The sequence below is a fragment of the Gorilla gorilla genome, chromosome 1, assembly GCF_029281585.2.
Source record: "Gorilla gorilla gorilla isolate KB3781 chromosome 1, NHGRI_mGorGor1-v2.1_pri, whole genome shotgun sequence".
NCBI lineage: Eukaryota > Metazoa > Chordata > Mammalia > Primates > Hominidae > Gorilla > Gorilla gorilla.
The window spans coordinates 24095188-24383545 of NC_073224.2; the positions used below are offsets into that span (position 1 = coordinate 24095188).

General features: G+C 44.7%; 3 protein-coding genes and 2 pseudogenes across 9 annotated transcripts in view; 2 read left to right on the forward strand and 3 right to left on the reverse strand.

Moving 5' to 3' along the window:
• Positions 1-216: 216 nt before the first annotated feature.
• On the forward strand, positions 217-91588 carry TBCE (tubulin folding cofactor E). Of its 4 annotated transcripts, XM_031001207.2 has the most exons (18): positions 217-1361; positions 17861-17991; positions 39297-39381; positions 56723-56908; positions 61759-61847; positions 69377-69476; positions 72963-73062; positions 75212-75364; positions 76471-76547; positions 78022-78117; positions 78663-78727; positions 78821-78885; positions 79588-79740; positions 81041-81194; positions 84420-84488; positions 85462-85521; positions 90952-91043; positions 91263-91588. In XM_031001207.2, exons 2-18 carry the CDS (start codon positions 17892-17894, stop codon positions 91353-91355), a joined length of 1737 nt encoding a protein of 578 aa, XP_030857067.2. In that variant the 5' UTR covers positions 217-1361; positions 17861-17891; the 3' UTR covers positions 91356-91588. The 4 variants fall into 4 exon arrangements, with proteins under 4 accessions (XP_030857067.2, XP_030857059.2, XP_063564031.1 ...); XM_031001199.2 differs by lacking the exon at positions 75212-75364; XM_063707961.1 differs by lacking the exons at positions 217-1361; positions 75212-75364 and adding an exon at positions 12386-12478 and having other exon boundaries at positions 90952-91588.
• Positions 89829-147620, reverse strand: B3GALNT2 (beta-1,3-N-acetylgalactosaminyltransferase 2). 2 transcript variants are annotated; one of them, XM_055372603.2, is made up of 13 exons: positions 147273-147608; positions 137841-137988; positions 132318-132418; positions 127170-127363; positions 122756-122851; positions 113556-113666; positions 108371-108449; positions 101257-101440; positions 98217-98342; positions 96801-96960; positions 95739-95795; positions 92855-92955; positions 89829-91027 (listed from the first exon to the last, which is right to left on the reverse strand). In XM_055372603.2, exons 1-13 carry the CDS (start codon positions 147382-147384, stop codon positions 90997-90999), a joined length of 1500 nt encoding a protein of 499 aa, XP_055228578.1. In that variant the 5' UTR covers positions 147385-147608; the 3' UTR covers positions 89829-90996. The 2 variants fall into 2 exon arrangements, with proteins under 2 accessions (XP_055228578.1, XP_004028680.2); XM_004028631.5 differs by having other exon boundaries at positions 89829-92955; positions 147273-147620.
• A 34059-nt stretch (positions 147621-181679) lies between these two features.
• On the reverse strand, positions 181680-183472 carry LOC101141337 (NADH-ubiquinone oxidoreductase chain 5-like; annotated as a pseudogene).
• Positions 183473-191332: 7860 nt separating this feature from the next.
• The window catches only part of GNG4 (G protein subunit gamma 4), a 107580-nt gene continuing 10554 nt past the window's right edge, over positions 191333-288358 (reverse strand). For 2 of the 3 annotated variants that reach the window (XM_019032017.4, XM_031004274.3), the window contains exons 2-4: positions 242983-243094; positions 228895-229003; positions 191333-195887 (exon numbers count right to left, since the gene is read on the reverse strand). In XM_019032017.4, the coding sequence (XP_018887562.1) occupies positions 195759-195887; positions 228895-228993 (228 nt within the window). In that variant the 5' untranslated portion in view covers positions 228994-229003; positions 242983-243094 and the 3' untranslated portion in view covers positions 191333-195758. The remainder of the gene's footprint in view (positions 195888-228894; positions 229004-242982; positions 243095-288358) is intronic. The other variant, XM_055372584.2, reaches the window with a different exon arrangement.
• On the forward strand, positions 262609-264326 carry LOC101143418 (metal cation symporter ZIP14-like; annotated as a pseudogene).

Genomic DNA, 288358 nt, shown 5'->3' on the forward strand with positions numbered 1-288358 from the left:
TTAATATGACAATTAGAAGGTCACTTCTTGGAAGAGTCATTTGGCTTTGCTCCCTCAATTTCCTTTCCACTTCACCTCACTTCAGTCTGGTTTTGGAAGGCTAACACTCACTCTACCCAAACTGCTCTTGTTGTGGAGTCTGTGGTATCCACCAATGGGTTCTTTCTGCTTGCTGCACAAACAAAATTAATTGACAGAAACCATGGCATTGCAGTAAAGAAAGTTTAATTGACGCGAGGCTGGCCATGCCACGTGGGAGACAGAGTTGTTACTCAAATCCATCTCACCGAAGGCTCAGAGGTTAGGGGGTTTTTCAGATAGTTTGACAGGTACAGGGCCAGGGAATGGGGAGTGCTGACTGGTTGGGTCAGAGGTGAAATCATAAGAAGTAGAAGCTGTCCTCTTGCACTGAGTTGTTTCGTGGATCCCCAGGTTGATGAGTCAGGGTGGGGCCATCCACTTGTCAGAAATGCAAAAACCTGAAAAGACATCTCAAAAGGCCAATCTTAGGTTCTACAACAGTGATGTTATCTGCAGGAACGATTGGGGAAGATGCGAACTTGTGACCTGTGGAATAATGGCTGGTAATCATTTAACTACAATTACAACTTAGAAGAATTCAGGACCCTCTCATTCTCCTAACTTGGTGGCCTTTCATTTAGTTTTAAAAGGGCAGTTTTGGGGAAGGGTTATTATCATTTAAACTATAAACTAAATTTCTCCCAAAGTTAGTTTGTCCTGTGCCCAGGAATGAGCAAAGACAGCCAGTCTGTGAGGCTAGAATCAAGATAGGGGTAAACCATGTCAGATTTCTCTTACTGTCAAAATTTTGCAAAGGCGGTTTCAACAGAAATTAACATGTCTAGGATAGTTGCTTTTTCTATTATTTTTTTCTATCACTGCATTTACTTTCATTCTGCCTTATGCTTTAACTAGGTAATTTTTTTTTTTTTTTGAGTTTTGGCGGTATCAACACTATATTCTTCTCTTTGACCACCGCATGCTGCCTACGTGGTAGACTCTCAATACGCATGGAACTGAACCTCTTACAGGATTTGTAACTCACTTCTGTGGTATCTAGTAAACTGGAACACGCGCTTTCCCTGGGCTGCTCTGTCATCCCAGGTTTCAGCACTCGGAAATCGCTTGGGCCCCCGCCCAGAGGCGGGGCTTGGGTGGGCTGACCACTCCTCTGGCCTCCAATACTGTCGCTGACATTCTCGTCTATGCTCCAGCAGCCGTACCTCACTCCGGTGGAGGCGGGACTTCCTACAGCACTTCCGGCCAGAGCCTCAAGCTTCGCTGCTGGGCAGTTCGCTGGAGGGGCTGCTGCTCGGAACACCTGGAGTCTCCGCGGGCAGGTGAGCTTCAGAGGTTCGGGGAGCTTTTGGAACGAGCATTCCTGGCCAGTGCGTCACCCTGCAGTGCTCTTGGCCTTTTCTTCCTTTCCTGGAATCTTCCCAGATTGCCAGAGCCGGGCGTTGCCTGCTCCGTGCGCTGGGAGGCGGTCCAGCCGGCTGGGTTGGGGCCACCCTGCGCCTCCTGGAAGGCCTTATTTAGGAGTAGCCGCACGTGATCTCTAGCATTTTAAGCTTCTCTCAGAGAATTGGCATGTCACTTTGGAAGAGGTGAAAATGGTACAGGCGACCAACGACTTTTACAAGGTGTCACCTTAGAGGAACAGCCTCGTCCTTCCGAATCAGTTAACATTGGTGATGACAGAGAAATAACGTTAAATAGGTGGAGAGCACTTAAAGTAACTGTTTGTTTGTTTGTTCTTTTGAGACAGTCTTGCTCTGTCGCCCAGGCTGGACTGCAGTGGCGCGGATCTCGGCTTACTGCAACCTCCGCCTCCTGGGTTCAAGCGATTCTGCTGCCTCAGCCTCCCGAGGAGCTGAGATTACAGGCGCGTGCCACCACGCTCGGCTAATTTTTGTATTTTTAGTAGAGACAGGGTTTCTCCATGTTGGCCAGGCTGCTCTCGAACTCCTGACTTCAGGTGATCCACCCGCCTCGGCCTCCCAAAGTCCTGGGATTACAGGCGTGAGCCACCGCGCCCGGCCTAAAGTAACTATTTTTACTTGGTGTTTACTACCAAATGGGGACTGTTCTAAGTTGTGGGTGGATCCAAATGATGGTGTGACAGCCTTATCCTCAGAGAAGCAGTCCTGGCAGGAAGACAGGGTTAACAAATTGCCAAACTGTTAGAGAAAGTTAGTGGAGGTAGAGATGAAGAGAGAAGACTTTTCTTTTCTCTGGCATTAATTTAGCCACGGCCGCTGTGTTTTGATACTTGCTTCAAAACGTTTTTCATATTCTTAAGTTTTAACTTTTCTGTATGCTCATATTTTATATACTGTTGGATATAAAATAATAACCCAGCATATCTCTGGGTTTTTTTTTTTTAATCTAAGTGGACAGCCTGCTTTTTTTTTTTTTTTTTTTTTTTTTTTGATATGGAGTCTTGCTCTGTCGCCCAAGGCTGGTGTGCAGTGGCCCAATCTCAGCTCACTGCAACCACACCTCCCAGGTTCAAGCATTTCTCCCACCTCAGCCTCCCGAGTAGTTGGGATGACAGGTGCGTGCCACCATGCCCATCTAATTTTTTTTTTTTTGTATTTGTAGTAGAGATGGGGTTTCGCCATGTTGGCCAGACTGGTTTCGAAGGCCTGACTTCAGGTGATGCACCTGCCTCAGCCTCCCAAAGTGCTGGGACTACAGGTGTGAGCCACCGTGCCCAGCCCAGCCTGCCTTTTGACTAGCAGGTTTATTGGATTTACATTCATTGTCACTACTGAAATATTTGTTTAGATCAAAATCTTTGGCATCATCCCTGATTAATCTCTTCCATATATATCAGCAAATCCTATGGACTCTCCACCTTTAAAATCTGTCCACACTCCCAAGCTCTTCTTATCACCTTCACTTGTTCAAGTTACATTGTCTCTTACTTGAATTACTGCAGTAGTTTCTGCTCTTTCCTCTTTTAGTCTGTTTGCATCACAATATCTCGGTTGATCCTTTAAAAAAAAAATCAGATTTATCTCTTTCCTCTCAAAAATCCTCCAAGGACTACACATTTCACCCAGAGTAAAAGCCAAAGTCGGCCAGGCATGGTGGCTCATGCCTGTAATCCCAGCACTTTGGGAGGCCGAGGTGGGTGGATCATGAGGTCAAGAGGTCGAAACCATCCTGGCCAACATGGTGAAACCCCGTCTCTACTAAAAATACAAAAATTAGCCGGGCGTGGTGGTGCGTGCCTGTAATCTCAGCTACTCAGGAGGCTGAGGCAGAAGAATCGCTTGAACCCGGGAGACAGAGGATGCAGTGAGCCGAGATCGTGCCACTGCACTCCAGCCTGGCGATAGAGCAAGACTCTGTCTCAAAAAAACAAAAAAAAACAAAAACTGGCCGGGCGCGGTGGCTCAAGCCTGTAATCCTGGCACTTTGGGAGGCCAAGACTGGTGGATCACCTGAGGTCAAGTGTTCAAGACCAGCCTGGCCAAAGTGGCGAAACCCCGTCTCTACTAAAAAAACACAAAAAATTACCCAGGTGTGTTGGTGTGTGTCTGCAATCCCAGCTATTAGGGAGGCTGAGGCAGGAGAATTGCTTGAACCTGGGGGCAGGGGGATGGGGCGCGGGCGTGGAGGTTGCAGTGAGCCGAGATTGTGCCATTGCACTCCAGTCTGGGCAACAAGGGCAAAACTCTGTCTCAACAACAACAACAAAAAAAAAGCCGAAGTCTTTAGAGTGGATTATTCATCGAAGGTCCTATGTGACCTAGCCCTGCTTCACTTCTGATCTCATGTCGTTCTCATCTCCTGTTTGCTCTGCTGTATGGTCTCCTCAAGCGCATCCTAGCCTCAGGATATTTGCACTTGCTATTCCTTTCCCTCATATGTCCACATGGCTCAGTTCTTTACCTCTCTCATATTTTGGGGACCTTTACCTTCTCAGTAAGGCCTTCTCTGACAAGCCACTGCCATCTTTAACATTTCCGTTGCACTCGTTATCCTTGTGCTTATCATCATATGACATGCCACGTGATAGAGTCATTTATCTGGTTTATTATGTTTTCTCTCACTGGCATAGAAGGTTTATGAAGGCAGGTATTTTTCTGTTTTGTTTACTGCTGTATTCTTTTTTTTTTTTTTTTTTTCTGAGACAGAGTCTTGCTCTGTTGCCCAGGCTGGAGTGCAGTGGTACGTTCTTGGCTCACTGCAACCTCCGCCTCCTGGGTTCAAGCAATTCTCTGCCTCAGCCTCCCAACTAGCTGTGATTACAGGCGCATGCCACCATGCCTGGCTAATTTTTGTATTTGTAGTAGAGATGGGGTTTCACCATCTTGGCCAGGCTGGTCTTGAACTGCTGACCTTGTGATTCACCCGCCTCAGCCTCCCAAAGTGCTGGGATTACAGGCGTGAGCCACTGCACCCGGCATTTTTTTTTTTTTTTTTTTTTTTGAAGATCTCTTATTGTACTTCCCTGTAAAATCCATTACTGTTTTATTCCAGTTGCCTAAAATAGTATCTGGCTTTTAGCAGACACTCCATAATATAATTGTTGATTGAATGAATTTGGGGTTTTTGCACCATCTTCTACACTTCATATTTTTATGCTTTTTTCCTCCTTTCTTGTCTTTTTTTTTTTTTTTTTTTTTGAGATGGAGTCTCGCTCTGTCGCTCAGGCTGGAGTGCAATTGTGTGATGTCGGCTCACTGCAACCTCTGCCTCCCGGGTTCAAGCGATTCTCCTGCCTCAGTCTCCTGAGTAGCTGGGATTACAGGCGCACGCCACCACGCCCAGCTCTTTTTTGTATTTTTAGTAGAAATGGGGTTTCACCATGTTGCTCAGGCTGGTCTTGAACTCCTGACCTCATGATCTGCCCGCCTCAGCTTCCCAAAGTGCTGGGATTACAGGTGTGAGCTATCATGCCTGCCTTTTTTTTTTTTTTTTTTTTTTTTTTTTTGGAGACAGAGTGGTTGCTCTTGCTGCCCAGGCTAGAGTGCAATTGCATGATCTTGGCTCACCGCAACCTCCGCCTCCTGGCTTCAAGCAATTCTGCCGCCTCAGCCTCCTCAGTAGCTGGGATTACAGGCATGCGCCACCAAGCCTGGCTAATTTTGTATTTTTAGTAGAGATGGGGTTTCTCCACGTTGGTCAGGCTGGTCTTGAACTTCCGACCTCAGATGATCCACCTGCCTCAGCCTCTCAAACTGCTGGGATTACAAGCGTGAGCCACCGCCCCCGGCCACTCTTGTCTTTTTTTTTTTTCCTTTTTTTTTTTTTGAGACAGGGTCTCCCTCTGTCACCCAGGCTGGAGTGCACTGGCACGATCTTGGCTCACTGCAAGCTCTACCTTCCGGGTCCAAGTGATTCTCCCACCTCAGCCTCTGAGTAGCTGGGATTATACACGTGTGCCACCATAGCCTGGCTAATTTTTGTATTTTTATTAGAGACGGGGTTTCATCATATTGGTTAGGCTTGTCTCAAACTCCCGACCTCAGTTGATCCACCCACCTCTGCCTCCCAAAGTGTTAGGATTACAGGCGTGAGCTACAGCACCCGGCCCCACCTTTTTTTTTGAGACAGAGTTTTGCTCTTGTCACCCAGGCTGGAGTGCAATGGCACGATCTTGGCTCACTACACCCTCCACTTCCCGGATTCAAGTGATTCTCCTGCCTCAGCCTCCCAAGTAGCTGGGATTACAGGGACCCGCCAGCATGCCCAGCTAATTTTTGTTTTTTTAGTAGAGGTGGGGGTTTCACCATGTTGGCCGGGCTGGTCTCGAACTCCTGACCTCAGGTGATCGGCCTGCCTTGGCCTCCCAAAGTGCTGGGATTACAGGCATGAGCCACCGTACCTGGCCTTTTTTCATTTTTTTTTTTTTTTTTGTACAATAGGGTCTCCCTCTGTTGCCCAGGCTGGAGTACAGTGGTGTGATCAGGGCTCACTGCAGCCTTGAACTCCTGGGCTCAGGTGATCCTCCAACCTAAGCCTCCCAAATAAATTGGCCTATAGGCATGCACCACCACACCCAGCTGATTTTTATATTTTAATTTTTAATTTTGCTGTGCATATTTAACTGAATCTAATCATAATTTATATTTTAATTTTTAATTTTAATTTTTATTTTCTATTTATTTATTTATTTTTTGCGACAGAGTTTCACTTTTGTTGCCCAGGCTGGATTGCTATGGAATGATCTCGGCTCACTGTAACCTCCACCTACCGGGTTGAAGCGACTCACCTACCTCAGCCTCTCAAGTAGCTGGGATTACAGGCATGTGCCACCACGCCCATCTAATTTTGTATTTTTAGTAGAGATGGGGTTTCACCTTGTTGGCCAGGCTGGTCTTGAACTCCTGACCTCAGGTGATCTGCCCGCCTCGGCCTCCCAAAGTGCTGGGATTACAGGAGTGACCCACTGCACCCAGCCCATTTTAATTTTTTGTTTGTTTGTTTGAAACAGAGTCTGGCTGTTTCACCCTGGTTGGAGTGCAGTGGCTCGATCTTAGCTCACTGCAACCTCTGCCTCCCTGGTTCAAGCCATCCTCCCACATCAACCTCCTAAATAGCTGGGACTACAGGCATGCGCCACCATGCCTGGCTAATTTTTGTACTTTTTTATAGAGATGGGGTTTCACCATGTTGTCCAGGCTGCTGTTCAACTCCTGGGCTCAAGCAGTCTGCCCGCCGTGGTCTCCAAGAGTGCTGGGATTATAGGTATGAGCCACCACGCTCGGCCTAATTATAATTTTTTTTTTTTTTTTTGAGACGAAGTCTCGTTCTGTTGCCCAGGCTGAAGTGCAGTGGTGTGATCTCAGCTCACTGCCACCTCTGCCTTCCAGGTTCACACGATTCTCCTGCCTTAGCCTCCTGAATAGCTGGGAATACAGGCGCACGCCAACACGCCTAGCTAATTTTTATATTTTTAGTAGGGATGGGGTTTCACTCTGTTGGCCAGGCTGGACTTGAACTCCAGACCTCAAGTCATCCGCCCGCCTCGGCCTCCCAAAGTGCTGGGATTACAGGTGTGAGCCACCGTGCCCAGCTGGCATAATTCTAATTTTAAGCCTATAGAACAATATTGTTTTTATCTTTAAGCTACTGATTTTCAGCAGGCTTCCTGGCTCATCTCAATGTTCAATTATTTTTATAGGATGTCAGTGTTTAAGAGTAAAACTAGTAGTTGTTACTGTTTTCTGGTATGTGTGTTTTTTTCTTGTTCATTTATTTAAGTCAATTTATCATAAATTTATTTAATAGAGTATTTATTGTATACTTAGCACTTCAGAGGTTGTAAAAGAAGTATATGTCACTTTTGCTACATTTTGCTGGGAATTCGTGCAAGAAGGACAATTTGAAATCAATATGATAGAGATATTGTTAGGTGTGAAATGAATATTACCCAGAAAGTAGATAGGGGTTACCAGAAAGGGAAAACATCATTCTTTGCCAGTGATTGTTTTAGTAGCTGGAATGAATTTGTGGAGAAATGATTTTAGAAGATTTGATGGTGTTTATAAGTGTAAAGAAAAGTCACAGACTAATTGGTTTGTTAGTTACTTTTATATGTTCTCATTTGTATAGTTTTGTCATAAAATTGTGGGTTTGGTACACATTTAGGTCATTGGTGTTTTAGAGAGAAGACATGCGTTCAGTTTCTTTGGAAAATGCCTAAATCTTTTTGTAGAAGCTCCTTAAAATTATGTGAGATACAGTTTGGGAGGCTGAGGCGGGTGGATCACTGGAGGTCAAGAGTTTGAGACCAACCTGGCCAACATAGAGAAACCCCGTCTCTACTAAAAATACAAAAATTAGCCGGGCGTGGTGGCGGGCACCTGTAGTCCTAACTGCTGTGGAGGAGGAGGCAGAAGAATTGCTTGAATCCAGGAGGGGAAGGATTACAATTATAATTCTCCTGCCCAACCTCGTGAGTAGCTGGGATTATAGGTGTGGGCCATCACACCTGGCTAATTTTTGTATTTTTAGTAGAGACAGGGTTTCGCCATGTGTGCCAAGCTGGTCTTGATCTCCTGACCTAAAGTGATCTGCCTGCTTTGGCCTCCCAAAGTGCTGGGATTACTGGTGTGCACCACCGAATCTGGCCTCTATTCTTTTCAAATTATTTTATTTGAAGAATTATTTAGTTACCTTATCATATAGGAGGCCTCTCGTCGTGGCTCATGCCTGTAATCCCAGCACTTTGGGAGGCTGGTGGATCACGTGAGGTCAGGAGTTCGAGACCAGCCTGGCCAACATGGTGAAACCCCCTCTCTACTAAAAATACAAAAAATTAGCCAGGCATGGTGCTGGGTGCCTGTAATTCCAGCTACTTGGAAGGCTGAGGCAGGAGAATCCCTTGAGCCCGGGAGGCAAGGTTGCAGTGAGCCGAGATCACACCTTTGCACCCCAGCCTGGGTGACAAGTCTCAAAAAAAAAAAAAAAATTTTTAGCTGGGCATGGTGGCGCATGCCTGCCTCGCCTAGTGATTAGGGAGGCTGAAGCAGGAGGATTGCATGAGCCCAGTTGTTCAAGGCTATAGTGATCTAGGAAATAGACTGAGTTTAGATTTTAAAAGCAGATTGATAAGAAACAGGTCAATAAACCAGTAGGAAATGGGCAAAGTATATTAACAGCTGGTTCATAAATGGAAATGGAAATGAACTACGTATTTTACTCATTAGACTGACAATCAAATTTTTTTTTTTTTTTTTTTTTTTTTGAGATGGAGTCTCGCTCTGTCGCCTCTGGAGTGCAGTGGCGCGATCTCGGCTCACTGCAAGCTCCGCCTCCCGGGTTCACGCCATTCTCCTGCCTCAGCCTCCTGAGTAGCTGGAACTACAGGCGCCCACCACTACGCCCGGCTAATTTTTTGTATTTTTAGTAGAGATGGGGTTTCACCGGTTAGCTGGGATGGTCTCGATCTCCTGACCTCGTGATCCGCCTGCCTCGGCCTCCCAAAGTGCTGGAATTACAGGCGTGAGCCACCACGCTTGGCCTCAAAATTTTATTAATATATTGTGAAGGCCAGGTTGTAAGAATACAGGAGTTTATACACTGCTGATAGCAGGGTAGGTTGATATAGCCATTATAAAGGGACATTTAGCATTAGCTATTAACATTTAATACGCACATACTTTTTGACTCAGTAATACCAGTTTTGAGAAACTCTCCTACATATATAGGAAGATAAATGTGTAGGTGTAATTTTTCAGTATTGTTTGTGATAGCAAAAACTTGGTATTAACTAAATGTCCTTCAGTTTGAAGACTGGTTAAGTATATTATGGTATATCTATTCAAATACTATGGTCCCCAGAAATTAAAATCTCTTGTCATGGCGTTGGGTAAATCTCTAGGATATATTATTGAATGAAAAGGTGAGGAATAGAACCATCTGTATAGTAGGCTTTCAGTTGGGTAAAGAAAGAAAAAATGTATTTGCTTTTCTATACAGAAAATATATGGGAGTAGGCCGGGCACAGTGGCTCACTCCTGTAATCCCAGCACTTTGGGAGGCCAAGGCAGGCGGATCCTGAGGTCAAGAGACTGAGACCATCCTGGCCAATGTGGTAAAACCCTGTCACTACTAAAAATACAAAACTTAGCCGGGTGTGGTGGCAGGCACCTGTAGTCCCAGCTACTCGGGAGGCTGAGGCAGGAGAATGGTGTGAACCCAGGAGGCGGAGCTTGCAGTGAGCCGAGATCACGCCACTGCACTCCAGCCTGGGTGACAGAATGAGACTCCATCTCAAAAAAAAAAAAAAAAAAAAAAAAAGAATTGATTTAGACTAAGAAGTAGTACAAGAGTGTCTACTACTTGGATGTAGTAATTTTTTTTTTTTTTTTTTTTTGAGACAGAGTCTCACTCTGTCACCCAGGCTAGAGTGCAGTGGTGCGACCTCAGCTCACTGCAACCTTCACCTCCCAGGTTCATGCAGTTCTCCTTGCCTCAGCCTCCTGAGTAGCTGGGATTACAGACGCACTCCACCTTGCCAGGCTAATTTTTGTATTTTTAGTTGCAACGGGATTTCACCATAGTGGCAAGGCTGCTCTGGAACTCCTGACCTCAGATGATCCTCCTGCCTTGGCCTCCCAAAGTGTTGGGATTACAGGCGTTAGCCACCGCTCCTGGCTGGCTTTGTAGAACCTTAAACATATTTATCTGTCTTAAGAATTTTTCCCAAGGAAATACTTCATAAGATAATATTTTAAAAATCAAAGCTGTTTTTAGCTGTTTTCTTTGGAGTTGTAAATAAACAGCATTAGAGAAATGATTGGCTGGATGCAGTGGTTCACACCTATAATCCTAGCACTTTGGAAGGCTGAGACAGGAGAATCACTTGAGGCCAGCAGTTTGAGACCAACCTGGGCAGCATAGAGAGATCCCTTCTCTACCAATAGAAAAGAGAGAGAGAGAGGCTGGGCGCGGTGGCTCACGCCTGTAATTCCAGCACTTTGGGAGGCCGAGGCGGGCGGATCTCGAGGTCAGGAGATTGAGACCATCCTGGCTAACATGGTGAAACCCCGTCTCTACTAAAAATACAAAAAATTAGCTGGGCGTGGTGGCGGGTGCCTGTAGTCCCAGCTACTCGGGAGGCTGAGGCAGGAGAATGGCGTGAACCCGGGAGGCGGAGCTTGCAGTGAGCCGAGATTGCGCCACTGCACTCCAGCCTGGGCGACAGAGTGAGACTCCGTCTAAAAAAAAAAAAAAAAATTATTAAGTAAATTGTGGTATCATACTTGGATATTGAGATGATTAATGTGTTGACTCTGTGGCTGTATAGAAAAATGTTTATGGACAAATGTTAATATGGCCAGTTGAGGTAGCTCAAGCCTGTAATCCCAGCACTTTGGGAATCCTCAGGAGGATTGCTTGAGCCCAGGAGTTAAAGACCAGCCTGGATAACATAGTGAGGCCCTACTTTATTTTAAAAGAAGTTAATAAAAGAAGTAGAACAAATTATATGTCTCAGTGGTAGTAAAATTCTGCTTACATGTTAATGAAAATTTTGAAAGGGCACTTAAAACTAGTAAAAAACTCATTTTTAGGGTAATACAATTGTAGTAAAATTTAAACATTTAAATTTTATGATCGGAAGATGGTAGTAAATCAGAAATGGCTTTGGAATTTCTTTCATTGCAACCTTAATAGTAAGCAACAGTCTTTCCCATGAAAGGGACAGGAAAAAAAAGAATGTAACGTCTACATTTTTTTTTTCTTTGAGACGCAGTCTCACTCTGTGGCCCAGTCTGGAGTGCAATGGCACGATCTTGGCTCACTGCAACCTCCGCCTCCAGGGTTCAAGCAATTCTTGTGCCTCAGTCTCCCAAGTAGGTGGGATTACAGGCACTCACCACCATGCCCGGCTAATTTTTGTATTTTTATTTTTATTATTTTATTTTATTTTATTTTATTTTATTTTATTTTATTTTATTTTATTTTATTTTATTTTATTTTACATTTTATTTTATTTTATTTTATTTTATTTTTTTGAGACGGAGTCTCGTTCTGTCGCCCAGGCTGAAGTGCGGTGGCGCGATCTCGGCTCACTGCAAGCTCCGCCTTCCGGGTTCACGCCATTCTCCTGCCTCAGCCTCCCGAGTAGCTGGGACTACAAGCGCCCGCCACCACGCCCGGCTAATTTTTTTGTATTTTTAGTAGAGACAGTGTTTCACCGTGTTCGCCAGGATGGTCTCGATCTCCTGACCTCGTGATCCGCCCGCCTCGGCCTCCCAAAGTGCTGGGATTACAGACGTGAGCCACCACGCCCGGCCTTGTATTTTTATTTTTTTAATTTTAAAATTTTATTTATTTTTTTGAGACTGAGTCTTTCTTTGTTGCCCAGGCTGGAATGCAATGGCATACCTTGGCTCACTGCAGCCTCTGCCTCTTGGGTTCAAGCCTCCAGAGTAGCTGGGATTACGGGTGCTTGCCACCATGCCTGGCTAATTTTTGTATTTTTAGTAGAGACAGGTTTCACCATGTTGGCCAGGCTGGCCTCGAACTCCTGACCTCAGATGATCCACCCTCCTCGGCCTCCCAAAGTACTGGGATTACAGGCGTGAGCCACTTTGCCTAGCCTACACTGTTAAATGAGTGCTTTTCAGACCATTGTACCCCACGTGCAGGTCAGGCCACATCTGGAATGTGGTTTTCAGTTCTAGATATTGCAATTTAAGCATGGAATCAGTAAATCAGTTACAGAGGAAAACCGGAATGCTATAAGGAGGGTTTAAGGAGCTGGAAATGTTTACCCTGGTAGAGAGGTTTGGGAGATGAAGACAGGAAGCAGGGAAAGCAGAAATGGTAACAAATGGCCTTCCATATTTATTTATTTATTTTTTGAGACTGAATCTCCCTTTGTCGCCCAGGCTGGAGTGCAATGGCACAATCTCGGCTCACTGCAACCTCCGCCTCCTGGATTCAAGTGATTCTCCTGCCTCAGCCTCCCTAGGAGCTGGGATTACAGGTATCCGCCACCACACCTGGCTAATTTTTGTATTTTTAGTAGAGACGGGGTTTCACCATGTTGGCCAGGCTGGTCTCGAACTCCTGACCTCAGGTGAGTCACCCACCTTGTCCTCCTGAAGTGCTGGGATTACAGGTGTGAGCTGCCGTGCCCAGCTGGACTTCCACATTTAAATGTTGTCTGGGAAAGGGAATATATTGATTCTCTGTAGCTACATAGGGCAGTAGTAGAAAATTACTAGGTGAAAATGATAGAGATGTAGATTTCTTTTTTTTTCTTTTTTTTTTTTTTTTGAGATGGAGTCTCACTCTGTCGCCCAGGCTGGAGTGTAGTGGTGCGATCTCAGCTCACTGCAAGCTCCGCCTCCTGGGTTCACACCATTCTAATGCCTCAGCCTCCCGAGTAGCTGGGACTACAGGCGCCCACCACCACGCCCGGCTAATTTTTTGTATTTTTAGTAGAGATGGGGTTTCACTGTGTTAGCCAAGATGGTCTCAATCTCCTGACCTCATGATCCGCCTGCCTTGGCCTCCCAAAGTGCTGGGATTACAGTCATGAGCCACTGTGCCTGGCCTAGAGATGTAAATTTCATCTTTTTAAAGAAGAATAACAAGAAGAGTCACTCCAACATTTAAGTGGGCTATCTTCATTAGTTAGCAAGTGTGTGTATTTTAAAAAGTCATTCCATCTGAACCAAGCCTTAGTCAGCACCCAGATAGACCTAACTAAGAGCAACATGCCACTCACATTCAGGTGATTAGGAGAGGGCCCAGTGCAGGCCATTACAGAGAACTTAACTAGGCAAGCTGACTGCAGGTCATTTTGACTGGATACTAAAATGGGGCTGGGGGTGGGGGAATGATCAAAGTGGTTGTCCTAGCAACAGGCAGTAAGGGTGCAGAGTGGGCCAGTAACAGCAGTAACAGCATCAAGTAGGTCTAACATCAGGAAACAGGGACCCACTGGTTACTAGCTAGAAGAAGAGAGTAAAGGCTTTGGAACTAAGGCATAGGTCACCAAGACATGGATCCAGTTTCTAGGTCTTCACGGAAGATCATGGTATCAAGAAAGACATTATTAGAAACGTTCAGAGACTAGACAGGATCATCAAAAATACTGACTTGAGGCTGGGCGCAGAGGTTCACACCTGTAATCCCAGCACTTTGGGAGGCCGAGATGGGTGAATCACCTGAGGTCAGGAGTTCGAGACCAGCCTGACCTTATAATAAGGTGAAACCCCATCTCTATTGAAAAAAAAAATACAAAATTAGCCGGGCTTGGTGGCGCATGCCTATAATCCCAGCTACTCCAGAGGCTGAGGTAGGAGAATCGCTTGAACCCGGGTGGTGGAGGTCGCAGAGCTGAGATCACGCCATTGCACTCCAACCTGGGTAACAGAGCGAGACTCGTCTCAAAACAAACAAACAAAAACACCTGACTTGACACAGAGACTGTTAATTACTGACCTGAGACCTTATACCTAATGATCTCATTGGTTCTGTCTGTGGGCACAGCATACAGGTAGGAATGGAAAAAAAAAATTGTTACTGGAGATTAAGTAGGATCAAGCATGTGAAGGAATTCATGAGTTACTTACAGATGTTAGATTAATAATGAGAATGGCTTCCTAGTGTCTTCAATCCTCATTCCTGCTATTACACTCTCTGGTTTTACTTCCCATTGATGGCTGCCCCCTTCTTCTCACCAAGCCATTCTCACTGTTAGCCTGATCTGCAGGGTGATGTAGTAGTACCCTTAAGCTGAGACCCAGCTGGAAAGAGCCTCAGACTGATTATGGGGCCTTGTGAGTTTCTGGATTTAGATAATCCCTATACAGTCTAGTTCATGGAGCCAAGATTTGGCCTAGTACTTTAATTTCTTGTAGGAGTGGAGTTCTGCAGTCATTTTATTAGTCCCTCTTCTTAGGGACTAGAGCTCTGAATCTGAGCACAGGTTTTTGGGTAGTGCTGTGTCTCTGGCCAGACCTCTTAGCTTACTAAAACATAAATTCCCCATGCCTGGTCTGACCCGTATGTCGATCCTGCCATCACATCATCTAAACTGGCCGGCGCAGTGGCTCACACCTGTAATCCCAGCACTTGGAGGCCGAGGTGGGAAGATCACTTGAGGTCAGGAGTTTGAGACCAGCCTGGCCCACATGGTGAAATCCCATCTCTACTAAAAATACAAAAATTAGCTGGGCCTGGTGGCGGCCGCCTGTAATCCCAGTTACTCAGGAGGCTGAGGTGGAAGAATCGCTTGAACCTGGGAGATGGAGGTTGCAGTGAGCTGAGATTGCACCAGCCTGAGCGACAGAGTGAGACTCCGTCTCAATTAAAAAAAAAAAAATCATCTAAACTGCTTTGACTTTTCTCACCAACTTTGGGCTCGGAGATTATTTCTCTTTTGCTTTTCAACACTACTGGGCATGTTTAGATCTGGATCCTGGCCCCCTTCCCAATGGCCCTGTCCTCCTTTATTTAAATAGACAAAATTCAGCTCCATTTTGAAAGTAGGATTCTTTTCACAACAGTTGGGAAAAATGATTTTTTTTTGGTTTTGTTTTTTGTGAGATGGAATTTTGCTCTGTCGCCAGGCTGGAGTGCAGTGGCACGATCTTGGCTCACTGCAACCTCCGCCTCCCGCGTTCAAGTGATTCTCCTGCCTCAGATGGCCAAGTAGCTGGGACTACAGGCGCGCACTACATGCCCAACTAATTTTTTTGTATTTTTAGTAGAGACGGGGTTTTACCCTGTTGGCCGGGATGGTATCGATCTCTTGACCTTGTGATCTGCCCGCCTTGGCCTCCCAAAATGCTGGGATTGCAGGCGTGAGCCACTGCGCCCAGCCTGATGTTATTGTTTTTACAAAATATTTGAGGAGCTGATTGAGAAGACCTTATGCAGAAACTTAATAAACTTAAAATCATATAATGTGAGATTGAAATGCTTAGATTATTCTGTAATATGGAAATAGCAGGTCTAATGTAACAGACAACTCCAGTAACAGAGGAAATGTCTACCTATTCTTTTTTTTTTTTTGAGATGGGGTCTTGCTCTGTCACCCAGTCAGAAGTGCAATGGCTCGATCTCGGCTCATTGCAACCTCTGCCTCCCGGGTTCAAGCGATTCTCCTGCCTCAGCCTCCTGAGTAGCTGGGATTACAGGCACGCGCCACCACGCCTGGCTAGTTTTTGTATTTTTAGTAGAGACAGGGTTTCACCATGGTGGTCAGGCTGGTCTTGAACTCCTGACCTTGTGATCCACCCGCCTCGGCCTCTCAAAGTGCTGGGATTACAGACATGAGCCACCACTCCCCTTCCATCTACCTGTTCTTAAAATAAAAGAAACCCATAAAGGTGGAGAGGTAATAATAACAAAGGCCTCAGATATCTATATACCAATGGAGTTTGTGGGTAGTCAGTAATGTATTCTAACCCCAGATGGCATGTAAGAGCATATGTTTTTTCTTTTGTTTTGTGCACATATTATATATGATAATATTAAAATAGAAAAATACTTTGTTCAATAGTTATGTAACTTGTGGTCATTTAAAAATCCTTGTACTTCAACACTGTTATCTTTTATTTGTGTTTTTTTGTTTGTTTGTTTTGAGACAGGCTCTAGCTCTGTTGCCTAGGCTGGAGCAGAGTGGCATGATCTTGGCTTACTGCAGCCTCAATCTTCTGGGCTCACATGATCCTCCCACTTCAGCTTCCCAAGTAGCTGGGACTACAGGCGTGTGCCACAATGCCTGGCTAATTTTTGTATTTTTTTTTGGTAGAGATAAGTTTCACTATGTTGCCCAGGCTGGTCTCGAATTCCTGGCCTCAGGTGATCTGCCTGCCTTGGCCTCCCAAAGTGCTGAGATTACAGGCATGAGCAACCGTGCCCAGCCAACACTGCTAGCTTTTTAAAATAGAAAGTGAGTTTTATTTAGGCCAGCCGCGGTGGCTGATGCTTGTAATTCCAGCATTTTGGGAGACTGAAGTGGGTGGATCACTTGAGGTCAGGAGTTCGAGACCAGCCTGGCCAACATGGTGAAGCACCATCTCTACTAAAAATTCAAAAATTAGCTGGGTGTGGTGGCGTGTGCCTGTAATCCCAGTTACTAGGGAGGCTGTGGCAGGAGAATTGCTTGAACCCAGCAGGCAGAGGTTGCAGTTAGCAGAGATCGTGCCACTGCACTCCAGCCTGGGTGACAGAGCGAGACTCTGTCTCAAGAAAAGAAAAAAAGAAAGTGAGTTTTATTTAGACAAAGATGAAGGTTTGGAAATTAACCATATTTGTGCTTGCAAAAGGAGCACGGATTTTTAAGCCCTAGTCTCACAGGCTCTCTCTGCAGCATCTGATACTGTTGCTTGATTATTCCTGCTTTAAACTCTGTCCCTTGGATTCCAAGGCATCAGGTAGCTGCTCTTCTTTTTTCTTTTCTGTTTTTTCTTTCTCCGACTTCTTAGGGATTTCTTCTTTCTTAACTATTATGTTTTTGCAGGATTCTGTCATTGATCCCCTTTTCTTTCTAGCTGATACCCTTTCATTCTCATCTACTTTCATGCTATCAGTTATAAGCTCTGTGCTGACAACCCCTAAAAACATGTTTCTAGGCCGGGCGCAGTGGCTCATGCCTGTAATCCCAGCACTTTGGGAGGCAGAGGAGGGTGGATCACCTGAGGTCAGAAGTTTGAGACCAGTCTGGCCAACATGGTGAAACCCCGTCTATACTAAAAATACAAAACAATTAAACAGGCATGGTGGTGGGTGCTGTAATCCCAGCTACTTGGGAGGCTGAGGCAGGGGAATTGCTTGAACCAGGGAGGTGGAGGTTGCAGTGAGCCGAGATCGTGCCACAGCACTCCAGCCTGAGCAACAGAGTGAGACACCATCTTAAAAAACAACAACAACAACAAAAAAAAACACATTTCTAGCGCAAATATATCGTTTGAGCTAGAGACCCACATCCGTCATCACCCTCTATAGGCACTTTAAGTATACTGACTTCTCTCCCAAACTTGAACCTTCTCTTATAGGCCAGGCGCGGTGCCTCACACCTGTAATTTTACCACTTTGGGAGACTGAGGTTGGTGGATTGCTGGAGCTCAGGAGTTGGAGACCAGCCTGGGCAATGTAGCAAAACCCCTTCTCTACTGAAAATACAAAAATTGGCTGGGTGTGGTGAAGCACATCTGTGGACCCGGTTACTCTGGTGGCTGAGGCACAAGAACCCTTGAGCCCGGAAGGTGGGGGTTGCAGTGAGCCGAGATTGCGCCACTGCACTCCAGCCTGGGGGACAGAGCAAGACTGTGCCTCAAAAAAAAAAAAAAAAAAATTCCTTTAAAGGAATTGTATTAAGTTCTTATCAGTGTTGTATTTTTCTTCCTAGATCTCATATTTTGGATTCTGGATATATTATAATGAGTGACACTTTGACAGCGGATGTCATTGGTCGAAGAGTTGAAGTTAACGGAGAGCATGCAACAGTACGTTTTGCTGGTGTTGTCCCTCCCGTGGCAGGTAAGTAATTATTGTGTGTGTGTGTGTGTGTGTGTGTGTATTTTGCAGCTGTTTCTGTGTAAGCTTCTCAGTAGCACTTTATACCACAAATTTTGACGAAATTAACAACTAATTTATAGGTGCCTCCTGTATCCAGTTTTATTTGAGTGACAGTATCCTGTGGTATCTATGATTTTGTTTAATTATATGCCATTTAATTATTTAGTGTTGCTATCTTGTATAAAATCAACCTTAAAATATCTTCTGAGGAAACTATAAACAGCTAAAAGTCTTGAAACCTCATAAACCTCAACTCAAGTAATTTTTTTGAAATTTCTTTTGTCATTAATCCACGTGTGTAGGTATCTAATATAGTTTAAACTGATACACATTACAATTTTTTGTTACCTTTTTTTTAAACTTATTTTTTGGTATAAATTTACCTATGTTTCTACAGCATTATTTTGCAATATTTCTTCTTTTTATGATTTTGCGTATTTCTTAATTATTACATTTAGTATAATATATAGTTTGTTTAATTGTTCCCCGTTTTTGGATGTTAATTTCTAGTTTTTAGAGCAAATAATAATGTAGTAGACTTACTCATAAGTCTTAGTCAACAAAAATTTGACTGTTTTCTGTGTATTTTGAGACGGAGTTTCGCTCTTGTTGTTCAGGCTGGAGTGTAGTGGTGCGATGTTGGCTCACCGCAACCTCTGCCTCCTGGGTTCAAGCGATTCTCCTGCCTCAGTCTCTCGAGTAGCTGGGATTTCAGGCATGTGCCACCACACCCGGCTAATTTTGAATTTTTAGTGGAGACAGGGTTTCTCCATGTTGGTCAGGCTGGTCTCGAACTCCTGAGGTGTTCCACCTGCCTCGGCCTGCCAAAGTGCTGGGATTACAGGTGTGAGCCACCATGCCTGGCCAATAAGGAGGCTTTCTATGAACTGGGCAACTGCTGGAACCAAGCTGATATGGGTTTACTAGCTGATTGCAATGTGCCCAGAATTAGAATATTTATCCATATTTTTGCATTACCCATCCCTCTTGTTTATTCTGAGCTGCAGCCAGAGATCACCAGTTGGTTCACAGGAATAAGCAGGGTTAGCCTAAATTGAAGAAACAAACTTAAAAACAACTAATGAGACTAGAATCTAATAACAAATGCCCCATAGTTCTTGAAACATAATTTTTCTCTCTAGTTTCCAAGTTTTACTAAAGACAAGTCATGGTAAGACTGATTTGCTTAGGCCAGGCACGGTGGCTCACACCTGTAATCCCAGCACTTTGAGAGGCCAAGACGGGTGGATCACAAGGTCATGAGATTGAGACCATCCTGGCTAACACGGTGAAACCCCATCTCCAGTAAAAATTCAAAAAATTAGCTGGATGTGGTGGCGGGCGCCTGTAGTTCCAGCTACTAAGGGAGGCTGAGGCAGGAGAATGGCATGAACCTGGGAGGTGGAGGTTGCAGTGAGCCAAGACCACGCCACTGCACTCCAGCCTGGGTGACAGAGCGAGACTCCTTCTCCAAAAAAAAAAAAAAAAGACTGATTTGCTTTATTATAGTTGGCCTGATTGTTTGTATAAAGTGCAGCAAGAATAATTATTTTTCTTTTTTTTCTTTTTTTAATTTTTTAATTATTTTTTTATTTTTATTTTATTATTATTATACTTTAAGTTTTAGGGTACATGTGCACAATGTGCAGGTTAGTTACATATGTATACATGTGCCATGCTGGTGTGCTGCACCCATTAACTCGTCATTTAGCATTAGGTATATCTCCTAATGCTATCCCTCCCCCCTCCCCCCACCCCACAACCGTCCCCAGAGTGTGATGTTCCCCTTCCTGTGTCCATGTGTTCTCATTGTTCAGTTCCCACCTATGAGTGAGAACATGCAGTGTTTGTTTTTTTGTCCTTGTGATAGTTTACTGAGAATGATGATTTCCAATTTCATCCATGTCCCTATAAAGGACATGAACTCATCATTTTTTATGGCTGCATAGTATTCCATGGTGTATATGTGCCACATTTTCTTAATCCAGTCTATCATTGTTGGACATTTGGGTTGGTTCCAAGTCTTTGCTATTGTGAATAGTGTCACAATAAACATACGTGTGCATATGTCTTTATAGCAGCATGATTTATAGTCCTTTGGGTATATACCCAGTAATGGGATGGCTGGGTCAAATGGTATTTCTAGTTCTAGATCCCTGAGGAATCGCCACACTGACTTCCACAATGGTTGAACTAGTTTACAGTCCCACCAACAGTGTAAAAGTGTTCCTATTTCTCCACATCCTCTCCAGCACCTGTTGTTTCCTGACTTTTTAATGATCGCCATTCTAACTGGTGTGAGATGGTATCTCATTGTGGTTTTGGTTTGCATTTCTCTGATGGCCAGTGATGGTGAGCATTTTTTCATGTGTTTTTTAGCTGCATAAATGTCTTCTTTTGAGAAGTGTCTGTTCATGTCCTTTGCCCACTTTTTGATGGGGTTGTTTGTTTTTTTCTTGTAAAGTTGTTTGAGTTCATTGTAGATTCTGGATATTAGCCCTTTGTCAGATGAGTAGGTTGCAAAAATTTTCTCCCATTTCGTAGGTTGCCTGTTCACTCTGATGGTAGTTTCTTTTGCTGTGCAGAAGCTCTTTAGTTTAATTAGATCCCATTTGTCAGTTTTGGCTTTTGTTGCCATTGCTTTTGGTGTTTTAGACATGAAGTCCTTGCCCATGCCTATGTCCTGAATGGTAATGCCTAGGTCTTCTTCTAGGGTTTTTATGGTTTTAGGTCTAACATTTAAGTCTTTAATCCATCTTGAATTAATTTTTGTATAAGGTGTAACGAAGGGATCCAGTTTCAGCTTTCTCCATATGGCTAGCCAGTTTTCCCAGCACCATTTATTAAATAGGGAATCCTTTCCCCATTGCTTGTTTTTCTCAGGTTTGTCAAAGATCAGATAGTTGTAGATATGCGGCGTTATTTCTGAGGGCTCTGTTCTGTTCCATTGATCTATATCTCTGTTTTGGTACCAGTACCATGCTGTTTTGGTTACTGTAGCCTTGTAGTATAGTTTGAAGTCAGGTAGTGTGATGCCTCCAGCTTTGTTCTTTTGGCTTAGGATTGACATGGCGATGCGGGCTCTTTTTTGGTTCCATATGAACTTTAAAGTAGTTTTTTCCAATTCTGTGAAGAAAGTCATTGGTAGCTTGATGGGGATGGCATTGAATCTGTAAATAACCTTAGGCAGTATGGCCATTTTCACGATATTAATTCTTCCTACCCATGAGCATGGAATGTTCTTCCATTTCTTTGTATCCTCTTTTATTTCATTGAGCAGTGGTTTGTAGTTCTCCTTGAAGAGGTCCTTCATGTCCCTTGTAAGTTGGATTCCTAGGTATTTTATTCTCTTTGAAGCAATTGTGAATGGGATTTCACTCATGATTTGGCTGTTTGTCTGTTATTGGTGTATAAGAATGCTTGCGATTTTTGTACATTGATTTTGTAACCTGAGACTTTGCTGAAGTTGCTTATCAGCTTAAGGAGATTTTGGACTGAGACAATGGGGTTTTCTAGATATATAATCATGTCATCTGCAAATAGGGATAATTTGACTTCCTATTTTCCTAATTGAATACCCTTTGTTTCCTTCTCCTGCCTAATTGCCCTGGCCAGAACTTCCAACACAATGTTGAATAGGAGTGGTGAGAGAGAGCATCCCTGTCTTGTGCCAGTTTTCAAAGGGAATGCTTCCAGTTTTTTCCCATTCAGTATGATATTGGCTGTGGGTTTGTCATAGATAGCTCTTATTATTTTGAGATACGTCCCATCAATACCTAATTTATTGAGAGTTTTTAGCATGAAGGTTGTTGAATTTTGTCAAAGGCCTTTTCTGCATCTATTGAGATAATCATGTGGTTTTTGTCTTTGGTTCTGTTTATATGCTGGATTACATTTATTGATTTGCATATATTGAACCAGCCTTGCATCCCAGGGATGAAGCCCACTTGATCATGGTGGATAAGCTTTTTGATGTGCTGCTGGATTCGGTTTACCAGTATTTTATTGAGGATTTTTGCATCAATGTTCATCAAGGATATTGGTCTAAAATTCTCTTTTTTGGTTGTGTCTCTGCCAGGCTTTGGTATCAGGATGATGCTGGCCTCATAAAATGAGTTAGGGAGGATTCCCTCTTTTTCTATTGATTGGAATAGTTTCAGAAGGAATGGTACCTGTTCCTCCTTGTACCTCTGGTAGAATTTGGCTGTGAATCCATCTGGTCCTGGACTCTTTTTGGTTGGTAAGCTATTGATTATTGCCACAATTTCAGAGCCTGTTATTGGTCTATTCAGAGATTCAACTTCTTCCTGGTTTAGTCTTGGGAGGGTGTATGTGTTGAGGAATTTATCCATTTCTTCTAGATTTTCTAGTTTATTTGGGTAGAGGTGTTTGTAGTATTCTCTGATGGTAGTTTGTATTTCTGTGGGATCGGTGGTGATATCCCCTTTATCATTTTTTATTGCGTCTATTTGATTCTTCTCTCTTTTCTTTTTATTAGTCTTGCTAGTGGTCTATCAATTTTGTTGATCCTTTCAAAAAACCAGCTCCTGGATTCATTAGTTTTTTGAAGGGTTTTTTTGTGTCTCTATTTCCTTCAGTTCTGCTCTGATTTTAGTTATTTCTTGCCTTCTGCTAGCTTTTGAATGTGTTTGCTCTTGCTTTTCTAGTTCTTTTAATTGTGATGTTAGGGTGTCAATTTTGGATCTTTCCTGCTTTCTCTTGTGGGCATTTAGTGCTGTAAATTTCCCTCTACACACTGCTTTGAATGTTGTCCCAGAGATTCTGGTATGTTGTGTCTTTGTTCTCGTTGGTTTCAAAGAACATCTTTATTTCTGCCTTCATTTCATTATGTACCCAGTAGTCATTCAGGAGCAGGTTGTTCAGTTTCCATATAGTTGAGCGGTTTTGAGTGAGTTTCTTAATCCTGAATTCTAGTTTGATTGCACTGTGGTCTGAGAGACAGTTTGTTATAATTTCTGTTCTTTTACATTTGCTGAGGAGAGCTTTACTTCCAACTATGTGGTCAATTTTGGAATAGGTGTGGTGTGGTGCTGAAAAAAATGTATATTCTATTGATTTGGGGTGGAGAGTTCTGTAGATGTCTATTGGGTCCGCTTGGTGCAGAGCTGAGTTCAATTCCTGGCTATCCTTGTTAACTTTCTGTCTCGTTGATCTGTCTAATGTTGACAGTGGGGTGTTAAAGTCTCTCATTATCATTGTGTGGGAGTCTAAGTCTCTTTGTAGGTCACTCAGGACTTGCTTTATGAATCTGGGTGCTCCTGTATTGGGTGCATATATATTTAGGATAGTTAGCTCTTCTTGTTGAATTGATCCCTTTACCATTATGTAATGGCCTTCTTTGTCTCTTTTGATCTTTGCTGGCTTAAAGTCTGTTTTATCAGAGACTAGGATTGCAACCCCTGCCTTTTTTTGTTTTCCATTTGCTTAGTAGATCTTCCTCCATCCTTTTATTTTGAGCCTATGTGTGCCTCTGCACGTGAGATGGGTTTCCTGAATACAGCACACTGATGGGTCTTGACTCTTTATCCAATTTGCCAGTCTGTGTCTTTTAATTGGAGCATTTAGTCCATTTACATTTAAAGTTAATATTGTTATGTGTGAATTTGATCCTGTCATGATGATGTTAGCTGTTTATTTTGCTCATTAGTTGATGCAGTTTCTTCCAGCCTCGATGGTCTTTACAATTTGGCATGATTTTGCAGTGGCTGGTACCAGTTGTTCCTTTCCATGTTTAGTGCTTCCTTCAGGAGCTCTTTTAGGGCAGGCCTGGTGGTGACAAAATCTCTGAGCATTTGCTTGTCTGTAAAGGATTTTATTTCTCCTTCACTTATGAAGCTTAGTTTGGCTGGATATGAAATTCTGGGTTGAAAATTCTTTTCTTTAAGAATGTTGAATATTGGCCCCCACTCTCTTCTGGCTTGTAGAGTTTCTGCCAGGAGATCCGCTGTTAGTCTGATGGGCTTCCCTTTGTGGGTAACCGGACCTTTCTCTCTGGCTGCCCTTAACATTTTTTCCTTCATTTCAACTTTGGTGAATCTGACAATTATGTGTCTTGGAGTTGCTCTTCTCGAGGAGTATCTTTGTGGCATTCTCTGTATATTCTGAATCTGAATGTTGGCTTGCCTTGCTAGATTGGGGAAGTTCTCCTGGATAATATCCTGCAGAGTGTTTTCCAACTTGGTTCCATTCTCCCCATCTCTTTCAGGTACACCAATCAGACGTAGATTTGTTTTTTTCACATAGTCCCATATTTCTTGGAGGCTTTGTTCATTTCTTTTTATTCTTTTTTTCTCTAAACTTCCCTTCTCGCTTCATTTCATTCATTTCATCTTCCATCACTGATACCCTTTCTTCCAGTTGATTGCATCAGCTCCCGAGGCTTCTGCATTCTTCACGTAGTTCTCGAGCCTTGGCTTTCAGCTCCATCAGCTCCTTTAAGCACTTCTCTGTATTGGTTATTCTAGTTATACATTCGTCTAAATTTTTTTCGAAGTTTTTAACTTCTTTGCCTTTGGTTTGAATTTCCTCCTGTAGCTTGGAGTAGTTTGATCATCTGAAGCCTTCTTCTCTCAGCTCGTCAAAGTCATTCTCCGTCCAGGTTTGTTCCGTTGCTGGTGAGGAACTGTGTTCCTTTGGAGGAGGAGAGGCGCTCTGCTTTTTAGAGTTTCCAGTTTTTCTGCTCTGTTTTTTCCCCATCTTTGTGGTTTTATCTACTTTTGGTCTTTGATGATGGTGATGTACAGATGGGTTTTTGGTGTGGATGTCCTTCCTGTTTGTTAGTTTTCCTTCTAACAGACAGGACCCTCAGCTGCAGGTCCGTTGGAGTTTGCTAGAGATCCACTCCAGACCGTTTGCCTGGGTATCAGCAGCGGTGGCTGCAGAACAGCGGATTTTCGTGAACCGCAAATGCTGCTGTCTGATCGTTCCTCTGGAAGTTTTGTCTCAGAGGAGTACCCGGCCGTGTGAGGTGTCAGTCTGCCCCTGCAGAGGGGTGCCTCCCAGTTAGGCTGCTCAGGGGTCAGGGGTCAGGGACCCACTTGAGGAGGCAGTCTGCCTGTTCTCAGATCTCCAGCTGCGTGCTGGGAGAACCACTGCTCTCTTCAAAGCTGTCAGACAGGGACATTTAAGTCTGCAGAGGTTACTGCTGTCTTTTTGTTTGTCTGTGCCCTGCCCCCAGAGGTGGAGCCTACAGAGGCAGGCAGGCCTCCTTGAGATGTGGTGGGCTCCACCCAGTTCGAGCTTCCCGGCTGCTTTGTTTACCTAAGCAAGCCTGGGCAATGGTGGGCACCCCTCCCCCAGCCTCGCTGCCGCCTTGCTGTTTGATCTCAGACTGCTGTGCTAGCAGTCAGTGAGACTCTGTAGGTGTAGGACCCTCTGAGCCATGTGCGGGATATAATCTCCTGGTGTGCCGTTTTTTAAGCCCATCGGAAAAGTGCAGTATTAGGGTGGGAGTGACCCGATTTTCCAGGTGCCATCTGTCACCCCTTTCTTTGACTAGCACAGGGAACTCCCTGACCCCTTGCGCTTCCTGAGTGAGGGAAAGATGTTACAGGAAATGGTCTCAATCCAGACTCCAAAAGAGGGTTCTTGGATCTCGTGCAAGAAAGAATTCAGGGCCAGTCTGTAAAGTGAAAACAAGTTTATTAGGAAAGTAAAGGAATAAAAGAATGGCTACTCCATAGACAGAGCAGCCCCTCCAGGGGATTCTGATGCACAATAAGGTTTGGTGAAAGCCATTGAACAAGATACATGTGGACTCTGCCTTCATGGAGGCTGTGGAAGTCTTTAACATATACTTAATCTGGCAAGGGTTTTTACTTTCCTGGTATTATTTGTAAATGGAAAGAGAAAGTAATGTTTAATGAATAATTACTGTGTACCAGACACTTGAAAGCATGCTCTCAACTTTGAATATTCCAATAACAACCTTAAAATATAGATGTTACTATTCCTATGTTTATAGACAAGAAGACCAAGTCTCAGGTCTCAAAACTTATATATAGCAGAGCTAGGATTTGAATCTATCCTTCATTGCCCATGCCCTTTCTACTCTGTTACTTCTTTTTTTTTTCTTGAGATGGAGTCTCACTTTTGTTGCCCAGGCTGGAGTGCAATGGCATGATCTTGGCTCAGTGCAACCTCCGCCTCCCAGGTTCAAGTGATTTTCCTGCCTCAGCCTCCCGAGTAGCTGGGATTACGGGGACCCGCCACCACACCCAGCTAATTTTTGTATTTTTAGTAGAGACAGGGTTTCACCATGTTGGCCAGGCTGGTCTCGAACTCCTGACCTTAGGTGATCTGCCTGCCCAAGCCTCCCAAAGTGCTGGGATTATGGGCATGAGCCACTGCACCTGGCCCTACTCTGTTACTTCTAAAGAATGTGAATATTCTCAGGTTCTTGACATATGTTGCCAAATTGTTGTCTGCAAGTCAATCAATGTCTGGTACTTGGAAATTTCCAATATTCACATTCTCTGGGAAGCAGACTTAGCTAGAAATTTACACTTAGAAAGTTTAGTGTTCAGAAAGTTTTTTAGGGAGTACTTTGGGACCAGTACTCATGGAAGAGGAAAGAGAGTAAGCAAGGTTGGGCAGAGGGCTAAGTTGGGCTATGGTACAGTCTCAACAAATATTTCAGCTGTCTCCTTCGGGTGCTCTGAAGATAGAGTGGCCTTTCAGAGTCTTTCCTAGTTGAGATGAGGGGCTGGGTCATTATACATTAGTGATGATCTGTCACTGGGTTCTGTTGACCCTAGGAAGTGGGTGTGCCCTTGGGCAAGATGCTTTCTACAGTAGACAGTTCCATAAGAGGGCAGACAGTTGAGGGCTATTTACCAAAAGCCAGTCCTCCCAGCTCTTGGGAGATAAGTCCCAATTCTCGAAGGCAGGGTGGCATATCACTAGTACAGTAATGTAGATAAAAGTTTTTTAATGATAGTTTAGCAAACATGAAGTTTTAAATTTATTTAAATTTTATTTATTAAATTGCCTGTGAATGTGACACTTTCTTCATGCATGTTTTATCAGGTAAGTGCTTTTTTCTCCCTTGAAAATTGTAATTCTGCAGAGAGGGAGCTACTGTAAATTTAAGCTTTTTGTTTGTTTGTTTGTTTGTTTGAGGTTGAGTTTCGTTCTTGTCGCCTAGGCTGGAGTGCAATGGCACAATCTCGGCTCATTGTAACCTCTGCCTCCTGGGTTCAAGTGATTCTCTTGCCTCAGCCTCCCTAGTAGCTGGGACTACAGGCACCTGCCACCACACACAGCTAATTTTTGCATGTTTTTTTTTGGTAGAAACGGGGTTTCACCATGTTGGCCAGGCTGGTCTCAAACACCTGACCTCATAATCCGCCCATCTCTACCTCCCAAAGTGCTGGGATTACAGGTGTGAGCCACCACGCCTGGCCTGCATTTCGTTTAGAGGTCATCTTTTGGAATTGGTACTAAGATGCAGAGAAATTGAATACAGATTTAGTAATAATTTCTGCGGTTACTTCAGTGGATGTTGTAGGGCTGTTATGACAACTAAATCAGTTAGATGTTTAAAGCACTTAGACCAGTTAATCGTGCATATTGTTGTAAATAAACATTTTAAAACTTACTTTAAAAAGAAATGCAGACTGGGCGTGGTGGCTCGTGCCTGTAATCCCAGCACTTCAGGAAGCCAAGGCTGTAGATCACTTGAAGTCAGGAGTTCGAGACCAGCCTGACCAACATGTTGAAACCCTGTCTCTACTAAAAATACAAAAAAAATTAGCTGGGTTTTGTGGTGCGCTCCTGTAGCCCCAGCTTCTTGGGAGGCTGAGACAGCAGAATCGCTTGAACACGGGAGGAGGAGGTTGCAGTGAGACGAAATGGCATCACTCCATTCCAGCCTGGGTGACAGAGTAAGACTGTCTCAAAAAAAAAAAAAAAAAAAAAGAAAAAAAGAAATGCAATTGTACTAATGTTCTGCAAATGGCTTCTTGTAATTGGAGATATTATTTCCTGTGATAGCATCATACAAAGATTTAAAAAGTATTACATCTTCAACTGTTTAGATGGAATAAAGATGATATACTGTGGTGGGCAGGATAATAGCCTCCCAAAGATGTCCCCAGAACCTCTGATTTTGCTAGGTTACATGGCAAAGGGGAATTAGAATTATAGATGGAATTAAGGTTGCTAATCAGCTGATTTTAAGATTGGGAGAGTATCTGGTTTATCCAGTTGGGCTCAGTGTAATCACAAGAATCATTAGAAGTAGGAGCTAGGCCAGACACAGTGGCTCACACCTGTAGTCCCAGCACTTTGGGAGGCCAAGTTGGATGGATCACCTGAGGTCAGGAGTTCAAGACCAGCCTGACCAACGTGGTGAAACCCTGTCTCTACTAAAAATACAAAAAATACAAAAATTAGTCAGATGTGGTGGTGCATGCCAGTAATCCGAGCTACTTGGGAGGCTGAGGCAGGAGAATCGCTTGAACCTGGGAGACGGAGGTTGCAGTGAGCTGAGATCGTGCCATTGCACTCCAGCCTGGGTGACAAGAGCGAAACGTCTCAAAAAAAAAAAACAAAAAACAAAAAAAAAAGTAGAAGCTAGAGGCAGAAGAGGCAGTGTCAGTGTGACGTGAGCATGTTTCAGCTGGCCATTGTTGATTCTGAAGATGGAAGAGGGTCATGAGCTAAGGAGTGTGCAGCCTCTAAGCCTCTAGAAGCTGGAAAAACTTTCCTCATATGATAAGGAAGCTATCATGTAAAGGTTCATCTTACATTTCTTGCTGTTTTCTTTCTTTCTTTTGCTGGCAAATATCATTCAGGGGCCACAGTATGGGCTGCAGCGGTGTTCATTGCTACTGGGTTAGTCTTCGTTTCTGGGCCTTTTTAAAGGACAGAGCTGCATCTGTTGGATTAATTCCTACAAGTGGAATAGATTTAAGGAAGATATGAGTAGTTTTTATATTATTATTAGAAAATACAAAAAAGAAAAGTTTTCAAAAATATGGAAAGTAGAGAGAATAAGCCAGGCGTGGTGGCTCACGCCTGTAATCCCAACACTTTGGGAGGCAGGTGGATCAGTTGGTCAAGAGTTCAAGACCAGCCTGGGCAACATGGCGAAACCCTGTCTCTACTAACAGTACAAAAAAAATTAGCTGGGTGTGGTGGTGGGTGCCTGTAATCCCAGCTACTTGGGAGGCTGAGGCAAGATAATTGCTTAAACCTGGGACGTGGAGGTTGCAGTGAGCCGAGATTGCACCACTGCACCCCAGCCTGGGCCACAAAAAAAAAAAGCATAGACAAAGAAAGTAGAGAGAATAGTATAATGGACACCTGTATATGCTTGCCATGTCAGTTTAACAATTGTTAACATGTTACCATATTTGCTTCATTTCCTTTTTTTTTTTTTTGAGATGGAGTCTTACTCTGTCACCCAGGCTGGAGTGCAGTGGTACGATCTCTGCTCACTGCAACCACTGCTTCCCAGGTTCAAGCGGTTCTCCTGCCTCAGCCTCCGAAGTAGCTGGGATTACAGACTTGCACCACTATGCCCAGCTAATTTTTATATTTTTAGTAGAGATGGGGTTTCCCCGTGTTGGCCAGGCTGGTCTTGAACACCTGACCTGAGGTGATCCACCCACCTCACCCTCTCAAATCGCTGGGATTACAGATGTGAGCCACTGCACTCGGCCCATCTCTTATTTTTTGCTTAAGCATTTTAAATTATATACGGAGTAGCATTTCATTCCTAAATACTTTACATTGTAATTCTAAAAATAAAATACGTTTTCTTACAAAACTGTACAGTTTAAATTGTGATTCCTAGGTTAGGTATGGTGGCTCATGCCTGTAATTGCAGCACTTTGGGAGGCTGAAGAGGGAGGATTGCTTGAGCTCAGGAGTTTGAGACCAGCCTAGGTAACGTAACAAGATCCCTGTCTCTAGCAAAAATAAATAAATAAATAAATAAATAAATAAGTACATAAATAAAAAATAAAAAATCAGCCAGGCATGGTGGCATGTGCCTGTAGCCCCAGCTACTTGGGAAGCTGAAATGGGAGGATTGCTTGAGCCCAGGAAGTTGAGCCTGCAGTGAACCGTGATCGTGCCACTGCACTCCAGGCTGGGTGACAGAGCAAGTCTCTGTTTCAGAAAAAAGAAAGTTGTGATTCATATTGTCAAATTGCTGAACAGAATTTTTTTTTTTTTTTAGACGGAGTCTCGCTCTTGTCGCCCAGGCTGGAGTGCAGTGGTGGGATCTTGGCTCACTGCAACCTCCGCCTCCCGGATTCAAGCAATTCTCCTGCCTTAGCCTGCCGAGTAGCTAGGATTACAGGCACCCCCCTCCATGCCCAGCTAATTTTTGTATTATTAGTAGAGATGGGGTTTCACTGTGTTGGCCAGGCTGATCTTGAACTCCTGACCTCAGGTGATCCGCCCACCTCAGCCTCCCAAAGTGCTGGGATTACATGCCTGAGCCACTTTGCCTGGCCCAGAATTGTTTTAAATCAGTAAATCCAGATTATTGAAAAACTTGATTCTATTTCACATCTTGGTTTAATCCTTTAGTCCAAAGTGGTGTCCATTCTTTAAGATTTTAAGATGGGGTAGTCACATGCTCTTTTAATCTGCTGTCTTTTAACAAATTATTTGCCAGGCATGGTGATTCAGGCCTGTAGTCCCAGCTACTGGGAGGCTGAGGTGGGAGGATTGCTTGAGCCCATAAGTTCATGGCTGCAATGAGCTATAATCCAGCCTGGGCAACAGAGTGAGATGCTGTCTCTAAAAAAATTAATAAAAAAAAATTCTGCTTTAGCTTTTTTCTTGATTAATTTTAGACATGAGTTTCTTAGCTTCCCATATAGAGAAAAATCTAATTTTTATCCCACCATTTCCTGTGGTTACACTTTATTTTTCACCAAAATGAAATGTTTATTTATAAAGACTTCTGTAGCATTTATTTACCTACTATTGGCTTTTCACATTATTTATATACTGAGTTATAATGCTAGAGATATTTTAAAAAATATTATTTAATGGTCGGGCGTGGTGGCTCACGCCTGTAATCCCAGCACTTTGGGAGGCCGAGGTGGGTGGCTCACAAGGTCAGGAGATCGAGACCTTCCTGGCTAACACGGTGAAACCCTGTCTCTACTAAAAATACAAACAATTAGCCTGGTGTGGTGGCACATGCCTGTAATCCCAGCTACTTGGGAGGCTGAGGCAGGAGAATCGCTTGAACCCAGGAGGTGGAGGTTGCGGTGAGCCGAGATGGCGCCACTGCACTCCAGCCTGGGTGACAGAGTGAGACTGTCTAAAAAAAAAATAGTATTTATTGATTATATCTTATTATTGTTGTTTTATTGCTGTTCTTGTTCCACAGTTTTAAATGTTTTTTTTTCATTTACTGTATTGAAATATATTGAAATAATAATACCTGGAGAATAGAGTTGGCACAGGTAGTCTGGTAGCAAATCTCTTCATAAAGTATGTACAGCAGTGATGTTCTTTTAGCAGTTGTATACACCTTTCAGAAGAATCATGCTTTTATCCTCCTGCAGAGCAAATAGATATATATGTATTTTAATATGGTAATGACATGATATGTTTTCATGTTCTGGGAGTGGATGAAGGAAACAGCTAAGCTTACTGACTGTTGCCTAGGGGAACATCTAAACATTATATCAAACCGAAGTTCCTGCCTTTGACAGACACACCGTGGTATTTAGGTGAAAATTGTAGTGTAATTAAGTAGGTAATTAAGTTATTTATTTCATTTAGTGATTTCAGGGTGCATATTGTAGTTTACTTATTACTAGGATGCAGCCCTACTTAAAATTTGTAACAAATTTTATTTTATTTTTATTTATTTATTTTTTTGAGACGGAGTCTCGCTCTGTCGCTCAGGCTGGAGTGCAGTGGTGCAATCTCAGCTCATTGCAAGCTCTGCCCGCTGGGTTCACGCCATTCTCCTGCCTCACCCTCCCGAGTAGCTGGAAATACAGGCGCCCACCACTACGCCCAGCTACTTTTTTGTATATTTAGTAGAGACGGGGTTTCACCGTGTTAGCCAGGATAGTCTCGACCTGACCTCGTGATCCGCCTGCCTCGGCCTCCCAAAGTGCTGGGATTACAGGCGTGAGCCACCATGCCTGGCCTGTAATGAATTTTATTATAGACATTTGATAATTTTTGATAATTTCTTTTTCTTTTTTTTTTTTTTTTTTGAGACAGGTTCTCAGTCTGTTGCCCAGGCTGGAGTTCAGTAGTGCTATCATAGCTCACTGTAACTATAGCCTCTGCACCTGGGCTCAAGTGATTCTCTCACCTTAGCCTCCCAAGTTGCTGGGACTACAGATGTGCACCACCATGCCCAGCTAATTTTTTGTATTTTTTAGAGAGCGGGTTTTGCCAGGCTGGTGTTTAGCACCTGGGCTCAAGCAATCTGCCTGCCTAGGCCTCCCAAAGTGCTGGGATTACAGGTGTGAACCACCACACCTAGCCCTTATTTTTTGAGACAGAGTCTTGCTCTGTAGCCCAGGGTGGAGTGCAGTGGCATGATCATAGCTCACTGAAGCCTCAACCTCTGGGGCCCAAGTGATCGTCCCACCTCAGTCTCCTGAGTAGTTGGGATTACAGGTGCTAGCCACCATACCTTGCTAATTTTTTGTTGAGACAGGGTCTTCCTGTGGCGCCCAGACTGGACTTGAACTCCTGGGCTCAAGCGATCCTCCTGCCTTGGCCTCCGAAAGTGCTGGGATCACAGGCATGAGCCACAGTTCCAGGCCAGCTTATATATTTGTAATGCTGATTACTATTCCATTGTCTGGATGTACCACGGTTTATTCTTCACCTACTAAAGGATATTTTGTTTTCTGGTTTGGGGAATTATGAGTAAAGTTGCTTTAAACATTTGTGTGCAGGTTTTTGTGTGGACATAAATTTTCAACTTATTTGGGTAAATACCAAGGAGGATGATTTCTGGATTGTTGTATTCTTTTAATTTTTGTGGGTACATAGTAGGTGTATATATTTATAGGGTACAAGAGAGATTTTGATACAGGCATATAATACATAATAATCACATCTAGGTAAATGAGGTATCCATCACCATTTATTCTCTCTTTGTTACAAACAGCCCAATTATACCCTTTTAGTTATATAAAGATGTGCAATAAATTATTGTTGATGGTAGTCACCCTGTCATGCTATCAAACACTAGATCTTATTCATGCTATCTGTATTTTTGTGCCCATTAACCATTCCCACTCCCTCCCCCTGCCCAGCCCCCCAGCCTTTAGTAACCATCATTCTACTTCTTCTTCTTCTTCTTCTTTTTTTAAGGTGGAGTCCTGCTCTGTTGCCCAGGCTGGAGTGCAGTGGTGCCATCTTGGCCCACAGCAACCTCCGCCTCCTGGGTTCAAGCAATTCTTCTGCCTCAGCCTCCCAAGTAGCTGGGATTACAGGTGTGCACCACCACACCTGGCTAAATTTTGTATTTTTAATGGAGATGGGGATTTACCATGTTGGCCAGGCTGCTCTCAAACTCCTGACCTCAGGTGATCCACCTGCCTTAGCCTCCCAAAGTGCTGAGATTACAGGCATGAGCCACCGTGCCCAGCCCTGTTCTACTCGCTATCTCCATGAGTTCAATTATTTTCATTTTTTTAGCTCCTGCAAGTAAGTGAGAACATGTGAGGTTTGTCTTTCTGTGCTTGACTTATTTCACTTAACATAATGACCTCCAGTTCCACCCATGTGTTGCAAATGACAGGATCTCATTATTTTTTAAGGCTGGATAGTATTTTATTGTGTATGTGTTTATTTTCTTTTTCTTTTTCTTTTTTTTTCTTTTGAGACAGAGTCTCGCTTTGCCGCCCAGGCTGGAGTGCAGTGGAGCGATCTCGGCTCACTGCAAGCTCCGCCTCCTGGGTTCACGCCATTCTCCTGCCTCAGCCTCCGAGTAGCTGGGACTACGGGCGCCCACCACCACGCCCGGCTAATTTTTTGTATTTTTAGTAGAGATGGGGTTTCACCATGTTAGCCAGGATGGTCTCGATCTCCTGACCTCATGATCCGCCCGCCTCTGCCTCCCAAAGTGCTGGGATCACAGGCGTGAGCCACCGCGCCCGGCCCTTATGTGTTTATTTTCTTTATCCATTCATCTGTTGATGGACACTTAGGTTGATTCCAAACCTTGGCTATTTTGAATAGTGCTGCAGTAAACATAGGAGTGCAGATGTCTCTTCTGTATACTGGTTTTCTTTCTTTTCGGTATATAACTAGCAGTGGGATTGCTGGAACATATGGCAGTTCTATTTTTAGTTTTTTGAGGAATCTCCAAACTGTTCTCCATGGTGGTTGTACTAATTTACATTCCCACTAACAGTGTGTGAGGGTTCCCCTTTCTCTAGCATTTGTTATATCCTCTTCTTTTGGGTAAAAGCCCTTTTAACTGGAGTGATGTGATATCTCATTGTAGTTTTGATTTGCATTTCTCTGATGATCAGTGATGTTGAGCACCTTTTCATATACCTGCTTGCCATTTGTATGCTTCCTTTGAGAATTGTCTATTCGGATCTTTTGCCCATTTCTTAATCGGATTAATAGATGTTTTTCCCATTGAATTGTTTGAGCTCCTTATTATATTCTGGTTATTAATCCTTTATTAGATGAGTAGTTTGTAAATATTTTCTCCCATTCTGTGAGTTGTCTCTTCACTTTGATTGTTTATTTATTTATTTATTTATTTATTTATTTTTCTTTTGAGACAAGAGTCTCGCTCTGTCTCCAAGCTGGAGTGCAGTAGCGCCATCTTGGCTCACTGCAACCTCCACCGCCCTGGCTCAAGCGATTCTTTTGCCTTAGCCTTCCAAGTAGCTGGGACTACAGGGGTGCGCCACCACGCCCAGCTAATTTTTGTATTTTTAGTAGAGACGGGGTTTCACCACGTTGGCCAGGATGGTCTCAATCTCTTTTTTTTTTTTTTGAGACGGAGTCTTGCTCTGTCGCTCAGGCTGGAGTGCAGTGGCGCGATCTGGGCTCACTGCAAGCTCCGCCTCCCGGGTTCACGCCATTCTCCTGCTTCAGCCTCCTGAGCAGCTGGGACTACAGGCGCCCGCCAGGATGCGCGGCTAATTTTTTGTATTTTTTAGTAGAGACGGGGTTTCACCGTGGTGCTAGCCAGGATGGTCTCGATCTCCTGACCTCGTGACCTTGTGATCCACCCGCTTCGGCCTCCCAAAGTGCTGGGATTACAGGCGTAAGCCACCGCGTCCGGCACTTTGTTGATTGTTTCTTTCGCTATGCAGAACCTTTGTGATGGATTAATTATTTTTAATTCTTGTGATGTCAGTGAAGTTGGGCCTGATTATGATTGGCTTTTCATGTGGCTTGAGTCCATGGAGAATAGGAAACAAATTAGGTTGACCAGAGTAATCAGGTTTGTGTGACAGCTTTATTTATCATTGTAAATTAATAAACCTGTGTGCTAGTGTCTGGTTCAGTCTTTTGTGCATTTGGAATTTTCAAATTGAGGCTATCAGGGTTTGTTCGCCCTGGATGTAGAAAGCAAAAATCTGGATCTTACACATTCCTGGGATCTGACTGGTGAGGTATACCCTTATACCACGTCTGTCCACTCTCTTATTCATACTGGTTTCTGTAGTTGCTCCTCTATCATTAATGTACTGGCCCCAGGGGAAAAGCTTGCTAAACCATAGATATTCTTCGTCAGACTTACAGCTAATCACAATTGACTGCTGGCCTTGCTCCTTCTGTCTGCTTTGGCTTGAAAAATGACTTGTGCTTTGCAGTGTGAGAGAATGGCCTTATTTTGTGCATTCTTCTTTGTAGCATCCATCAATTCAACCCATTCTGATAGTTTCTATGATGATAACATTAATTGTACTTCTTTCTTTTTTTTTTTTTCTTTTGAGATGGAGTTTTGTTCTTGTCACCCAGGTTGGAGTACAATGGTGTGATCTTGGCTCACTGCAACCTACACCTCCTGGGTTCCAGCAATTCTCCCAATTCAGCCTCCCAACTAGCTGGGATTACAGGCACCTGCCACCACGCCCGGCTAATTTTTCTATTTTTAGTAGAGATGGGGTTTTGCCATGTTGGTCAGGCTGGTCTCAAACTCCTGACCTCAGGTGATCCACCTGACTTGGCCTCCATAAGTGCTGGGACCATAGGTGTGAGCCACCGTGCCCGGGTATTGGAAAATGTTTTCTTTTAATGAGAGCATTTATACCATTTATGTTTTACTTAATTATTGATAATTTGGGTTTATATCTCTCATCTTACTACTTGCTTTTTGTTTGTTTTGCTGACATTCTGTTCCTTTTTTTCTCCCTTCATTGGATGACGATGATGATTATTTGTGGTGTTTTCTTTTTTTTTTTTTTGAGACAAGGTCTTACTCCATTGCTCAGGCTGGAGTGCAGTAGCACTATCTGCAAATTCTGCCTCCTGGGTTGAAGCAGTCCTCCCACCTCAGCCTTCCGAGTAGCTGGGACTACAGCTACTGTAGTCCCAGCTACTCGGAAGGCTAAGGCAAAAGAATCGCTTGAGCCGGGCTTATTTTTGTAGTTTTTGTAGAGATGTGGTTTCACTATGTTACCTAGGCTGATCTCAAATTCCAGAGCTCAAGCAATCAGCCAGCTTTGGCCTCCCAAAGTGCTGGGATCATGGGCGTGAGCTCCCGTGCCCAGCCACTATTTCTTTTCTTTTTTTCTTTTTTGAGACAGAGTCTCCCTCTGTCACTCAGGCTGGAGTGCAGTGGCTCAACCTTGGCTCACTACAACCTCCATACCTCAGGCTCAAGCGATCCTCCCACCTCAGCCTTCTGGGTAGCTGGGATCACAGGCACGCACCACCATGCCCAACTATTTTTTTGTATTTTTAGTAGAGACGGGGTTTTGCCATGTTGCCTAGGCTGGTCTCGAACTCCTGAGCTCAAGCAATCCACCCGCCTTCGCCTCCCAAAGTGCTGGGATTACAGGCGTGAGCCACCAAGCCTAGAGATGATTATTTTTACCTTGCGTTTCTTCTCCATTAGTTTGGAGTTGTGGTGGTATGATATATATTGGTTTTTGTTCGTGGTTCCTGGTTCTCAACTCCCATACCTCTTGTTACAGTCTTTTGTTATAATATTGGTGTGTCAGGCCTCAGGAAACAGGATCTCTCTCCTGCCCTCCATTCTCCTGCCCCAAGGCAGAACTCTAATCTTCTTCCACCATTCTGACTGTGGGTCATAAGACCCTCCCGGAGAGGCTCCCACCCCTCTACACTAGAGGCAGGAATGCTGATGTCTTTGAACTTCTAGATAGCTGAATCTGTGAAGGTTCTTGCATCCATGGAGGGCTTGGAAGCTCCACAGCCCTTCCCCTGTACCTCGCCTTAGCACACCTCTTCATCTAGATTCTTTGCAATATTTTTTATAATAAACCTGTAAATGTAAGTAAGTGTTTTCCTGAGTTCTGTGAGCCGCTCCAGCAAATTAATCAAATACAAAGGGGGGGCTGTTGGAACCCCAGCTGTTTGAAGCTGGTTGGTCAGAAGTTCCAGACTCCCAGGCTGGTGGCTGATGGTCTGACACTATGTCCAGTCAGATAGTGTCAGAATTGAATTGGCGGACACCCAGATGGCATCCCCTGCTTGGTGTGTGGGGAAAACCCCCACACATTCGGTCACAGAAGTCATCTTCTGTGCTGATTGTTGTAGTGTGAGGAATAGTGTAGCAGAGGAAAGACATGGTTTGGAGAGTTTTAACTTATGCAGTAGTTATTCATTTTTTATTTTTCCTTACACAGCAGTTAATTTTTTATTATTTAGAGGTAAGTCTAGAGATTAAAATATGCATCTCTGGTTTACAGAAATCTAGTCTAATAATTATACCTCCTTTTGGACCCATGAAAGACCTTAGAACATGCAATTTATCACCTTCCTAACTCATATGTGTGACATTTTAACCGATGTTTATTTTAAACCCAAAGAACTGATATTATTACTTTACATTGTCTGTATAACTTCACCCATATATTTACCCTTTTCTTGCCTTTTATCTCCCCACTCCTTGTATCTTTAGGCTTCTATCTGGTATAATTTTCTTTTTCCTTGAAGACTACCTTTATTGGGTTTTTGCTGAAATTGAAGGAAAAAATTATTTTTCCTCTTTTTTTTGAGACGGAGTCTCGCCCTGTCGCCTAGGCTGGGGTGCAGTGGCGTGATCTCGGCTCACTGCAACCTCCACCTTCCGGGTTCACGCCGTTCTCCTGTCTCAGCCTCCGGAGTAGCTGGGGCTGTAGGCGCTCACCACCGCGCCTGGCTAATTTTTTGTATTTTTAGTAGAGACGGGGTTTCACTGTGTTAGCCAGGATGGTCTCGATCTCCTGACCTCGTGATCCACCTGCCTCTGCCTCCCAAAGTGCTGGGGTTACAGGCGTGAGCCACTGTGCCCAGCCTTTTTTTTTTTTGAGACGGAATTTTGCTCTTGTTGCCGAGGCTGGAGTGCAGTGGCACGATCTCGGCTCACTGCAACCTCCGCCTCCCGGGTTCAAGTGACTCTCCTGCCTCAGCCTCCCGAGTAGCTGGGATTACTGTCATGCGTCACCACGCCTGGCTAATTTTGTATTTTTAGTAGAGATGGGGTTTCTTCACGTTGGTCAGGCCAGTCTCGACCAGTCTCGAATTCCTGACCTCAGGTGATCCGCCCACCTTGGCCTTGCAAAGTGCTGGGACTACAGGCGTAAGCCACTGTGCCTGGGCTTTTTTTTTTTTTTTTAATTTTTATTGTAGCCACATACATAACATAAAGTTTGCCATTTTAACCACTTTTCAATTTAACATTTTAAATTGTGGTAAAATATACGTAACATAAAATTTACCATCTGAACCAGTTTTGAATGTACAGTTTAGTAGTAACTACCCTAAGTATCTCATATAAGTGGAATATGGTATTTGTCCTTTTATGGTGGCTTATTTCTCTTAGTGTAATGTCCGCAAGGGTCAGTCTTGTTTAGTGTGCTCAATAAATTTTAGCCATTCTTATTTTCTGGAGTGGTGGTTTTTGTTGGCTTTTTCACCCAGACATGCTATGGCATTTGCTGATTGAAGTCCTGAGTATAAGGCTAACTTGTCCATTCCCTCCTCCCCAAGTGGTATCTGTGTGATATGGTTTCCGCTGCAAATTGGTATTTGCTTGCAGAAAACTGGAGCATTGCCTGTATCATCATCTGTTACTCATTTGGTTTTTCTTGTTCTGCTAGGACCCTGGTTAGGAGTAGAATGGGACAATCCCGAGAGAGGAAAGCATGATGGGAGCCACGAAGGGACTGTGTATTTTAAATGCAGGTAACTTTTCATTATGAATCAGCATGGTCATTTAGTCAAGATTATATTTAATACTTGAATAAGGAGGGATGGAGAGGAAGAAACGTTTGGCTCATGGAGTAGTTATATTATGGAATTTGTTGTATTCCAAAAGGCAGTTATTTTATTTGTGGCTTAATTGCTGCTGTTTGTAGCATTTTTCCCTTTTTTAAAAAAATTCTGACTCTTGACCTTATGCGTGGCGTTGCTTTCTTCGTCCTTTTTTTTTTTTTTTTTTTTTAATAGTCCTTTAAATTGGATGAATGTAAACCTTTCTGGCTCATTACCAATTTACAATCCAGTAAGTAAATAATAGAAAAGAGAAACAGCCTAGATTTCCAGTAAGAAGGAAAATTGATTACACAAAATACAGAACATCTGAATAGTGGAATGCTGAGCTACCATTAAAAAAATTTCTTATCATAGGAAGAGTTACATGTCACATTGCATTTCTTTGTCTTTTTTTTTTTTTTTTTTTTTGAGATGGAGTCTCACTCTGTCGCCCAGCTGGAGTGCAGTGGCACAATCTCGGCTCACTGCAACCTCCACCTCCCAGGTTCAAGCAATTCTCCTGCCTCAGCCTCCTGAGTAGCTGGGATTACAGGTGCCCACCACCACGCCTGGCTAATTTCTGTACTTTTAGTGGAGACGAGGTTTCACCATATTGGCCAGGCTGGTCTCGAACTCCTGACCTTGTGATCCGCCCGCCTCAGCCTCCCAAAATGCTGGGATTACAGGTGTGAGCCACCGCGACCGGCCTGTCACATTGCATTTCTATTATTATTTTTGATTGCCTGATGTCAGAAAAACTGCATGAAGCCCTGAAAAGGGTGCTGGGGAGCCTTCAGGCAGAGCCTATCTTCTAAATTTTTGTTGTTGTTGATTTTTATTAGTTTTCAATTTCTCAAAACGATCTTTCCCTAGTAAGCTGTTTTTCCTTAAGTATGGTACAGTGAACACAATACTGCCCTAGAAATCAGGAGGCCTGTAGTCTGTTTTTAACAGTCTTTTTTGTTTGTTTGTTTGGTTTATTTGTTTATTTTTTGAGACATTGTCTCGCCTAGACTGGAATGCAGTGGCATGATCATGACTCACTGTCACCCTGAACTCCTGGGCTCAAGTGATCTTCCCGCCTCAGTCTCCTGAGTAGCTGGGACTACAGGCATGCACCAGCACACCCAGCTAATTAAAAAAAAAAAAAAAAAGAGATGAAGTTTTTCTATGCTGCCCAGGCTGGTCTCAAACTCCTGGCCTCAAGCAATCCTCCCACCTCGGCTTCTCAAAGTGCTGGGATTACAGATGTGAGCCACTGCACCAGCCCCACTTTTAACAGTCTTTATGGTCCTGAACAAGACAAGTTTACTAACCTTTAAAATGAAGGTCAGAATTAGGTAACCACACAGCATATCTCCTGGTCCACTATTTCATAATTTTAGAAAGTCAGGATGTTCTTAAAGGGCCAACTCTACTTGTAGACTTGCCATCTCTGAATTTGTTCAGAGCTGTTGAGGTTATATGTTTAGGGAGAAATATTTTAGCCAGGCCCACAGATTCCTTAGGTACCTGGACCATGACCTTACAAACCCTCCAGTGAAAGGACTTTTTTCTTTTTTTTGAGATGTAGTCTCACTCTGTGGCCAAGGCTGGAGTGCAGTGGCGTGATCTTGGCTCACTGCAACCTCACCTCCCTGGTTCAAGCAATTCCCCTGCCTCAGCCTCCTGAGTAGCTGGGATCACAGGCGTACGCTACCACGTCTGGCTAATTTTTTTGTATTTTTAGTAGAGACGGGGATTTCACCAGGTTGGCCAGACTGTTCTCGAACTCCTGACCTCAGGCAGTCCACTGGCCTCAGCCTCCCAAAGTGCTGGGATTACAGGTGTGAGCCACCATCCCCTGTGAAAGGACTTTTTATTTGGAACTTATCCCAGCCTACTTCCTTCTTCTAAAAGCTTGTCCAAATTGTCCATAATTTTATGGTCTTTAATGGTCTCTGGATACAGTGATATTTTCAAAGTCTTGGTTGCTCTGAGCAGAAAAATCAAGAATTGCTTCAAGTCCTGGGTGATGCAGGGTTTGTCCTGAAATGCTAATGGGAAGCCTTGGTTCAGGGACATTGAGTCAGTATAGTCATGCATTGCTTAATGAAGGGGATGTGTTCTGAGAAACGCCTGTTAGGTGGTTTCATCATTGTGTGAACATCATAGTATACTTAACAAACCTGCGTGGTGTAGCCTACTACACACCTAGGCTACTGTATGGCATAGCTTATTGCTTTTAGGCTATAAACCTGTACAGCATGTTACTGTGCTGAATACTGTAGGCAATTGTAACACAATGGTAAGTATTTATCTAAACATAGAAAAGGTACAGTAAAAATAAAAAATTGGCCAGGTGCGTTGGCTCACGCCTGTAATCCCAGCGCTTTGGGAGGCCGAGGTAGGCGGATCACGAGGTCAGGAGTTCAAGACCAGCCTGGACAATATGATGAAACCCTATCTCTACTAAAAATATAAAAATCGGCCAGGCGTGGTGGCGGGCGCCTATAGTCCCAGCTACTCAGGAGGCTGAGGCAGGAGAATTGCTTGAACCTGGGAGGTGGAGGTTGCAGTGAGCTGAGGTCGCGCCACTGCACTCCAGCCTGCGCGACAGAGCAAGACTCCGGCTCAAGAAAAAAAAAAATTAAGCAGTGTGGAGTGGTACGGGTGGTATGTGCCTGTTAGTGCCAGCTACTTGGGTGGCTGAGTCATTAGGATTGCTTAAGCCCAGGAGTTTCAAGACCAGCCTAGGCAACACAATGAGATCTCATCATAAAAAAAAAAAAAAGATAGAAAATGGTATGCCTGCATAGGGCACTTAGCGTGAATGGACCTTGTAGGACTGGAAGTTGCTCTGGGTAAGTGAGTGAGTGGTGAGTGAATGTGAAGGCTGGGACATTCTTGTACCCTACTGTAGACTTTGGAAACACTGTAGCCTTAGGCTACACGAAACTTAGAAGTTTTTTCTTTCTTTAATAATAAATTAACTTTAGCTTCCTGTAACTTTTTTATGTTATAAACTTTAAATTTTTTTTTTTTTTTTTTTGGGATGGATTCTTGCTCTGTCACCCAGGCTGGAGTGCAGTGGCATGATCTCAGCTCACTGCACTGCCTGGGTTCCAACGATTCTCTTGCCTTAGCCTCCTGAGTAGCTGAGATTACAGGCGTGCGCCACCACACCTGGGTAATTTTTGTATTTTTAGTAGAGACGGGATTTCACCATGTTGGCCAGGCTGGTGTCGAATCCCTGACCTCGTGATCAACCCTCCTCAGCCTCCCAAAGTGCTGGGATTATAGGCGTGAGCCACCATGCCCGGCACTTTTTTTTTTTTGGAGACAGCGTCTTGCTGCGTCACCCACGCTGGAGTGCAGTGGCACAACCTCGGCTCACTACAACCTCTGCCTCCCAGGTTCAAGCGATTCTCCTGCGTCAGTCTTCCGAGTAGCTGGGACTACAGGCGCATGTCACCATGCCCGGCTAATTTTTGTATTTTTAGTGGAGACGGGATTTCGCCATGTTGGCCATCCTGGTCTCGACCTCCTGATCTCAGGTGATCCGCCCGCCTTGGCTTCCCAAATTGCTGAGATTATAGGCATGAGCCACTGCACTGGACCTGAGCCTTCTTCCAGAATACCTCCTGAAGGACCTGCCTGAGGGTAGTTTACAATTAACTTTTTTTTTTTTTTTTTTTTAATAAGTAGGAGTTTGCTGGGCACAGCAGCTCATGCCTGTAATCCCAGCACTTTGGGAGGCTGAGGCAGGAGGATCACCTGAAGTCAAGAGTTCGGGACCACCCTGGCCAACATGGTGAAACCCCGTCTCTACTAAAAACAGAAAAATTAGCTGGGCATGGTGGCATGCACCTGTAATCCTAGCTACTGGGAAGGTTGAGGCATGAGAATCACTTGAACCTGGGAGGTGGAGGTTGCAGTGAGCCGAGATCACACCATTGCACTCCAGCTTGGTCAGCAGAGTGAAACTGTGTCTCAAAAAAAAAAAAAAGAAAAAATAGAAGGAGTACACTCTAACATAATGATAAAAAGTATAGTATAGTGAACACTTAAACTAGTAACATAGCCATTTATTATCATTATCAAATATTATGTACTATACATAATTGTATGTGCTATACTTTTATGTGATTGGTAGTGTAGTAGGCTTGTTTACACCAGCATCACCACAAACACGAGTATTATGTTGTACTACAGCATTAAGACAGCTACAGCTTCACTAGGAGATAGGATTTTTTCAGCTCCAGTGTGATTATGGGACCACTGTAGCATATGCGGTCCGTTGTTGATCTACACGTCATTATGTGGTGCATGACTGTATTTGGATTCTTAGCCTTGGAATAACTGCTTACTTCATTATATCGTCTAGTGTTATGTTGTCATGCCTAAACATTTACATAATTGAAGTACATATTATCTTATTATAAATAACTTTTTAAAATTTAAATAGGCACTTTGTTGACATTAAAAAATTATATGAGTAGGTAATGTTATCTGTGAATTCCATTTCAGGATATTTATGGGGCAATACAAAAGAGATCATTGGGTCTGAAGTGGTGGAGAACCACTGGTCTGGACTACAGGAATTTAACTGGTCCTTTAGAGTTTGATGATTTCATGTCATGTTTTAGTTTCTCTGATCTCTTTTGTAACCTCAGTAATCTCCTGAGCTATTATTACCCATAATTAATTTTTGTAACATTAGCAATTAATAGTGGTTTACAGTGTCAAAATAAAAATAAAATGTGCAGATGAATGTCTAAATGTAACATTTGGGAAGCAAGAATTGCAGTTCAGGGCATCCGCACAGACTAGATGGTCTTTGGTATATCCAAAGAACAAAGAACAAAGAGAAACGTGGATTTTTTCTTTTTGTTTTTTTTTTTTTTTTTTTTTTTTTTGAGACGGAGTCTCGCTCTGTCGCCCAGGCTGGAGTGCAGTGGCGCGATCTCGGCTCACTGCAAGCTCCGCCTCCTGGGTTCACGCCATTCTCCTGCCTCAGCCTCCCGAGTAGCTGGGACTACAGGCGCCCGCCACCACGCCCGGCTAATTTTTAGTATTTTTAGTAGAGACGGGGTTTCACCGTGTTAGCCAGGATGGTCTCGATCTCCTGACCTCGTGATCCACCCGCCTCGGCCTCCCAAAGTGTCTTTTTGTTTTTGAGACGGAGTCTCACTCAGTCGCCCAGGCTGGAGTGCAGTTGCGCCATCTTGGCTCACTGCAACCTCCGCCTCCCGGGTCCAAGCGATTCTCCTGCCTCAGCCTCCTGAGTAGCTGAGACTACAGGCGCCCGCCACTACACCTGGCTAATTTTTGTATTTTTAGTAGAGATGGGGTTTCACCATATTGTCCAGACTGGTCTCGAACTCCTGACCTTGTGATCTGCCCACCTCGGCCTCCCAAAGTGCTGGGATTACAGGTGTAAGCCACTGCTCCCGGGCTTTTTTTTTTTTTTTTTTGAGACGGAGTTTCGCTCTTGTTGCCCAGGCTGGAGTGCAATGGTGTGATCTCACCTCACTGCACCCTCCGTCTCCCAGGTTCAAGGGATTCTCCTGTCTCAGCCTTTTGAGTAGCTGGTATTATAGGAAAGTGCCACCACGCCTGGCTAATTTTGTATTTTTAGACAGGATTTCTCCATGTTGGTCAGGCTGGTCTCCAACTCCCGACCTCAGGTGTTCTGCCCGCCTTGGCCTCCCAAAGTGCTGGGATTATAGGCGTGAACCACTGCGCCTGGCCCCCCCCCCCCTTTTTTTTTTGGACGCAGGGTCTTGCTCTGTCACCCAGGTAGTAGTACAGTGGCACAATCATGGCTCGTTGCAGCCTCAGCCTCCTATGCTCAAGCAGTTCTCCCACCTCATTTTTTGATTTTTTTGTAGAGATGGAGACTCCCTATTTTGCCCTGGCTGGTCTCGAACTCCTGGGCTCGAGTGATCCTCCCACCTCGGCCTCCCAAAGTGCTGGGATTACAGGTGTTACCTGCCGTGTCCTGTCTAGTACATTTTATAAAAAGGAGAAATGTTACATATTGTTCTGAAAGAAAGTTCATTGGCACTAGTCAAGTTTTGGAGAGCTGGCTAGCAAGCTCTGATTGGTGAGTGACAGTGGTGGGTAAGATTAGTCTTAGAGTCACGGCAGATTGTTTTAGTAGCTATTAAATAAAACTGGCTTCAGGTTACAATGGGCAGTCTCAGCAGCTGGGCTTGTAATAAACTGAATTCTTGGAGCAGGTGTTGTGTGCCCCGAGCACTTTTTCCCCTTGGTCCCTTGACTCTGATTTAGTTGGGTATGACAAGAATGACCCAGTTTCTGTAATCAACTTTCCCAAGATTTATCCAAGATTTATGGCCATGCGCCAGTCACCCGTGTCCTTCCTAGGTACTCCTGCTCTCTACTTCTTGTCTTTTGGGGTAGTTGAGGGGTTCAAATATGGTAAGTAACCTTGAAGTCCTCTTTACCTTGTCCGTAGACAGCAGAGTGGTTTTCAGTTTTTTTTTTTCCTTCAACCTAAACCACAGAGTATGCTCTGAACAGAGCTGTGTGTGTCAGTATTCTGCCCACTCACCTTTTATTTCAGTGCTTCTGTTTCCAAGCAATGATAGAAGTTCTCTTTTCTGGTGAGAAATAAATCTTAAAATTTGACTTTTCTTCAACACTAGGGAGCAGAATCTAACTTTAATACTTAGCATCAGAGAGGACGTGCTGTTCCAGCCTGTGTCTGTGATAATGGACATCTTAGGAAATGGATGGTTGACAATTTAAGAAACAAAGCCCTAGCAATAAAGGATAAATGTTTGAAGTGATAGATACCCCATTCACCCTGATGTGATTGTTACACGTGTGCCTGTATCAAAATATTGTATGTACCCACAAAAATTAAAAATTAAACTAAAAAAAGAAAGCCCTTGATTTATTCATCTTTTGTGTGTCATAAGCCTGTTGTAAAGTGTTTTGAGGATCTTGGCTGAGCATTAATGGATTGGTATAAAATATTCTCTTGGTGTGGTGTAAAGTGTTGGAAGATTTTTTTTTTTTTTAATCAGGAAATGTAATGATAGTATGTGGGCAAGGCGCATCTCTGTTCAAAAAGGTGGTAGCTCTGCTTCATTTTTGGAAGGTTTTCTTGAATCTGAGCAAAATCATAATTGTGTCAATGCAAAAGCAGTTGAGATGAATATTAAATTCAGCTGATTAGAGAAGCAAACAAAAAGAGCAGTCTACAGCAAGGTGCTTATCTACTGCACTGCTTTACTTACAGGAAAACAACCTCTCTGGGTCAGCTCTTTAGATGTTACAGCGCTGAACACTGCACGAAAGCTGAGTTCTCCTCTCCTGATGAACAGCTAGTTATGCAACCTTGCTGAACACTAAACATTCCTGAAACAAACAGAGTATCAAGATCAACAGTATTTATTAGAAACTCCCCAGAGACCTGGCCTTTTCCAGTAGCTTATATCCAAAGCTCCAACAAGAAAGAAGCTTACTGTGGAAGTTTGGGAGTCTGTTGGGGACCCTTTACCTTTGTGTAGTGTTGCCAGTTCAGCAAACAAAAATACCAAATGCATAGTGAACTTTGGATTTCAGATAAACAGCCTATCTTTTTTTTTTTTTTTTTTTTTTTTAGTATGAGATATGCGTGGGGGCATACTTACTTAAAAATGATTTGCTGTTTATCTGAAATACAAGCTTAACTGAGCATCTTCGATTCTATGTGGCAATCCTGATGGGGACATAGGACAGAATGAATCTTGATAACTGGGTTTTATGAGCACATGCTGTTTCCACAAGGGCCATGGGTCAGGATGATGATTTTACCAGCAGCATGTGTAATTGGTAGGCAGAAGGAGGAAGGAACCTGAACAGGCCAAATGCTTCCAAGAGAAACGTTTTTGGACACCCCTCCCTGTATTCTCCTCCTCACCAACATTTTTCTCTTTAGACATGGTTTAGAATTTCAGTGTTTGGATACAGTTTCTTAATATATTAATCTAGAATCTCAGTGGAGTCTATGTAAATTATTACAGTTTACCTCTTGGAGATTTGTTGTTATTGATGGGCACCCATTCAGCTAGGATTTTTCACTATTTGTTGAGGCTGTTTTATTTTCTGAGAAACCTGCTGGAAATGTTCCAGAAAATATTGATCTTTAGTGTTAGTCTTTGATCTGTAAAGGGCATAGCATCCGTTTTGCAACTACCTAACACCATTCCTAACTCTCCTTTCATCTGCCTGCATCTAAACTCAACAGTAATAAAGATCTGTTCATGACTTCTTGTTTTTTACCATGGTTTTAAAACTTGTTTATTACCACTGTTTTAAAAAGTGTAGATTTAGGGCCTGGCGCCGTGGCTCATGCCTGTAATCCCAGCATTTTGGGAAGCCGAGGTGGGCGGATCACTTGAGGTCAGGAGTTCCAGACCAGCCTGTCCAACATGACGAAACCCCGTGTCTACTAAAAATGCAAAACTTAGCTGGGCGTGGTCGTGGGCACCCATAATCCCAGCTACTTGGGAGGCTGAGGCACGAGAATCGCTTGAACCCAGGAGACAGAGGTTGCAGTGAGCTGAGATCGTGCCACTGCACTCCAGCCTGGGTGACAGAGCGAGACTCCATCTCAAAAATAAATAAACAAATAAATAAAAAGTGTAAATTTAGGACAGAAATGCAAACCATGATATTTTTGTTTTGCATTGTTTTCTCATTTATCGTTATTATAAATGTATTAGTTGAGCTTTTACACTTTTTCACTGAAATCAAATAATGTTTGAAAAATAAATTTTTCTATTTCTGGTTCCACCACCCCTATGTTACTCCTCTAAGGAAAACCGATACTATTTCATAAACTTTATTTCAGTACGAAATTTAATTTCTAAAATTTTGGATCTCACTATTTCATAAAACAAAATCTATTTTATTAATGAGACTCTAGAAACAGTTTATTAGATGCAAAACTTATTTGTACACATTTACATAGATTAAGGTACATAAGCAAACAAATACAAATTGTCTGGAGCTATTTTTCTAACACCTAGTAACGTGCCTGAGGATTTATTTCACCTTCTTACACATAAAGTGTTTAACATTAATAATTAATTGATAGTAAACACAAGATCTATTTGTATAGTGCCATATTAGAAAATTAAAGGAGGCCGGGCACAGTGGCTTAAGCCTGTAATCCCAGCACTATGGGAGGCCTAGGCGGAAGGACCACTTGGGCCAGGAGTTTGAGACCAGCCTGGTCAACATAGTGAGACCCCATCTCTATCAAAAATGTAAATAAAAAAAGGAGATCACCTAGAAGTGATCTTTGTAATTTCCTTCAGAAAACCCACCTCTGCTTAAACCATAAAATCTTATTTAAAATGTTACAGCTTTCATAAATGTTTTATTTTCAGTTGCACTGCTTTTGCTCTGCTATTTTTTGTTTTTGTAGGTATTTTTATGTAGGATCCTGTTTGATGCCTATGGTAGGACAAAAGTACAGCTGCTTTTTTTTTTTTCACCAAACTCCTACTCATCCTTAAAGACCCAGCTCAGATTCTACATCTTTTCAGAATATACTCAAGGTCAGGGACTTTTGTTGTTCAATGGATCCTTTTGGCAGGCATAAAATAATACTTTTAAAAGCAGGAAATAAATATGTTACAAAGGAAATAGTTACATTGAAATATAGTAATCAGAATATTTTTTAAGAATTGATATATAGTGGGAGAATATGCATGGGAAAAATTGATACAGTAATATATGTCTTTATTAAATAACATTAAATGATAAGATCCACCAGTGGGTCTAATAACTACTAAATTTTGAAGCAATCATGAGAATAAGTGATCTTTTAAAAAATATCTGCCACAAGTGTAAAGTAATAGGAAAATATCTTTGATTTCCATTGGTGACAAAATGCTGTAAATCTTACCCTAGTTTGTTGCCTGAATTTATGAGTAAAGACAATGTTGAATTTTGATAAGAGATTAGTGAAAATAACAATTCACCTTCCTCATCTGTCTCAGCTATTGCTGCATACCGTACATCTTGGAAGTTTTTGCTCACAAATTTTAAAATAATCATTTGTTTTGTTCCTCCCCACTTTGAAATCTGTGACTTGAAGGAGTTCAGGTGTGGTTGTCTCTGCTGTGCACATGTGGCCTGCGTGAATCCAGATGGCAAGTTCTATGGTGGGGGATGCTAAGATCTTGCTCTTTACCTCACCTAGGCCAGGACACACTGTCCTTTGAGCCCATGTTAGCATGGGGCAGAGGGTGTCCCTTGCCTTCCCCTGAACTTAGCCTTGTCCTGTTCATGGAGGTGAAACTGCTGGGCCTGGGTGGCTAGATGGACACATCTAAGCTTGCCCAGTGTGGCATCCGTTTTTTGGTGGGGAGGGGTAGATGTGGTGTATTGTCACCAAAGATGGCTGCCAGTAATGCTTCCCATCCTTATTCATGTATGCCGCTTCTCCCATGAAGAGGTGGAGTCTATTTCCTCTTTCTCTGAGTCTAGGCTGGCCCATGACATGCTCTGGTAAATAAGTGCAATGATGTTGTATCAGTAGTTCTGGGATTAGCTTTTAAGAGGCCTTGCAGGTTCTGTTTTCACTCTCTTGGAAGCCAGTCATCACCTGAGAAGTCTAACCCTGTTGGGAACAGGGGTCCAGCCAGACCCTAGCCATTCCAGCTACCTCCACCCAGGTGCCGATAATCTGAGTTGAGCCATCTTGGATGTTTCAGACTCAGCCAGCTCCCAACTGAATGCAGTCACATGGGTGACCACAGCTGACAACACATGAATCAGAACAACAAAGCTCAGCAAAGCTGACCCACAGAACTGTACCAAGTATCACCTTAATGTTTTAAGCCACTGTGCTTTGGGGAGTTTATGCAGCAATAGGTAACTGAAACAGGTAACAACTTTATACTGGAGATTTATGTGACTTTATCTTGCATATATTTATATTTTCTGCTAGTAAATTGTACATACTTCATATGATGAAATTATGTCATTATAGATGGTATAGATATGGTCAGGAGCTAGTCTGAACAAGTTTGAGAGCCATTGGTTAGGTTTAGAGAGTATGGCATTTGAGTTATCTCAGTATTTCAAAATATGTGGGGTTTTTTGTTTGTTTGTTTGTTTGTTTTAGACGTAGTTTCGCTTTTGTCGCCCAGGCTGGAGTGCAGTGGTGTGATCTCACTCACCACAACCTCTCCCTCCCGGGTTCAAGTGATTCTCCTGCCTCAGCCTCCCAAGTAACTGGGATTACAGGCACCTGCCACCACGCCCGGCTAATTTTTTGTGTTTTTAGTAGAGACGGGGTTTTACCATGATGGCCAGGCTGGTCTTGAACTCCTGACCTCAAGTGATCCACCGGCCTTGGCCTCCCAAAGTGCTGGGATTATAGGCATGAGTTTTTTTGTTTTTGTTTTTGTTTTTTTTTTTTTTATCTGAGACAGGGTCCCACTGTGTTGCCCAGACTGGAGTGGCATGGTGCAATCCTAGCTCACTGGAGCCGTGAACTCCTAGACTCAAATGATCTTCTTGCCTCAGCCTCCTGAGTAGCTGAGACTATAGGTGTACACCACCATGGCTGACTAATGTTTAAATTTTTTTTGTAGAGATGGGGTCTCGCTGTGTTGCCCAGGCTGGTCTCAAACTCCTGGCCTCAAGGGATCCTCCAGCCTTGGCTTCCTGAAGTGAGCTGCCACACCTGGCCAGTTTATTTTTAGTAGTAGTGTATCAGATGCAGTAACTGTACATAAAGGGTAGTTAGTGCTTGTGCCAGGCAATAAAGTAGATGGCTTATTTAATCTTTATAAATAAAGATAGCTAGTCACATAGCTAGTAAGTAATGCAGCCAGGAGTTGAACCCTGGTTTGTGTTTGTATTGCCTCCATCCCTGTTCCCCCATCCCCACCCCTGGTTTTAAGAACATGTACGTTAACTAGGATTTTTTAGGAGAAAGCAAGTTTATTAAGAAAGTAAAGGGGCCAGGCATAGTGGCTCACACTTTAATTCCAGCACTTTGGGAGGCCAAGGCAGGTAGATACCCTGAGGTCAAGAGTTCGAGACCAGCCAGGCCAACATGGTGAGACCTTTTCTCTAGTAAAAATACAAAAATTAGACCAGGTACAGTGGCTCACGCCTGTAATCCCAGCACTTTGGGAGGCCGAGGCAGGTGGATCATGAGGTCAGGAGATCGAGACCATCCTGGCTAACACAGTGAAACCCCGTCTCTACTAAAAATACAAAAAATTGGCCAGGCATGGTGGCGGGTGCCTGTAGTTCCAGCTACTTGGGAGGCTGAGGCAGGAGAATGGCGTGAACCCGGGAGTTGGAGATTGCAGTGAACCGAGATCGTGCCACTGCACTCCAGCCTGCGTGACAGAGTGAGACTCTGTCTCAAACAAAAACAAAAACAAAAAAAAACAAACAAAAATTAGCTGGGCGTGGTGTTGCACGCCTGTAATCCCAGCTACTCAGGAGGCTGAGGCAGGAGAATTGCTTCAACCCGGGAGGCTGAGGTTGCAGTGAGCCGAGATCAGCCCACTGCACTCCAGCCTGGGCAACAGAGGGAGACTCTATCTCCAAAAAAATTATAGCAAAGGAATAATGAATGGCTACTCCAAGGCAGAACAGTCCCGAGGACTGCTGGGTGCCCATTTTTATGGTTATTTCTTGAGTATATGCTAAACAAGGGGTGGATTATTCATGCCTCCCCTTTTAAGACCATGTAGGGTAATTTCCTGACGTTGCCATGGCATTTGTAAACTGTCATGGTGCTGGTGGGAGTGTAGCAGTGAGGATGACCAGAGGTCACTCTCATCTCCATCTTGGTTTTGGTGGGTTTTAGCCGGCTTCTTTACTACATGCTGTTTCATCAGCAAGGTCTTTAATGACCTGTATCTTATACCGACCTCCTAGTTCATCCTGAGACTTAGAATGCCTAACAGTCTGGAGTGCAGTCTGATAGGTCTCAGCCTTATTTTACCCAGCCCCTATTCAAGATGGAGTTGCTCTGGTTCAAACGTCTCTGACATATTCCCCCCTCCCTTTTACGAGAGAACCCTTAATCCTAAGGGCTGCAGAGGGATGAAGATCCACTTTCTGTAACTTCTGTATGCTGAACAGGGGTGATGATATTCCTGCCTAACTGTTGGGTCACTTGCATTCAGGGTAGAGGAGCTCAGTTCGAAAGCGTTGGTATGGCGAAGGCCATTCATAACTCTTGAGTTCCGACAAAAGGTGATATCTGGAAGATTAATAAGTGTTCAGTTTAAGAAAACATTTAGTAAGCTTATCCTGCATTCCTACACAAAGAGTATAATCACAGCAATATATTCCACAACAGTAAAATAAAAAAAATAAAATTATCCCAAGTAAACTGAATTAGAAAGTTTTCCATGAACTGGGCAGTTGTTGAAATCAAGCTAATAAGTAGTCACTAGCCAATTCCAATATGTGCCCAGAATTAGAATAACATTACCCATCACTGTTGTTTCTTCTGAGCAGCAGCCAGAGATCACTGGTTGGTTCACAGGAATAAGTGGGATCATTCTTTTGTCTTCCATAGGTCTGTGGGACACAGGTCAGGAACTGTGTAGACAAGAAGTGAAGCCAGTTTTCCCAAGCAGCTTTTATTGGCTCTGTAAGTCAAGTTTGATTCCTTAAAGGAACACACACCATTCCAGTTAAAGCCTTGGTAAAATAACCAGTTTCTCCACTTGTGTCCCAAGGTCACCCAGTCGGTGCTGCAGACTATTTCCTTTGGGTTGGGGGGCGGGTCCCCTCAGTATCCTCCTTTCTGTGGTTCGCCAGAAAGATGTTACCAGAAAGGGGTCCTGATCCAGACCCCAAGAGAGGGTTCTAGGATCTTGCAAAGGAAAGAATTTGAGGGGAATCCATAGAGTAAAGTGAAAGCAAGTTTATTAAGAAAGTAAAGGAATAAAGAATGGCTACTCCATAGGCAGAGCAGCCAGTAAACTAGGCTTGTAACTTAAGAGATATGTTTAACTTACAGAAACAAACCACTGATGTGTGTGTATAAGCCATGAGAGAGATATGGGACTTAATTTTGCTACAAAAGAGAATTTAATTTCCTGCATAATCAGCTTCCCCCTATTCCACTGAATTAATTTCATCAATATACAAGGTGGATATTTTCTCCTGTCTTAAGCAATCTCCCTTCTTTGACCCCTGTGCCCCTTCAGGACAAGGGTAGGCTGTGCTCACTTGCCTCCCAGTCTTTGGAACTCACCCTCGCTGGTCTTTGACCTATTGCCCCACCCAGACTGCTTGTAGGAAAGGTTATGTTCACGTTGCTGGATTCAGTGGCGAGGCCTCAGCTGTTACCTTACCGGACCTGGTTTTAGCATTGGACATGGTTGTTGACTTTCTTCATTGGCTTCCAGGACACCACACTCTCCAAGTTTCCCTTCTCCTCCCTTCTCCTTCCCCTCCCTTCTCCTTCCCCTCCCTTCCCCTTCCCCTCCCTTCCCCTTCCCCTCCCCTTCCCCTCCCCTTCCCGTCCCCTCCCCCTCCCCTCCACTCCCCCTCCCCTCCCCTTCCCCTCCCCTTCCCCTCCCCTTCCCCTTCCCCTCCCATCCCCCTCCCCTCCCCTTCCCCTTCCCCTCCTATCCCCCTCCCCTCCCCCTCCCTCCCCCTCCCTCCCCCTCCCCCTCTCCTCCCCCTCCCCTTCCCCTCCCTCCCCCTCCCCCTCTCCTCCCCCTCCCCTTCCCCTCCCATCCCCTTCCCCTCCCCTCCCCCTCACCTCCGCTTCCCCTCCCCTCCCCCTTCCCCTCCCCTCCCCCTCCCCCTCCCTCCCCCTCACCTCCGCTCCCCCTCCCTTCCCCTCTCCCCATCCCCTCCCTTCCCCTCCCCCTTCCCCTCCCCCTCCCCCTTCCCCTCCCTTCCCCTCCCCCTCCCTCCCCCTCACCTCCGCTCCCCCTCCCTTCCCCTCTCCCCATCCCCTCCCTTCCCCTCCCCCTTCCCCTCCCTTCCCCTCCCCCTCCCTTTCCCTCCCCCTTCCCCTCCCCCTTCCCCTCCCCTTCCCCTCCCCCTCCCCCTCCCCCTCCCCTTCCCCTCCCCTCCCCTCCTTTCCCCTCCTTTCCCCTCCCCTCGTTTCCATCTGTCGCCCAGGCTAGAGTGCAATGATGTGATCTCAGCTCATTGCAAGCTTCACCTCCTGGGCTCAAGCAATTCTCTTGCCTCATACTTCCAAGTAGTGAAACTCCAGGTACCAGCAACCACGCCCAGCTAATTTTTGTATTTTTAATAGAGACAGGGTTTCACCATGTTGACCAGGCTGGTCTCAAACTCCTGACTTTAGGTGATCTGCCCGCTTCAGCCTCCCAAAATGCTAGTATCATAGGGGTGAGCTACCGCACCTGATCTCAAACTCCTGACTTTAGGTGATCTGCCCACCTCAGCCTCCCAAAATGCTAGGATTATAGGGGTGAGCTACCGCACCTGGCCCACACTCTCTAAGTTTCTAACTCCCTCCTGGCCACTTCTTCCCAGGTTGGGGATTGGTTTTAACTTTTTGGGATCACAAGTTCCTTTTAGAGTCTGATCATCACTGTGAACCCACATCTTAGAGAAAACTATATGTATGTTTATGTTAACAAAATTTATCACAAATATTAGTTTTCATCCTTTTCAATTATTATTATTATTATTTTTTTGAGATGGAGTTTTGCTCTTGTTGCCCAGGCTGGAGTGCAATGGCATGATCTTGGCTCACCGCAACCTCTGCCTCCTGGGTTCAAGTGATTCTCCTGCCTCAGCCTCCCCAGTAGCTGGGATTATAGGCATGTGCCACCACACCTGGCTAATTTTGTATTTTTAGTAGAGATGGGGTTTCTTCATGTTGGTCAGGCTGATCTCGAACTCCTGACCTTAGGTGATCCGCCCTTTTCAGCCTCCCAAAGTGCTGGGATTATAGGCATGAGCTACTGTGCCCGGCCAGAATTATGGTGACTTCTAAAAAGGTCTGATTTCTTTCTTTAAGAGTTAATGGTTGTTGCCTGGGCAACATAGTGAGATGTTGTCTCTTAAAAAAAGTATGAAAAGTGTTGGCTGGACATGGTTGCTTGTACCTGTAGTCCTAGCTACGTGGGAGGCTGAAGAGGGAGCATTGCCTGAGCCCTGGGAATTGGAGGCTGCAGTTAGTTATGGTTGTGTCACTGCACTCTCGCTGAGGTGACAGAGTGAGACCCCCTTTCTTTAAAAAAAAAAAATTAGGCGTGGTGGCTCACACCTGTAATCCCAGCACTTTGGGAGGTCAAGACGGGAGGATCACTTAAGGTCAGAAGTTCAAGACCAGCCTGGCCAACATGGTGAAACCCTGTCTCTCCTAAAAATACAAAAATTAGCCTGGGTGTAGTGGCACATGCCTGTAATCCCAGCTAATTGGGAGGCTGAGCAGGAGAACTGCTTGAACCCGGGTGGTGGAGGTTGCAGTGAGTCAAGATTGCGCCATTGCACTCCAGTCTGGGCAATAGAGTGAGATTCTGTCTCAAAAAAAAAAAAGAAAATAGTAATGATCGTAAGCTGAAATAGTGTTTATAATACAATTTTGATCAATTTATAGAGTTCACTGTTTCTTCTTTTTTTTTAAGTGACAAGGTCTCTCTCTGTTACCAAAATAAAAAATAAATTAGTAAATAAATAATGATTTTGTATATAATCCACCTACAATTTTTTTTTTTTTTTTTTTTTTTTTAAGATGGAGTCTTGCTCTGTCACCCAGGCTGGAGTGCAGTGGCATGATCTTGGCTCACTGCAACCTCCACTTCCCGAGTTCAAACAATTCTCTCACCTTAGCCTCCCTAGTAGCTGGGACTACAGGTGTGCACCACCACGCCAGACTAATTTTTGTATTTTTAGTAGAGATGGGGGTTTCGCCATGTTGGCCAGGCTGGTCTTTGAACTCCTGACCTCAGATGGTCCTCCTGCCTTGGCCTCCCAAAGTGCTGGGATTACAGTTATAAGCCACCGTGCCTGGCCACCCCCATGGATTTAATACTTCTGTTTTTTCTAATGTGAATTGTCAGTTTCATATTACTTGTTAGTTTATTTAAAGGGATTTAACATGCTTGCATAAGATCATAACCCTTTATGGTCAATCATACTGATTATATATTATTTTAGTATGTGATATTCTCTTTTATGCTAATTTTGATTTTTTAGCATGTAGAAATTTTTGAAGACCTTCATAAAATTGTATTTATGGCCTTTCTTGGTGGGTAATATTTTCTGTGTTTCATTTGCTCTTCTTTACCAGGCACCCGACAGGAGGATCCTTTATTCGTCCGAACAAGGTAAATTTTGGAACAGACTTTCTTACTGCAATTAAGAACCGCTATGTGTTAGAAGATGGACCAGAGGAAGATAGAAAAGAGCAAATTGTTACAATTGGAAATAAACCTGTGGAGACTATTGGTTTTGACTCTATTATGAAACAGCAAAGGTAAGTGGAGTTTATAATGGCAGAGCTGACTTTTATGGTTTTATTAAGGTTCAGAATTGAAATACCCATGACTGTATATGGATGCTCACGACTTTGCTCCTAAACTGGTTTATGGTTCCACAGAAACGGAATCAAAATCTGAGGAATCCAAGAATTATTTAGGGAAATTAAAATTCTTATGTTAGCACAGGATTGGTAGATTTATCCAGTTTGCAATTGGAATATTTACTGGCCCATTATTAGTATTCACATCATATTATCTCGTGTTGACTAAGTAACCAAGGCTGACGTTTGGGTTCTTTTCTATTTCATGGTGATGGTAAGTTGGGAATGGAAACAGCAGTCTGAATTGTTACCTATGCCGTGGAGCGTGCTGGTGCCATCTGTTAATAGTAGGGAGTAGTTCTCACCTCTGGATGCACATCTTCATCACCTGGGGAGCTGTGAAACATGCGGCATCCTTGGTCCCATCCCAGATCTGCTCAATCACAATTTTGGGATATGGGCTCTAATGCCTTGTATTGTATTGTATTTTTATTTTTATACAGACAGGATCTTGCTATGTTGCCCAGGCTGGTCTTGAACTCTTGGGCTCAAGTGATCCTTGGCTTCCCAAAGCACTGGGATTACAGGCATGAGTCCCTGCACCCGGCCTTAAAATAATGCACTTTAAAACTGCTGCACAAGAACATTCTCTTTTCTCGGAAACTGTATATTGTGACTTTGTACAAGGAGGCTTTCTAGTCATTCCAGTGAACTGCTTGAATCAAAGAGAGAGAAAGTTAGTATTTACACAAAACCAGTCATGACTGCACAAGAACTGGCCAGGCCTTGCAGCTTCCTACTGTGGTGAGTGACTTGGACAAGGCATCTGGGTAAGGACCCCTGGTGGCCACTGTGAGGATAAATTTGTGGCCACTTGGAGGCCTGCAATATATTTTCTTTCAGTCTCTAAAAGAATTAAGCTATAGTTCTGTCCAAAGTAAATTTCTTTACTATCTTTTGTTATTGTTGTTATTAATAAAAGTGTACATGGGGACATTGTGGAAAATAAATACATTTCTTGGTACATCTCTTTAGCATACATGGCCCCCATTAAAAAAAAACTCAGAATAAATCAAGAGTTTTAGAAAAAGGAACAAATGGACTGTTCTTTATAAAACAAAATACCTTTATTGTTGAGAATTTAGAAATTACAGATTGAACAAAAAAGTATCATGATTAATGCCACCACTTAGATATAAGTATCGTAAACAGGCTGGGTGCAGTGGCTCATGCTTGTCATCTTAGCACTTTTGGAGGCCAAGGCAGTTGGATCACTTAAGGCCAGGAGTTTGAGACTAGCCTGGCCAACATGGTGAAACCCTGTCTCTACTAGAAATACAAACAATTAGCTGGGTGTGGTGGTATGCACCTGTAGTCCCAGCTGCTTGGGAGGCTGAGGCAAGAGAATCGCTTGAACCTGGGAGGTGGACGTTGCAGTGAGCCAAGATCGTGCTCCAGCCTGGGTGACAGAATGAGACTCTGTCTCAAAAAAAAAAAAAAAAAGAAAAAAAAGACGTAACTATCATGAACAGTTTTTACTGTTTACCCTACTGATTTACTTGGATTTAAAGAACTACATGCTTCATAGGGTTAGAGTTCTTTGCTTTATTTTTTCCCATTTAAAATACAAATAGCCTGGGCAACATGGCAAAACCCTGTCTCTACAAAAAAAATAAATAAATAAATGCAAAAATTAGCTGGGTGTAGTGGTGCGTGCCTATAGTCCCAGCTATTTGGGAAGCTGAGGTGGGAAGATCACCTGAACCCAGAAGGTCAAGGCTGCAGTGAGCCATGATTGCACCACTGCACTCCAGCCTAGGTGACATAGTGAGACCTTGTCTCAAATGACACACAAACCAAAAAAAAAACCCAAATATTTACATATCTCTTACCCAAAAGAAGCATTTTTTTAATTGGTTAATCTCTTTCAGAGAATATTATGGACTCTGAGAATATTAACAAATTGCAAACAGATTTTCGTCCCCTAGTTTATGAACAGCTATGTAACTCATGAATTTTTCTGTAAATGACCCTACTACTTGAGTATCATTGCATTTAATCATTAGCTAGTGACTTTCTTGATTGAAAAGGTAAAATTTTAGAGATTCTGGAGCAATCTTATATGTTGGCTGGAGATTAGTCAGTTCAGAAATTATGAGACAGCTTGGTGGAATGCAGCCGGTGTTGGAGTTAGGCTGGGTTCAGCCGCCAGCTAAGGCACTTTTGGCTCTGACAGAAGTTAGAGATAGCTACTTATTGTTTCTAAGCCTCAGTTTCCTCAGTTACAACATAAAACCTAAGATATAAGTGCTGTCGTGAATAACAAATGAGATCCTACAATTAATGATAGCTGTCAGTTAGGAGTTGAAACCTCTACTTTAAGCCATTGTCTTATCTCGTCAATAAAATCCAGCTGACCAGCTTTGAGATCGTACCACTAAGAAGAGACTTACTCAATAAAGGAATCAAAAACAAATTAAAAAATCCATTATGTGTGGTTTCTCTTGGAGATGGCTTTGGCTCTGGAGTGATGCTTGGACTGAGATCTGAGTCCTCATGCTTAGTGCCAAGTTGACCTAGCAAAGAAGGCTATTTGAAATTTTAGGGGGATGGAGCGACATCTGTCGGACACAGTGCAAACTACAGTTTGAAGTAGTTGCCTGTTTCATGAGATTCCTGTAGTTCTTTTCAATGATGTCATAAGCCTACAAAGCTGGCTTTTGGGCAATTGCCACGATAAAACGCAAGTATTTATGTACATCTATCATGCATCAATAGAAATATTTGTTTTATTATAAAGCAAGTATCTCTTAAATCAGTGTGGAACTGGAAATGGAGTTGGTGGCGTCCAGTCTGATTCCAGGGTTTGGGAAGTTGGGCAGTGCCCAGCAGACACTGAGTTGACAGGACATAAGTAATGATTAAGTTGTTTGGCCCTAACTACATACTTAATTGGAACTGTGAGGTATTTATTTTGGCCTAAGTACCATGAAAAAAATTACTGAAACCCTAAGGACCCTGTGGCCTGAGAAAGTTTGGGACCCTCTACCCTTGAATTCTGCTGCTGCCTTTTGTACCCTGGTTTTTCTTTCTTGTTTTTTTCTTGTTTCTTGTTTTTTGTTTTGAGACAGAGTTTCGCTCTTGTTGCCCAGGCTGGAGCGCAATGGTGTGATCTTGGCTCACTGCAACCTCCACCCTCCTGGGTTCAAGCGATTCCCCTGTCTCAGCCTCCTGAGTAGTCGGGATTACAGGTGCCCCCCACTATGCCAGGCTAGTTTTTGTAATTTTTTTTAGTAGGGACGGGGTTTCACCATGTTGGCCAGGCTGGTCTCGAACTCCTGACCCCAGGTGATCCGCCCACCTTGGCCTCCCAAAGTGCTGGGATTACAGGCATAAGCCACTGGCCCCGGCCATGTATTTGTTCTTTTGTGACTGGCTTATTTCACCTAGCATAATACACTCAAGGTTCATCCACATTGCGGCATATGTCAGAATTTCCTTCCTTTTTTTTAAGTTCACACAATATTGCATTGTATATGTGTGCCACGTTTTGTTTATCCTTTCATTTGTTGATGGACACTTGCATTGCTTCCACCTCTTGACTACCAGGAATAATGCTGCTGTGAACTTGTGCCTATACCGTGGCCTTTTAGAGATGTGAAGTCTGAGGCACAGAGGTGCTAATTCACTTCTCCAAAGCCAAAGGAGATGGTGGAATTGGGATTTGAACCCAGGTCGTCTGGTTCCAGATTCTGTGTTCTTAGACATTATGTATGCGGATTCTTTTCATGAATAGAAAGCACAAGATTTTCTACACTTAACAAATGGCTGCCGGAAGTATCTGGTCATGCTGAAGCTGGGTGCGCTCTCTAGGAAGTACCTTAGGGAGGCTTTTACATGTGAGTGCAAGAAGCACTCCATAGCAGGTACTTCTGCGTGGTTGGGAACAATCTAAATGTCAGCAGAAGAGTATGTACATTCCTTGTGGTCTGTTCATATAACAAACGCTGTAAGGTGTGAAGATGAATGTCCTGGAGATCCATGTGTCACCGTAGCGAAATCTCACCACTGAACAATAGACTGTTGAGGAAAAAGTCAGGTGCAGAAGGTTCCGCGGAGTAGAATACCATTTATATCAAGTTTCAGAATATTAAAAAATGCTGTAATTGTTTAGGGATATGGAAATATATGGTAAAAATATTAAGAAATGCTTAAGATTAAATAAACACCAAATGTAGTATAAGGCCCTGGGGAGGGCTGGGCGTGGTGGCTCACGCCTGTAATCCCAGCACTTTGGGAGGCGGAGGTGGGTGGATCACTTGAGGTCAGGAGTTCGAGACCAGTCTGGCCAACATGGTGAAACCCCGTCTCTACTAAAAACACAAAAATTAGCCAGGCGTGGTAGCAAGCGCCTGTAATCCCAGCTACTGGGGAGGCTGAGGCAGGAGAATCACCTGAACCTGGGAGGGAGAGGCTGCAGTGAGTCTAGATTGTGCCACTGCACTCCAGCCTGGGCAACACAACGAGACTCCGGCTAAAAAAAAAAAAAAAAAAAGTTTACCCCTGGGAGTAGAGGGAGAATTGTGTTTGGAGAGGGCCCCAGAGGACTTCAGTTGCATTTGTAATATTTGTAGTGCTCTTTTTCTTTTTTGTAATGCTTTATTTCTTAATTTGGGTGGTGGTTACTGGTATTTGTATATTATTTTTGGTACCCTTTTATATGTCTGAAATGTGTTTAATTTTTTAAAGGGCCAGTGGATAGCATACGTGCTTATGTATCCATGTGAACTCTGTTTTTCATGCAGTCAGCTGAGCAAGTTGCAAGAAGTTTCTCTGAGGAACTGTGCAGTAAGTTGTGCTGGTGAAAAAGGAGGAGTTGCTGAAGCATGTCCTAGTATCCTTTTCACCGAGAGCTTGTTATTGGAATCTGACTATGGATTTGATACCTGTGCCAGAGACTGCTAATTGCCTACCCATTGTCCAGTCTTAACTTCCTAACGCAGTTCAGTTTTGCTTGGTGTAGTTGGGGCCCAGATAAATTATTTACCTTCCCAGACCCCTTTGCTTGCAAGTTTGCCAGCATGTTGAGGTGGAAGTTTCTAGACCGGGCTCCTTGAAAGGGGGCACACTTGGCCAGGCGCAGTGGCTCACGCCTGTAATCCTAGCATTTTGGGAGGCTGAGGCAGGTGGATCACGAGGTCAGGAGATCGAGACCATCCTGGCCAACATGGTGAAACCTGTCTCTACTAAAAGTACAAAAATTAGCCGGGTGTGGTGGCGTGTGCCTGTAGTCCCAGCCACTCAGGAGGCTGAGGCAGGAGAATTGCTTGAACCCACTAGGCGGAGGTTGCAGTGAGCTGAGATCGCGCCAGTGCACTCATCCTGGAGACAGAACAAGACTTCATCTCAAAAAAAAAGAAAGGGGGCACACTTGGTTGGCCTCTGCCTTTTGCCTGTTGCTTTTACCCTTCCCCTGCCTTGAGCGGATGGAAAGCCCAGGGCTTTGGCAGCTGTCTTACAAGTGTGAAGAAAGCCATCCAGTACAGATTGGGAGAGCAGAGGAGAGGGAACCTGGGCTGCTGACTGTGTACTGGGAACCAAAGATGAATCTGCTTCAGCCCTGGTCTGTTTTCTCATGCAGTTCTTTTTTTTTTTTTTTTTTTTTTTTTGAGATGGAGTCTTGCTCTGTTGCCTAGGCTGGAGTGCTGTGGCGTGATCTCAGCTCACTGTAACTTCCGCCTCCCAGGTTCAAGTGATTCTTCTGCCCTAGCCTCCCAAGTAGCTGGGATTACAGGTGCCCGCCACCACGTCTGGCTAATTTTTTTTTTTTTTTTTTTTTTTGAGATGGAGTCTCACTCTGTTGCCAGGCTGGAGTGCAGTGGCGTGATCTCAGCTCACTGCAACCTCCGCCTCCCGGGTTCAAGCAATTCTCCTGCCTCAGCCTCCCAAGTAGCTGGGACTACAGGCGCCCGCCACCACGCCCAGCTAATTTTTGTATTTTTGGTAGAGACGGGGTTTCACCATGTTGGCCAGGATGGTCTCTATCTCTTGACCTGGTGATCCGCCCACCTTGGCCTCCCATTACAGGCGTGAGCCACCACACCTGGCCTCGTCTGGCTAATTTTTGTATTTTTAGTAGAGATGGGGTTTCGCCACATTGGCGAGGCTGGTCACGAACTCCTGACCTCAGGTGATTCCCCTGCCTCGGCCTCCCAAAGTGCTGAGATTATAGGTGTGAGCCACACACCTGGCCTCATGCAGTTATTTTTAGTGGGAAAGACTCTGGTTCTGTTTCATGCAGCTGAATGCAGTTTTTTATAATACCCCAACAGAGGCTCTTTATGAAGTTTGGAATCTCTTTTCTCTACCTTCTCTTATTAGTGTTATTTTTGTCACATATTTCTTTTTTGCCCGTAAGCAAAAATGTTGGAGGTAAGTTAAAAGAAAATTTTAAGGATGGGCATGGTGGCTCACGCTGGTAATCTCAGCATTGGGAGGCTGAGACTGGAGGACTGTTTGAGACCAGCCTTGGGAACATTGTGAGACCTTGTCTCTATAAAAAATTAAAGCGAAACAAAACTGGGTGTGGTGGCATGTGCCTGTCATCTCAGCTACTCGGGAGGCTGAGGTGGGAGGACTGCTTGAGCCCAGGAGTTTGAGGCTGTGATGAGCCATGATCATGCCACTGTACTTCAGCCTGGGAGACCCCGTTTCTATTAAGAAATTTCCCATGGAGGCTGGGCGCAGTGGCTCATGCCTGTAATCCCAGCACTTTGGGAGGCCGAGGTGGGCAGATCACCTGAGGTCAAGAGTTTGAGACCAACCTGGCCAACATGGTGAAACTCCATCTCTACTAAAAATACAAAAATTAGCCAGGCATGGTGGTGCATGCCTGTAATCCCAGCTACTTGGGAGGCTGAGGCAGGGAGAATTGCTTGAACCCGGGAGGCAGAGGTTGCAGTGAGTGAGGTCATGCCATTGCACTCCAGCCTGGGTAACAGAGTGAGACTCTGTCTCAAAAAAAAAGAAAGAAATTTCCCATGGAAACCAAATAGACTTTCTTTAACTTTAAAAGGTCTTTTCCCAATTCATTAAGTCTGTCTGATCTGTACATAATAACTTTTGCAAAAAATACCAGTTTTGATCAGTTTTTTTTCTGAGTGAAGAGATGCCAGGTGAAGTAGCTCTCTTTGGCAAAATGCCCCGACAGTGCAGTGAAGGAAATTAGATCAGACCTCTCTCCATCTGTGTGTCTGAGGGTTCAATTCCCTTGGGGGAAACAGTCTGGGGGTCTGTTGGGACCTGTGGTAGCTGCACAGGTCTCTGCCTGTCTCTGCCAGTCTCTGCCCCTGAGCAGCCTCCTCCGTTGACCCCAGCGTGCTGCAAATATGAGGTCATTTTCAGAAGTAGGCAGCTGGAGTGAGGGGAATTGAAGTGGATGCAGAAAAGAGTTTGCTGAGGAGCCAGTGCCACAGCAGTGTCAGAGCATTCTGCATTCTGCCTGGCCTATTCCTAAACTATTTCAGAAGATTGGTAATCGGGCTGTGTGCAGTGGCTCATGCCTGTAATCCCAGCACTCTGGGAGGCCAAGGCGGGTGGATCACCTGAGGTCAGGAGTTCAAGACCAGCCTGGCCAACATGGTGAAACCTTGTCTGTACTAAAAATACAAAAAATTAACTGGGTATGGTTACGGGCGCCTCTAATCCCAGCTACTCAGGAGGAGGCTGAGGCAGGAGAATCACTTGAACCTGGGAGGCAGAGATCACACCACTGTGCTCTAGCCTGGGTGACAGAGCAGGACTCCATCTCAAAAAAAAAAAAAAAACAAAAACAGGGGGGGGGGCCAGGTGTGGTGGCTCACGCCTGTAATTCCAGCACTTTGGGAGGCTGAGGCAGGTGGATCACCTAAGGTCAGGAGTTCGAGACCAGCCTGGCCAACGCGGTGAAACCCCATCTCTACTAAAGTACAAAAATTAGCCAGGCATGGTGGTGGGCGCCTGTAGTCCCAGCTGCTTGGGAAGCTGAGGCAGGAGAATCGCTTCAACCTGGGAGGCAGAGGTTGCAGTGAGCCGAGATCGCGCCATTGCACTCCAGCCTGGGCGACAAGAGCGAGACTCCGTCTCAAAAAAAAGGACAGATGTGGCGGTAAATGGGTTTGGGAGTGCTGGCTGTTGGGTTGCTCAGAGCTGTCAGCAGTGTCCTGAAGAATCAGCATGTTGTTTGTTTATACTGCACTTTTCTGGAGAAAAATGTCCCCCAGGACACGAAGAAATGAGGTTTCACGAAGATAATCAAGTCATGATTGGTATTTGCAGATACAGTGATAAATGTCTTGCAGATCCCGATTGAATTCTCGCCAGAAGTTTAAGTATTGCTTTGGGTGCTTAATCCAGTCATCCTTTTTTGGGTTGGTCTGTCTTTGAGGTTATTTACTCTACCAGAACTCGAGGCAGTGGGAGAGCTGCAGACCCGGGTGTGTCAAATCTGAGGGCACTTCCAGGGGAGGGGATGAGCTTCCTCCTCCCTCATAACCTGCGGAGGAGAGTCTGTGCCCGGGTGCTTGGCCTGTGCTTTCACGGGGGCTCCTTGAACGGTGTGTGTGGGAGGGGCGACCACATATTGACAGCTGTTGTTCGTGGTTGATTTCAGGATGTAGGTGGTCTGTGTGCTCTGTACAGACCTTAGAAACAATAACTCTAGGCTACATAATGGGAAGCAGCAGTGAGGGAAGCGTGATTGGACTTAAACCCTTCCTCAGCAGCCTAACAGCCGATTTAGCGGGGTTAATGGAAACACAGGGTGGCCAAAGTGTCACCCAGAGGCCGGGAAAGCACCCCTTGCATGAGCCTGTGTTAGGCGGTGTCAGGAAGCCAGGGCAGCAGAGAGGAGGCTGAGGAGGAGGGGCGGAGGAGCAGTTTACAGAAGCCATCATGCAGGTGTGGCCCCAAGGGCGGAGGAGGAGCCCGAGGGGACCTGGAGGGTGTTTGCCGGGTCTGGAATTTTCGGCAGCCTGCACCGACTCTTTTCCCTTCCATTTGATGCGACGGCCACGGCAAAATCGAGGCTATTCTGCAGGTACTCATATTACCGGTTGAAATGCAACTGTTTACGAGGGTAGACCCCATTGTTAGCTCTTGGGCTGTAATAGTCCAGGCAGCTGGCAGGATTTGGGCATGGGTAGCTGGCGACCGGGTATGGAGTCATCCCTTTCTTTGCATCTTCTCTGCCGTCCTTCCCTTGTTCCTGACCTTCTTGCGGAGCTTCCTAATTGGTTCCTGCCTAAAATTATTTCCTTTCTAACCAATGCTTTGGAGTGATGCCACTGTTTTTGTAAAGAAACTTTCTCCACGTTTTATGTATGTTTGATGACTCCCTGTTGCATTATGGGGTGCAATGATATGGATTTTGGATCGAGGATGACTTGGGTGTAACTTCCCACTTGTTCATTTGCACACAATGACACAGCTCTGTGACTGCTGTGCCACCGTTTGTTCTGCTGTGAGAAAGCAAAACAACCCAGCAATCAGCATAGTGCCTGGGTCTGGTTAGCAGTGGCAGCAGCAGTGCGGGTGGTGGCTGTCGCTGCTGCTGTTGTTATTACTGGATCTTAGAGCTCTTTTTTTTTTTTTTTTTTTTTGGAGATGGAGTCTTGCTCTTTCACTGGGCTGGAGTGCAGTGGTGCGATCTTGGCTCACCGCAACCTTCTGGCACCCAGGTTCAAGCGATTCTTCTGCCTCAGCCCCCTGAGTAGCTGGGACCACAGATACGTGCCACCACGCTTGGCTGATTTTGTTTTTGTTTTTTTTTTTCTTTTTTTGAGATAGAGTTTCGTTCTTGTTGCCCAGGCTGGAGTGCAATGGCATGATCTTGGCTCACTGTTACCTCCGCCTCCCAGGTTCAAGCGATTCTCCTGCCTCAGCTTCCCGAGTAGCTGGGATTACAGACATGGGCCACCATGCCTGGCTAATTTTGTATTTTTAGTAGGGATGGGGTTTCTCCATGTTGGTCAGGCTGGTCTCGAACTCCGGACCTCAGGTGATCCGCCCGCCTCGGCCACCCAATGTGCTGGGATTATAGGTATGAGCCACAGTTCCCTGTCCAATTTTTGTATCTTTAGTAGAGACAGGGTTTCACCGTGTTGGCCAGGCTGGTCTTGAACTCCTGACCTCAGGTGATCCGCCCACTTTGGCCTCTCAAAGTGCTGGGATTACAGGCGTGAGCCGCCGCGCCTGGCCTGGATCTTAGAGCTCTTCTTCTGTCGCTGGCCACTCCTCCTCAGTCGCTTCTGTGGGACCTTTCTCTGGTTGCAGACTGTTGGGTGTACCCCAAGGCTCAGACTTGGGAGCCCTGGGCTTCTTGAGAGACCTTCTGGGGTGTGGCTGGCACTCCTCCACGGCCTGCCCTCTTCCACATCTGTCTCTCCAGCTGCAGCTTTGATACGTCTGTCTGGATGTTTCATAGCCATCATAGATTTAGCATGTCCAAAACTAAGACCCACGCCTGCTCATCCTGTAGTCTTTTCCCTCTTAATAAATGACAGTTCCAGTTGCACAGGCCACAGATCTTGGAGTTGTCCTTGACACTCCCTTTCTCCCATGCCCCACACCTAAATCCATTGGCAAATCCTGTGAGCCCCACTTCCAGAGTCAGACGCCCCCTCTGACATGTTCTGCCCTCTCATGCTGCTGGTTTGCTCCGGCCTCCTGGAGACTCCCGGCCCTCCTTTGTTTCCCTGCAATTGTGCTCAACTCAGAAGCACAGTGACTTTTACTGTTTTTTTTTGTTGTTGTTGTTGTTTTGTTTTTTGACATAATATAGATCAAAGTCAAAGCAGAGTGATTTTTAAAGGACCCAGGTCACCTGTCGCTGTTTCAAAGCCTCCAATATCTCCCATTTCAAGCAAAGACTAGCACAGATTTTGAAGTGGCCTGCAAGGCCCTTTGTGATGTGGCCTGGCCCCTTGTTCCTTGTGACCTTGTTTCTAGTACCCCCAAGCCCCTCTGCTCCAGTCACGCAGGCGCTGGCAGTCCCGGTCATAGGCTGAGCTCGTTCCCACCCCAGGGCCTTTTGCTCTTGTCACTCCTCCGCCATGTGCTCCTCTCCCAGATGGCGTTCCCCCATTTCCCTCAGCTCTCTGCTCGATGCCCTCTTAGAGGAGGTGGCCTTCCCTGGGCACTGCATATAGAACAGCCACACACCTTTCCTGCATGCCCTGCTCTGTCCCTGAGCACAGACAGGCCTGCCTGTGACACACTGTTGAGGCCCCTGTGTCGTGATCGTCTCTCCCCGATAACACTCTGCTTTGCTCACTGCGATGCTCCTGGCCCTAAATAATTACTTGCAGAATAGACGAGTGCATTGAGTAATTTCCACACATACACATATTAGATGAGAGTGTAGCTCCTCCAGTAGCTGGCCCGGTCCTGCTGCAAGCTCCTCTGTCTTTCTCTGCGGGGACCTGGCTAAGCTGTGCCCCTTCCTGATGGTGCTGCACCTGCACCTAGCCCCTCACCTCCACTTGTGTTGCCTGTCGGCTTTGTTTTTCCAGCCCCACTGTGTTATCCTCTCTGAATCCCTGTATCAGGGGCTGTTGGAGTGATACTGTTACAACTGCTTCCAGGCTACCAGACACCCTCTCAATTCCTAACTCATGCACTTTTGAACTTGTGTCCCAAGTTGACCCCTCTTCTCTCCCTGTAGATGCTGTTTATCTGGAGATTCCTATGGTAATGGTGCCCCATAGAAGGTCGTATGCTGGGGTGAGGCTTGTGTGTATACCTTAGGTGCTTCAGAAATCAAAGTTACCCTCACTGCTTTTCCCCTCTACTTTTGTTGGATAGTGCTAGGATGGTTTAGCGTTATGACATTTGGTTCTTTGTCATTTGATTGTAGATGTTTGTCTCAAGTTTTGAGTATATAACAATGAACTTTTAATTTATTTTTAGTTTTTTGAGACAGTCTCACTCTGTCACCCAGGCTGGAGTGCAGTGGCGCAGTCTCCACTCACTGCAACCTCCGCCTCCCGGGCTCAAGTTTCTCTTGCCTTAACCTCCTGAGTAGCTGGAATTACCAGCGCGTGCCACCACACCTGTTTAATTTCTGTACTTTTAGTAGAATGGGGTTTTGCCATGTGGGCCAGGCTGGTCTTGAACTCCTGACCTCAAGTGATTCCCCCGACCTTGGCATCCCAAAGTGCCGGGACTACAGGCGTGAGCCACCGCGCCTGGCCTCACAATGAACTTTTTCGTTTCTCAGTGAAGTTTTGGATAACTTAAAAATATTATGTACTCCTGAAAAAATTTGAAGCTGACTAGAGGGTATAAAATGAAAAGTTAATTGCTCATGCTCTGGAATTAAGAATAACTACTTTTATGTCTTTTGTGAATCTTTTGAAATTACTGTTTCTTAACATGTGCTTTTAGATATCAGAAAGGTAGATTTGTCAAAAAACCTGTTGTCATCATGGGATGAAGTGATACACATTGCTGATCAGCTCAGACACCTGGAAGTCCTTAATGTCAGGTATGAACTCTTGGTTGCTGAATTTTCATTAACAATAAAGCTCATCTCTCCTTGCTTCCGCACAGCATCTCTGTGGAAAGAGGTAGGGAGCCGGAATGGTTAAGGCTGCCACCTGATGATACAGGAGTTAAGAAGAAATTACTCAGGCTGATAGTGAGGGTATGGAAGTCCTCAGTAAGGTTTTCCTTTTAATGAAAAGCAGCCCCAAATTATTTTCCTTTCTAACACAAGCAGCCTGTAAAATCGAGCTGCAGACATAGATGCTGACAGTTGAGCCAATCAGGTTCAAGATGGCAGCTCCATCTTCCCTTCTCTTTTCCAGCCACGTGTACAGTAAGGAGCAGACAAGATGGTGCCAGCCAAAGGGAAATTTCATTTACATAGTAAGATTAGGGTGGGGTGGCCAGCCTTTCCCGGCTGTGTAAATGTCATGCCTGATTGAACCAGTCTGTGAGCATTAAGTAAATCAGACACTGCCTCCTCAAGTCAAACTAAAATCTGTGCATCTGGGCCGGGTGCAGTGGCTCACTCCTGTAATCCCAGCATTTTGGGAGGCCGAGGCAGGCGGATCACCTGAGGTAAGGAGTTCGAGACCAGCCTGACCAACATGGAGAAACCCCGTCTCTACTAAAAATACAAAATTAGCTGGGCGTGGTGGCATGTGACTGTAGTCCCAGCTACTCAGGAGGCTGAGACAAGATAATTGCTTGAACCCGGGAGGCAGAGGTTGCAGTGAGCTGAGATCGTGCCATTGCACTCCAGCCTGGGTGATAGAGCAAGACTCCGTCAAAAAAACAAACAAGGGCCAGGCGCAGTGGCTCACGCCTGGAATCCCAGCACTTTGGGAGGCTGAGGCAGGCGGATCACGAGGTCAGGAGATCGAGACCATCAGAGCTAACAAAGTGAAACCCCATCTCTACTAAAAATACAAAAAATTAGCCGGGCGTGGTGGTGGGCGCCTGTAGTCCCAGCTACTCGGGAGGCTGAGGCAGGAGAATGGCATGAACCTGGGAGGCGGAGCTTGCAGTGAGCCGAGATTGTGCCACTGCACTCCAGCCTGGGCGACAGAGCGAGACTCCGTCTCAGAAAACAACAAACAAACAAACAAAAAATCTGCATCTGCTGCCAGCTTGGCTTTTTCTTCTTGGAAGTTCCCTCTCTCTTACTAGAGAGAGAGCTGTTTTCCATCTTCTTTCTCTTGCCTGTTAAACCTCTGCTCCTAAACTCCTCATGTGTGTCTGTGTCCTAAATTTTCCTGGTGGGAGAAGAGGAATACCAGGTGTATACCCCAGACAACGCAACTGCTTCGCTAGTAGACATTTTTATACAGCCAGATTTTGGTTTACTTGAATTTATCTAAATTTAACTTTAAGGACACATTTAATCTTTAAGGACACTTTATTTATTTATTTATTTATTTATTTGAGACAGTGTCTCGCCCTGTCGCCAGGCTGGAGTGCAGTGGCGTGATCTTGGCTCACTGCAACCTCGGCCTCCCGGGTTTGAGCGATTCTGCTGCCTCAGCCTCCTGAGTAGCTGGGACTACAGGCACGAGCCACCACGCCCAACTAATTTTTGTATTTTTAGTAGAGACGGGGTTTCACTATGTTGGCTAGGATAGTCTCAATCTCTTGACCTTGTGATCCGCCCACATCAGCCTCCCAAAGTGCTGGGATTACAGTGTGAGCCACTGTGCCCAGACTTATGTATGTATGTATATATGTATGTGTGTATATATATGTATATATATATATATATTTTTTTGTTTTGTTTTGTTTTTTGAGACGGAGTCTCACTCTTGTCGCCCAGGCTGGAGTGCAATGGCGCGATCTCGGCTCATTGCAGCTTCCCTTTTCCAGGTTCAAGGGATTCTCCTGCCTCAGTCTCCTGAGTAGCTGGGACTATAGGTGCCCACCACCACTGCCAGCTACTTTTTGTATTTTTAGTAGAGGCAGGGTTTCGCCATGTTGGCCAGGCTGTTCTAGAACTCCTGACCTCAGGTTTTCCACCCACCTCGGCCTCCTAAAGTGCTGGAATTACAGGCGTGAGCCACCATGTCCCGCCTCTTTAAGGACATTTTAATCTTTAAGGGCACATTGATTATTATAGCCTTGCAAACGGTCACATGAGGTGATTCATGAATAAGGAATGTGTTTTAACTTTTATCAGGTGGGGATGAGTTAGATTTTCATTGAACTGCAAGATCTTATTTTTAGCCTGACCGTAAAGATGGAAGGTTGGGGGAGGTGATATTTAATTGGGGAGTAGGAGAGGAGAGGTGATATTATTAAAAGTGCTTGTTTATTTGAAAACTTCTAGCGTTTAATTGCTGTAGGAATGAGTAATTTCATTGGGATACTGTTTAATTCTGTTTTGATAAGGATTTTTCATTAATCTACCTATTTTACTAATGTCACACTTTTCTAGGCCTTCCTGAATATTTAATTTGTTTTCATCTCAGAACCTAACTTTCCAAGGGCTTAGCCAGGCTTCCTCCATTTTTTTTTTTTTTTTTTGAGGCAGAGTCTCACTCTGTTGCCCAGGCTGGAGTACAGTGGTATGATCTCGGCTCACTGCAACCTTCACCTCCCAGATTCAAGCGATTCTCCTGCCTCGGCCTCCCAAGTAGCTGGGACTAGAGGTGCCTACCACCACGCCCGGCTAATTTTTGTATTTTTAGTAGAGACGGGGTTTCATTGTGTTGGCCAGGCTAGTCTTGAACTCCTGACCTCAGGTGATCCATCTGCCTTGGCCTCCCAAAGTGCTGGGATTACAGGCGTGAGCTACCGTGCCCAGCACAGGTTTCCCCTTTCATTCTTGAACCATTTTTGCATAGACAGGTGAGTGTACAGTAAAGCCGGTAGACAGGCCTGAATGAGTTGTGCTCCCAAATAGAGCAAACGGGGGCAATTCAACCCATGGTGTCTCATCTTCTGGAAATACGGGCTTGTGTTTTTTAATAGTATCATCTTTCGAAGTGACTGTCAGGATTGAATACTTTCTGAGATTAGGGTTTTGAGAAAGAATTTAAGGGGCAATAATTTCATCCATCCTCATAGCCAAAGGGCAGACTCTATGTTTAGAGAAGCAAAATTCTAGCCCATGATTCAGTGTATCAGTAAGACTCTGGAGAACGGGACTTTGTTTTGCAGTATCCAGAGCTATATCTTGTGAAGCTGGAAGCTCACCTTGCAAATGCCTGAGTTTTGGGTTTAGGAAGCCTGCAGCCGCATACAGCTACCCTAATCCTGTGAAAGCATCTTTACACAGCTGATACCAAAAAGTTGTATGTTGTAGATGTTAAAAATTAGGTAGTCTTGATTCACTTGCATCATTAAAAAAGTGATTTTTAAAATATAATTCCATTTTAAGATTGAAACAAATCAAACCCCTTAGATTAAAACCCAAATTGTTGCTTTCAGCAACTATTTCATTTGGGTTTACTGTATAAGAAATAAGTACATTGTATCTTTTTTTTCTACACAGTGAAAATAAACTAAAATTTCCCTCCGGTTCAGTATTAACTGGAACGCTTTCTGCACTGAAGGTTTTAGTCCTCAATCAAACAGGAATAACGTGGGCTGAGGTAATCATATTTCTTTGTTTTATTACACATTAATAAGCAATTAAAAATGTTTGGTTTAATACAGAATTGTTAGTACAGTTTCATAGTACAACTGTGGCTTCATTTAAATCATCCTAGTATCTATTAATAGATAACAAGATTCATTAAAGTGCCTTATAGAAACGAGTTAAAAGAGCATCATAGTTGAGTTTTGCATCTGGAAATCCATGTCCTATCTCAGCTCATTTTGACTTGTTCTGGTGCCTTTATAAACAGTGGCGCTCCGTTATGGTATGAACAAGTATGTGCTGAGCTTCGAAAAGCCGTAGTGTTGGCTATTGACTAGCTTCCTGAGTTTTCCTGTAAGTTTTTTTTTAGAACAGAAGCCAAGCAGCAGAAAGGTTCTCACATACTTTTCTTGTTAGAAGTTCGGCTCTTGGAATCCACTGTTCATTTTATACAGCCAGGCTCAAAAGTAGACTTGTGGGTCCTTGGCACAGCAGCATTTGGGACTTATATCTGGCAGTACTGTTTCCTGTCTGAGGTGTACTGACTTCACACACCCAGAGCATTCTACTTTCTTTTTTTTTTTTTTTTTTTTTTTTGAGACGGAGTTTTACTCTTGTTGCCCAGGCTGGAGTGCAATGGTGCGACCTTGGCTCGCTGCAACCTTTGCCTCCCGGGTTCAAGCAATTATCTTGTCTCAGCCTCCCAAGTAGCTGGGATTACAGGCATGTGCCACCACGCCCAGCTAATTTTGCATTTTTAGTAGAGACATGGTTTCTCCATGTTGGTCAGGCTGGTCTCGAACTCCTGACCTCAGGTGATTTGCCCGCCTAGGCCTCTCAAAGTGCTGGGATTACAGGTGTAAGCCACCGTGCCCAGCCCACTTTCATTTTTATTTATTTATTTTTCTTGAGACAGAGTCTCGCTCTGTTGCCCAAGCTGGAGTGCAGTGGCGCAATCTCGGCTCACTGCAACCTCCGCCTCCCAGGTTCAAGTGATTCTCCCGCGTCAGCCTCTCAGGTAGCTGGGATTACAGGCATGTGCCACCGTGCCCAGCTAATTTTGTATCTTTAGTAGAGACAGAGTTTCTCCATGTTGGTCAGGGTGGTCTCAAACTCCTGACCTCAGGTGATCCACCCACCTTGGCCTCCCAAAGTCCTGGGATTACAGGCATGAGCCACCGTGCCCAGCCCACTTTCATTTTTATTTATTTATTTTTCTTGAGACAGAGTCTCGCTCTGTTGCCCAAGTTGGAGTGCAGTGGCGTGATCTCGGCTCACTGCAACCTCCGTCTCCTGGGTTCAAGCAATTCTCCAGCCTCCGCCTCCCAAGTAGCTGGGATTACAGGCGCTTGCCACCATGCCCAGCTTATTTTTGTATTTTTAGTAGGGACGGGGTTTCACCATGTTGGCCAGGATGGTCTTGAACTCCTGACCTCAAATGATCTGCCTGCGTCAGCCTCCCAAAATGCTGGGATTACAGGCGTGAGCCACTGCGCCCAGCTTGGGCATTCCACTTTCAAACCAAGGGTGTAGAAATACATTCCCAGCCATGTTCACCCAGGAAGTGCCACAGAGGCTGCTCAGTGAGAGACAGGTGGGCCACTTGTGCCCTTAATATGCCCGCGGCCATGGAGCCTCTTTCCTAGGGCCCCTCCTCTGTGAGGCGCTTACTCCCTCTCAAGGTGTAGATGTAGCTGGAAGACAAGAAGGGGCCAGGCACTGGCACTGGGGCTCACACCTGCAATCCCAGCGCTTTGGGAGGCTGAGGTGGGAGGATCACTTGAGCCCAGGAGTTTGAGGCTGCAGTGAGCTAGGATTGCACCTTTGCACTCCAGCCTGGGTGACAGAGCAAGACACATCTCACCCTCCAAATAAACTAGGAAGGGCACACAGAAATTCAAGTGGTGGAGATGGCAGTAAAGTTCCAGTGAGAAAATTTAGAAATATTTGGTGAGGCTGGTCATGGTGGCTCTCGCCTATAATTCCAGCCAGCACTTTGAGAGGCCCAGACAGGAGAATCACTTGAGGCCAGGAGTTCAAGACCCACCTAGGCAACATAGAGAGATCCTGTAGATGCTATATATATATATTATATTATTATACATAATTATATAATATATAATAATTTTTTGTAAAATTTTTTTTTGTAAAAAAAAAATTAGGCTCATGCGCAGTGTGGTGGCAGCAGGCACGGTCTCGACATGCAGAAAGACGCCAGCAAGTTCGTGGATCTGTGCGTGCTGCAGAAATGCTCCACCAGCAACTGCATCATCAGTGCCAAGGACCACACATCCATGTGGATGAACGTGGCCAAGGCCAGTGAGGTCACGGGCAGGTTTAACAGCCAGTTTAAAACCTGTGCTATCTGCAGGACTGTTTGCAGGATGGGTGAGTCAGATGATTCCATTCTCTAATTGGCCATGGCCAAGGGCGTCATCTCAACTATTTGGTTTTTGAGATGGAGTCTTGCTCTGTTGCCTAGGCTGGAGTGCAGTGGTGTGATATTGGCTCACTGCAACCTCTGCCTCCTGGGCCAAAATGATTCTCCTGCGTCAGCCTCCCAAGTAGCTGGGATTACAGACATGCACTACCACGCCTGGCTAATTTTTTGTATTTTTAGTAGAGATGGGTTTTCACCATGTTGGCCAGGCTGTTCTCAAACTCCCAACCTCAAGCATTCTGCCTGCCTCAGCCTCCCAAAGTGCTGGGGTTACAGGCGTGTGCCACCATACCTGGCCATTTTTGTATTTTTAGTGGTAATGGGTTTCATCACGTTGGCCAGGCTGGTCTCCAACTCCTGATCTCAAGTGATCCACCTGCCTTGGCCTCCCAAAGTGCTGGGATTACAGGCATGAACCACTGTGCCCGATCTCAAAGAACTTTTGACTGGAGAGAATCGTGGATGTAGAATATTTGTCATAAATATATAATGAAAACTTTTAAAAATGTATAATTAAAAAAATAATAATGAAAGAAGAAATAATTGTTGAGAAATTTATGAAAGGATATGAAAAATTAGCATATCCTTTACAAACCCAGATTGGCATTTAGAATTGAGGAAAGGTGTGTAACATCAATTTACTTATTTTGGTTAAGCAAATTCTATCAAATAATATGTGCAGTTAGTATCTCCTGTTCCACCTCGTAGCTGCTTTACCTAAACCATGCATTGACATGTACCTCCAAGGCCTCAAAGTGCCCACAGTGTGTGCTCCCACAGCATTAAAATGCAACCCCTTAACATTTTATTTATCACCCCCCACCACCATTCCAGGCCTGAAACATAGTCTTATGAACTGTCCGTGAGGCACTTGTTTGCTGAAACAGTAACTGAGCTGAATCCTTATGGTGGTTCCTATGAACACCCGGGAAGAAACAGCCAGCAGAGGCCGCCTGAGCCTGAACCGAGTTTCTCTTCCAGGTGCTGCGGTGTGCCGCGGGGTGCCCAGGCCTGGAGGAACTCTACCTTGAGTCTAACAACATTTTCATTTCCGAAAGGTAACTAGCACTTACTTAAATGCATCTATCCCCATTTAGTCATCATTCTGAGTAAATAAATGGTCTCAATTATATCTAACCTTAATTTTTAGAAGGATTTGCAAACAAGAATTAGGAAAAATGCTTATTATTCATTGCCTTCACAAATTAGAATTTCAGTAATTGGTTCTAATCAAAGGAAACTCATCAGAATTAAATATTTGTGAAGACATGAGTTATATTAGTTTTGCATCAGTGTATTAACTTGCTGTTTCTTTTTTTTCTTTTTTTTTTTTTTTTTTGAGACAGAGTCTCACTCTGTCGCCCAGGCTGGAGTGCAGTGGCGATCTTCGCTCACTGTAACCTCCGCCTCCTGAGTTCAAGCGATTCTTCTGCCTCAGCCTCCTGAGTAGCTGGGATTATAGGTGCCTGCCACCATGCCCAGCTAATTTTCTTTATTTTTAGTAGAGACGGGGTTTCACCATCTTTTACGGGGTTTCACCATCTTGGCCAGGCTGGTCTCGAACTCCTGACCTTGTGAGCCACTGTGCCTGGCCAACTTGCTGTTTCTAAATGGAAGTTCTGTAGGATATGCTATAAGGATTAAATAATGTATTTTTCATTAGCATCATCTGTTTAAGGTCATTGTACCAAAGTACATGTAAAACTTTGTTCTCTGAAATATATTGTTGCCTCATCTCCTTTTTTAATTAATAATATTAAATTACTATGTAAAATTAACCTAACTGTGGGAAAATTTACAACAGATTCTGAATTAAAGGATTCAGAATCTTAAAGATTTTCGTTTACAGAAGGGTTTCATTATGTAGGCAAATGCAGGTTTTTTTTTTTTTTTTTTTTTTTTTTTGAGATAGAGTTTCATTCTTGTCACCCAGGCTAGAGTGCAATGGCACCGTCTCGGCTCACTGCAACCTCCACCTCCCTGGTTCAAGTGATTCTCCTGCCTCAGCCTCCCATGTAGCTAGGACTACAGGCACGTGCCACCATGCCTGGCTAATTTTTGTATTTTTAGTAGAGACGGGGTTTCACCATGTTGGCCCGGCTGGTCTTGAACTCCTGACCTCAGATGATCCGCCCGCCTCGGCCTCCCAAAGTGCTGGGATTACAGGTGTGAGCCACCGTGCCTGGCCTGCAGGTTTTTTAAATTAAATTTTTTAATTTTGAGATAATCATGTATTCACATGAAGTTTTATAAGAAATGATACACAGAGATCACTTGTACCCATGACCCAGGTTCCCCCATTGGTAACAAGTTGCAAAACTGTGATATAGGATCACAGGCTAGGTGTGACACTGATACCGGCAAGAATATGTGCATCACCACAGGGACCCCTCAGGTTGCCCCTTTACAGTCAGATTTACTTGCTTCTTATCCCCAGCCCTCCATCGTGCCAAATGCAGGGATTTTAAGGCTGTATATTTGAAAACAATTAAGAGAGAAATTCACGGTGAAAAAATTTTATTTTCCCTACAGGCCAACAGATGTTCTCCAGACAGTCAAGTTATTAGACCTTTCCTCTAATCAATTAATTGATGAAAATCAGCTGTATCTGATAGCCCACCTGCCCAGGTAATTTGCCTCTAAATGCCTGATACAATAGTGTTCAGTCAATTCTTAGTGAAGCAGTTTTCGTATGCTATGTATGCTTTCTCAATAGAAACGTGGTAACAATGATGGAATTTCTAAATTGAGTAATTTCCTTTGGGAAATTTTCATTTGAATTCATTTAGAAAATTTACTTGTGAACCCTGTATAATGTGGACTATGTCTATACCAGATAATTTGAAGAATGAGTAATTTGACCCTGGTGATAATGCCGAAAGTCTTCATTCATTAAACTCCGGGCAGTAGACCAGGTCTCTTTCCTCTGAGATGCATTTAGCACCTGACATAGCAGTAGGTACTCAAGAACCATTAGGTGACTATGGAGTCATTAGAATATAGGATAAAGAGTTCACTTTGTGTGTCCTAAGTTGGACTTTATGGTTTCTAAGTATTTTACATGGGATTAAAAACCCAGGGTGTAGGAAAAAAATTTACAAACCGAGTCTGCTTGATACCCCATAGCATTTTAGATTGTTCTGTGTAATCAAAGTTTACATTTTGAATTTCAGGTTAGAACAATTAATCCTTTCTGACACTGGAATTTCTTCTCTACATTTTCCGGATGCTGGAATTGGTATATAAGATTAGTAAAGTTCCCCACTGCCCCCCCACACTATACTTCAGCTACTTTCACTTCTACTGTGTAACTTCATTCCTCTTTTTATAGGGTGCAAAACATCCATGTTCCCATCCTTGAAGTACCTGGTAGTAAACGACAATCAGATATCACAAGTAAGAGCTGCTTCGGAGTGTGCCCAGCACACTGTTGCCTCTTTCCACTCTCATGGCAGAGTTTGGAGGTTCCTTCTACCAAAAAAGTAAAAAAAAAAATTTAATTTGAAAGAGAAATGCCTCCTCAGCGTGAAACTCCTCATAAGAAGCCAAAAATGTTAAGAAAGAAATTAGTTCACTTCACACTTAAGTGGACTTCACACTTAAATGGCACATTAATAGAGTAAAAGGGGCTGGGTGTGGTGGCTCAAGCCTGTAATCCCAGCACTTTGGGAGGCCGAGGCGGGCGGATCACCTGAGGTCGGGAGTTCGAGACCAGCCTGACCAACATGGTGAAACCCCATCTCTACTAAAAAAAAAAAATACAACATTAACCGGGCGTGGTGGCGCATGCCTGTAATCCCAGCTACTCGGGAGACTGAGGCAGGAGAATCGCCTGAACTCAGGAGGCAGAGGTTGCGATGAGCCAAGATCGCGCCATTGCACTCCAGCCTGGGAAACGAGCGAAACTCCATCTCAGAAAAAAAAAAAAAAAAAAGAGTAAAAGTATGTGGTCTTTCTAGAGGGGATTGCTTAGTGCATGATGAAATTCCCTGCCTCAGATTAGAACTAGGGACATGCTTTCCTGTTGCTGGTTCAAACTTCTGCAAAAGTAGCATGAAACATACTGCTTTTCATTTATTTCCTTTTGCTGTGTTTCAGTGGTCGTTTTTCAATGAGTTAGAGAAGTTACCAAGTCTACAGGCTTTGTCCTGCCTAAGAAACCCCCTGACCAAAGAGGACAAAGAAGCAGAGACGGCACGTCTGCTCATTATCGCCAGCATTGGCCAGCTGAAGACGCTGAACAAATGTGAGGTGAGCACTGGTGTCATGACTAGCTATTTTTTAGACTAGAAAATAAATGATTTTAGGCCAGGCGCCGTGGCTCACACCTGTAATCCCAGCACTTTGGGAGGCTGGGGCAGGCTGATCGCTGGAGTCCAGGAGTTCGAGACCAGCCTGGGCAATCTGGTGAAACCCCATCTCTACAAAAAATACAAAAATTAGCTGCGTGGTGGCACGCGCCTGTAAGTGCTTGTAGTCCCAGCTACTCAGGAAGCTGAAGTGGGAGAATCACCTGAGCCCGGGAGGCCAAGGCTGCAGTGAGCCATGAACATGCCACTACACTCCAGCCTGGGCAATGGAGTGAGACCCTGTCTTAATTAAAAAAAAAAAAAAAAAAAAAGTAAAAAAAATTATTTTTGAATATTGTAAAGGGGGTGAGATGTAGCTTTCCTCGGAATGGTAAAGATTAGCCTTGTGCAGTTTCATAATAGTGGTTCTTTTCCAGCTCCTCAGGAGAGAGTCCTCCACTTAGATCAGTGCACTATCATTTGAGGCACACCAGGCACCGTCTCCATGTTTTCAGGGAATGTAGGCAGAAAGAACACAGACCACAGAGCTGCTTTCTCCTCCCCTTCTCAGCCACTCTTCCCCATAAAAGTGGGAAGTCCATGCCTTGTCCTTGCCAGCACTTTTGTGCATTCACTGGGAGTCAGTCAGCTCCACCAGAGCAGGTGCCTCCAGGCAGACCTGGGGGAGGCGACCCAGGGTACCTGGTGTAGTCCTGAAACTGGCCTATGCGCAAGTACTCGCATGAATTAAAAGTGTAGGCCAGGCACGGTGGCTGACACCTGTAATCCCAGCACTTTGGGAGGCCGAGGTTGGCAGATCATGAGGTCAGGAGATCGAGACCATCCTGGCTAACACAGTGAAACCCCGTCTCTACTAAAAATACAAAAAAATTAGCCAGGCATGGTGGCATGCACCTGTAATCCCAGCTATTCCAGAGGCTGAGGCAGGAGAATCACTTGAATCTGGGAGGTGGAGGTTGCAGTGAGCTGAGATCATGCCACTGCACTCTAGCCTGGGCGACACAGCGAGACTCCATCTCAAATTAAAAAAAAAAAAAAGTGTAAAACTGAAATTCTTTTTTCTTTTCTAATAAACCCCTGAGTTCTGTCAATGTTAAAAAGAAGGGTGAAAACTATATCTTGTCCCTCTCAATTTGATTATTTTCTGCATGTGCTATGGAGGAAGGACAAGGTGCCAAATGCAAAGGACATGTTAGAAAAAAGCTTTGTAATAGGCTTGTTTTTATGTCACATGAACATAGATTCTCCCCGAGGAGAGGCGGAGAGCTGAGCTTGACTACCGAAAAGCTTTTGGAAATGAGTGGAAACAGGCTGGTGGACATAAGGATCCGGAAAAAAACAGACTCAGCGAAGAATTCCTCACAGCCCATCCCAGATACCAGTTCCTCTGCCTGAGTACGTGCGTATACACTGGTGGCCTTCAGGTGGTGGATTTCCAGCTGGAACAAAGTTTTTTCTTGGGTATCAAAAGAGGTTCTCAGTGTTGCTTTTGCCCTTCTTCCTTTCCTGGGCTTCTTGTATTCATCTGAATGGACTATAGGCACTTTCCTGGGGCAAGGGCAGCAGGGCAAGAGCAGTATCTTTCAGCAGGAGGAACCTGGGAGACGGTTTATGTTCTTGAAGTGGAGAGGTTTGCATTTGGGGAAGGGAAAGCAATTCTTTTATTTTTAAGAGATGGAGTCGGCCGGGCGCAGTGGCTCACGCCTGTAATCCCAGCATTTTGGGAGGCCGAGGTGGGTGGATCACGAGGTCAGGAGATCGAGACCATCCTGGCTAACACGGTGAAACCCCGTCCCTACTAAAAATACAAAAAAAAAAAAATGAGCCGGGCGTGGTGGTGGGCGCCTGTAGTCCCAGCTACTCAGGAGGCTGAGGCGGGAGAATGGTGTGAACCCGGGGGGCGGAGCTTGCAGTGAGCCGAGATCACACCACTGTACTCCAGCCTGGGCGACAGAACGAGACTCCGTCTCAAAACAAAAAAAGAGAGATAGAGTCTTGCTCTGTCGCCCAGGCCCAGGCTGGAGTGATCTCAGCTCACTGTAACCTCTGCCTCCCGGGTTCAATTTATTCTCCTGCCTTAGCCTCCTGAGTAGCTGGGATTAGAGGCGCCCGCCACCATGCCTGGCTAATTTTTGTATTTTTAGTAGAGACGGGGTTTCACCATATTGGCCAGGCTGGTCTTGAACTCCTGACCTCAAGTGATCCACCCGCCTGGGCCTGTCAAAGTGCTGAGATTATAGGTGTGAGCCACCGTGCATGGCAGGAAAGCACTTCTTTTTCTTTTTTTCTTTTCTTTTGAGAGAGAGTCTTGCTCTGTCACCCAGGCTGGAGTGCAGTGGCACAATCTCAGCTCATTGCAACCTCCACCTCCTGGGTTCAAGTGATTCTCCTCCCTCAGCTTCCAAAGTAGCTGGGACTACAGGCGCACACCACCATGCCTGGCTAATTCTTGTATATTTATTTTTTGAGACGGAGTTTCGCTCTGTTGCCCAGGCTGGAGTGCAGTGGTGCAATCTTGGCTCACTGCACCCTCCACCTCCCGGGTTCAAGCAATTATCCTGCCTCAGCCTCCTGAGAAGCTGGGATTACAGGCATGCGCTACTATGCCTGGCTAATTTTTTTTGTATTTTTAGTAGAGACGGGGTTTCATCATACTAGCCAGGCTGGCTTCGAACTCCTGACTTTGTGATCTGCCTGCCTCAGCCTCCCAAAGTGTTGGGATTACAGGCGTCAGCCACTGCGCCTGGCCGGAAAATCACTTCTTTTTTTTTTTTTTTTTTTTGTTGCGAGACGGAATCTCGCTCTGTCGTCCAGGCTGGAGTGCAGTGGCGCGATCTCCGCTCACTGCAAGCTCCGCCTCCTGGGTTCACGCCATTCTCCTGCCTCAGCCTCCCTAGTAGCTGGTACTACAGGCGCCCACCACCACGCCCGGCTAATTTTTTGTATTTTTAGTAGGGACGGGGTTTCACCGTGTTAGCCAGGATGGTCTCGATCTCCTGACCTTGTGATCCGCCCGCCTCGGCCTCCCAGAGTGCTGGGATTACAGGCGTGAGCCACCGCGCCCGGCCAGGGAAAGCACTTCTTAAATGTAGGTTCTTCTCTTGAATATGTCCACCAGGTTTCAGGTGGTGAACCATGCTCCACTGTAGGAAGGGTAGGAAGCACTCCAGTTTATCTCCGAGGCATCCGTATTTTTTTTTTTTTTTTTTTTTTTGAGATGGAAGTTCGCTCTTGTTGCCCAGACTGGGGTCCAATGGCGCGATCTCAGCTCACTGCAACCTCTACCTGCTGGGTTCAAGTGATTCTCCTGCTTCAGCCTCCTGAGAAGCTGGGATTACAGGCGTCTGCCACCATGCCCGGCTAATTTTTTGTACTTTTAGTAGAGATAGGGTTTCACCAGGTTGGCCAGGCTGGTCTCAAACTCCTGAATTCAGGTGATTCGCCCGCCTCGGCCTCCCAAAGTGCTGGGATTACAGGCAACAGCCACCGCGCCCAGCCGGCATCTGTATTTTTTAAAGCCCCCCAGGTAATTCTAGTGAATAGGAAAGTTCGTATGAGTGTAGTTCTGCAGTAAGCTCTCGTCCCGAGGGCTCGCTACCAAGGCTGGCACTTGGCATGCACGGTGGTTCCTTAAATCCTCCAGCCTGGTTCTTCAGGCTTTGAAGCTAAGAATTCATGAGTGTTTGTCCCTGATGTACTTTCCATTTTGTTTTGATGACATTATTATTCCACATTTCGGTTTTATGTTATTTCCTTTTTTATATTTCTTAATGCAAGAAGCTCACTGCATAAATGCTTTAGGCTTGAACAGTATCTTTAAGGAAGAAAAGCAGCCTAGAGGAATCACTTTCAAATGACTCCATTAGCCGGCCCAATTTCCTGGCCACGCTCAGTGAATTCTAAATCACTCGGGGGTGGGCAAGGGAAGATTGTGAAGCAGCCGGGCAGGTATTGTTGAGTATTTCACTGCTAAGAATGCTAGAAGACAAAAGCACAGATAGATGGGGGGATTTAGAGAAATGTTGTCACTGTTTGGCCTAGAGCAGGAAAAAAGTACTGCTTTCCTCCTCTCCTGTGGAGGCTGTGGTCCAGGCCTAGGAACTGGTTTGCAGTATGGTACTGAGCGCCTAGCCTGGCACTGCACGGTCTGGTTGAAACGTGAGAAGTGTTCTGTGGATTGTGTCTCAGGTGGCACCAGGTTTCTGTCAGCGCAGAAAGAGAACTGTTACCAAAGGTGACACTCGGGGAAAACATTTGAAGTATTTGAAGGCAGTCTTCTCTTGCTAGTTTTGAGTCAGGACACCTAAGGAACATTGATGTAATACACATGTAAACATGTTGCTTTTCATTTGTTGTCTTTTGTTGAGTTTCACTGGTCATTAACAATGAGCTAGATAAGCTACAGAGTCTGCAGCTCTGGGTAGATAGAAGATTCTGTCCTTGGAAGTGGTTGTTGTCCATCACTCCTAAAAATCACACTGAATAAAGGCAGCTCCATGTGTCCTGGGAAATGCCCAGGCTCTCTGGACACTTACCTATCCTTTGTTTGTTTTGTTTTGTTTTGTTTTTACTTATAGTGGCCTTTGGTTTATCATTCATCTCTTTTACTTTCTTAAACAGAATATGGTGCACCTGAAGATTGGGAACTCAAAACACAGCAACCACTTATGCTGAAAAACCAGCTGCTAAGTAAGAATCTCAGATTCAAATAGTTTATTTGTATTTGAGTCCTTAGGTGCTGAAACAGTTAGTGTGTTTCTCTTAAGTGTGTACCTCTTAAGTACCTAAGTAAATGCCTTGAGTTTTAAATGAATTTTTTTTTTTTTTTTTTTTTTGAGACAGAGTGTCCCTCTGTCCCCCAGGCTGGAGTGCAGTGGCGTGATCTCAGCTCATTGCAACCTCTGCCTCCCAGGTTCTAAGCGATTCTCCTGCCTCAGCCTCTGGAGTAGCTGGGACTACAGGCATACACAACCATGCCCGGCTAATTTTTTTTAATTGAGATGGAGTTTTGCTCTTGTTGCCCAGACTGGAGTGCAGTGGCACGATCTTGGCTCACCGCAACCTCCGCCTCCCGGGTTCAAGCGATTCTTGTGCCTTGGCCTCCCGCGTAGCTGGGATTACAGGCATGTGCCACCACACCCAGTTAAGTTTGTATTTTTAGTAGAGATGGGGTTTCACCATGTTGGCCAGGCTGGTCTCAAACTCCTGACCTCAGGAGATCCACCCGCCTCGGCCTCCCAAAATGCCAGGATTAGAGGCATGAGCCACCGCGCTCTGTCAAAGAAATGAATAATTTAAAACATGTTTAAATTCTTATACATTTTTGTAACTCCTATGTTTTAAACTCATTTAATAGTGTTATAAATGTGGGAGGTATTGGAGTTGTGAACCAAATTGTGATTTGTGAATTTATGACTTGAAAACCTAGCCAAGCTGTCAGGAAAGAAGTACTAAGTGGGGAAAAGGGAAAGTGTTGTCCAGCTATTTCTGTTGTTGTTAGCAATCCATGGAAGGATTAATAGAAAGAATTTTAAACACTGATTAGACCTGCCAATTTGCACTGAATAGCTCTATCATTTGGCCATCTGTTGATATGTGTGGATAATTTAAATCCATATAATAGTAGATATCAATTAAGTCTTTTTCTTTGTTTCTCTTAAAGCACTGAAGATAAAATACCCTCATCAACTTGATCAGAAAGTCCTGGAGAAACAACTGCCGGGTAAGAAGAACCAGCCTGTCTTTTCCTTAAACTCTGAATCATCGGCCTAGGTATGAGTCAGCTAAAATTAAAACCTTTAACTCATGTCTCAAAGTGTGGACCTCAGAGTTTACAGGTTTTCATTAGTCTTTTATATTCTAAAATACAATCAATCATGCTAATATCACTCCGCCATGCCCCCAAAAGTTCAGGTCTCCCCTAACTTTATCAGCTGAAAGCAGTTTTGTTAAAATTGGAAGCCCCTGCATATAATTACACACACACACACACACACACACAATTTTTTTTGAGACAGGGCCTCACTCCGTCACCCAGGTTGGAATGCAGTGGCACCAACTCAGCTCACGGCAGCCTCTGCTTCCTGGGCCCAAGCAATTCTCCAGCCTCAGCCTCCACGTAGCTGGGACTACACGTGCGAGCCACCAACGCCCGGCTAATTTTTGTATTTTTTGTAGAGATGGGTTTTCGCCATGTTGCCTAGGCTGGTCTCGAATTCCTGAGCTCAAAGCCATCCGCCTGCCTCAGCCTCCCAGTGTTGGAATTACAGGCATGAGCCACTGCAGTTGGCCTAAGTTGTATTTTTAACCAAAAAACCTGAGAGCTTGAATGGCATAGCCTTTTGGAAGCATTCCCCAAGCCTGCTGCTGTTTCCAGGTAGACTGTGACACTGGGTTTGGGGTCTGCTTCTCATCCCTTCATAAGAGAGGAGCTATGTCCTGGTGAACTGAATTCTTACGGGAGGTTTGTGACTTTGCTTACATTCTACTTCTGCTCCTGACTGATTAGGAGTCCCTGCAAAAACAATTCGCAGATGGTCTTTTAATGGACACCCTGAAATGGTTTTCTTTGAGAAAGCTACCTTAGAACTTAAAAAAATTGTGCTACTGGAACTGAATTACTTTTATTTGGAAAATAAATATGCTTGTGTCAATAAATTAGATCAACATAACTTACCTTAAACTTTCACTCAAAAGAAAAATGAAATTATAGTCTATTTTTGAGTATGCCATGATACTGTGAATTCTCAAGATTAAACTTGATTCATAGCTAAATGCTAAAATATAAATAATTTAGAGCAGTGAGGATTTAAATAAATGAAATACACATCAGCTTAATGACTCTAGTACATTGGGTTTGTTTGCCCGTCAGTGCAGTAAATTCACATTGATTTTAAAATTAGTTTCTATCAGATAAAGCAAGCTTATCATGGTATTGCTTATAGAAGGCCTTAGTTGTGTTCAAAGAAGTACCTTTCTGATTGATAACCATCCATTTAGTGTTAAGTTACCACAACGTCTCCATTTTTGTTTATTCACAATCCAGTTTCTACTCCTGTAATATGTAATTTGGCTACTGCTATATAATGGATTAGAATTAGTGATTTCCCCCTTCATTATTCTGTTTTCAAACTTAGACAGACAGTAAAGGCCCTGGTGGAGACAGACTAGTCAAAGAGGGCCAGGACTGTTTTATTTTTTATATATTTTTTTCAGATGGGGTCTGGCTGTCACTCAGGCTGGAGTGCAGTGGTGCTATCTCAGCTCACTGCAGGCTCCATCACCTTGATCCCAGGCTCAAGTGATCCTCCCACCTCAGCCTCCTGAGTAGCTGGGACTATAGGCACGAACCACCACACCCCGCTAATTTTTTTGATTTTTAGTAGAGATGAAGCCTCGCTATGTTGCTAAGGCTGGCCTCAAACTCCTGAGCTCAAGCAGTTCTCCTGTCATCACCTCCCAAAGTGCTGGGGTTATAGGTGTGAGCCACCATGCCTGGCGGGCCAGGACTTTCTGTGAATGTTTTTGGCCTTCGATGTCTTTGCGTGTTTCCTTTTGCCTTTGCAGATACATCAAATCAATTCATGGGAATGTTACCACTATAGAGTATTTGCTCAAGAATATTGTCATTAGACCTGTTTCGTTAAGCTTTCCTTTTCAGTCTTTCTCTGGAAGGCACTGAGGTAGACCTGCCAAGGCCTGCCGTCTGGGCATGCCTGACTGCAGCCCTTGGCTGGGGGTGACAGTGCTGCCTTACCCTTCTCTACTTCCATACTGTACATCTGACTGGTATCCCAGGTCTTCTGAGATTCAGTTAGCCATTTTGGGAACACCCACTGCATTCATGCTGTTTTTATTAATCTTTGGGTAGAGCTAGCAGAGATTCGACTATCCATAGAAATTATATGTAAGAATTACTAAACTATTCAGAATCTGAGTCCTATATTCTATAAACTCAGCAGTAAGCCAGCAGATTACTAGGGTTCCTTTTTTTCCCCTTTTTTATTTGCTTTTTTAAATTTGCTTTTCTGTTTCTCAAATGTACACTCACTCACTCACTCATACAAAGGTTCTTAACACTAATTCTTATGCCACATGCTGTGAATATTTAACCACTAACATAGGTAAATGTCTTCTAAACAGAAAAGTAATAGCCAGGCATGGTGGCTCACACCTGTAATCCTAGCACTTTGGGAGGCCAAGGTGGGCAAACTGCTTGAGCCCAGGAGTTCGAGACCAGCCTGAGCAACATGGTGGAACCCCGTCTCTACAAAAATAAATAAATACAAAAATTAGCTGGGTGTGGTGGTGCATGCCTGTAGTCCCAGCTGCTTGGGCGGCTGAGGTGGGAGGATCACTTGAGCCCGGGAAGTTGAGGCTGCAGTGAGCTGTGATTGAGCCACTGCAATCCGGCCTGGGTGACAGAGTGAGGCCCTGTCTAAAATTAAAAAAAAAAAAAAAACAAAACTGCAGTATCTTTTTTTTATCCATTAGATTAGCAAAATTAAAATAATACTGGCTGGCATGAAAAAGCACTATACCCTTTTTTAAAGTCATGTGGGAACTACTATAAAAAGTTAAAAATACACATATGCTCTGACCAAGCATTGTATCTTGCAGCATTTGTAATGGTAAAGATACTAAGAATCTAAGTACTTGCCAGCAGAGGAATGGTGAATAAGCTCTGGTGGAACCACACAGCACACAAGGCACTGTCGTGTGTCACCGAGGAGAGTGAAGCAGGTCTAGAGCTGCGCTGTCCAGTGTGGCTGCAATAACCACATGTGGCTATTTAAATTCATTAAAATAAAATAAATTTAGTTCTTCAGTCATACTCGCCGCTTTCCAGGTGCTCAGTACCACATGTGGCTGCCATACTGGGCAGTGTATGGCTAGAGGACATGGCATGGAATTGGCATGAAAAGCTATACCATCATGTCATAAAGAAATACAAATGTAGTACGTCAATATATTATAAAACCTATACATCCTTTTTTTTTTTTTTGAGACGGAGTCTCATTCCGTCACCCAGGCTAGAGTGCAGTGGCATGATCTCGGCTCACTGCAAACTCTGCCTTCCGGGTTCAAGCAACTCTCCCGGCCTCAGCTTCCCAAGTAGCTGGGATAACAGGTGCCTGCCACCATGCCTGGCTAATTTTTGTATTTTTAGTAGAGACGGGGTTTCTCCATGTTGGCCAGGCTGGTCTCAAACTCCTGACCTCAGATGATCCGCCCGCCTCAGCCTCCCAAAGTGTTGGGATTACAGGCGTGAGCCACTGCGCCTGGCTTAAAACCTATACATCCTTATATGAACACAGAAAAAAAAAAAGGCCTAGAGGTATACCTCTCAAATTTTTAACACTGGTCATAGGCAGGTAAAAAGAAATAATTAGCTATTTCCATATTTTCTGAATGTTAAGACAGTCACGTTACTATATTAAAAATGGTAATGCTATTTATTACATACAGATTGCTACTTTCTTCTATAGAACCGGTATGAGTAGGCAGGTTTTTTTTTTTTTTTTTTGAGACAGGTTCTCACTTTGTTACCCAGGCTGGATGGAGTACAGTGGCACGATCATGGCTCACTGTAGCCTTGACCTCCTGGGCTCAAGTGATCCTCCCAAGTAGCTGGGACTAGAGGCGTACATCGCTATGCTTGGCTAAATTTTTATTTTTTGTAGAGATGCGGTATCCTCATGTTGCCCAGGCTGGTCTCAAATTCCTGGGCTCTGATCCCTCTGCCTCCCAAAGTGCTGGGGTTACAGGTGTGAGCAGGCCAGGCAGATTTCTTATTAGAACTGTTTTATGACCAAACTTTTTGTTTTTGGCATGTGTTAGGAGTATGTCACTCCCCACTGGTGTGCAGCAGGTAACCCCTTCTCTCACCAGCCTTCAAACAACGAAAGCCAGTCCGTCTCAATCTTTTGAAAGGACTAGACTATCACATATTCACACATGAAAGAGCAAATTTTGTTAATTAAAATTATAAATTCTATTAACTGTATTCAATACATACAAAAAGGCCAGTTTTTATTCTAAAATAAAGAGAACATTTATTATCACAAGTTGGATAAAAACACACAGCTTTTACAAAAATGATTTTTGATAGAAAAATATGTTTGAATACACTGTGATATTTGTAAGAACACCACACTATTGCTGTATCTCCAGCTAAAGCTTCAAGGAAACTCTTATTTCTCATAATCAAAATATCCACTATTTACCACAACCCGTCTTTGGAAAGAAGTTCATAGTGTATTCTGAACAAACCAAAGCATTTACTCGGAAGTTACATTCCCATGCCTGGCAGTCACTTGTGTATGTTTAATACAGTTACACATGACGTAATTACAGAATGGCGGCGCTGGAAGGGACCTTGTAGATCATTTAGTTGACACCCTCATTTTACAGAGGGGGAACTAAGGCCAGAGTTGAGAGATGTCCTCAGGATACCTGAGTCCCATTCCAGTGTTCGTTCAGTAATTCATAAGGAAGTCATTACATAAAGGTTTAAAAAGAAAACGTTAATGACTCGCTCCCTTTATTCTGTGCTGAGAGTATCATTCTGCTTTATTCAGATTAAGAAAGAAATACACTACTGAAATGGTATGAAACTCACTGTCAAAGGGCACTTAGGTCCATTGGCTCCGTTTCCCACAGTTCCCCAAATGAACAGGTGGTACAAGACTCAGGCTTTCCCCCTAATTACTTACTTGGGTAAAGTGACTTGGGTAAAATGACAGATACAGCCAGGCGCTGGGCTCATGCTTGTAATCCCAGCACTTTGGGAGGCCAAGGCGGGTGGATCACGAGGTCAGGAGATGGAGACCATCCTGGCCAACATGGTGAAACTCCGTCTCTACTAAAAATACAAAAGTTAGCTGGGTGTGGTGATGGGCACCAGCTACTCAGGAGGCCGAGGCAGGAGAATTGTTTGAACCCAGGAAGCGGAGGTTGCAGTGAGCCGAGATTACACCACTGCACTCCAGCCTGGGCGACAGAGCAAGACTTAAGTAAGTCTCAAAAAAAAAAAAAAAAAAAAGACAGATACAGCTATCATTGCAATGATACTGTGGTCTCATCACATGAGCTAGTTTTACAGGTAACTGTCATTTGAGAGAACGAATGGACTTTTCTTGTCTTTTGATAGGCTCCATGACAATTCAAAAGGTGAAGGGATTGCTGTCACGTCTTCTCAAAGTTCCTGTGTCAGACCTTCTGTTGTCCTATGAAAGTCCCAAAGTAAGTTGCCCAGCAAAATACAAAGTCAAGCTTAGTCCTCATATTATGACATTAAACTCTCTCTAGATAGCAACAGTTTGATTCTAAATGGAGACCATAGGTCTGTTTGATTTTAAGGGTAAGCTACTGCCTGGGGACGGGGTGGGGGAAGAGTATGTGTAACAGGCTTTATCGGATCTGTCTTAATCACATCCTTCCCCACCTTCGTTCTAATTTTAGAAGCCGGGCAGAGAAATCGAGCTGGAAAATGACCTAAAGTCATTACAGTTTTATTCTGTGGAAAATGGAGATTGTCTATTAGTGCGATGGTAACAACCAACTAATAAAATTTAAAGACCACACTGCTTATCGTGTCTGGGGTTCACCGGAAATAAACGATTCACTGGAACAATTCCACTGTCAAAACAAAGGGGGTTTACAAACAAAGGGGGTTTACAACTTGCCCTAAGTATAACAAGCTAAGTATAACAAGGGATGTATTTTTTGTTGGGAAGTGACCATTTCTAGGCTTATACATAATAGCAATAATAAAGGCTTTGAACCTACTAATGATTTTCTGATCTTATTTCATATTTATTTTTACAGTTCATCACTGCATTTCATGATAAGATTTAAATATTAAATAGAAACTAGCTAGCCTAATAAAATCTGAACACAGTTAATGTCTGTCATAAGACTAGTTTTAATGGAATTCTCTATTGAAACTACTATTTTAAAGGGTTACTAGAAATGATTTGGTTGGTCATTTTGGGAAATGTCCCTTAAACTTGGGGAGACAGCCTCTACTATGTTTAACAATATGCTATTATCTGTCTTCTCAGTTGCACTATTTCTAAGAGTACTTAAATTAATCACATGCTTTTCCCTACAATTATACCTAAGCTGAGTATATCTTCTTCTGTAGAAGATAACCAGCTTTGATTGAAATGTACTCATATTAGGTAAACATTAGGCAATGATAGGAGGAAAGCAAAACTAATTCTTTCAAAATGTCAACAATTTAGAAATATCCTTCCCGATGGCACTAAAACCGTGAGAGGTATTTGCTTTTATTCATACTCACACAACTTTAGCATTTAAAAACTATGAGTACTAAACTGTGACCTTCAGGATTTATGTTAGATGGCAGAAAGAAAATTTGGGTATTAGTCTACCATATAAATGAACTTCTTTAAAACCAAGGTTCAGAACTGAGAATCATATTGGTTCCTCTTCAAGTTGCCCACTTCAGAGATCCACAAAATCTGACATTATTTCCAGAAACCCCAAACTTTGGTATAAGTGACCACTGCTCAAATATGTGATCACATGATCACACAGCATTCCCGTGAGTTCTTTTTGTCTGATGATAATTATCCTAATTAAGCTCTACAGAGCTATCCTGCAATCCAGGTTGAAATTCAAACTCTCAGTTACTACTACAGATTTCTGAACTAGGCCAAGTTTTAACCAAAAACTATAGGTAATGGTGAATTACTAATTAGCTACAATGCATCAGGATTTAGAAATATTTTTTCTTTTATAAAATAACTTGGTATTTTTCTGATAATCTTCCAATAGATAAATAAAAATTTTTCTTATGCTACAGTACAAGTTGATTTTTAAGGAAATTTGTGCAAACATTAAGAAACACCGCATTGGTTCTGGGTGAAAGTGCCAGTCTGGAACTCTCTTGAAAGACCATACAGTCAACTGCTAAACCCTGGGACTCCTCAGACTTGCACTCAGATTATCGTTTGCCTGCCCTGATTTTAGACGCTGCTAATTCAAGTCCCTGTTATCTTGCTTGACATCGACAAGGATCACCGCACCGTTCCTTCAGTTTCCACAGTTCCGTCAGTTCCCACGGAGAATACTGAGGAGAAGACAGCATTCCTGTCTCACAGGTCTTCTCACACAGCCACAGACTGTCCTGTTGAGAAACAACCAAAGCCGATCTGAGAGTGGTGAAACGGTTTTAAGAGCATCAGAAAGTATGCACGTAGACAGCTTTTATGTATTCTAATGATGCTGAAATTATTTCAAGGATAACTCCGTGTGTGGAACAACTGGTGAGGTTTGGGGGTGGCACCTCCTGATTTGGGAAAGCACCAGGTCCTACAGTCCTGTGGCTGTGGAATACAGAAACAAGGCGGTGTGTGGATGAAGAGTTAGTCAACAAATGCCATTCCGTAATGAACGATTTTAGAAACCACAAGTTGAGTTTCATGTTTGCTAGTAAAGGTGCGTCTATGGCAGTATTAGTAACAGCTATTATTCTGATGGAATGCTGACAATATTGCGGGGACTGTACCAAGTGCTTTGTAAATATCTCACTTAAATCTCACAGTAATGCTGTGAGGTAGGAACTATTTCCCTCTTAACAACTGAGGAACAAACGAAGAGTTAAAAAACTTGTTCCAGGTCACAGGGCTGGTAAATGAAGAGGAGGGATTAAAGACTCCCAAGCTCAAGTTCTTAACCACTAGACTATTTCCTAGCTACGTGAATTGGCTTCTATTTCCAGCAATGTAGCAGAACACAGAGAGAAACTCATTCAATGTTTTGACAACACAAAAATGTTGGATAAAATTAAAAACCTTTATAAAGCATGGCTCAACTCCGTGATCAAAGAAGAAACAGGGTAGGAGAAAGTGCTGAGTCAGCCTGTGCCTTGAAGGCAGCTGCTGATCCTTGGGTTTGGAAAGCCAAGCCCAGGGTCAGGAGACTCATGGGAGACTGACACAGAGCTAGGATCTCTGAGGGGCCACAGCCTCAGGGGTGATATAAGAAAACACACTCAGCTTGTCTGTCTCAGTCTTGCCCCTCAGTGGGATGGAAAGGGGTCTCTCTCCCCTGAGTGCCTACCCACAGCTTGCACTTAGGTAGGTCTGGGGCTGGTAGTCCGTCTGTGTAAGCCCAACAGTTCCAAGCCAAAAATCTGAAGTATTCATAGATGGTAGTATTCTTGGTGCATGGCAGAAAAAAATGTAAGTATGTAAATCCTCTCTGTAGGAATGCATTTTAAATATAGGACTCAGTTTCCAAAGACATGGTCACAAAAAAAAAAAAAAAGACAATGCATCAGAAAACAAGTGCCATGAACAACAGTTGTAGAAACAACACACTGCAAAATCAGACCCAGCAAAGACTACAGATCCCAGAATTACCAGATACAAAAAAGAATTCTATTCAAAGATGAGACAAAGTACAGCAAAGGAATCAGACTATCAAAGTGGACCATGTAGATGTGGGTTGATTTCTTGTCCTGGACTGAGAGCTGCTCTGGGGCCCCAGCTCTATGCAGGGCTTCTAACTGACAGACACTGCATGTGCCTTCTGTCCCCTGCACCTTTGATGGCCAAAGTGGAAGCTGCAAGAATCCAGAACAGAAATCTCTGAAGCTAAAGCCAGCTTTGTGCTTGATTTCTTCCCAGGGCTCTAGTTTCCATTTTGGTCTCTGCAGATTCATTTTTTTTTCTGGTTCAGCAATAGTGTGTTTTAAATGATGTCTTGTATTTCATGCAGTGTCTTATTTTTATCGGTCAGAAGGGTTGAAGGATCCTTAGACTGCCACACTCAATCAGTGGATTCTGTCGTTCAGTTTTTTTTTGAGACGGAGTCTCACTCTGTCGCCCAGGCTGGAGTGCAGTGGCGCGATCTTGGCTGACTGCAAGCTCTGCCCCCCGGGTTCATGCCGTTCTCCTGCCTCAGCCTTCTGAGTAGCTGGGACCACAGGCGCCTGCCACTATGCCTGGCTAATTTTTTTTGTATTTTTAGTAGAGATGGGGTTTCACCGTGTTAGCCAGGATGGTCTCGATCTCCTGACCTCATGATCTGCCCGCCTCGGCCTCCCAAAGTGCTGGGATTACAGGCGTGAGCCACCACCCCCAGCCTTCTGTTGTTAAGTTTTAAAGCTGCAAATAATTTCTGATCAAATCTATGGAAACTGAGTTTTTTGTAGGCAGGGGAATGTTGATTTATAACCTTTTGCTTTAAACTCAGAAAAATACTGTATGAGAAATAACCTAGTGGATTATTGTGAATTAAAGCAACAGCATAACTATTATGGTAGAAGATCCTCATTCTTTCTGCCCATGGTGTGATATACATTACAGGTTGAGCATTCCAAATCTGAAAATTTGAAATCCAAAATGCTCCAAAATCCAAAACTTTTTTTTTTTTTTTTTGAGACAGGGTCTCTCTTACTCTGTTGCCCAGGTGGGAGTGCAGTGGTGCATTCACAGCTCACTGCACCCTCGACCTCCCAGGCTCAGGTTGATCCTCCTACCTTAGCCTCCTGAGTAGCTGGGACCACAGGCAGGCGCTGCCATGCCCAGCTAATTTTTTTGTAGTTTTTGTAGAGACGGGGGTTTCATCATGTTGCCCAGGCTGGTCTTGAACTCCTGGGCTCAAGTGATACACCCACCTTGGCCTCCCAAAGTGTTGGGATTACAGGCATGTGCCACTATGCCCAGCCCAAAACTTTTTGAGAGCCAACATGACATTCAAAGGAAATGCTCACTGAAGCATTTCAGATTTTCAGATTTGGAATGTGCAACTTCTAAGTATAATGCAGTTATTCTAAAATCCAAAAAAATCTGAAATCCTAAATACTTCTGGTCCCAGGCATTTTGGATAAGGAACACTCAACCTGTATATAGAAATCCACCTCCTCAACTCTTAAGAACCCTGAGGCCATCCCCAAAGACTTACCTGGTATCTTTCAGGTCCTATGGCAGCCATCCAGATGCCCATGCTTACATCTTCACCCTATACATGGCCCATAAAGTTTAAATGTAAAAATTTTAATGCTATTTTATTTGTAAAGACAAAACCATGGCCACTCCCATCATAAACCACCTTTCTACTTTTTTGCTCTGTTATTATTCTAATATGAAATAGCAAAAATGGGTTCACACAAAGTCAAAGCTAGTGGTCTTTAATATGAAGCACCCCCACCACAAGGTAATAAGATGAAACCGCGAGCAGACGACCCATCCTTCTCATGTACCTTAAGCTTCCAGGAAGCACTTTGGGCTTCCTCCTTAGGAATAAAAATCTTTCTATTCCTCCAGGAACTATACTTTTTTTTTTTTTGAGACAGAGTCTCCGTCGCCCAGGCTGGCATGCTGTGGCGCAATCTCAGCTCACTGCAACCTCCGCCTCCGGGTTCACATGATTCTCCTCCTCAGCCTCCCAAGTAGTTGGGAATACAGGTGTGCGCCCAGCTAATTTTTTGTATTTTTAGTAGAGATAGGGTTTCGCCATGTTGGCCAGGCTGTTTTTGAACTCCTAACCTCACGTGATCTGCCTGCCTTGGCGTCCCAAAGTGCTGCGATTACAGGCATGAGCCACAGTGCCCAGCCTCCAGCGATGACACCTGTAAATACTAGCTGAAAACATAGTAAGTAGGCTCAAAAAAGATTTAGGAATAGAATTTAAAGGCAAGATTTGAGGGATGTAGGGGTGCATCCTTAACCTTTGAGAGGTGATTCCTATACAGAGAATAACATGCTTTTCCCCAAGGTAAGTGGGTTCTGCTTTCCATGATGGAATGCCGAGTGAGATGAAACTTGGTGTGATGAGTGTATACGTAGGTGGGAAATCCTTAATTTTTTTTTTTTATTTTATTTTTTATTATAGAGATGGGGTCTTGCTATGTTACCCAGGCTGGTCTTGAATTCCTGGGCTCCAGTGATCTACCCGCCTTAGCCTCCCAAAGTGTTGTGATTACTGGCGAGAGCCACCACGCCAAGCTAAGAAATTCTTAATTACCTGATAGGTCTTTAACCTCCCTGAGTTGCTTGCCAGCCACTTGACGATGTCCTTGGAGATCACATATCCTGACCCACATGCAAAGGCAGGGTAAGCGGGGCTGGGGTACTCCAACTCCTGCCACTTTCCGGTTCGGTCAACTGCCCAATTCAGTCTGAAACTGAGATGAAAAATAATGTGGCCTCTTGTGTTAGTCTGACACATATCCTGCCACTATTAAAACTTGACTCCTTTATCATCACTACAAAGGAATAAGCTTGTAGAAGTGAGGAAAGAAAATAAGAAAATTTCTTTGTTTTTGAGATGGAGTTTTGCTCTTGTTGCTCCTGTTGCTCAGGCTGGAGGGCAGTGGTGCCATCTCGGCTCACTGCAACCTCTGCCTCCTGGGTTCAAGCAATTCTCCTGCCTCAGCCTCCCGAGTAGCTGGGATTACAGGCGCACACCATCATGACCAGCTAATTTTTTATATTTTTAGTAGAGACAGGGTTTTGCCATGTTGTCCAGGCTGGTCTTGAACTCCTGACTTTGGGTGATCCACCCTCCTCAGCCTCCCAAAGTGCTGGGATTACAGGCGTGAGCCACTGTGCCCTGCCAGAAAAAAATTTTTTTAATCTAAGGAAAGGAATTATCATTTATCCAGTGTTGTTTTAGATAAAAGATTGGTTATGTTAAATTTTCTCAAAGTTGCATTTGTAGAGTTTCTGAATGAAAAGCACTAGAAGATCACCCTGTGTTTTAGTATATATGAAAACAAAAAACCAAATCACTAATCCATATTGTATTCCTGAGGAAGCACAGAAAATGGTTTCAGAGATGTGTCACAAACGTACTCTAACAAAATATACAGTAGCTTCTAATGTGAATACCATTTATTTCTTTGGCGTAAGAATAAAAGCCATATTGTTTTCCCTCCTTTACTACATTAGCCTGAGGCTTTTCATTTAAAAAATAATTTCCTCCAATTGTACAGTAATATAAAATTTACTATTACTATTAAGACAGGGTCTCCCTCTGTTGCCCAGGCTGGAGTGCAGTTGCAAAATCATAGCTCATTGTAGCCTCCAACTCCTGGGCTCAAGCAGTCTCCCTGCCTCAGCCTCTCAAGTAGCTAAGGGCTACAGGCTCACATCACCTTTTTTATTTTTTGTAAGGACAGGGTCTTGCAACGTTGCCCAGGCTAGTTTTGAACTCTTGGCCTCAAAGGATCCTCCCACCTCAGCCTTCCCAAAACTCTGGGATGACAGATGTGAGCCAGCATGACTGACCTAGAGTAATGAAATATATATTAACCCAGGAGTCTAGTACGAAATTGTATATCTCAACCACATTTTCAAAAAAAAAAAGGATATTTTATGCTTTATTAATTACATTTGATCAGGTACACGAATGCCAATGGGCTAAGAATGGTTAACTTACTTTCCCCACCAAAAATTAGGCCCATCCAGATTCTTTTGGACAATCCTATTAAATACAGCTTCGAGGTCTATGTAACAGTCATCATCTGTCTTCAGCAACAAATTGAAGCTCGTTGTTTCCACAGTCCTGTTGACACAAAAGGGATAAGAAAGTCAGTGCAACCAAACAAGGAAACAAACACCAATGCAGTGGCGTCACTAACACTTTCATTCAAAACTGTACCTGTCATTATCTAAATTTCTTATTCCTCAAATGTTGAGAACATTTGCTCTAACAAAATTTTGCTGCTATCAACTAAGGCCATCACTTGGTCTTTACTAAATGGCATAACACAGAGAAGTACTAACCTGATTTTAAAAGGCAAAGAAAGAGCATGATGAAGGAAAATATCTGGCTTAAATGGAACATACGTTCAAACAAATGCTTCTTAGGCATCATTCAACTCCTGCTGCCAAATCTATTAAACACCTGAACCTTGCCCTGTGTGTTCTTAATAACAAAGGCCCAGCATAATGAATTAGGTGTTACATCTGGGCCTCTCACACAGAACACTATTGTACAAGATGCATCCGATGCTACTATTTATATTACACTCAAAATATTTTATGGCTTAAAAAAACCTGACTTATTACATTGAAACATATTTTCCCTTGGAAACAACTTCCAGCAATTAAACCATTATAAATGACCTTCTGGAAAGCAAAGGAGAGTGACTTCATTATCTAGATGTAAAATATATAATCATGACTAAAGACAAAATTGACTCCTTCATTTCACATTGACAGTCCCTGTACAGCTGTTTAAAAATGCAGTTTTGCTAGGGGGCCAGTCATATGTCGGAAATCTCAATAAAATAAATTTAGAATGTCATTAGGTCCAAGAATGGTGAATTTAACAATAATGGGTCCACACCAAATAGCATCACCCCATGTTCCTAAAGTTTATTTCCAATTAACAGCAGAAGGCATACATAATATTTGCTAATTAGAAATTTCATGATAAAGAATATTTAGGTCACTGATAACTGAAATAATGAGGAAGAAATAATGAAAACTCATTTGTAGTGTGGAGATGGGTGATGCCAGCTATGGGGACGCAGGTCCCAGATCAGAGTCCTGTTGAAGGTTACTGCAGCGATCCAGGGAGAGAAGGTGGCAGCCAACAATAGCGGCAGCGGAGACTAAGGGAGAGGCTAAGATACTTCCACGCCTAGGAAATATCTTGCTCTAAAGAGTATCTGGGACTGACTCTTAGTCCTGACTTCCCACCCTCGGGACCTCCATGCCCATTCCTCATCTCAGCCTTACCTACAATTGCAACTCTCATTTGCGGCCCCAAATTAAAAGGAGGTTCTTTTTCTTACTACAGCTGCCTAAACTTAACCTAGTATTCGACACATCCAGATTTCCAACCCTCATTTACCTCTGCTCTCTACTCACAGGATGAGTCCCAAATTATATTAATTTGCCCCAGCAGGCCAGGTGTGGTGGCTCACGCCTATAATCCCAGCACTTTGGGAGGCCAAGGCAGGAAGACTGCTTGAGACCTCATTTCTATTAACAAATAAATAAATAAATAAATAATTTGCCCCAGCTAAGAAACATTACCTTCCATAAACCAATTAGACCATCTACCCCTCAGGACCAGGGAACTGTATCCGTAAAGTACTGTTCTTGGTAACTTCCCACTCTGCCTAGGGCAACAGAGAAGAAAAGAAAGAGACAGACCCTGGGCCTCACCAAGGAACAGAAGAAGGTTTTTAAAAATAAAAGTGAAAAAAATAAAAAGTGAATACCCTTTATAGGTTTGGCCTAATCAGAGATAGGTTTGAAAGTTTTGGATCCATGGTCAGGACAGACAGTACCAGGAAACTCAACATAAAATTTTGAGATCCTAGAGTAACTAATAATTCTAATAACTATACATGTTAAGATTATATAGATATATAATATGTATGTTACTATTATTATATATTGTTGCTGTTATTCTTGTTATAAAAGTAGGAATTAAAAGTAAGTTCCAAGAAACACTGGAGGGTCTGGGAAATTATAAATATGATAGATTCTGGGAGTTGTGGAATTTCAGTAAGCCAGCTATGTAAGAGTTTTAGAATCAGGGAGGTAGTTTTTAAACGGATGGAGTAGAGACTGGAAGTATAAGGTTGATATTCAGTAGAAGAGAATGCCTATCAGTAACCTAAATGTGAGTGACTATAACTGGGGAATCTGGGTAGGTGGGTATAAATACAACTAAAAATGGACCATTCCCAAACTCACTGATTTTTATCTAATGCTGGCTTGAGACAACCGAGGCAAGCAGAAATGACTCAAAATGAATCAACTTTTTTTTTTTTTTTTTTTTTTTGAGACGGAGTCTCACTCTGCTGCCCAGGCTGGAGTGCAGTGGTGTGATCTTGGCTCACTGCAACCTCCGCCTTCTGGGTTCAAGTGATTTTCATGCCTCAGCCCCCCTGAGTGGCTGGCATTATAGGCGCTCGCCACCACACTTGGCTAATTTTTGTATTTTTAGTAGAAACAGGGTTTCACCATGTTGGCCAGGCTGGTCTCAGACTCCAGATCTCAAGTGATCTGCCTGCCTTGGCTTCCCAAAGTGCTGCCGGCAGGCATAAGCCACCAGCCAATTTTTGCCGTGTTTTTGATAGGTTAATATCACATTGTGGATCTTTATCAAAATAAAGTGGCAGCATCTTAGAAGCTCAGTTTTCGCAAGGAACTGGGATACAACAGGTCATATCCCAGGTGCTCAGTGGCCTTAGGTTTGTTTTTATTTGTTGAAATCTCAGTGGTTTGAAGTTGATAAATTGTCTCGATAGCAAAAGAACAATAAGGCACAGTGTCATGTGCCTGTAATCTTACCTACTCAGGAGGCTAAGGCAGGAGGTTTGCTTGCACTCAGGAGTTCAAGACCAGTCTAGGAAACCCCTAGTAAGGGGTTTCCTTACAGCCTAGTAAGACCCCATCTCAAAAAAAAAAACTAACAATAAAACAAGTTCTAGCTACCCAACATTTTTACAACCTACCATCTATAGAAGTTCAATAATTTTGCAGGAACATTACGATAAGTGTCGACAACATCCACAAAAACAATATCATCATAGATGCTGCTTTCCTCCTTCAGTAAGGCATCTTCCTCATGGAGATTCCTTATATGATCAATAAGTCTTTGAGGGCGAGAATGAAGGTTGTGTAAGAGAGTATCACCTTCTAAAAAGGAAAAGTTGAGAGTTGGAGAAAAATGCTATTGTAAAGTCACCATTCAGAACTGATGATGTACACTAAAGTTCTTTTCCCAAGGTAACCCAACAGAAACACATGCAGTTGTTTGGAACTTTAGGTAGAAAAATGGGAACTCTCATACACTGCCAGTAGGATTAAGTGGATGCTCCCACTCTGGAAAGCAATTTGGCAATATCTATTTAGGCTGAAAATGTGTACACCTTATGGTTCAGTTGAGGCCACTTGTAGATATATCCCTACTAACATTATTTCACATGAGGATATTAATTACAGCATTGTTTGTAATTGTGGAAGAAAAATGGGACCAACCTAAATGTCCACTGAGAGAAAAAAAAAAAAAAAAAAACAGCCAAGTTGTGGTATATTCACATAATGAAATATAGCAGTTAAAAAAATTACCCTGATCTTGCATGTTAAAAGGATTGGGATGAAAAAATAAAGTTGAGTGAAAATTGCCAAGTGATAAATACAATATGACACCACAGATATCAATTATCAAACACTCAAAACTATGTTATTTAAAGACATGATCAGGCGTGGTGACTTATGCCTGTAATCCCAGCACTCCGTGAGGCCGAGGGAGGAGAATCGCTTAAGCCCAGGAGTTTGAGATCACTCTAGATTATATAGGGAGACCCCATCTCTAAATAAAATTTAAAAATTAGCCAGGCGTAGTGGTGCATGCCTCTGGTCCCAGCTTCTTGGGAGGCCAAGGCAGGAGGATCTCTGGAGCCCAGGAGTTCAAGGCTGCAGTGAGCTATGATTACACCACTGAACTCCATCCAGCCTAGGCAACATAGCGAGACCCTGTCTCAAATAAATAAATAAATAAATAAAGAGACGTAAATATGTTCAAAGTAGAAAAATAAGAATGGGAAGGGTACACATGAATTTTAGGAAAGTGGCATCCCCTTTGAGGAGAGGGAAGAGGAATACATCTAGGGAGAACCACAAGGAAAAGGTTTCAACTGTACCTACAATGTTTTCTTTTTCTTTTCTTTTTTTTTTTTTTTTTGAGACAGAGTCTCACTCTGTTGCCCAGGCTGGAGTGCAATGGCATGATCTCGGCTCACTGCAACCTCCACCTCCCAGATTCAAGTGATTCTTCTGCCTCAGCCTCCTGAGTAGCTGGGATTACAGGCGTTTGCTACCACGCCCGGCTAATTTTTGTATTTTTAGTAGAGATGGAGTTTCACCATGTTGGCCAGCTAGTCTCGAACTCCTGACCTCAAATGATCCACCTGCCTCAGCCTCCCAAAGTGCTGGGATTACAGGCGTGAGCCACTGCACCAGGCATATAATGTTTTCTTTCTTTTTTCTCTCTCTTTCTCTTTCTTTTTTGTTTTTGAGACACAGTCTCACTCTGTTGCACAGACTGGAGTACAGTGGCACGATCTCAGCTCACTGTAATCTCCGCCTCCTGGGTTCAAGCATTCTCCTGTCTCAGCCTCCCTCATGAGTAGCTGGGATTACAGGCACCTGCCACCGTGCCCAGCTAATTGTTTGTATTTTTACAAACAATTGTAAAAATTGTTTGTGACAAGAGGCAGGGTTTTGCCATGTTGGCCAGGCTGGTCTTGAACTCCTAACCTCACGTGATCCACCTGCCTCAGCCTCCCAAAGTGCTAAGATTACAGGCATGAGCGACCGTGCCTGGCCATGTTTTATTTAAAAAAAAAAAAAAAAATCAGAAATGAATAAGAAAAAATGTAAATAAAAAATTGTTAATTCTGAGCACTGGGTACCTGGGTGTTTCTGTACTATTTCTGGTGTATTTATGATAATTTCCTTTTTTTTTTTGAGACAGGGTCTTGTTCTATCACCCGGGCTAGAATGCAGTGGTGTAATTATAGCTTACTGCAGCCTCAACTTCCTGGGCTCAAGTGATCCTCCCACCTCAGCTTCCCAAGTAGCTGGTACTCCCGGCACCTGTCACCATACCCAGGAAATTTTTAAGTTTTTTGTAGAGATGGGGTCTCGCTATGTTGTCCAGGCTGGTCTCTAAATCCTGGGCTCAAGAGATCCTCTTGCCTCCCAAGTTTCTGGGAGCCTCCCAAAGTTCTGGGATTACAGGCGAGAGCCACTATGCCTAGCCATGATATTTCATAATAAAAATGATTACTAATGTGCTTAAAAGACAATTTATTTGCCACTTCACAAGTTAATGAGTCACTTGTCACGTGTGCAGGGACTGTCCCCAGATCCTACTGATTTAAGGCAATTCTTTCGCTGTGGCAGGAGACGTCAGGATTTTCTAAAAATGTCTCAATCAAATTAAAGAAAAATTTTGAAAAATACAAAGAAAGTGAGCTGCTCAGGGTGGCAAAGGAAATGAAATACAATTTAGCACTGCACTCTTTGTCACTGCAAATGGAAAGGATGAGGTGGGAAGCTGAAGGCCTATATCTGACTTCTGCCTCTCATGACTTGTGAGATACTGGACAAATTCTGTTGTCTCTAGACCACAGCAGTCTCACCTGTAGAAAATGGTGCTGGATTCAATCAGTGATTCTTGGGAATGCTTGCTGAAATGCAGATTCCTGGGCCCCAAGCCTAAAGATTCAGTAGGTCTGGGGTGGAGCCCAGGAATCTATTTTTTTTCCTTCTGCGCCTGCTCCCAGGAATCTATATTTTTAATGGCCACTGCTGCAACCCTGATGCAGGTAGACAGAACACAGACCAGCCTTTGAGAAACACAGGGGTAGATGACCTCCTGTTTTTTTTTTTTTTTTTTTTTTTTTTTTGAGATGGAGTCTCACTCTGTCACCCAGGCTGGAGTGCAGTAGCGCTAGCTCGGCTCACTGCAACCTCTGCCTCCCAGGTTCAAGCGATTCTCCTACCTGAGCCTCCCAAGTAGCTAGGATTACAGGTGTGCGCCACCATGCCTAGCTAATTTTTGTATTTTTAGTAGAGATGGGGTTTCACCATGTTGGTCAGGCTGGTCTCGAACTCCTGACCTCGTGATCCACCTGCCTTGGCCTCCCAAAGTGCTGGGATTACAGGCATGAGCTACTGCACCTGGCCTGACCTCCTGTTTAGACTGACAATTTTTGGACTTTACGATAATGTAAAAACAATATGTGTTCACCAGAAACCATGCTTTGAGTACCTATGCAACCATTCTGTTTCTCATGTGACTACAGTCTTGTGAGATGTTCAACCTTTATTATGGAATAGGCTTTGTGTTAGATTATTTTGCCCAACTGTGGGTTAATGTAAGTGTCCTGAGAAAGTTTAAGGTAGGTGAGGCTAAGCTATAACATTCGGCAGGCTAAGTGTATGAAATGCATTTTCAACATACATTGTTAACTTAAGATGGGTTCAACAGGATGTAACATTGTAAGTCAAGGAGGATCTGTATAATTTAACACTTGATGGAAAGTGAAAGTGTTATAAAATTGTAACAGGAAAATGGCTTGTAACAACAGGAGTGCAGAAATTAAATACAAGCCTTTTAGACTAGTAACACATTTTGTTTCACTGCATGTATCTGAAAAATATGAGCATAAATTAATATGTCAGGAAAATGAAAGGATGTCTGCTTTTGCCACTTCTATTCAACATACATGTTCTAGCCAGGACAATCAGATAAAAAAGGCATCCAGATTGAAAAGGAAGAAGCAAAACTATCTCTTCTTACAGATGAAATGACCTTGCATGTAGAAAATCATAAGGTCTAACTTTAAAATGATTAAGTAATAAATACATGGATCTGTTCAGCAATGTTGCAGCACACAGATCAATCACAAAAACCATCTGTATGTCTATATACTCGCAATGAACAATCTTGAAATCAAATTAGAAAAACAATTCCACTTACAACAGCATCAAAAAGATAACATAAGTATTTAATAATTTAACAAAAGAAGTGCAAGACTTTTATACTGAAAAATCAAACATCACTGAAGGAAATTTAATAAGACATGGATGTTCAAAGACTTAATACTGTTAACACGGCAATACTCCCCAGGTTGATCCACAGATAGAATGCAATCCCTGATGGGAATGTGAACTAGTACAACCACTATGGAAAGCAGTGTGGAGATTCCTTGAAGAACTAAAGGTAGATCTACCATTTGATCCAGCAATCCCATTAGGAAAGTAAGTCATTATATGAAAAAGATACTTGCACATGCATGTTTATAGCAGCACAATTTGCAACTGCAAAAATATGGAACCAGCCCAAATGCCCATCAATCAATGAGTAAAGAAAATGTGGTATATATATATATACCATGGAGTACTACTCAGCCATAAAAAGAAACAAAATAATGGCATTCACAGCACCTGCGTGCAGCTGGAGGCCATTATTCTAAGTAAAGTAACTCAGGAATGGAAATCCAAACATTGTATGTTCTCACTCATAAGTGGGAGCTAAACTATGAGGATGCAAAGGCATAAGAATGATACAATGGACTTTGGGGACTCGGTGGGGACAGGGTGGGAGGGGGGTAGGAATAAGACTACACACTGGTTACAGTGTACACTGCTTGGGTGATGGGTGCACCAAAATCTCAGAAATCACCGCTAAAGAACTTATTCATGTAATCAAACACCACCTGCTCCCCCAAAACCGATTGAAATTAAATATATATTTATTCATATCTATATGAATATATATATGCATATATCTATATGAATATATATGCATATATCTATATATGCATATATATATATATATATGCAATCCCTTAAAACATTCCAGCTAGGTTTTCTTTTTTTTTGCACAAATTGACAAGCTGATCATAAAATTCATATGGAAGTGCAAGAGACCCAGAATAGCCAATCAAGCTTGAAAAAGAACAAGGTTGGAGGATTCACATTTCCTAATTTCTTTTTTTTTTTTTTTTGAGACGGAGTCTTGCTGTCACCCAGGATGAAATGCAGTGGCAATCTCAGCTCACTGCAACCTCTGCCTCCCACGTTCAAGCGATTCTTCTGCCTCAGCCTCTGGAGTAGCTAGGATTACAGGCGCCCGACACCATGCCTGGCTAATTTTTTTGTATTTTTAGTAGAGACAGGGTTTCACCATGTTGGTCAGGCTGGTCTCGAACTCCTGACCTCATGATCCACCTGCCTCGGGCTCCCAAAGTGCTGGGATTACAGGAGTGAGCCACCGTGCCCAGCCTCCCAATTTCAAATCTTACTAAAAAGCTACATAATCAAGACAGTGTAGTACTGGTTAAAGACGCAGACACATAGATCAATGGAATAGAATTGAGAGTCCTGAAATAAATCCTTACATCTACAGTCATTGATTTTCAACAAATGGGTGCTGGGACAACTGGATATCCACATGCAAAAGAATGAAGTTAAACCTCTATTTCATGCCATATATGAAAATGAACATGGATCCAAGACCTACGTATAAGTACTAAAACTATAAAACTCTTGGAACTGTAAAACAAAGGCACAGATCTTTGTGACCTCACATTAGACAATGGTTCCTTACATATGACAGCAAAAACGTGACAAAATTGGACTTCATCAAAATTTACAACTTTTATGTGTTAAAGGGCACCATTTGCAAAGCATGTATCTGATAAGGGACTTGTATCCAGCATATATAAAGAACTCTTACAATTCAACAACAACAAAATAATTTTATAAATGGGCAAAGGATCTGAATAGATATTTCTCTAAAGATATACAAATGACTCTCTCCCCTCCTTTCCTCCCTTCTTCCCTCCACCCCTCCCTCCCTCACCACCTTCTCCCTCTCTCCACTCCTTCCTCCCTCACTTCCTCCCTCCTCCTCCCTCCCTCACTTCCCACATCTAGTTCACATACCATAATAATTCACCCTGTTAACAGTGTGCAGCCTCAGCAATATGACAAAACCCTGTTTCTACAAAATATATAATAATTAGCTGGGCATGGTGGCATGCATTTGTAGTCCCAGCTATTCGGGAGGCTGAAATGGGAAGTTCACTTGAGCCCGGGGAGGTCAAGGCTACAGTGAGCTGTGATCATGCCACTGCACTCCAGCCTGGGCAACAGAGTGAGGCCTCGTCTCAGACAAAAAGAAAAACAACGAAACAAAAAAGGAAGATATACAAATGGCCAATAAGCACATGAAGAAAATGCTCAACATCATTAGTTATTATGGAAATACGAATAAAAATCACAATGAAATAACAATTTACACCCACTAGGATTGGTGTATTTTAAAAGACAGACAATTTAGTAAGTGTTGACAAGAATATGGAGAAACTAGAATCCTCATATACTGACTATGGAAATGTAAAGTGGGCTGCTGCTTTAGAAAACAACCTGGCAGTGCCTCAAGTGATTAAACACACAATTATATGACCCAGGTCTTCTACTCCTAGACATTTAAGAGAAATGGAAATATATGACCACACAAAAACTTGTACCTACATGTTTACTACAGAATTATTCATATTCAAAAAGTAGAAGCAATCTAAATGTCCATCCATTAATGAATGAATAAAATAGGGTATATCGATGCAATAGAATATTATATGATCATAAAAAAGAAGTACTGATACATACAAAATGGACGGACCTGGAAAACATGTTACAGCAAAGAAACTGACACACAGAGTACGTACTGTACATTTCCATTTATGTGAAATGTTCAAAACAGGCAAATCCATAGAGAAAGAAAGTGCATCAGTAGTTGTTAGGGGGTGGGGGGTTGGGGAGGTAAGAATGAGGAGTAACTGCTAATAGGTGTGGGGTTTCCTTTTGGGAGGTGGAGCCGGTTGTAGAACGCTAAGAATACACTAAAACCACTCAACCACTTTAAAAGGGTGAATTTTATCTGAATAAAGTTTTTTAAAAGACAAAAAAAAAAAAATCCTTTTCTCTCAAGTATAAAGATTAAGTGTAAGAGATTCAGTGTACTTTTCAAGTTTCAACTAGCAAACTTACCCTGAATAGTATATATAAAACCACCTGCAACTCCCTCCACACCTTCCAAGAATTCATGAGGCAATGCACCCTCCCCAGCCTGAAAGGAATAAGAATGCACTCAGTGATTCATTACTAAAAATACATTGATCACATTTTAAAGTCGATTTGACAAAAATCATAATATGACTCCACTTGCAGCAGATAATGCATCTAAGATGCTGGTGCACTGGAGGCATATAATATCAGGATGACATACGGTATTCTACTATTTTTGTTATCTAATTACAATACTAAAGATAAGATATACCCAACATTCCATAAGGTGTTCAGAATTGCAACTTACATAGAATCATGTTTATGTACTTGCTACTCTAGTAGTCCAAAAAGCAATTGATTTTACATCCCAACCCCACCACTTAAAAAAATATGTATTACGACCTTTGATTTTTTGGAAACTAAAAATTCTCATGAGTTCAAATACATCTTGGCATGCTTTAAAGTTAAGAGACCATGCAGAGAAAGGCTCAAAATCAACAGTCTGTCCCAAATATTCAAATTGAACTCTACTGTATATTAAGAAAATTTTTTTTTTAATTTTTAATTTTTCTTTTTTTTTTCAAATAAGAGATAGCATTTCACCATATTGGTCAGGCTGGTCTCGAACTCCTGACCTCAGGTGATCCGCCTGCCTCAGCCTCCCACAGTGCTGGGATTACAGGCGTGAGCCACCACACCCGGCCTAATTTCATTTTACAGACAGGGTTTCACTCTGATGCTCAGGCTGAGTGCAGTGGTGCAATGATATCTCATTCTAGCCTTGAACATACAATCTTCCCATCTCAGCCTTACAAGCAGCTGGCACTACAGGTGTGCACCACCATGCCCAGCTAATATTTATAAATTTTTTGTAGAGAAGAGGTCTCACTGTGTTGCCCAGGCTGGTCTTGAACTCCTGGGCTCAAGCGATCCTCCCGCCTCGGTCTCCCAAAGTGCTGGGATTACAGGTGTGGGCCACTGTGCCCAGCCTGTTGATGTTGTTGAAGGTGCTTAAGCCTATTGTGCCAGCAGCCAATGATAGTCCTTTCTACTTCTTAGAATGGAGAATCTTTTATTATTAAAGAGTTATCTCTCTTCAAAAGTTACCCAATGGCCTTACTCAGAGTGAGCTGTTTTACTTCTGTATACAGTAAACCACTATGGTACGTCTGCCAGAGTATTGTCTGGCTGTTGTGGACTAGATCAGACAGTTAAGAGTCCATATTCAGTGTATTTACAGTATTTTTTCTACACCTTCATTTAATCAAGAGAGCTACTGCTTGGCTATTCTTAAACAGATCTTTTCAGAGTTGTACTGTACAAAGCAATGTTTTAAGGCCAGTAGAACAAGTAATCTGAGGTCACTGTAGTAACTTGTCATTTAATTTAAAATATAGGCTCGCGCCTGTAATCCCAGCACTTTGGGAGGCGGAGGTGGGCGGATCACGAGGACAAGACATCAAGACCATCCTAGCTAATACGGTGAAACCCTGTCTCTACTAAAAATACAGAAAAATTAGCTAGGCATGGTGGTGTGTGCCTATAATCCCAGCTACTCTGGAGGCTGAGGCAGGAGTATCACTTGAACCTGGGAGAAGGAGATTGCAGTGAGCCAAGATTGTGCCACTGTACTCCAGCCTGGGTGACAGAGTGAGACTCCATCTCAAAAAAATAAATACAATAAAATAAAATAAAAGTTCGTAGCCAAATGTGAAAATTACTAAAGGTGCATGCTATAGATTCCAACGTTGTAGTTCCATAAAAGACTGTATATGCTTTATTTGTTATTTACTTATTTACTTTTTTTTTTTTTTTTTTGAGACGAAGTCTTGCTCTTGTCCCCCAGGCTGGAGTGCGATGGCGTGATTTCGGCTCACTGCAACGTCTGCCTCGGGGGTTCAAGCGATTCTCTTGCCTCAGCCTCTCGAGTAGCTGACAGTCGCCTGCCAGCACACCTGGCTAATTTTTGTATTTTTAGTAGAGACGGGGTTTCACCATGTTGGCCAGGCTGGTCTCGAACTCCTGACCTCAGGTGATCCGCCTGTCTCGGCCTCCTAAAGTGCTGCGATTACAGGTGTGAGCCACCGCGCCCGGCCTACTTATTTACTTTTTTGAGACGGAGTTTCACTCTTGTCACCCAGGCTGGAGTGCAATGGCGTGATCTTGGCACACTGCAACCTCTGCCTCCCGGGTTCAAGTGATTCTCCTTTCTCAGCCTCTTGAGTAGCTGGGATTACAGGCATTAGCCACCACGCCTGGCTAATTTTTATATTTTTAGTAGAGACGGGGTTTCACCATGTTGGTCAGGCTGGTCTCGAACTCCTGACTTCAGGTGATCTGCCCAACTCAGCCTCCCAAAATGCAGGGATTACAGGCGTGAGCCACAGCACCCAGCCTATGCTTTATTTTTTATTGTATATTTCTATATTGTTTTGGCTTTAGAACTCAATAGTAATTTGTTTATTAACTTCTCTCTAAAAGGTCGCAACTTGGCTTTTTGCCTTTAAAATTTTTCTGACATCACTTGCTGGCAAGGGAATAAAGCTTAGTGAAAACTCTCAGCTGTACGCATTTGTGATGAAAATCTTAATTTGTACCTGGGGTTTCTTAGCGTAGGCTTTAAAAAGTGACCTGGTTTTGTTTTTTTAGGTTAACTGTATGTTTAAGCTATCTTTAGCCCTCTATAATAATTTTTACTCCCAAAGCAGATCATTTGAGTCTTTACATTTGAACCTAGTTCTCAACTCAGAAACCTACCTTTTTTTTTTTTTTTGCGATGGAGTCTCGCTCTGTAGCCAGGCTGGAGTGCAATGGCGCGATCTTGGCTCACTGCAACCTCCACCTCCTGGGTTCAAGCAATTCTGCCTCAGCCTTCCGAGTAGCTGGGACTACAGGCACCCACCACCACGGCCAGCTAATTTTTGTATTTTTAGTAGAGATGGGGTTTCACCATGTTGGCCAGGCTGGTCTTGATCTCTTGACCTCGTGATCCTCCCACCTCAGCCTCCCAAAGTGCTGGGATTACAGGCGTGAGCCACCACGCCCGGCCAACTTATTTCTTTTAGTGTAACCAATATTATAGAATTTCGGCATATGCTGGGTATTTTAAAGTTTCATAAATAGAAAAGGAGGCAAAATAAGGAAAGAAAAATATCATAATTCCATAAAACTTTCTATTTTCAGTAAAAAATTTTTCATGACTTAAAATGAACTTTAGTAAACAAGTGGTGTGTGTGTTTACTAAAGTAAACACCATCTTTATTGTCCTCCATTTACTTTATGAAATTTACCTGTCATAATAAATCCTAAATCCTAAACATGAATGAAATCCTAAACATGGCCTACAAATCTAAATGTATAACTACACATGAATCTATGGGTCTATTTGTTTAATGTCTTTCTTCCTCACTGGACTGTAAGTTCCACTGTGGGCCACTAGTATGTCTATTTTACCCTGCCATTGTTTCTGCCTTACCACAGGTATGCAGGAAATGTTTTTTGAATGAGTAATAACGTGTCATATATTCATTTCAACTCAGAAATTAATCCATGTAAATGAGGTTAATATTCATTCACTAAGCTTGTGAATTTAAATGCCAAGTACGTTCCTAATCATTGGACAGGAGATCGAGGAGAATAAAAGATTGTCTATGATTCCACCGTACAGACCATTTGTTTACTAAAGTTCATTTTAAGTCTTCATATACCTGCTTTATTGACCTACATTTACTTTGAGAAATTCACCTGTCAAACTGTTTTAAATTTAAAGCAAAGCCGAATGAGAAATATGAGAGTCAGAAATCCCAGAGTTGCTTCAGCAAAATAAATGAAAGTACTCAATCTTATTTTCTATTTTTTTTTGTTTTGTTTTGAGATGGAGTCTCGCTCTGTTGCCCAGGTTGGAGTGCAGTGGCGTGATCCTGGCTCACTGCAACCTCCACCTCTGGGGTTCAAGCAATCCTCCCACCTCAGCCTCCCAAGTAGCTAGGATTACAGGCATGCACCACCAGGCCCTGCTAATTTTTTTTTTTTTTTGGATTTTTAGTAGAGACGGGGTTTCACCATGTTGGCCAGGCTGGTCTTGACCTCCTGACCTCCAGTGGTCCACCCACCTTAGCCTCCCAAAGTGCTCGGTTTACAGGCATAAGCCAGCACACTCTGCCTTATTTTCCAATATTTTTATCTATGGTAGTTTGTCTCAAAAAAAAACAAAAAAAAAAACAAAAAAAACAGAGTCTCACTCTGCCACCCAGGCTGGAGTGCAGTGGTGTGATCTCAGCTCACTGGAACTTCTGCCTCCTAGGTTCAAGCAATTCTCATGCCTCAGCCACCTGAGTAGCTGGGATTCCAGGCATGCGCCACCATGCCTGGCTAAGTTTTTGTATTTTTAGTACAGATGGGGTCTTGCTATGTTGCCCAGGCTGGTGTTAAACTCCTGGCCTCAAGTGATCCACCTGCCTCAGCCTCCTAAAGTTCTGGGATTATTGGCATGAGCCACCGCACCTGGCTAATTGTAGTATTTTAACTGAGATTTCATTTTCAAGGTGAGATAGTAAATATTCTGAATACTACTGAGCAAGTGTTCTTAAAGAATGCTAACTTAAAAATTACTGAGAAATAGGCCAGGTGCAGTGGCTCATGCCTGTAATACAGCACTTTGGGAAGCATAGGTGGGTGGATCACTTGAGCCCAGAAGTTTGCAACCCGCCTAGGCAACATGGTGAAACCCCATCTCTACAAAAAACACAAAAAGTTAGCTGGGTGTAGTGGTGCGCACCTGTAGTCCCAGCTACGTGGGAGGATTGTTTAAGCCAGGAGGTGGAGGCTGCAGTGAGCTCTGATCGTGCTACTGCACCCCAGCCTGGGCAACAAAGTGAGACCCTCTCAAAAAAAAAAAAAAAAAAAAAAGAGAGAAATAAAATATTGCATTTTAAAAATGCATCAATCTTAAAGCAAAACTGTAAACTCACTAATGCTGGAGTTACAGGATCATATTTGAGTTTTTGCCTTCACTATGAAGACAACAACATTTGCTACTGTATGTGTTGTAAAACACACAAGAATCATTGCTCCATGCTGCCTGGGCTCTAAGGTAAATTTTAGAACAATTTTATATATTAAAAAGAAGCTAAAATACGCAATTAAACCTTAAAAAAAAAAGACTTACTGTAATGACTCTGAGAACTCCCCCTCCATCATTCACTGTTACTTTGTGGAGATTTCTTGACACAAGGCCGTGGAGGTCTTGGCTCTCCCACACGATTGTACCTTCAAAGCTCTTTTGTAGAAAGATGAATAGTGAGTCAATTTCCTTATTGCTGTCATTTAGGTTTTAAGTATGCTTTCAGGCAAGATTTTTAGAGAAAATTTTTCCCAAAACATATCATTTAAAATTTTCACCCCATAACTCTGACATACCACTGTTAGCGTTTGGTGTGTATCCTTGACCGTTTTTTCCATGCACATATAAAAAACCAATTACAAAGAGTATATAGACAATTCTGCATACTGCTGTTTGCCATTTCCCATTGTATCAAAAGATTTCCTTATGTTGTTGCAGCTGTCACAGCCATTCTTCCTCATGTGTGTATAACATCCCAATGAGCAGATACATCCTGATTTACTCATTTTCCCCTACTGTTAGACATTTGGTTGCTACTAAATGTCTACTAAAATATCTACTAAGTATCTACTAAAATAATGTAGGCATGTTTTGGTGTACATGTTTATTTACTCCTAACAATTTGTTTTTTACTTAAATTCCCAGAGGTGAAATTACTGGGACAAGAAAGAGATATTTTTTATGGATTTTGGTATACACCGCCAACTGCTTTTTGAAAGCAACTTTTACTAATTTATAGGGTTATCAGCAATGTATGAGAATGACAACTGCACTGTATTCTCCCTGGTATGGGATACTAGTAAAAAAAAGTTTAACCTAATATACTAGATTTTTACAAAATGATTCCTCATTTAGTCGGATTTATTTTTCATTTTTTGACACAGAGCCTCGCTCTGCCACCCAGGCTGGAGTGCAATGGTGCGATCATGGCTCACTGCAACCTTCACTCTCCAGGTTTAAGCGATTCTCTTGCTTCAGCCTCCAGCGTAGCTGGGATTACAGGCGCTCACTATCACGCCCGGTTAATTTTTGGATATTTAGTAGAGACGGGGTTTCGCCATGTTGGCCAGGCTGGTCTGGAACTCCTGACCTCAAGTGATCTGCCCGCCTTGGCCTCCCAAAGTGCTGGGATTACAGGCATGAGGCACGGCACCCTGCCTGAATTTACAAAAAAAAAAAAAAAAGATTGGCTTAGTTGGATTTCTGATTCCTAGTGATGTTTATGAATTGCATGTTCTCTTCTGAGGACTGCCTTATCATGCTGCTTTGCCATCTGCCCTCTGAGTTTTCTATTTTTCTTGTTCATCTATGCAAGCTTTTAATAAAGTAATTATCTTAATCCTGTGCACATTTTATATGCTAAAATAGTTTTTCATTTGCTACTTAATGCTATTTTTGAAATTCAGAAGTCCATAAATTTCACCTTGGCAAATCTGACAAAATTTTCCTTTGTGATTATTACTATTAAATTCTGAGCTTAGAGAGCTATGCCCCCCTGTCCCAAGGTCTGATATATATATTGAAATCTTAATGTCTTCTAATTTCTCCATGATCCCATTTTTAATTCTGTGCACAGCTGGCTCCTTAGTCCTGCTCAGGTCTCAGCTCCACTACCTTCTCCTCCGAGAGGCTTTCTCCAGATGTCCTCCAGAAGGCTCCGACTCCCAACTTCTCTCTATCACATCAACCTGTTTTATCTTCTTAATACAATTTATCACTCTGATATTTCTTATTTATTTTATTATTAAACTAACTGCCTCTACTAGAAGACAAACACCTTGAGAACAGGAAGGAGCTTGCCTGATCAACCACTGCATCCCCAGCATCGAGCCTGGCCTGACATGACTGACAACTCAAAATGTTTGCTGAATAAATAATGTTGAACTAAAAATCAACCAGAATTGACTACAGTATAGAGGATTAAATGAAAGATATAGCTCTAATACTCTAAAAACTTTCATGTTAAAATGAAGAGATAAAGTACTTTACAATAATGTCTCATTTTAGCCAGCAGTATAGGGAAACCATACAAAATTCAATTTGTCTGATAAGCTAGGTCAGTGGTTTATAAACATTTTTTTCCCTCTGTACAGAGTGATATAAACTTTTTCTTTTTTTTAATTTTTATTTTTTTGAGACGGAGTATCACTCTGTAGCCCAGGCTGGAGTGCAGTGGCGTGATCTCTGCTCACTGCAAACCCCACCTCCCAGGTCCTGGTTCAAGTGATTCTCCTGCCTCAGCCTCCCAAGTAGCTGGGATTACAGGAATGTGCCACCATGCCTAGCTAATTTTTGTATTTTCAGTAGAGATTGGGTTTCACCATGTTGGCCAGGCTGGTCTTGAACTCCTGACCTAGTGATCTGCCTGCCTCAGCCTCCCAAAGTGCTAGGATTACGGGCGTGAGCCACCGCCCAACCTTTCCCTTTCCCTTCCTTTCTTTCCTTTTTTAAAAGAAATAATACTTTTTTCCTCCTCCAAAGCAGATAAAAATATTCCAAGAGTCCGGATTCCTCAGGCAGTTTATCACTTTGTATTCAGCTAATGTATTTTGTTCTAAAACTTTAATAGTGATAGAGTTTGGAAGGATTGATAGCATATATACTTAGGATAAGGAACTGATAGGACTTGGTGAGTACCTGGACATGAGAGTGAAGATAACTCTCATGATTCTGGTTTAGGTGACTTGAGGAAAAGGAGATGGTTACCCAAGATTAAAAATACAGGCGATGAGAACAGATGGGATGGAGACAATGTTACCATTAGAATGCCCATGGGACATTCAAGTGGAGAAGTTCAGGAGGCAACTCAAAGCATGTCTGGAGTTCACAAGAGATTCTGGGGCTGTAATTATAGATTTAACAGCCTTCAGCATACAGGCAGTAATGAATGAAATTGCCTGGGAAGAATGAGTAAAATAAAACAGAAGGCTAGGTAGCAAATCCTAATGATTAATATTTAAGAGGAAAGCAAAAAGGAAATAATGAATCATACCAAAAGTAAAAACTATAGTGACCAGATAAAAATCCTCACCTTGAAACTACAAATCTAGAAAAGATGATGATAAAACGAGTAATTCTCTGTACTGTCCATTCAATTGACATGACATGTGACATGCTATTTCACAGTGGGTCCTTCCTGGCACCCAACTCCATTTTGTCTGTGACTAGGCTATGATACAACAAAGAAATTCAATGAATAATTGAATAGTTACCAGAAAAATTCCCTAGTCCTCCCAAATCATCTTGACTTACTCATGAAACTTAAATAACCCATCAGCTGTTTTGTTACTAAGCAAGGAAGAAGCTTTATCTTCCACCTGTCTCCTAAACCTGTTTCTGCTCCACAACACAGTTTAATTTCTGTTCCTCACCTCTGCTCTCATATACCTACTTTTTATTCTGATGTAAGGCAATTATGAAGCCAGGTATCTCTTAAGATCCAAAACAACTTGTTTATGGCAACTCCCTACTAAGATCATAAAAACCAAAATAAAAATTGGGAAAAAATAGCATGATACAGGTTGGAAAAATGAGATATCATATGTATCTCTCCCATAACATAAGCAAGCTGTCTGTAACTCCTTTCACGCATCAATTCTTTTCCATAAAGCTTCTAATTTCTCATCCAAACAACAGAGTAGCTTAAATATATACAGTACTTCTGTGCCTATAAACATTAACAACTTCTTGTGGATTGGAGAAATGACTATATATAAAGAATTTCAACCTTCATAAAAAATAAGGATATAGGCTGGGCACGGTGGCTCACACCTGTAATCCCAGCACTTTGGGAGAACGAGGTGGGTAGATCACCTGAGGTCAGGAGTTCAAAACCAGCCTGGCCAACATGGTGAAACCCTGTCTCTATTAAAAATAAAAAAATTAGCCAGGTGTGGTGGCGGGCACTCATAATCCCAGCTATTCAGGAGGCTGAGGCAGGAGAATCATTTGAACCTGGGAGGTGGAGGTTGCAGTGAGCCGAGATTGAGCCATTGCACTCCAGCCTGGGCAACAGGAGTGAAACTCTGTCTAAGGATGTAAGTGTCCATAATGCTAACAATAACGTCGCTAGTGACTTAGGTGAACAAAAATAGTCTGCTTTTTACTGAAATTAGTTTCAGGTTCCAACTGTACCATTAAGGACAACATAAAATTAGAGACATATATATATATTATATATATATATATATATTTTTTTTTTTTTTTGAGACGGAGTCTCGCTCTGTCTCTGTCACTCAGGCTGGAGTGCAGTGGTGTGATCTTGGCTCACTACAACCTCTGCCTCCCAGGTTCAAGTGATTCTCCTGCCTCAGCCTTCTGGTAGCTGGGACTACAGGCATGCGCCACCACACCTGGCTAATTTTTTGTATTTTTAGTAGAGATGGGGTTTCACCATGTTAGCCAGGATGGTCTGGATTTCCTGACCTCGTGATCCACCCGCCTCAGCCTCCCAAAGTGCTGGGATTACAGATGTGAGCCACCACACCCAGCCAAAACATAAATATTTTAAGAGAAACACACAGTAGTCTTCACTTGTGAAGAATCACTTGTGACGCCCACTGAGATTTATGCTTCAGTGAGCTACACAATGAAAACCTTACAGGCGACCTGCTTACTGGACAAGCTATACTGCCGACATGTGACTCCAGGCAATCACCAAGTGTGGAGGGAATAAGATGATGAACTTCCTCTCGCAAATGGAATACACTACCTATTTCACTTCTGTTACTCTTTGCTGATGATATGCCAGCAAAAAATCACTATCATTCTTCTGAGCAAACAAACCCAATCAGCCTTGATGCAGTAAAAAAAAGGATTTAAAATTAAACATATTTTCAACACAAATAGAATTTTGTACAACAGGAGAGAATTTTTTTAATTGCTAAAAGTTTATTTTTTCTATTATATAAAGCGAATATATGTTTATTATGGAACATTTAGAAGATAGATATACAAAAAGAAGAAAATTAAAATCATCCATAATCTTAGCTCCCCACCAGGTATAGCCACTATTAAATAATTGCTTGCTTTTTGTGTGTGTGGTTATTTTTGTTGTTTGAATAGGGACTGGGTTTCATCAAGTTGCCCAGGCTGGTCGTCTCAAACTCATGGGCTCAATGATCTGCCCGCCTCGGCCTCCCAAAGTGCTGGGAGGATAAGCCTGAGACACCACACCTGGCCTGCTTGTTTTTAAAAGAAAAAAATATTATACAAAATTAATAAAGGTAATAAAATCAAGTCTATTTAGCCTAAAGCCTGAAGGGAAATAAGCACAAGGCTATAGTCATTAAAACTCTTAATAACTAGACCTGGTGGCCAGGCGCAGTGGCTCATGCCTGTAATCCCAGCACTTTGGGAGGCCAAGGCAGGCGGGCGGATCATGATATCAGGAGATCAAGACCATCCTGGCTAACACGGTGAAACCCCGTCTCTACTAAAAATACAAAAAATTAGCCAGGCGTGATGGCACACGCCTATAGTACCAGCTACTCAGGAGGCTGAGGCAGGAGAATTGCTTGAACCCAGGAGGCGGAGGTTGCAGTGAGCGGAGATCATGCCACTGCACTCCCGCCTGGGTGACAGAGCGAGACTCCGTTTCTAAACAAACAAATAAACAAACCAGACCTGGTGTGGTGGCTCAAGCCTGTAATCCTAGACCTTTGGGAGGTGAGAGGATTGCTTGAGGCCAGAAGTTCAAGACCAGCCTGCCAACATAGCGACACACCCGTCTGTACAAGAAATAAAAAATTTAGGCCAGGCATGGTGGCTCATGTCTGTAATCTCAGCACTTTGGGAGGCCAAGGTAGGTGGATCACCCGGGGTCAGGAGTTCGAGACCAGCCTGGCCAACATGGTGAAATCTTGTCTCTACTAAAAAATACGAAAATTAGCCGGTGTGGTGGCATGTGCCTGTAATCCCAGCTACTTGAGAGGCTGGGGCAGGAGAATCACTTGAACGTGGGAGGCAGAGGTTGCAGTGAGCCAGAATCATGCCAGTGCACTCCAGCCTGGGTGACAGAGCAAAATGCTGTCTCAAAAAAAAAAAAAAGATATAAAAAGTTTAGTTGGGCCTGGTGGCAGGTGCCTGTAGTCCCAGCTACTCATGAGGTTGAGGTAGGAGAATCATTTGAGCCCAGATGGTTGAGGCTGCAGTGAGCTATGATCATGCCACTGGACTCCTGCCTGGGCAGCAGAGCCAGAGCCTGTCTCAAAAAAAAAAATAAAATAAAATAAGTAAATAAAAATTAGGGGAAAAAAAGTCTTAATAACTACAAAGGTAACTCACTATTTTGGCTGAGTACTTCCCATCATTAGTACCCACTGCCAGATATACCGTCCTGAACACAAGCAAGGAAGGTTAACCCCTCTCCCCCAACCCAATTTTTATTTTGAAAAGCTTCAAACCTATAGAAAAGTTCAAATCACCATTCAAATCACCTAGACTCACCAATTGTTCACATTTTGCCACATTTGCCTTTTCTCTCTCTCTACACATACACTTTTCTGTTGTTGGATCACTTAAAAATACAGGTATCATGAATTTTTAACTTTAAGTATTTCAGCATTTATTTCCGAAGAACAAGGACATTCTAAGCGAAAATAATATTTTTTATGAACTAATCAAAATTTGCAATTCTTTCTATAAGGCTGACCAAGATAATGGAACAGACTCCATAAAACTGCGATTAGCTTGAAGCATTAAAGTTCATTTTCTTCCTCTTTGCTGCACCCCATGTGACTTTCTTTTGGAATACAGTTTCTCAACCTCAGCAGCAATGACATTTTGGGCCAGATAATTATTTGCTGGGGCGGGGGTGGGGTGGTGTCCTGTGGCTGCAGGATGTTTAGCAGAATCCCTGTCCCTTTACCCACTAGATGCCAGTATCACCCTACATCCAGTTTTAACCACTGAAAGTGTCTCTATACAATGCTCTGTGCGCGGAGGGCAAATTGCCCCTGGTGAAGAAACACTGCTCTTAAAGAATAGGACCCCCTCAATCCAGATGAGGAGTATAATGATAATGACAACATCTATTGATCTACTGAATGCGTGGCATATGGCTGCATGTTCTAAGCAGTCTACGTGTGTTAAATCATTTAGCCCCCAGAATAACCATCTGAAATGGGTGGTGTAGCACCTTCATCTTAGAGGAGGAAATAGACACAGTGAGATTAAGTACCTCATGTGAATGAACAAACCAAAGAATGGCTTCCTGCAAAAACTGAGATCCAACACTATGTATCTGAACCACTATTCTTTTTTTTGAGATGGCGTCTCTCACTCTGTGGCCCAGGCTGGAGTGCAGTGTTGCGATCTTGGCTCACTGCAACCTGTCCCCCGGGTTCAAGCGATACTCCTGCCTCAGACTCCCGAGTAACTGGGATTACAGGAGCCTACCACCGCACCCAGTTAATTTTTGTATTTTTAGTAGAGACGGGGTTTTGCCATCTTGGCCAGGCTGGTCTTCAACTCCTCACCTTGTGATCCACCCGCCTTGGCCTCCCAAAGTGCTGGGATTACAGGTGTGAGCCACTGAGCCCGACCTGAACCACCATTCCTAAAGTAAAAGGTAACTTTGATGGTACATACTGCACTTAAAAAGGAAAAAAGTTCATATGTGAAATTAATAAAGGATGTAGGAAAACAGGCACTCTCATATATTGCTAATGATTGTTCACACTGATACAAATTGCTAAACTCCCCTCCAGGAAGGAATCATGTGACTTAAAAATGTGTATACCCTTCGACCCAACAATTCATCCTAAGAAAATAACCAGTTATACACATAAAACAGAGGTGCAGTGATATTTACTACAGTCTTTTCCATAACACCGAAAAATTGAAACTCTATCAACACCCAAATACAGAGTTAAATGACAATACTTTCGTACAATGTAATTCTATATAGCCATTACAAATAATAGAGCATATCAAAAGATGTTCGTGATATGTTAAAGTAAGTAAATTATAAAGTAGAATGAACTGCATAATCCTAGCAACTATAACACATAGAAGCAAAAATATTAAATGTGATTATCTCCAAATATGAGATTCTAGTAGTCTTGTTTTCCTTTAGCATATCTGCATTTTCCTTTTTTTCCACCCCTCTGTTTTAGTTTGGCTTTTATTTAAAAGTTGTTTTTTTTTAGTTTATTTTTTGACTGCTCTTGTGGAGCAGGCTATCCTATAAGCAGTATGCTGAGAGTAGCGTATTCAAAAGTTTTTAAAATGGAAGTTCAGATACAAATGAAAAGGAGATCCCTTTGACACTGACAGAATTAACATATAGTTTCAACTACTTGTACTCAATTCCAAAGACCCATAGTATGTTATAAAAATGTGTGGTTCCTATTGCTGAACAAATTGTGAATGGCACACCACAGACTGGGTAGGAAAAAGTTTCTTGGTTAGTCACCAGGGCCGGTCAGTTGTCTAGCCTCCACACCTTAACCCAGCTGAGATGCTGCGGGATGAACTCTATAGGTCATCTAAAGTGAATCCCAGAGATGTCTAGGAAACTGACCCCGATTGTGGTTCCAGAGCACTGAGTTCAGGAATGTACTCGGCCTAGACTAAAACAGCCTAGAAAGGCTGAAGCTGATGAATGAATAATTTGTTCATGTCTGATCCTGATTCTGTCACACTCTGCGACCATACTGTGTGGCTTAACTCCAGGACTAATGAGGGCACCTGGCAGGCGAGGCATTCTTTAGTGCATATCTAGTTACGACTGGACCTAGGGGGACCCAGAAGGTGACAGGTACATTTTCAGGCTATCATCCACAACTGTTGACCCTTTGGAGAAATTTTATTTAACTTGGAAACATGGCCCATCTCTGTCATTAACCTGTCTGCACTGACTTTTTTTCTTTTCATTCTTTAGATAAGCAAATTACTTAATTTTTACCCAAATGGTATCTCTGTCTGGTCTTTCCATCAATCCACACCCAACACCATCCTTTGTCATTAAAACAGTTGTGTAGTTCTCTACTCCACTAAATAAACTACGGAAACGTGCAATGTTTTTCAAAAAGTGGTTTTGGAACCTCTGAGGCCTCATGAAGTCCTCAGGAGGTTTGAATACAGAGTGCTATGTTTTAGCCCATCCACAGTTGGTACCTTCATCTATCACTCTGGAGTGCTGCCCTGGTACAAGAAAATATCAAGTGCCTGCCCCTGAAAGCACACGCCCACTCCTATGAAGGACTGCATTGGTACTACAGTCTTTTCCTGCCATCCTGTACCTCTGGTAAGATGAACTGTTCCACGGGCTTGTACCACAGCTTGTTCACTTGCACACCACAGCTTGGAGGACTGAAGCGAGCAATGAAGAGGGCCTCCTGCAAATTGGGAGAAAAAGACAAGAAAAAATACTTCATGTTATACATTGCATATGCAAAAAGTTTTCAAACACCTTACTTCTTGGTCAGCTAAATCCACAATGGCCCTAACCACGGTCACTAACATGGTTCTACTGTGGTTTTGGCATCACTGGGTTTTCTAGTGCAGTCATGGTTATTAAATAACAATATTTAAGGTAATCAAAGTTGTCACGAAATTCTCAAATGCTAAACATAATCCACATAACCTTAAAAAAAAAAACCCCACCTTGAAAGAAAAAATATTCAGGGAAGTGAGCAGTGTTGTTAAATTAAGCCAACACATTATAGTGTCAACACTCCCCCAAAGGGTTAAAACTAAACTGAAAGACACAGATTTTTACTGGGAACAAAAGCACTCAGGAAACTCTGTTCAAAAAGAATCTTCAGAAGAAAATATAAACAAAACGAAAAAGGGAATATAAAAGAGGACTGGGGCCAGGTGCAGTGGCTCACGCTTGTAATCCCACCACTTTGGGAGGCTGAGGCAGGCAGATCACTTGAGGTCAGGAGTTCCAGACCAGCCTGGCCAACATGTGAAACTCCAGATTTCTACTAAAAATACAAAAATTAGCTGGGTGTGGTGGCAGGCACCTGTAGTCCCAGCTACTTAGGAGGCTGAAGCAGGAGAATGAATCGCTTGAACCCAGGAGGTGGAGGCTGCAGTGAGCCAAGACTGCACCACTGCACTCCAGCCTGGACCGCAGAGCCAGACTCTGTCTCAAAAAAAAAAAAAAAAAACGGACTGATTTTCATTATGTCTATCGTTTTCTTGGGTCCTCCCATTTCTTCCAGGCAACATTTCCTCATTCTCATGCCTATTCTTATATACCAACTTAACCACAGGGGAAACTTCTGTTAAGCTCTTAAAACCATGCAGGGGTTCAAAATTAAGCACATTTCAATGGATTATGTCTATTTCTTTCATGAACACCAGTTCTTAGCAATGCAGTATAAGAATAGTTTTTGCATTGTGACTACCCATGAACCCATTAGCATCCATCTTAGACTAGTCCTTCCTTGAGGACAAAGATTAACTCCTCCCTGGTTAAAAATATGGCAACTAGAAGTTATATCGACATGATAAAAATATTGTATGTCTGAACCAAACTACTTGATTGATAACTCGCACACTATAAATAGTTTTGTTTTTTGAGACAGTCTCACTCTGTCACCTAGGCTGGAGTGAGTGGTGCAATCATGGCTCGCTGTAATGCAGCCTCGACCTCCTGGGCTCAAGTGATCCTCCCACCTCAACCTCCCAAGTAGCTGGGACTATAAGCAAATGCTACCATGCCTGCCTATTTTCTTAATTTTTTGTAGAGATGGGGTCTCACTGTATTGCCTAGGCTGGTCTCTAACTCCTGGGCTGAAGCAATCCATCTGCCTTGCCCTCCCAAAATGCTGGGATTACAGGCGTGAGCCATTGCGCCTGGCTGATAGTTTTTTTTTAAAAAACTATATATACTAAGATAAACAAGTGTATCAGAAAAATTCAAGATTAATTCTAATTTCTAGATAAGAGTGATACTCAGAGTACTGCTATTTCAATTACCTATTTGATCTTCAGTATCAATGAAACTGTTAACTACAATCATATATGGACTCCTATATTTGAGTATACAAAGCTCTTCTCACTGTAATCATTATAGCTGGCATCATCAGTAGAAATCCTACTCTTCCCTCTGTCTTATATTTATGTCTATAAACACATCAACAAACGAGACAGATTATTTAGAGGAAGAACAGGGCAAATTACAAAAAAGAAATTTAATCTCAAATTTATTTGTATACTTATTGGTGAGTCTCTAACATTGTATTCATTGCTAATGATCAACATTAATAATACAAACACATTTTAAAAAACTGAACAGAGTTCTGCTGCCAGTAATATCAGACCAATTCTCCTATAGATAATAACTATGAACTCTGGATGAAACATAAAAAACAATGATTTGAAGGCACTGGAATTCAAACAAACAGGCAGAAACTAGAGAAGAATCAGTACTTCGAAGAAGGAAAAGGCCCCAAATATGCATCTCCTCCCTACCCCACTTTTTGACTCTCTGTCTGAGGATACAACTCTAGGGCAACTAGAAATTTGAATGAAAATCTGTAGTCTTTCTGCTTGAAAATTAAGAGGACAGAGCTGGGGCAAACACATCAATTAATAAAAGGCATTAGGGGGAACCTCCTAGAAAGGAAAGGATCACAGAGAGAGAGAACCGTAAATTCTTCATATAAACTCTGCCCAAATCTGTGGCTGACTCATGAAATACACATACAAGGCAGAACCCAAGTAGCCCATCCAAGGCCAGAAAAACTGAATAGAGATTTTAGCTGTTTCTCACTGCAAGTGAGACAATGTTTACAGTCTGTGTCCAGCCAATTTAGCTGCCTGCTAAAACAAAAAAAAAAAAAAATCAATACTCTGAGGAATATAATAGGATCCAGAGTTCCTACAATGAATTATTTACAATATCTAGGATACAATGCAAAGATAAGGGCCAGGTTTGGTGGCTCACACCTGTAATCCCAGCACTTTGGGAAGTCAAGGCAGGAGGATCACTTGAGGCTAAGAGTTTGACACCAGCCTGGACAACATGGCGAGACCCTGCTCTACAAAAAATTTTATAAGTAGCTGGGTATGGTGGCACAGGCATGTAGTCCCAGCTACTCAGGAGGCTGAGATGGGCGGATAGCTTGAGCCCAGGAGTTTAAGGCTGCAGTGAACCATGACTGTGCCACTGCACTCCAGCCCAGGTAAAAGAGCGAGACCCTGTCAAACAACAACAAAAAAACCAAAACCCAAACCAAAAAACCCCCCAAAATACTAGACATAAAACAGAAAAATGTTACCCATATTTTAGAGGAAAGATAATAATCAATAAAGACAGACACTGAGATGACTTAGAATAAGCGTGCACAGATTTTAAAGCTGCTGTTATAACTATGGTCAAAGCTGTAGAGAAAAATATTCTCAAACAATGAACACATAGGAAATTTTAGAGAAATAGAAACAGTAAAAAAGAACTAAATGGAAACTGAAGCACTAAAAAGCATAATATTTAAAATAAATCTAAAATAAAAAATTCATTGGATAGGCTTAACTTCAGATTTGAGATGACAGAAGTCACTAAACTTGAATACAGATGAACAGAAGTTATCTACATTAGAAAAGAGAAAAAACACTGAAAAAAATGAACAGTCGTGTGATCTGCAGGACAATACCAAAAGATCTAACATACGTGTAATTGGAATCCCGGGAGGAATAGAGAGAGCGAGCGAAGTCAGAAAAGGTTCTGAAGACATTAATAGCTGAAAATCCCCCAAATTTGGTAAAAGACATACATTTACAGATTGAAGAAACATGTAGCACGCCCTGAACAAAACAGACAAAGGAAACGCACACCAGGCCTGGTGCGGTGCCTCACGCCTGTAATCCCAGCACTTTGGGAGGCTACTTGGGAGGCTGAGGCAGCACTCTGGGAGGCCGAGAAGGGCAGATCACTTGAGGTCAGGAGTTTGACACCAGCCTAGCCCACATGGCAAAATCCCGTCTTTACTAAAAATACAAAAATTAGCCAGGTGTGGTGGCATGCACCTGTAATCCCAGCTACTTAGGAGTAATAAACCAAATACAGGAAAACGTTAATTGTTGTAGAATGTAGTTAGTGGCTATAGGGTTTACCGAATAATTCCTTCAAGTTTTCTTCATGTTTAAAACTAAAAAACAGATCCTTCAAATACATTTCCATGCTACTCCTTCAGATGCACTCTGTGAACAAATCAGATTTCCCCACATATCAGGAATAGAGAAACCTCAGTGGTTTTCTGTTTTCTGTAAAAGAATAACTTTTATTCCCTCTATATCCTTATTACAAAAAAGATTTGAAGCAGTTATTAGCCTTGTATTACAGACTTATACAGTTGGAAGAAAGAGGCAATAATGCTCACTTATCCTAAGAATCCTAAACTTTTTTTATATCCATTACCAACTTTTGAAATTCCCTAGGTTTTAGGGAATTTTAGGTTGGAGATTTCTAATCTAGTCAACTCCTTCTCTTCTAGATATAGCACATTTATTCACAGATAATCTATCCCCAAACCAGTCTTATATCACACTACAGTGTATTTAGTCAATAGGGGAAGAAACGTGAAAGTCTCTCAACCAGAGAGAATTATATAGTCTTCCAATCTACTTACTGTATGTCACAAGGAAAAGTTGATGTTTTTGAAAAAGAAAAAAGAGAAAAAACCTGTACAGAGCAGTGCATACCTCTTGTTCTGCCTGATAAAGTTTGACAGTGATGTTCCTCTGGAAACCCACATCATTGGCATGGTAGAACACTCCAAGACTGGTAATAACGATGGGGTAGAGAACTCGGAAACTCACGCTGACAACTCGATCCTCAGGCAGCCCCGATGAAGTGTCTTCGGACAGACTGAACGCTTCAATTTCCTGATTCAAAACTAAGTAATGAGAACAGGTTTATATAATTGAACAAATGTAATCCTTTGTTTTACTAGTAAGAAGTAGTGAAGTGGGCTTAATGCCAAAACCTAGGTAATCATTTGCTATATAATTCACAAATGGCAGGAACTTTTAAAAAATGCTTGAGAAAAATGGCTGCTTCTATATAAACATTTTTGAAATTTAAGAATAAAGTTTTCAGCCACATCTAAGTAAGTTAATTATCAGAACTGCTTTAATAGCTTTTTGCATAAATGTGTGCATATATATGTATAAACGCCACAGGAGATATTAAATTTAAGTCAACTGGAAGGCATCTGTTTGGAAGGGTTGGATAAATAGAAATAATAAAAACAGTACTGACTGTAGTCATAAATAATCAGTAAATTTGGTCTTACTGTGCAAATTCCAAAAATCCTACTTCTTGTTAGGCAATTTAAAATACTTGTGATACGTCAGGCAATTATTACGGTATAAATAAGCAACTGAAGTCACTTCAAATAACACTGAAAAACTCTTGCTGTACAGCACTGATAAAAGATAAGCATATCAAACACAGTTTTGAACCATCTTCTATGTACCACTTCCCATCACATTTACATCTTCACTACTGCCCTTGTGGTTGTGGCATTATCTCCAGTTTACATATTAAGAAACTGAGGCCCAAAATTAAGCAATTCATCTAAGGTCATAGAAAGTGGCAGATCCAGGAATCAAGTCCCATTTAGTGATTCCAAAGTCAGTCCCCTTTCCACTCCCTCACAGCTGTCTAATCAGTGCCAAAACAGTTCAAATAATTTTTCTTTTCTTTTATTTCTTTTTTTGAGACAGTCACCCAGTCACCTAGGCTGCAGTGCAGTGGCATGAACATGGCTTATTGCAGTCTCGACCTCCTTTGTCAAGGGGTCCTCCTGCCTCAGCCTCCTGAGTAGCTGGGACCGCAGGCACACACCACCAGGCCTTGCTAATTTTTTGTAGAGATGGGGGTCTCATCATGTTACCCAGGCTGGTCTTGAACTGCAATCCTCCTGCCTCAGCCTCCCAAAGTGCTGGGATTACAGGCATGAGCCACTGTGCCCAGCCTTCAAATAAATTTTCTAATTACCATAAATGAATCAGAATACATTAAATAAAGCAGTTCACAGGCAGGGAATATCAGTGCTACTTTAATAATATAAAACCCTATTTTAAAAGATTATATCAAAGTTCTTTGTATCTTTTAGAGCTGTGGTTTTCAAATTTTGCTGACTACACAACACCATCAGTTAAAAATATTTGTACACACACCTATTTACTTACAAAATATATGCATATATTGTGGTGAGTCTATATATTCAGTATTAATAAAGATTGTATTTTCTTATTTTCAGATAAATAGAAATTCTAAGCCTGGGCAACATGGTAAAACTCTGTCTCTACGATACAAAAATTAGCTGGGCGTGGTGGCACACACCTGTAATCCCAGCTACTTGGGAGGCTGAGGCACGAGAATTGCTTGAGCCTGGGAGGAAGAGGCTGCAGTGACCTGAGATTGTGCCACTGCAGTGCAGCCTGGGCAACAGAGCAAGACCCTGTCTCAAAAAAAAGAAATTACATTTTCTTCCTACACTCTAGGAGGTCATTTGGTTGCCCACGTCAGACTTCCTAGAAGCTCTTTACACTCAGTAGATATTCAATAAAATGGGATTAAAGGGAAGTGATGACTCCTACCTAATTACAGACATGAACAGGAGGGAAAAAAGGGAGAATACAGTTTTTTGTCATGGGCTGGGCAAGCATTAACTGGAGAGTCTAGACTACAACATAATGGACAACAATACAATTTTTTCTCTTTAAGATATTCAGTAAATAATAGATATCCATAGTAGAAACCTCTTTATTAAAAGCAATAAGTCAATTATAATATAGCATTTTTAGATATTTTCTCTTTTTTTTTTTTTTTTTTTTGAGACGGAGTCTGGCTCTGTCGCCCAGGCTGGAGTGCAGTGGCGCAATCTCAGCTCACTACAAGTTCCGCCTCCCGGGTTCACGCCATTCTCCTGCCTCAGCCTCCCGAGTAGCTGGGACTACAGGCGCCCGCCACCACGCCCGGCTAATTTTTTGTATTTTTAGTAGAGACGGGGTTTCACCATGTTAGCCAGGATGGTCTCGATCTCCTGACCTCGTGATCCGCCCGCCTCGGCCTCCCAAAGTGCTGGGATTACAGGCGTGAGCCACCGCGCCCGGCCTAGATATTTTCTTATCTAAAAGAATTGTGCCTTGAGCTTCAAGTTACGTGCACACAGGAAATCCCGTTGCATTACAGTGCTATTAAACCTTCTACCACAGCCACAGTATCACGATGATTAATGCTTACCATGACCTTCAGGTACTGAAATAACCATAACTGCCTTTGGATCATCGAAAAGATAAGATTAGGTTCAATATTAACTTAGTTATATACACATTTAAAAATTCATAACCTAGGTATTACATATATGAAAATGTTCTTTTAACATAAAGTTCTACTTCTTTACTTTTAATAAATAACAGCACTTAAGATAATAAAAATATGGTTAATTTAAAAGTGAAGGGCTTCTTTTTGTTTTGGTTTGGTTTTCAATTGTAATTTGTTGGAGGGTACCACATCAGTGACATAACATTCTATGGGGTTTATGATCCCTTTAAGACTCCAGTGAGGCCAGGCGTGGTGGCTCACGCCTATAATCCCAGCACTTTGGGAGGCTGAGGGGGGTGGATCACGTGAGGTCAGGAGTTTGAGACTAGCCTGGCCAATGTGGTGAAACCCCATCTCTACTAAAAATACAAAAATTAGTCAGGGGTGGTGGCGGGCACCTGTAATTCTAGCTACTCGGGAGACTAAGGCAGGAGAATCGCTTGAACCTGGGAGGTGGAGGTTGCAGTGAGCCAAGATCACACATTGCACTCCAGTCTGGGTGACAAGAGCGAAACTCTGTCTCCAAGAAAAAAAAAAAGACAAGACTCCAGTGAAAGCCAAAGGACTTTCTCCCCAGCACACAATTCATACATAAAATTTGCTTACAATGTTAACTGAATTCACAGACATCCTAAGTAAGAAACCTCTATTTTGTAATACAGACCTGAATATATTGTCCAATTTATTTAAAAAGCTGTTTGAAACCCAGCTTTATAAAATGGCAGGCTCTTTAAAATAATGTTCAGTACCTTCCACCTTCTAGGAACTATTATTCTAAATACATCATATGTATCAACTTATTTCATCTTTATGTCAATCCCCATGAGGGAGATTCTCTTATCCCAAGTTTACAGATGATAAAACTGAGGCAGAGGAGGTCACACAGCTAGAAAATGGCAAAGCTTGGATTGAGAGCCATGGAGACTGCTTATAAAAGTGAGGTGTTACTTAATTATACAGTTTTAACAAACCTTAAAATACCAGAAGTCCTAATCAGCATATTTAAGACTTGGAAGTATAACCTCCCTTAGAAACACAGCTGAACATAATGGGAATTGCTAATAAACACAGACAGTTAAAAACTTATCAACTTCCTAAAATTGGTTCCCTGGTGACACAGAGAACCTAGTTAGGATCAGCTTTCTTCGTTGTCTTTGTTTTTGAGACAGGGTCTCGCTCTGTCACCCAGGCTGGAGTGCAGTAGCGGGAGCAGATCATAGCTTACTGCAGCCTCGAACTGCTGGACCCAAGCAGTCCTCCTACCTCGGCCTCCCAAGCAGCTGGAACTACAGGCATGAGCCACAATACTTGGCTAATGTTTTTTTTTCAGACATGGGATCTCACTATGTTGCCCAGGCTGGTTTTGTGCTCCTCCTCCCACCGTGGTGTCCCAAAGTGCTGGAGCAGCTTTCTTTATCCTCACCAGAATTTTTACAAACTTTTAATTTTAAGGCATAAATAATGTTACTTGTCTTACATTTTTTACTATTTTTTCTTTTACAGAAATAAATTAGACAATAATTCTAAGAGAAAGTTGATTCATAATATTTGTTTCTTCAAGATTATTATAAATTAACTGGTAAAATCAGCAGTTTTCCAAAAGTTCAAAATTTGGTAATTCAGGATTTATCTAAGCATAAGGAACTTCCAAACGCATATGAATCACACTTAAAAATAAAGTCTCCTGGATCCTAAAGTTCCAATTCTGTAAAGAATCTCTACAGATACCCCAAGTCAATCTGTCAAAAATGATGAAACAGGCTGGGTATGGTGGCTCATGCCTGTAATCTCAGCACTTTGGGAGGCTGAGGCAGGTGGATCACAAGGTCAGGAGTTCGAGGCCAGCCTGACCAACACGGTGAAATCCTATCTCTACTAAAAATACACAAATTAGCCAGGTGCAGTGGTGGGCGCCTGTAATCCCATCTACTCGAGAGAGGCTGAGGCAGGAGAATTTCTTGAACCTAGGAGGCGGAGGTTGCAGTGAGCTGAGATAGCACCACTGCACTCCAGCCTGGACAAACAGAGCAAGACTCCGTCTCAAAAAAAAAAAAAAAAAAAAAAAAAAAAAGATGAGACATAAATTTGGATGAAAGACATTTTAGTCTATTAAAAACAGACTCCGGGGCATGGTGGCTCATGCCTGCAATCCCAGTGCTTTGGGATGCTGAGGCTGGTGGATCCCTTGAGGGTAGGAATTCAAGATCAGCCCAGACAAGACAGCGAGACCTCAACTCTACAAAAAATTAAAAAATTAGCCAGTTGTCGTGGCACATGCCTGTAGTCCTAGCAGGGTGGTGAGGTAGGAGGATCGCTTGAGCCCAGGAGTTTGAGGTTATAGTGAGCCAAGACTATGCCACTGCACGCCAGCCTAGGCGACAGAGCAAGACCCTGTCTCTAAAACACATAATAAAATAAAATAATAAAAAATAAAAACAGACTCCATACTATTAAGCTTAGCAACTTTTACTCAACATCAAGCTTGTGTATGGCAGTCAAGGGAAAAGATGACTTACCTGGATTTGTGATGTTGAGTAGTTTACAGGAATAAGGATCCTCCCTGTCTTCCACAGGCACTTCACAGCCATGAGCACCTATTATGAACTTCACAAGCACACTGAGAGATGTGTTGGCATTAACATCAGTTACTGATCTTCACCTCGCACATGCACGTTTCCTCATGCCCATTTCAGAGCTTTTACTTTGAGACACAAGTGTTTATGAGGATTAATTCTCTACCTTTATTCTTCTAGTCAGACAAAATGGGGGAACAAGTAAACTGAAAGTTGCTAACTACCAAGTTACTTATGCATGAGTCGTTTATTGCAATGCTATATTAAAGCAAGTATGAATATGTCTGGCCTCGCTACAAGCAAATGTTCATATCATTTAAAAGCAAACTATAGTAAAGTCAGTTCTCATGCCCATACCTAAAAACATATCTATATCTAAAATTTTCCTTTGCTGCCTTCTTCTATTTCAGAAGGTGTTCCTTTTGCTCAAGATTAGGTCTTTCCATCCAAGAGGAAATCCCCTTCTCTCCTAGACCTTGCTTCACTGGTTACCCCCGTAACTAGTGACTCCTTCCCTCCACATTACAAACATGAAAAAGTCCTGACTCTAATTATTCTCTTCACCTTCCATCCTTCCTTGCCACCACACTTTACACTGAGGTCCTACAAAGAAATTAAAATTGCAGCCTGTTTCTTACTTCCCACTCATTTTATAAAACAAGAGTTTTAGCTTTAATATCACCACCTCCACTGAGATTCCACTAATGTAACCAATGAGCTGCTGCTAAATCAACAGACACTCTTGAACTCTTACCTTCCTAGCTTCTCTACGGCTTAATACTGCCCAGCTCCCTAAAATGCTCTCTTCCCTTCCTTCTGCGGCCTGCTCAGTCATCTTCACTGGCTCTTGTTCCCCAGCTTGTCCACTGAGAGTGATATTAGTCTAGGGCTCTGCCTTTGGGTCTTTTCTCAATCTACTCATTTTTTTTTTACTTCCTCTCCCTAGACAATATTATTTATTCTCGTGGCTTCAAATAGCATGGGAATGGTTCCTGAATTAGTAACTCTAGTTGTTTTCTTTTTTTTTTTTTTTGAGACAGAGTCTCGCTCTGTCACCCAGGCTGGAGTGCAACCGCGTAATCTTGGCTCTTTGCAGTCTCCACCTTTCAGGTTCAAGTGATTCTCCTGCCTCAGCCTCCTAAGTGGCTGGTATTACAGGCGTGTGCCACCACGCCTGGCTAATTTTTGTATTTTTAGTAGAGATGGGATTTCACCATGTTGGCCAAGCTGGTCTCGAACTCTTGGCGTCAAGTGATCTGCCTGCCTTGGCCTCCCAAAGTGCTGGGATTACAGGTGTGAGCCACTGTGTCCGGACCTGAATTAGTAACTCTAGTTTAGACCCATGTAAAGGACCTGTAAATTCACTGGACATCTTCACCCAGATAACCCACAGACAGCTGTGTGCTAAAGCCTGCTACTACTGGCTTCTGAGAGCCAACTGTCAACTTTTCAGAAATTTTGTGAGATGGTTATTAAACATAGCCTTTATTTAAAATTAAATTATATAATCTTATAATATATATTAAAATCAAAGGAAATACTCAATCACTTAATGTTTTACTACATTTTACTATTATGTCCTTGAGATCATTTATATTTATTACATCTACATGGTGGAAATAGTATATATGGCATGCTACTGCTTATCTTTCCCCCACTCTGTGTTCAGTGATGTCACAGTGATGTCATAGTCACTTGAATTGGCCATAGTGGAAATATTCACACCCTAGAAACTGGCAAATAATACAAATAAGGGTTTGGTTTATTGTTTTGTTGACTGTCTAGACTTAAGAAAGTATAGAGAAAATGTTGATAATGCAAATTAAGCTTAATGTGATGTGTCTATCTACAGCCATTACAGAGTGAATAGTTCCAAAAAAAAAAAAAGTCAAGGAAGATACGATTCCAGTGTTCCAAAACTATTACCTGATACAGCAAGAAGTCACTGACTTTATTAAGTGTAAAGCTGACATATCTTAGTTGTCACTTTAGTCCTCACTGTTTAACTTAAAAGAAAGACTTTTGTCACAACTACACTCTTTTGTTAACTGCAACCATAAGTTGGTCATAGATAGGAGAGTCTGACAAACAACAAAAGCGTTCTAACTGGTTTCATGGAATTTACGATAAACAGTATTGTACAGGTTATCGTCTGTCAATTACAGGCTGTATATACTTTATGTCAATAAAATTTATAATAAACAAGTATGTACATATAAGCATCATTTTTCCCAGAGAGCCAGTTAGTAAACCTTTATCAGTACACCACTGCCTATAGGAACCTCAAGGTCAACATATACACAACTGAGCTTCTTTCCCATGAAACCTGCTCTTCTCTTTTAGTATTTTTGTTTTGATTGATGATTCCACTATTCTCCAAGTCAGAACACTAGCAATCTTCCTAGCCTCCTCCTCCATTTTCTACATTCAATGACCTTATTCTCTCACAAGGTCACCCCTCTGATCTCTGTAGATCAGCCCCTCAGCAGTCCTTGCCACAACAGGTCTCGTCCTTCCACTCAACCCTCCACATGCCTGTTATATGTGATCTGCTCACTGTCTGCCTCTCACAGTCATATGCTTCCCCCCTCTTTTCTTTATATACACCTCTCTACTCTCCTACCTCTCCTGGCTGTTTCTCTCACACTGTGCCACAACCCTTCCCCCACCACCACAAGCCCTGTGCTCAAGTTATATAGAAGTGTTAGGAGTTTCTCAAACACCCCGGGCTATTTTATATCTATTTATATCACAGCACATACAACATTTTATTATACTATTACACCTATTTCCTTCTACTAAATGTCAAGCCCCTCCTAACACTCTATTTATCTCTGTATTCTACCACACATACTACACTATTTGCTTACAGAAGTACTTAGTGTTGAGTTTGGGTCCTTCGGTGAAATGCAAAGAATGGAAAATATGCCATAACCACAGAAATGCAGTTTCTGTTACTAATTACCAATTAAGGCAGAATACCTTTCATAGATAACTAGCATTTGGAATAAAAGTATAAACAGAAATGAATAAATGTGCTAACTAAATTATTGCAAGTATGTACCAAATTTGGTTTTTTAGCCATCTTACTAGGTACTCTTACTAGATCCACAAAATTACTGTGTCCCAGGAAGGTGTTTTTTTGCCTAATATCTATTTTTATACAGATAGCTGATCATTCTCATAACACAAATCAAGCACGCTAAATTTAAAGCAAGACTGTTATGATGGCAAATAAATTAGTGGTGAATGTCTGAATATCAACTTTACTCATTACATTTGGTTCTGAGTCATTCATTCAATAGTTGTTGAGTGCCTTAGTCTGCACCAAGCTAGGTTTTAGGTATTGGGAATACGCCAATGAAAAAACCTGAAGCCCCAATGCTCATGAAACCTACATTCAAGTGGAGAAAGACAAACAATTTTACAACTAAATACAATACAGATGCCAGCTGGTGATAAGTGTTACCAAAAAAAAATTAAAGCCAACTAAGGGAAGATACAAACAAGATAGGGGTGGGCTGCTGTTTACTATGGGGCTGTCTGCTAGAGTGACATCTAATCAGAGACCTGAAGGAAGTGAGTCCTGAGGACATTAGTGAGAGAGGACGTAGGAAATGCAAAGGCCCTGAGGTAGGGGCACTTTTAGTGTATGAAAGTACAGTAAGGCAGCCAGTGTAGGGGAAGTAGATGTAGATAAGGTCAAAGACCACAACAAAGACTTGGAGTTTCACTCTGAGCAAGAAAGGAGGTCAATGGAGGGGTATGAATAGAGAATTGACATAATTTGACTAATTTTAAAAGGATCACTCTGGCTGCTGTATGGAAAATAAAATGTAGGGGGTCAAAGGTAGCAGTAGTAAGTTCAGACAAGGGGACTTCTGCAATAATCCAGGTGAGACATAATGGCAGCCTAGATCAGATGGCAGTGGTAAAGGTGGTGAGAAGTCAGATTCTGCGTATGGTCTAAGCAGCATCTGGAAGGTATGCTGATGGATTGGATGTGGCAGGTGAAAGGAAAAATCAGGGTAACACCAAGGGTTTTGGTCTGAGCAACTGGTGGAGGAGTCATTATTTTCTAACAGGGAAATACTACAGGAAGTACAGCTTTTGGAGGTGGTTCTGATAGTAGTGATGATTCTGAGGTCTTTCATTTGCTGTGTAATAGGCTCTATTATCATTGCAACCATGAACTAAAGAAACCTGTCTTGAAAAGGAATGAAAGCTACTATGAGTAAGCACTACTAGTGACAAGAAAATTCACAACTAGGCCGGGCTTGGTGGCTCACGCTTGTAATCCCAGCACTTTGGGAGGCCGAGGCAAGCAGATCACCTGAGGTCAGGAGTTCGAGACCAGCCTGGCCAACATGGTGAAACCCTGTCCCTACTAAAAATACAAAAATTAGCCGGGCATGGTGGCAAGTGCCTGTAATCCCAGCTACTTGGGAGGCTGAGGCAGGAGAATCGCTTGAACCCAGGAATTCGAGGCTGCAGTGAGCCAAGATCATGCCACTGCACTTTAGCCTGAGCGACAGCAAAACTCCATCTCAAAAAAAAAAAAAAAAAAAAAAAAATTCACAACTGCAATTTGCTTGTATAGCTACTCAGTCACAAATGTGCCAGTGCAATTCAATCCTCAAAGGGCCTTCTCTGCTTATCACCTGAGTCTTCACATACATAGAAGTCAACTTCTATGCGTTTCTTCCCCTAGTCCCTCACTACACAATCTTCAGAGGTTGATCTCATTGAGAACAGACTAAGGCTTTGGGCCTCTAACTAATAACTGAGAGCTATCTAATGTCAGCATGAAATGGATTACCAAAGCTCAGTTCCAGAAGGGTAGTCAGGAAAAAGAGCATGGCATATTACACATACTGCAGATTACACAACTAAAAAATACTACAAAACTGAAAAAAATTAAATTTATCTCTATGAAGTTAGTGAAAAGTATATTTAGACATGCACATGTGTCTAAGGAGAGAACTGCTCTAGAATAGAACCTTTTAAGAACTGCTATTCTAAATCAAAGCAAAAAACAAACAAACCACAATGGGTATCTAAATACTACGCATGTTGACCAGTGAATATACTCTCTTCCAATTATCATTTGGCTTAAAATGTTGGTTAAATTTACTTTTTGGCCCGAACTATATGGAAGAAAAGCAAATGAAACAGCCATTTCTCCCAGGAAGAGCCCACATATCTGAATGAACATTTCTATTCAAAGTAAGGTTTTTCAGAACTTTTTTTTTTTTAAATTAGGCAGGGACTCATTCCCATCACGCAGGCTGGAATGCAGTGGTGCAATCATGGCTCACTGCAGCCTCAATTTTCCAAGCTCAAGCAATCCTTCCACCTCAGCCTCCCCGGTAGCTGGGACGATGGGCACACACCACCACGCCTGGCTAGGTTTTTCAGAACTCTTATTTCAATAAACCAGGCAAGGCAACAACTCAGAAAACCTACCGTTGACTTAATGTGGGATGCTGTAGCAAATGTCTCATCCAGGTGCTTCTTATCACGTTTCGAAGTTCATGGTTATTGCGAGCTGACAACACGCCAACTACCACATCATAGTGAGTAGATTTCCACTGAGGAAATAAGGCCAACTGATCTAGAAATAAGAACAATACATGAGAAATAAGTCATGTATCAATTACTATGAAGTTCGATATGTATCATAAGTTTATTACAAAATAAGCTTATGTTTGTAGGAAATTCAGATAAACACAAAGAAAAGAATTTTTAAATCACATATGAACCCACTATCCAGAGACAACCACTAATAACATTTTGGTTTAGAGTATTTTTGTCTTTCACGTATATATGTATGTATTCATGCTCACATAAGTATACTAATTCTTCAAAACAAACAAGATGTTTGTGGTAAGAATCTGTTTCAAAAGGCAACGTAGCATAAAAAAATAGTAGGCATTAAGAGTCAATTAGGCCACAGTTAGAATCCAGGCTCTATCATATATTAGCTATAAGTTATTTAGCTTCTTGAGCCTCAGTTTCTTCAACTACAAAATGGGTATAATAATACTTCTCATAAAGCTGTTGTAAAAATTAAATGAGATAACATGTATAAAGTTCTTGGTTTGGTATTAGGCATATATGAGGCATTCAATGGCAACTAAAAAAAATGTGCTTTGAAAAGTGAGGTCCTACATTAATGTTAGTTATTAAGTTTGGCGGATGACGTTGAAGGACTTCCACACCGGAAAGTAATGCAACCCTTATTTATATCAATGAATTCTATAGCCAGTAAACCTTTCACCACCTACAAAATATTCTGAAGAATGACGGGAAAGCAACACTTTTAGTAAAAAAAAAAAAAAAATAAAGTAAGTCATTCTGAACGGCTCATTTCTTATTGTCAGAAGGTCTAATGGGCAGGGTTACATTTCCATCTAAAACTTGTCCTTAGAAGACAGAAGAGAAAGATATACTTTGTCCTTTTTTTTCATCACCAGTTTTAAGGCTTGAGAGCTACAAGCTTATATATAGCTCTGATGAGGTATCCATTTCATCTCTTTCTCCAGTGGTGGGAACTGATCCAAAACGTTTCCAAAAATAAATTATTGAAGCCCAGACTCTTTACTATATTAAATGCAATGTTTTTATATACCATGGGATCTAGGTATTCAGTCTAAAAGACAACAAAACCAGGTTGATATTTTCTTCAAAGGCCCGATTAAAATAATAAAAACAGATCTTTCTACTAGGATAGTTTTAAGGATATAATACAGAAATTTTTGTGTAGATACCTTATTTTCCACAATAGATATATTTCTTAAAATGTTTCATTCCGGGCCAGGCACGGTGGCTCATGCCTGTAATCCCAGCACTTTGGAAGGCCGAGGTGGGCGGATCACCTGAGGTCGGGAGTTCAAGACCAGCCTGACCGACATGGAGAAACCCTGTCTCTACTAAAAATACAAAATTAGCCGGGTGTGGTGGTGCTTGCCCGTTATCCCAGCTACTTGGGAGGCTGAGGCAGGAGAATCTCTTGAACCCGGGAGGTGGAGGTTGCGGTGAGCCGAGACCGCGCCATTGCACTCCAGCCTGGGCAACAAGAGTGAGACTCCACCTGAAAAAAAAAAAAAAGTTCCATTCCAAATGGAATAGAGGTATTTATTATTTCACTCTACAATGAGTCATGTACTAAAACGAATTCTTTTATAAAGACAATTTATTTTTAAATAAATTCAAATTTTCATGGATTAAGCTTATTAATAGGCCATATTTCTGAACAGTTAATCTGTGAAAAGCACTACATATAGAGTGTCATTTAATGCTCACAACCCTATGAGGTAGGTACTTTTTTTTTTTTTTGACGGAGTCCCACTCTGTGGCCCAGTCTGGAGTGCAGTGGCGGCGATCTCAGCTCACTGCAACCTCTGCCTCCTGGGTTCAAGTGATTCTCCTGCCTCAGCCTCCCGAGTAGCTGGGATTATAGGCGCCTGTCACTGTGCCTGGCTAATTTTTGTAGTTTTAGTAGAGATGGGGTTTCACCATCTTGGCCAGGCTGGTGTTGAACTCTTGACCTTGTGATCCACCGCCTTGGCCTCCCAAAGTGCTGGGATTACAGGCGTGATCCACCATGCCTGGCCCAGTACTTGTTGAACAAATGAAACACCCAAAGAATTCAGTAACTTAAGTCAAACAGCTTGGAAATGGCTGGGCTAAGATTTAATCCCAGGCAATCTAACACCATTCTTTATCACTGTTCTGTTCTAAAGCTATACAGCTTAATATAGCTTATCTGAGTCTAAATTCTGATCTTTTAATCCACAATACCAGTTCAACTGAATTAGCAATAAGCGGATCATTGAATACGCTGGGTAACACATCAATTTTTTTTAACTCATAGCTCAGAACATTTTTTCTCAGATACATAACTATATGATGGAAGTTGTACCTAGTGCTGGAACTGACTCTAAATGAGTGTCTGAATTCAGAGACTAATTTAAATGACTATGTAAAACTGACAATATGCCTCCCCACCTTTTTCACAGAGAAATATGTACATTGTAGTGTCAGGAAGGAGGCAAAGGTAGTGACCAGCCAGTTCTGACATTGATTCCACAGCCAAGATTTTGCATTACGTTAGTAAGAAATTATTTAAATCCCTGTGCTTCAACTTCTTAATTAGAGAAAACTGATACAAAAACAATTTTGGATATTCTATTTCATTTGTTTCAAAGTCTCATCTCAAAAGATTAAAAGCTGTAGGGCAAAAATCACATTTAATCTAAATGCCTCATTTATCTGACATCATCAGAAAATAAGGATGCTGCACAAAAGCAAACTTTCAAAATATTTGAAACATCACTTTTAATTTTAATAATTTACTACCTTATTTTTGATGGCTAATCAAAGCAAATCTTTTAGAAATAGATTACATAGAACATAATTTAATCTTTTCTTGATGTCTCAAAATCTTCATGAAAATTTCTCAAATCTATCCCTTTCTTATTAATTCTAGCTGCTGCTCAGTTCGGTCTGTTTTTTCACCTGGACCAGTACAAGGGCATCCTAACTGGTTTTTACCTGACTTCTCCATATAATTGTCAAACAAGATTTTTCTAAAAATAATAAAGAAATACAAAGATAACCATGTGACATGTGAAAATCCCATGGATTATGGATGGAAACCTCTTTTTGATCTTATTCCACCTCTCTGCCACTCTCAATCCCCCCTGCTTCTAATCCATGTCTAAGCTGCTTCTGTTCAACTGCTTTACTTTACATGCATTTCTCTTTTTCTTGCAGAGGGAAAGTAACACGGCATATCGTGGTCTTTTAGAGAACTACTTCAAGATATATTGAAGTCAAATGTCAGAAAAACAGGTTTTTTAACCACATACCATTAATGTAAATTAGTCCAATAGACTCCTGAGTACTGTGTTACACAGTACAAAACCCAAAGTAGATGCATAATAAAATACCTATGTAAGAATGTTGCTCAAATTTCTAGCTCCCTTTACCAATCTGGCTCTAAACCCTTATCACCTTTTACATTACAAGAACAGGGTACCTAGTTGACTCCAGTGTCTAGAAACGGAGGGAAAAAAAGAAAGTGGTAAGAAGTAAACATGATGCAGAAGGACATAAAGATAATTCAGAAAAGAAAAAAGGCAAATAGCAAGCCTATGAAAACATGTTCAACTTCAATAAGAATCAAGTTTGAATTAGGGCAATGAGACACCAGTTTTCTCCTACATTCAAACTGACAAATGTCTTCTTAAATGATTGTTAACTAAATGATGGTACTTAAAGGAAATGTTGTTAGTGATTTCAACAAAGTGGCTACTCTCCGCCGGGCACGGTGGCTCATGCCTATAATCCCAGCTTCAATTTTGGGAGGCCGAGGAGGGCAGATCACAAGGTCAGAAGTTCGAGACCAGCCTGGCCAATATGGTGAAACCTTGTCTCTATTAAAAATACAACAAAAATTAGCTGGGCGTGGTGGTGCATGCCTGTAATCCCAGCTACTTGGGAGGCTGAGTCAGGAGACTTGCTTGAACCTGGGAGGCAGAGGTTGCAGTCAGCCAAGATCCCGCGACTGCACTCCAGTCTGGGTGACAGAGCTAGACTCCTTCTCAAAAAAAAAAAAAAAAAAAAAAAATGGCTACTCTTTTTCATTGCTGGAAGGAATGTAATTTGGTACAGTCTTCTGCAGGGCAATTTGGCAATGTGTCAAATAATTTAGAATGGTATAACTTTGTCCAGCAATTCTAAGAACTCATTCTAAAGAAATAATCAGTGATACACTCAGAAGATCTTTATTAATCATAGTGTCACCTATTAATAGCGAAAAACTGCAAGCTACATAAACACATAAAGGACTCATTAAATAAATTATGGTGTAGCTATATGACAGAATACTATGCAGCCATTAAAATTACATGTTAATCATATCATTAAACATTATTCTATTAATACATCATATTAAGATAAACAGGCGATAGGAACTATGTAGATACTAGACAGTTCTGTTTATATAAAGTACAAAAGTAGCCAAATTTCTGCCACTGGTTACTATCCCTGGTAGTGACAGAACAGAGCATGAAGGGAACTTCTGAAGCACTGATAGTTTTCTTTTTTTAAATCTGGGTGGTGATTAGTTGGGTGTGTTCAATTTGTGAAAATACATCAAACTGCGCCAGTTTTATTCTCTTGATTTATTCACTCAAATGACAGAGCATCTCCTATGCTCATTGTTCTAGATGGCACAGATACAGCAGTAAACAAAACCTTCATAATGTCAGGACTAAATCACAATCCCAAGCAAGCTCCCTCAGGGTAACGTAAGGGCCAAGGGAAAGTTTTCCCTCTGAAGGTTCGGTGAAAATCACTGACAAGAGATGGACAGGAGAAAAGGCATAAAAATTTATTTGATCAGTAAAGATACAGGAGAAAGTGCCCATTTCTGTGCTTAGGTTTAACAAAGTATAGATAGCTATGTGGAATTAAGATTGGACAGAAAGGGTAGGATCTAATGTTAACAGATGGAGTTGGAAAACCCAGCAAGGCCTGTCTAGATTCTTCTTGTCCTAAGTATACATTCTTTCCTACTGGGTATGGGATAGGACCCTCTCTGGTATGAGGTTCTTATGACCTGTAATAAAAGAAGGTAAGTTAGGTAATTTTTATATAGAAAGGTGGTGGTGGGGGGTAGTTAGAGTAATATGTTTAGGTTTTATGGCTGGCTTTGGGGAAGAGGGATTTTAGTTTCTACAGCTAGCCTCAGGTGAGAATGCAAGGCCAGAGAGAGGACAGCAGCAGCAGGTCAGAGACAGCTGCTTCTGAGGCCTTATTTTGGGGTATTGTTTTCTTCTGAGACCCTACAGTAAGAACTATTTCTTAACATGTAATATATCCTGAGAGTCTGGCAACCTGCTCAACTCTGCACTGTGAGTGGACATCCAAAGGTATATTAAAGTCTAAGGGAGGGCCTGGCGCAGTGGCTCATGCCTGTAATCCTAGCACTTTGGGAGGCCGAGGTGAATGAATCGCTTGAGGTCAGGAGTTTGAGACCAGATGGCCAACACGGCAAAATGCAGTCTCTACTAATAATACAAAAATTAGCTGGGTGTGGTGGCACACACGTGTAACAGAGGCTGAGGCAGGAGAATGGCTTCAACCCGGAGGCAGAGGTTGCAGTTAGTCAAGATGGTGCCACTGCACTCCAGCCTGGGCGACAGAGTGAAACTGTGTCTCAAAATAATAATCAAAAAAAGTCTAAAGAAGGTTGACATCAAAACTGATTGCTCAAAATAAGCCCAAGAGTCTTAAAAATCAGACCAAAATTCCACTCTCATATGCATGCTCTTGGAAGAGTCACAAATAGATACAAATCTTGAAAATGAAGAAAACATGTGAGCCTATCACAGATCTAATGATAAAGACAATCATCATACACACTACCAAAGACACCTCCCAAAACACCACACTAGCACAGGCATCAGTGGCCACCAGACTACCACTCCTCTCTCAAACTCATGGAGTGTTTACTATGAAACAGGCACTGTTGCGGGTGTTTCATTAATTGAATCTTCACAATAAGTCTATGAGATCATCATTTTATAAATAAGGAAACTGAAGCACAGAGACAGAATTAGCATATAGGGATAATTCTGGAATAATTCACCCCAGGCAAAATTACAAAGCAAGCTCAATTTGTTTTCTGACCTTCCACTTGCCCTACGTCTGTTTCCATTAGATACTGTGAGCACCTTGGGAGTAGGGACTAGGCATCCAGCACAGAATCTAACACTCAAGTACTTGTTGAGTGAATATGCTCCTTTGTTTTGGGTTCTTTCTTTCCAGATACCCTAGAAAGCGAAGCCTTCTTTTGTCACATCATTTTTCTAAATTAACCGTTAAATAATTCCTACTTAAGGCATTACCCAAAACGAGCATTTTGTAATCAAGATATCCTATGTTTAGATTCCTTAGTCCGATGGTTATCTCCACCTGCATTGTCCTCTGTCACCCTCAGGTGTACTGGATTTCACTTCCTCTTTACCAGTTGCTTTCCCTGACTGGTTTAAGGGAAGCTATCACATTAAAAAAGTTGCTGATTCTGGTACTAAGGTGACTCACTCACTTCATTCTGGTCCCTGCTCAACTGTTACCTCTTCAGAATGGAATGGACTTCCCTGACCTATTTAAAACCATCTCTTTAATCTCTTAACACTGCTTTATCTTTTTTCACTATACTTATCACTACCGCTGTGATATTTATAATTATTTCCTGATGCTCTGTCTTCCCTTCTAAATTGTAAACTACATGAGGGCAGGAAGTTTAGCTTGATTACTGCTGTAATTCCACACCTACAATAGAAGCTGGCACAGAGTAGGCTCTCAAATATTTGCTGAATCAACTGTGAGCCAAAGAGCCTTTTTTAATATTCAGGGAAGGTAAATCGCTCTTTCAAAAAAAACAAAAAAACAAAGAAACTGCCATTACTTAATGAGACTGAAGACAGACAAAGCAGCAGAAGAGAAAAAAAAATACATTTAAAAATGTTAATTCAAGAAAAGAATACTTAGCAAAATCTTGGGGTTTTTTCCTCCTGTTAGGCTTAAAGTATAAGGGTTAAAATGTAAAAACGCCCAACTATTTTAGTTTCAACATGGTGACAGCACAATGGTAAAGGAATTATGGGAAATTTTAGCATTTAAGATGCTTCCACTGCTTTTAGCTTTGAAAGTACCAAAAGGAAAAAAGGAAAGGTAGGAGTCAGTCTTGTTTAATTAATTAATTAATTTTTTTGAGATGGACTTTCGCTCTTGTCACCCAGGTTGGAGTGCAGTGGCGCAATCTCGTCTCACTGCAACCTCCGCCTCCCAGGTTCAAGTGATTCTCCTGCCTCAGCCTCCTTAGTAGCTGGGATTACAGGCATGCACCACTATGCCCGGCTAATTTTTGTATTTTTAGTAGAGACGGGGTTTCGCCATGTTGGCCAGGCTGGTCTTGAACTCCTGACCTCAGGTGATCCACCCACCATGGCCTCCCAAAGTGTTGGGATTACAGGCGTGAGGCACCGCGCCGGGCCAGTCATGTTTAACTTCGATTATTAAAATATCGATGGTTGATAGGTGCAGCAAACCACCATGGCACACGTTTACCTATGTAACAAACTTGCACGTCCTGCACACGTATCCCGGAACTTAAAAAAAAAATCCCATTTATTATCTGACCAGATACACAGTACTCATTCAAAGCCAAAGTTAATTAACATAACTAGTATTGATCTTCTTACCTACGTTACTACCCTGTTCCTTTCTATGGTCTACTTCTTCATTTCCTTAATCTAGGCTGGTCTAACTACTGGATGGCAGATAAAGGCATCATCCTTCAAGTGCAGTAAGGGAGTAGGAAAAACTTGTCTCAAACTAGGAAACTGCTTAGCAAGTCTACTAAGATTTCAGTTTGAAGTCTACTAACATTTCAGTTTTTGTTTGTTTTACTGAACCCTAAACAACCATTAAGGCCATAAACAGACTTAATGACGCTCTACAAGGAGATTCCAGCAGGGCTCACTCATAACAAAAGAGAGAAACCTGTAACACACAAGCAGCTGTTACAAAGCATTTTTTATATATGGCATTCTCTTCTTAGTTCACTTCACAAAAACCTAAAAAACACTGAGCAAAACCCTGACCCCATTAACTGGTTAAGTGCATAGCAACACTGTTCTTTCATTAAATCACTTAAATAGTGTTTAATTCTATTCAGGTCACACAAATCCTTTTCAAAGAGCTAGTGATCTAATAGGAAAAGAGACTGTTACCAAAATAACCTCAACATAATTTCATATAACTGAGACTGTTTTGAGGATTGCCGAATACTTTCTACTTATAAGGCATAGAGTGCTGAACTGCAAACACTCAATTCTAATTTTAAGAACTTTTGGATTAGAAAACAGCTGTTTTGGGGAGAGATGGTAAGGAAAAAAAGTCCCAGTATAGTTACAAAATTAAGTATTACATAATATTTAAAAGAGCTTTCTAGTTTTCTTTCATGTTCTAGGGCAAGCCCTTAAAGAAAAAGACAAGAGATACAGGGAAAGCTAAAGTAGTGTTCGGGGTGGTGGAACCCACTAACAAAACAATCCGCTGGGCACCGTGAGTAAAGCATTCTATTAGGCTGTGACGCGAAACAAGAACAAAGGTTTCATTCCTACGAGAGATTAAGTTTTAGAGCAAATGGACATGATCGTTAAAGAATTTGATACTTCCATGTAAACTGCATTAGCAGGTTATGCGATCCAAACTCACAGGAACAACTCCACTCTCGGCCATGCCCTATTTCATGTCCAGATTTGTTTAACCGACTTACATCATAATCCAAGAATACGAGCTACAGTATATTCTTACAGCAAAGTTATTCCTTAAAAGCAAAACCGAGCCACCTTTGAAAACACGCACACACATTATCCACGGCACTAAAACTCCAGTCTTGACCGAGAAAGACCAACAACTTGGGGGGGAAGAAAACAACTTCAGAGCCAGAGCTCCCAAAGCAGAAAGCGCTGGCGGCTGAAGGGCACACGAGGTTCCGCTCCCGGGCGAACGGGCGGCGTCGGACATCACTAACCAGGCCTGGGGACGGGCGAAGGACTTGCAGCTGCGGGCGCCGGCTCTGCGGCCGTTAAGGGAAACGGGGAAGTGAGAAGCGGCGGGGACACGATAAGAGAAAAGCTCTCCCAAGTTTGCCCGATGTTAACGCTCCAAGGATGAAAAGAGCCGTTTGTTTCGTCTGGGGACCGTCGCGTTTGGCCCTTCCCCCGCCTCCAACAATTCCCGGCGAAGCCCCGCGGCACCAAGCCGGGCCTCCCACCCCCCCGGCGGCCGCCAACCCGCCCGGCCCCAGGACCTCACCTGCAGGGCCCGCCCCGGAGGCGCGGGCGGGCGGCGGGGAGCGCAGCCGCAGCCAGAGGTGCAGCGCGGCCCCGAGCACACACGGGCACAGCAGCACCAGCCAGTTTCGCATTGGCCGCCCCCGCCGCGAGCCGGGCTCTCCCGCGTCCCGGCGGAGAGGGAGGGGACCTGCAAGTGCGGAGACTGAGGGGCGGCGGCTGACGAGCGACCACTCCGAGCACGCCCGCCCTCGCGCTCGGCGACGTCTGGGGGGCTCCTCGCAGCTCCCGGCCCCGCTCCTCCGGTCCCTCAGACCGCGGGTGGCCGCGGCTTAGCCGGCCGAAGCCCCGCCCCCTCCGCCTGGCCTTCCCACCGGCCCCGCCCACCTTTTCTCCCACTCGCCCCGCCCTCTCCTCCCGCGTTTCCACACGCGCCCGCCAGCCGGCCGGGAGCTGAAGTCCCGCTCTGGGCCCAGGTAGGGGGCGCCCGCGGTTTAGAAACCACATTTCCCATGAGCCTAAGCACGCGCTTCCGTCACTCGGCGGCCGCGGGGGCGAAGCGCGAGGCCCCACACAGAGCATGCGCAACCCCCTTGACGTTTGCTGCCACCCCACGGCCCAAGGGAGGTAGTGCCGGAGACCCGGTGCTCGGAGGCTGCCCGGAGCCGCGAAGGGAAATGCGCTTTGCCTCAGATTTGAAGGAAATCCGAGTGGCTCTTGTGTGAAATCACGCAGAGCTCCTTTGTTCCGCGTGCTCTCTTGCTCGACTGCTGTGGGAGGTGGGATCCTGCTGACGTCTCCTTGGCCCGTAGAGTGGGGCGAGGAAGCCCGAGTGTCCGCGCCTGGAGCGGTGACTCATCAGGGATTAGCTCTGGTGCCGTGGGTTCCCGGCTCTTTGCCCGGTTCTGTGCTCTGGGAACGCAGGGTGACAGACAGCGAGCTGGGGACTAGGCTGTGGAGCACGATGATGACGAGCCAATCAGGGTAGAACTGCACGTGCTCCGGGTTCATACTGGAGCTGAGAGCGAAACGGGAGCCGGGCGAGCTGGGAGAACGTGGGCTCCGGGGACCTGGGGAAGGGTGACCGCAGTGCGCCTTCCAGGCAGAACGCCGGCCCCGCGTCTTGCGGCTTTGCCCCGGGTGGGAGCCCTCCTGGCCCACCAGGCCCGCGCCGAGGCAGCCGGAAAGCGGGGACGGGGCGGTGAAGGCACTGGGGTGAGGATGGGAGAGAAGGATGAGAACGAGCGGCTGGGCTATGGGGCGGTTTTTGTTTCTGCTTTTGTTTTTGAGACGGAGTCTCACTCTGTCACCCAAGCTGTAGTGCAATGGCGCGATCTCGGCTCGCTGCAACCTCCGCCTCCTGGGTTCAAGCGATTCTCCTGCCTCAGCCTCCTGAGTGGCTGGGATTACAGGCGCCCGCCACTGCGCCCAGCTAATTTTTGTATTTTTTTTTTGTAGAGACGAGGTTTCGCCATGTTGGCCAGGCTGGTCTCCAGCTCCTGACCTCAGGTGATCCGCCCGCCTCGGCCTCCCAAAATGCTTGGATTACAGGCGTGAGCCACCGCGCTCGGCCGCGGTTTTTTGTTTTGTTTTTTAAGTTTCCACAAGTGTGGAAACAGAAGGTGACTGTATTATTGAAAAAAAGTCTTGGATGACAGAAGACCCAACTCAAACAGGCTTAAGGGAAAAAAGTGCTTTGGCTCGCGGTGGCTCACGCGTGTAATCCCAGCACTTTGGGAGGCCGAGGTGGGCGGATCACTTGAGGGCAGGAGTTCGAGACTAGCCTGGGTAACATGGTGAAACCCTGTCTCTACTAAAAATACAAAAATTAGTCTGGCGTAGTGGTGGGCACCTGTGGTCCCAGCTACTCAGGAGGCTGAGGCAGGAGGATCGCTTGAACCCAGGAGGCGGAGGTTGCAGCGAGCCGAGATCGCGCCATTGCACTCCAGCCTGGGTGACAGAACGAGACTCTGTCTCAAAAACAAACAAACAAAAATAATAAAAGAAAAAGAAAAGGCAAGAAAGTAATAATTGGTTGCCAGAAAAAGTATACTATTTTTATCCTCAGGAAAGGTAGTAAATGGCCTCTGTTGATATTGTAAAATTTTCATTTTGTGAATTAGAATGAGTTATCCCAAAAAGAGGACTAATCCCTCATTTCAGCAGAGCTAGTCATTCGACAAATACTTATTGAGTGTCTATTATGTGCCAGACACTTTTGTAGGTACTTTAGATACACCAGTGAACAAAATAAAGATCCCTGTCCTGTGTTGATGGGGAGTAGGGCGCAGACTATAGACATAATAAAGAAATATACTCAACCAGCATGTTAAAAGGTTATTCCTGCTCTGGAAAATATAACAATTAGGGCCGGGTAGGGGAATTGTGAGTGTGGGATTGAAATGAGACAGATTGCAGTATCAACTAGCAGTATTTAAACAACTGTTCAAAGTTACAATGAGCACTAAAGGGAAGAATAAACATAAGTCATCCGAATATATTAAATAATCAAGGTGTTGTTTCACTTAACAACCTAGAGGGGAAGTTTTTCACTGGCTCTCTGACAGGCTTGTAACAAAAATAGTTTTGAATAACTTTGTAACATCCTTCAAATCACATCAGAGTGGGAGCTGTCTATAGTACTTGTTCATAGGACCAGTGACCTTTCCACTTACCTGTTTTCTACTGTCCCCTAATAATCTCATGACTAAAGTGAGTTAAGATTGCAAGACAGTAATTCCTGTAATCCCAGCACTTTAGGAGGCTGAGGTGGGAGGATCACTTGAGTCCAGGAGTTCAAGACCAGCCTGGGCAACATAGCAAGACCTGGTCTCTACAAAAAATTAACAATTAGCTGGGCATGGTGGTATACGCCTATAGTTCCAGCTACTTGGGAGGCTGAGGCAGGATGATCACTTAAGCCCCAGAGTTCAAGGTTAGAGTGAGCTATGATCACACCACAGGACTCAGTCTGGGTGACAGAGTGGGACCTTGTTTCTAAAAAAAGAAAAAAAAAGGTAAAAGTGAGAGTATGTATAATGGAAAGAATAAAAAAACTCAGTAGTGATATAAACAGTCTGTGCAGTCAAGGGGCTCATAGGGTAAGTAGGAACAAGTTAACAGAATTAGAATTAGGGAGAGACAAACTAGGGTGGTTGGTAACCATGATGGCAATTCAATGTGATAAGTGCTCTGAGAAAGGAATGCGCAGGATGTTAGAGCAGCACAAAGCAGGGCGTAGAGCTGTCTCTACTCATGGGGGATTGGTTCTGGACTTTCTATGGATACCAAAATTCGTGGATGCTCAAGTCCCTTATATAAAATGGTATAATATTTGCATATAACGTACACACATCCTCTCATATATGCAAAATCGTCTCTAAATTACTTGTAACACCTAATATGATGTCTACGCATCACTTTATTCACGTGGATTCAATGGCATGCAGCAAATTCAAGTTTGCTTTCTTCCTGAATTTGAGGTTGGTTGAATTCATAGATGCAGTACCTGGGGATATGGAGGGCCAACTATATTTAACTCTACTCAAGGGTCCCCAGAGGAGGCTATCTCTTGAAAATACAGGGCCGGGGCTTGAAGTCAAAGTGGCCAGTTAACAGGGCCAGAAAGTAGGAAGGACATTCAAGAGCACTGTAGGCAAAAAAAATAAAAAATAAAATAAATAAAATAAATAAACCTGAGCTAGTGATGACACGGCAATTAGGGAAATGTAAGCAATTGGTATGACCTTAGTGCAAGTTAGGAACACGGCAATGATGAGAAGGTGAACAGAAGGCAGAGGCCAGGTTGTAATCATAAACTTTGCTAAGGAATTTGGACTTTATTGTGAAGGCTCTAAAGAAGAATTTTTTTTTCTGATTACCAACGTAATACATGATTATGAAAAGGAACTTGGAAAACAGAAGAATATAAGAAATCATACTACATACAATTCATACATTTTTAAAAGTTTTTTCATTAAAAAAATTTGCCATTCATACTGTAAGTTGGAATTTATATCCAACTATTTTCACCTAACCTATAAGCCTTCCCATATTTAATTAGTAGTCTCAGAAAATATAACTTAATCATTTATCCACACTATAATTTCTTATCTGGTCCCGTATTATTGGACATACAGGTTGTTTCCATTATTCCACTATAATAAGTAATACTGGCACTTCTGTGCACAAAACTTTTTCCACATTTCAGATAATTTCCTTTTCTGATATTATTTTTAAGCCGCTTTATTCATACTGCTATTGTTTCAATGTGTATGTCTGCCTTCAATATGTTTCTCTTATCTCACTTGCCCTCATATTTTAAAAAAGTTCTTTGTTAATTCAAAGGACAAAACTTTTCATCAATGAGATTGAATATTCTTATGTTCATTAGCTGTTTCTATTTCTTTTGTGAATTAGTCATGTATCTTCCTTTTATCCATTTGTATAAGCCCTTTATTTTTCCTCAGTTTTCTTGCCTTCTAATTTTATAACTTTTAGGACACAAAAACACTTTAAATTTTTATAAATTCAAATGATCAATATTTAATTTTTTTCCATATTTTAGGATGATTCTGATCATGAGATCTGGTCAATATTCTTGTTTGTTTTATTGAATGTTTTAATCCATTTGGAATTTATTTAGGAATATGGTGTAATGCAAGGATCTCAAAATTAATTAATTTTTTTCATATAGCTAACTATTGTCCTGGCCCATTATTTCCCTATTACTTTATGACATCACCTCAATTTATTAAAAATTTTTAACATAATAGTATTTGTTTCCAAGCCACAGTTTTGCATTCATCTGTCCTTTCATCAGTACCATAATACTCTAATGATCCTAGTTGTATAATATTTTGTAATCCAGAGAGCAATTCTCCCTCTCAATACTCTTTATTTCTCACATATATAGATACATATATATTTTTTTTCTGAGACAGAGTTTCGCTCTGTCATCCAGGTCTGGGCTCACTGCAACCTCTGCCTCCCAGTTTCAGGCAACTGTCTTGGCTCAGCTTTTCGAGTAGCTGGGACTACAGGAGCGCACCACCACAGCAGGCTAATTTTTGTATTTTTGTAGAGACAGGGTTTTGCCATATTGGCCAGGCTGGTCTTGAACTCCTGACCTTGGGTGATCCACCCGCATTGGCATCCCAAAGTGCTGGGATTACTGGCATGAGCCCAGCCTATTTCTAATGAATTTTATAATAATTTGTATAGTTATTCGACTTTCTTCTAAACCTTATGTTTAATAAAAAACTAATGCATGGTTATCATAACAAACACAAGTAATGTAATACAAGCGTAAACAAAATATATCATGTTAGAATCCTTCAGCCCACCCCAATCTTTCTTTCCAGACTTAGCCACTATAGCCCAGATATTTCTTCTTGTATATATATTCTGAATTTTTCCAAATTTCTTTACTTTTCCAGTGATGGAAAGGGAGGAAGCACCCTCCTTTTCAATCCCCATGTATGCAATCTGTCCCCTTAACCTGTATAACTCCAGAAATTCTAGTCCCCTCTCTCAATATTTCTAAGTACCAAGGCGTGTTCTCTTTTCCACGAGGTCGTCATCAGTCTCGTTGCCACCTCTTGTTCCAGACTGCTCTAGTGTTCTCTATCAACCACCTCAACTCATAACCACTTCTCTAGGCCACAGCCCCAGATCCTTCTGCTTTGACCCAAAACACAGACATAGTGCCTCCCTTTATCCCCCAGTCACAGCTAAGACATGGCTGGCATGTTTAACAGACTTTTAAAAGGATTGGCTGGGCGCAGTGGCTTACCCCTGTAATCCTAGTGCTTTGGGAGGCTGAGGCGGGCGGATCCCCTGAGGTCTGGGTTCGAGACCAGCCCGACCAACAGGGAGAAAACCCATCTCTACTAAAAATCCAAAATTAGCCAGGAGTGGTGGCGCATGCCTGTAATCCCAGCTACTCGGGAGGCTGAGGCAGGAGAATTGCTTGAACCCAGGAGGCGGAGGTTGCAGTGAGCCGAAATGGCACCATTGCACTCCAGCCTGGGCAACAAGAGTGAAACTCCGTCTCAAAACAATAAATAAATAAAAGAATTTAGCCTGAGAAGATACAGACAGAAAACTTTTAACTTGATATGAGATAAACTTGCTCCTGTAGTCCCCCAGTAGAGGTCCCTACTGGCTATCTCTTGCCTTAAGCCTTACCCCAGCCCTTTAATGACACTTCCAAGCGCCTTCTCATCCCTTCCATATGAGGGTCACTTCTTGCTGCTTCTCTTTTCTCTAGTACAGGGCCAATTCGATCAGCCAGTGAAATAAAAATTGCCCTTGAACATCTCTTATATAGTTTAAAATATATAGTATGTATGTTTTTGTATATGTAATTCTGTAAAAGTATTTTTTTATTCCTCTAATTCTTATTTACTTATTTGGTAGGGATGAGCTCTCACTATGCTGCCCAGGCTGGTCTCGAACTCCTGACCTCAAGCGGTCCTTCTACCTCAGCCTCCCAAAGTGCTGGGATTACAGGCATAAGCCACTATGCCTGGCCCTCTAATTCTTTATCATTAAAGTTTCTCGTCAGGCTTTCGTTGTTCACTTTCTTCCTCAAGGAAACCATCTTGCCTGGTCACTTAATCAACAAATTTCACTTTTTTTTTTTTTTTTGGTGAATAGTTGGGAAACCTTAAAATCATTCAGATATTCTTTTCAGGACTCCTGGCACTCTGCCTCGGGTGGGTACACGCTGCCCTAGTAATGCGTGCTATTTAAATGATTGCTTCTCTTTCTTTTTTAAGCCAATAGTTGAATTCTTTTAAATTAAATGCCTGTGATATGACGATCAGATAATCTTTGCAGAAGACAACCTTTACACTAGGAGACAGAATCATTAACATTTCAGTCTGAAAGCATCTTGACTCGGGCTTCTCCAAGAAGAGTAGGAAAATAGACACTGCCAAACTGTCCTTCAAAAATGTGCTCAAGGAGGGAGGCTGGTGTAACAGGAACAGAGTGAGTGGTGAGGAGAATAATTGGGGATGATGTAGTCCCTAGCAAGAATATGATATAAATCATGACAAGGATTTGGGCTTTTACTCTGAAATGAAAGGGGAGTAGTTACATGGTGGGGTTTTGTTTTTTTTGTTTTTTTGTTTTTGAGACAGAGTCTTGCTCTGTCACCTGGGCTGGAGTGCAGTGGCGCGATCTCAGCTCACTGCAACCTCTGCCTCCTGGGTTCAAGCAATTCTCCTGTCTCAGCCTCCAGAGTAGCTAGGATTACAGGCGTGCACCACCGTGGCCAGCCATTTTGTATTTTTAATAGAAATGGGGTTCTACCATGTTGGCCAGGCTGGTCTTGAACTCCTGACTTCAAGTGATCCACCGGCCCAGCTCCCAAAGTTCTGGGATTACAAGTATGAGCCACCGCACCCAGCCTACATGGTGGGTTTTAAGCAAAGGAGTGACATGATCTGACTCATGTGTTAGCAGGAACACTCACATTGCTGTGTGGTGAATAGACTGACTGGGGGTGGGGAAAAATCTACCGTGTGGAGTAGCGGAGGAGATGATGAGTATCATTCAAGTCTTGAGAAAAGCTGCAGTAGCAAGAGCCAACCAGAAGATGGAAGAGGGATCCTGGGTGCTTCTATATGGAGTTGATCTATCTGAGGGTGCAGAGGCCGACTCTAAGATGCCGTGGTGCATCTCCCCAATTCAGGATGGAAAATGTTGACTGCAAAGGAGTCTCAGTTGAATCTCTCTCTCTGGGAACTGCCCTTGGCTGAAGGTGGCTGCCTCACCCAAGGGTACAGCTCCCTCCTGAGAGACAACCTGCATCCAATGACTACTCAAGGAACAGTGTAAAGATGTGGGTAACTCTGAAGAGCCATCCCGTGGCCTCTCTTGCAACTGCGTCACAGTCCAACTTCTCCCTCCGCCCAATTCTGCTTTCCTCACTCCCTTACCGGCATTCCCAAGAGCAGTCCCCAGTAAACCTGTACACAACCCGTGTTTCAGAGTATGTTTCCATGGGAACCTGACCTAAGACAGCGATTCTGTTAAATGACATGAAAGATGATGTCATTTCTCTACCTAAAACCGTGCAAATGGCTCTCCAGTTCTCTCACAGGGAAACCAGAGTCCTTACAGTGGCCTGCAGGCCGTTGTCATCTGTAGGCCGTTGTCATCTGCAGGCCTGAACCCCTCTAACCTCATCCTCTATTCCCCTCCTTCTCATTCAGTTTGCTCCAGAACCATCCTGGCCTCCTTTCCATCCCGAGAATAGGACAGGTACATTCTTTCCTCGGGATCTTTGCACTTTGTTTCTTATGCTCTTCTTCCAGATATTTTCATAGCTTATTCCTTCTTCTTCTTCAAGTCAACTAAAATGTTGCCTTTTCCATGAGGCCTTCCCTGTCCCTTCTATTAAAAAACCCTGCTCCACCATCCCCAATCTCTATTACTCTATTCTGTATCACTTATCACTCTTTTTTTGTTTTGTTTTGTTTTGAGACAGTCTCACTCTGTTGCCCAGGCTGGAGTGCAGTGGTGTGATTTCGGCTCACTGCAACCTCCGCTTCCCGGGTTCAAGCGATTCTCCTGCCTCAGCCTCCTGAGTAGTTGGGATTACAGGTGCATACTACCATGCCCAGCTAATTTTTGTATTTTTAGTAGAGGTGGGGTTTCACCATGTTGGTCAGGCTGGTCTCAAACTCCTGACCTTGTGATCCACCTGCCTCGGCCTCCCAAAGTGCTGGGATTACAGGCGTGAGCCACTGCGACCTGCCATGTGTCACTTATCACTCTTAAACATACTGTTCAATTTACTTATTTATTTTGTTTGCAGTTTATTGTCTTACTGTCTACACAGGGCAGAAACTTTCCCTCCCGTTTTGTTCCCTGATGTATCCCAGAACCTGGAGAAGTCACTGGCATTTTGTAGGTGCTCCATAAATATTTATTGAACAAACAGTGAATGAATGAGTGAATCAATGAATTTGGGAATCTTTAGCAAGTTGATTGCAGTAGAACTCACAAGGTGAGATTACCCAGGCATAGTCTGTAGAGCGATGATGAAGGGAGACACCAACATTTAGGTGTGAGAACAGGAAGTTAAAATTATAAAGGACATTGACAAGAACCCAGACTATAGGAGGAAAACAGGAGGATGTGTCACCCAAGACAAGATGTAAGATGGCAGAGGGAGTGCAGACGACAGCGTACAACCTGACCAACATGGTAAAACACTGTCTCTAAAAAAATCAAAAACAAAAATTAGCCAGGCGTGGTGGCTCATGCCTGTTGACAACATATGAAGCAAGATCAAGGCAGAAATGTGTCTGCTGATTTGAGAGTGGCCAGGTAACTAGCAGTTTCGAGGAACAGGTAGGGCAGAAGGGAGAGTACTGTGAGTTGAGGAGTGAATGAGAAGTAATGAAGTGGAAATGGTGTGTGCATTACTATTTTGAGAAGTTTGGTCATGAAGATCAGAACGAGAAAGAATGGGAGCTGGGAAGAGGGCTCCGATTGAAGAAGTGTGTGTGTGCATTTAGATGGGAGAGATAAGCCTGACTTGAGTATTTTAAATGATGTATGGAAACAGCCAGTAACAACCATATAATTTGTAATCTAAATCAGGGTTTTGAGAGAAAAAGTGGGCAGGACAAATGCTAAAATGAATAAATGTCAAGACAACAGGAACTATCTGCAAACCAGACCATATGGTCTCCCTGTCCACGCCTCAAGTTTTCCATGCAAGTCATTTATCCTTACACTTAGTGGGCTATTTTTTTCTGACGGTAGGTGGCAGTAAAGAGCTTGCCGCTTTCTGCCTCTTTTTGTTTGGTTTTGTTTTTGAGAAAAATTTAATTAGAGATTTTGGATGGCAACTAAGATTGGTAAAGGTTAGCTCCACAGGCTTAAACTCAAAATAGGAGATTTCAACTTAGATTTTACTTTGGGAAAATTCATACACGTTTTTGTGAAAAAGAATATCTCTTTGTTCTCAAAGAAAAAATAATTTTTGGGTAATTATAAAATATGTTGCATTTTCACACTGAGCCATTTTATCTTTAAAACGATGAACTTCCATCTTCTTCCTAATACAGAATAATTTCTATTAGTTTTATCACTTCTTTTTTTTTGAGACAGAGTATCGCTCTGTTGCCCAGCCTGGAGTGCAATGGCACAATCTCGGCTCACTGCAACCTCCGCCTCCTAGGTTCAAGAGATTCTCCTGCCTCAGCCTCTCGAGTGGGATTACAGGCACCTGCCACCACGCCTGGCTAATTTTTGTATTTTTTTTTAGTAGAGATGGGGTTTCACCATGTTAGCCAGGCTGGTCTTGAACTCCTGACCTCAAATGATCTGCCCACCTCGGCCTCCCAAAGTGCTCGGATTACAGGTGTGAGCCACTGTGTCTGGCCTATCCCTTCAGTTTTAGCACATGTATTGCTATATGCACACATTTCTTATTTGTGTATATAAATTTTCAGTCAAGTCTAGCTTCAATAGACTTTGGGGGACCTTGCTATTGAAGATTATAAACATTTTAAAAAACTATAGGCCAGGCGCCATGGCTCACGCCTGTAATCCCAGCACTTCAGGAGGCTGAGGCGGGTGAATCACTTGAGGTCAGGAGTTCGAGACCAGCCTGGCCAACATGGTGAAATGCCATCTCTAAAAAAATAACAAAAATTAGCCTGGCGTGGTGGCATGCACCTGTAATCCCAGCTACTCAGGAGGCTGAGGCAGGAGAATCACTTGAACCTCAGGAGGCAGAGGTTGCAGTGAATCGAGATCACATCACTACACTCCAGCCTGCTGGGCAACAGAGTGGGACTCTGTCTCAAAAAAAGAAACATAACCAACAAACCAAAAACCTATGACACATAACAGCAAATTTCTTGTTATCAAAGATAGGACTACAGATGTCTAAAGATAAGAAGTTTTAGGAGTTCGGAATGGTAAAGTGAATGAGCACACCTTATTCAGGGAATCTTGGCAGAATCTAATGTCATAAAATTTAAAATTCAGAAATCTTTGTCAGAGAAAAAACAGAATCAAAATATTATCTGCAGATCCGGCAAACGAATTTTAGTTCAAAACTCAGATTTGCATTTATTAGCTGTGTGACCTTGAGCATGGCAAGTGCTTTACCTCTAGGTCTCAGATTTCTAATCTGTGAAATGAGACTCACAGGATATACTTCAGTGGATTGTTTTGAATATTAAATGAGAAAACATATTGGTAAAATTTATACGTTATTTTCATTCTTTTCCCTAAACATGAATATGAAGACATCCAGATTAAAATGTGGCATATGCAACCTCAACCTTTGGAAAATATATCCCAAATGATTAAGGAAAAATATTAATTTTAAGAATTGCTTTAAAACAACAAAACCAAAAAAGCCTTGGACATACCTTAATTCAGTAATTCTTCAACTTTATGTCTCAGATCCAATATTCTAGGCACTGCTTGACACAGAGAGCGGTTTTCTTACAAGGGAATTTGGGGACCAGAGGGGGTTCTTTGCATGTTTGGATACGTGCTAGAATTCAAATTCCTTCTCCTGAGAGTCCTCTGCCTTTTTCATTTAATGAACTCGGTTGCTTTCTTTATTTCCTCTTTCTATCCTCGTTAGCGTAAAGCAAATGCTAAAAGCAATCCACAATATCAATCATGTCAAATATCATGGAATGTGGCCTCAGTCCTGGAAGACGTCTACTCCATATAGGTGACTTGGTACATTACAGTAGATTATAGTAGCTGAAAAGTATCCTTTGGCCAGCCATTGTCAAAACTAGAGTCACTAATGAGATCACAAATGAGAAGCATTCATTGTCTCTATAAGACTTCCTAAAATGCCCTTATTATTAAGGGAAGTCCTGGCTTTCTGCCAGTATCACAGACTAATTTGTTCATTAGCTGGTTGATTTCTTTGTTCTTGCATATTTCAATGGCTAAAGTTTGTAGTAAGTTTGAGAAATATAAAGAGAGGAGTATGGGAAGGATAGCTGGCGGGAGGTGGGTGCTGGACCACTGGAAGGGAAAAAAATGGGGTATGATATCACCATGGAAACGAAGTTTACCTATTGCAAAAATTTGCCCAAGTTGGATAGCATTCATTCATTCATTCTTTCAACAAACATTTACTCTGTGTTTATCCATGCCTGGAACCATCAAGGTTACAAATGAGAACAAAACAAGCTTGGTTCTTGTCTTCATGGAGCTTCCATTCTAGTGGGGGAAGGTACACAAAGAACAAATACTAGTAGGTTTCCCCCTGAAAAGAATAACTGGCAGGTTTGCAGGCATTACCACCTAATTTCTTTTTAAAAAGAAACCTAAAGACTTCTTTAGGTGTCCAAAGGTCTAAAATTTTAGAAGTTCAAAATGGCAAAGTGAAAGAGCACACATTATTCAGGCAATCTTGGCAGTATCTAATGTCATAACATTTAAAAATCAGAAATCTCTGTAAGAGGAAAAACAGAATCAAATTACTCTCTGTAGGTCCAGCAGACAAATTGAGTTCAAAACCCAGATTTGCATTTTTATAATTATTTACTTTAGTAAATTACTTACAATTTACTAAAATTATAAATAATTATAGTAAAACAAAAAAATTAACAATGAGCCAGCCTCCCAGTGTCGCTCAGGAGACCTCACGGCTAAATAAGTAATCACTGCTATCCCTTCCTCTCCAGCAGTCTCCATCAACTTGTTCTGCATTCAGAGACTGTTCTTGGGCCTTCCCATACGCAGCTCACATTTGAAACTCCTGCCCCTGGTGCCTTAATGCATCTGACTGGCAGCCACACAGCCCCTCCATGTGGCTCAGTTTCAGTGGGTAGGTAGGGAAATGCCGATTTGTTTGCATTGTGCCCCACAGGCTGATTACAGTAAAGGCTGTCACACAGAGCTCTTGCACACCTAACAGGAGACTTGGTGACAATGAAACCAAGAATGACCAGTGACTGTGTGTAAAATGAATTGAGGTGAGGTGTACTGAAAGCAAAGAGGTCAATTCAAAGGCTCAGAAATAATCCAGACAGTAATCAAGGAAGAAAGCAGCCATGTCACGGGGAAGAAAAACCTCTTGGGACACTCAGTATATTCAACACGATGAAGTAATTCGCCCTGTGACATGGACAAAAAGAGCTTTCCATGCTGTAATGGGCAATAGGATTCCATAAAGTGAATCATGTTTAAAAGAGACACTCTTAAAAAATGAAATACGTGGCCGTAATCCCAGCACCTTGGGAGGCCGAGGAAAGTGGATCATGAGGTCAGGAGTTCGAGACCCGCCTGGCCAACATAGTGAATCCCCGTCTGTACTAAAAATACAAAAAATTAGCCGGGCATGGTGGTGGGCGCCTGTAATCCCAGCTACTCAGGAGGCTGAGGCAGGAGAATCACTTGAATCAGGGAGGCAGAGGTTGCAGTGAGCCGAGGTCGCGTCATTACACTGTAGCCCGGGCAACAGTGGGAGACTCTGTCTCAATGAAAAATAAATAAATAAATAAATAAATAAATAAATAAATAGGTTGTTCTAATGAGCAAATTTTAAAAATCCTAAGTAAAATTTGATCTCTTTCTCATTAGTGCTTAATTGTCTTCAATCACCCCAGTCCTACTTTGAGTATATACTAAATCCCTTTCAAGGACAGATTCTAGACTTTTCCCACTTTGGCACATCTGAAAGCTTTCTAAAAGGATTGGTCCTTAATATTTTTTTTCACAACTTAATAGCGTGATTTGAGTTTATGCACACAGAAAGAGATTTGTTCGTACCCTCCTCTCCTCTGATTTTTAAACCTTGTTCCCCTTGTTCATTCTGTATGTTGAGATGTGATCTTGCTTTTAGGAGATCAAAGAAAAAGAAAAACAAGTTTCTCTCACATGTTTGTCTTCTCTTTAACAATCCACATTGTTTTTATATCGGCCCAAGATACACCATTAAAAGTTCTGCAAAGCTTTTAAACTTTGCAGAGAAGTTTTAGACTGTGTGCAGAGAAGTCTTGTGCCAAATTGCAGAGCCTGTTTTTTTTTGTTTTGTTTTTTGTTTTTTTTTTTTTGAGACGGAGTCTCGCTCCGTTGCCCAGGCTGGAGTGCAGTGGTGCGATCTCGGCTCACTGCAAGCTCCGCCTCCTGAGTTCATGCCATTCTCCTGCCTCAGCCTCCCAAGTAGCTGGGACTACAGGCACCCACCATCATGCCCGGCTAATGTTTTGTATTTTTAGTAGAGAGGGGTTTTCACCATGTTAGCCAGGATGGTCTCGATCTCCTGACCTTGTGATCCACCCGCCTCGGCCTCCCAAAGTGCTGGGATTACAGGCGTGAGCCACTGCGCCCGGCCCAGAGCCTGTTTTATAAGAAATTAATTTCAAATGCTAGCAGAGAGGATGGCATTATGTTTTCAAAATGATGCTACATTAATTCAGCAAGAAAAGCTTAGAGCCATTCTGAGTCAGAGGACAGGATATTTTAATCTTAAAAGATAAAAGGGCAATTCCAAATAGCTGATTATGCGTAGGGTTCATCATTCATATTGATGTAAGTATTATGGGGCATTTCCTCTGTGATGACAGGGCTAGATTCTACTCACACACACTAATAAACAGTTTTTCCTCCTGGTTTATACACAACGAGGTGAATGTCTCTTTCCCCTGATGAACTAGTGTTTGGAAACAAAAACTATAATTATCTTCAGTGGAGATGGCAATTGGATACCCCAGAGAATTTGTCTGATCTTTATAAGGTATTCAGCAGTGAAAATGGGGTTTTGCAAAAAGCCAGAAGACTTGCTTTGGAATCCTAACTCTGTCACTTACTAAAATTTTGACTTTAGATAAGCTATCTAATTTCCCTGAGCCTTAGCTTCCTTGTCTGCAGAATGTGAAAAATAATGACTACCCCATAGGATGAAAAAAAAAATTACATCTAACGCCATATGTGAAAGTACTCAGCATTAGTCAGTCCTTAGAAAATGTTAGTCTCAGCCTGGCACGGTGGCTCATGCCTGTAATCCCAGCAATTTGGGAGGCCGAGGCAGACAGATCACGAGTCAGGAGTTTGAGACCAACCTGGCCAACATGGTGAAACCCCATCTCTACTAAAAATACAAAAAAATTAGCCAGGCATGGTGGCATGCGCCTGTAATCCCAGCTACTCGGGAGGCTGAGGCAGGAGAATCGCTTGAACCTGGGAGGCGGAGGTTGCAGTGAACCGAGATCGTGCCATTGCACTCTAGCCTGGGTGACAGAGCAAGACTCCATCTCGAGACGATGTTAGTCTCCCCTTTCCTCTGTGAGCAGGAGGAGTGAAGAACATAAAGAGGGTTATTAGCTACTGCTGTGTCACAAACCACATGAAAACTCAGGACCAACTCTCAGCACTGATTTTTTTTTTTTTTTGAGACAGAGTCTCACTGTGCTGCCCAGGTTGGAGCGTGGAGTTCAGTGGTATGATTAGAGCTCACTACACACTTGAACTTCTGGATTTAAGTGATCCTCCCCATTCAGCCTCCTGATTAGCTAAGACTACGGGCATGCCACCATGCCAGGCTAGTGTTTTTGTTTGTTTGTTTTAGAGATGAGGTTTCCTATGTTGCCCAGGCTGGTCTGGAACTCCTGGCCTCAAACAATCCTCCCACTTTGGCCTCTCAAAGCACTGGGATTATAGGTGTGGTGCACCTCCAGCAGGAGGTATCTGGACCCATTCACTATCATGAAAACGGCATGGGAAAGACCTGCCCCCATGATTCAATCATCTCCCACTGGGCCCCTCCCACACCACGTGGGAATTATGGGAGCTACAAGGTGAGATTTGGGTGGGGACATAGAGCCAAACCATATCATTGACCTGCTGGCACCATCAAATATTTCTGCATGATGAAATTTCAGCTCAGTTTTAAGTGTCTATGCCTACAATCATCATGGGACTCTTTCTAACTATACACTGTACATCACATACAACACCTGCATCCTTCTCTGCCACACAGATCTGCTGAGATTTGCATTATGGCTGAATTAGCCGAAATTTACATGCCAACGGGGCATTGATATTTTTCATCTGCTGCTTTCTACGTGTAGGACAAGGCTTATATTACTGGTCCTACACTTTCCTAGAAACCAGAAACATCGGTATTATGTTACTATTTACAGTAATAGCAACAACATTTATAGGTTGTGTCCTACCATGAGGACAAGTATCTTTTTGAGGGGCAACAGTAATTACAAATCTATTGTCAGCTGTTCCATACATTGGCACCAGCCTGGTGCAATACACTTAGGAGGCTTTTCAGTTGACAAAGCCACCTCACACCATTCTTCACCTTCCACTTCATCTTACCTTTCATTATCATGGACCTAGTAGCCATCTACCCTCTATTTCTTCCAGAGACAGGATCCAACAACCTGTCAGGAGTTTCATCAGATTCTGGCAAAATTCCATTCCATCCCTACTACACAATCAAAGACATTTTGGGTCTAATTCTCCTTCTACTATTACTACTTATATTAGTTCTATTTCACCTGACCTACTAGGAGACCCAGATAATGACACTGTGGCAAACCCCCTCAACACACCACCTGACATTAAACCAGAATGAGACTTTTTATTTGCCTATGCAATTCTATGCTCTATTCCCAATAAACTAGGAGGGGTACTAGCCCTAGTCTTCTCTATTGTTATCCTAGCTATTGTTCCAATATCTAAACAGCAAAGCATAATATTCTGGCCGTCGAGCCAATACTTATTCTCAGCATCATGCACTCTACCCATGTAACAGACCTGCATATGTACCCCTGAATCTAAAAAGTTGAAATTATAAAAAGTAAAAACATATACATACATATATGTATACAAGTACCTACACCTATGCAAAAAATATGTAGTGTTGGCTGGGCATGGTGGTTTGCATGGTGGTTTGCACCTGTAATCCCAGCACTCTGGGACGCCGAGGCAAGCGGATCATTTGAGGTCAGGACTTCAAGACTGGCCTGGCCAACATGGCGAAACCCTGTCTCTACTAAAAATACAAAAATTGGCAGGGCATGGTGGTGGGAGCTTGTAGTCCCAGCTACTTGGGAGGCTGAGGCAGGAGAATCACTTAACCCAGGAGGTGGAGGTTGCAGTGAGCCAAGATCATGCCACTGCACTCCAGCCTGGGCAAAAGAGTGAGACTCTGTCTCAAAAAAAAAAAAAAAATATATATATATATATATATAGAGAGAGAGAGAGAGAGAGAGAGAGAGAGAGAGTATTATTTTGTTTTTTTAAATTCACCTGAATAGCATACTTTATATATATTGTTCTACATACTTGGTCTTCTTGCTCAACATTATATTTTTGATACTTGTCCTATTTGGTACATGTAGACCTAATGGGTTCCTTTTAACTACCGTCTAATGTGAGATTGCACCATTGGATGAATGGGCCACAGTCGATTTTTGCATTTTTCTACTGATGAACATGTATATAATATTTTTTATCCTCTAGGCTCAATTTAAGTGCTTTACAAATTCTCATTCATGTATCTTTATAACAGGTAGTAGTTTTGCCTTCCTTATTTTATAGATGAGGAAACTGAGACACAGAGAAGCTAAGTTACCCACTCAAGATCACAAGGCTAGTAAGCTAGTAAGTGACCTAGACAGGTCACACACCTGGCACATCAGAATCTGTGTCCTAAACCTGGGCTTGTTGCCTCTTTGAGGTATTTCCATTGCTCACTGTAACAGTCCTGTTTACTTATTCTCATGTCCACTGCCATGTGTACATGAAAGTTTCTTTCCAGTTATACCTAGAAACGGGATTGCTGGGTTCACATAATATCTTTCATCATGGTGAGTTTTTTTTTGTTTTGCTTTGTTTTTTTGAGCACTGTTACCCAGGCTGGAGTGCAGTGGCACGATCTCGGCTCACTGCAACCTCCACCTCCCTGGTTCAAGCAATTCTCCTGCCTCAGCCTCCCGAGTAGCTGGGACTACAGCTGTGCACCACCACGCCCAGCTAATTTTTTGTATTTTTAGTAGAGACGGGGTTTCACCATGTTGGCCAGGCTGATCTCGAACTCCTGACTTCGGGCGATCTGCCCGCCTCGGCCTCCCAAAGTGCTGGGATTACAGGCGTGAGCCACCGCGCCCGGCCTGCATACTTATTTGTATGTCCACCGCCATGTGCAAATGAAGGTTTCTTTCCAGTTATACCTAGAAGCAGGATTGCTGGGTTCACATACTATCTTTCATCATGGTGAGTTTTTGCAGTGTGAACTAGAGTGGGGAATAAAGTGTCATAAGAACAATTCTGCGGCTTTGAAGGACTTCAGAACCATTAAATAGTTACTTCAATGTTTTATCCAGCTCTTAACTTTAGGCTCTTTTCTGTCGTGGTAATCATCTGAGATGAGGTTAATAGAATATGAAACTACTTTGAGAGAAGACAGAAGACAGAATGGCCATGTCACATAAGTAACTCTTCTGAATGGTTCATCTCAATGTACTACATTTATTTATTTTTTGTTTTGCTTTTTTTTTTTTTTCTGAGGCGGAGTCTCGCTCTGTTGCCCAGGCTGGAGTGCGGTGGCGCCATCTCGGCTCACTGCAAGCTCCGCCTCCCGGGTTCACGCCATTCTCCTGCCTCAGCCTCCCGAGTAGCTGGGACTATAGGCGCCCGCCACCACACCCGGCTAATTTTTTGTATATTTAGTAGAGACGGGGTTTCACCGTGTTAGCCAGGATGGTCTCGATCTTCTGACCTCGTGATCCGCCCGCCTCGGCCTCCCAAAGTGCTGGGATTACAGGCGTGAGCCACCACGCCCAGCTGTTTTGCTTTTTGAGACAGTCTCACTCTGTTGCCCAGGCTGGAGTGCAGTGGCGCGATTTCAGCTCACTGCAACCTCTGCTTCCTGGGTTCAAGTGCTTCTCCTGCCTCAGCCTCCTGGGTAACTGAATTACAGATGTGGGCCACCAGACCTGGGGCTAATTTTTGTGTTTTTTAGTGGAGACAGGGGTTTCACCATGTTAGCCAGGCTGGTCTCGAAATCCTGACCTCAAGTGATCTGCCCCCTTTGGCCTCCCAAAGTGCCGGGATTATGGGCGTGAACCGTCATGCTTGGCCACAAATGTACTTTAATACAGCTGCATGTTGCTGTGTGATCTATTCTAGAATTGAACATTTTCTCTGTATAATGTCAGCCTATATATCTAACTCATTAGTCTGCTAAACCACTGAGCATCATGAAAAATGAAAAGCAGATTCTGTATGATGGCCTAACTCAACAATTCCAAACACATTTTTGCACTATTACGAGCTTTTGGTTTTATAAACTTGCAGTATATTTGATGTAGGTCTTTATATGTTTGTGTAAGTTGGCTATAAATGCCAAGACACACTTAATCTCTTACCATCATGCCATTCTCATTCAGATATAAACTATAGCAACCTCACTTGGAAAAGAATCAACACACTTGCTGTAGTAATCAAGGCCACTCATTAAATTTAAAAAAGTTCTTACAGATGAGATATCCCCAGTGCCCTTACCCATCAAATGGAAATAGAATTGAAGGGCTTTTGGTTAATCCTTCCTGAAGACCTTTTTGCTTTGGCTTAGTCTAAAATAGCAAACACAGAAACTATAACACGCCCCTCAGAATTGGTAAGATCCATACTGCTCTTTCCCCATCATTGGTCCATTTCTGGGGATTCTTCAGGGACACACAAAAGAAAGAACCTGTTTGTGTGTCTGGTTTAAAGGAATCCTGCCTGCATGGGCTTGCATTTGAAGGCTGGTTCTCAGCTCACCAGTTGAGCAGTTCTAATCACATCTCTGTGAGCCATTGTTTCCTCATCGTAAAATGGGGATAGCACCCACCTCATTGACTAACTCGTTCATATATGTTGATTCAACATCTATTGAGTACCTCAAGTCCCTATTCTCAAGTTGTTCACAGTCCAGTAGGGGAAATAGATATATTTAATGATATGGAAGAAATCATAATTTTTAGCAGGTTGCAAGATGCAGTTTTGTTGGATGAGTGCTTTGATATTCCCTTTCTGAAGCTAGGGCTCCATGACTTGTTAAGTAATTGGTGCATTGTGCTGAAAGAAACTAACTGTGCTGCCCTGTGTGAATTACTAAAAGGAATGCATCTGTTCCTGGGAGGCGGGGAGGGAGGGCAGAAGGGATCTGGCCCTGCAGTGGGGTGGGGTGGAGGAGCACCCTCAGTTGGTGGGGGCAGACATGTCCAAGGGAACTTATAAAACTGTGGGTGACATAAAACCCTCTTCCATCACCCCTGTAAAGTCTCCAGCAAAATCTACATTGGCCACTAGTGCTTTAGGTGTAAATAAGATTCTGGAGAATTCAAAGGCAGCCAGACATCATAATCATACATTATGCAAAAGTGGTTTCCAAACTGCAGGTCAGGATTTTTCAGTGCATGTGAAAGCAATTTGGTGCACCATGCCCGGCATTCAACAAGGGAAATAGAACAGTATAGAAAACTTCAGGGCACCTTGCACATAGTAGAGGTAATGATGCTTTCTGAAACTTTTTTATGTAGGTCCTCAGCTGTGGAATAAAATGTTTTTCTTTTTGTAGGTCATGGTCAAAAAGAGAGAAACTCGGTATTATAATACATTGTGCTGATTACAATAGCAATTTTTTTTTTTTTTTTTTTTTTTTTTGAGACAGAGTCTCTCTCCTGTCGCCCAGGCTGGAGTGCATTGGCGCGATCTCGGCTCACTACAACCTCTGCCTCCTGGGTTCAAGCGATTCTCCTGTCTCAGCATCCCGAGTAGCTGGGACTTCAAGCGCCGGCCACCATGCCCAGTTAATTTTTGTATTTTTAGTAGAGATGGGGTTTCACCATGTTGGCCAGGCTGGTCTCAAACTCCTGACCTCAGGTGATCTGCCCACCTCGGCCTCCCAAAGTGCTGGGATTACAAGCGTGAGCCACCACGCCCAGCCTACAACAGTAATCTTGATGGCTCACTCTGCTCTCACTGGTCCCTAGAATCCATATAAAAGGGGTCTTGGTTCAACAGTTCCCTGGGTTGAAGACTAGCTTCTACCTCCTGTTTTCTCCAATTCTCTGTCTTAAAGTCCTTTGGATCTTCCTTTTGCATCCTTGCAGAGCCTCTTTGGGCTCCTGTCTTGGCCCAGCTCGCCTTGCTCTGAGGGTTGCCTTTGATCTGGTCAGAACTCCACTCCACTTCTGCCAGCTCGAACTCCCACGTTGGAGGCAGGAAATAGCACTCTCTTGTTCTTGCATGTATCAAGTCCTTTGCCTGCTCTCTGCTCCTACAGCTCTTTGGCCTGGCTAATTCCTACTTATTTTTCAGGTCTTAGTAGAAATGGAGCATTTACAATGAAGCTAATGAAGCTTAAGCTTCAGGGTCTGTGCCAAACCCTGACACCCAATTTTGTAATCTGGTATTCATTTTCTTAGGGTTGGATTTCATGAGGCCTCATGAAACCTGAATCCACTTCTGGGTCTCAGTTTAGAAAACCTCACCTCCTAACTCCTTGCAGTGTGGATGCTGGTCTCCTATACATGCCCTTGGGTCCCGTGCACCCACTCCCAGGACAGCCCTGACCACACTCCCCCATAGGTTTGCCAGTCTTCACCCCGAAACTCACATAAAGGAACTATGCCAGTCCTTGTTGGTGAGTGCCAAGGTGCCCTCATAGTAGACAATAAATAAAAATGTGGTAAATGTCTGAACTTCATAAGTTGATTTGGGGAAACAATGCTTTTTATGCTTCCCAAAGTATTCCATAAAACTGCTGACAGGGGCCGGGCATGGTGGCTCATGCCTGTAATCCCAGCATTTTGGGAGGCCGAGGCAGGCGGATCACTTGAGGTCAGAAGTTCAAGACCAGCCTGGCCAACATGGCGAAACCCCATCTCTACTGAAAATACAAAAATTAGCTGGGTGTGGTGGTGCACGCCTGTAATCCCAGGTACTCAGGAAGCTGAGGCAGGAAAATTGCTTGAGCCCCAGAGGTGGAGGCTGCAGTGAGCCGAGATCATGTCACTGCACTCCAGCCTGGGCAACAGAGTGAGACCCTGTCTCAAAACAAAACAAAAAAAACACCAAACCAAAACAAAAAATCCTGCTGATAGCAATGAAGAGGAATGAGGATTAGCCAAGAAGAAAGTTTCAGAACACTGACCTCCCCTGCCCTGGCCCGTGTTTGTGGAGTGCTGCTGTTCCTGATTGTGCTCCATTTCTGAGAGGTTAAAGGAATTTGTGTCAATTCCACCAAGTAAAGATAGCTTAATTGTCTGCCCCACCACCTAAGGATCTCTCTGGAGCAGACATTTTTATTAGAAAATCAGAAACAGGCCAGGCGCGGTGGCTCATGTGTATAATCCCAACACTTTGGGAGGCCAAGGCAGGTGGATCACTTTTGGTAAGGAGTTCAAGACCAGTCTGGCCAACATGGTGAAACCCCATCTCCACTAAAAATACAAAAATTAGCTGGGGGTGGTGGTGCGTGCCTGTAATCCCAGCTACTCGAGAGGCTGAGGCAGGAGAATCGCTTGAAATCAGGAGGTGGAGGTTGCAGTGAGCCAAGATTGCACCACTGCACTCCAGCCTGGGCGACACAGTGAGACTCCATCTCAAAAAACAAACAAACAAACAAGCAAACAAAAAACCAGAAACAAAAGATATAGCATCTCCTCAAACCAAAGAGCTGTCAAATTTGTCAATTTTTCTTTTGCTTAGAGTTCATGATATTAAATGATTTGTCTTTTCCTTTCCTTTTCTTACTGAAGCCTTCAGTTAAAGCAGTCTGACTCTGATCTAGCCCTGACCCAGTTACTCTTGCTCAGGTGCAGCCCTGGGAGCTCTGGGGTCTCCTTTCTGTTCTTTTTCCCCTCGTGGATTATTCTTCCTAAAAGCGGATGGCAGTGGTTGAGAACACAGGCTCTGAATCAGGCTTTCTGGGTTCAAATCACAGTTTCCTCCATTTACGGACTGTGTGACTGGGAACTTGAGCAAGTGAGTTGATTGGCTAGCGAATCAAGTCAACATCAGGAATGTTGCAAGCCTGTAAATGTTACCATGGTAGCTTGAAAGTGGCTTTGGTTGGGAGTATTTACTGATTAGCTTGAAATTTACTTTGATTGGCAGTATTTACTAATTGTGTGACTAGGAACTTGAGCAAGTGACTTGTTTGGCTAGGGAATCAGACCAACATCAGGAATGTTGCAAGCCTGTTGATGTTACATTGGTAGCTTGAAATTGGCTTTGATTGGAAGTATTCACACCATGGAAATTGGCAAATGCTGCAAATCAGTGCCTGCCCCTTTCCCCAACCTGGGCATTACTATTTACCAGAACATCAAGCTCAGTTTCCTCATCTATAAAATGGGAGCAATAATAGTACCTACCTTGTGGAGAATTTTGTGACAGTTTCATCGTGCATGGTAAATACTTGGTGCTTGTGAGCTGCTCTTAGTATTTCCCTCATTTTACAAGGTCCAGTGCCTTTTTGTTTCATGTGCCCCATTCTGACACAGCTTCAAACACAGGACCAGCCAGATCCAGCACATGCCTTGGCAATAAACTTATTTTTTATTTTTTGATAGGTAGTCTTGCTCTGTTGCCCAGGCTGGAGTGCAGTGGCACAATCTCAGCTCACTGCAACCTCCGCCTCCCAGGTTCAAGTGATTCTCCTGCCTCAGCCTCCCAAGTAGCTGGGATTACAGGCGCCTGCCATGACGCCCAGCTAATTTTTGTATTTTTAGTAGAGATGGGGTTTCACCATGTTGGCCAGGCTGGTCTCAAACTCCTGACCTCAGGTGATCTGCCCGCCTCGGCCTCCCAAAGTACTGGGATTACAGGCATGAGCCAGTAATAAACTTAAAAAAAAATTACTTAGCTAGATTATTTAGTCTTCAAACAGCCAGCTCATAACTGATAGGAAATGTGTGGTCTTATGTTGTTTATAAGGCACACACTGGTGACACATATGTTATAAAATTAGAATTCTTCTAAATCTAGCGCTGATTACTTATGTTATATATATTTCATTTGGCTGGGTGTTAGAAAGAATTTCTTCTTTGAGATTTCTATTATTTTTTCTCTCAATTAAGGCAAAGACTGTAAGGATAGTTTATTACAGCATTTGGTGGTTCAGTAAACAAACATGCTCTAAAAAACCTAAATAGCTGTGTTGAAGTAAAACATGTGTCCCAAATTCACATGAATTATATGCAAGTTAATAGTTTGGTGAGCAAATAAACTCTTGGTAATATATTGCTGTCATCTGAGTGCTAAAAATATAATATATATTATAAATATCTGACTCAATCTGATCATGAATTAATCACTTATGTGTATTTAAATATAATGGCAAAGCTTAAGCTCAGTATTCTCTTAAATGAGTTCATTTACTCTCAATAGGTTTGGGGGCCTTTATTTACTGAAAAAATAGATTCACGATTATTGGAATATGTGTTTTTTTTGAATTTTTAGTTTTTTGAGACAAGGTCTTTGAATTAATCACTTATGTGTATTTAAATATAATGGCAAAGCTTAAGCTCAATATTCTCTTAAATGAGTTCATTTACTCTCAATAGGTTTGGGGGTCTTTATTTACTAATAAAGTAGATTCATGATTATTGGAATATGTTTTTTTTTAATTTTTAGTTTTTTGAGACAGGGTCTTGCTCTCGCACCCAGGCTGGAGTGTAGTGGCCCAATCATGGCTCATTGCAGCCTCAGACTCCTGGGCTCAAGTGATCCTCCCACCTCAGCCTCCCAAGTAGCTGGGACTATAAGCACATGCCATCATGCCTGGTTATTTTTTCCTTTTCTGAGATGGAGTCTAACTCAGTTGCTGGGGCTGGAGTGCAGTGGCACAATCTCAGCTCACTGCAACTTTCACCTCCTGGGTTCAAGTGAGTCTCCTGCCTCAGCCTCCCAACTAGCTGGGATTACAGGTGGGTGCCACCATGCCTGGCTGATTTTTGTGTTTTTAGTAGAGATGGAGTTTCACCATGTTGGCCAGGCTGGTCTTGAACTCCTGACCTCAAGTGATCCACCCACCTCTGCTTCCCAAACTGCTGGGGTTATAGGTGTGAGCTAGCATGCCAGACCTGTGGCTATTAAAAAAATTTTTTGTGTGTGAAGATGGTGTCTCCTTTTGTTGCCCAGGCTGTTCTTGAACTCTTGGGCTTAAGTGATCCTCCCATCTTGGCTTCCCAAAGTGCTGGAGTTACAGGTATGAGCCACTGCACCTGGTCAGAATATGTATATCTTAATCTAACTTTATCAGCATTTAAATGACAGGAAGTGAAAATGTTATTAATGCACAATTGATCACAAAACCATCACAGGTTCTGCAACCAGGATGAGTTTATATGAGAATTCTTCATCCAAGATGCTTAGAAGTTCATCTCTTCAAAGGATTGCCCTCTTCGGAAACAAGTAATAGCCTGCTTTGATGATGTTTACAAAATACCACATGTCAACATTTAAGAAGACAGTGGTTTTCAAAGGAACTGGAAACTCCTTTCCTGGATTGAGAAGGCAGACTCTATGGCCACTGAGACTCCTTCTCCTTCAAGATGCTCTGAGGTCAACAAGTACCTTGTTTGCCTCTGGGAATTCTTTCCCTTGCAGTAGTAAACCTTTTCCAGGCCTTTTTCTATCACTGGAATTGCGTCTGGTCTCAGCAACAAGTTTCAGGAAAATTAATATACATAGGTCCCCCTTCTTTCTCAGGCAGAGGGACATCCCCAGAGGATGCAGGACTACCATCATGAGAGTGGACTGGTGGCTTTTTTTTTTTTTTTTTTTTGAGACAGAGTCTCACTCTGTTGCCCAGGCTGGAGTGCAGTGGCATGATCTTGGCTCACTGCAACCTCCGCCTCCTGGGTTCAACCGATTCTCCTGCCTCAGCCTCCCAAGTAGCTGGGATTACAGGCACACACCACAACACCCGACTAATTTTTGTATTTTTGTATTTTAGATGGGGTTTCGCCATGTTGGCCAAGCTGGTCTCAAACTCCTGACCTCAGGTAATCTGCCCATCTCAGCCTCCCAAAGTGCTGGGATTACAGGCATGAGCCACCATGCCCGGCCAGACTGGTGACTTTATAAGAAGAGCTTCCCCCACTCTTCCCCGCTCCTGATCCTTCAGCATGCCAGAGTTGGGCTTCTGGAGTCTCATGTGGTCAGTAACGTTATTACTAATCCAACTTGTGCTCAAGCAACCTTGGCCCCACTGGAAAGGTTTGTCTCCACCACTGCTGACGAGTTCAATCTAGGTGGGAGGCAGTGGCCATCACCCTGGCTAAGCATCTGCAATGTCCTTCTGACCACAGCCCACCACCTCTCCTGCTCATAAGGCTCCTGCCCTGGACCTCCCAGGCCTGAGCTCTCCTGCCCATTGTGTGTTTTGGTTTGCAGGATTAGGCTTCTGCTATGGTCTCTGCTACGATTTGCATATTTGTCTCCTTAAGAACTCATGTTGAAACTTGATCCCCAGTGTGGGATTATTGAGAGACGGGGCCTTTTCAAGGTGATTGGGTCATGAGGGCTCTACCCTTGAGAATAGATTAATCCATTAATAAATTAATTAATAATTAATAAATTAATGGATTAATGGGTTATGAGAGTGGGACTGGTGGCTTTATAAGAAGAGAAGAGAGACCTGAGCTAGCACACTCAGACACTCGCCATATGATGCCCTGAGCTGTCTCAGGACTCTGGAGAGAGTCCCCACCAGCAAGAAGGCCCTCACCAGATGCGGCCCCTCAACCTTGGACTTCCCAGCTTCTGGAACAGTAAGGAATAAATGTAATTTCTTATAAGTAACCTAGTTCCAGATATTCTGTTATAAGCAACAGAAAATGTACTAAAACCACTATTAATAAAACAGTTTCTACTGCAAATTCTTTTCTGGAAAGTGCTAGTTCTCCAGACTCAATATAGGAACCCAGATTTTGCTCTAGCCAGCAGGCCCATCATGGGGCTGGGGCCTGGCCCTGTGAGCCTTCCCAGTGGCTTTGTCCCAGCTACGTGAATGTGTGTTTTCATGCTCTCCCATCTCCATGTCTCCTGATCCCAGGATGACTGCCAACCTGCCAGCATTCTCCAGCATCACCCACCAAGGTGCCCTCAAACTCCTCTGTCGTCCTCCCCAGCTGCTCACTGTTTTCATGTGAACCTTGAGTATCAACTATTTTCCCACCTCCTCCAAGGGGAGAGCATAGCAAAGTGGTTAAGAGCCTGTGCTCTGGCACTGGACAGCCTGGTTCCAGCTTCACCTGTTACGACTTATGTGACTTTGGCAAGTCACTTAATCTCTCATGCCTCACTTTGCCATCTTTAAAAATGGGTTTAATCCTAGTGCTCACAGGTTTGTCATGAGCATATATAAAGTGATATTTGCAAAGTACGTAGAAGACAGATTGGCACCTGGTAAGCTCTATATAAGGATTTGATCATTGTGTTAGTTTGCTAGGGCTGCCATAACAAAGCATAACTATAGACTGGATGGTTTAAACAACAGAAATGGATTTCCTTACAGTTCTGGAGGCTGGAAGTCTGAGATCAAGGTGACCTCAGGGTTGGTTGCTTTTGAGGCCTCTCTCTCTCCTTGGCTTGCAGACAGCTGTCTTTTCTTCATGTCCTCAAATGGTCTTCCCTCTGTGTGTGTCTGTGTCCTCATCTCCTCTTCTTATGAGGATACCAGTCATATTGGATTAAAGTCCACCCTAATGACCTCATTTTTGCTTTATTATCCCTTTAAAGGCCCTATTTTCTTTTATTTATTTATTTATTTATTTATTTATTTATTTATTTATTTATTTTTTTATTGATCATTCTTGCGTGTTTCTCACAGAGGGGGATTTGGCAGGGTCATAGGACAATAGTGGAGGGAAGGTCAGCAGATAAACAAGTGAACAAAGGTCTCTGGTTTTCCTAGGCAGAGGGCCCTGCGGCCTTCCACAGTGTTTGTGTCCCTGGGTACTTGAGATTAGGGAGTGGTGATGACTCTTAACGAGCATGCTGCCTTCAAGCATCTGTTTAACAAAGCACATCTTGCACCGCCCTTAATCCATTCAACCCTGAGTGGATACAGCACATGTTTCAGAGAGCACAGGGTTGGGGGTAAGGTCACAGATCAACAGGATCCCAAGGCAGAAGAATTTTTCTTAGTACAGAACAAAATGAAAAGTCTCCCATGTCTACCTCTTTCTACACAGACACGGCAACCATCCGATTTCTCAATCTTTTCCCCACCTTTCCCCCCTTTCCATTCCACAAAACCGCCATTGTCATCATGGCCCGTTCTCAATGAGCTGTTGGGTACACCTCCCAGACGGGGTGGTGGCCGGGCAGAGGGGCTCCTCACTTCCCAGTAGGGGCGGCCGGGCAGAGGCGCCCCTCACCTCCCGGACGGGGCGGCTGGCCGGGCAGGGGGCTGACCCCCCCCACCTCCCTCCTGGACGGGGCGGCTGGCCGGGCAGAGGGGCTCCTCACTTCCCAGTAGGGGCGGCCGGGCAGAGGCGCCCCTCACCTCCCGGACAGGGCGGCTGTAAAGGCCCTATTTTCAAACACAGTAGCCTCTCTGTATCTGTGGGGATACATTCCAAGACCCCCAGTGGATGCGTGAAACCATTGATAGTACCAAACCATATACATATACCATGTTTTTTTCTATACATATGTACCTATGATAAGAGATTAACGACAGTAGCTAATAATAAAATAGAACAATTTTAACAATATGCCAGCATCACTACTCTTGTGCTTTGGGGCCCTTATGAAGTAAAATAAGAATTATCTGGACACAAGCACCGTAATATCACAACAGTGATAACCAAGACGGTTCCTAAATGACTAACAGCATGGGGTATCTACAGGGTGGCTATATGGATTAAGGGATGATTCACATCCTGGGTGGGACCGAGTGGGATGGCATGAGATTTAATCATGCTACTCAGAATTGAATGCAATTTAAAATGTATGAATTATTTCTGGAACTTTCCATTTAATATTTTTGGACTGCAGTAGACCATGGGTAATGGAAACTATAGAATGTGAAACTGCAGATAAGGGGGAACTACTATATGGTTATATTATAAGGTATTAGGGTTTAGGATTTCAACATACGAATTTGGAAAGGAGGTACAATTCAGCCCAAAACAATAACTAAATGAATAATTTGTGCCTGGACACTGCCAAGCTCCTGCAGCCATTGTTATAGACTGAATGTTTGTGTCTCCCTGAAACTCATCTCTTGAAACCCCACCCCCTAAAATTCAATGGGGCCTTTGGGAGTGATTAGGATTAGATGAGGTCAGGAAGGCAGGATTAGTGCCCTTGTAAGAGTGCTGAGGCGGTTTGCTCCCCTCTGCTCTGGGTCACATGAGAACACAGTGAGAAGAGGGCCATCTGCAGCCCAGGAGAGGCCTCAAGAGAAGCTATGCTGGTGCCCTCATCTCAGACTTCCAGCTTCCAGAACTGGGAGAAATACATTTCTGCTGTGTATAAGCTACTCAGTTGGCTGGGTGCGGTGGTTCATGCCTGTAATCACAGTACTTTGGGAGGCCAAGGCAGGAGGATCACAAGGTCAGGAGTCCGAGACCAACTTAACCAATGTGGTGAAACCCCGTCTCTACTAAAAATACAAAAATTAGCTGGGCATGGTGGCTTGCACCTGTAATTCCATCTACTCGGGAGGCTGAGGCAGGAGAATCGCTTGAACCTGGGAGGCAGAGGTTGCAGTGAGCCAAGACCATGCCACTGCACTCCATCCTGGGCGACAGAGTGAGAATCTATCTCAAAAAAAAAAAAAAAATCTACTCCGTCTATGGCATTTGTTTTTTATAGCAGTGTATACTGGCTAAGACCATGCCCTTTTGACTATCTCTGGCTGGCCCCGTGATGGCTGTCTAGAGTGATTTCTCCCCAGCGTTAGCCTGGGACAGCAGCTGGACATCCTTCACCAGCTCCATCAGAGTGACAGCAGCCGGCTCTCCCCCTCTTTCCCTTCTAGGTCCCTGCATGACCTGGCCTTGTAGAGGAGGGGCCCAGCCTTTGGTATCTTGGTCCACTGCTTACTCATTCAAAATTGGCAGAGGTGAAAACAGGAATATAACAGAGAAATCAGCTCACCACAAAAAGACAGCACTACTTGTTAGTATAGTTGAGGCTTGAACAACACGGGCTTAAACTGTGTGGGTCCACTTATATGTGGATTTTCCTCCACCTCTGCCGCCCCGGAGACAGCAAAGCCAACTCCTCCTCTTCCTCTTCCTCCTCAGCCTACTCATTGTGAAGATGAAGATGAGGATGAAGACTTTTATGATGATCCACTTTCACTTAATGAATAGTAAATATACTTTATCTTCTTTATGACCTTCCTTCCTTCCCTTCCCTTCCCTTTCCTTTCCCTTCCCTTCCTTTCCTTTCTCTTTCTTTCCTTCCTTCCTTCCTCCTTTTCTTCCTTCCTCCTTTTCTTCCTTCCTTCTTTCCTTCCTTCCTTCTTTCTTTTCTTCTCTTTCTTTCTTTCTTTCTTTCTTTCTCTCTCTCTCTCTCTCTCTTTCTTTCTCTTTCTTTTCTTTCCTTCTTTCGTTCTTTCCTCTGTCACCCTGACTGGAGTGCAGTGGCACAACCTAGCTCACTGCAGCCTCCAACTCCTGAGCTCAAGCTATCCTCCCATCTCAGCCTCCCAAAGTCCTAGGATTACAGGCATGAGCCACCATGCCTGGCTCTCTTTCTTACAGTTGTCTTAATAAAATTTATTTTCTCTGGCTTATTTTATTGTAAGAATACAGTATATGATACACATGACATAAAAATGTATTAATTGACTGTTTATATTCTTGGTGAGACTTCTGGTCAACACTAGGCTATCGGTAGTTAAGTTTTTGGAGAGTCAAAAGTTGTATGTGGCTGGGCGCGGTGGCTCATGCCTGTAATCCCAGGACTGGGAGGCTGAGGCGGGCGGATCATCTGAGGTCAGGAGTTTGAGACCAGCCTGACCAACATGGCAAAACTCTCTCTCTACTAAAAATACAAAAATTAGCTGGGCGTGGTGGCGTGTGCCTGTAATCCCAGCTACTCCGGATGCTGAGACAGGAGAATGGCTTGAACCCAGGAGTCGGAGGTTGCAGTGAGCCGAGATCGAGCCACTGCACTCCAGCCTGGGTGACAGAGCAAGACTCCGTCTTGAAAAGAAAAAAAAAAGTTATAAGTGAATTTTTGACTGCTAGGAGGAGGGAAAGGGGTTGGTGCTCCTAATCCCTGCATTGTTCAAGGGTCAATTGTGGTTAGAAACAAAGTCAAGTCCCAGCCACCAGAGAGATATTTAATGGTTAATATTGGGTTAATACTGTGGCCCCTTCCTAGACCCTGAATGTTTTACCAAATAAGTACTTCGACCTCCAAAATGACTTTTGCCCAGGCTGGAGTGCAGTAGCACATTCTTGGCTCACTGCAACCTCTGCCTCCTGGTTCAAGAGATTCTCCTGCCTCAGCCTCCCGAGTAGCTGGGACTAGAGGTGTGCACCACCAGGTCCAGCTAATTTTTGTATTTTTAGTAGAGATGGGGTTTCGCCATGTTGGCCAGGCTGGTCTTGAACTCCTGACCTCCTCCTGCCTCAACCTCCCAAAGTGCTGGGATTACAGGTGTGCGTCATTGTGCTCCATCCTTCGAATGGCTTTTATCATCACCTCTTGAAATAGCAATTTTGAAGCTTGAGAGCTTTCATTACAGACTTGAGCTCCCCTTCTGGTGCTGATTATGGGAAAGTGTTATCTTTCCGGCATATCATGAGTTATTTTCTTCATAATTCAGTTCCTGGAGTGAGGGGGTCTTAGCTTGTACTCCTGTATACAAAGACAGTGATGTTGATGTGTTATGAAACTGGAGTGTGATGGGCACCCAGTTACTAGCTGGTAAGTGTTACTGTCTCTCCTTCCCTCCATGCATCTTCGGCAAATGACCAAGTCTTATCTGAAATTCTGAGTCTTTGTGTGGACTCGTTACCACAATAATTATGGATAGGGTAAATACAGTTAATGCCTATTTACTGAGCATGTGTTATGTCCCAGGCATGTGTTAAATACTTATGTGATTTCATGAATCATCAAGAGCTGCCTGTGAAATAGGTGTTATTATCCTCATTTTACTAGATGAAGAAATGAGAGCTTTGGACAGTGGCAAAGCCAGTAGATGTCAGAGCCAGGATTTCAACCCGAGCATCTCTGATTCCAAAGCCCAGTCTCTTTGCCATTCTGATTTTTGGTTTTTGGCCTCCTAAATACCTCCTGGCTCAATTTTTATTTATCTATCAAGCAAGGTGTCTTCTTTCCTCTTGGATTTTCTTCTTCCTATGTAATTTTTTTGTTTTGTTTTTTTGAGACAGAGTCTCACTCTGTATTTTAGGCTGGAGTGCAGTGGCACGATCTTGGCTCACTGCAACCTCCGCCTCCAAGGTTCAAGTGATTCTCCTCCCTCAGCCTCCCAGGTAGCTGGGACTACAGACGCGCACCATCATGCACAGCTAATTTTTGTATTCTTAGGAGAGACAGGGTTTCACCATGTTGTCCAGGCTGGTCTCGAACTCCAGACCTCAGGTGATCTGCCCGCCTCGGCCTCCCAAAGTGCTGGGACTACAGGTGTGAGGCACTGCGCCCGGCCATAATTTTTAACTAAAGGAAGCTGTGCCAATGTGGATCTGCACTTCTAAATGTTACATACCAGTAAGGGCTAAGATGAAACAACTAATTATTTGATCAGGAGAAAGGTATTAGAAAAGCAGCATCAAAGGCCAGGCACAGTGGTTCATGTCTGTAATCTTAGCACTTTGGGAGGCCAAGGCGGGAGGATCGCTTGAGCCCAGGAGTTTGAGACCAGCCTGGGCAACATCGCGAGACCTCGTCTCTACAAAAAATAGAAAACTTAGGCATGGTGGCGTGTGCCTGTAGTCCCAGCTATTCGGGAAACTGAGGTGGGAGGACTGCCTGAGACCAGGAGGTACAGGCTGCAGTGAGCCACGATCGTGCCACTGCATTGCAGCCTGGGTGACACAGCGAGACCCCATCTCAAAAACACAAAACAAAGCAAAAAGAAATAAATAAAGAAGAGTGGCATCAGCTGCATAGCACTGGATTTATCCAAACCAATGAATTCCTTTATTTTGCCCCAGGGATTGGTTTATATGTAAAATCAAATTGAATGAAGTCTAATTTAACTGAAAAAGAAAAGATGAAATAAAATGTACTAAATAATGAGAATTTTACCAAATGATTTGGAAAGAACAGCCAGAGAATGAATACTTGTGCGCACACCTGGCCATGGTAATAATAGGTCTCTTTTCTCACGGAAACACTTCAGATACTCCCTACTCCTAATAACAGGCCTTATGTGTGAACTAAACGGACCATGTTACCTTCGTGTTTCATGGGACAATGTTTCTTTCCTCTTCAAGCTGTTCTTTCACTTCTTAGCAGCAGTGGCCCTCCCCGGCCTTAATTACCACAATGAAACCAGTACACAGCTACACTGTGTGAAGGTGCATTTATAGAATGCAGGTGCTTTTTGATTTTTAAATGGCAAGAAAGTATAACAATACTATGAAGTCAATAGTGTGCACACTCCAGCCTGGGAGACAGAGCAAGACCCTATCTCAAAAAAAAAAAAAAAAAAAAAGTGTGCTTTCATGGTTTATTAGTAGCTGCTTTTTTTTTTTTTCTTTTCTTGAGACAGAGTCTCACTCTGTTGCCCAGGCTGGAGTGCACACTATGAGTAATTAGTGAGTAATTAATAATTTTTATTAGCGAGTGTGTTTTGTGGATATTGACCATTAGTGTTCTTCTAGTTGAAGTTCAACAATGATTTTTCATGTCATTAGTCATAGTTATAGTCCATGTGGGAACAGTGGCATATTTTATATCTTTATTAAGTGTCCTTTTGGTTATAGGGTTTGTAGGTTTCTCTTTGAAACCTTCTCCTATTTATGGGGGCCTAGGGCTAATTATTAGTGGTGCTGTAGATTGTGGTATTGTGTTGATTTTTGGTGTGGCTTTTGTGGGGTTGACAGTCTTTTTGGTTTACTTGGGTAGCATGATGGTTGTTTTTGGCTATACCATGGCAATAGCTGCTGAGGAATATCCTGAAACATGAGGGTCAAATATTGACATCGGAGGGGCTTTACTATTACGAGTATTAAAGGGGTTGCTGTCGGTTTGGTGAATAGTTGAGCATGATGGGGTGGGGATCATGATTGATTTTAACAGCATAGAGAGTTGGATGATTTTTGAGGGGGAGGGGGAGGGGTTGTTGCATGAGGATCCTGTGGGTGCGGCTGCCTTGTATAGTTATGGGTGTTGAATAGTGGTAGTTGCTGGTTGATCATTATTTGTTACTATTTATGTTGCGATTGAAATTACTCGGGGTAATAGATTAGATAATTAGGAGTAGGGTTAAAAGGGATGGGATAAAAAAAGAGAGAAAGTAGAGTTTAATTAGGCCTTTCTGAGTAGATACAGTAATGGAGGCTGAAATTTGGGTTTGTGAAATGGTCTTTGGTATAGACTTTTCTAGTCAAATTAGGTCTAGTAGTAGTGAAGCCAGATTTTGGCTTGTGGATAGGTTTGAGTTGGGGGTTGTATGGTGAATTGTGACTGAATAGAATCCTAGTATTTTGGAGAAGTTGAATGTCTGTAGTGGCTATTTTAGTTTAAGGTTATTAGTTATGAGATTAAACTCCATTGCTAGTAAGAAGCCTAAGGTGGTCACACCTAGGGCTGTGAGCTTCAGGTGGAGTGGTATGGTTGTTTGGGGGGATGACGCAGGAATAATACTGTTGGTGAGGAGGAATCCGGCGAAGATGCTGCTGATTGTTAGCTGTTTAATTAGGAAGGGGTTATTTTCGTTAATAATAACCAGAGTCATGAAGCAAGGTTGCCCTATTAGAGCGAAGAAAATAATATGGGTACTGTAGACAGCTGTCAAGGAGGTGGCAATAAGCGTAATAGAAAGGGCTCAGGCATTGGTGTATGATGTGTTTGCAGGTTCAATAATGAGGTCTTTGGAGTAAAAGCCTGTGAGGAAAGGCATACCTGTAAGTGTGAGGCTGCTGATAAAACGGGAGGAGGAAGTGAGGGGTACAGTCTTGAATAGCCCTCCTATTTTTCGGATGTCTTGTTCTTCACTGAGGTTATGGATGAGGGACCCTGAACATATAAATAATATAGGTTTGAAAAAGGCATGGGTGCAGATGTGAAGGAATGCTAGATGCAGCTGATTAATGCCAATTGTGACTATTATAAGGCCTAACTGGCTTGAGGTGGAGAATGCTATGATATTTTTGATATCATTTTGTGTTACAGCACAGATGGCTGTGAATAAGGTAGTAATAGCCCCCAGACATAATGTAAAGATTTGGATTGATAGGTTATTTTCTATTAAAGGGCAGAAGCAGGTGAGCAGGAATACTCCTGCTACAACTACAGTGCTGGAGTGGAGTAGGGCTGAGACTGGGGCTGGGCCTTCTATGGTGGATGGGAGTCAGGGATGGAGGCCGAATTGAGCTGACTTTCCTGCTGTTGCTAAGAGAAGGCTAATTAATGGAAGGGAGTTGGGGGTAGGGTCTGGAATAAATGTTTGCTGAAATTCTCATGTGTTGGAGGACAGGAGGAATCATGCTATAGCTGAAATAAAGCCAATATTGCCGATGCGGTTGTACAGAACTGCTTGGCTGCTGTATTAGCATCTGCTTGGCCGTACCATCAGCCGATTAGTAAGAAAGACATGATTCCTACGCCTTCTCACCCAATAAAGAGCTGAAAGAGGTTGTTGGCGGTAACCAGAATTAATATTGTGATGAGGAAAATAAGTATTTGAACAACTGATTAATGTTAGGGTCTGAGTTTATATATCATATTGAGAATTCTATAATAGATCAGGTAATGAACAGTGAGTGTTACTGGGATAAATATTGTGGAGAATTAGTCTAGCTTGAAGCTTAGTGAGAGTTTGAGAGTTTGGATGGTCATTCAGTGTCAGTTTGAGATAATGACTTCTTGGTCTGTGCATATCAACATTGTTGTAGGAATGAGGCTAATAACGAAGGCACATGCGATAGATGTTTTTACGTAATTTGGGTGTGAAACTTTTTTGCGGGGGTTGGCTAAGGTAACGGTAATCGGTAAGATTAAGGGGATTAGGGATGTTATAGCAGTGGAAGAATACATGTTTGTTGCTTTATTTGGAGTTGCACCAATGTTTTTGGCTCCTAAGACCAACAGATGACTCTAATCCTTTAAAAGTTGAGAAAGCCATGTTGTTAGGCATGGGGGCACGAGTTAGCAGTTCTTGCATACTTTCTCAGTAGGTAAGAAGTTGCAGGCTTCTATGATTAGATCTGCAATCTAATGTTTTGGTTAAACTACAGCTACAGCATGCAAACCCCATAATAAGTTTAGGGTTTAAAGATAATAGGAAGATAGACGCAAGATGTATAAGTATTAATGTGTTCTCTCGTGTAAAGGAAGGTTTAGTACTGTTAATATAATATGCAAGTGTCCCTCGTTGTGTTGTGATTAGCATATTTAGGGAGTAAAGGGCTGTAATTAGTATATTAAGTCCTATAAGCATAATAGTGATATTAGATCAGAAGAATGAGGCCACAGTCACAAAGAGTTCTACTAGATTAATGGTGTGGGGTAAGGCAAGGTTAGTAAGATTTGCTAGAAGTCATCGAGAGGCTATTAGCAGAAGCAGTGTTTGAAGGCGTTCGGTAAGTAATAGGGTTCACCTATGGGCCTGCTCGTAGTTTGAATTTGCTAGGCAGAATAGTAAGGCTGAAGTGAGTCCATAAGCAATTATAAGGGTGACTGCACCTGTTAAGCTTCAAGGGGTCTGAATGAGGATAGCCATGATAACAAGTGCTATGTGGCTTACAGAGGAGTAGGCAATACATGATTTTAGATCAGTTTGTCATAGACAAATAGAGCTTGTCATAACTCTCCCTCATAGGGACAGCATGAGGAAAAGGTATGCTATATGTTCTGTTAGGGGATTGAGGAGAAGAGTAAGTTGTATTATACTCTAGCCACCTAGCTTTAGCAGTCCTGCTCCAGGTACTATCGAGCCACAGTAGGGGCTTCTACGTGGGCTTTGGGGAGTCATAGGTGAAATCTGTATAGAGGTATTTTTACTATAAAAGCTATGATACATGCTAGTCATGTATGATTGTTGGATCAGGAGGCTAAAGGCTCTTGGGTAGTAAGTATTATTACTAGCATGTTTAGTGAACCTGAGGTATTTTGAGTATAAACAAGTGTTACAAGTAGAGGAAGGGATCCTACTAGTGTGTAAAATGGAAGTATGAGCTTGCATTGAGGCGTTCTGGTTGGTTGCCTCAGTGGGTGATGATAATTAGGGTAGGAACTAGTGTGGCTTCAAAGGGGATATAAAATATAATTAGTTCTGTGGCTGTGAATGCTCTGATTAAAAAAGTCAGTAGGGAAATCAATATAGAAATATAGAGCTTTTTTCATGGGCGTGATTCATTGGACAGGTGATATTGGCTTCTAGCAAAAACTGTAAGAGGCAGTAGACAGGCTGTTAAGATTAGAAGCGGTGACGTCAGCGGGTCAGAAGAGAAAATTAATGAGAGGTTGGATGGGTTATCGCTGAATTGGTTAAAAAATAGTAGGCTGACGAGGCTGATGAGTAGGCTGTGAATAATCATGTTGATTCAGATTATAGAATTTTTAGAGAATCATGTCATTGGTAACAGTATAATTGTTGGAATAATAATTTTTAGCATTGAAGTAAATTTAGATTTTGTACGTAATCCAGGCCATATGTGTTGGAGATTGAAACTAGTAAGGCAAAGCCCACTGCAGCTTTGCAGGGAGCAAATACTAGGAGGATGATGGGGATTATGGGTGCTAGAGTGAAATGTATGCTTAAAGCTGTAAGAGTATTTATGATAACTATTGATAGTATTATGCCTTCTAGGCATAACAGGGATGATACTAGGTGGGATCGATAGGCTAATATCCCTAGCAGTGATAATGGTGTGTGCTAATAAGGGCATTTGGTAAACATGGTCTATCATAATCTAATGAGTAAAAATCATTTATTTTGGCTTAAACTATTTACCAATTCATCCCGGTCTAATCCTTTTTGGGCTCATTCATGTCAAGCCTGGGATTAAAATGGTAATTAGTATAAGGGCTGTGCTGATTATTAGTGTCAGGTTGGTTGTCTGAAGGGCTCATGGCAGGGGTAGTAATAGAGTGATCTCTGAGTCGAAAAGGAGGAATGTGATGGCTACTAGGAAGAATTTTATGGAAAAGAGGAGGCAGGCAGAGGCTATTGGGTCAAATCTGCATTCACAGGGGCTGGATTTTTCTATATAAGTATTACGCTGTAGGAGCAATGCAATTGTTATTAGTAATAGGGCCAGTAAGGTGTTGGTTACTAGGGCTAGTGTCAGGTTGATTACTCTCTTTTGGATATTATTGAAACTAATTGATTGGAAATCAATGGTATTGTTTACACTAAAAGAGTAGGATCCTCATCAGTAGACAGAGACGTGTAAGAATAGTCATACTACATCTACGAAGTGTCAAATCAGACGGCAGCTTCCAAGCCAAAGTGGTGGCTGGATGTAAAGTGGAATTTTAATTGGTGGAGGAGGCAGATAGTGAGAAATGTTGATCCAATGATAGCGTGAAATCCGTGAAAGCCTGTGGCTGTAAAGAACGTTGAGCCGTAGTTTCCATCGGAGAGAGTAAAGAGATTGTGCAGTGAGCACAATCTCAGCTCACTGCAACCTCCGCCTTCCGGGTTCAAGCCATTCTCCTGCCTCAGCCTCCCAAGTAGCTGGGATTACAAGCACGCACCACCATGCTGGCTAATTTTTGTATTTTTCTTAGAGATGGGGTTTCACCATATTGGCCAGGCTGGTCTCGAACTCCTGATCTCTAGTGATCTGCCTGCCTTGGCCTCCCAAAGTGCTGGGAATAAAGGCATGAGCCACTGTGCCTGGCCCTGCATTTTTTCTTTAAATGAGGTATGGAGGAGATGAGAGCCTTTTGGCTCTTTTTTTTTTTTTTTTTTTGAGACTTTTTGGAGTTTCACTCTTGTTGCCCAGGCTGGAGTGCAATGGCACGATCTCGGCTCACCGCAGCCTCCGCCTTCCGGGTTCAAGCGATTCTCGTGCCTCAGCCTCCTGAGTAGCTGGGATTACAGGCATGTGCTACCACACCCAGGTAATTTTGTATTTTTAGTAGAGACAGGGTTTCTCCATATTGGCCAGGCTTATCTTGAATTCCCGACCTCAGGTGATCCGCCTGCCTCTGCCTCCCAAAGTGTTGGGATTACAGGCGTGAGCCACTGTGCCTGGCCAAGCCTTTTGGTTCTTAAATGCCTCAGTCTGACAACAGGCGGGGTGGTGGTGGTGTCAGGTGGACTGATTCAAATTCAAATTCAGTCACTTAGTAGTTATCTAACATCTGGCAACTTACTTATTTTGAATTTAGTTTCTTTTCTTGTCTCTGTTTCTCTCTCTTTGAGACAGCATCTCTCCTGCTGCCCAGGCTGGAGTGCAGTGGCACGATCTCAGCTCACTGCAGCCTTGACCTCCTGATCCCATGTGATCCTCCTGCCTCAGCCTCTTGAGTAGCTGTAACTACAGACACGCATTACCATGCCTGGCTAATTTTTAAATTTCTTGTAGAGATGGGGTCTTGCTGTGTTGACCAGGCTGGTCTTGAACTTCTGAGCTCCAGCAATCTGCCAACCTCGGCCTCCTAAAGCGCTGAGATTACAGATGTGAGACACTGCACCCAGCCTAAACTCAGCTTCCTCATATTTATATGAAGAACCTACATCTACCAAATGAGGATAAAGAATATCACAATGCAATTTGTAAGGATTTAAAAAGTTAACTCCTGGCGGGGCACAGTGGCTCACGCCTGTAATCCTAGCACTTTGGGAGGCTAAGACAGGCAGATCACCTGAGGTTGGGAGTTCGAGACCGGCCTGGCCAACATGGTGAAACCCCATCTCTACTAAAAATACAAAAATTAGCTGGACATAGTGGTGCATGCCTGTAATCCCAGCTACTTGGGAGGCTGAGGCAGGAGAATCGCTTGAACCCGGGAGGTGGAGGTTGCAATGAGCCGAGATTGTGCCACTGCACTCCAGCCTGGGTGACAGAGCAAGACTCTGTCTCAAAAAAAAAAAAAGAAAAAAAGTTAACTCTTTTGCTCAAGACCTGGCACATGTTTGCACTCAACAAATATTGGTTCCCCCGCCCCCTTTCCTTGGTTACTATTTCAGTCTTCTAAGGGTTCATTCACACCCCTAAGGAGAAGCACTTAATGTCAAGAAAGGACTAGTAGTAACTTTCATGCATTTATTCAGATAATACCTTCTGATTGCCATCATGTGCCAGATGATATGTTAGGTACTGGGAATGAGTAAAACCATGTAAACCAAATGGTATCCAAGATAGGTGTCAATCAGTTTAGAAAGTTTTTTGTGCTAGGGTTAAGAACACACCCATGACACAGCCTCAGGAGCTCCTGACAACATATGCCCAAGGTGGTCAGGGCACAGCTTGATTTTATATATTTTAGGGAGGCAAGAGACATCAATCAATATATGTCAGATGTACATTGGTTCAGTCCAGAAAGGCAAGACAACTCAAAGTGGGGAGGGGCCTTCCAGGTCCTAGGTAGATAAGAGACAAACTGTTGCATGCTTTTGAGTTTCTGATTAGCCTTTCACCGAATAAACAGTTTACAGCAGTGGTCCCTAACCCCTAGGCCACGGACCAGTATGGGTCTGTGGCCTGTTAGGAAGCAGGAGGTGAGCAGCCAGTGAGCATTACCGCCTGAGCTCCACCTCCTGCTAGACCTGTGGTGGCATTAGATTCTCATAAGAGGGTGAACCCTATTGTGAACGGTGCATGGGAGAGATCTAGATTGCTCCTTATGAGAATCTAACTAATGCCTGATGATCCAAGGTGGAACAGTTTCATCTGAAACCATCCCACCCACCCCACATCCGTGGAAAAAATGTCTTCCACAAAACCAGCCCCTGGTGCCAAAAAGGTTTGGGACTGCTGATTTACAGGAATAGTCACTTATGCCTTAGTCTGGCTTAGTGAAACAATAGGGCAGAGCAAGCAAATCAGATGAGCATTTGTCTCACATGAGCAGAGGGATGACTTTGACTTCTGCCTGTCCTTTGTCTGCAAGGAATTTCCTCATGGGCAAATTGTGAGGGAGTGCGGGGCTTGCGGGGGTGGTGGTGGTGGAGGGTGGGGTGGGTATGTAGCTATCTTACTTAGGAATAGAGTGGGAGGCAGGTTTGCCCAAGGCAGTTCCCAGCTTGACCCTTCCCTCTGGCTTAGTGATTTCAGGGAGATTTCTTTTCCTTTCACACCTAGAACCCCAGCCCTCAGAGGGTTTATGGCATCGTGGGGGAGACAGATCTTCCTTGAGTCATCACTTACACAAATGTACAACTGCAACCATGACAAGGGCCTCAAAGGAGAGCCTCGCAGTGAATAAGAACCTAGAGATAGATTTGACCTCGTCAGAGAGGTCAGAGAAGGCTTGAGTCTTCAGTGATGCTTGAGTCAAGATCTACCAAATAAGTCCATCTGGCAAAGAGAGGAGGGAAGAGTGTGCCAGGCAGAGGAAGCTGCAGGTGCAAAGGCCTTGTGGCAGCAGGGAGCATGGCTAGTAGGTGGGTTTGAATCATGACCAGCGTGGATGGAGTACAGGGTTTTCAGGGGGAGTGAGGTGTGAAAGTGACGCTGGAAAGTAAGAAGGAGTCAGGGCAGGCAGGGCCTTGGAGGCCACCCTGGGTCACTAGGGAATCTTTGAAGTAAGTGGCTACAATACCAGCATGCGGTTAATGATTGTATGTGGGTTTGAACATTTACAAGTTAGTAAATTATGTATAGCTGAAACTGAAGCAAGTTGTGAGGGTTTTCCTAGAAACCAGATGGAATGCAGGATGGTACTAGTGTGTGCCTGTTTTGTCCACACATCAATAAAAGCATTAAAACTGGGCAGACGCCCAGCTCATCCTCCACCTCTGCTGCTCTGGGCCTACATCCTGGGGATGGCAGAGCGCTGTGCCACCCAGGAGATGTGGCTGGAAGCTGGGGAGTAGAGGGCATCCTCTGATCTTTCATGAAAACAGCCCATGGCAGTGCACGGTGGCTCCCACCTGTAATCCCAGTGCTTGGGAGGCAGAGGTGGGAGGATTGCTTGAGCCCAGGAGTTCGAGACTAACCCAGGCAACATAGTGAGACCCTGTCTCTACAAAAAAATTAAAAAAAGTCAGCCTGGCATGGTGGCGTGCACCTGTAGTCCCAGCTACTCAGGAGGCTGAGGCTGGAGGATTGCTTGAGCCCAGGAGCTCGAGGCTGCAGTGAGCTGTGATGGCATCACTGCACTCTGGCCTGCACAACAGAGCGAGATCCCATCTCAAGAAAAAAAAACAAAAAACAAAAAAAACCCGCCCATGATCTGGCGTCTTACCCCCTGAAGAGCTGAGGAGATGTAAGTGTGAATAATTCTGTCTAATTGATTGCTATCATCCATGTTCTTCTCAGTGTTAAGAACAGGGGTCCCAATCCAGACCCCAAGAGAGGGTTCTTGGATCTCACGCAAGAGAGAATTCAGGGCGAGTCCGCAGTGCAAAGTGAAATAAACTTGCTTTATCAAGAAAGTAAAGGAATAAGAGAATGGCTACTCCATAGACAGAGCAGCCCCAAGGGCTGCTGGTTGCCCATTTTTATGGTTATTTCTTGAGTATATGCTAAACAAGGGGTGGATTATTCATGCTTCCCCTTTTTAGACCATATAGGGTAACTTCCTGATGTTGCCATGGCATTTGTAAACTGTCGTGGCACTGACGGCAGTGTAGCACTGAGGACAACCAGAGAGGTCACTCTTGTGGCCGTCTTGGCTTTGCTAGGATTTAGCCAGCTTCTTTACTGCAAACTGTTTTATCAGCAAGGTCTTTACAACCTGTATTCTGTGCTGACCTCCTATCTCATCCTGTGACTTAGAATGCCTTAACCGCCTGGGAATGCAGCCCAGTAGGTTTCAGCCTCATTTTACCCAGCCCCTATTCAAGATGGAGTTTTTGGTTCACATGCCTCTGACATCAGATCAATGTTGCTTGTTATTACTCTTATTATTGTCATCTCAAATCTGAAGAGTCACCAGAACAAACTTCCTTCTGCCCTTTGGTTTGCTCCCTCCCCTGGCTCCCAGCAGCAGGGGGGCTGCTGACAATTCATAGATTTGTAGTTGACTTCCATGGGGGGCTGGAGCTCAGGATCAGAGGCAAGCCCTTTTGACTCACGGTCGTGGGGTCCCAGCGTGAAGCTGCTCTGTGATTGCCCTGGAACTCAACATGTCAGAGCTGCCACAGGGAGATGGCAGAGGCTGCTTGGTAGCTGAGAACAAGGGAGACACCCTGGGAGATGCTCAGAAACAATCTGAGGTTCAGAAGCAGGGCCAGAGCCCCCAGGGATGTGAGCAGAGTGGAAGGAGCAAGGCGTGGCCATCAGTATTCCGGCCCCAGTGTATTAATACCTATGGGCTGGGCGACCTGGGCATCTGAGCTTGCATTCAGAGGTGTCATAGAAGAGCCCCCTGGGGCCTGTGCTGCGGCTCCCTCCCCAACGGTGGTGTCTGATGATAGGGTTTTGCAGCAGGCCATCTCCTCCATCCATTCCTGATGGTCAGAAGGCAGGAGAGCCTGAGAGGACAACATCTCTGCCATCAAGTGGGAACTCGCAGTGGGATTCCTCACTGTCTTCCCAAAAGACACAATTTCCACAGCATTTGCGCATCTTGTTCACAGGGCCCTACCTGTGTGGTGCTGATGGCCTATTCTCCATCCAGATAGCTGAGGATCGTAGTTTGTATTTTAAAATGATGTCAAGCATGCTCTTAAAATGCCCCACTAGTGATGTTATCATTAATGTAATGTTAATGATATCTAAAGAGGAGTAAAAATTTGAGCAAAGTGCCAAAAAAAGTAGGATTCTTGATTGCTAGTCACAAAGACCAACTTTTTATTGAAGTATAACATAAACACAGAAAAGTGCCCAAGTCAAAAGTGTACATCTCCAAGAATGTTCACAAACAGAAAGCACCCAGGTAACCGGCAACCAGATCAAGAAATAGAACACCCCAGAAGCACTACCTCATGCCCCCTTCTGGTTACTGTCTTCTTAGGACTGATCTCTACTTGCAACCGCATGGATGAATTTTGCTGGGTTTTAAACTTTATATAAATGGAATCCTATGGTGCGTTTTTGCCTTATCTCGTTCAACACTAGGGTTGGTGAATACACTCCAAGTTGGGGGTGGAGTTGCAGCTCATTCCCATTGCAGTCTGGGATTCCATCATGTGAATATACCCTAATGTGCTTATCCAGCCAACATGGGCATTGGGGTGCTTTCCTGTTCGGGGTTATTATGGAGAGTGTTTTTGTGAAGATTTAGAGCGTGTCTCTGGATGAACACATGTACACATTTCTGTTGGGTATACGCCTAGGGGTGGAATTGTTAGGTCATATATATTTACATCCAACTCAAGCTATTTCATGAAAGAATAAAGAATGTACTGGATGGAGTTTGCTGGCTCAAAGAATTGACAGAAAACTAGAAGGAAGGTCTGTAGGAAGATAGGTGGAGGCGGAGACAGCTCAGCGAGTCCAAGGAGTGGAGCAGAAATGACATTCCCAGGACCCTGCCATCCCTGGACATTGCTACCAGTGGACACAGCATCCCTGCAGCCTGCCAGCCCTACCCACCTGCCTTGCTGTATGACTACCAACCACGGACCACGGTGGCTTCCTTGAAATGAGTCTCAGCATCCCTTCATTTGTGTCACATTCTCCAGGCTCATAGCCCCAAGCAAGGGTCCAGGTAGTCCACCCCAGGTCAATGACCACTTCCCGACTGGTATGGGGCTGGAAGCGGGGTATGCCTGAGAGACAGGGAATACCTCCCTTCTTCAGCTTCCACGGTGGGTACTGCACACCACTAAGTTTATATCTAAGGCATGATGTCCCTGCTGTAGGAAGGGAGGGGAGATGCTGGACAGTTAAGCTGAAAACACAAAAATGACAACTGTCCCCACAGCTGCACTCCACAATGCAAGCAGGCTTTATTCCATTCATCTTCCACTGACAGAGTGGGGGAGCTCAGTGACATGTCTGTGGATCTCACAGCTCATGTGCAGAAATCTGCATCCATGAAGAGGGAACTAGGCCAGGCGCAGTGGCTCACGCCTGTAATCCCAGCACTTTGGGAGGCCAAGGCGGGCGGATCACTTGAGGTCTGGGCTTCAAGACCAGCGTGGCCAACATGGTGAAACTCCGTCTCTACTAAAAATACAAAAATTAGCCGGGTGTGGTGGCGGGCGCCTGCAATCCCAGCTCCTCGTGAGGCACAAGAATCGCTTGAACCCGGGAGGCGGAGGTTGCAGTGAGCCAAGATTGCGCTACTGCACTCCAGCCTGGACGACAGAAAGAGACTCTGTCTCAAAAACAAAAACAAAAAAAGAAGAGGCAGCTGGATTCAGGATCACTCTAGGAAGAGTGACCCGTCCCCAAATGCCATAGGTCTGGAAGAGGTGCAGTAAAAGGACAGAAAAGCATCTCACAGGGGAAGGTAAGGAAGAGAGGAGGAAAAGGAAAAGGAGAGAGAACAAAAGGGAGGCTGAATCTGGAGGGACGGGGCATGTAAAAACAACAGGGAGAAGGTTTGGTGGAAGAGGAAAGCAGCATTTTTCTGACCTGATTTTGATGCTCTCTGTACGGCCCCACTTTCTCGGCTTCTCTGATGTGCCTTTATGATTTGTGCTTCGCTTCATTGGGTTAATGATGTTGACGTGAACCACAGAATAAAGAGATCCTGGTCATAACTGCACTATCAAAGGATCTGAGGTCCTAGCGTCACATCCAGCATACAATTCTGCTCTAGTTTGAGCATCTTAACAACACTGGTATTATTAGTGAGCTGATAATGAAACTGAGTTTTAACAAAAGAAGCAAGGAACAAAAATGTCCTAAATCCATTTACGAGGGCGGCAAGTCATTAATTGATCTGGAAATTATATTTGCCTCTTTGCAGGCAATTTTATGCCTCCAACGGAACCATGGTCTCTTTGAAGTCATCCATTCTTCCCTACATTATACCATGGCATTTAGTACATTTATTTGTTTTAAATGATAATCAGAGCTTTCATCTATGTAGCATCTCTGTTTCCTCCCAGACAGAAAGGCAGGATAATTACCATTAAACCCAATTTGCAGGTTAGAACATTTCAGGCACAAATGGCCTGTTCTCTATCACACTGCAAGTCTCTGTCAGAACTAGGGAGAGAGGCAGTTTCCAAATAAACAGAATAGAACAAACTTACACAAAGAGCTCTGCTCCCACTGTGTATTCTCCTCTTTCATCGGGATCATATGAGTTTGGTTTAGGTAGGGCCTTCAGGTTGATCTTAGACAATCCAAGAGCTAATTCATCGATGTCTAGCCTTTCCTTGGGGCATCCATGAATCACCTTCCTTAAACTACCAGAATACGGCTTCCTCCTGGAGAATGTGGGAAGTGAAGTGTGCCACGGGTTGCTGCAACAAAGGTGTGGACCATGGGTTGGTGCAACAAAGGTGTTTGCTTCACGGTGTGCAGTTAAGATAGTTTGTGGGTCTCCCTACCTGCAAACAGGTAGACCTGGAAGGTAGCACAGTTCAGGGGGCTAAGGGAACTCTGGGGCCGGGCTGCCTGCCCTCAAATCCCAGTTTTTCTGCTTACCATGTGTAACCTTGGGCAAACTACATAAACTCTTTGTGCCTCAGATTCCCCTCACTCTAAAACAGACATACGGCCGGGTGCACTGGCTCACACCTGCAATCCCAGCACTTTGGGAGGCCAAGGTGGGCAGATCACTTGAGGCCAGGAGTTGGAGACCAGCCTGGCCGACATGGTGAAACCCCATCTCTACTAAAAATACAAAAATAAGCCAGGCGTGTTGGCGTGTGCTTGTCATCCCAGCTACTAGGGAGGCTGAGACAAGAGGATCACTTGAACCTGCGAGTGGAAGTTGCAGTGAGCTGAGATTGTGCCATTGCATTCCAGCCCGGGCGACAGAGCAAGACTCTGTCTCCAAAAGATAAATAAATAAAATAAAACAGACATGCACTTATGGTATTTATTGTTGGAAGATTAAGTACCTTAACATACACCAATGCTCAGATGACTTGGGGGCACATAGGGGACTGCTGTCACCATGCCTCACTCCTGCAGGGAAGGGGCTGCCCTACTAAAACCCCAGCGGGCCCAGTGCTGTGTCCAGAACAGGTCCTTATATTACTGCAGCCCACAATGGAACTACTGAGTAGGAGCCAAAAGAGAAGGGAGCAGGAAGAGGTGGCATTTGGAGAGGGGAGACCGCACCCACAGGTCTGCCACAGCACATCAACGGTATGGGGTACTTTTACAGTCAAGTTGACTTCGGTGTCCGCCCACCATCTACCTTTGTAGGACCACTGAAACAAGGGACATCCACCACGGCCCACAGCTGGGGCACCACGGCCCCAGGAGGATATGCTAAGAAAACCATTCCACGGCCGGGCGCGGTGGCTCACGCCTGTAATCCCAGCGCTTTGGGAGGCCGAGGCGGGTGGGTCACGAGGTCAGGAGTTTGAGACCAGCCTGACCAACATGGTGAAACCCCGTCTTTACTAAAAATACAAAAAATTAGCTGGGTGTGGTGGCGCGTGCCTATGATCCCAGTTACTCAGGACGCTGAGGCAGGAGAATCGCTTGAACCGAGGAGGTGGAGGTCGCAGTGAGCTGAGGTCACGCCATTGCACTCCAGCCTGGGTGACAGAGCGAGACTCCATCTCAAAACAACAACAACAACAAAAAAAAAAACAAAAGAAAACCATTCCAATCCTGTGGGTTGTTGTCTTTTTACTAGGATGATGGAAATGCAGGAAATACAGAACCTCTGCAGCTGCTTTCTCCAGGAAAGGAGATGAAAACGTTATATGTTTCAGTTGGTCAAAATGCTCTAATTTGATACTGAATATTGCAAATAAGGGATATTTAGGCATAGTTTTTTTTTAAATAAGTTATCCACTGAAATGTATTAATATGATATAAACTTGGAAATTGATGTTTAAAAATTTTAAACTCTTAAGTCCAGACTTACTTTTACATGGCACATTTGTTATTTGGCTACAAAAATTTTGATTTTCTTTGCCAATAATGAAAATAACATGAAAATGAAAAGAAAAAAATGAAATCGAATGCCACGAAGAAAACAGATGGAAACATAAGACAAGCCCCGGCCACCGTTGGCTGGGCAGGGATGGGTGTTGGTCTCACTCCCTAAGGCTTAGAGCATGCATGGTCTCTACAGGGGACTTTGAAGGTCAGAAAAGGAGGCGTTTTCATCACACACGGAGTTAGAGAATGGTACAAAAGAACTTCTTCTCGCGAAAGGGGTTTTCTGATGCAGGCACTGGAATGATGAGAGGGTCTTCCCGCACGTGAGCTTCACAGTAGGCCAGGAGGTCCGCAGCTGCCTGGGAGACCTGTGAGGGCACAGAGCACAGGTGCTCAGTTAAAGGCCCCTTTGCAGAGTGAGTCCAGGGAAGAGGTGTCCACGTACAGCGGGGACAAGCCCTAGGGTAGGCTGTATTGTGTGCACGGCCTACGACAAGGTCATGCCCAGGCTGGAGGGAGGGTTTGTGCAGATCTAGGAGACTGGTTCGAAGCGTGCCTCCAAGAAGGGGAGGCTGCCCTTGCATGGCAGGTCAGCATGGAGACAGGACTGAGGGCTGGCAGGAGGCCCAGGCAGCCTTGATATATTCTCGAGTAGGTGAGGAGTGGAGGTTCCAGGACAGTAGTCTCACAATGACTTTGCTAAACCGTTTCTGGAAGAATAAAGCAGAAGGCAGCCCCTGGCCAAGCCAGTGTGATCATATTTATTATCATTATTAGTTGTTTTATTGCAATCCACTCTTGTGACCAACACAGAGAGACACTTCATCCTCCTCAACAGAACTTGTATTTAGCTATGTTTTATAAGCACACGTTTTATTTTTATTTATTTTTCATTTTTATTTATTTTTTTTGAGGCAGAGTCTCGCTCTGTTGCCCAGGCTAGAGTGTGGTGGCATGATCTCCGCTCACTGCAACCTTCATCTCCCGGGTTCAAGTGATGCTCCTGCCTCAGTCTCCCAAGTAGCTGAGATTACAGGCACCCACCATGCCCAGCTAATTTTTGTATTTTTAGTAGAGATGGGATTTCATTGTTGGCCAGGCTGGTCTCAAACTCCTGACCTCAGGAGATCTGCCCACCTCAGATTCCCAAAGTGCTGGGATTACAGGCATGAGCCACCGTGCCCGGCCAGCACACATGTTTCAACTTGGGGTGGCCACTTCCCTGCAGAGAGAGGTGCTCCTGACCAGAAAGTTCTTTCCCTTCCATTTCTTTCCAGGTTTATCTGAAGCCTGCTGGTGCATGGCAGTTGTGCATCAAACTGTCCCCAAGCTCAAGGCCAGAGGAAGAGCAGGTTGGGAGAGGGCGGGGTGTGGACAAGCATTGGCTAAGAGGGAGAGGCAGTTACCAGCTTATTTTGTTCATGGTCTGTGTCATGCGCTTGGCAGATAAATGGGCTGTGCATTAACTCATCCTGCCAATTAGGCTGTTCTGCCTGCGAGTGTTTATTAGCAGATTACAGGCAGGGGTAAATACATAGCAGTCAAATGAAATCCTTTTAGTACATTCAATGTCTAAATCTTCCCCAGAATGATAAAAATGTTCCACAGATGAAGAAAAAAAATGTTTAGAAGCCTCCAGCTACACAGGCCATACACATTCCCTTCTGGGTTTTAAAAATTGGCTCATCTTTCAACATTTTACAGAGATTCTTCTGATTTTCAGACCTAACTGCTTTAGCAATGGCTAGAAATAATTCCAGCAGAGATATACAATGAATCAACTAAACACATCACTCAAATAAATCAACCTGAAGTTTAGCAGATGAGTTAGTCTAAATCCTGAGAAAGCCTACATTTGTTAAGAATGTGGCATGGAGAAATGAGTTCCGGTGAACATCAGGCTTCTAGTTCTACCCCTGACCGTAAGCTAGCTGTGTGACCTTGGGTAAGTAGCTCAACCTTTCTGAGCTTCACTTCCCTCATTTGTAAAATTCAGGAGCGTTGGAGAGCTCTAAGATCCCAGTTTACTCTAAGACGTCTATGATTCTACCTTTAATAGCATGGTCAGTATTTAAGATCCTAAAAACGTGTATGTTGAGTTGTATAGGAGTGTTTGAAGTTTGCAGTGGGTTACAGGATGCCCATATAGGAATTTCCCAGATAGGTGAGGCTCAGGGGAAAACTGAGCCTGTGGGGGGCCTGTGAAGCCATCACAAGGAGCTAGAGCACAGGCTTAAGGAAATGGACTCTGAGGCCCACAGGGCTGCGATGGACACACAAGAGAATGGAATCACATGGTGAGTGCTGCAACTCAAAGCCGTTGGGCTTGGGAGATTGAGCCCTCCCTTGCTGCCACCTTCTAAGGAAAGCTGAGTGCCCTCCCCAACTGCTGGAGTGATGACCTCCTTAGTTTCCACTCCTGGCTTCTCACCATGTCCAGAGATGCAGAAGCTGCTGAGGTCTGGGGTCTCCCTCATGGCCACCATGTTAGGACAGCCACTAAATTCATCCATTGGCCCCTCTGGCAACCCCTGGGCAGTGGTCTTCACTGCTGCCTGGGCAGCACACACAAGGGCTGCAGTGTTGGAACAACCACATTCTTCCTCTAGGAGCCACTGTCCTCTTGGGTTTGCTGAGTCTAGGCCCCTGACTCCAGTGAGCTCTTCTGGGAGTTCCGTTTAAGAATGGCTCGGCTGGACGCAGTGGCTCACACCTGTAATCCCAGCACTTTGGGAGGCCAAGGCGGGTGGATCGCCTGAGGTCAGGAGTTCAAGACCAGCCTAGCCAGCATGGTGAAACCCCATCTCTACAAAAAATACAAAAAATTAGCCAGGCGTGGTGGCGGGTGCCTGTAATCCCAGCTACTCAGGAGGCTGAGGCAGGAGAATCGCTTGAACCCGGGAGTTGGAAGTTGCGATGAGCTGAGATTGTGCCACTGCACTCCAGTCTGGGCAACAAGATTGAAACTCCATCTCAAAAGAAAAAAAAAAAAAAAAAAAAAAAGAATGTCTCGTCTGACTATCATGCCCTCTTCAGTTTTCTAGTTTTCACTTTTCCCATCTACTTCATTTTTTTTGGACATGCTCCAGTTTCATCTGAATTCTCTATAATCCTCGTTATGTCATTCAGAAAGGAAGTATTCACTATCTACCCTTTAGCTAATTCAGAGGATGCAAGGGAAAGAACAAGGCAACAGTTTTGCCCTCTAGAAGATCTCACTGTGATCTCAAACATGATGAAGTCACTATAATAATCCATGTGTGTTGAAATGTCACAAAAGAACACTTGCACGCCACTGTGGATCCATGATGAGAGGCCAGGAGACGGGGCATCTGACAACCTGTCCAGTCCCACACAGTAGCGGACACCTTGGTGAATCTGCCCCCTTTCTTCAGAGGGCAATCACTGGACTTCTGGGCCCAGAAACACAATTTCCTGGCACACTCAGAATAGATCATCTCTTGTGGCTGACCCATATTAAACAAGCTCAGGAGGCAGCTGGATAAAACCATAATACAAATAGAAGCTAACATTTACATTTACTGAGTGCTTCTCAGGTGCCAGCACTATGCTACATGCATCAGATGTACTATGTCATTTAATTCTTCCGATACATACAACTCTAGCCTGGGCAACATAACAAGACTCTACCACAAAATGAAAAAATTAGCCAGGCATGATAGTGCACACCTGCAGTCCCAGCTACTCGGGAGGCTGAGGCAGGGATATCGCTTGAGTCCGGGAGTTCAAGGCTGCAGTGAGCTGTGATCGCACCACTGCACACCAGCCTGGGTGGCAGAGCAAGACCCTGTCTCTAAAAAAAAAAAAAAAAGTACAATTCTTTATTTATAATTGACAAATAAAAATGGAATATATTTATGGTGTACAACATGATGTTTTGATACGTGTATACATTATAGAATGGCTAAATCAAGCTGACACGTCCATTACCTCACATACTTTTTTTTGTGGTTAAAAACATAAAATTTACTCTTTTAGCAATTTTCTTTTTTGAGATGGAGTCTCACTCTGCCATCCAGACTGGAGTGCAGTAGGGTGATCTCAGCTCACTGTAACCTCTGCCTCCTGGTTTCAAACAGTTTTCCTGCCTCAGCCTTCTAGTAGCTAGGATTACAGGCTCCTGCCACCATGCCTGGCTAATTTTTAATTTTTGGTAGAGATGGGGTTTCTCCATGTTGGCCAGGCTGGTCTCGAACTCCTGACCTCAGGTGATCTGCCCGCCTCGGCCTCTCAAAGTGCTGGGATTACAGGCATGAGCCTCTGAGTCTGGCAAGCAATTTTCAAGTATATATGATAAGTACTATTCTTAAAGCCACTTTACAGATGAGGAAACTGAGGCACAAAGGTTAAGAAGGTCACCCATCTATTAAGAGAGGAAACCAGGGCTGGGCACGGTGGCTCACGACTGTAATCCCAGCACTTTGGGAGGCTGAGGCAGGCAGATCACAAGATCAGGAGCTCAAGATCATCCTGGCCAACATGGTGAAACCCCGTCTCTACTAAAAATACAAAATTTAGCTGGGTGTGGTGGCCCATGCCTGTAATCCCAGCTACTCGGGAGACTGAAGCAAGAGAATCACTTGAACCAGGGAGTCAGAGGTTGCAGTGAGCTGAGATCGTGCCACTGCACTCCAGCCTGGCGACAGAGTGAGACTCTGTCTCAAAAAAAAAAAAAAAAAAAAAAAAAAAAATAGCCAGAATTTGAAGCTAAGCTATACTGTACTACAGCCATCCCCAACCTTTTTGGCACGAAGGAGTGGTTTCGTGGAAGACAGCTTTTCCACGAACTGGGCATGGGGGGATGGTTTCAGGATGATGCAAGTGCATTAGATTTATCGTACACTTTATTTCTGTTACTATTACATTGTAATACATAATGAAATAATTATATACAATTCACCATAATGCAGAATCAATGGGAGGCCTGAGCTTGTTTTTCTGCAACTAGATGGTCCCACTTGGAGGTGATGGGAGACAGTGACAGATAATCAGACACAGGATTCTCATAAGGAGCTTGCAACCTAGATCCCTCACACGCGCAGTTCACAATTGGGTTTGTGCTCCTGTAAGAATCTAATGCCGCTGCTGATCTCACAGGAGGCAGAGCTCAAGCGGTAATGCAACCAATGGGAAGCACCTGTAAATACAGATGAAGCTTTGCTTGCTCACCCGCTGCTCACTTCCTGCTGTGCGGCCCGGTTCCTAACAGGCCACAGACTGGTACTGGTCCATGGCCCAGGGGTTGGGGACCCCTTTTATACTACACAGAATCTACACTCGATACAGAATCTATAATCTACACTGTATACAGAATCTATACTCAGCCACTATACTACAGCAGCTGCCTTGTTAATTGACAATGAGACCCGTAATTCTCAAGTGGCCTGGAACATTCTCACCTGCCCATCCAGTGCACAAGAGGAGAAATCCTTGTGGTTCAACTACCTGGGAGCTCACAGGACCAGAAGAAGGAGAGTCTCCCACCTAGAGTGTCTTAGGTCATTTCGTGTAACCTAGAGACAGGAGGTGTCCTCAGCTGGGACTCACCCCCTTTACCCCCGGCCCTGAGAAGTACAGGATGGACACAGCCACTGTGGTCTCCAAGACACCCCTTCCTCTAGGCTGTGACCCGCTGATCCCCTTCTGTCTACACATACAATCCAGCTGGTCAGAAGTTGGCTGGCTAAACTGTCACGATAGCTTTCTTCCCATTGATCAGTTTACCTGTCCCGGTGGTTATCAACATCCATCATGGGCCAGTTCGACTCTTTTAATTCTCTAGGAGCAACCTCAAGGGGGCGCCTCACTGGGGAAGCTGCACTATCAACCAGTACATCCTGTACATCATGACCAAGCATTAAAGGAGTGGGCTCAAAAAATGTTGGGGCTTTGGGGGACAGCTCAGTCGAGGAGAGGTCAGGTTGGGCCCATGTTCCACTCCATAGCAGAGTAACTTCTTCGCTTATAGCCCAGTGTCTGCAACACCCTAACAATTATGCTATTAATGGTCTGGCCTTGCCAGGTCTAAGCAGGTCTCATCTAGGAATTTTTCTCTCACCTCCCAAAGGTGATACTGTACTCGATGCCACAGTTTTTCTTGCAAGAAAACGAGTTGTTCTTAGATTGCCTCCTTTTGTTGCTTTAAGATCACAGTTGCGTTTGCTGAGTTATAACCACTCCTCTGGCTTGCTGAGTCCTGTCTGTGCACCCATACAACAGGAATGCACACACAATGAAGCCAGTATTACTGCCGATCAAGAAGTGCTCAGTTTAAGCCCGAATGTGTGGATCTGGGTTGGTTCCATGCAACATTAATTTCCTAGGTGCACTCAGAATTACTGAAATGTAACACTGTGAAGAATGGCCCACTTACGCACAGCTGCGTGTAATACAGCATAAGTCATCTTACAGCAAAATAGTCAAGGGAGTTTTCCACCTTCATCACCCCGTCTTTTCACATAGTGTCCAGAGTCCTATATAACCTGTATAACCAAAGTATCTTGGGTAACCCCTGAAGTTTATTGTTAATGTGATCTGAAAAGATAAATATAGGTAATGACCGTCTTAATGAGCCTGACACATGAAAGGTGGCGTCCCAACAAATAGCTCAGTATCCAGGTATTAATTAACCTAAGCCTGCTCCTTCCGCTGAGAGGGAGAGTTTTCTTAATCAGCCCTAGATTGATGTTTATGGTTGGAAGTTTCCTTCAACACGTACCAAATAGGGGTTGCAGACAACGCCAGATCCCATTAAACATCTGCCATCTTTGGAACATAAAGTAGACAATTTACTTTCAAAGAGAAAATCTTATTCTGGTAGAAAATTGCAAATTCCTTTACTGTGTATCCTTTCTCATCAAGCCTGAATTCGGCTTTCCCTCAAGTTCACTGTGATGAAATGCCTGGAGCATCTCTGTGCCTCCCCGTCTTAGTATTGAACTGTTAGAGTTACAAGACAACAGATGTTGAAAAGAATTGGTAGCTTGGAAACAACTGTGGAATTTTACCATCACATTTCAGAGTAAAAGAGGTGATTAAAGCAGCCCAAGTTAGCACGTAATCCTGTTAGTTGCACTATAATTACAAGCTTCAATGATGGGAGAAAATGCCGCAATTACTATAGTCACATTCCATGACAAGACAGATGACATAATTATCATTGTGGCTGTGACACCCGCTGCATTTATCCTTTGCATCTGAAGTAGACAGACCCATACCTATTTCTAAGCAACCCTGGTCTATTTAACAGTACTACTGGGAATCAAAAGCATCTTGGTTGGCTTCGCCTGTTTCTCCTACTCCAAGAAAACAAAGCAGGATTACAGTTAATGGTACAGCGAGGTTGCAGCCAGCATGGTGTAACGGTATATTTTACATGGTCTATAATGGTATATTTTTACACGGTGAAATTTGGTGCACACTCCACTAGAAGATATCATATACTGCTTATCCTCAGCGGGATCCTGGGGACATTACAGGTATATACCTCACCTTTAAATTCTCAGAAAGCACTGCAGGGTGAACTCTTGTGCTTTTTTTTTTCTCCTAACATTGGGAAGTATTTGAGACTCACACACCAGTTCCTAAGGGCAGTCTCTAGATACTTTCATATTATGGCTTTCAGAGGATCCCAGTAACTACTTCGTACTATTCCTGGTCAGTGTGGGCAATTCTTACTTGTTGGCGGATGGCCTGTGTGGGGAGAGGCTTCCGCCCAGTGGGTGGGTCCTAGGCCACAGGCAACATCAAGCTGAGATGGGTTAGGTTATACCTGAAGGTGGAAACCAGAGAGAGGAGGGTGGGTGATATGTGTGAATAAAAGAATAATTCAACAGAGTCCGTCTCTGAACCCTTAAGTCAAATGTCCATAGCAGCAGACTAGCCACTGTTAACTACTTTCAGCATAGGCTTTTTTTCCACATCAAAAGTTGATTGCACATTGGGAGCTAAATCTAAGATGCTTGAAAGAGAGTTGTAATATCACCAAATTAACTTAAGTAAGAGTTGTTCTGACATGGCCTTCAGCACAGGAATATCAAAGCCCTCACTTGTTTAGAATATGATTGACCTAGATCCACCCTGGACCTTGACTTAACCAAGCCCGTTCAACAGGTCAGTGTTTGTCCCATCTGACTGACTATCTCTCAGTTTTGGTATTTCCCAAATTTCCAAAAAGAAATCCATAATTCCATCACTTTGCAAGTTTGCCATGCTGTATAAGATGGACACTCCAGGCACTCAGCTTTGACTCCTATAAACGAGAACGGCAACACCTGCTGGTTTGTGGCTAAATGGATGCCATCATATATTGCCGTGGTTTGAAAGTGCTGTCTCCCAAAAGCATGTTCTGGAAACAATGCGAGCATGTTAGGAGGTGGGGCCGAATGAGAAGTTATTAGGTGATGAGGGCTCTGTTCTCATGAATGGATTAATGCTGTTATCATGGGAATGGGCTCCTTATAAAAGGATGGGTTTGGCCCCTTTTTTCTCTCTCTGCCTCTCTCCTTGCCCTTCCGCCATCTGCTGTAGGGTGACACTGCAAGTAGCCCCTCACCAGAGGTAGCCCTTTCCCAGCCCCTAGAACTATGAGTTAATAAATTTTTGTGCATCATAAATTACCCAGTCTGTGGTATTCTGTTACAGCAGCACAAGCCAACTGAAACATAAGCACATGGGGTTATTAATCCATTATTCATTTGGCTACTTTCTAGTAGGACAGAGAAGATATTTGAGAAACAGACACGAGGAAGTTTCTCAGAAATTATTAGGGCATTGGATGCCCACAATGGCCCTGACCAGATCATCCCCAGGAATAGAAGAGATCCTTTTCTAAGTGCAACTTTCATTTTCTTCTTCTACTACTCATGTTCTACTCTTTCATTTAATCCAAAGCATTTTCCCCTTTTATCTGATCCCAGTTCTAGAACTGCTCATCCTAATAACCTTTCCTCAATATGGCCAGATTTTTGGATTTTAGCCATTCTAATAGGTGTGTAGTGGTACCTTATTGTTTTAATTTGTAATTCTCTAGTGGCATATGATGTTGAACATGTTTTCATATGCTTATTTTCCATTTGTATGTCATCTTTCGTGATGTGTCTGATCAGAAATTTTGCCCTTTTCTTTTTTCTTTTGAGACGGAGTCTCACTCTGTCACCAGGCTGGAGTGCAGTGGCGCCATCTCGGCTCACTGCAAGCTCCACCTCATGGGTTCACGACATTCTCCTGCCTCAGCCTCCCCAGTAGCTGGGACTACAGGCACCCGCCACCACGCCCGGCTAATTTTTTGTATTTTTAGTAGAGACGGGGTTTCACCGTGTTAGCCAGCATGGTCTCAATCTCCTGACCTCGTGATCCGCCCATCTCGGCCTCCCAAAGTGCTGGGATTACAGGTGTGAGCCACCGCGCCCGGCCATTTTGCCCATTTTTTAATGTGGTTGGTTGTTTTCTCATTGTTGTGTTTTAAGGGTTCTCTCTCTCTTGCTCTCTTGCGTGCACTCTCTCTCTCTCTCTATATATATATATACACATTTTTTTTTTTTCTAGATGAGTCTTGCTCTGCCACCTGGCTGGACTGCAGTGGTGCAACCTCCACCTCTGGGGTTCAAGCAATCTGCCACCTCAGCTTCCTGAGTGGCTGGGATTACAGGCACCTGCCACCATGCCTGGCTAATTTTTGTATTTTTAGTAGAGATGGGGTTTCACCATATTGGCCAGGCTGGTTTCAAACTCCTGACCTCAGGTGATCTGCCTGCCTCAGCCTCTCAACGTGCTGGGATTACAGGCGAGAGCCACCGCACTTGGCCCTTTATATATTTTGGATACAAGCCTTTTATCAGGCATGTGTTTGGCAAATATTTTCTCCCAGCGTGTGGCTTGTGTTCATTCCCTTAACAGTGCTTTTCACTGAAGTCTTAAATTTTACTGTAATCTAGCTTGTCTACTTTTTTCTTTGATGGATTTTGCTTTTGCTGTTGTATCTAAAAACTCTTTGCCAAACCCAAGGTCACTTAGATTTCCTATGTCATCCTCTAGAAGTTCTGTAGTGTTCTCTTTTATGTCTATAATTTATTTTGAGTTAATTTTTATAAAATGTAAAAGGTCTGTGTCTAGATTCATTTTCTGCATGTGGATGTTCAGTTGTTCTTACAGTATTTGTTGAAAAGACTATCTTTGCTTCATGGTATTGGCTTTGCACCTTTGTCAAAGATCAGCTGGCTATATTTACATGGGTCTATTTTGGGGCTCTCTATTCTGTTCCACTGACCTACACGTCTACTCTTTCACCAATACCACATTGTCTTAATTACTGTAGTTTTATAGTAAGTCTTTCGGTCAGGTAGTGTCGGTTCTCCAACTTTGTTCTTCTCCTTCAGTATTTTATTGGCTATTCTGGGTCTTTTGGCTTTCCATATAAACCTTAAAATCATTTTGTCAATATCCACAGGATAAAATTTGCTGGGATTTTGGGGTGGGGCACAGCAGCTCATGCCTGTAATCCCAGCACTTTGGGAGGTCGAGGCAGGTGGATCACTTGAGGTCAGGAGTTCAAGACCAGCCTGGCCAATATGGCGAAACCCCGTCTCTACTAAAAATACAAAAATTAGCTGCTGGGCATGGTGGGCCTGTAATCCCAACTACTCAGGAGGCTGAGGCAGGAGAGTTGCTTGAATCTGGGAGGCAGAGGTTGCAGAGAGCCAAGATGGCACCACTGCACTCCAGCCTGGGCAACAGAGCAAGACTCTGTCTCAAGAAAAAAAAAAAAAAAGAAGAAGAAAATTTGCTGGGATTCTGATTGGGATCACATTGAATCTATAGATCAAGTTGGGAAAAACTGCTATTTTAACTATATTGAGTCTTCTTATCCATGAACATGGACTATCTCTCCATTTATTTAGATGTTTGATTTTTTCCTCAGAGTTTTGTAGTTTTCCTCATATAGATCTTGTGCATATTGAATATATCTGATATATTTTTGCCCATCTTTTTACATTCAACCTGAGTCACTTTATTTTAGGTCTATGTCTAATGCAAAATATATTCTTTTTAAAGGTTAAATCTGATAATCTAAATTAGTTTTCCCACTTAACACTTATTATTAAGATAGATGTATTTGGTATTGTTTCTTCTGTCTTATTTTGTCTTTTGAAACTTTTACATTCTCTTTTGTTTTCTGTTGATGTTCCATGGTCTTTATTTCTTGTACTCCAGTAATTAAGAAGTATAGGCCAGGCGTGATGGCTCATGCCTGTAATCCCAGCACTTTGGGAGGCTGAGGTGGGCAGGTCACTTAAGGTCAGGAGTTTGAGACCAGCCTGGCCAACACAGTGAAACCCCCATCTCTACTAAAATTACAAAAATTAGCCGGGCATAGCGGTGCGCACCTGTAGTCCCAGCTACTTGGGACTGCTTGAACCCCGGAGGCAGAGGTTGCAGTGAGCAGAGATTGCCCCATGGCATTCCAGCCTGGACAACAGAGTAAAACTGTCTCAAAAAAAAAAAAAAAAGCATTTTATCTTTATAGCCTTAATATGTTTATAATGTTAATCAATTTCAGAAATGAAGTTATATTGATTGATTCACATCTATGAAATATGAGGAAATTGGCTATACTGGACAATTATCATGCACGTTTTCCCCCAGCAACTGAACCCCTTCTCTGGTTGGAGGAATGATCTACTTTATGAGTCTTCGTGTGGGGAAACAATTATTTCTCTTAATAGATCTGAAAATGTTAAATACTCACCTTCCCAGAATCTTGCAACTTGGCACATGTGACTTTGTTTCTGTCTATCTGACACACATGTGCCAGACTTTGATGAATGATCTGAGGGAAAAGACATTAGGAGCTTTTGTTCTGGTGGCAGTGGCCCTGACTAGAAGGTTGAGTTCCTGGCTCAGAGTGATAGTGGTACAAACTGTAGCATGTAGTGCTGGGTGGTGATTGCAGCAGTTCCTTCCTCAGACTGTTCTGCAGTGTGGTTTTGAGTGCTGTTCCCAGAAGATGAATCTTAAGCCCACTTCTCTAGACTTTCCAGCAATTTTATAAGCTATTCAAAATCCCTTTAATAAATTCCTTTTATAATCAACCTAGATGCTTACCAACAGTGGACTGGATAAGAAAATGTAGTATATATACACCATGAAATACGATGCAGCTATAAAAACGAATGAAATTGTGTCCTTTGCAGCAGTATGAATACAGCTGGCGGCCATTATCCTAATTGAATTAATGCAGGAACAGAAAACCAAATGCCACACGTTCTCATTTATAACTGGGAGCTAAATATTGAGTACACATGGTCACAAAGATGGGAACAGGAGACGCCAGGAACGAGAGACACACTACTTGAGGGGTGATGGGGGGAGGAAGGTAAGGGCTGAAAAACTACCTATTGGGTACTATGCTGACTACCTGGGGGATGAAATCACTGGTACACCAAACCCTGCTGGCATCCAATTTACCCACATAACAAACTTGCATCACTGGTACACCAAACCCTGCTGACATCCAATTTACCCACATAACAAACTTGCATCACTGGTACACCAAACCCTGCTGACATCCAATTTACCCACATAACAAACTTGCATCACTGGTACACCAAACCCTGCTGGCATCCAATTTACCCACATAACAAACTTGCATCACTGGTACACCAAACCCTGCTGGCATCCAATTTACCCACATAACAAACTTGCATCACTGGTACACCAAACCCTGCTGGCATCCAATTTACCCACATAACAAACTTGCATCACTGGTACACCAAACCCTGCTGACATCCAATTTACCCACATAACAAACTTGCATCACTGGTACACCAAACCCTGCTGACATCCAATTTACCCACATAACAAACTTGCATCACTGGTACACCAAACCCTGCTGACATCCAATTTACCCACACAACAAACTTGCATCACTGGTACACCAAACCCTGCTGACATCCAATTTACCCACATAACAAACTTGCATCACTGGTACACCAAACCCTGCTGGCATCCAATTTACCCACATAACAAACTTGCATCACTGGTACACCAAACCCTGCTGACATCCAATTTACCCACATAACAAACTTGCGTCACTGGTACACCAAACACTGCTGGCACCCAATTTACCCACATAACAAACTTGCATCACTGGTACACCAAACACTGCTGGCATCCAATTTACCCACATAACAAACTTGCGTCACTGGTACACCAAACACTGCTGGCATCCAATTTACCCACATAACAAACTTGCGTCACTGGTACACCAAACCCTGCTGGCATCCAATTTACCCACATAACAAACTTGCGTCACTGGTACACCAAACCCTGCTGGCATCCAATTTACCCACATAACAAACTTGCGTCACTGGTACACCAAACCCTGCTGACATCCAATTTACCCACATAACAAACTTGCGTCACTGGTACACCAAACCCTGCTGACATCCAATTTACCCACATAACAAACTTGCATCACTGGTACACCAAACCCTGCTGACATCCAATTTACCCACATAACAAACTTGCATCACTGGTACACCAAACCCTGCTGGCATCCAATTTACCCACATAACAAACTTGCATCACTGGTACACCAAACCCTGCTGACATCCAATTTACCCACATAACAAACTTGCGTCACTGGTACACCAAACCCTGCTGGCACCCAATTTACCCACATAACAAACTTGCGTCACTGGTACACCAAACCCTGCTGGCATCCAATTTACCCACATAACAAACTTGCGTCACTGGTACACCAAACCCTGCTGGCATCCAATTTACCCACATAACAAACTTGCATCACTGGTACACCAAACCCTGCTGACATCCAATTTACCCACATAACAAACTTGCATCACTGGTACACCAAACCCTGCTGACATCCAATTTACCCACATAACAAACTTGCACATGTACCCCTTGAAACTAAAATTAAAGTTGAAACTAACCAACTAACTAAATTCCTTTTATATTTACTCAGCCAGGGTAAGCTTCTGTTATTTGTAACAAAGACTCTTGGACTGACAGGTTGCCGTATTTATACTCTCCTCTCTTCTCCCTCCCCTATTTTAATGTAAGTATTTTCTAGGATTGTCATAGTCTACTACTGACAAATATTTATTTTTACATCATATAGATTTCTGAGAAGAATGATAAAAATTACATTTCTTTAAGAGTGGTCATCATAGTTATTATTATTTTTTTTAGACAGAGTCTAGTTCTGTCGCCCAGGCTGGAGTGCAGTGGCACAATCTCAGCTCACTGCAACCTCTGCCTCCCAGGTTCAAGCGATTCTCCTGCCTCAGCCCCCCGAGTAGCTGGGACCACAGGCGTGTGCCTCCACGCCCGGCTTATTTTGGTGTTTTTAGTAGAGATGGGGTTTCACCATGTTGGCCAGGGTGGTCTTGATCTCTTGACCTGTGATCCGCCCACCTTGGCCTCCCAAAATGCTGGGATTACAGGCATGAGCCACAGCGCCCAGCCAGTTATTCTTAATTCTAAGTTTACATTGACTGAATAACCCTGCAACTTCTTTCCTATCATGCCATCCCCGTGTGGAAGTTATTTCGATTCAGTCAGCTGGCTGGATCCCATGTTACACACATGTATGTGCAGAGTCCAGAGGAGGCAGGAGACCACTCGGGCCATGGTGCTGGCAAGAATCCTGAACAGGAAGGTCATCTCTGAGCAAGTCAGAGGCTAAAGAAAGAGGGTGGCAGTTGGCCCAGCACAGTGGCATGCCTGTAATCCCAGCAATTTGGGAGGCCGAGGTGGGCGGATCACCTGAGGTCAGGAGTTCGAAACCAGCCTGGCCAACATGGTGAAACCCCATCTCTACTAAAAATACAAAAATTAGCCGGGCATGGTGGTGATGGGCGCCTGTAATCCCAACTACTCAGGAGGCTGATGCAGGAGAATCACTTGAACCCAGGAGGAGGAGGCTGCAGTGAGCCGAGATCGTGCCACTGCACTCTAGCCTGGGCTTGTGACAGAGTGAGACTCTGTTTCAAAAAAACAAACAAACAAGCAACAACAACAAAAAACACAACATGGCAGTGACTAGAAGAACCCCAAAGGTCCTGGGAATAAAGAACAACCACAGTGGGCTGGTGCAAGCTCTTCGTCAGGCTCCCAAGGTGAGAGAATTGCTTGAGCTCAGGAGTTGAGACCAGTCTGGCAAACACAGCGAGACCCCCGTCTCTATTAAATTTTTTTTTTTAATTAGCTGGACACGGTGGTATGTGCCTACTTAGGTTTGCTTAGTTTTGACAGCTTCTCAGGGTGGAACTTCTGAAATACGAGGCAGTAGACTGCCCAGTCGTTCCCATGGAGTTCATCATCAGCCTCACAGGTGACCTAGTGTTCTTTTTGGGGCAGCTGCTGATGTTTGTGATTTCCATGAGCTGACACAGAGGGACAGAGGTCCCTTTTACCATTTGGTATCTTCAGTCAATGGAGTAAGAAAGTTGACTGATACCCAAATCTGAAGGCTATTAAGAGTGAGAATTGAGAATCTCTCTATCACACTGATAAAGAATTGAGCAGAATTCTAGGACTGAATATTGACCCAGAAACTATAACTTGGCAGAGAGCATTTGGATCCCAGTGATAGACTTTGGAGGCAGATCACCTTTGGAGAGTGGTGACTCACACTGATGTCTCCATGGTGAGTGAAATCGTGAGTGTTCTGTCTTTCAACAGTGCTCTAAACAGGGGTCCCCAACCCCCTGCCAGGGACCAGTACCAGTCCATGGCCTGTTAGGAAACGGGCTGCACAGCAGGAGGTGAGCGGCGAGCGAGTGAGCATTACCGCCTGAGCTCCGCCTCCTGTCAGATCAGCGGAGGCCTTAGATTCCCATAGGAGCGTGAACCCTATTGTCAACTGCGCATGCAAGGAATCTAGCTTGCATGCTCCTTATGAGAACCTAATGCCTGATGATCTGTCACTGTCTCCCAACACCTGTCCTGTCTAGTTGCAGGAAAACAAGCTTAGGGCTTCCACTGATTCTACATTATGGTAAGTATGTAATAATAATAGCAATAAAGTGCATAATAAATGTAATGCTTGAATCATCCCCAAACCGTCTCCCACCACCTGTGGAAAAACTGTCTCCCATGAAACCAGTTCCTAGTGCCAAAAAGGTTGGGGACCGCTGCTCTAAAAGATAGGAGAGACTGAGGAAAATGGCGGTGCTATCTAATGAGAACGGGGATGCTGCCAGTGCTGAAGATCTGGGTGTGAGTGGTGCCTTGACAAGTGCTATGAAGGATGCATCAAGCCCAGTCTCATACAGACTCAGAGGGAATGCTAATATTCTTCTGATGGACATGAAGCCCTCTAGCACAGCAGGTCCAACAGCACGAAGACTTGTTGGTTCTGAATGCTCTATAGCGATGGAAGCTGGATTTGGAGATAACTTTGTCTTGAAAGCAGTTTTTTTAAAGTATTATTATTATTATTGAAATAAAGTCTTGCTCTGTTGCCCTGGCTGGAGTGCAGTGGTCAGATCATAACTCAAAGCAGCCTCTGTCTTCTGGGCTCAAGTGATCCTCCCACCTCAGCCTCCTAAGTAGGCACATACCACCATGTCCAGCTAATTAAAAAAAAAAAATTTAGTAGAGATGTGGTCTCGCTATGTTTCCCAGACTGGTCTCAAACTCCTGAGCTCAAGCAATTCTCCCATCTTGGCCTCCCAAAGTGCCGGGATTACAGACTTGAGCCACTGCACCCAGCATAAAAAAATGTTTAATTATAGGACTATATGTTTATACAAATATATGTGTACATATATACACATATATGTGTATTTCTATAAAACATACATGACATCAAATGCATCGTCTTAACTATTTTTAAGTATATAGTTCAGTAGTATTAAGTATTTTCACATTCTTGTGCAACTATCAGTACCATCCGTCTCCAGAACTTGCAAAACTGAAACTCTGTTTCCATTAAACAACCCTCCATTCTCTCCTTCCCCCAGGCCCTGGAGAACACCATTCTCCTGTCTGTTTCTATGAATTTGACTCCTCTAGGTACCTCATATAGGTGGAATACAATATTTTGTCTTTTTGTGCCTGGCTTATTTCTCTTAGCATAGTGTCCTCAAGGTTCATTCATGTTGTCCCACATGTCTGAGTTTCCTTCCTGTTTAAGGCTGAATAATATTCTGTTTTAAGTATACACTACATTTTGTTTATCCATTTATCTGTTGATAGACATTTAGGTAGCTTCTGTGCCTTGGCTATTGTGAATAAACTGCTATTAATATGGATGTACAGATCTCTCTTCAAGACCCTACTTCCAATTCTTTTGAGCCTATTCATAGGTGATACATGGATTGTCTCACCTGATCCCATTTCTACAATATTGATTTGGGCCCTGTGGAATCCTGATAAGTAAGCAACAGTGAGGAAGGGGTCCCAGGCTGGGGAGAACAATTGTTCTGCGAGACGGTTAACCACAAACAGGCCCTTGCACAACATCCTGTTCCCTCACTCTGCACGTAGCCCCAGCAGCAGGACTGTAACTGCACGAACCCCCTCCAGCATGACCCTATAAAGCTTCCTTCCAGCCCCTGCCTTTTTGAAGACAGTCCCTTTTCTGCTGTGCTGCCCGTTGCTTCCTTGCAACATACTTTCCTTCTAATAAATCTGCTTTTTTTTTTTTAACCTATGACTGCCTTGGCAAATTCCTTTAGCACTCATGATCCCGGCTCTAGTCATCACACCTGCAACAGGCCCTGCATCAAAACAGGTGACTGAGCTGTTCCAAGTACATCAAGCCCATCCTTCAGTGCCTTCAATGCCTTCAATGCCTCCTATGACTCAGATTGTATGTGGATCCAGCCATGTGCAAGACCCTCAGCCCCTGCTCGGGAAGACCTTTTGACTGAGCAGGCATTTTCTCAGCTTTCTTATGGTCTTAATGTATATTATCATGTGTAAATTAACATAATTATGCACATCTGTATCTCCTTTAGTGAAATTCAATGGAATAAAAGAAAATAAGTTTGCTAAAGAAAAGCAGCACATATTTGCATTACATTTAAACTTCTGCATAATTGAGAATATATCTATGTTGCCATGGACGTAAATAGCCACTTGGTTGGGTAGAGAATTCATTGTAGATGCTGTTTCTCCTTGGGCTGACATCTTCAGAACTGTGGGGAAGTGTTGTCCAGACTGATATTTTCCTCCTTTGTGGGTGAGGCACTGTAGTGTAATGATAGTACCCAAGGTTCTGGGTTTGTATCCTTCCTTCATCAAATGACAACTCTGGACCTCTTTTCTTTTCTTTTCCTTTCCTTTTTTTTTCTTTCCTTTTTTTTTTCTTTTTTTCTTCTCTTTTCTTCTTTTCTCTTTTTTGAGATGGAGTCTTGCTCTGTTGTCCAGTCTGGAGTGCAGTGGCGTGATCCCGGCTCACTGAAACCTTCTCCTCCTAGGTTCAAGCAATTCTCCTGCCTCAGCCACCCAAGTAGCTGGGACTACAGGTGCTCACCACCAAGCCCGGCTAATTTTTGTATTTTTAGTAGAGATGGAGTTTCACCATGCTGGTCAGGCTAGTCTTAAACTCCTGACCTCTTCTGATCCTCCCGCCTTGGCTTCCCAAAGTGCTGGGACAACAGGTGTGAGCCACTGCACCTGGCCTGGGCCTGTTTTCTTGTCTGTGAAATGCGGTACTGATAGCACCAACATCTCACGGCTGGTGTGAAAATTCAAGCACCTAACACATATTAAGAATGTACCAAGGCTGGGTGTGGTGGCTCACGCCTGTAATCCTAGCACTCTGGGAGGCCAAGGCGAGTGGATTGTTTGAGCTCAGGAGTTAGAGACCGCCTGGGCAACATGGCAAAACCTAGTCTTAGCTACTTGGGAGGCTGAAGTGGGAGGATAGCTCGAGCCGGGCAGGCGGAAGCTGCAGTGAGCCAAGATCACGACACTGCACTCCAGCCTGGGTGACAGAGGGAGAACCTGTCTCAAAAAAAAAAAAAAAAAAGAATGTAATCAAAGTTAGGGGTATTTGTCCTAACTGACTGCTTCTTCTGCCTATATTCTTTTTTTTTTTTTTTTTTTTTTTAAGATGGAGTTTTGCTCTTGTTGCCCAGGCCGGAGTGCAATGGCACGATCTTGGCTCACTAGATTCCTCATGACCTCTTTCCTTGTTTACTGAAGCAGTGTTTGAACGCTTCCCAGGTTCAAGCGATTCTCCCACCTCAGCCTCCCAAGTAGCTGGGATGACAGGCGCCCACCACTACGCCCAGCTCATTTTTGTATTTTCAGTAGACAGGGTCTTACCACGTTGGCCAGGCTGGTCTCGAACTCCTGACCTCAGGTGATCCGTCCGCCTCGGCCTCCCAAAGTGCTGGGATAACAGGTGTGAGCCACCGCGCCTGGCCTCTTCTGCCTATATTCTTAATGGGCTCTTTATTATTAGTATTGTTTTGGTTTTGCTTTTTGCTATTGACTTATTTGTTGATGGAGAGATCCCTCTTTCCTTTTGAGATTAAGACCCTCAGCAGTATTTGTGTCTGTGTCGATCATTTCTCTCACACTCTTTTCTGGAATACGGCAAGCAGTTCGGACCTGCAGATTCAGGTCTTCCTTTATTTAATGAAGCCGTTTTATGTTATATCCTTAAGAGTATTTTCTATTCCATTTATTCTCTCTGCCAGGAATATTCGCATACAAATGTGAGAATGCTCTTGTCAGTCTGGATTTCTATCAGCTTCTAATTGCTTCGGTCTGACACTCCATCTGTTTCTTTTGTTTCCTGTGCACCTTTCTGAAGCCTGTCTCCAGGTCATCACTGCGGCTTTCCACAGCATGTGTGCCACTCTCCACTCTTTCCAGTGGTGCTCCCACCTCCCTCCAATTCTTTCCTTAGCTTTTCCACCTCCCTTTCCAACTCGTTAGTTTCATCTCTTCTTTTTTTTTTTTTTTTTTTGAGACGTAGTTTCACTCCGTCACTCAGGCTGGAGTGCAATGGCATGATCTTGGCTCACTGCAACCTCCGCCTCCCGGGTTCAAGCGATTCTCCTGCCTCAGCCTCCCGAGTAGCTGGGATTACAGGTGCCCGCCATCATGCCCAGCTAATTTTTGTATTTTTAGTAGAGACAGGGTTTCACTATGTTGGCCAGGCTGGTCTCGAACTCCTGACCTCAGGTGATCCACCCCCCCCACCCCCCCCCCCCCCCGCCGCACCTCGGCCTCCCAAAGTGCTGGGATTACAGGCATGAGCACCGCGCCCAGTCTAAATAAATTTTTAAAAGACAGGGTCTCACTCTGTCACCCAGGCTTGAGTGCAGCGGTGCAATCTCAGCTCTCTGCAACCTCGACCTCCCAGGTTTAGGTGATCCTCCCACACCAGCCTCTAGCTAGGTACATGCTACCACACCCAGCTAATTATATATATATATATGTGTGTGTGTGTGTGTGTATGTATATATGTGTGTGTATATATATGTGTGTGTATATACATATATATATACATATATACACACACACACACACACACATATATATATATACTTTTTTTTTTTTTTTTTTTTTAAAGAGATAGGGTTTTGCCATGTTGCCTAGCCTGGTTTCAAGCTCCTGTGCTCAGGCAAACCTCCTGCCTTGGCCTCCCAAAGTGCTGGAATTACAGGTGTGAGTCACTGTGCTGGCCTTAAAATATTCTACAATACTACAGTAGAAAATTGGGTAAACGGTAGGAATAGCCAATTAGCAAAAGAAGAATTTAACATACAAAATTAGTTTAACCCCAGTAACAGTCAATGAAATATATGTTAAAATAACGAGGCGTCAGCAATCAGGAGATGGTGTGACATAGAGGTTGAGAGCAAAGGCTCTGGAGACACACTCCCTGGTTTCCTATCCCTGGGCTCTCATCAGTTTTCAGCTGCTGAATTTTAGGCAAGTTAATGAATCTTCATAGACCTCAGTTTCCTCCTTCATATAATGGAGTACCCACTTCACTGGACTGCTGTGAGAACTGAATGAATTTAATGTGACTTGTTCAGAACAACACATATTAAGCACTCAGTAAATGTTGGCTGCTATTATTATCATCTGTTAAATTTGCATGGGATAATGAATGGTGTTTTGGGGGAGAATGTGGGAAAACAGACACACATTACTGATAAAAATATAAATTGGTATCCCTTTCTATAGGGAAATTTGATATTGACTCAAACACTTTCTTGTGTATACAGTCATGTGTCGCTTAATGACGGGGATATGTTCTGAGAAATGCCTTGTTAGATGATTTCATCACTGTAAGAACATTACAGAGCATACTTCCACAAACCTAGATGGTCTATCCTATTACACAGTAGGGTATAGCCTATAGATTACAGGGTATAGCCTATTGCTCCTAGGCTACAAACTTTTAAAATGTTAATTAATTAATTAATTATTTTGAGACAGGGTCTCACTCTCTCATCCAGGCTGGAGTGCAGTGGCATGATCAGGGCTCACTGCAGCCTCAACTCCTGGGCTCAAGCGATCCTCCTGCCTCAGCCTCCCAAGTAGCTGGGACTACAGGTGTGCACCACATCCAGCTTACTTTTTTGAATTTTTAGTAGAGACAGGGTCTCACTATGTTGCCCAGCCTGGTTTCAAACTCGTGAGCTCAAGTGATCCTCCTGCCTTGGCCTCCCAAAGTGCTAGGATTACAGAAATTTGACTGTACTGAATACTGTAGGCAACTGTCACACAATGGTAAGTATCTGTGTATCTAAACAGCTAAACATAGAAAAGGTAAGGTAAAAATACAGTACTAGATATCTTTTTTTTGAGATGGAGTCTCGCTCTGTTGCCCAGGCTGGAGTGCAGTGGCACCATCTCGGCTCACTGTAACCTCTGCCTCCCGGGTTCAAGCGATTCTCTTGCCTCAGCCTCCCAAGTAGCTGGAATTACAGGCGCTCGCTACCACGCCTGGCTAATTTTCATATTCTTAGTAGAGACGGGGTTTCACCATCTTGGCCAGGCTGGTCTCAAACTCCTGACCTCAAGTGATCCACCCACCTTGGCCTTGCAAAGTGCTGGGATTACAGGCATGAGCCACCGTGCTCATTTTTTTTTCTCTTTTTTTTGAGACAGAGTCTAGCTCTGTCGCCCAGGCTGGAGTGCAGTGGTATGTTCTCAGCTCACTGCAACCTCTGCCTCCTGGGTTCAAGCAATTCTCATGCCTCAGCCCCCTGAGAAGCTGGGACTACAGGTGCGCCACCATGCCCAGCTAATTTTTGTATGTTTAGTAGAGACAGGGTTTCGCCATGTTTCCCAGGCTGGTCTTGATTGAACTCCTGACCTCAAGTGATCTACCCACCTCGGTCTCCCAAAGTGCTGGGATTACAGGCGTGAGCCACCATGCCGGGTCAAAAAATATACAGTACTAGAATCTTATGGGACCACTGTCATATATGCAGTCTGTCGCTGACTAAAACAGTTTTTATGTAGTGCCTGACAGTATATATTTCTCTTTTGGCCAAGAGATTTTCAATCCTTAGGAATTTATCTTAAAGAAATAATCAGACATGAAAATTTTATCTACCAGTATGCTTGCTGCAGTGCTTCTTTAAAAGTAGGACTCACAACACATGCACACGTATGTTTACTGTGGCACTATTCACAATAGCAAAGACTTGGAACCAACTCAAATGTCCATCAATGATAGACTGGATTAGGAAAATGTGGCATATATACACCATGGAATACTATGCAGCCATAAAAAAGGATGAGTTCATGTCCTTTGTAGGGACATGGATGAAGCTGGAAACAATCATTCTGAGCAAACTATCGCAAGGACAGAAAACCAAATGCCGCATGTTCTCACTCATAGGTGGGAATTGAACAATAACGCTTGGGGACAGGATGGGGAACATCACACACTGGGGCCTGTTGTGGGGTGGGGGGAGGGGGGAGGGATAGCATTAGGAGAAATGCCTAATGTAAATGACAAGTTAATGGGTGCAGCACACCAAATATGGCACATGTATACATATGTAACAAACCTGCACGTTGTGTACATGTACCCTAGAACTTAAAGTACGATAAAAAAAAAAAAAATAGGACTCACGGCCCGGTGTGGTGGCTCACACCTGTAATCCCAACACTTTGGGAGGCCGAGGCGGACGGATCACGAAGTCAGGAGATCGAGACCATCCTGGGTAACACAGTGAAACCCCGTCTCTACTAAAAATACAAAAAATTAGCCGGGCGTGGTGGCGGGCGCCTGTAGTCCCAGCTACTCAGGAGGCCGAGGCAGGAGAATCACTTGAACCCGAGAGGCGGAGGTTGCAGTGAGCCGAGATCGCGCCACTGCACTCCAGCCTGGGTGACAGAGTGAGACTCCGTCTCAAAAAAAAGGAAAAATAAAAAAAGACTCACAATTGGAAATAACTGAAATGTCTAAGGATAGGAGACTGGTTAAATAAATTACTGTACATGGGGGGAATATAGATATTAAAAATGACATTTTAGGAGAATATTTCCTGGCCTTGTTATATGATCACAATATACTGTTCAGTGACATATCAGGTTATAAAAAAGCAATAAGTGTACATTATGGCCCCAGTTTTATAATAAACGTAAAACAAATATAGATGGAAAAACATCAAAAGGTAGTGGTTATAGATCATTCCAATTATCCTCTTTATACTTGTCAGCATTTTCCAAAAATTTTAAAAATAAACAAGTACCTAATCTCAGCACTTTGAGAGGCCAAGATGGGAGGATAACTTGAGGTCAGGAGTTCAAGCCTAGCCTGGACAACATTGTGAAACCCCGTCTCTACTAGAAATACAAAAATTGTCCAGGCATGGTGGCACAGGCTTGTAATTCCAGCTACTTGGGAGGCTGAGGCAGGAGAATCGCTTGAACCCAGGAGGCAGAGATTGCAGTGAGCCGAGGTCACGCCACTGCACTCCGGCCTGGGCAACAAAGAGAGACTCCATCTCAAAAAACAGCAACAACAACAAAAAAGCAAGTACCATTTTAATGAACAGAGAAGTAGTATTATTTTCAAAACAAGCATTAAAGGCCCCTGAAAAGGATATGACTTTTTCACATTCTCACTTCAACCCACCAGATGTTCTGCTTCCTTGTTGGAAGCACTTTAAGTAAGCTCCATGCTTAGGTATGTGTTCGAGCCACTCTCATTTATTTATGGTTTTAAATAAATTATCAACGGAATAAAGAGAGTATATACGAGAAATATCTCAAAGACTTGTAAATTCAACTTTTGTGTCCTTGCATTTCCTATTTTTTTGATTATTTGTTCTCCTTTCTTTTAAGCACCAAATTATACCCTTTTAAAAAATAGCTCTTTTTCTTTTTCTGTTTTCTCCACATTTTTCTTAGTTTTTATGAAGGAAGATTGTTAATAACTGCCAGTATCTGTCACGACACAATCCTTTCTTTCTTTTCTTTTTTGAGATGGAGTCTCACACTGTTGCCCAGGTTGGAGTGCAGTGGCGCAATCTCAGCTCACTGCAACCTCCACCTCCTGGGTTCAAGTGATTCTCCTGCCTCAGCCTCCCGAGTAGCTGGGATTACAGGCACACACCACCACACCCAGCTAATTTTTGTATTTTTAGTAGAGATGGGATTTCACCACGGTGGCCAGGCTGGTCTCGAACTCCTGACCTCGAATGATCCACCCACCTCGGACTCCCAAAGTGGTGGAGTTACAGGCATGAGCCACTGCGCCTCGCCACAATCTCTTTTCTTTGATGTCAGTATCTTTCTGTACTATCGCACTCTAAATACACAGGGTCCCTGAGGTACGATGGTCTGGCTGAATGATTTTTTCGAATTTACAGTGGCTGAAAGCAATACGCATTCAGTATGCTCTTCCACTTCCCATGGGGTCACATCCGCATAAACCCATCGTAAGTTGAAAATGTTGTAAGTTGAACTTTCAATTTATAATAGGTTTATTGAGAGGTAGCCCCATTGTAAGTCAAGGGCCATGTGTAGCCAGTTCTCCTGCGCTTCTTGGGCTTTAACTTTTAGTGCATCCATCACCTGAAATTCCTCTCTTCCTGCACTCGTGTTTTCAGTAGTCTATAGAACGCAGGCCCAGCAATATATTGATCTGTCAACACTCAGCAAATAAAGCCTGTGCTCACAAAATTAATCTCAGCCTAAGGGCAGCCCTTGTAGGAATTGTGAGCACACCCACCCCACGGATGTTGAAATTATCTCCCAGGACAAATGAGACTGGCCAGAATGTTCCTTGGCCAGTTTTCCTTGGCCATTCCATCAGTTGCTTCTAGTCCCTGGCTGAGAGTTGGGCTTGCTCAAGGGTGTCTGTCCACCCCAGAGCCTCATGAGTCACAGACATAGGATTGACCCAATGTCAGCAATTTCCCTTTCCTCTGGGGCAGGAGAATCAGGGCACCCTGAGGGATGGCATGTGGAAGGCAGCGTGGAACCCGCCTGAGAGCCTGTGTCCTGGCTCTGCCTGGAAGCGCTGCACTTCACCCTTGGGAGAACGCCTTCTCAGTGGCTGAACTCTGCATTGTGGCTGCGCAGGCTGGCTTCAGACACTGTTTTCTCCAGTGAGGCCTCTTACACTCTGCTCAGCTCAGACCTGCCATAACCGCTTGTCGGATTTTCTCTATTTAATGATCAATGTCATATATGTACTTTTTTTTTTTTTGAGACGGAGTCTCACTCTGTTGCCAGGCTGGAGTGCAGTGGCGTGATCTGGGCTCACTGAAACCTCCGCGTCCTGGATTCAAGCGATTCCCCTGCCTCAGCCTCCCAAGTAGCTGGGACTACAGGCGTGTGCCACCATGCCGGGCTAATTTTTTTTTTTGTATTTTAGTAAAGAGGGGTAGAGAGGGGTTTCACCATGTTGGCCAGGCTGGTCTCGATCTCCTGACCTCGAGATCTGCCTGCCTCTGCCTCCTAAAGTGCTGGGATTACAGGCGTGAGCCACCGCGCCCAACCATATATGTACTTTTCTAATAGAGTTTTAGATTGTTTGAACTTCTGATGGGTGAGAAAAAGAATAAGGCTATCATGGTATTCTTTCCCTTAGAACCCATACAGTTTCCAAAATTCATCTTTCATGTGCTTTTTATTTCTTTTTTAGAAACCTGGGTATTATTTTCCAAGCTTTGTGCTTTTTGTGAGGCTATACAGGTTCTATGGTGAATCCTCCTCATGCCTGCGACAACCTGGAGGACATTACTTGTTTTTAGCTGCTGATAAGAGTTTGCAAAGAACACACATCTTTGTTGGGAAATGCTTTGATGTGCTTCTAGGCAAGATGAAGAGTCACATGGAGTGGGGGTGGTAATTTGGGAGAAGGGCCAAGTAGCAGGGGATTCTCGATAAACATTAAATGAATGGAGGTAGGAAGGAGGTCTCTGAAGCACACTGTGTGTGGGTTTAAGATCTTGCTGTGGGCTTTGTGGTGTAATGCCTCAATCTATATCCCCTACTGAAGTCTATATTTGCACTTGTGCTTTTGTGCAAATGGGGACAAGCAGAACTTCAAGACAATAATGAATATTTCAGCTACGTTTTTCCTCCACGAATCGTGCAAAGCTCTCTGAATTGGCACTATTACTCTTTCTTACTTCTGCAACCCCAGAACTGCTTAATGCAGTTATATTTTCCTTTCTCTTCCCAGTGACAGATGTCCCCTTATTTTTCTGGGCGGCAAATGCCTTCTTTTCCTTCCTTCCTCCTTAGAAACTCTCCTGAGCACAAAAAGCTACAGAGCCCGGTGGTGGGCCCTATGGTTGGCTACATACCATGCCATCCCGGGGGCTCCCTTTTGGTTTCCTGCTGGTACCTGCCCTCGCCTGGGATGTCCTCTTTGTGTTCCCATCTGCCGTGCTCTCACCTGGAAGCCAGCTCTGTGGGCCTGGGAGTTGCCATGATTCCTCCCATGGACCCTCCAGCTGGTTCCCATGCAGCCTGCCCTACCGTCGTGTGCACATTCACCTGCTAGGCATTCTCACTATGCAGTCAGTATGGGCCTGGCCTTTTCCTCTTCCTTGGAAAATCCATCTCAGTGTTTTCTTTTTTTTTTCTTTTTAGGGGGAGTCTTGCTCTGTCACCCAGGCTGGAGTGCAATGGTGCAATCTCAGCTCACTGCAACCTCCGCCTCCTGGGTTCGAGTGATTCTCCTGCTTCAGCCTCCCAAGTAGCTGGGGCTACAGGCACGTGCCACCACGCCCGGCTAAGTTTTGTATTTTTAGTACAGATGGGGTTTCACTATGTTGGTCAGGCTGGTCTCAAACTCCTGAACTCGTGATCCGCCTGCCCTGGCCTCCCAAAGTGCTGGGATTACAGGCTTGAGCCACCGCGCCCGGCCCATCTCAGTGTTGTCATCTGGCCCTGGTGTTTCTGACATGGTGTGTGCAAGTTCAGTGGATTCTAAAAACTGCTCCTCTCCTCCTTCCCCAGGGCTGCCCTCTGTCATTTCCTGTCCAGGCTCCCTCTTTCCTTCCTCCTCTCTGGCAGTAACCTCGTACCCATCCCAGAAAGGCCATTGCCTTTCCCTGGTGACTTCCTCTCTCTTCCCTCCTCAAGGTCCTTGACGAGGTCATCGGGAGTGTCCTTGACAGCTCCCCTTTCTTTCCACATTCGTATAGTCTGGCTGATACCAAGATGCACCTTTTCTTTTTTTTTCTGTCAAGTCTTGCATCGCATAGATTTTTCTGCAAAGCCACACTGTGCCCTGAAACCAGGGATGCCTAGGGCTGAAAACCATGTGTGAGCTTCATACTCATTAGGGTGACTATTATTAAAAAAACAGACATCACTAGATCATCAGGGAAATACAAATGAAAGCTACAGCAAGATATCACATCAAACCTGTTAGGATGGCAATTATCAAAATACACAAGATGACAAGTGTTGCTGAGTTTGGAGAAAAGGGAACCGTGGTATGCCATTGGTGGGAATTAAATTAGTACAGCCATTTTGGAAAACAGTGTGGATGTTTTTCAAAAATTAAAAATAGAACTACCATATGATCCAGCAATCCCACTACTAGGTATATAACCCAAGGAGATGAAATCAGTATGTCAAAGAAAGATCTGTGTTTCTGTGTTCATTGCAGCATTAGTCAAAATAGCCAAGTTATGGAATCAACCTAAGTGTCTATCAACGAATGAATGGATAAAGCAAATGTGGTATATTTACACAATAGAATACTACTGAGCCCTAAAAAAGAAGGAAATCTTATTACTTGAGAAAATATGGGTAACCCTGAAGGATATTATATTAAATTAAATAAGCCATGCACTGGACAAATACTGCATGATCTCACTTATATGTGGAGTGTAAAAAAGTCAAACTTACAGAAATAGAGAGTAAAATGGTGGCTACCTGAGGCCGTGGAGTGGTGAGATTAGAGAGATGTTGGTCAAAGGACACAAAGTTTCAGGGCTGGCTGCGGTGGCTTAGGCCTGTAGTCCCAGCACTCTGGGAGGCCAAGGCAGGTGGATCACCTGAGACCAGGAGTTTGAGACCAGCCTGGCCAACATGGCGAACCCCATCTCTACTAATAATACAAAAATTAGCTGGACGTGGTGGTGCACACTTATAATCCCAGCTACTCGGGAGGCTGAGGCAGGAGAATTGCTTGAACCCGTGAGGCAGGGGTTGCAGTGAGCCGAGATCATGCCATTGCACTCCAGCCTGGGTGACAGAGCAAGACTCCGTCTCAAAAAAAAAAAAAAAAAAAAATTCAGTTAGAAGAAATAAATTCAAGAGGTTTACTGCACATCATGGTGACTACGATTAATAACAATGTATTGTATACTTGAAAATTGCTAACAGAATAGGTTTTAAGTGTTCTCACCACAAAAAACTAAGTATGTGAGAGAATACATACATTAAATGGCTTGACTTAGCCATTCCACAATGTATGCCTATGTCAAAACTTCATGTTGTACACCATAAATATACACCATCCCCCTCGGTACTGTCGTTGTGATAGTGAGTGACTTTAATTTTTACTTGTCAAAGTAAATACATTAATAAAACAAAAAACAGAAAACAAGTGCTGGTCAGGATGTGGAGAAACGGGAATTCCTGTGCACTGCTGGTGATGACGTGAAGTGATGAAGCCTCTGTGTAAGCAGCGTGACAGTTCCTCCAAAGGTTGAACATAAGGCTGGGCACGGTGGCTCAGGCCTGTAATCCCAGCACTTAGGGAGGCCGAGGCAGGCAGATTACCTGAGGTCAGGAGTTCGAGACCAGCCTGGCCAACATATAGTAAAACCCTGTCTCTACTAAAAACAAAAATTAGCTGGGTGTAGTGGCTCATGCCTGTAATCCCAGCTACTTGGGAAGCTGAGGCAGGAAAACCACTTGAACTCAGGAGGCTGAGGTTGCAGTGAGCTGAGGTCATGCCACTGCACTCCCAGCCCGGGCAACAGAGTGAGACTCCATCTCTCAAAAAAAAAAAAAAAATTAAAAAAAAGGTAAAAAGGTTGAACATAGAGTTACCATACGATCCAGCAATTCCACTTGTGGGTACCCAAAGGAACCAAAGTAAAGACTCCAACAGATACCTGCACACCCATGTTCCTAACAGCATTATTTACAATAGTCCAAAGGTGGAGATAACCCAGGTGTCCCTCAATGGATGAATGGATAACAAAATGTGGTCTATCCATGCAGTGGAATACAACTCAGCCCTGAAAAGGAATGATGTTCTGATACAGGCTACAACATAGATGGATCTTGAGGACGATAAGTTAAGTGAAATAAGACAGGAACAAAAAGATAAATACTGTATGATCAAACTTATATGAGATACCTAGCGTAGTCAGATTCACAGAGGAAAAAGGTAGAACGGTGGTCATCAGGAATGGGCAGGGCGAATGGGGAGTTGGCACTGAATGGGTACAGAGTTTCTGTGTGGGAAGATGAGAAAGTTCTGGAGGTGGATGCTGGTGATGGTTGCACAATATTGTGAATGTACCTAATACTGATGAATTGAATTGTACATTTAAAAATGGTTAAAATGATAAATTGTATGTTATATATATTTTACCACAACTAAAAAAATGAATGTTCAAGGTTGTCCAAGCAAGAAAAAAACAAAAACAAAAACCACCCATGTGTGCTCACGCATCTTTGGCACAGATGCGGTTCCTAGGTTCAGCTCTCTCCTCAGGCATTGTCTCTTCAATGACAACATTCTGTTTCCACCAACTCTGTTTCGGAACCAAATGTGACACAGCTGTCACTGGCCTACTCCCTGGAATTACCACAGGATCTGAATTAGCCTCTGGCAGGCCCCCTGAGGAATCTTGCAGTCACGTTTCCATTATGGTCAGCACAGCAACATGGCAGCCTATTCCGTTTTTTTTTTTTGTTTTTTTTTTTCCGAGATGGGGTCTTGCTCTGTTGCCCAGGCTGAAGTGCAGTGGCACAATCTTGGCTCACTGCAAACTCCACCTCCTGGGTTTAAGTGATTCTTCTGCCTTAGCCTCCCAAGTAGCTGGGATTACACGCACACATCACCAGACCCAGCTAATTTTTGTATTTTTTAGTAGAGATGGGTTTTCACCATGTTAGCTAGGCTAGTCTCGAACTCCTGACCTCAGGTGATTCACCTGCCTCGGCCTTCCAAAGTGCTGGGATTACAGGCGTCAGCCACCGCATCTGGCCTGCCTATCCCTTTGATTGAATATCACCTGAGTAACTGATATGGTTTGGATCTGTGTCTCTGCCCAAATCTCACGTCAAATTGTAATCCCCAGTGTTGAAGGTGGGGCCTGGTGGGAAGTGATTGGACATGGGGGTGGTTTCTCATGAAGGGTTTAAAACCATCCCCCTTGGTACTGTTGTTGTAATAGTGAGTGAGTTCTCAAGAGATCTGGTTGTTTAAAAGTGTGTAGCACCTAGGGAGGCTGAGGCGGGCGGATCACGAGGTCAGGAGATCGAGACCATCCTGGCTAACATGGTGAAACCCCGTCTCTACTAAAAATACAAAAAATTAGCCGGGCACAGTGGCGGGCGCCTGTAGTCCCAGCTACTCGGGAGGCTGAGGCAGGAGAATGGCGTGAACCCGGGGGGCGGAGCTTGCAGTGAGCCGAGATCACACCTGGGCGACAGAGCGAGACTCCATCTCAAAAAGTAAAAAAAAAAAAAAAAAAAAAGGTGTGTAGCGCCTCCCCCTTCTCTCTCTTTCTCCTGCTATGTAAGATGTGCCTGCTCACCCTTCACCTTCTGCCATGATTGTCAGTTTCCTGAGGCCTCCGCGCCCTCCGCCCTGAGAAGCCAAGCAGATACTGGCATCATGCTTGCTGGACCACCTGTGGAACCACAGGCCAATTAAATCTCTTTATAAATGACCCAGTCCCAGGGATTTCTTTACAGCAATGTGAGAATGAACTCCTACAGTAACTCATTTGTCTTTGACTTTCCTCCTTCTTTTAGTGACAGTGTGTGTGCCTAAGTGACTCTTGAAGAAGCCTTCATTCTTGAAGACACCCGGTCCTCACAGGGGCTCCTGGGGCGGTGTCTGTGGCAGGTGAAGATGCTATTGCAGAATTTATCTTCCTTGCCAGAAGAGAACGCCTGGGCAAAGCAGAACGGCCTTATAGCCCAAACTGGGGCCCACTGTCTTTTCAGGCCTCTGGCCATGGGGCTTGACAGTTGGATTCTAACGTCTCTCTCCCTAGTGCCTCCCACGTTTATGCTCCATGTTCTGTTGATTTTCTTGGTGTGTTTGCCTCCCTGATCCCATCTTTGCTGTCTGCTCCACACTGTACCCGATTTCTGCCCCTCCTTGCCTCTCTTGATTATTCAGAGCTTCAACTACCTCCTCACCTCTGACAACTCCATCTACTGCTTACAGGTTGGTTCACCTCACACACCTGTCACCTCATGGCTGCGGCTTCCGCACCTGTGTGCATGACGCCCTCCTCCCATAGCTCTCTTCCCAGCACAACCTGCAGCTCCTCCCGCTGCCCAGCTGCTCCACACGAGCCGTGATTAGCTCACACTGGCCTTTCCTCCTCCACTATCAGCTCAGAGCCAGCCACAGCTCACAACTCCGAGAAGTCTTCCCTGAGCCATACGGAGGAGACCGTCGCCTTCACATTTCTCTCCCAGGACCCTTCAAGTGTAGATTAGGTGCTCAGCAATGCCTTTCACTGCAGTCCTCATCCTTTTTCCTGTCTGCACTTCTGGAGCACGGGATGCCTGCAGCTTTCATTTGAAACCCCTTTCTATGCTATTGGGACCCGCTGTGTCTTAGAATTGTTTCCTGGGTTCTAAACTTGCTCCCTCCTCTAGTCTAGAGACCAAGGACTGACATGTAATTTGCAGTTGGTATCGGTATGTATGAGATGTAGATGCTCTAGTAACACGGGTCCGGTGATACTGACTTACATCACGCCGGATTCCTTCCTTGCTTCATATACCCTCATGTAACTTTCTGTGCATATTTTCTGCCTCCTTGGAGAGGTTGTACCCCCAGAGCTCCAGGGGAAAAGAATAACTGTCCACACAGAGGCGAGTATTGGTGCTATCCAGCCATACACTAGCATGAGGGGAGGGGTCAGGGAGGCTCTGTCCATAGAAGGCTTCAGGAGTCGCCCGTTGCCATGGATTCTGTGTTTTTCAAATCCCAGATGCCCAGGTGAGACCTCTGATTTGTGTTCCCCAAGACCACAGACACATGGAGCTTCCTGGCATCAGGTTCCTGACACCAGAGTTGGGGTTCCTTTCAACTCTATTACAGTCAACGAGCGCCATGCTCACAGACTCGTTCAGAGCCACATGCTTTGCCTGGCCTTCTGCTCACCTCTGAGTGGCATCTGGAGAAGAGGTGGCTTCATCTTGCTGCAGTCCTCCCAGCATGGAGAGACCTGCACTTATCAGTGAAATGAATACAACGGGAGGTGTCTGGAACCTTTCTTCATTTTCCTCAAAGGAATATTTGACAAACCCAGGCACGGTTCAGAGCTCCACCCTCAACAATAATCCTGTCAAAATATCCGATGTTGTTGAACCTCAAAGGCACTGTATCACAGCAGAAAAGTGATTGATCTCATTGCTAAACTCTCTTTCTTGCTTATTGGCATGACAACGGAGCTAAATAGAGCCGAGATGAATTATGAGTCTATTTTTGGAGACTCCTTACGGAATTCATGCACACTGTGTATTTTGCATCCTTTGAATCCTTGGGCACACTTAGAACTGTGAAGCAAACACTCATTTGTAAATGTTACAGCTGCCAAGGTTGGCTGCATGCTCTGCTGGGTGACGTGTTAACTCTCACAAGTCTGCTTTGGAAGCAGGAGGAATGTTTTGAGCTGAGCTTCGGGCGGAGGGTGGGGCTGACGCATGCACGCTTACCTTGACCCTGTCCATACAGGCTTCCATCTTTAGCTGCTCCACAGCTTTCCTGGCTTGGGAGATGCTAGTGGTGCTGTTATTAGACATGACCTCTTTCATTCTACTGCCCCTAGAAGGAACCAAAATAAAAGGGTTAGAAGAGCTGCTCTTCCAAGGGTAGAGGAACCCCACCTCCTACCACCTACAGCTTCTCTGTCCAAGCCAGGGAGCATCTGGGAGCATGGACAGCATTTGGTAGAAAACCCTCCTGGGATAAGAGAAAGGAATGCCTCATTCGAATAAGAGGAGCAAGACATGATGCTTTTGTTTGGAAAAACTTTCTCAGTCCCGGGGACAGTGAGAAGGGAACAGAAGGTTCCAGAATGACTTCTCCATCACCCCCACCACTGCCACCACCATCACCACCACGACCATAAGTAATGCTTGGACATTCGTATAGTGCTTTGTGAGTCATCATTCACTTTCACACACGTTTGCTCATTCATTGCTCTAGCAGCCCATACAGTTGGTGGGACAATATTAATTTCTATTTTGCAAAGGAAGAAAGTGCAAAAATCAGAAAAATTAAACCAATAGCCAAAGATCCTACAGCCAACATTTGTGGATCCAGAACTCAAACTCAAAGCTTTGAAGCCTAGCTGAGTGTCTCAAATGGCCTCTCCTAACAATCTATGGCTCATAACACACATTTCTAATGAATAAAATTGCTTTATTAATTTTAATTTGTTGTCCTTCCAAAAAGTTTACAGACTTTGTGTTGGGAGTTTGTTTTCAACAATAAACACACACACAAACACACACTCTCTCTCTCTTTCTTCCCTATCCCAAGCATAGATTTGTTTTCTAGAGGGAGGCAGAAGAAATTCTCCCTAACCCTACACACATTGATGCCCCGTGACTAAGACCAGTGTAGTGCTACCTGTCTCACAGAAAGCATGTGCTACACACATCACACTTGCCCCATCTAATGAGAATCTGCTTCAAAGGAAGCCTAACAACTAAAGCCTGAGAGCTGGGGACAGGTCACTGAGAGCAGAAACACAAGTGACACTGGCTCCCAAAGGTACAGATGAGGTGGGAAGAGGCCCTGGCCACCATCTATTATTCGTCTGCTTCTGTTTATATTTCAGTTTTAGGTTTTTTTCCCACCTCACAACTGTTGGACTTTATTGTATTAATTCACTTGAGTATGTAAAGCACCAACCATACTTTCAAAGTTAAAATGATGCAAATTGATATTCACACAGGTGTCACTTTCACTGCCCATTCCAATCCTTTTCTCCCCTCCCACCTACCTCCTATGGGCAACCAATCACACTGGACTCCAGTCTATTCTTTCCTATGCTTCTTTTTTCTCCCTCCTTCCTTCCTTCCTTCCTTCCTTTCCTTCCTTCCCTCCCTCCTTCCCTTCCTCCCTCCCTCCGGTCTTCCTTCCTTCCCATCACGTTGGACTCCAGACTATTCTTTCCTATGCTTCTTTTTCCTTTTCCTTTCCTTTCCTTTCCTTCCCCTTCCCTTCTTCCTTCCTTCCTTCCTTCTTTTTGAGATAGGGTCTCTGTCATCCAAGCTGTAATGCAGTGGCGCAATCACAGCTCACTGCAGCCTCAAACTCCTGGGCTCAAGCCATCCTCCTGCCTCAGCCTCCTGAGTAGCTGAGACTACAGGTGTGTGCTGCCATGCCTGGCTAATTAAAAAAATTTTTTTTTGTAGAGACTGGGCCTATGTTTCCCAGGCTGGTCCTGTGTTTATTTTCTTAGAAAGTAAGCAGTTACATATATGTTTTCTTATTTCTCCTTTCTTACACAAAAAGATAACGTGTGTGTGCTTTTGAACTTTGTTTTTATATTTAACAATACATTTTAGAAAGCACCACATATTAGTTCATTGATATGCAAAAAAGATCATACTCATTCTTTCTTAGAACTACATACTACAGTACTCCACTGTGTGGATATACTGTATATTTTTCAATCCATATATTTATGGGCATTTACATATTCTCATATTATTGTGGGGGTGTGTCTTCAAGGTACATTTCTGGAATTACTGGGTCAAAGGTAAATGCATATTTACTTTTGTGATATATTACCAAATTCTATAAGGTAACATTTTGATACTTTTTGCATCAAGATTCTTAAGTAATTTTGGAATTCAGTACTATTCTTAAGTAATAAATTAAGTCATTTAATGCTACCTTCATCTGGTTTAAATATCAATGTTATACTTGCTTCATACAAAACATTTAGAATTTTTAAGAAATTTTCTATTTGGCCAGTAGGTTAGTGTATGGGACCCACTCTCTCTGTGGGTTTTATCACATAGACCCACTCTCTCTGTGGGTTTTATCACATATGAACTAATTCTCTGGCCCAGAAAGGCATAATGGCAACTACATTTGTCCAAAGGCAATTTTTGAAAAGTAAAATATTCTTGTTAGAAGACAGATCAGCCACCCAAACCAGAGTTTAATAGATGTGTGTCTTTATCTTAGTTTGGAACTTTAACTCAACAACAAGGGAAGGAGAATCACGAGAAGTTGGGAGCTTTGAAATCCAAGGAACATCCCCTTCATCTCCCACCCTGCAGAACTGTGCACGCGTTCCTGCACGTGTGTTGGTGTGTCCTTGGGTGTGTCTGTGTGTGCCCATGTGCCTGCTCATGCAGGCCTTGTGCCAGTCTGTGTATGCGTGGCCATCTCTCCGTGTGTGTGTGTGCTGATGTGTGTCTGCATTGTTGTGTGTCTACACAAAATGAGGGAGGAGACACAGTCTAGTTCCCAACCCTTCCCAGCTGATGCAATGAAAAAAGGACCCTGATGTGATTTGGATGTTTGTTCCCTCCAAATCTCATGATGAAATGTGATTCCCAATGTTGGAGGTGGGTCCTGGTGGGAGGTACTGGATCACGGGGCCAGATCCCTCAGGAAGGGCTCAGCGCCACCCTTTGGTGATGAGTGAAAGTCACTCTGAGTTCATACAAGACCTGGTTGTTTAAAAGTGTGTGTCACCTTCCTGCTGTCTCTCTTGCTCCCACTCTTGCTATGTGATAGTATGGCTCCCCCTTCACCTTCTGCATAAGTGGAATTTTCCTGAGGCCTCACCAGGAACAGATGCTGGCTGCCATGCTTCCTGTACCACCTGCAGGACCATAAGCCAATTAAACCTCTTTCCTTTAGAAATTACCCAGTGTCAAGTATTCCTTTACAGCAACACAAAACAGCCTACTACAGACCCTACAGTGACTGCCTTCAAATCTTGATCCTGCTCCCCCCATTCTAGACTCCATCCCTCTCGCCCCTTGTCTTTGACTTGGGCATTTAGGAGTTGGGGGAGGTTCAGGGGAGAAGGAGGTAGAGTTTGGGATCAGTAGGGGTGAAGCCAAGAGGACAAGGAGCAGGGCAAAGGGAGAAGGGGAGGGCTCTGCACTGTGTGTGAGGGAGTGTGTGGTGAGCAGGAGTATGTGAAAGTGTGGGGTGGGGGTGAGGGTGTGAGTGTGGGGGTGTGTGTGACAGAAAGTGTGGGTGAGTGTGGGTGTGGGGTGGGGTGTGTGTGATGACAGTGTATGTGAGCGTGTGGGTTGGGGTGAGTGTGTGTGTGAGGGTTAGGGGTGTGTGTGAGCACGTATGAGGGTCGGGGAGGGTGTGTGTGTGAGCATGTATGAGGGTGAGGGGTGGGGGTGTGTGTGTGAGGGTGGGTGAGCGTGTGTGAGGGTATAGGGTGGGGGGTGTGTGTGAGAAAGTGTGGATGAGGGGGTGGGGGTGTGTGAATGTGAGGTGGGTGTGTGTCAGGGTGTGGGTTGGGGTTGTGAGTGTGGGCGGGTGTGGGGTGGCGGTGAGTATGAGTGTGTGAGGGCATGGGGTGGGGTGTGTGAATGTGGGGTGGATGTATGTGTGAGAGTGTGGGTGTGTGTGGGTGTGTGTCAGGGTGTGGGGTGGGGGCTGAGCGTGAGTGTGGGAGGGTGTGGGGTGGGGGTGAGCGTGAGAGGATGTGGGGTGGGGGTGAGTGTGAGAGGATGTGGGGTGGGGGTGAGTGTGAGAGAGTGTGGGGTGGGGGTGAGCATGAGTGTGGGAGGGTGTGGGGTGGGGGTGAGTGTGGGAGGGTGTGGGGTGGGGGTGTGAGAGAGTGTGGGGTGGGGGTGAGCATGAGTGTGGGAGGGTGTGGGGTAGGGGTGAGTGTGGGAGGGTGTGGGGTGGGGGTGAGCGTGAGTGTGGGAGGGTGTGGGGTGGGGGTGAGTGTGGGAGGGTGTGGGGTGGGGGTGAGTGTGGGAGGGTGTGGGGTGGGGGTGAGTGTGGGAGGGTGTGGGGTGGGGGTGAGCGTGAGTGTGGGAGGGTGTGGGGTAGGGGTGAGCGTGAGAGGGTGTGGGGTGGGGGTGAGCGTGGGAGGGTGTGGGGTGGGGGTGAGCGTGGGAGGGTGTGGGGTGGGGGTGAGCGTGGGAGGGTGTGGGGTGGGGGTGAGTGTGAGAGGGTGTGCGGTGGGGGTGAGCGTGGGAGGGTGTGGGGTGGGGGTGAGCGTGAGAGGGTGTGGGGTGGGGGTGTGAGTGTGGGAGGGTGTGGGGTGGGGGTGAGCGTGGGAGGGTGTGGGGTGGGGGTGAGCGTGAGAGGGTGTGGGGTGGGGGTGAGTGTGGGAGGGTGTGGGGTGGGGGTGTGAGTGTGGGAGGGTGTGGGGTGGGGGTGAGCGTGGGAGGGTGTGGGGTGGGGGTGAGCGTGAGAGGGTGTGGGGTGGGGGTGAGCGTGGGAGGGTGTGGGGTGGGGGTGAGCGTGAGAGGGTGTGGGGTGGGGGTGTGAGTGTGGGAGGGTGTGGGGTGGGGGTGAGTGTGAGAGGGTGTGGGGTGGGGGGGGTGAGTGTGGGAGGGTGTGGGGTGGGGGTGAGCGTGGGAGGGTGTGGGGTGGGGGTGAGCGTGGGAGGGTGTGGGGTGGGGGTGTGAGTGTGGGAGGATGTGGGGTGGGGGTGAGTGTGAGAGGGTGTGGGGTGGGGGGGGTGAGTGTGGGAGGGTGTGGGGTGGGGGTGAGCGTGAGAGGGTGTGGGGTGGGGGTGTGAGTGTGGGAGGGTGTGGGGTGGGGGTGAGCGTGGGAGGGTGTGGGGTGGGGGTGAGCGTGAGAGGGTGTGGGGTGGGGGTGAGTGTGGGAGGGTGTGGGGTGGGGGTGTGAGTGTGGGAGGGTGTGGGGTGGGGGTGAGCGTGGGAGGGTGTGGGGTGGGGGTGAGCGTGAGAGGGTGTGGGGTGGGGGTGAGCGTGGGAGGGTGTGGGGTGGGGGTGAGCGTGAGAGGGTGTGGGGTGGGGGTGTGAGTGTGGGAGGATGTGGGGTGGGGGTGAGTGTGAGAGGGTGTGGGGTGGGGGGGGTGAGTGTGGGAGGGTGTGGGGTGGGGGTGAGCGTGGGAGGGTGTGGGGTGGGGGTGAGCGTGGGAGGGTGTGGGGTGGGGGTGAGCGTGGGAGGGTGTGGGGTGGGGGTGAGCGTGAGAGGGTGTGGGGTGGGGGTGAGTGTGAGAGGGTGTGGGGTGGGGGTGAGTGTGGGAGGGTGTGGGGTGGGGGTGTGAGTGTGGGAGGGTGTGGGGTGGGGGTGAGTGTGAGAGGGTGTGGGGTGGGGGTGAGTGTGGGAGGGTGTGGGGTGGGGGTGTGAGTGTGGGAGGGTGTGGGGTGGGGGTGAGTGTGGGAGGGTGTGGGGTGGGGGTGAGCGTGGGAGGGTGTGGGGTGGGGGTGAGCGTGAGAGGGTGTGGGGTGGGGGTGAGCGTGGGAGGGTGTGGGGTGGGGGTGAGCGTGAGAGGGTGTGGGGTGGGGGTGAGCGTGGGAGGGTGTGGGGTGGGGGTGAGCGTGAGAGGGTGTGGGGTGGGGGTGAGCGTGGGAGGGTGTGGGGTGGGGGTGAGTGTGAGAGGGTGTGGGGTGGGGGTGAGTGTGGGAGGGTGTGGGGTGGGGGTGAGTGTGAGAGGGTGTGGGGTGGGGGTGTGAGTGTGGGAGGGTGTGGGGTGGGGGTGAGCATGAGTGTGTGAGGGCATGGGGTGGGGTGTGTGAATGTGGGGTGGATGTATGTGTGAGAGTGTGGTTGTGTGTGGGTGTGTGTCAGGGTGTGGCGTGGGGGGTGAGCGTGAGTGTGGGAGAGTGTGGGGTAGGGGTGAGCGTGAGAGGGTGTGGGGTGGGGGTGAGTGTGAGAGGATGTGGGGTGGGGGTGAGCATGAGTGTGGGAGGGTGTGGGGGTGTGAGTGTGGGAGGGTGTGGGGGTGAGTGTGGGAGGGTGTGGGGGGTGAGTGTGGGAGGGTGTGGGGTGGGGGTGAGCATGAGTGTGGGAAGGTGTGGGGTGGGGTGTGTGAGTGTGTGGGGTGGATGTGTGTGAGCGTGGGTGTGTGGGTGTGCGTCAGGGTGTGTGGTGTGGGTGTGAATGTGGGAGGGTGTTGGGTGTGTGTGACTGTGGGGTATGTGCGTGAGAGTGTTGGGTGTCTGTGTGTGAGGGTGAGGGTGTGGGTCAGGGTTGAGGGTGGGGGTGAGGGTGAGTGTGGGAGAGTGTGGGGTGGGGGTGTGTGTGTGTGAGGGTAACGGTGTGTGAGGGTGTGTGTGAATACAGGCATGTCTGAGCATGGGTGAATGTGTAAGTGTATGGAGTGTGAGTGTGAGTGTGTGGGTATAAGTGTGAGTGTGCATGTGAGTCCTTGAGGATGTGTGCACATGTGCACAGGTGGGTCATGTGGCGGGGAGTGGACAGCTAATGTTACCGGGGGAAGCAGCAGAGCCGACCCTCAGTCCCGTCAGGCCCCTGCAGCTGCGCCCGCCTCTCGCCCTCCCAGGCGCTGTTTAGACAGCCCTGATCCCTCAGCCCTTCCTCATTCTTCTGCTGTTCAACAAGGGCTCATTTTCCACACACCCTACCCTCTCCACAGAGGAGAGTTCTGGCTGGAGGCTTCCTGTGGGAAGGTCCCACCAGCACACCGTGCTTTCCTTGTTGTGTCCAGGAGATAAAATAAGCGGGTGGGTGACCCTCTGGGGGTTCCATCCCTCCATGGCCTCCCTCTCAGGCCCTCCATGTGTGTCCACCCTCCAGCGCATGTCTGCTACCCACAGCCGAGGCCCCTGGACCTGGCCCCCAGCAGGGGCTGTGCTCTCGGACCCCAGCCTCTCCCTCGGCCCCTTCTCTGCTGCTTCCTCCTCCCCTGGCTCCATACTTAGCCTCAACAGCATGACCCAACTACCACCACTGTCTCCCAAGAGCCGTCTGCTTCTCTGGCCCTTTCCTCTGTCCCTAAAACCTGCTTCGGTATGGACCCAACTCCTCCCCTCTCCACACTCACTGAGGGTCTGCTCAGTGCTGCTGGAGAGACCCCCCCACTAAACTCTGCCCATCAGACATCCACAATCCAGCCTTTGCGAGGCCCTCAGAGCTACCTGGCAATAGGACCCCTTGCCCCAAATCATCTCCCCCTCCCTTCATCCTCTTCTTCCAGTCTCCATTACTTCCTCATCACCTCTGACCTTTCCTCCTCAGCCCCTCTGTCTACACAGAATGGCCATTAGGAGAGAACCCTCCTTCATGTTCCCCACCCCACCTACTCCACTCCACACCCACATCCATCCTCGCCTCCACTCAGGGCAGCAGCTCTTCCTCCACAGCAGAGCCTGTAGGACACCACCCACAGCTGCTCCCGACTTGCTGCCCTGCCGGCAAGGCCCTCCTTCCTCCCCAGGGGCTGACAGTGGCAGACTCACTTTCTTGCCTCCCTTGCTGTAAGGCCAGAGCACGCGTGTCAGGAACATGGCTGTGCTTTGGTCAAGGATAGGCTGAGGTAAACATCCAGAGTGACTCAGCAAGTTTAGAGCACAGGCGTATAACTCCTCTTGTCAACACAGCCATATAGCCATAACATGGGAAGGCTTATCATTTGGCTCTAAGCCACTATTGTTTGTAAAAGCTATTATTGCCCTGCTGACACTGTACAGGCATGCTGGTGCCCAGAGAAAGAGCCAAAGCTGTCCATTTTGCAGGCAGACAGGGGGAGCCAGGGCACAGCACGGTTCAGCTCGTGCCCAGAGAGAGAAAGAGTTAAGCTGCTGACCCTGAAGGCAGGGGAGAGTTGGCCATGCAGCTATGTGTGGGAGCTGGCTGCTGAGAGGAGCCACAAAGCCAAAGCAGACAGCCGAGTCAAGGTGGACAGTGTGAGAGAGCTGGTGTGAGTCAGCTGCTGCTGAGAGACCTGCTGAATAAAACTACATTTCACCTGCTTATGGCCCCACGAGTATTCCTTCGGCTACCTGCCCATCCGCCCACTCCCCTCGAACCTCAGCATGGGCTGGAACCTGACCCCAAGCAGGGCATTTGGTATAGTTGTGAACCTGACAACGTGACCTTGTCCTCCTCAATGGGACACCAGGGGAAATCTGCAGGGACTCATAGGGAGGGTTTTGCTCCCTGATGGAGGGACAAGGGGAGAAAGCTCTGTCTTTGGCCACCTTGAGTTGTGTTTGTGGCTGCCAGAGCCATAAAACCACTGGGGAATCAACCAAGGACACGGTCACTAGGCTAGTGGAGAAAATGACCTGGATCCTTGAGCTGGGTGGGTCCTTGGAAGTCTATTCCTGATCCTTGAAATGAGATAATGAATGTACTCCTCATGGTTCAGGCCATATTTGTTGGGTCATCTGTCACTTGCAGCTGAAGGCATCTTCTCAGCCAAGGCTAACACTTCACAGGTCAGTAGACCGCTCCCCTCCCCAAGGGATCTGCCCTACACTCACCCCTCCATCCTGTAATGTCCATGTCTCTGGCGCTTTTCCTCCTCAGAATATGCAAATATATTTATGCAGTTTGCACCTGACCATCTTAAAACAAGCAACAACATCAACAGTCTTCCTTCCCTGCAATCTTCTGCATTCTTGCTTAAGAAGGTGGAGAGGCTGGGTGTGGTGGCTCATGCCTGTAATTCAAGCACTTTGGGAGGCCGAGGTGGGTGGATCACCTGAGGTTAGGAGTTTGAGACCAGCCTGACCAATATGGTGAAATCCCCTCTTTACTAAAAATACAAAAATTAGCCAGGCATGGTGGTGGATGCCTGTAGTCCCAGCTACTTGGGAGGCTGAGACAGGAGAATTGCTTGAACCTGGAAGGCAGAGGTTGCAGTGAGCCGAGATTGCGCCACTGCACTCCAGCCTGGGTGACAGAGTGAGACTCTGTCTGAAAAAAAAAGAAGGTGGAGAGGTAACCACAGATTCCCATGAGAGGCCCCTCAGTAAGTAAGGAAGAGATTCTAATGTAAGGATGAAAAGCCCTCTTTCGGGAGCACTGGGTAAACAGGCCTGCTCCACGGCCTCTGCTCTGCTGCCCTCAGCTCACCCTCATTCTGTGTCTAGGACAGTCACCCTTGTTGCCCGGAGTGATCCTTAAGCGATTTCATGTGTGTGTGTTTGTGTTTTCTCTCTCCAAGGGGCTGCTCTGGCTTCTCCCAGCACCGTGGCCCTGCACACCTGGACGTCCGCATTTTACAATCTCCCAGGCTGATTCTGGCCCGTACCAAAGGCAGAGCACCACTGCTGGCTGTGAGCCGCTTCTACTTCGTGATTCCTTAGTGTCCACCAAATTACCTTGCATGGAACACATAGGGTGTCTCATGTACCTTAGGGGCTGTCTCAACTAGTCCTTTTTGAATTTTAACGTGCATATGAATCACCTGAGGATTTTAAAATGCAGATTTTGATCGAGTGGCTCTGGGGTAGGGACTGAGATCCTGCGCTTCTAACGAGCTTCGTGAGGCTGCTGGTCCACAGACCACACTTTGAGTAGCAAGGCTCTGAATCACTGACTGTTGGTATTGCAGGGGAACATGGAGGTCCAGTTCCAATCCTCTTATTTTTCAGATAAGGAAATATATTCAAGGAGGTTAGATAACATAATTTCCCAGAGCTCCTCAGCAGGAGTAGAAGGAAGCACTGCTCTGCCACTGCTCCCGGCTCATTACCCACCTTGGCCTAGTGGCGCTTAGGATTTCATCCCCTACACTTGGTCTGTCCTGCTCTCCTGGAACAGACTCATCCCCTGGGTGATCCCAACCTTGCTTAACCTGGGAGTGAGATGTCAGGAGGGAGCCCCTTCCCTGAGGTGGGCAAAAAACGCAGGAAATCCCTGGTGGGGGAAAAGGTAATGGCTTTTGCCAATGGCGCTCAAGACAACCACATGCTTTGAAGATAGAGCCCTATAAGGTGGTTTCGGAGGCCCTGCTTCCCCTACCTGGCCAGGTACCCTTTAGGCTCCACCTGAATAACGACCCTGCCTTTCTGAGACTGTCTGGATGCTGTACTTCCATGGGGACTCAGGTATGTCTCCCTGCACAGACATTCATGTGTCTGCACATCCCACCTGGACCCAAGAAGAAAAATGGAAGTAGGGACAGAGAGGAGCTGCAACAAATCTCCACACGCACACTGGCTACCAGCGACACTGGCTACCGCCGACACTGACTGGGCTCTCGGCTTTCCAGAAGATGAGACAAGGGGAAAAGGGACCATTTGCTTAGGGGTGGCCCCTGGGGCCACATGCTCACACAGCTTTCTTCCCAGGTATACAGGAATGTGCTTACGCACATAGGTTGCACCGGGGGTTTCTTGAGATGCATCAGAGAACCCGTTGTAGGGGTCTGTGGGACCCCCAGCAGGGAAATAAAGGAAAATCTTGAGTTCCTTCAAGGGAAATTCCAAGCTAGCACCAAGTTAGCCCTGAGAAGTAAATAAGTGACTTGATAAGCAAGAAGGTAATAGTAGCTTAAAACAATAGCCAAGGGGGCTAGAATTAGTTTGGTTTCCCTATAGAAACTAAAGATAACATCTTAACATATGTCTCTGTGAGTTGTTTTTCAGAAACCCGGCCCCCTACGGAATGAATCTGCTGGCACAGAGACTTCAGATGAGGGGGAACTGAGGACTCAACTCTGACCACCGCTTTTGGTTCTAAATTTCTTCCTGGGCCGGGTAGTGACTCACACTTGTAATCCCCGCACTTTGGGAGGCCGAGGGAGGTGGATCACTTGAGATCAGGAGTTCGAGGCCAGCCTGGCCAACATGGTGAAACCCCGTCTTTACTAAAAATACAAAAAAAATTAGCCAGTCATGGTGGCACGTGCCTGTAATCCCAGCTACTCAGGAAGCTGAGGCAGGAGAATTGCTTGAACCTGTGAGGCACAGGTTGCAGTGAGCCAAGATCACGCCACTGCACTCGAGCCTGGGCGACAGAATGAGACTCTTATCTCTAAATAAATTTCTTCCTGAGGGTCCTGGAGGGAGTCCTGCCCACAAGCCAGAGCTAACATTTTTTTGCTGACCCCAACATTTTAAACAAAGCTTCTTTTCCTTAACTGATTGCAAATCAGAAGATCTTTAAATCCATCCACGACCTGTAAGCCCCGGCTTGAAGATAGCCGCCCTTTTCGGTCAAAACCACTGTGCAACCGCCATGTGTCGATTTTACAATCTTACCTGTAACTTCTTTCCTGACATGCACCCCCGACTTTAAAAACCCTTACCTGCAAGCTACTGGTCAGGATTTGAGCATGAGCCGCCGGGTCCTCCTTGCTTGGTGCCCAGCAATTAAACACCCTCCTTTCTTCGACTGCAAAACCTCGGTGTGGATATCTGGTCTTACCACGCTGGGCAAGCAGACCCCGGTTTGCTCTGTAACATTTTTTTTTTTTTTTTTTTTTGAGATGGAGTCTTGCTCTTTTACCCAGGCTGGGAGTGCAGTGGTGCAATCTCTGCTCACTGCAACATCCACCTCCCAGGTTCAAGTGATTCTCCTGCCTCAGCCTCCTGAGGAGTTGGGATTACAGGTGCGTACCACTACGCCCGGCTAATTTTTGTATTTTTAGTAGAGATGTGGTTTCACCATGTTGGCCAGGCTGATCTTGAACTCCTGACCTCAGGTCATCCACCCGTCTTGGCCTCCCAAAGTGCTGGAATTACAGGCATGAGCGCCTGCATCCGACCATGCTCTGTAAAATTCTGATGGGCTGCATCTTGCAGCACACAACTCAGTAAATGCAAAGTTGGGGCTGGGAGACCAATGCAAGGCGGTTCCATCCCCAGTGCTTCTGACCTGACCTGACTCAGGGCACAGTATTTAGAATTTCTGGAAGCCAAATGTCATTGTGCCTTTGCAGCCATCCTCCCCAACTACGACTTCTGTCGATGAGCAGTTTATAAGTATCTGTAGGCAGAATACTGCAGCCGGCCTTCCGGACAATGCCCAAAAGACAGCTGGGTCCGGAATTGGTGGGTTCTTGGTCTCACCGACTTCAAGAATGAAGCTGCGGACCCACGCCGTGAGTGTTACAGTTCTCAATTCTTAAAGGCGGTGTGTCCGGAGTTTGTTACTGCTGATGTTCCGGTATGTTCGGAGTTTCTTCCTTCTGGTGGGTTCATGGTCTCGCTGGCTCAGGAGTGAAGCCGCAGACCTTCAAGGTGACTGTTACAGCTCTTAAGGCGGCGCGTCTGGAGTTGTTCGTTCCTCCCGGCGGGTTTGTGGTCTCGCTGGCTTCAGGAGTGAAGCCGCAGACCTTCGCAGTGAGTGTTACAGCTCATAAAGGCAGTGGGGGCCCAGAGTGAGCAGCAGCAGAATTTGTTGCAAAGAGCAAAAGAACAAAGCCCCCACAGCGTGGATGGGGACCCAAGCAGGTTACCACCGCTGGCGCGGGCAGCCTGCTTTTATTCTCTAATCTGGCCCCACCTACATCCTGCTGAATGGTCCATTTTACAGAGAGCCGATTGGTCTGTTTTACAGAGAGCTAATTGGTCCATTTTGACAGGGTGCTGATTGGTGCGTTTACAATCCCTGAGCTAGACACAAAAGTTCTCCACGTCCCCACTAGATTAGCTAGATACAGAGTGTCCACACAAAGGTTCTCCAAGTCCCCACCAGCGTAGCTAGATACAGAGTGTCTATTGATGCATTCACAAACCCTGAGCTAGACACAGGGTGCTGATTGGTGTGCTTACAAACCTTGAGCTAGATACAGAGTGCCGATTGGTGTATTTACAATCCCTTAGCTAGACATAAAGGTTCTCCAAGTCCCCACCAGACTCAGGAGCCCAGCTGGCTTCACCTAGTGGATCCCATCTGGGGCCGCAGGTGGAGCTGCCTGCCAGTCCCATGCCATGCACCCACACTCCTCAGCCCTTGGGTGGTCCATGGGACTGGGCGCTGTGGAGCAGGGGGCGGTGATTGTCTGGGAGGCTCAGGCCGCGCAGGAGCCCATGGTGGTGGGGAGGCTCAGGCAGGGTGGGCTGCAGGTCCCCAGCCCTGCCCCGCGGGGAGGCAGCTAAGGCCTGGTGAGAAGTTGAGCACAGCAGCTGCTGGCCCAGGTGCTAAGCCTCTCACTGCCCGGGGCTTGCGGGCCGGCCGCTCCCAGTGCGGGGCGCTAAACCCACGCCCACCCAGAACTCACGCTGGTCCGCAAGCACCGTGCGCAGCCCCAGTTCCCGCCCGTGCCTCTCCCTCCACACCTCCCTGCAAGCTGAGGGAGCCAGCTCCGGCCTTGGCCAGCCCAGGAAGGGGCTCCCACAGTGCAGCAGTGGGCTGAAGGGCTCCTCAAGTGCCGCCAAAGTGGGAGCCCAGGCAGAGGAGGCGCCGAGAGCGAGCAAGGGCTGTGAGGGTTGCCAGCACGCTGTCACCTCTCACAGCTATCACTGAGCCTGAAGAGACCCAGCAGCTTAAACTGAGAGTGGGGAGGAAGTGAGTGGTCGACCTCCTTTCATCCTTGCTGAACAAGGAAGCTCACTGCAATAGCATATCTTTTCCCACAGGGAAGCACACAGCACGGTTCCCCAGCCAAGGCCCAGCAGCCCTCGGGGATGGCTCAGTTCTCCTCCCCTGCTCCCCCAGCAGGTGCACATCCATTCACATAGGGGATAACAGGAGGTGGCAAAAGGTTTCTAAGGGCCCCGTGTCTGCCGTGGAGGGTGGGAGAAGGGGACAGGACAGTGATGATTCCTAGAAGAAAATGATGCTGTGAGGACCTGGCCTCCATCAAGGATCCTGAGAACTGAGTCTCACCCCGGCCCACACACATGCTCCTGGCGAAGACACCTGCTGTCCTCCTGCCCCTGCACAGGGTAAGTCACTCTCCTTACCTGCTGAGAGGCAGCCGTGTGACAGGCCTGGGCAAGGGACAGAGGCTGGCGGAGGCAGCAGCGGTCAGTCGTCAGATGAGAGGCGAATTCAGAGCTTCTGCTTTGAGGTCACCTGAAAGCACAACCAGAGACATGTCTAGAGGTGTGGGGACTCCCTGGCATTGCTCCCAGAGTCCCCATCCACCCTGTCCCATGGTTCCCCTCTCCTCAAGCTCAGCAGCCTTCCCCAAAAGCCTGGGGACTCCATATCAGACCTTGGGGAGATGGGGAGCTCGAGGCAGACAGAGAACCCTCAGATCTGACCCAGAGCAGACTGGAAACACAACTTCAGGGCCACAGGCCACCCCGGGCCTCACCAGACTGCTCCTCTGGCCCCCGCAAACCTTCATGCCCAGTCGCTCTGCCCCCCAACACAAGGAGCCCCAGCTCCAGCCAAACCTATGCCAAATGGAAACAGGTCACGTGTTTTCTTCTTATAAAAATATACACTTGGGGCCGGGCGCGGTGGCTTATGCCTGTAATCCCAGCACTTTGGGAGGCCGAGGCGGGCGGATCACGAGGTCAGGAGGTCGAGACCATCTTGGCTAACTGGGTGAAACCCCATCTCCACTAAAAATACAAAAAATTAGCCAGGCGTGATGGTGGGCGCCTGTAGTCCCAGCTACTTGGGAGGCTGAGGCAGGAGAATAGTGTGAACCCGGGAGGCGGAGCTTGCGGTGAGCCAAGATCGCTCCACTGCACTCCAGCCTGGGTGACAGAGCGAGACTCTGTCTCAAAAACAAAAACAAAACAAAAACAAACAAACAAAAAAATACACACACACACACACACACACACACACACACACACACCTGGCCGGGCGCAGGGGCTTATGCCTGTAATCCCAGCATTTTGGGAGGCCGAGGTGGGCAGATCAACTGAGGTGGGAAGTTCGAGACCAGCCTGACAAATATGGAGAAACCCTGTCTCTACAAAAAATACAAAATTATCCAGGCGTGGTGGCACATGCCTGTAATCCTAGCTAGTTGGGAAGCAGAGGTGGGAGAATCATTTGAACCCGAGAGGCAGAGGTTGCGGTGAGCCGAGATCATGCCTGGGCAACAAGAGCAAAAAATAAAACAAAACAAAACAAAACAAAAACCCACCTATTATCAAAAAATGTGCAGATAAAGAAAATTACAACAAAGAAAATAAAGACCAGTGATAATGCCTTTTCCCAGAGATAACTATGGTTAGCCTGTTGATGTATAATATACTTACATGCATTAGAAATTTGATTTCAACCAAAGGACATTTAGCATAGAAGAGATCAGACGACTCGAAAGCTCTCTTTTTTTAATATTTATTTTTTGAGATAGGGTCTCGCTTCGTTGCCCAGGCTGGAGTGCAGTGGCAAAATCACGGCTCACTGTAGCCTTGAACTGGGCTCAAACGAGCCTGCCACCTGAGCCTCCTGTGTAGCTGGGACTACAGGCGTCCACTACCATGCCTGGCTAATTTTTACTTTTTTTTTTTTTATTTTGTAGAGACGGAGTTTCACTATGTTGCCCAAGCTGGTCTTGAACTCCTAGGCTCAAGGGATCCTCCCACCTACGGCCTCCCAAAGTGCTGGGATTACAGCCATGAGCCACTGTGCCTGGCCTTTGAAAGGTTTCTTACAGCCCATTCAAGAATCATAGCCCTGTTCGCCTCCCCTTTGCAGCCATCCTCCGTAACTGTGACTTCTCCAGGACAGTCTCTCCAGGATGGCTGACTCTGGGGTAATGAGTTCATTCCCCGAGGGTTTTCCAAATGCTCTGCCCTACGGCATCCATCTCCGAGGGATCCAAATGAACTTGGAGCAAAGCTAAAAGCCCGACAAGAATAAGCTGACGGACCTGTTTGCTCCCCTGGCTAAAATGGAATCCAAATTCATTTTGGCCTCAACTTCAGGGGAGATGGTTTGAAGTTGTGCTTGGTGCATTTTTCTCAGCCTGTGCTATGGTCAGAATGTTTATGTCCCCCCTACCCCCCCCCCCCAAATTCCTATATTGAAATCCAAAGCCCCAAGGTGATGCTGTTAGGAGGTGGGACCTCTGAGAGGTGGTTAAGTCATGAGGATGGAGCTCTTATGAATGGGACTCATGATCTTGTAAAGAGCTCTGACAGAGATCCAGGAATGCTTTATGTTTTAGTTTTTTCTTTAAATTTGTTTGCTCTGTGTGTGTGTGTGTGTGTGTGTGTGTGTGTGTGTTTTCAGATGGAGTCTCACTCTGTAGCCCAGGCTGGAGTGCAATGGCACGATCTCAACTCACTGCAACCTCCACCTCCCAGATTCAAGTGAGTCTCCTGCCTCAGCCTCCCAAGTAGGTGGGATTACAGGTGCCCACCACCACACCTGGCTAATTTTTTTTCTGTTTTTGTAGAGACAGGGTTTCACCATGTTGGCCAGGCTAATCTTGAACTCCTGACCTCAGGTAATCCACTCACCTCCCAAAGTGCTGGGATTACAGGCGTGAACCACTGCACCCGGAGTTGGTTTTGTATTTTAATATAACAGTGCTTCTTCTACTTTTCCACCACATTCTGGGGAAAACAGAACCACCGAGGCAACTGGCTTCCCTGACTCTGGCTACCCAAGACCCCACCCAGAGGGCTGAGGTGCTGGATCAAGGCTGTACCTGTAGGTTGCACACTACACTCCCCAGCCCACTGTGGGGAAGCTGTTCTCTACCATCGGTTCCCCAAATTTGGTTGGGATCAGAATCCTCTGGGAATGTACGGAGACTGAGGCCCTGCTCTACCCACCTCCATGACCTTAGAGTTCTGTCTTAGCTCTCTTGGAGATTCTGATAAAACCACTGCTCTATAGGCAACCAGAGCTTCTCAGACTTTGCTGTACATCTGAACCACTAGGGGGACTTTTAAGGATCCCGATTCCAGCTGGGTGCAGTGACTCATGTCTGTAATCCCAGTGCTTTGGGAATCTGCAGCGGAGGATTGTTTGAGCCCAGGAGTTCAAGACCAGCCTGGGCAGCACAGTAAGAACCCATCTCTACAAAAAATTTAAAAATTATCTGGGTGTGGTGGCACACGCCTGTGATCCCAGCAATTCAGGAGGCTGAGGCAGGAGGATCGCCTGAGCCTGGAATTTTGAGGCTGCAGTGAGCTGTAATCATGCTACTGCACTCCAGCCTGGGCAACAGAGACCCTTTCTCAAAAAACCCCAAAAATATAAAATTAAAAAAATAAAGATCTTGATGCCCAAGTCAAACCCCAGGCCCTTTAAACCACAATCTCTGGGGGAGGACTGAGGCATCAGTGGAGGTTGAAGCTTCCCAGGTGATTTTTTTTTTTTTTTTGAGACAGGCTCACTATGTTGCCCAGGCTGGAGTGCAGTGGTGTGATCTCGGCTCACTGCAACCTCCGACTCCCAGGTTCAAGTGACTCTCCTGCCTCAGCCTCCCAAGTACCTGGGATTACAGGTGCATGCCACCATGCCTAGCTTAATTTTTGTATTTTTAGTAGAGATGGGGTTTCACCATGTTGGTCAGGTTGGTCTTGAACCCCTGACCTCAAGTGATCCGCCTGCCTTGGCCTCCCAAAGTGCTGGGATTACAGGCGTGAGCCCCCACACCCGGCCTTCCCAGGTGATTTTAGTGTGCAGCCGCGTTTGAGACACACTGCTCAAGTCTGCATCTAGCTGGAGCGTCCCACACTTTGCTGTGTATGTCATGAAACCCGTATCTCAGGCTGTCACTCAACAGGACTGGCTGGGACCTCGGGGAGGCTGCATGCTGCTACTCACAGCCTGGTGGGAGACATCAGCTTCAGTATCCCCTGGAGCTCGTTAGCAATGCAGAATCTCAGGTCCTACCCAAACCTACGAAGTCAAATCTGCGGGGTTTTGTTGTTGTTGTTGTTTGTTTTTTGGTTTTTTGGTTTTTTTTTTTTTTTTGAGACAGAGTCTCGCTTTGTTGCCTAGGCTGGAGTGCAGTGACGCGATCTTGGTTCACTGCAACCGCCGCCTCCCGGGTTCAAGCGAGTCTCCTGCCTCAGCCTCCCGAGTAGCTGGGATTACAGGCGCGAGCCAACATGCCTGGCTAATTTTTGCATTTTTAGTAGAGACGGGGTTTCACCATGTTGGCCAGGCTGATAACAAACTCTGACCTCAAGTGATCCGCCCACCTTGGCCTCCCAAAGTGCTGGGGTTACATGTGTGAGGCATTGCACCCAGCCGAATCTGCGTTTTAACCCAGGTGATTCAGGTTTATGTTAGAGTTTGAAAAGTTCTGAGCTAGACCAGCAGGGCCCAGTCCTGCCTTATGCAGGGTCCAAGATGAAGAGCCTGGCTGAAGACACGTGGGTCAGTCATAACAGTGGCGGACAGCAGAGTTGCTGTTCTCCTGACCCTTAATGTTATTCACAGCCCCATCAGCTTTTTAGATTCCTCTTTTAGATGACTTACTAACTCTAGAAGCTCTTTGAGAGGCCACACATCAGAAAAGACACTATCAATTTCTCCTTGTCCTCCTGGCATTTGCATAGCATCTTCCATCCAATGCTTGAAATGTATTTCAGATGTCAACCCACCAGCCTACCCCAGCAAGTGATTTTAGACACCTTCCCTGTATCATTGCTATTTCTCAAAATAACACAGATTGTTGGAGCTGATGGGAATTTAGCTCTTGACTGGATTCCTTTATGTGGTTGCGGAAGAAAGCTTTTTTTTTTTTTTTTTTTTTTTTTTTTTTAGACAGGCAGAGTCTCACTCTGTCGCCCAGGCTGGAGTACAATGGCATGATCTTGGCACACCACAACCTCCACCTCCTGGGTTCAAGAAATTGTCCTGCCTCAGTCACTCAAGTAGCTGGGATTACAGGCATGTGCCACCATGCCCAGCTAATTTTTATATTTTTAGTAGATATGGAGTTTCAACATATTGGCCAGGCTGGTCTTGAACCCCTGACCTCAAGTGATCTGCCCACCTTGGCCTCCCAAAGCGTTGGGATTACAGGCGTGAGCCATGGCGCCTGGCTTTTGTGTGTGTGTGTGTGTGTGTGTGTGTATGTGTGTAAGAGAGAGGGTCTTGCTCTGTCACCCAGGCCGGAGTGCAGTGGTGCAATCATTGCTCACTGCAGCCTTAATCTCCTGGGCTCAAGTGATCCTCCAACCTCAGCGTCTGGAGTAGTTAGGACTACACCCAGCTAATTTTTAAACTTTTTGTACAGACAGGATCTCACTGTATTGCCCAGGCCGGTTTTGAACTCCTGGCTCAAAGGATCCTCCCACCTTGGCATCCCAAAGCACTGGGATTACAGGCATGAGCCACCACTCCTGGCTGAAAGCTGCTTTTTAATAGCACTAAATTTTACCATGATGTTTTCAAAAGCTTTTCTTCCCTCTCAAAAGAAGAAAATATATTCATCTTTGAATAAATTGCTGTGTTTCATTGTGAGGTAGTGGGAAGGCCCACTGGCTGGCCATGAGCTAACTGGGAGCCCCTCAAGGGCAGAGGCCTTGTTTTTTTTAGCTTCTGTGCCCCCATTGCCAAGATAGGGCGGGCACGCCGTAGCCAGTCCATATGAACGTGACTGTCGTATGCATGAAAGAATAAACTGAGGCTTCAACAGAGACTTTAATTCCCCATGGCTGCTGCTGTTTCAGTTCTTAAATGGAGCTAAATTAACTCTGGGTTGTGAAGGGTAATGACCCAGAGTCATGCAGATGTACTGATGGCTCCAACAACTTCCTCACTTTGAGAAATAGTGATGATACAGGGAAGGTGTCTAAAACCCCTTGTTAGGGTATGGGATAGGCTGGTGGGCTGACATCTGAAATACATTCCAAGCAATGGATGAAAGATGTGGCTACTAGAATTAATTAAATCATCTAAAAGAGGAGCCCCCTAGTGGTGCTCGGCTTTGAGGCACAGGCGTGAGGTATCTGCTCTCACAGAGCTTACTGTCTGGTGAGGGGCGCCGTGGACTGCTGGAATCACCATGCTGATTGATGAATATTCTTATGAGGGAGGCGCCCGGCTCTCAGTGTATAACCAAAGAACTTGACCTGGACTTTAGCATCTACGTTGCTTTCTATGATAGATTCTGAAGCCGTAAGATGGAATGAGACTTGCCCGCCCTCAAAGAGCTCAGGTGCTGAGGGAGAGATGTATAAATAAGCAATGATCATATTGTCATGGGTGTATGTGGGCTGGCTATCCACAGAATCCATGCTCCCCTTCCTCTCACAGGAATGTCATGGTGGCAGGGCAGGTGGCCCCTGGATAGATACTCCCCAGGGTCGCTTGCAGCTACGTGTGGCTTTGTGACTCACATCTTGCCAATGGAGATGCCGATGATGAATGAGTGGAAATGATGGGTACCGCTTCCAGGCCTGGGCTTTCAGATATCATTTGGGGACCTCTGAGCTCTTTCCCATCACACATGGATGTGTCCACAGCTTAAGTTCAACAAGGGCAGGCGAGGACAGTGGCCTGAGTGGTGCCTCCAGGTGTGGTCCCTGGACCGGAGGCATCAATGTCCCCTGGGAACGTGTCAGAAATGCAAATGCTTGGGCCCACTCAGACCTACCAAATAGAAGCTCTGGGGCCAGGCACAGTGGCTCACGCCTGTAATCCCAGCACTTTGGGAGGCCGAGGCGGGTGGATCACCTGAGGTCAGAAGTTTGAGACCAGCCTGGCCAACATAGTGAAACCCCGTCTCTACTAAAAATACAAAAATTAGCCAGGCATGGTGGCAGGTGCCTATAATTCCAGCTACTGAAGAGGCTGAGGCAGGAGAATCACTTGAACCCAGGAGGCGGAGGTTGCAGTGAGCTGAGATCGCGCCATTGCACTCCAGCCTGGTCCACAGAGCGAGACCCGATCTCAACAACAACAACAAAAAAGCAGCTCTGGGCATGGGAAAGGGCTTAACAAGGCCTCCAGGTGGTTCTGATGCTCAATAGAATCTGACAAGCACAGTCCTGGGGGACGAGAGAGAAACAAAACGGAAAGAGCCCATGTCCCCAAATTCCCCCTGGAGCTGAGCGGCCCCGTTAGCCTGGCTTCTTACTTTTGGGCTTGTATGAGAAAGTGAAATACATTTCCACGCTCTTTAAGTCACCGTGTTTCTGGGTCTCTTTGTCACAGCAGCTTTGCAGCTCACTAACTGATACAGTTTTCAACAGAGGTTAGTATACTGGATGGCTGCCTTGAAAATGCTTTTAAACCTGAGACAAAAGTACTCATTTAAGAGCTTGTATTTGGGAAACTCAATACAATGAGGCACTCAGGTCTAACAAGGATTCCACCTGGTGAAACTGTGTTTATTTCTAGGGTCTAACATTTTACCCCAAAATTCTGTTAGATGCTAGGCCCACCAGATAGCACTGCTTTTGCACCAACATTCAGGCTGGGTTCTCCTAGCGTTCATCGTGAGCATTAAGACTCCCCCCTTCAGCTGTAAGAAAAATTGGCTTTGAATTGTCACAAGAATCTCACTAACTGAGTTGACATCTTGGCATTCCCTCAAGAATAGAGGTCACGTTCGCTTCCACACAGGGATCTAAAAGGGAGGGGAGGGCCGGGTGCGGTTGCTCACACCTGTAATCCCAGCACTTTGGGAGGTGGGCAAATCACTTGAAGTCAGGAGTTCCAGATCAGCCTGGCCAACACAGTGAAACCCTGTCTCTACTAAAAATACAAAAATTAGCCAGGTGTGGTGGCAGGTGCCTGAAGTCCCAGCTACTCGGGAGGCTGAGGCAGGAGAATCGCTTGAGTCTGGGAGGTGGAGGTTGCAGTGAGCAGAGATCGCGCCACTTGCACTCCAGCCTCGACAACAGAGCGAGACTCTGTCTCAATAATAATAATAATAATAATAATAATAATGATAATAAAAGGCAGGGGAAGTCCTAATTCACCTGGACGTCATAATTGCTGTGGCAGCAAAGGGCACAGCCTTTCTATCTGTACACATGGATGTGTAAGGTGGCATTTTAGCACCACATGACCAATTCTGCTGTTTCTCAGTCATCCTAGGCTGGAGCTGAATGTCCTGACCCCTGAAGGGAGTGCAGGGAATGAGGTGCCCTCCCACCCAGACACCCAGGGCTCTATGTTTGCAGTAGGAACACGGTCCCCCTCGCAGGGGGATGACTCTTCCCCACTCCGACTTCAACCACTTTGCAAATTAAGTACTGTGATAGGCAAGCTTGATACATTTTACAGTATGGGTCTCAATTACTCAACTTACATCGTGAGTGCCTGATAGCATCCAGCTGATCTAATAACACCTAATCACACAGATGCTAAACAAGTCCAGGGATTCGAAGCTTTGGGCAGGGCATGGGTTGTAATGGACTTGAGAGACAACCACAGTTTCTTAGGAAGAGCACGTGGGGTCTGAACGACGCTGGGGCCTGCTGGTCACCTGTCACCTTATCTGGTCCTTATTAAGGTCAAGAAAATTAGAGAAGGTTGGCAGACCAGCGGTTATACTTAAGAACATTTGACAAATTAGTGCAGAAAAAAACAACAGAAAGAGAAACTAGATCCACCTTCCGTGGGACCCTTCACGCTATCCACTCCCTCACCTAGCTGGCCACCCAGACACTCCCTGACCATTGCTTCGGCCTTGCAGGTAGAAATCAAAACTCTTAATCAACAGGAGAAGATGTTAGAAGTCTACTCGTGGCCTGAGGCTTTTACATCAGACCTCACTGACTGCGATGTTAATTCTTTCTGACTGCTGGGTTATTCAAGTTACCCAAACTGGACCACGGTGTTGACCGGCACGTATGGAGGCACACAAACCCGTGTCTGGTGTGTTTGTACAGTCTATAAACCTTACAGTCTAGAATGAATTCATTGTCATTGGAGTCTTATCGCAGCTCTACTGAAGTGGGCAGATCACCACACGGGGGATGGAAATGTAGTTGAGTGATGGCGTGGCTGGGCCATGTCTCAGCTTCCTAGAGCTGCGGGAACAAATTACTACAAACCGTGTGGTTCTAAGCAACAAAAATTTATTCTCTCCCAGCTCCGGAGGCTGGAAGTCCAAAATCAAGGTGTTGGCAGGGTCACGCTCCCTCTGAAGGCTCTAGGGGAAAATCCTTCTTCCTCATCTTTTCCTATCATCTGGTGACCTCTGATAACACTCGACATTCAATCCTTGATTTGTAGACATCACTCCAATCTCTGCCCCCATCTTCACATAACCCACTTCTCTGTGTCTCACTGTGTCATCTTCGCTCCTTATAAAGATACCAGCCATTGGTCTTAGGTCCCACTTTAATCTGGTATGACCTCAACTTAATCATATTTGCAAAGACCCACTTTCCAAATAAAGTCATATTCTGAAGTTCTGGGTATATATGAATTCTGGGGGTAAACTCTGAACTCAGTATAGTCAGGAACCCAGAAATGTGGCCACAAGTCTGTGCTCACTACTACAAAGAATCAGATTTTGTTGTTGTTGCTCTTTGTAATACCTACGAGAAACGCCTCTCTGAGAATTGTATGGCGTTTCATGGCCGTGGGAGAGGAATGTATCTCAGGGTGATGGGAGCATGAACTGAGAAGCAGAATTTATAACCTATGCTCACCTCAATTTTTTTCATTTGTAAAATGAGAAAATTGAGATCCGGCCAGCTAAGTCATTTGTCCAAAGCCATTAAATAGCTAATAAGCAGCAAAAATAAGGTGAGAACCCCATATCATTCATTCATTCATTAAACACATACTATGTCAGGCATCTCACTGAAGAAATGAGGAAGTGGGTGGAGGTGGAATATGATTCCTGCCTTTTTTTTTTTTTAAATGGAGTCTCACTGTGTTGCCCAGGCTGGAGTGCAGCGGCACAATCCCGGCTCACTACAACCTCCGCCTCCCAGGTTCAAGCGATTCTCTTGCCTTAGCCTCCCAAGTAGCTAGGATTACAGGCATGCGCCACCACGCCCAGCTAATATTTGTATTTTTAGTCGAGATGGCTAGGCTGGTCTCGAACTCCGGACCTCAGGTGGTCTGCCTGCCTTGGCCTCCCAAAGTGCTGAGATTACAGGTGTGAGCCACCATGCCTGGCCCGTGATTCCTGCCTTCTATTTATGTGGAGACAAAACTAACAGCAGCAAACTCAATGATCAAATCAAGTTGCTACCACAGAGGTCAGTAAAGGGTAGAGGGGCCAAGAAGGAGATGATCGATTCAGGTAAGGAGAAGGTTAGGAAGGGCTTTATACTCAATTTGAGCCTAGGAAGATGAATGGGACCCACTAGGCACTGTGATCAGAGATGGGGAGTTCCAGGCAGAAGTCCCATGCAAGTGTGGTGTTGCAGCATGGGTAAAGACGGAGCAACTGAGAACCAGCCTGGCACTTTCAGGAAACCCTGGGTGGTCCCTTATTCCTGAAGCCCAGGAGGTCAGGGAGCAGACCAGGAAGGGCCTTGAGTGCCACACTAAGAGTGTGGGACTGGTATCATGTAGGCAGGTGTCATCAAATGAAGGGTTATTTAACAGAGAAGTAAAAAGATTGCTGTTACATTTTATTTTTTTGGTTGAGAGTGGGCGGGGGGTCTCACTGTGTTGCCCAGGCTGGTCTTGCACTCTTGGGCTTAAGTGATCCTCTGGCCTCAGCCTCCCAAGTAGCTGGGATTATAGGCGTACCACCATGCTCTGCTGTTACATTCTAGAAAGGTCACTTCAACCTAGTGTGGAGAATGGATCAGAGGTGAACAAGATAAACAAGCAGACCGAGGTGGGCGGATCATGAAGTCAGGAGTTCGAGACCAGCCTGGCCTGAACATAGTGAAACCCCATCTCTATTAAAAAATACAAAAAATTAGCCAGGCATGGTGGCATGCACCTGTAACCCCAGCTACTCGGGAGGCTGAGGAAGGAGAATCGCTTGAACCCGGGAGGCAGAGGTTGCAGTGAGCTGAGATCGTGCCACTGAACTTCAGCCTGGGCGACAGAGCAAGACTCCGTCTCAAAAAAAAAGAAAAATCAAGCAGACCAATGAGGAAACCGTGGGAGTCTAGATACTCGCTCTGGTAGGGAGACGGGGTGGAGAGCCAGGTGGTGAGGGTGGAAGAGCCAGGGGATGTGGTTAGGATCTGGATGCTGGGGAGGTGGGAAAGGAAGGCATATCTGGGCTGACCACCAGGGAGATGGTGCTGTGCTGTTCGGCACACTTAGGAAAAGAGCAAGTGGAATGGGGTGCAGAGTTCACATAGGGCCAGGCTGAACTTAGGAGGCCTTTGGGAAACTGAGAAGCACATGGCCAGCAGACAGGAGGACTGATAGAGATGGAATTCACAGGGAGTTTGGGCTGAAGATGGAGCTGAGCAACTCATGACTTGTAGGGGCAGGGGAAGTCCTGGCTGTGGGAGGCTCATGGGCAAGGGGGAGCATGGGTCAGAAGGCTGGGCTGCGTGCAGAGCCTTTGGCCCAAAGCAGCATGGGGGGGCGAGCAGAGGAAGGAAGCCGCATGCTCACTTCTCCAGTAGCTAGCTTCCTTCCTTCCTTCCTTCCTTCCCTCCCTCCCTCCTTCCTTTCCTTCTTTTTTTTTTTTTTTTTTTTTTTTTTGAGACAGAGTCTCACCCAGGCTGGAGTGCAGTCGTGTGATCTCAGCTCACTGCAACCTCCGCCTTCTGGGTTGAAGCAATTCTCCTGCCTCAGTCTCATGAGTAGCTGGGATTACAGGTGCGCACCACCACACCCAGCTAATTTTTTTTTTTTTATTTTTAGTAGAAATGGGGTTTCACTATGTTGGCCAGGCTGGTCTTGAACTCCTGACCTCAAATGATCCCCCCGCCTTGGCCTCCCACAGTGCTGGGATGACAGGCATGAACCACCGCGCCCAGCCTTGAAGGTTTCTTTCTATGTTCTTCAATCTGTACTTTTCAGATTTGTGGAGGTAAAAGATTACTTAGTGCCAATAAAACTAATTATTCTTTCCAGACCAAATATTGAAATGGTGCTAAATGGAGAAGTGACAGATGAGCTATGGTGTCACCACCAACATCAGATTACACAGCATGGATGGACAGTGTGTTGTTCAATGAGGTTGCTGGCCATCGCCACTGGGTGCAACGTGGCGCCTACTCTAGGGAGGCAGCCGCCTACAGCGGAAACCATGCAGACAAGTGGTTCTGTGAATTATCTGAAGCAAATGCATTGTACTTCACAGACTCTGTAGTAGAAAACCACCAGTGTGAATTTAGTGGGTCACGCGCTTTGATCAGGGAGAATGAGTTCGCAGCAGTTCATCCATCCACGCCGCCCAGCCTGACTCTCTTTCATGCCATCCCATCGGCACGGCTTTTCAGTATTCTTGCTAGGGTTAGGGTGCAGCCTCCTACTTCAGAGCAGAGCCACAAGAGCAGAAGTCATGAGGCCAGCCTCCCTGCCTCTCTCCAGGAGGGTTTTTCCTGCCCAGCACAGGGCCCAGCCCCCTCCCCTCACTTTAGTCCATTCTGATGTGGGACTTTGAGGCTATCCAAGAAAGATGAGGTGACTCCATCCTCTGGGACCAGCTACAGGAAATGCTGTTTCTATTTTTTTTTTTTTTTTTTTTGAGATGGAATCTCGCTCTGTCACCCAGGCTGGAGTGCGGTGGCCTGATCTTGGCTCACTGCAACCTCTGCCTCCCAGGCTCAAGCCATTCTCCTTCCTGAGCCTCCTGAGTTGCTGGGACTACAGGCGCACGCCACCATGCCCAGCTAATTTTTGTATTTTTAGTAAACACACGGTTTGACCTTGTTGGCCAGGATGGTCTTGAACTCCTGACCTCATGATCCACCCACCTCGGCCTCCCAAAGTGCTGGGATTACAGGTGTGAGCCACCGCACCTGGCCAGGAAATGCTGTTTCTAAAGGCTGCTGCCAGCTGCTGCCAACTATGTTTTATCGCTTACCATTTCCTTTTTAAAAAAATACCAAATTCACATTGAAATGCTTGAATTAAAAAAGTATTGAGGTTAAATTCACTTACAATAAGATTAATCATTTTAAAATGAGCAACTCAGTGACATTCAGTACATTCACAGTGTTGTGCAACCACCAACACTATTTAGTTCCAAAGCACTTCCACACCTTCAGAATAAAACCTCATTCCATTAAGCAGTTCTCTTCACTTCCCGCTCCTCCCAGATCCTAGCAACCAACAGTCTGCTTTCTGTCTCTACAGATTTACCCATTCTGGACATTTCACATAAATAAAATCACAAAATATGCAGTCTTTTGTGACTGGATTCTTCTTTTGTTTTCTTTTTTACTTAGTTTTTTATTTTTATTTTTATTTTTTGAGACGGAGTCTCACTCTGTCACCCAGGCTGAAGTGCAGTGGTGCAATCTCAGCTTACTGCAACCTCCGCCTCCCGGGTTCAAGTAATTCTCCTGCCTCAGCCTCCTGAGTAGCTGGGATTACAGGTGCCCACCGTCACGCCCAGCTAATTTTTTGTGTTTTTAGTAGAGACGGGGTTTTGCCATGTTGGCCAGGCTGATCTCGAACTCCTGAGCTGAGGTGATCCACCCGCCTCGACCTCCTAAAGTGCTGGGATTACAGGTGTGAGCCACTGTGTCTGGCTCCTCAATTTTGTTGTTGTTGTTGTTGTTGTTAAATAGAGACAGGGGTCTTACATTGCTGTCTAGGCTTGTCTCAAACACCTGGCTCCAAGCGATCTTCTTACCTTGGCCTCCCAAAGTGCTGGGATTGTACGCATGAGCCACCGCGCCTGGCCAGCTTTTTTCACTTAGCGTAATGTTTTCAGGATTCATGCATGTTGTAGCATGTATCAGTATTTCATTCCCTTTTATGGCTGAAGAGTATTCCATGATGCAGGTGCACCACATTTAGTTTATCGGCCCATCTGCTGATAAACATTTGGGCTGTTTCCATCTTTTGGCTATTGTGAATAATGCTGCCACGAACATGTATTTGAGTACCTATTTTGAACCATTTTACATTCTCATCAGCAATAGCTCCAATTTCTTCACATCCTTGCCAACATATGTTATTTTCCACTTTTTGGGTTATAGCCATCCTCGTGGGTGTGAAGTGGTACCCTCTCTTGGTTGTGATTCGCATTTGCCTAATGACTAATGATGTGGAGCATCTTTTCATATGCTTGTTGGCATCATTTACTTTAAAAAAAAGTCTTAACATTAAATATTTTGAATTTTGTAACAATTCAAGTTTTCAGAAAGGTTGCAAGTATAGCATAAAGAAAAGTTTCCTGGCCGGGCGCAGTGGCTCACACCTGTAATCCTAGCACTTTGAGAGGCCAAGGCAGGCAGATCACTTGAGCTCAGGAGTTCGAGACTAGCCTGGACAACATGGTGAAACCCCATCTCTACAAAAAAAATTAGCCGGGTGTGGTGGCACACACTTGTAGTCCCAGCTACTCGGGAGGCTGAGGCATGAGAATTGCTTGAACCCAGGAGGCGGAGGCTACAGTGAGCTGAGATCACGTCATTGCACACCAGCCTGAATGACAGAGCGAGACCCTGTCTCAAAAAAAAAAAAAAAGAAAAAAAAAGTTTCTTGAACCACTTGAATGGGAGATGTCAACCTAACTGCCTGTCAGCCCTGAATACTTCTTATTTCCTACACAGAAAGACATGATAGAGCCATCAAAGTCAGGAAACTATTATTGATACGTTACCATCATCTAATCCTCTAACCCTATTGAGATTTCATCAAATGCACCAGTAATGCCCTGCACGGTAGTAGAATTCAGCTAGAATCACACGCCACATGTAGTTCTTATGCCTCTTTAGCCCCCTCAGCCCTTCCTTGACCTTGACGACCCACAGCACTTTCCAAGATGGCGGCCGTTATTTTGTAGAACACCCCTCAATTCGGGCTTCTTTTCTGTCTCCTCATAAGATGCAGGTATTATCCTTTGCCAGGAACATCACAGAAGACAAACTGCATTCTTCTCATTGCATCCTATCCAGTAGCCCAAGATGTCACCTTGTCCCATTAATGATGTTCGTTGTCATCACGTTATTAAGGTGGTGTCTGCCAAGTTTCTTCACTGTAGTTACTTTTTATTTTTGTAATGAATAAGAATTTGTGGAAAGATACCTTGAAACTGTCTAAACTTGTTCCTTATCAAACTTTCAATATATTCAATTATTGGCTGCTATTAGGAGGCACTCAGGGTTTTCTGTTTTATTCAGTAGGCTACAATTCATTACTATCAGTATTTATTGTGATGTATAAATTGTCCTGGATTTGGCCAGTGGGAGCCCCTTCAAGCTGGTTCCTGTGTCTTTCTCGAATGTCTTTATCATTTTTGATTAATTTCTGACTTTCCTATTGTTGCCTATTTAAGGTGCTAGAAAAAGGCTCCTGTTTCAAATTCCTACCAAACTGCTGATTTCCTCTTTCTCTCACCCTGGCCATGTGTCTCTGTCAAGATAAAAAAAGCACTGCAAGAGGCTGGGCGTGGTGGCTCACTCCTGTAATCCCAACACTTTGGGAGGCTGAGGAGGGCGGATCACCTGAGGTCAGGAGTTCAAGACCAGCCTGGCTAACATGGTGAAACCCCATCTCTACTGAAAAAAATACAAAAATTTGCCAGGCATGGTGGCCCATGCCTGTAGTCCCTGCTACACAGGAGGCTGAGGCAGGAGAATCACTTCAACCCAGGAGGCGGAGTTTGCAGTGAGCTGAAATAGTGCCACTGCACTCCAGCCTGGGCGGCAGAGCGAGACTTCATCTCAAAGAAAAAATAAAAAATAAAAAGAAGCACTGCAAGAGAGATAAAATGTAGTTACCCACAGGGCAGAGATTCTCTCTCTCTCTTTTTTTTTTTTTGAAACAGGGTTTCACTCTGTCACCCAGGCTGGAGTGAAGTGGCAGCATCATGGCTCATTGCAGCCTCAACTTCCTGGGCTTAAGTGATCCTCCCACCTCAGCCACCTGAGTAGCTGAAACTACAGGTGTGTGCCACCATGCTGGACTAATTTTTATTATTTTTTACTTTTTGTAGGACAGGGTCTTGCCATGTTGCCCTGGATGGTCTGGAACTCCTGGGCTCAAGCAGTCCTCCCACTTTGCCTACCAATGTGCTGGGATTATACGTGTGGGCCATTGCGTCCTCCCTGGACAGAGATTCTTGAATATGTAGTGCCCAGCACCAGCAGGAAGTCAGTGAGTAGATTTGATCATTGGTTGGATGTATATCTGTGACTTAGGGTCCATAAAGATCTTTTGAAGAACTGGGCACTAATCCCAACTTTGCATTAGACAATGTTGCCAAGCAGGTGGGTTGTTTTTTAGCATATTTGAGAAGGGGGAAAGAGTCCACTAACTTTCTGGGCAAATTTGGGCAAATTACCAACCATTCTGGGTCTCAGTTTCGACTGTTAACAGGGTTGCCTGAGCATTGCCAGTATATATGAGGAGGTGATGAAAAGATGAAGTATTGGCCAGGTGTGGTGGCTCTTGCCTGTAATCCCAGTCTTTGGGAGGTCGAGGCGGGAGGATCGCTTGAGTCCGGGAGTTCAAGAGCAGCCTAGGCAACATAGTACGACCTCATCTCTACAAAAAATAAATAAAATTGGCCAGGTATGGTGGTGCATGCTTGTAGTCCCAGATACTCAGGAGGCTGAGGCATGAGAATTGCTTGAGCCCGGGAGGTTGAGGTTACAATGAGCTGAGATTGTGCCACTGCACTCCAGCCTGGGCGACAGAGTGAGACTTTGTCTCAAAAAAAAAAAAAAAAAAAAAGAGGGAGAAAGAAAAAGAAAACGAAGTATTTACAAATATAAGGGTTGGCTCCTCATTGGTTATCAGATGGAAGACAGCCCCTCTTTAGCCCAGGACAACGTCGAAGATTGACTAGACATTCAGACTCACAAGACGATGACAGAACGTGCTCCGATCTATTCACAAGGATGGGGACAGAGGCCCTGGCCTGCCAGCAGAACAATGCCAGGCTGCCTTGCGTGAGGAGTCCTGGAGAATTTCTCACAGCAGAGTATGTAACATCCAGGAGTTATCTTAGCCCCATGTGATGGTCATGGTACAAGCAGATGGGGCCTTCACAGGGAGGTGCAGGGTCTGCGTGGGAAGATGCACACCACAGGGCAGTATCTCGGGGACGTGCCTTTCACAAGCATCACTGTCTTGGTTCACCTGGGCTGCTATAACAAAATATCATAAATTGGGTAGGTTTTTTGGAGACAGGGTCTCACTGTCACCCATGCTGGAGTGCAGTGGTACGATCATGACTCATTGCAGCCTTGACCTCCCAGGCTCAAGTGATCCTCCTGCTCCAGCCTCCCAAGTATCTGGAACTACAGGTGCACGCCACTATGCCTGGCTAAGTTTTGTATTTTTAGTAAAGATGGGGTTTTGCTATGTTACCCAGGCTGGTCTTGAACCCCTGGGCTCAAGTGATCCACCCGCCTTGGCCTCCCAAAGTACTGGGATCACAGGCATGAGCCATCATGCCCGTCCTGGGTAGCTTTTAAACTACAAAAATTTATTCTCACAGTTCCCTGAGCTTAGAAATTCAGGCTCAGGGTGCCAGCATGGTCCGGTTGTGACAAGGGCCCTTTTCTGGGCGGCAGACTGTTCACCTCTCACTGTGTCCTCACATGAGGGAAGGGGCAAACAAGCTCCTCAGGCTTCTTTTATAAGGGCACAAGTCCAATTCATGAGGGCTCTGCCCCCAAGATCTAATCACCTCCTAAAGCCCCAGTACTACTGTACTGGGGATTAGATTTCAACACAGAATTTTTTTTGGGGTGTGGGGGGGTCACAAACATTCAGACCATAGCAGTCACCAAAATGCTGAGAAGTTCAAAGCATGGCGTCTACATCAGATATTTAAATTCCATTCCTAGCTACTCCCAGTCCATATGTAATTCACCAGTCAGGGGCCATTTTTACCATAAGCAATGTTGCCTGGCAATGTAGTTGACATATAGCATCTTAACTGATTTACAGGGTGAGGCAGGCAGAATAATGGCTTCCCAAAGTTATCTGTGTCCTTCTCCCCAGAACCTGTGAACATGATAATGGGGGTTTTAGGTTGCAGGTGCAATTAACTAAGGTTGCTAACTAGCTGACCTTAAGACAGGCAGGTTATCATGGATTATCCTAGTGGACCCTATGCAATCACAAGGGGCCTTGTAATTGAAAGAACGAGGCAGGAGAGTCGGTGTCAGTCAGAGAGAGAGATGAAGATGCTACACTGCTGGCTTTGAAGGTGGAAGGGGGCCACAAGTGAAGGGAAGTGTCCAGCCTCTAGAGGCTGGAAAAGGCAAGAAGGATTTTCTCCTGGTGTTTCCTGAAGAAACACAGCTCTGCCAACAGCTTGGTTTTAGCCTACTGAGATTCTTTTTGGACTTCTGACCTCTAGAACTGTAATATAATAAACTGGTGTTAAGTCACTAAGCATGTGGTAACTTGCTACAGCAGCAATACAGGGTAACAGAGCTAGGTGGTTGCCAAGGTTGGGTTCTCATGCAGCAGAGGAAGAGGTTGTGTGAACCTTTCAAGCAGTCCTGACATATAAGGCTGGCAATCTTCACCTCCTGGGTTCAAGTGATCCTCCCACCTCAGCCTCCTGAGTAGCTGGGACCACAGGTGTGAGTCACCACGACTGGCTAATTTTTGTATTTATTGTAGAGACGGGCTTCATCATATTACCCAGGCTGGTGTCAAAATCCTGAGCTCAAGTGATCTGCCTGCCTCAGCCTTCCAAAGTGTTGGAATTACAGGCGTGAGCCACTGCGCCTGGCCTAGATTCTCCATTTCTTCTGTGTGATCTTTGGTTGTTTGTGTTTTCCATAGAATTTATCCATTTCAGGCCGGGCGCGGTGGCTCACGCCTGTAATCCCAGCACTTTGGGAGGCCGAGGCGGGCGGATCACGAGGTCAGGAGATCGAGACCATCCTGGCTAACATGGTGAAACCCCGTCTCTACTAAAAATACAAAAAATTAGCCGGGCGTCGTGGCGGGCGCCTGTAGTCCCAGCTACTCAGGAGGCTGAGGCAGGAGAATGGCGTGAACCTGGGAGGCAGAGCTTGCAGTGAGCTGAGATGGCGCCACTGCACTCCAGCCTGGGCGACAGAGCCAGACTCCGTCTCAAAAAAAAAAAAAAAAAAGAATTTATCCATTTCATTTCAGCTGTTGAATTTATGGCCATAACATTCTTTGTAATATCCTTTTTATGTATGTAGGTCTGTAGTGATGTTCCGTCTTTCATTTCTGATATTGGTCATTTGTATTTTTTTTTTCTTGGATGGTCTGGCTAGAGATTTATTTTTATGAATCTTTTCACAAAAGCAGCTTTTGGTTTCATTGACTTTTTTTCTGTCCTCAATTTTACTGATTTCTGCTTTATTATTCTATATTATTTCCTTTCTCTGCTTCTTTTGAATTTCTCTCTCTCTCTCTCTCTTTAGTTTATTAAAGCAAAAGCTGAGGTCAGTGATTAGAGAGACCTTCCTTTTTTTCTAAAATAAACATTTTTGCCTGACACAGAGATCAGGGTTCAGGCAGATGGGTGCCTGTGCAGACATATGGACTGAGCTGCTCCTGCCGTAGCCAGCAACCCTGGGGCCCTGCAGCTGAGGCTGCATGGGGGTGGCTGCTGTCTGCTTGAGTGCCAGGCTTATTTGGTGACCATGAAGCTGCTGTACCTGGCCTTCCACAGCTGCCTCCTACTGGCCCTGCTCAGCTTATGGTGAACTGCTCCTGAGGATCATGTGTCACCCACAGGCGTGCATGCTATCAGTGCTACCTCTTTCCTGTGGGATAAACTCAGCAGCTGAATCTGGATGTGGCAGTGGGCTGGGAGCAGCCTCACCCTGCTCAACTACCTGGAATTGGGAGTGAGGTGGGATAAGGTCACTGAGCCCATGCAGGGACAGAGGAACCTCTCGATGTGCTTTAGTTCTGGAGACTGCTTTGCTGCCCACAATTTCAGTGGCAGTCATGGATTGGAAGGAGTGAGCTCCAGGAGTTCTGCCGCCATTCTCCATGAGCTAGATTCCTGGCCTGCACCTCTGTGGACCAGGAGAACGAGAGAATGCATAGAGCGAAGAGGGGAGGCTGAGCACAATTGAAGTGTGGGGATATGGTCTCCTCTGTGTGACCATTATCATGGATTATCCTGATGGAACCAATTACCATGGATTATCACAAGGGACCTTGTAAGTGAAAGGGCGAGCAGAAGAGTCAGTGTCAGAGTCAGAGAGAGATCTGAGAATGCTACACTGCTGGCTTTGAAGGTGGAAGGGGGCCACAAGCGAAGGGGAGTGTGCAGCCTCTAGAAGCTGGAAAAGGCAAGAAAAAGGATTCTTTGTCATGCTGTTCAATGCTGGGATGACCATCTAGTGCAACTGAAGTGTGGGGATACGATCTCCTCTATGTGACTGTCATCTCCCTCTGCTCCCTCATGGGCACCATCGTGGTGCCTTCAAGAAGGCCTTTTACAGAAGGAGGCTGCTGCTCCACGTCATAGCTCTGGCGATTGGAATCCTCTAGTCCAATGTGCTCTCCTGGCTCATTCCTGGGGCTTTTAATTTCAATCCTCTGGAAGATGATTATGTGTCCAAGTCTGCAGTGGTGTCTGGGGGCTTTTATTTTTATTTTTCAGAGATCTTGAAGATGTTTCTCAAACAGGAAAATGAACATCACATAGACATAGCCATTATGCCTCTGAGAGGCTTCCTTCCAAGAAGCACCAGGAGGAGGGGGTTGATCGAGAAGCTGCAGAATGGGGACCTGGACCACATGAGCCCTCAGCACTGCCACAGTGAACTGGATGGCAAGCGGTCCATGATGGATGGGAAGGTCGTGGTGGGCTCACTCTCTGTGCTGGTTCTGCAGGCTCCCCAGAGTGCCTGCTGGAGCTGAAAGGTGTCCACTACTTTATCAGCACTCTGGCCTGGGTGATCACCCTAAGCAACAGCCTCCACAATGTCCTCAGCAGCCTGGCCATTGGCGCCTCTTTCACCGTGTGTGTGGTCCAAGGCCTCGGCACCTGGTGGCCGTCTTCCATGAGGAGTTCCCACATGACTTTGTCATCCTGCTTAGCACTAGGAGGACCATTCAGCACTGTCTTCTTCAACCCCATCCCGCCTGCTGCTATGTGGGTCTGGCCTTTGGCATCCTGGCCAGCAGCCACTTCTCTGCCAACTGGATTTTTGTGCTGGTTGGAGGAATGTTCTTGAATATTGCTGTGGTTGATATGTTCCCTGAGACGAATGAGGTCTGCCAAGAGGATGGGAGGAAGGGCAGCATCTCCATCCCCTTTGTCATTCAGAACCTGGGTCTGTTGGCCAGATTCACCGTCATGCTGGTCCTCATGATATATTCAGGACAGATCCAGATTGGGTAGGGCCCTGCCAGGAGCCTGTGGGATGGGAAGTCAGGCCCTGGGCTGCCTGATCCCTGGCCTGAGGACTCGCCATCCACAAAGCACCATGGAAGAGTTGTTCCATTAAAAACTTATACAGATTGTATTCCTGCCTTCAGATGTCAGCGGTGTTTCAAATGCTCTGTCCTAGGAAGAAATGTCCCTAGTAACCAGTCTCCAGGTAGTACCTCTCACCCTCTCCTCACCTCCTTTTCTGTGACTCTGGAACCTGAATGCAGCTTGCAAGACAAGCCTTTTTCTCTGATTACCCTCGCTTCTTTCCCTTGGAACCAGTGCTGAAAGATGTGTGTGTGTGTGTGTGTGTGTGTGTGTGTGTGTGTGTGTGTGTTTTGAGATGGAGATTTGCTCTGTCACCCAGGCCGGAGTGCAGTGGCACGATGTCAGCTCACTGAAACCTCCACCTTCCAGGTTCAAGCGATTCTCCTGCCTCAGCCTCCCCAGTAGCTGGGATTACAGGCACCCACAAACACACCTGGCTAATTTTTGTATTTTTTTTTTTTTTTTTTTTTAGTAGAGACGGGTTTTCACCATGTTGGCCAGGCTGGTCTCGAACTCCTGACCTCAGGTGATCCACCTGTCTCAGCCTCCCAAAGTGCTGCCATTACAGGCGTGAGCCACTGTGCCCTGCCCAGTGCCGAAAGATTTTTAATCCTTTACCTGACAATGCAAAAATACAGCCAGTGGTTTTAACTTGGTTAGAAATATCAAGAGATGAATCCATAGTTTGGGGCCCATGACACTGGCTGGGCATCCTGGACCTCCGCCTGGCCAGTTTTGAAACAGGTTCACCTCTTCTTACAGAGAAGATGCAGGAATCCCTCCTATTTTTTCAAAGTCTGCTTAGTTGCCTATTACTTCTCTCAGAGAGAACTGGAAGTGAGAACAGATGACAGGGTGAGAGGGGAGGCAGGGATCATCCGGAGTGGGAGAGGAAGTGGGACGGATGTTCTGTGTCTTGTCATGATGCTCATCTGCTCCTAGCAGAATGCCGGGTATTGATTTGGGGGCAGCACCTGGTATTTCCTGGCTGTCCAGGTGAGCTAATGTGGAGGTAATGTAGCTTCCTGGACTTCCTCTTTCAGGTCAACACTGACAGAATGGAGGGTCAGAGAGTCTACAAGGAAACAATGTTTTGCTGTGATTCCCACTTCCCTTCCCCACTCCTATCTTCTAAGAGACTTGCAGGCTGGGTGCGGTGGCTCACACCTGTAATCCCAGCACTTTGGGAGGCTGAGGTGGGTGGATCACCTGAGGCCAGGAGTTCAAGACCAGCCTGACCAACACAGTGAAACCCCATCTCTACTAAAAATACAAAAACTAGCCAGGTGTGTTGGTGTGCACCTGTAGTTCCAGCTATTTGGGAGGCTGAGGCATGAGAATTGCTTGAATCTGTGAGGCGGAGGTTGCAGTGAGCTGAGATTGTGCCACTGCACTCTCCACCCTGGGTGACAGAGTGAGACTCTGCCTCTATCTAAAAAAAAAAAAAAAAAAAAAAAAGAAAGAAAAGAAAAGACAAGACTTGGGAGCTGCCTCCCTAAAAGCACATTCTGAGCATATTTCAGACGCCTCTGTTAGAAGGCAGACTGCACAAACTACCCTCCCCTAGTGGAGATATCTGCACAGTGGCAAGCTGACTGGTAGAATTGGAATGCAGTTTATGCTCTGCTTAAACAAGGGTAATCAGAAATGGAATCAGTGCAAGCAAAATTTAGGATTTGCTACTTCCATAAATAAAAGCATGAATAACAGGGGTCTCTGAAATGTAAGGTCACAAACTTAGTTTGGGGCACTGCAGATGTTTGCAGAATGGCAGCCCAATGATTATGCTACAGATGGGCTTTCAATCACCTGTCTAGGTTACTGCTTCCTCCCTCACACACACAAAAAAAGTGGAATCCTACATTGAACTGAATATGAATATGAATTGCTCTGATTCTGCCCAGAAAATGGACGGATATACTTGTCTATAAAAACGTGGGCCAGCCTCAGGCACGCTGGAGCCCTTGCCTCAGAACTCTGGCTTCAAGGAAAGCTAATCTGCAGGGCTCACTGGGTGAATCGATTTATTACTATCACATGGATAACGTGAGATTCTTTAGCCAATTTGGGAAGCCAGACTCTCCAGAAGCCTTTCTCAGTGGTGCCTGCAGTTGCAGCCCAGGGGCTGTGTTCACAAACTGATTCGTGTGCATGATTCACAAGAGTACTGCTTCATTGCCATTGCCTAAATTTTTAATCTTTTTGTTTTTTTTTTTTTTGAGACAGAGTCTCACTCTGTCACCGAGGCTGGAGTGCAGTGGCATGATCTCGGCTCACTGCAACCTCTGTCTCCTGGGTTCAAGCAATTCTCCTGCCTCAGCCTCCTGAGTAGCTGGGATTACAGGCATGTGCCACCCCACCTGGCTAATTTTTGTATTTTTAGTAGAGACGGGGTTTCACCATGTTGGCCGGGCTGGTCTCGAACTCCTGAGTCCAAGTGATCCTCCCACCTAGGCTTCCCAAAGTGTTGGGATTACAGGCGTGAGCCACTGTGCGCCGCCAGTGAGTTTTTAATCTTCTTAGACAGAAAACTGTCCACTCTTAGTCATTAAAAGCAGCATCAGCTGGGTGTGGTGAGTTCACGCCTGTAATCCCAGCACTTTGGGAGGCTGAGGTGGGAGGATCACTTGGGCTGAGGAGTTCAAGACCACCCTCGGCAACATTGCAAACGCTGTCTCTAAAAAAAAAAAAAAAAAAAATTATATGTGTATATATATATATATATATATATATATATATATATATATATACACACACACACAAATTAATTAGCTGGGTGTGGTGGTGTGGGCCTGTAGTCCCAGCTACTTGCAGGGCTGAGGTGGGAGGATCACTTGATCCTGGGAGGTGGAGGCTGCAGTGAGCCAAGATTGCGCCACTGCACTCCGGCCTGGGTGACAGAGCAAGACTGTCTCAGGGAAAAAAAACAAAAAAGCATCAGTTTTGTTTTCCCTTCCTGGGAGACATCCCTCAAACCAGGGATATTCTTGAAAAGAGCATGAGCAAGGAAACTGCTGGTGATATTACAAGTTTCTCTCCTTATCTTGCCTGTTGACTTCAATAGATTTGAGAATAGGCTGAAGAGGGTGGAAAACTTCAGTGATTGAGATTCTAGATGAAATATCAGGACTGACTCCTGATAGGATTACGGTCCAGGTTAACCAAAAACCAATTCCTTGAATGTTGAAATCTAACTTTTTATATTATCTTTATTATTGTTATAAAAACAGTTCTTCATCTTTTCTGTTTTATTTTTCTAAAACTGCTTTCAGGAGCTACCAGAAAATAACACTCAAAGTTTATGACTCTGGAAGATTTTGCTTTCCCTAACTCATATTGATGTATTAAATGTATAATTTTAGCATTCCCTATAGATCTTCTTATACCTTAAAAATAACAGCCTTTGTTTTGGAGAAGAAAGTACTAAGTTAGAGTTAGCAGGTTTCTTGTTTAGGAGAGGAGCTCAAAAATATAACCTTTAACAAATTGAAAAATAAAATATGAAATAATAGGGTGCTTTCTCTTTTGTGCACAGCTATATTAAGAAATTTCCTTTCGTAGACAGCTACCTCAAAGGGAAATCCTTTTAAAACTTTCGTTGGAGGTTGGGCGTGGTGGCTCATGCCTGTAATCCCAGCACTTTGGGAGGCTGAGGTGGGTGGATCACCTGAGGTCGGGAGTTCGAGACCAGCCTGACCAACATGGAGAAACCCTGTCTCTATTAAAAATATAAAAAATTAGGCGGGCATGGTGGTGCACGTCTGTGATCCCAGCTACGTGGGTGGCTGAGGCAGAAGAATTGCTTGAACCGGGGAGGTGGAGGTTGCGGTGAGCCGAGATCACGCCATTGCACTCCAGCCTGGGCGACAAGAGTGAAACTCTATTTCAAAAAACAAAACAAAACAACACAAAACTCTTTGGGTGCAGAGGTCAGTCCTAGTCGGAACTTAGTGGGGCTGGAGACAGTCATATTATCTCCTGATTGTAAGTTGCCGTTGGCAACAGCTTTGCCTGGTGAGTTGGACTTCTGGGTGTTGAATGTGCAGTTTTTTTTTTTTTTTTTTTTGAGACGGAGTCTCGCTCTGTTGCCCAGACTGGAGTGCAGTGGCATGATCTCGGCTCACTGCAAGCTCCGCCTCCTGGGTTCATGCCATTCTCCTGCCTCAGCCTCCCATGTAGCTGGGACTACAGGCGCCCGCCACCACGCCCAGCTAAGTTTTTATATTTTTAGTAGAGACGGGGTTTCACCGTGTTAGCCAGGATGGTCTAGATCTCCTAACCTCGTGATCCACCTGACTTGGCCTCCCAAAGTGCTGGGATTACAGGCGTGAGCCACCGCGCCTGGCCAAATGTGCTGTTTTAAGCATTTGTACATGTAGAAGTCTAAGGAGTTGCCAGTTGTTCTAAAGACTTTTCACCCCTGGCATTAGTAGCTTCAACCTCTTTCTGGATGGACCAGCCCCTATTAATGTTACCAAGGAAAGTACCTGTCACATGCAGGAACAGTAAGCCAGCACCAGGTGTCTGCTCCTTCTCACCTAGTCACTGGCAGGCAGGCTGCCCCTGTCCTTGCTCCTACAGGTATTTTGTATCTAATGTCAATTTTGGGGGCTATTCCTCATTGGTCCGTCACCTTGAGTTTAAAAAAAAGGAGGCTCTGTTTGGGTTGCCTAAGATCTGGTCTTAGTAAGCCCTCTTCTGACGAGATGGTAATATGCTGGAGATTAGCTAAAAAAAAAAAAAAAAAAAAAAAGTCTAATATTTTTTATTTTTCTTTTTTCTTTTCTTTTTTTCTTTTCTTTTTTTTTTTTTTTTGAGACAGAGTCTTGCTCTGTCACCCAGGCTGGAGTGCAGTGGCTCAATCTTGGCTCACTGCAGCCTCTGCCTCCTGGGTTTAAGCGATCCTCCCACCTCAGCCTCCTGAGTAGCTGGGACTACAGGTGTGCGCCACCATGCCTGGCTAATTATTTTTGTATTTCTAGTAGAGATGGGGTTTCACCATTTTGGCCAGGCTGGTCTCAAACTCCTGACCTCAAGTGATCTGCCCACCTCAGTCTCCCAGCATACTGGGATTACAGGTGTGAGCCACTGCACCTGGCAAAAAAAAGTTGTCCGATATTTGTGTGAGAGGATTTTATTGTTCATATTTCCCTTTACAGTTCTGCAATTCCACTGCAGTATTTTACCCTTTTTTTTTTTGGAGACAGGGTCTTGCTCAGTCACCCAGGCTGGAGTGCAGTGGCATGATCACGGCTCACTGCAGCTTTGACCTCCTGGGCTTAAGTGAGCCTCCTGCCTCAGCCTCCTGAATAGCTGGGACTACAGGAGTGCACTACCACATCTGGCTAATTTTTGTATTTTTAGTAGAGATGGGGTTTTGCCATGTTGCTCAGGCTGGTCTCGAACTCCAAGGTTCAAGCCATCCTCCCACCTTGGCCTCCCAGAGTGCTGGGATTACAGGCATGAGCCACCGCACCTGGCCTCCAGCACATTGTTTTAAAAAATAACTCAGCTCTTATGAAAAGAAATTAGAAAATAAAATTAACTTATGTGGACTGTAAATGATTTGTGAGATTCTATAAATAAAGCTATATTCTATAAAAACAAAACGAAATAAAATCAGCATTTAATGGTATGAATTTCTCTTTAATCACTGAGTCCCACACATTTTATATCAATTCAAAATATTTTCTAATTTCTCTTTTGATTTCCTTTTTGAATCATGGGCTATTTAGAAGTGTGTTGTTAGATTAGGTGAGGTTAGATTCTGATCTCAGCTTAATTTTTAGTCTTTGCAACTCCAAGAGACGTGAGTAGTGGTATGAATCCTAATTCTGTTCTCAAAGCTTTTGCTATGTTACTTTGGTTCTGTCCTAAGCATGTGTAGCTAGGGGGTGAGGCTGGAACTTTTGTGGTTCATAAAAAGAGTTAGATGAGGCTGGGCGCGGTAGCTCACGCCTGTAATCCCAGCATTTTGGGAGGCTGAGTTGGGCAGATCACTTGAGGCCAGGAGTTTGAGACCAGCTGGGCCAAAATGGTGAAACCCCATCTCTACTAAAAATACAAAAATTCGGCCAGGCACGATGGCTCACCTGAGGTCAGGTGGCTCACCCAGCACTTTGGGAGGCCGAGGCGGGTGGATCACCTGAGGTCAGCAGTTCGATCACCTGAGGTCAGGAGTTCGAGACCAGCCTGGCCAACATGGTGAAACCCCGTCTCTACTAAAAATACAAAAATTAGTCAGGTGTGGTGGTGGACCCCAGCTACTCAGGAGGCTGAGGCAGAAGAATCGCTTGGACTTGCTGGGAGGTGGAGGTTGCAGTGAGCCGAGATTGCGCCATTGCACTCTAGCCTGGTGACAGAATGAGACTCCATCTCAAAAAAAAAAAAAAAAAAAAAAAAAAACAATAGCCAGGCGTGGTGGTGCATGCTTGTAATCCCAGCTACTCGGGAGGCTGAGGCAGGAGAATCGCTTGAACCTGGGAAGCAGAGGTTGCAGTGAGCTGAGATCACGCCACTGCACTCCACCCTGGGCAACAGAGCGAGGCTCCGTTTCAAGAAAAAAAAAAAAAAAGAATGAGATGATCCACTTCTCACACTCTCTCCTCTCCAGGGTTTCTGCCATACCCTCCAGTTCAAAAGGGCACCTTTTCCTGTTTCCCTGACCAGAAAGACAGGGTTTATCTTGGAGATTTAGCCTGCATGCAGCCACCACTGTGCAATTCTGAACTGGGGCCAATTCTTGGGGCAAAGCTGTGAGAGAAAGGAGAAAAAGAAAAAAAAGGATCACAGGGTTCCCTTTCCCCAGTTCCTCTGGCCAGCCATGTGGGGTTTCCATCAGAACATTTGCTACCTGCACGGCCACTGCTGCAGCCCTGCTCTTGGGCCCACTCAGGTCAAAGCCACAAGAATAAGGAGAAAACAAATGTAAAGGACACTCCCATCCACACAGGTGACTTCGTGGCTTCTGCCTGTCCTCCCCAATCCACATGCTCTTGTGTGATTCGTGAGTCCTCAGGGAGTTGCTTTTTATATTTTTCCAGCGTTTTTGCTGCAGTCTGCAGGAGAGACGGACTGTAGCGGGCTTGCTCCATCCTGGGCTCTCCATATGCCACTCCCTCTGCTGAGAACGCTCTTCCTTTCTTGTCTGGTGAGCACCTATTCCACTCCCATACCTTGCATCAGCTGTCCTGACCTCCAGGGAATCTTTCCTGACCTCCAGAGGATCTTTCCTGACCACTTTCACCTTTTAAATTCAGAGCGGGGGGTGCCTCTGCCACAGCAGCCCCCCTCATCATGCTGTCTCCCCAGCAACCAGCAGCTGGGGTAGGAGAAAGACCTCCTCTTCCATGCACATCTCTGTATTCCCAGCTTGCAAAAAGCTGATGGAAGAATGATTATTTCTGTTATCTATCTGATTCTCTACTAACGAGACAAAATGGACATCTAAAAATCACAATAACACAAAAACTCCACGATGTTTAAATGCTGTGAGCCGAAGACGGAGGGTCCTCCGAGCCTTTGCCTGGCCAGAGTACAGGCGAAAAGCACACGCCTGAAGAGCGTGGCTCTAGCAGTCCCTTCAAAGATCATCTAGTACTTCAGTCTGTGTGGCCAATTCCTTTTTTTTTTTGAGACAGAGTCTTGCTGTATCACCCAGGCTGGAGTGCAGTGGCGTGATCTTGGCTCACTGCAACCTCTGCCTCCTGGGTGCAAGCAATTCTCCTGCCTCAGCCTCCTGAGTAGCTGGGATTACAGCCATGCACCACCACGCCCAGCTAATTTTTGTATTTTTTTTTTTTAGTAGAGATGGGGGTTTCACCATGGTGCCCAGGCTGGTCTCAAACTCCTGACCTCAAGTGACCCACCCACCTCAACCTCCCAAAGTTGAGATTGCAAGTGTGAGCCCCCGTGCCCGGCTGCCAATTCCATTTTGACATGATATTGTTTCAATAGAAAGGCTATTTTTACAAAGTAGAAAGTGACAGTTAGAGGAAAATGATAATTTTGAGTTTTCCATTTCCATTCAGTTTTCTGTTTCATTTTTTAACTGAAGAAAAGACAAAAGCTGTCATATTCCAGCTCCTAGCATTATTCAAGAAGAATGACTTTTCTATAGCCATTCCTCGGGCAAACCATTCATTTTTACATTCCTGAAGAATTAACTTTGTTAAAAAACAGGATGCCTTTGTTCCAGAGTATCAAGGTTTTGCTTTACATTGTGTGCAATTTTGCTTCTCATTTCATTTGCTTCCTATGAGATTTTTTTAGCGCTAAGACAGATCAAAGAAGGTTTCCTTGTTGCCTTTGGCTCCACTACCATTTCCTCTCCCAGCTCCTCAGCTAACTGGTTGTTTGCTTGGCCAGTAGTGCTATTTGCAGACAGGCTCCTGAACACTGGGAGAAGATGGTTGCTGGTAAATTGCAGCTTGTGGGAATGTCTGCAACACACAGCTGACTTTCTGGAACGTGGGGAACCACTGACCTCAAACGTAGGTTCAAGGAGGAACCAGAGCCTGCTGAGGACCCACACTGAGGTGCTGGTGGATGCGGGCAGCTGCCAAGCTGATGAGGAAGGGTTTTCAAGAAGCAGGTCAGGGCCCCAGCCTGGCAAAGGGGCTCTGGGGCTTTGGGGGAGGGAACGAAGATTGATGTCTTTTGCAGGCCGACCCTGTGACCCACACAAAGCCACAAGAATGATATCCCTTTCCCTTGCTTTCTCCTCTTGCCCTGGGACAGTACTTTTCTTCCCCATTTTCCTAGCCTTCTTCTGCAAACTTCCCGGCATTTAAAAAAAATAAACTTTATTTTTTAGAGCAGTTTTAGATTCATAGCAAAGGTGAGCACAAAGTACAGAGTTCCCACAAAACTCCTGTCCCCAAACAGGCACAGCCTCCCCCATGAACATCCTGCACCAGAGTGGTCCATTTGTGACTATCAATGACCCAACACTGACACATCAATTTATCACCTAAAGTCCATAGTTTACAATAGGGCTCACTCTTGGCACTGCACATTCTATGGGCTTTGACAGATGTCTAATGACAGGTGCTCACTATTATGGTGTCACACAGAGGAGTTTCCTGCTCCTCCTATTCAACCCTCCCCAACCCCAAATTCAGAGTGGGGGGTGCCTCCACCACAGCAACCACTGATCTTTATACTGATTCCATACTTCTGCCTTTTCCAGGATGTCATATAGTGGGAATCATAGTATGTAGCCTTTTCAGACTGATTTCTTTCACTCAGCAATACGTATGTAAGTCTCCTCTATGTTGTGTCATGACTTGATAGCTCATTTCTTTTTTAGTACTGAATACTATTCCATTTTCTGGATGTTTCACAGCTTATTTATCCATTCACCTACTGAAGAACATCTTGGTTGCTTCCGAGTTTGGGCAATTATGAATAAAGCTGCTATAAACATCTGTGTGCAGGTTTTCGTGTGAACATAAGTTTTCAACTCAGGAAAATTCCAAGGAGTGCAATTGCTGGAGCATATGGGAAGAGGAGGTGTCGTTTTGTAAGGAACTGCCAAACTGTCTTCCAAAGTGGCTGTTGCATTTTGCATTCCCAACAGCAATGAACAAGAAGAGTGTCTGCTTCTGCAGATCCTGGCCCGCTTTGTGTATTCTCAGGGTTGTGGATTTTGGCCATTCTAAATGGTGTGTAGTGGTTTCTCCTCCTTTTCATTTGCATTTCCCTAATGACATACGATGTTGAGCTTCTCTTCAAATGCCATCTTTGTATCTTTGGTGAGATGCCTTTTCAAAACTTTTGCTCATCTTTAATAGGATTTTGTTTTGTTTTGTTTTCTACTGAGTTTTAAGAGTTCTTTTGTATTCTGAGTAACAGCATTTATCAGATGTCTTGCAAATGTTTTCTCCCTATCTGTGGCTTGTCTGCTCATTCTCTTGACTTTCCCAAGCTTTTCAAAGCTCATAGGGAGGGCCTGGACTAGAGGGAGGCTAGTGAGGGACCTAGAACACAGAATTTAAAGAGGTGATCTATCTCAGGGCCTTGCAAGTGCGATGTGACACGGCCGAGTGCCTCTTTAAATTCTCACCTAATTCTGGTCCTGCTGATGTAGTCAGACCTCAGCTGCACTAATGTCCAGCCCCACCGTCTACTGAGCAAACTCGTCACTCTCTGATAGGACCTTTTCCGTGACCATTGCTGCCAAGACAGCAGCTTCATAAAGAACACCAGGCCGGGCACGGTGGCTGATGCTTGTGATCCCAGCACTTTGGGAGGCCAAGGCAGTCGGATCACCTGAGGTCAGGAGTTAGGGACCAGCCTGGCCAACATGGTGAAACCCTGTCTCTACTAAAAATACAAAAATTAGCTGGGCGTGGTGGCACATGCCTGTAATCCCAGCTACTTGGGAGGCTGAGGCAGGAGAATGACTTGAACCCAGGAGGTGGAGTTTGCAGTGAACTGAGATTGCATCACTGCACTCCAGCCTGGGTGACAGAGTGAGACTCTATCTCAAAAAAAAAAAAAAAGAACTTAGAACCCAAATTAGAGACTGTCTTTGGGACTGGGAGAATTTCTCATGACAAAGAAGAGGAAGAGAAATGCACCATCGCTACTCACAGACCTGAGGGAGGCTCTGTCACTTTGCAGCATGACTTTCTGAAAGCTGTCTTATCTCTCCTAGCCTGGGGTTTTCACACCTGTGGAATAGGTAAAATGCACTTACCCCATGACATAGTTTTTGTTTGTTTGTTTGTTTTTTTTTTTTTTTTTTTTTTTTGAGACAGAGTCTCGCTCTGTCTCCCAGGCTGGAGTGCAGTGGCCCAATCTCAGCTCAGGACAATCTCCGTCTCCCGGGTTCAAGCAATTTTCCTGCCTCAGCCTCCCGAGTAGCTGGGACTACAGGTATCCGCCACCATGCCCAGCTAATTTTTGTATTTTTAGTAGAGACGGGGTTTCACCATATTGGCCAGGCTGGTCTCAAACTCCTGACCTTGTAATCTGCCCGCCTTGGCCTCCCAGAGTGCTGGGATTACAGGCATGAGCCACCGCACCCGGCCGACATAGTTTTAGATGAAATGAGATCATGTGAGTGAAGCGTTTGGAAAACTGTCTGGTACGGCACAGGGGGCTGTGAGGAAGTGGCAGCTCTGATCACCACGGATGCACGCAGGAACCAGCTGCGGCAGTGAATCTGTGCTTCAGACTTGTGCTGCAGACCATTTACAATGGCCTCTCCCCAGGACACTGTTGGAAACTGGAAGGCTTCCGGGTATGTTAACTTCATCAGAGAGGAAGGCTGGAGTTACTGAACTCTTTGAAAGGAAAACCAGGATCCTTAGTTTCAACCATGAGACTGGATAGTATTTTGTGATATCAACCAATACTTCCCCATTCAAGGAAGGGACGGGCGTGATGGGTTGAAATACAGACATGGGGCCGGGCGCGGTGGCTCACGCCTGTAATCTCAGCACTTTGGGAGGCCGAGGTGGGAGGATCACCTGAGGTCAGGAGTTCGATACCAGCCTGACGAACATGAAGAAACCCCGTCTCTACTACAAATACAAAATTAGCTGGGCGTGGTGGCACACACCTGTAATCCCAGCTACTCAGGAGGCTGAGGCAGGAGAATGGCTTGAACCCGGGAGGTGGAGGTTGCAGTGAGCTGAGATTGTGCCATCGCACTCCAGCCTGGGCAACAAGAGCGAAACTCTGTCTCAACAACAACAACAAAGACAACAACAACAGAAAAACCAGACATGGCCCAAGAGTCTTTCTGGCTTTTGTTTCCAAAAGCCTAAACCCCAGAGGTGAGAAAGAATTCAGAGTATCGGAGGAAAATGTCTTGGCCAGAAGCAGGAGGAAGAAGAGCATTGCCCGCAGGACCAGAGAGTGACCCTCTCTGCAAGCTGGGGTGGTTGGGGGCCACGAAGCCTTGTTAGGAGACGGGGGGGGGGTTACAAGACCCTAGAACAAAATGGCCATTGGGTGCCCTGAAGCGGAGGAGGTCATGGGCAGTCTTGTGGAGAGTTTTGTGTCCCCAGGCAGGACCCAAGACCACCAACAGCAACCAGCCTAAAGGGTCCCCACCCAGATGATGGTGTCCTACGGGTCACCCAGTGGACAGATACCTGGTCCTGTGTAAGTTCTGGGGAAACACTGAGGCAACCCCAAGCAGGCCAAACAGGCAGAATGCATGCTTCGATTTGAGTTTTAAAACATTTAGAAAAGTCACTTTTCCCCGCATATCTGAATATGTGGATTGAGACTCGCATCAGCCCTATTCACTTTGATCCGCAGGTGCTAGGCGGTGGCCCTTTTTAAAGACAGCTTCCCTGCAGGAAGCCCAGCCTCCTTTCTCTGTATGGCTTCTCTCAGGGTTTGCCATTCCCTTCACTTTTGCATTTGTAGAGTCTTCAGCTTCCTTTGATTCTGAGCAGGACCCAGGAGATGGACATGCATTTCCTCTCTGACAAAACTGGCACTTGTTCTCCTTGGAAGCAATAAAGTCAAACATTTGCTTGAATTTTTTTTTTTTTTTTTTTTTTTTGCTTTTTTGTTTGTTTGTTTTTAGAGATGGGGTCTCACTCTGTTGCCTAGGTTGGAGTGCAATGGTGCAATCATAGCTCATTACAGCCTCAAACTCTTGGGTTCAAGAGATCCTCCCACTTCAGCCTCCTGGGTAGCTGAGACCCTAGGCACGTGCCACCATGCCCCACCAATTAAAAAAAAAAAAATTAAGACAGGGGCTTGCTTTGTTGCCCAGGCTGGTCTTAAATAACTGGCTTCAAGCCATCCTCCCACCTTGGCCTCCCAAAGTGCTGGGATTACAGGTGTGAGTCACCATACTAAGTTGGGATAACTCTTCTGAAATGTCAAATGCAATTACAAGAAGCAAAAAAATTGGTCCCAACTTCTCCCATATGGTATGAAAAATTAAAGAATTTCAATGCAGTTGCCTTTACTCTCGGGGACCTAGGCCTCTTCCACTCGCGTGCTTTTGCTTCCACTATTTTATCTACTTTACCCCTCCTTGACTCAGCACCCAGCGCCTCTTGTGAAAAGCCATCTCTGCCCTCCTTCAAGGGTTCATTCTGAGGCTACCAGCCTCTCAGATTTTTCTTTCTTTCCTTTTTCTTTCTTTCTTTTTTTTTTTTAAGATTGAGTCTTGCTCTGTTGCCCAGGCTGAAGTGCAGTGGCACGATCTCGGCTCACTGCAAGCTCCACCTCCCGGGTTCAAGCTATTCTTCTGCTTCAGCGTCCCGAGTAGCTGGGACTAGCATGCCACCATGCCCAGCTAGGTTTTGTATTTTTAGTAAAGATGGGGTTTTACCATGTTGGCTAGGCTGGTCTCGAACTCCTGACCTCAGATAATCTGCCCGCCTCAGCCTCCCAAAGTGCTGGGATTACAGGCATGAGCCACTGTGCCTGGCTCAAAGCTTTCTTGAGCCGGGCAGCCACCTTGGCCCCTAGACCTGAGCACTCCCCTTCATTTCTATGACACTTCTGGGTTTTTACTGTCTTCATTACATTGTTCCCCTCTACTTGTCCTTTCTCATGTTGGTGGACAATGAATTATTTCCAATATTTTCTTTTGTACAATGATGTTATGAGCATGTCTCTTGCACGATAATTTTTCCAGGGTAGATACTACAATAGGATTAGAGTTGGTGAGTAGAGATGCCACACATCTTCACTTTTACACTTCCCTGTCTGTTAAAATAGAATGAGTAACCTCCATTCCCCATAACTTCACATACACTAAACACACACTCACGAAAGAGGCTGGTCATCTTTCTTCAAGACATTCAAGAATTCTCTTGTGGGACTATTTCAGAAAAGTCCCCAAATTGTCAGCACCTTAAAGCTGCCAGATACACATCTTCAAATGCCGTAAGTACTTGAATGTTTGCTGCTGAAAACAGCAGCCTGTGACTCAACTACTTGAATAATCAAGACCAACCGCCTGATGATGCCACGCTCTCATCACTTATCAGATGCCGTCATCAAGGCTGAGCAGCAACAGCAGGGTGTTTTGCTTGTCCCGGGAATTCTGATGAAAGCACACAGTTTGCAAAGTGCCAGCCAGCACTGCCTGAGACAGCAATTCAAGGCCTCTGGAGCAGGGTCGCCTGTCATACGCAAGTCCTGTCTGATGGCTCAAGCTGCCCCAGGAATGACCAGAAAGTCACCGCGGGAGTGTGGATGCAGCTCAGAATGACCTAGACGCATGGCCTGTAGACTCGAGGGACATGGGCTATGGAAGAGGAACTCTGAAATACTACTGTAGCTGGTGTTAGAAAATAATTAATTGGGTGGCCAGAGGCTGAGATGGCTGTTTTGCCTAGGATTCTGACCTAAGCAAACTAAACCCAACTCAATGTCAACAGTAAAATGAAACGTGAGCCTAACCAATCACCAGCTAATTTCTAATGAGAGACTCTCCTTTTTTTTTTTTTTTGAGACAGAGTCTTGCTCTGTCACCCCGGCTGGAGTGCAGTGGCACGATCTCGGCTCACTGCAACCTCTGCCTCCCAGGTTCAAGCGATTCTCCTGCCTCAGCCTCCTAAGTAGCTGGAATTACAGGCACGCACCGCCACACCCAGCTAATTTTTGTATTTTTAATAGAGATGGGGTTTCACCAGGTTGGCCAGGCTGGTCTCCAGCTCCTGACCTCAGGTGATCCGCCCTCCTCGGCCTCCTAAAGTGCTGGGATTACAGGTGTGAGCCACTGTGCCCAGCTGAGACTCTCCACTTTAACTGATCAAGTATTTTTTCTTTGTCTTGCTTCCAAGAACACCTTATAAATGTTTACCCCTCACGCCCCCTCAGTGGAGCCCTGAACCTCTTGCAGTTTGGTGCTGTCCAATTAATGAATCACCCTCTGATCGGATAAACTCTCTAAAATTGTGATGTGCCTAGGTTGATCTTTCCACACTGGTTACACGCTGCTCTGTCAGCTCTGGGAACCTCTGGGAAGCACCGTCCTGGAGCATGCAGCACTGAGGGCTGGTGGGCATTGATGCTCTGAGCGGAGGCTCGGTGCTTGGACCCTAAAGTGGTTTCTGCATTAACACTGTTTGCATGCCCAGCGTAGCTTAGTTTTTTCTTTTCTTTCTTTTTTTTTTTTTTTTTTTCAGACGGAGTCTTGCTCTGTTGCTCAGGCTAGAGTGCAGTGGTGCTATCTTGGCTCAGTGCAACCTCCTCCTGGGTTCAAGCGATTCTCCTGCCTCAGCCTCCCAAGTAGCTGGGATTACAGGTGTATGCCACCATGCCCAGCCAATTTTTGTATTTTTAGTAGAGACGGGGTTTCACCATGTTGGCCAGGCTGGTCTTGAACTCCTGACCTCAGGTGATCCACCTGCCTTGGCCTCCCAAAGTGCCGGGATTACAGGCATGAGCCACCGCGCCTGGCCAACTTTTTCTAATTCCTATGAGTGGCAATACGTGGATGAGTTCTCAGTTAACCAAAAGATAGCAAGAATACTTCCTTCTGTGCACGCCTTAAACAGCAGAGTTTAAGTGAAGCCTGGGAGGGCCTGGGAGGTCACCAGCAGAGGGCTGTGTGCGGAGGCTTGCTGCTTCCCAGCTGAACAGCACCTCATGCAGGGCAAGGCTTAGTTGACATGTTTTTCTTTCTTTCTTTTTTTAAGAGACAGGTTCTTGCTCTGTCAACCAGGCTGGGGTGCAGTGGCACCATCATGGCTCCCTGCAGCCTTAAACTCCTCCTGGGCTCAAGTCATCCTCCTGCCTCCTTCCCAAGGAGCTGGGATTACAGGCACACACCACCATGCCCAGCTAGTTATTTTATTTTTTTGTAGAGACAGGTTCTCACTAGATTGCTTAGGCTGGTCTCCAACTCCTGGGCTCAAGCGATCTTCCCACCCTGGCCTCCCAAAGTGCTGGGATTACAGTCATGAGCCACTGCACCCGGCCAACATGTTTCTCATCTGTGTGCAAAGACTGAATACCTAGGCTGCAAAATGAGCTCCCAGAAATGAATTAGAAAGTTCTGCCTTACAAGTACAAACAGAGAAGTGGTTCTGGAGATGTGGTTTAACCAACTGGAAAAAGTATTTTTCAGACAGGAGGAGTGGATGAGGAGCCAGGAGACTTGCTTTTAATCCTATTTCTATTTTTAAAAATTATTTGTATGACTTTGAACAAGGTTTTTTCTCTTTGTGTTTTAGTCTTCCCTTTTGTAACTGTCTGTCATCTTCCTGCCCCAAAACGATTAGAATCAAGTAAAATGCCTCAGCTGGGAACAAAACCCAGATGACGACTTGGCACCTTCCTAGAATATTAGACATTGTCATCGGCCTTCGTTGAGATTAAGTAACAACTTAATGGCTGGATTCTGAATAAACAAAAGCAAAAAGAAAAAGAAAAAACGCAGTCACGTAGTTTTCATTCTAGATTAGAAGCATGGATGAAACCGGAAGACTATTCAAAGAAAATTGCTTTTAAAAGAGGAAGGAAGAACTAATCTTGAAGGCTGTCACCCACGGACACTGCTGATCATCTGTTCCATACATTCAAAGGATCTCTCTACGGTGGTTATTCAGACTTTGCAGACAGGCTAATGTCTGTTGCTCAAGTACGCCATGCATGGAAGAGAGTATATTGGCAGCAGTGAAAAAAAAAATAGGACTCATTTAAAAAGCCTGGAAATAATCTGGATACTTTCCAGGAAAAACGATGTAGAGTCTGACGCAGTTGTTGTTGTTTTAATGAGTGACAGCCTGCTGCTGGTCCCTGCGATATGGTTGTTCATGGAGACTTGTCCCTGAGCAGCAGAGCTGGTGGTATGAATGGCAGGCTGGGGATGGAGACAAGCAGGGATAAGTTCCACTTCTTCCCAGCAGCCAAAAAAGCCACAGATGACAAGATCTGCCCTCTGTGCCAGCACCCCTTCACCTGAAATGACAGAACTTCTCATGTACCATATGGCGGGACAGTGCTGGGAAGCCTCCGAGCAAGACAGTCTGCCAGGGAGGCTGGCTCTGGTTCTTTCTCTTTCCACTTTATTTTAAAATTTAAAAAATTTTTATTTTTGAGACGGGGTCTCATTCTGTTGCCCACGCTGGAGTGCAGTGGTGCAATAATAGCTCACTGCAGCCTTGAACTCCTGGGCTCAAGTGATCCTCTTGCCTCAGCCTCTCAAGCTGCTGGGACTACAGGTGCATGCCACTGTGCCCAGCTAATTTTTAAAATTTTTTGTAGAGACAGAAGTTCACTTTGTTGCCCAGGCTGGCCTCAAACCCTTGGCCTCTTGCAATCCTCCCACCTCAGCCTCCCAAAGTGCTGGGATTATAGGCATAAGCCACTGTGCTCAGCCTATTTCTCCTCTCAACCAGAAGTCACCTGGTGGTGGGTGAAGAAGCACCTGGATGGGAGAAGTCCAACCAGGATAAGGCCATAAAAAGCAAGAAAAATGTACACATGGCCCGGCTCATGGACAGTCCTTATAAGCAAATAGGGAAGGATAAAAAGACGAGTATCCAAATGTGAGAAGCAGAAAAATAAAGCTCTGGTCCTAGGAAAGGTTCATGGTGGGAGATGGGAGGATTCGAAATCAGAGAGAGCTGAGATTGGGGTCCTACAGGATGGCACAGTTAGTTCCACTGGTCACTAGCTAGTCCCCACTCCTCCAGGGAGGGTGAGGGATCAGCTAGTCTCAAAATTACCCTCCACCCCTGCACCAGGAAGACTCACTCTCTGTAAAGCTTCCCAGTCAATGCCCTTGTGTCACGGGTGGTTACTGTCTGGGGCCAGTGGCATGGGCAGTAAAAAGAATTTACCAAGACAGTCATAGGTACAGAAATGCAGATTTATTAGCAAAAGCATGGAAATATGTTGCAAGAAAGCAATAGGCCAGTTAGCAAGAGAGGAGCTGACTGGAGGAGACAAAGGCTTGCTGGGTATTTTATAGGATGGAGCTTGTTGTGTGTGCTGGAGAGGGCTAAGTGCAGTATTGATAATGTCAAGGTGGCTGTGAACTAACTTGCATTTTTCTATTAACTGAGGGTCTGGTGATATCTGGGTGCAGGAAGATCGTGAGTCATTTGCGCAGATGGGCTATGTGTCCTAGACTATGAAGAAACGCAGATTTATAGCTTATCTGTATTTTCTTTCTGCTTTCCCTTGCTCCCACCAGCCTGGCTCCTTGTTCCTAATTAGGACCCCACAGTAAGGCTGCCTTCCTTTGCTGGCTGGACGCAGTGGCTTACGCCTGTAATCCCAGCACTTTGGGAGGCCGAGGCGGGTGGATCACCTGAGGTTGGGAGTTTGAGATCAGCCTGACCAACATGGAGAAACCCTGTTTCCACTAAAAAATACAAAATTAGCCAGGCGTGGTGGTGCATGCCTCCTACTCGGGAGGCTGTGGCAGAAGAATAGCTCGAACCCAGGAGGCGGAGGTTGCAGTGAGCCAAGATGGTGCCATTGCACTCCAGCCTGCGTGACAAGAGCAAAACTCTGTCTCAAAAAACAAAAAACAAAACAAAAAAAAGAAATACTTCCTTTGCTCAAGTCAGCAGCTGATAGAGGAAGGCAATACAAAGCTGGGTATAGACAGTGAATAAATTTAGAAAATGTACCAGAGCATGGCATTGTTAATGAACCATGGAGCACCAGAAATGGAAGGATTTTGCAAACCATGGTTCCAATGGTTTTAAAGTGCAAAGTTTAAACATTTATAAATTAGGTCGCTTCTAAAGTCAATCAGACAAATGCAGTCTCTTACAGCCTCATATAGTTTGGATATTTGGATATCCAAATCTCATATTAAAATGTGATTCCTTTGGGAGGCTGAGGCGGGTGGATCACCTGAGGTCAGGAGTTCGAGACCAGCCTGACCAACATGGAGAAACCCTGTCTCTACTAAAAATACAAAATTATTCAGGTGTGGTGGTATGCGCCTGTAATCCCAACTACTTGGGAGGCTGAGGCAGGAGAATCGCTTAAGCCCAGGAAGTGGAGGTTGCAGTGAGCCGAGATCGCACCACTGGACTCCAGCCTGGGCAACAAGAGCAAAACTCCGTCTCGGCGGGGAAAAATGTGATTCCTGATGTATGGAGGTGAGGCCTAGTGGGAGGCGTTTGAGTAATGGGGGTGGAGCCCCCATGAATGGCTTGGTGCCCTCCCATAGTAACAAATGAGTTTTCCCTTTATTAGTTCACAGGAGAGCTGGCTGTTTAAAATCAGCCCGGCAGCTCTTCCCATCTCTCTTGCTCCCTCTCGCCGTGTGACATGACTGCTCCCCCTTCACCTTCTGCCATGAGTAAAACCTTCCTGAGGCCTCCCCAGAAGCAGAAGCTGGTGCCATGCTTGTACAACCTGCAGAACTGTCGGCTAAATAAACCTCTTTTATCAATCACTGAGCCTCAAGTATTTCTTTACAGCAACACAAAACCGACTAATACATGGCTGTATTTTCAGTATCTGTCGCCACAGAAGATACAACACGACAAAGCTGTGATTAATTCAGTAACATACTTAAATTCATCTTTATAAATCCCAAAGGTATCTATGCATACTTGCAAATTAATCAGCAGGATACAAACACATGGCAGTCGCAATTGCTCTACACAGGTTTCCTGGGTTGTGCACCTGTATTCAGAGACCCCTTGCAGTGGCTCTGAAGCCCCAGCTTCCACCTTGAGGAAGCTGAAGGGCAGAAGACAGAAGGTAACTTAACCTCCTTAACCAACCAGTTAGTGTTTGAGAACCTGGTATTGCTGCACGGCCAGGGGACACCCAGGTAATGGCCAGGAACCTTCCTCTTGCTAGACAGGTAAGCCCAGACTAGTGTAGGAAGGAACTGGCTCTCTCTCTGTAGAGGGAGAATATCCTGAGAGACAGGGCTGGGCTGTTTTCACCGTGCTTCCTCATACCTGCCCCTCCTCTGACCAGCCAGAGTGAGCCGCACTGCCTCAAGGAGAATGAGGACGATTACATAGAAGTGCAAAGAGGAATTTTGCTTTTTACTTCCAAAGCGGGTTCAGAAAGCCTTCCTCAGGAACAAGTTTTAGACGCTAAAGCCTTTGATTTATTTGAGGAAGGCTCTTTGGGGGTCTCAGAAAAGGGGAACCCCAAAGGCACCAGGTCCTGCGGTGAGGCCTGGGGCAAGGTCTAGGGGAGCCCCGTGTAGAGGAGAGCAGCTGGCACTGAGCAGCAGGCCTGCATTCCCTCATCTTTGCCACATGGGGAGCAGTGCCTGCAGCAAGCCATGGCCACGCAGGGGCACGGCGCCCACGCGGAGACCTCCCATCAGAGACCTGCGTATCTCCATGGGTCCTCCAGCAGGGCAATTGCCTGTGCCCTGAGATGTTGGTGAGCCTCAATCACATTCCTCCATACAACAATCTCATGTTAAGACCAGAGATCCGATGAACCCCCAAAGCAGGGTGGGATCCCCGATACTGACAGGCGATGGCATGCGGATGCCCCAGCGTTGTACTTCTGTACCTGGGAGGGACACATCGGAACTGGATTCTGGGACCCTATTTCCTTGTAAGTGCATTCTAGGTCTTTCCCTGCTACCCCAGCTGCTACCTCTTACCCCTAGGGCAAGAGGATACCCTAGCAACAGTGTGGAGTTCGAGTGGAAGCCCTGGGTGCCATCCTTGCTCCGCTAGGCACCTTGTCCTGATGGTGATTCTCCTTTGAACCACAGTCTCCTCCTTCAAGAATGGGGATAAAGATCCCTGCCTCCCCACTGCACTCCAGCCTGGGCGACAGAGCCAGACTCCGTCTCAAAAAAAAAAAAAAAAAAAAAAAATCCCTGCCTCCTGGCATTTCTGTAAAGATCAAGTGGACAGGGTACATGAATGCTTTTAGCAAACTGAAAAATGCTAATCAAATGCTAGTGATTGCTCCTTTGAAAATCCAAGCACAGCCTGCAAAATACTTGGAATATAAATTGAGCAGACATATCGGGAGTAGTTTCAGGTTATGCTTACGTGTCCTTTATTTGAAAAAACAATGCTTAAAACACCACCTAAAAATTCCTCTGACCACCTATTTCAGCCAAACGCTGGAAGATGGGGGATGCTTTATATTAAAGAATTAGAATGAGGCTGGGCACGGTGGCTCACACCTGTAATCCCAGCACTTTCGGAGGCCAAGGTGGGGGGATCACTTGAGGCCAGGAGTTCAAGACCAGCCTGGGCAACATGGGGAAACCCCTTCTCTACGAAAAATACAAAAATTAGCTGGGCGTGGTGGCACGTGCCTGCAATACCAGCTACTAGGGGAGGCTAAAGCATGAGAATCGCTTGAACCTGGGAAGTGGAGGTTGCAGTGAGCCGAGATTGCGCCACTGCACTCCAGCCTGGGAGACAGAGCAAGACCTTGTCTCAAAAAAAAAAAAAAATTAGAATGAGGAAAACAATGATGAGGTGGAAACAGATGTTTGAACACAGGAGAATTTTCGATGCATAAGGATGCTGCGGGCACTTAACCAGATGTCTGCCCTTCACTACCTGGCCAGGGTGGCACTTTTAAACCATCTGATAATGGAGAGAGGCGGCACAGTCTGTATGGGCACACAGCTCACTCTGTGGCTGAAGCCACATGTGGGTGCACTGGGCCCAAGGAGCTGACCTCTGCTCTTGTGGCACTCCCAGTCTGGCACAGACTTGAGGAGACCACCGAAAAGGAGCCCAGGCCAATGGCCTGCAAAGCCACTTCCCTCTACTTGACCAAGAAGAGCTTCCCGGACCCTGGCTCCTGCCTGCGCATCTGGCCAGCTTCATCTTCCAATGCTCCTGGTCTCCGATAAGCCCCAGCTGCTGGACTGCTGTTTTTAAATCCCTTCCAGGCAGGAGGAACAGAAGAGAGGTGAGTGGGCAGTTGCAGGCCCTGGAGCCTGAATCTGCTCCTTTCTAGCTCCGGAAATTTGGGCAATTCCCTTCACCTCCTGCTTTCTTCCCTTCAAAATAGAGGAATGGTTGTATTGGTTTCTATTGTGGCTACAACACATTACCATATATTTATGGCTTAAAACAATGCAGTTTTATTATTTTACAGTTCTGGAGTTCAAAAGTCTGAAATGGGTCTCAATGGACTAAAATCAAGGTGCTGGGAGGGCTGTGGGTGGAAGCTCTGGGGAGAGTTCGTATTTCTGCCTTTTCCAGTGTCTACAGCCATCTGCAATCCTTAGCTTGTGGCTCCTCCTGCATTTTTTTTTTTTAACATTTTACTTTAAGTTCTGGGATACATGTGCAGAACGTGCAGGTGTGTTACATAGGTATACATGTGCCATGGTGGTTTGCTGCACCTATCAACCCATCATCTAGGTTTTAAGCCTTGCCTGCATTAGGTATTTGTCCTAATGCTCTCCCTGCCCTTGCCCCTCACCCCCCAACAGGGCTCGGTGTGTGATGTTCCCCTCCCTGTGTCCATGTGTTCTCATTGTTCAACTCCCATTTATGAGTGAGAACATGCGATGTTTGGTTTTCTGTTCCTGTGTTAGTTTGTTGAGAATGATGGTTTCCAGCTTCATCCATGTCCCTGCAAAGGACATGAACTCATTCTTTTTTATGGCTGCATAGTAATCCATGGTGTATATGTGCCACATTTTCTTTATCCAGTCTATCATTGATGGGCATTTGGGTTGGTTCCAAGTCTTTGCTATTGTAAATAGTGCTGCAATAAACATACATGTGCATGTGTCTTTATAGTAGAATTATTTATAATCCTTTGGGTATATACCCAGTAACGCACCCTCCTGCATTTTTAAAGCCAGCCCAGCAGCATCCCCCACCTTCTCTCTCAGATGCTCCTATCTTCCTCTTATGAGAACCTTTGTGATGACATTGGGTCTGCCAGATATTCCAGGATCACCTCCCCATCTCAGGATCTTTCCGTTAATCACATCTGCAAAATCTTTTTTGCTGTGTAAGATTCACAGATTCACAAGTTCCAAGGATTAGAGGGTGGCCATCTTTGGGGACCATGATTCTACCTACCACAGTAGTCATCAGGAATAAGTAGTTCATACAACATAAGCCACTAAGAGCCTGGGCTGCACGAAGCACTTAATTAATGTGAGCCATAATCATTCTCCCTTGCTGAAACAGAGCCCCCAGCCTGGAAGGCTTTCGCCTTGCACTGGCTGTGCCCCAATAGTTCCATCTGGCCAAATCATGAGACCTCCTTCCAGATGCCTTCCCTGTCCTTCTGGGCCGGGCTTGGTGTCCTTCTGTGTTGAGGTGGGAGCTTTTCTTAATTCCGTGTTGTATGCTTTTTTTTTTGAGACAGAGTCTTACTCTGTCGCCCAGGCTGGAGTGCAGTGGCACTATCTTAGCTCACTGCAACCTCTGCCTCCTGGGTTCAAGCGATTCTCTTGCCTCACAACCAGCTAATTTTTGTATTTTCAGTAGAGACGGGGTTTCACCCATGTTGGCCAGGCTGGTCTTGAACTCCCAATCTCAGGTGATCTGCCCGCCTTGGGCTCCCAAAGTGCTGGGATATCAGGCGTGAGCCACCGTGCCCTGCCCTGTGTTGTGTTATAATCGTCTGTCTCCCTCACTGGATTGTAAATGCCTCAGGAGCAGGGATGGCCTCTGACTTATTTTGCATTCCTACCCCTAGGATATGGCACACAGCAGCTGTCAAATGTCTCCTGGACGGCTCATGGGTGAAGGTAGGTCTGTGTCCTTTGGGGTGTCCAGAACCTCAGAGCTGCCGTTGCTGCTGTGGGAGGGGAGCAGTGAGGGGGTCTCTAGGTGGGGGTCTTGTGCTCTGACAGAGGCAGCTCTTCAGGGTGGTAGCTGGTTTCCCCACAGAGAAGGCTGTCTCTCACCCCAGGCAGAAGAGGACAGATCCATGCATTCAGCCTGGGGAGGAGACCTAGTGTTGCAGGCACATCATGCTTACGGTGGTCAAACCCTCACAGCCCCACGAGGAGCGGGAGAGGCTGGCATAGGACACAAGAGCCTGGGGATGCTTAGGCAGGTTGGGGGGAATCAGAT

Excerpts from the sequence above, each read along its gene's own strand:
- TBCE (XM_031001207.2), top strand. The coding sequence starts at position 17,892 with ATGAGTGACACTTTGACAGCGGATGTCATTGGTCGAAGAGTTGAAGTT. Across the intron at positions 78,118-78,662 it reads CTGATAGCCCACCTGCCCAG|GTTAGAACAATTAATCCTTT; the intron begins GTAATTTGCCTC and ends TTTGAATTTCAG. Across the intron at positions 79,741-81,040 it reads AGACGCTGAACAAATGTGAG|ATTCTCCCCGAGGAGAGGCG; the intron begins GTGAGCACTGGT and ends ACATGAACATAG.
- B3GALNT2 (XM_004028631.5), bottom strand. The coding sequence starts at position 147,384 with ATGCGAAACTGGCTGGTGCTGCTGTGCCCGTGTGTGCTCGGGGCCGCG. Across the intron at positions 98,343-101,256 it reads TTATTGAACTTCTATAGATG|GACTGTGGAAACAACGAGCT; the intron begins GTAGGTTGTAAA and ends TTGTGTCAACAG. Across the intron at positions 92,956-95,738 it reads TAGGACCTGAAAGATACCAG|GACAGTCTGTGGCTGTGTGA; the intron begins GTAAGTCTTTGG and ends GTTTCTCAACAG.